At 42.2% G+C, this 260,349-nt stretch overlaps 5 protein-coding genes across 15 annotated transcripts; all 5 read right to left on the minus strand.

Annotated features, from left to right (window-relative positions):
- Positions 1–13,434: 13,434 nt before the first annotated feature.
- Positions 13,435–44,853, minus strand: ASB9 (ankyrin repeat and SOCS box containing 9). Of its 2 annotated transcripts, none has more exons than XM_068533156.1 (7): positions 44,514–44,853; positions 36,955–37,034; positions 27,199–27,306; positions 23,191–23,341; positions 21,364–21,498; positions 19,707–19,898; positions 13,435–13,650 (listed from the first exon to the last, which is right to left on the minus strand). In XM_068533156.1, the coding sequence occupies exons 1-7, from the start codon at positions 44,605–44,607 to the stop codon at positions 13,526–13,528; spliced, it is 885 nt and encodes a 294-aa protein (XP_068389257.1). In that variant the 5' UTR covers positions 44,608–44,853; the 3' UTR covers positions 13,435–13,525. The 2 variants fall into 2 exon arrangements, with proteins under 2 accessions (XP_068389257.1, XP_068389258.1); XM_068533157.1 differs by having other exon boundaries at positions 19,641–19,898.
- Positions 44,854–54,332: 9,479 nt separating this feature from the next.
- On the minus strand, positions 54,333–77,430 carry ASB11 (ankyrin repeat and SOCS box containing 11). 3 transcript variants are annotated; one of them, XM_068533465.1, is made up of 7 exons: positions 77,250–77,430; positions 68,741–68,820; positions 63,794–63,850; positions 61,170–61,320; positions 58,259–58,393; positions 56,956–57,147; positions 54,333–54,457 (listed from the first exon to the last, which is right to left on the minus strand). In XM_068533465.1, exons 1-7 carry the CDS (start codon positions 77,428–77,430, stop codon positions 54,333–54,335), a joined length of 921 nt encoding a protein of 306 aa, XP_068389566.1. The 3 variants fall into 3 exon arrangements, with proteins under 3 accessions (XP_068389566.1, XP_068389565.1, XP_068389567.1); XM_068533464.1 differs by having other exon boundaries at positions 63,794–63,901; XM_068533466.1 differs by lacking the exon at positions 77,250–77,430 and adding an exon at positions 76,155–76,272 and having other exon boundaries at positions 63,794–63,901.
- Positions 77,431–81,130: 3,700 nt separating this feature from the next.
- On the minus strand, positions 81,131–94,235 carry PIGA (phosphatidylinositol glycan anchor biosynthesis class A). 5 transcript variants are annotated; one of them, XM_068533576.1, is made up of 8 exons: positions 94,194–94,235; positions 91,459–92,238; positions 87,096–87,228; positions 86,212–86,344; positions 85,848–86,054; positions 82,740–82,988; positions 82,123–82,207; positions 81,131–82,025 (listed from the first exon to the last, which is right to left on the minus strand). In XM_068533576.1, exons 2-7 carry the CDS (start codon positions 92,174–92,176, stop codon positions 82,199–82,201), a joined length of 1,449 nt encoding a protein of 482 aa, XP_068389677.1. In that variant the 5' UTR covers positions 92,177–92,238; positions 94,194–94,235; the 3' UTR covers positions 81,131–82,025; positions 82,123–82,198. The 5 variants fall into 5 exon arrangements, with proteins under 5 accessions (XP_068389677.1, XP_068389675.1, XP_068389676.1 ...); XM_068533574.1 differs by having other exon boundaries at positions 82,123–82,210; XM_068533575.1 differs by having other exon boundaries at positions 81,131–82,029; positions 82,123–82,210.
- A 7,158-nt stretch (positions 94,236–101,393) lies between these two features.
- VEGFD (vascular endothelial growth factor D) lies at positions 101,394–136,781 on the minus strand. Its single transcript, XM_068533538.1, has 7 exons — positions 136,645–136,781; positions 117,663–117,873; positions 113,001–113,191; positions 109,696–109,844; positions 108,432–108,532; positions 102,497–102,692; positions 101,394–101,915 (listed from the first exon to the last, which is right to left on the minus strand). The coding sequence occupies exons 1-7, from the start codon at positions 136,732–136,734 to the stop codon at positions 101,789–101,791; spliced, it is 1,065 nt and encodes a 354-aa protein (XP_068389639.1). The 5' UTR covers positions 136,735–136,781; the 3' UTR covers positions 101,394–101,788.
- A 787-nt stretch (positions 136,782–137,568) lies between these two features.
- PIR (pirin) lies at positions 137,569–240,315 on the minus strand. 4 transcript variants are annotated; one of them, XM_068533136.1, is made up of 10 exons: positions 240,191–240,306; positions 238,732–238,862; positions 221,379–221,471; positions 198,744–198,827; positions 196,626–196,832; positions 170,698–170,782; positions 163,163–163,207; positions 154,713–154,795; positions 146,520–146,586; positions 137,569–137,869 (listed from the first exon to the last, which is right to left on the minus strand). In XM_068533136.1, exons 2-10 carry the CDS (start codon positions 238,825–238,827, stop codon positions 137,757–137,759), a joined length of 873 nt encoding a protein of 290 aa, XP_068389237.1. In that variant the 5' UTR covers positions 238,828–238,862; positions 240,191–240,306; the 3' UTR covers positions 137,569–137,756. The 4 variants fall into 4 exon arrangements, with proteins under 4 accessions (XP_068389237.1, XP_068389238.1, XP_068389239.1 ...); XM_068533137.1 differs by lacking the exon at positions 240,191–240,306 and adding an exon at positions 239,328–239,427; XM_068533138.1 differs by lacking the exon at positions 240,191–240,306 and adding an exon at positions 239,328–239,363 and having other exon boundaries at positions 238,732–238,835.
- Positions 240,316–260,349: the final 20,034 nt, after the last annotated feature.

Here is a 260,349-nt window from a genome sequence, read left to right on the forward strand (position 1 = left end):
TCCAAATTGTATTACAAAGAATTAATGAATTCAGAAGTGTTTGGTGATTTCACTGAGCAAATTATACGCACTTCTTTTGAATTATAGGGGAAAACTCCCTTTTTATGTTCATTTTTCTTTCAAGGAATCTGTTTTTTTAATTTTTAATTTTTCCCAGTTGTGTTGAGATAAACTGACGTGTAACACTGTATTAGTTTAAAGTGCACGACATAATGATTTGACATATGTATATATTGTGAAATGTACAGTCAAGTCTAGTTAACATACATGACCTCACATAGCTATGTGTTTTTCTTGCAATGAGAACTTTTAAGATCTGCTCTCTTAGCAACTTTCAACACTGACTGTTAGACAACACTGATTGTTAACAACAGTCACCATGCTGTACATTACATTTTTAAGCGTCAAAGTGATGAAATCCTTTCAGGAGACTGCAGTTTGCTCTGGGCTTGGTGAGTTTGCTGACATCATGTTTCTGTCTTCCATTCCTTGTCCTATTGTTTGAACTTCTAGAGGGAGAATCGAGAAGACAAAAGGTAAAATGCACAGCCCTCTAGGTTTGCTTTTGAATTGGCTGGTCCCTGGATGTTATTCATAAGTTGTTGAGGAGGGCAGTGAAGGGGGTGGGTGACATATGCTTTGCCCAGGAGTGAAATAGTCAGTACTTGGAAGAGCTGTACACAGAAGCAACATCTTTCCCCCAGTGTGCCCCACCCATACTCCAATACAAAGTTCTTTCCCCAATTCTGTACTGCCACAATGAAAAAGGGAAGTCATCAGAGGTCACGTACAATTTACCTAGAGTGGCCAAATGAATCCACGTCAAGCGAGACAGCTCATGTTTAAGCCATAACATGAGGCACAATTAAAAGTGACATCATCAAAACATCTCCCTTAACTCTCCTCTCCATCAGATATTCTTCTTCAGTAGTTGACAGGAGCCAGCCTTGTTGTGTATGGTCTAACCATTCCTCGAAGACAGTGGTGTCTCCTAAGAGCTGACTGAGCTTATTTGTTCCCAACTCTGCATTCAATGGCATTCGGTTGGTGGCCTGAAATTGGCCACAATGGGCATATTTACACCACTAAAACTGATAAACACTGGGACTTCCCTGGTGGCGCAGTGGTTAAGAATCCGCCTGCCAATGCAGGGGACACGGGTTTGAGCCCTGGTCCGGGAAGATCCCACAGGCCACGGAGCAACTAAGCCCGTGCGCCACAACTACTGAGCCCGTGAGCCACAACTACTGAAGCCCACGTGCATAGAGCCCGTGCTCCGCAACAAGAGAAGCCACCGCAATGAGAAGCCCGCGCACCGCAACGAAGAGTAGCCCCCGCTCGCCGCAACTAGAGAAAGCCCGCGTGCAGCAACGAAGACCCAACGCAGCCAAAAATAAATAAATAAATAAATAAAATTAGGGAAAAAAAATCTGATAAACACTACAAATCAGATGTTTGTATTTTTTTCATGGAGACCTGGATGTTTAACGTTTACCAGCATACCACTATCAAAACCTATTGTCCAAAACTACAATTCGAAAAGCTACATGCACCCCAATGTTCGTAGCAGCACTATTCACAATAGCCAAGACATGAAAGCAACCTAAGTGTCCATCAACAGATGAATGAATAAAGAAGATATGTCTAGGGACTTCCCTGGTGGTGCAGTGGTTAAGAATCCGCCTGCCAATGCAGGGGACACGGGTTCAATCGCTGGTCTGGGAAGATCCCACATGCTGTGGAGCAACTAAGCCCGTGCACCACACCTACTGAGCCTGCGCTCTAGAGCCCGTGAGCCACAACTACTGAAGCCCGCGCACCTAGAGCCCATGCTCCGCAACAAGAGAAGCCACTGCAATGAGAAGCCCACTCACCGTGACAAAGAGTAGACCCCGGTCGCTTCAACTAAAGAAAGCCTGCATGCAGCAACGAAGACCCAACGCAGCCAACAATTATAAATAAATAAAATAAAATAAAATACTTTTAAAAAAAGAAGATATATCTATATACCATATCTTCTCTACCATATCTACAATATTCCATTGTATATATATACAGAATGGAATACTACTCAACCGTAAAAAAAGAATGAAATAATGCCATTTGCAGCAACATGGATGGACCTACAGATTATCATACTAAGTGAAGAAAGTCAGAGAGAGAAAGACAAATACCGTATGATATCACTTATACGTGGAATCTAAAAAAATAGTACAAATGAATTTATTTACAAAAGAGAAACAGGCTCACAGACACAGAAAACAAACTAATGGTTACCAAAGGGGAAGGGCGTGGGGGAGGGATGGATTGGGAGTTCGGGGTTAGCACATGCAAACTATTATATAGAGAATGGATAAACAACAAGGTCTTACTCTATAGCACAGGGAACTATATCCAATATCCTATGATAAACCGTAATGGAAAGGAACATAAAAAAGAATGCGTATATATGTATAACTGCATCACTTTGCTGTACAGCAGAAACTAACACAACATTGTAAATCAACTCTACTTCAACCAAATACATTTTTTTAAAAAATAAGCTATTGTCATTATGTTGCCTCCACTAGGTCAGGTAAAGCGTTTGCTGAAGGGCTCCTCTAAACTGAGAGCAGCCAAATATCCAATATTGTCCTGTTAGTCCACATCAGATGAAAACAAGCTTCATAACTAATTTCTGAGTCATTCTTTTCATGACTAACCAACTTATTCAGAGAAGCTCATTATGCCACGACTCTCCACTTAAAGACAGACCTTTGCTCACTGTGACAAACCTAAGATGATGAAAGTTTACAGGAAAAGTCATTTGTTTGGATGACTTCTTCGAGCATGCTAGAGTTGGAAGTCTCACATCAATCGAAAGTTTTTCTCCCTCAATCGAAAGTTTTTCTCCCTTCTAAAGTAGCTCTCTCCACAGATGTAGAAAACAAACTTATGGTTACCAGAGGGGAGAGGGGAGGGATAAATTGGGAGATTGGGATTGACATATACACACTACTATATATAAAACAGATAACTAATAAGGACCTACTGTATAGCACAGGGAACTCTACTCAGTACTCTGTAATGACCTATATGGGAAAAGAATCTAAAAAAGAGTGGACATATGTATATGTATAACTGACTCACTTTGCTGTACACCTGAAACTAACACAATATTGTAAATCAACTACACTTCAATAAAAATTTTTCTTAAAATAAAAATAAAAAACTTAGGGAATATAAAATCCATGATGCTAAAAAATAAACAAATAAATAAAAATAAAGTAGCCGTCTCCAATCCGGACCTAGAGTGGAAATCCCATGAGACACAGAAACCCACAGCACCAGGAAACTATCTACCAGCCTCATTGAACAACCAATTTGGCATCACTACCATGGTGGGGGATGCCTAGTAGAATGGCTGCCTTCCATCCACAGTTTACTGAACTAAAGACAGAGAGCTGCTTATTCATTCATCAGAGGGAAAGGAGTCATCATTGATCAGGCGTGGAAAAGAGAGTCCGCTTAGAGCCTTGGAATCTGAGACATCAGGATTTTCACTGATCAAAAGCTTTCCACATCTCTGGGGTAGTGTTTTCGTAGTAGCTGGTACTAGTACACGTGCTTCGTTCTTCCTCTCTTCTGCTGCTAAATCCCCAAACAGCAGAACACATTTTCACTAAACCCAACTAACGTAGGAAGTGATTGGATCAGAAGAACTTATTAATAAGCCAAAGGGCACAACAGGGTCTGTTTCCATCAGTAACTGTCAGTAGCTAGGGGCTCTGGAGGAATTTTTTTTTTAACTTTTTTCCATCACTGCAGTTTGACAGGTTCAGAGCATAACTGATACAACCACATTTGAAATACATTTCTACAAACACCACGGTTAACGTCAGTTCTGCAAAATGTAGGGAGGAAAACGACCAAGGTGACGTTCTAGTTAATAAAAACCTTCCGAGGAAACCATGTGCACCTCAAATGATCACTCTTAGCTTTGTCTGCGAGTATCCCTAGGCTATCTTTGGGTAGCAAATAACCCCAGTGGCTCTTGTTATTCAAGTGTCAGTCCTTCCTAGTAAGATGAGAAAAGTGTATCTGTTACAGAAAGTGTTACCTATCGACTCGGCTTCCGTTAGGTTAGTGCTGTTTGTTGACGGTCTTCCCAAGGGTAAAGACTGATTTGCATTTGAGCTGCTCCCTCCATATTGTTTTCTCCTTATGACAAAGGGCACAAAGGACGACTGGCCTGGGGAACACATCTTAATCCTAAAAGAGACAAGACAATGGACCCCCTTATGACCAAGAATCTGGCACTCAGACTGTTTCAGTAATCATTTGGTTCTAAGGAGTAGAATCTACTCAAGCTAGTTTAAGTGAAAGGACAAAGATCTCATGGAAGAAGAAGCCGTATAGATTTCAGGTTCCAGAAAGAGAAGGAATAAAAACGATAATTTCAAGAAGCTTAACAATAGGCACACATGAATATTTACTCCAGTGCCCCACCATTTACTTGACACAGTTGACCATTCTCTGAGTCTTTGTTTTGCTTGATTCAAACTTTCCAGAGAAGGAATGTGAGTGACCCCTGGCAAACCTCAGATCGACTATTCTAGGAATGCTATGCTTGCCTGTCTCATTACACTGGGCAAAGCCATGTAGGACAGTTCCCCATTCTTAAGACTAATAGCAAGGAACAAGGTAAGCTAGAACAGGAAATTGGTTGTGGCAGCCAGATCCACTAGCATCTTTACTCAGTACCCTAACAAGACATAGGGTAGTGCTATAGCCTGCGGTTTATGTTTGAATAATTGGCAATCTGGATTTGCACCTGAAGAAATTTACCTCCGTACATTTCATACATTATAATCATGTACGCTGGCTCTGGCTTACATAGAAAAATATATCCACGCACAAAGTTAAAGTGGCCAGTCATTCTGTCATTTCAACCATCCAATGGGTTGATTTCACTGTGGAAAAAAAATATCTACTGAGTCAAAATGTTTGATCTGGTGACCGAGAACAGACCCAAACTGAAAGGAACAGAAAGATTTGACATGTGTTTGGCAAGATAAGTTACTGTGATATTAATTGTGCTTTCTTTTCACTGTGAGGTTAATATTCTCCACTGCTAATTCAAGTTCAGGGGTCAGCAAACTTTTTTCTGTGAAGGACCAGACAGTAAGTAATTTAGGCTTTGCAGGCCTTATGGTCTCTGTCACAACTACTCAACTTTGACGTAGTGCCAAAGCAGACATTGAGATTATGTAAATGAATGGGTGTCACTTGGTTCCAAGAAAACTTTATTTACAAAAACAGGAGGCAAGATGGATTGGGTCTGCTAATCTTCTTTGCCAACGTCTGTTCTAGATCATTTCTATTCCTCCTCCCTCAAACCTCTAACTCCTTTTAAAGGAATATCGCCAGAGGATACAACCCCCCACCCCTCCTTGTTACGGTCATCAACAAATGTCTGGTTTTTAGACCTAGCTCTCTGTCTCCCTCTTAATCTTTTACGCTTGTCATTGTTCTTGGCAATTTTCCCGCTCATGGAGAAGGTAATTCACCCTATGGCCTCACTTCTCTGTTCCTTGCAGCCTTCAGTTCCAATGATCTTTTCCTTAACCCACCCACTTAATGCACTCACTTTTTCATAGGTCTGTCATCTCCAATAACCAAACTACCTCCAAAATCTTGATTTCCAGCCTCTCACTAACAATCAATCCCTCTTGCTCTAGATACCAATAGCTCTTTGACTCACTGAGGTCACTGGGACTTCCAACCCACTGGCGCTACCACTTTTTTACTGTCTCCCAGCCCTGTCCTCCTATCCCTCCTTGCCCAGTTTAGACAGCAACCATACCACTGTGTGCTCCTATTTTTTTTTAACATCTTTATTGGAGTATAATTGCTTTGCAATGTTGGGTTAGTTGCTGCTGTATAACAAAGTGAATCAGCTATGTGTATACATACATCCCCATATCCCCTCCCTCTTGCGTCTCCCTCCCACCCTCCCTATCCCACCCCTCTAGGTGGTCACAAAGCACTGAGCTGATCTCCCTGTGCTATGCGGCTGCTTCCCACTAGCTATCTATTTGACATTGGGTAGTGTATATATGTCCATACCACTCTCTCACTTTGCCCCAGCTTACCCTTCCCTCCCCGTGTCCTCAAGTCCATTCTCTACGTCTGCGTCTTTATTCCTGTCCTGCCCCTAGGTTCTTCAGAACCATTTTTTTTTTTTTTAGATTCCATATATATGTGTTAGCATACGGTATTTGTTTTTCTCTTTCTGACTTACTTCACTCTGTATGACAGACTCTAGGTCCGTCCACCTCACCACAAATAACTCAATTTCATTTCTTTTTATGGCTGAGTAATATTCCATTGTGTATATGTGCCACATCTTCTTTATCCATTCATCTGTTGATGGACACTTAGGTTGCTTCCACGTCCTGGCTATTGTAAATAGAGCTGCAATGAACATTGTGTGTGTACTCCTCTTAACTCCCTTGTCCCTCTTTCCCAGCACTTCACCCATGCCAGGGCTGCACCTGAGCACTGAGTGTGGCTGGAGGAGAAACACAATCATGACGACAGATCTCAGGTGGGTACTCTGCATACCCAACTATCCTACCACGGTTCTCTGGTAGAGTTAACTTTTCCACTCTTGGAGACAATCACTTCACATCTTTTCCACCCTCTGACCTACAAAGTCGCCTTCTCCTACTCACTCTTCCTGTTTCATTGGAAAAATAGAAACTACCCGAGCCTGGACTTCCCTGGGCTCACGAACATTTATAATTCGGGACTGGAGGCTGGGGTTCCCTAAAGGCAGGCACCTTTTGTGTTAAGTGCCCACTTTCCTGGCTTGCATTTCTGAAACTCACTGAGGGGATCATGTTAAGTTTTCCCAGAGCTTGAAGGCAGAGAACACTTGGAGACCTAGGGTGGAATCTGTTAACATGGGGAGACATTAATTCCCCCAAGACTGAAAGGGGACTGTGGTTTGGGGGTGGGTGCCAGAAGCATGTGCTCATGCCCTCTTCCCACACAACAGCTTGGAGAACTGGCACAGCGTTAAGAGAGAATTGCTACAGGGTGTCTCGAGGGAGTCTGGCTCTCAGGCACCAGGGCTCCCAGCCGCCATCTGAGCATTAGGTCACGTGGTTGCCACAGAGCCTCCTGCATCCAAGAAACCACGTGGGACTGGACAACGTCATCAGTGCCCACCTCGACCTAAGACCAGGAGGCCCTCCTTGCATGTTCCGGGTACCATAAGACCCTTGAGATCTCTGCTTAACCCTTCAGTGGGGTCCGTATTATGACTGATGCTGAATTTCCAGCCAGGATGATAGTGGTTTGGAACCAATTCACTTGAGAATTAAAATAAATGGGACATTTCTTATATCCTATGGAGAAGGGTAAAACGCAGACCCACTACATTTGAGTCTGTACAATGCAACTCAGAGGAAGAAATTTCCACCTGAGGCTTTCTGAAGTGCATTCTTAAGTCAAACACACAACATGTGAATTGGACAAAAAGCAGGATGCTACCGTCCCCATTGTTTACAACGTAAATACTCAGGCATCCAGCAGGGTTATCTTCTAACAGAAGTATCTTCCAACAGAGGTATCTTCTAAGCCAACGAAGCTTAAACACTTAAAACGTCACATTAAAATTCCCACACAGGCCTGTAGAACCACCTGATTTCACTGTACTTTAAAAAAGAAAAAGCTTTTCAAAAGGGCATAGAAAGTCGAAAAAAAATCTCATATCGCCTGGAGTGAGCAAAGAGACCTTGGGTGGGGAGGAAAGTGAGTGGAAATCAATTTTACTTGCTTCGGCCTCACAATGGATTTTGTGAAGTAAAGGGTAGAAAATCAATCTTGGCAAATCAGTGAGAATTTATACACTTGAAGGAGTCCAAAGGTCTCGTAGGGTGTATTAGACAGGAGGACGTTCTCCTCCAGCACATCATGGGGGATACGGCGTGAAGGTTGGGCCCTTTTCTGTACTGAGGAGAGCGTGCCAAGAATGCCTGCCGCATTCCTCGTCAAGAGGAGTCGGTGGCGGAAGCCGAACCGGAGCGCAACTTCCCCAGCCCACACACTCTGAAGGGTGGGACCAGAGAAACACACAAGAAGGCCTGGAAGCTCCTGTTCCCGACTCACCAAAACAAGCCTCCAGGTTACGTCCAACAGAAATCCCCCTTATCCTGCCTCTGATGGTGAGTGCCTCTGGCATTTGGGGGCTGCCGGGCCATCTGATAGAAGAGACTTCCCGTGACATCCCCAAGGAATCAGACGGGAAACTAGAGTATGCAAGGTGGGCCTTGAGCAGGAGGCAGACCTGGAGGCTCCTGTCCGTCTCTGGGCTTCACGCTCCTGGGCGTGGAGGAGACATCACAGGTAAGTGCTGAAGGGAAGTCGGGAGAGGGAAGGACCAATGCCCTCTGCCTGAGGGAAGTTGGCCAGGGGCCAGGAGGTGGACCAGTAGCAAACATAGCTGCATTTTATAGGCATGTTACTTGGTTTCCCTTCTGGTTTCTATAAATGGTAGTAAAGTCTCCTGTAAAACATCTGCCTAGTTGAAACTGTCCTTCCTTGTCTTGGTCCCATTCAAGCTGCCATCACAAAAACACCATAGCCTGGGCGGCTTAAACAACAAGTATTTATTCCTCACACTTCTGGAGGCTGGGAAGTCTAAGATCAAGGCGGCAGTAGATGTGGTGTCTGGTGAGGACCAGCCTTTGGCTCTTAGATGGCCATCTTCTCACTGTGTCCTCACATGGTGGAAGAGGCAATAGAATGCTCTGGGGTCTCCATTATAAGGGCACTAATCCCATCATGAGGACCCCATCTTTATGACCTAATCACCTCCCAAAGACACCACCTCAAATACCATCACATTGGGGGTTAGGATTTCAACATATGAATTTCGGTGGGACACATTCAGTCCACAACATACCTAGATTTACAGAAGCATCGTGACAGCCAGTACAAGGGAGAGCCGCACTCCCCCACCTCACCCACAGGCAGGCAGGCCAGTGACCTTGTACTTAGTGAGCAGGCTCCAGAGGGAATGGAGGCAAGGCTGAGAAGTCCCACTTCTTGGCCCCACCTAGCCCTTCCTTCATCATTGCCAAACTTGTTGATCTAGGTTTGATGTGATTAAAGGAATTATGTGGTCCCTGACAGTCCTGTATGACCTGGGGGAAGTTACCTGACCTCTCTGTGGCTGTCTCCTTAGTTGTAAAATGTATATCACAGGATTATTATAAGTATTAAATGACTTGATGTTTGTGAAATTCTTAGAGCCATGCCTGATATAGAGTAAGCACTATATACGTTTGATTATATAACAAAAACAATCATTATCATGTTATTATATATCGGACCTCAGATAAATTGACACCACATTGATGGTTATTAGCCATTAGTAGGTACGGTAGGCAGAATTCTAAAATGGCCCCCAAGATTCTGGGTCCCTGGTGTACACACTCCTTCTGCTAGTTATTAAATTAAACGCTAATCTAGGTGCTCATTTGAAGGGATTTTGCAGGTGTAACTAAGGTTCCCAATCAGGAGATTATCCAGGTAGGCCTGACCTCATCAGGTGGGCCCTTTAGAAGCAGAGATTTCCTCCAGCTGGTCACAGCATAGGAATGCAGGGAGATGTACTACACGGCCTGGAAGAAAGCCAGAATCCATGTTGTGAACTTCCTACGGAGGGGACCACATGGCAGGGAACTGTGGGTGGTCTCTAGATACTGAGAGCGGTCCTCAGCTGACAGCCAGCAGGCGTGAAAACAGGGACCTGAGTCCCACAGGTGCAAGGTACTGAATTCTACCAACAACCAGTCATCTTGGAGGAAGACCCCTGAACCCTGGATGAGAACTGTGGCCTTAGCCAACACCTTGATTCAGCCCTGTGAGTCCCTGAGCAGAGAATGCACTCACGCCATGCCTGGACCTCTGACCTACAGAAACTGTGAGATAATAAATTCATGTTGCTTTAAGCCACTAAGTCTGTGATACTTTGTTATGCGGCAATAGAACACTAATACAGCAAGAAAAAAAAAACATGCAGAACTCGCAAATGCACAGTCAGACGATGTTGTTCAAAGCCCAGACAGCTTCCCCTCCACCCTGCCCACTACTGATAATGATTTTTCACTGACGAAGTCAGTACCAAATACTCTCAGTACGAAAAAAGCTTCCTTTGCCACGCTGGGCTTGGTCCCACGGGAAGGCATTGTTCGCCAGTATCACTGGCAGGGCAAGGCTGACCCACCTGCTTCAAGACGCAGCAAGTCTGGGGGCTCCCAGGCTGGTTCCCGTGGCTGGGGTAAGAGTTGGGTGATGTTCGATCTAAACCCGGCACAGCCTCCTGACCTTATGCCGAGACCTTTGACCTAAGGACGTGGCTCCGCCTCCACTTCCAAGGCCTTCTGGGAAACTAAGTCGGGGCTTTAGGACCCAGGAACCAGAGCTCTGGGATTTACTGAAGAAAATAGAAGGCGGGCCGTATAATGGTTAAGAGTTCTGGCTTCTGCATTAAACTCTGGCTTCACCACCTGTGACTTTTTGCAAATTCCTTTCCCCCTGTGTACCCCCATCTGTAAAATGGGGATACCAGAGTTGTGAAGGTTGGAGGGTAAGGCTTATAAAACACTGGTGCGAGGGGTCTAGCCCTTAGCACGCCCTCCAAAACACGAGCTGTTGTTTAGCTGATTTTTTTTGCTGATCAGGTCTTCTACACTAGCCCTAATGCTGGGCTTTCATCGGATTGTAAATGCCCACCCCCCCGTGCCCCAGATCAGACAGCAGAGCACATCTCGTTCCATTGTTTCTGAGCCCGAGTGACTGCTTAATGACTAACTACTCCAGCCTGGAACATGGAGTATCAAACCATGTCAATTAGCCCCAATATAAACGCAGGATAAATCAATCATCCTTCGCTGGCCTCTTCTTGCCTTCTTCTTGTACCAACTGGTCAGCGTTTCTACTGGATAAAACCAAGGGAATGTAGTAAACTTACAATATGAGACTGGGCTACAAGAAATATGTGGGAAGTTTGCACTCTTAAAACAGACAAAGTAATTAGCATTTTTAAAAGATGGTTTCACCATGCTAAAAATTTACATCCCTCATTCAAAAAGGTGGGGTTCTATTAAATGTCACCGAACCAGCTTTGATGATGGAATTTATGAGGCTGTGCCAGATCGTGATGATAAAGCATTCAAAGGTATATATCACTTATAAATATAACCACATCTAGACTCATAAAAATAGACTTCCTATTTAAATAGAATCTTCTTTCTGAGCACTGCTAAGTGAAGTAATTTGAAATTTTCCTAAGTTGCAATGAGGCAGGTGGTGGTATTTTTCCCATCTGTGCAGATGACCATCTATTACATGGATTTGCAAATTGGTTAACTGGCTGGAAGATCTGAGAAGAAAAATGCTGTTCTAGTACTTTTGTACAGTCCTGGGTTAAACTCAGAGAATTTGGCCAAGAGAAGATTAACATAAGCAACATTCTGTCCGATACATTTTCTATGAGAAACCAGGCTATTTAAAAAACAAAAAAACAAAAAACTAGTGTTTTCAAAAAGAAAACTATAGCAAAATGCCTAAGCTCCTTACTCCTTAGCAAATGATTCTCCCGACTAGAGTGTGAGATCCAGAAAGTCAGTACCTTTGCCCATCTCCTTCACTTGGCTACCCTGGTGCCTAGAATAGTGCCTGGCACTCACTAAATATGTCCTGAACAAATGAACTCATGAAATTAACTGAACTAGCAAGCGGTATGCTGTTGGTGTTCGTTTTCTGTCTAAATTCTGAGCGGTTAAAAATGTAAACATGATCAGACCAAGAAAGAAAAAAAAAAAAAAGCAGGGAGGTGATATAAATTCACATTGGAATTTCTGAGCACACTGAAAGAGAAGAAAACCCAGTGTCAATGGAATTTACCACTACAAAGTTTTCATCCCTGCATGGAAATTTCCAGAGCCTATGTTGAAAACCATCTTACAATGGGTCATTTATGAGGAGCGACTGTTTTGCTTAAATGATTGTGTGCCAGCAGCGCCATCTTCTGGGTACCTAGTTGGGCACTTTAGAACAATATTCTGGAGTCTTCTTTTTCATATAGCAAATTGAATTTAGAATCACAAAAAATTACATAGGAAATATCTTTACAGGTCATCTAGGCCATATGTCATCTTACAGGTAAGGATTTGCCTTAAGTGGGTACAATATTTTCTTACTTTCTCTTGATCCAATGGAGCCCCAAATTCATGTCTCAGAGAGAAGACAAACTACAGCCATCATTACTAAATTATATCACAGGTCTCATATAAACCAGAAACTGCAAGGCAGTTAAAATCCATTTGTCGAGCATCTGAAGAGTGCTGTCGAATAGGAATTTCTGCAACAATGGAACAACAGAACTTTCTGCGATGATCTATACGTGTCTGTGCTGTCCAATACAGAAGTCACTGGCCATGTGTGGTTATTAAACATCTGAAATGTGACTAATGACTCTGAGGAACTGGATTTTTAATTGTATCTAATTTTAATTAATTTACATTTTTTAAATAGCCACATACGGCTAGTGTAGGGTTTCTCAACCTTGGCACTATTGACGTTTTGGGCTGGATCATGCTTTGCTGTAGTGGCTGTCTTGTGCACTGTAGGATATTTAGCAACAGCCCTGGCCTCTACCCACTGGCCAGGCGTACCGTCGCCCTCAGTTGTGACCATCAAAAAAGTCTCCAGACATTGCCAAATACCCCCTAAGGGGAAAAATCACCCCTGGTTGAGAACCACTGGGCCAGTAGCTATTGCACTGAACAGCACGGTTCTAGAAGATGCCTGATACGTATAGGACATTTGGTTGAGAAAAGAACTGCCCACTGTCCTATACTAGGGCAGTGGTGGTCTTGTCATAAGAACAGGGAAGGTTAAAAAAAATACAGTCAGACGTAGTCAAAGCAATGTCTTGCTTCTTTAATCTTCCTTCCCTTGTAGCAGAGATGGAGCCAGGAGAGTGATACTGGAAACTTCTGTCTCCCTCACAAGTCCCCAGGTTAGCAACAGAAAACCTACACTCGAATCTGGCTGTCTGTCCTCACTGGGGGTAATGGGACAAATTGACTTCCCTGAGTCTCAGGGTCTCACCTGGAGAAGGGGAGAGCATAGTACCCACCTGGTGGGGTTGCTGTGAGAGCTAAATTAGGTGAAGCGTAAAGTGTTCCCAGCTCAGTGCTTGGCACGTTCAACACCATAGTTATTATCTTAGCCACCCTCTTCCAGGCGGCAGGGGGCGGAGGGGTGTGGTGGAATTTTTCATGCCCTCCAACCAATAACACAAAAGTACCCAGTATGTTCCTTTACAAATAAAAATCTCCTTGGAAAAAAAAAAACAAAAAAAACTAGCCGAACTCTAATAAACCTGACTTTATTTTAAAATCCCAGTAGCCTCAACACTCGGTAACGTTTGTCTGTTGTTTGTGATGCCATTCCCTTGACACATTTAAATGTGGAGGAGAAACCATTTCAGCTCCTCAGGGAGGTTGAGTCCGGTGATCTTATGATGCTGCTTGATCCCAAAGCACTTCCAAATTCTAAGGCGGCATAACTGCATCAAAGAAGGGGGACCTGGAGAAAGATGATAAGACAAGTCACCCATGGGTTTCACTGATCTAAGACTTTTCCCTTCCTTCGTTGAAAGCATACAAGCTATGACACTATTATAAGGCAATAATATGGTGCAGCTTAAGACCGTGTTCTGCTTTTTGCAGGAGGCATTTTTAGGCCATGTTCTCTCTTTTCTGGTATCTCACTGAAATGAGTTTGCTAGGTTTTGATTTAGAACAAAGACCTTCAAAGCTCAGTCTCACCAATGGAGGCTTATAGGAGCTAATTTTGGAATTACAAAAGTATGGAATTCCCAGCACTGACAAGAAAATCCATGTTTAATGCCTTTCTTCTCTTTACCTTTAAAAAAAATAAGGTCATATTTCTGGATGCAAATACTTTCATAAATTTAGCAGTTTTAAGATATTCAAATATAAGAAGCTATCAGTGAAGCATAAATGTTACCTGAAGTCATATTTATCTTGTTTTGTTCTTTTTTAACTTCTTTACTGGAGTTTAATTGGAGTTTACAAAGGTGTGTTAGTTTCTGCTTTATAACAAAGTGAATCAGCTATACATATACATATATCCCCATATCCCCTCCCTCTTGCGTCTCCCTCCCACCCCTCCCTAGCCCACCCTTCTAGGTGGTCACAAAGCACTGAGCTGATCTCCCTGTGCTATGCAGCTGCTTCCCACTAGCTATCGATTTTACATTTGGTAGAGTATATATGTCCATGCCACTCTCTCACTTCGTCCCAGCTTACACTTCCCCCTCCCCGTGTCCTCAAGTCCATTCTCTACATCTGCATCTTTATTCCTGTCCTGCCCCTAGGTGCTTCAGAACCATTTTTTTTTGTTTATTTAGATTCCATATATAGGTGTTAGCATACAGTATTTGTTTTTCTCTTTCTGACTCACTTCACTCCGTACAACAGACTCCAGGTGCATCCACCTCACTACAAATAACTCAATTTCGTTTCTTTTTATGGCTGAGTAATATTCCATCGTGTACATGTGCCACACCTTCTTTATCCATTCATGTGTCGATGGACACTTAGGTTGCTTCCATATCCTGGCTATTGTAAATAGAGCTGCAGTGAACATTGTGGTACATGACTCTTTTTGAATTACGGTTTTCTCAGGGTTTATGCCCAGTAGTGGGATTGCTGGGTCGTATGGTAGTTCTATTTTTAGTTTTTTAAGGAACCTCCATACTGTTCTCCATAGTGGCTGTATCAATTTACATTCCCACCAACAGTGCAAGAGGGTTCCCTTTTCTCCACACCCTCTCCAGCATTTATTGTTTGTAGATTTTTTGATGATGGCCATTCTGACCAGTGTGAGGTGATCCCTCATTGTAGTTTTGATTTGCATTTCTCTAATGATTAATGACATTGAGCATCCTTTCATGTGCTTGTTGGCAATCTGTATATCTTCTTTGGAGAAATGTCTATTTAGGTCTTCTGCCCATTTTTGGATTGGGTTGTTTGTTTTTTTGATATTGAGCTGCATGAGCTGCTTGTAAATTTTGGAGATTAATCCTTTGTCAGTTGCTTCATTTGCAAATATTTTCTCCCATTCTGAGGGCTGTCTTTTCGTCTTGTTTATGGTTTCCTTTGCTGTGCAAAAGCTTTTAAGTTTCATTTGGTCCCATTTGTTTATTTTTGTTTTTACTTCCATTTCTCTAGGAGGTGGGTCAAAAAGGACCTTGCTGTGATTTATGTCATAGAGTGTTCTGCCTATGTTTTCCTCTAAGAGTTTGATAGTGTCTGGCCTTACATTTAGGTCTTTAATCCATTTTGAGTTTATTTTTGTGTATGGTGTTAGGGAGTGTTCTAATTTCATTCTTTTACATGTAGCTGTCCAGTTTTCCCAGCACCACTTATTGAAGAGGCTGTCTTTTCTCCATGGTATATTCTTGACTCCTTTATCAAAGATAAGGTGACCATATGTGTGTGGGTTTATCTCTGGGCTTTCTATCCTGTTCCACTGATCTATATTTCTGTTTTTGTGCCAGTACCAAACTGTCTTGATTACTGTAGCTTTCTAATATAGTCTGAAGTCAGGGAGCCTGATTCCCCCAGCTCCATTTTTCATTCTCAAGATTGCTTTGGCTATTCGGGGTCTTTTGTGTTTCCATACAGATTGTGAAATTTTTTGTTCTAGTTCTGTGAAAAATGCCAGTGGTAGTTTGATAGGGATTGCACTGAATCTGTAGATTGCTTTGGGTAGTAGAGTCATTTTCACAATGTTGATTCTTCCATTCCAAGAACATGGTATATCTCTCCATCTGTTTGTATCATCTTTAATTTCTTTCATCAGTGTCTTATAGTTTTCTGCATACAGGTCTTTTCATATTTGTTTTCATATTCTGCATTCAGAGTTGTCCCAGTGCTTCAACTCACAGGTGAAAAGTGAACTAGCACAAACCTTGCATAGGGATCCAGCCAAGTGTTCACATCTTAAGACAGTGATTCTCAAGGGGGGAGGGGAGTATTTTGCTCCCTAGGGACACTTGGCAATATCTAGAGCTAATTTTGTTTGTCACAACTTGCGGGGGGGGGGGGGTGTTGCTATTACCATCTAGTGGGTGGATGACAGGGATGCTGCTAAACATCCTACAGTGCACAGGACAGGATGGCCCCCGTCTGGCCCAAAATGTAAATAGTGCTGAGCTTGAAAAACCCTGTCATAGGGTAAAAAGATGGGAAATGATTTCCCATCCCCAGCCCCTGCACTAAATTGTAATGGGAATTCCCTTTTGGTTATTAAAAACTTTTTAAAAGGCAAAGCTGTATACCTTCAAGAATCCCATAAAGCAGTAGCCCTCAAGCCTGACTGGGGAGGGAGGGGCTGCGAGGGCTTTAAACTCCACCCCAGGGATGTTGCTTCAGTTACTGTCGGGTGGGCCTGTGCATCTGGTTTTTGTAAAGGCACGTGTCCCAGGTCATTGTATTGTGTGGCCAGGGTTGAGAATGCAACCAAAAGGGTACAGTGGCCTCTAACTTTGATACCAAGCAGGAACCTGTGGGGCTCCAGGGCACGAAAGCCCTTCCGTGTCCCCCATTTCTTGGTTACAGGAAATAGGCTTCATTCAGCCTCCCTGACCTTCCCTGAGTTCCAAGAAGCAGGTTCAAACCGATGCTAATTAGGGAAGGGAGGGGATAAGGAGACAAGGGAGGAACAGTCAAGAGAAACAACAGTGCAGCCTTGGGGCAGGGTCCTGGTTCCCCTCAAGGGACACACATAACAATATCTTTGAGCTGTTTTGCAGATGCTGAAGCCCCCACCAGGTGGGAGAAGTTAACTGCATGCTGACCACAAGCACGGAGACCCCAGACCAGTTGGAACCAGAAGGTTCCAAGTTCACCACCAACCAATCAGAAGAATGTCCAAGAGCTGATCATGCTCTCCTTGAACCATTACTATAAAACTCCTCACTACCCCCTCCAGGTCGGGACACAGTTTTGAGGGCATTAGCCTGCCGTGGCCCCCTTTGCCTGGCAAAGCAATAAAGCTATTCTTTTCTACTTCACCCAAAACTCTGTCTCCGAGATTTAATTCAGTGTCAGGGTACAGAGGCCGGATTCGGCTTCAATTTCCTATAGCATCACCGCAAGCTACAGGATAAACTGGGTTGCATACTTCTCAGGTGATGGAAAACAAGAGGTAGAAACAGACATATATACAAGGAAAGAAAGAAAGGAAATATTTTCAATCAGGTCCTCAGAGCACATACAGAAGGTCCCTGTTGAAATTTAGGGCACCTTCCAGATATGTTCAATGTACTCAAGGCGTATATTAATGAAGGATTTCCCAGTGTGCTCAAAGCATTTATTAACGAGCTGCAAAAGGCATACTGTGGGGCAACTGAACTTAATCTCCTCTCACTAAGGCACTCTGAAGGAAGTTACTAATCACATGTGCTAGATACAATGTCAGGGATAAGTGCCAGTATAAAGATGAATATAACCCAGGTTGAGTTCTATTCATTTTTTTTCCTTCTGATTTTAAAAGAAATTAAAACATTTCTGCAGGCCCCTAAAAACATGGTGGACCCCACGCATTGTGCCATCTGTGCCTGCTGGAGAAATCGGCCCCGTCTATAGAGATACAATTTTTTTGAAAACAAGAAGTTGTCAAAGTGCGGGCAGAGTTGCCCAGGGGTGACCCCACTGCTTCTCATAAAGGGGTTTCTATTGGACTGTTCCTTGTGCCTCGGCTCGGGGAGCACAGGCCTTGTTTGGGGGGGCCCCAAGGCAGGCTATGGCCACAAGTACGCTGGGGCAGTGGGTGTAGCAGGAAGAAGGATTCAGGGGCCACTTTACAATTCTGCCCAGAGCCCTAATTCTCAGCATGTGGGGAGAAAATAACCAGGTCACATGACATCAGAATCCTTCTGGGACTTCCCTGGTGGCACAGTGGTTAAGAATCCATCTGCCAGTGCAGGGGATACGGGTTCGAGCCCTGGTCTGGGAAGATCCCACATGCCATGGAGTAACTAACTAAGCCCGCGCGCCACAGCTACTGAGCCTGTGCTCTAGAGCCCGCATGCCACAACTACTGAGCCCACGCACCTAGAGCCCGTGCTCCACAACAAGAGAAGCCACCACAATGAGAAGCGCGCGCACTGCAACAAAGAGTAGCCCCCGCTCGCCACAACTAGAGAAAGCCCGCGCTCAGCAATGAAGACCCAACGCAGACAAAAATAAATAAATAAAATAAAATAAAAAATAAAAAAATAAAAATAAAAAAAGAATCCTTCTGGTAGGGAAGGCTACTTCAAACTCCCACAACCCCTAAGACTCAACAAAGTCCACACTCCGGTAAAAAAAAGCAGGTCCTGAGCTGGCTGCTCTCCACCTCTAGGGACAAGTAAGAATGCAATCTGAGGGGTCTCTGCTCCCCACCCCAGCTCACCCGTGACCTCGCAGCCCAGGGAAGTGCCCCCACACCCTTGCACACTGCTCAACCCCAGTGTTTAGTGGTTTGGGTCAGGAGTGTCAGTTTTTATTTATAGAGGAGTGTGGACTCAGTGTTGATTAACTTATTATATTGGATTGGCCAAAAAGTTCATCCGGATTTTTCCATAAGATGGCACGGAAAACCCGAACGAACTTTTTGGCCAACCCAATAGTAAATGTCTTCCGATCGCTGTGCAACATGAAAGTAATACCGTGTAATACTCAATGAGTTGCATTCTTACCCCCCATCCCAGAAGCCAAATGCCCAGTAGTTCAGCCCATCTGTACTGCAGTAAGACATCCTGGGGCATTGTACAACCCCAAAGACGCTTCTGCTGCATCACTCTACAGCATGGCTTACAAATACCCTATGATATCACTTATATGTGGAATCTAAAATATGACACAAGTGAACTTATCTACGAAACAGAAACAGACTCACAGGCATAGAGAACAGCCTTGTGGTTGCCAAGGGGGGGGGGGTGGGGGAGGGATGGATTGGGAGTTTGGGGTTAGCAGATGCAAACTAGTATATATAGAATGGATAAACAAGGTCCTACTGTAGAGCGCAGGGAACTATATTCAGTATCCTGTGATAAACCATAATGGGAAAGAATATGAAAAAGAATGTATATGTATAAGTGAATCACTTTGCTGTACAGCAGAAATAAACATAACATTATAAATCAGCTATACTTCAATAAAATAAATTTTTAAAAAAATAAAGCATGTCGTACACCTGAAACTAACACAACATTGTAAATCAACTATACCCCAATAAAAATTTTTTGAAAATACAGCGTGTCTTAGGTAACTTTAACATTTTAAAACAATATCTTAATTCTTTGAAAGCTGGCCTATCCCACATATGAACATTAGATCATCCAAACAGCCTGTCTCCAACATGCCAAAGAGCAGGATGGTTATTTATTACATAACCAGTACTGTACCTCGCTGAATACTAAACTATGTCAGCTCCCCACGTTTGGTGAAGGCAGAGCACAATCTTTTTCATAAGACCCGAAGTCAGAACTCGGTAAGTACCTGCCTCCTGCTAGAGCCCACAGGAGTCTATGGATTAGGGCTTAGATTCAGGCAAAGGAGAAGCACCTTCTCTCTGCAAGAAGAGCTGGCTCAGGGGGCTCTCTGGAGGCACCAGCTCCAAGGGACGGTGGCCTTCAGCATTCCTGGCCTGGGTGTCTGCTCCAAAGTCCATGAGCAGGCAGGCCAGCTCCCCACTGGACGCCCTGGCCACTGCGTGCAGAGGGGAATCCAGCCCCCGGCCTTGGTTCACGCTCGCTCCTAAACAGTCACAAGAACAACAGAGTCAGCCAAGGAGCAGAGTGCAAGCACCCCCTTCTCAAAGCACTGCACCTCAAAATTCCCTAACAAAAGGGCATCCATAGCAGGCACAGTAGTTCTCCTGAGAAAACGGGAGGTGACTTGATTCCATTTAATCATACGGGGAAAATGCCACTTGACAATGTGACTGAATGTACCACATGAGCTCTATGACATATGAGGTTGAAAACCTCGCCTTTGAGCACTCTACACAGGTGTGATACATGCAAGAAGAATCCTGGTGGCATGAAAGCTGCACATTCATCATTAATGGAGCCCAAATATTAGCCAGTACAGGCCGGAAGTGAGGCTAGACGGTGAAATCTCATCTATGGCCATTATCCACATTTACACGCCGAGCAACTGCCGTGAGGTTTAAACCAGAGACTTGGGACCATGTGATCTGGACTGTGAAGGGCAATCAATTATGGCAGCATTGCCTAGATTGGGGTGGCCAATCCCAAGATCACAGGGAAGGTGGCAAAGCCCTCCTCTTCGGGGATAAGGTAGAATTTGAGGACCATCCCCACCCAATTCCATCCTCACACTCTCAACAAATCCCTACCCCAGTCCAGATGCTGGCTCCCACTGCGATGTGTGGGGACATATGACTTTGCCTGAGCTGCTGCCCCTCTAGTAAAATGGGAATCTAGGGCCAGTCAACAAATGTTAATTGAATTGTTCTTGTATTGGTCTTAGCTTTGTGAGGGATGCCAAACATGGCCCTTTCCTGACTAGGAGCTTAAAATCCACCTAGGGTAATAGAAGAAAGAGAGGGAGAGAAGGAGAGAGAGAACCAATCTCCTAATTCATGGTAATGGCTGCCAAGTGAGTAGAAGGCAATGAGAACCGTAAGAGCATTCAGCGGAGGGCAAGATTACTGGATTTTTAAAGAATAACCAGGACTCAGATAATTAAAGAGGTGATGAAGTGGTATCCCAAGTGTTGAAGAAGGGGCTGGATAACAGCAGGAAGGTGAAAAAGAATGATGCGACCTACGACTTTTCAAAAATATAATATTTACAATGGACTAAAAATGGGGCAAGTTCTATTTCCAAATCAAAGAGAACTGGTGAAGGCGGCCCCAGATCTGAAGATTCAGCCCTAATCCAGCAGCTGTGCAAGTTACTCAGGGCCTAATAATATCAATGGCCAGAGGGAGGGAGGAGAAACTACTAATCATTGAGGACCATCCTGGGAGATGTCATCATCATTATCATTATTATCACTAGTCTCATTACAAGTGAGAGAACTAAAGTTGAAACAGTTTAAACTAATTCCCCACAGAAACACAGTCAATATGAACTCTGATCTTGTCCGACTCCATTGCCCACGCTCTTTCCTCTGCTACGATAGAAAGAGCTTTCAAATACCTTTAATTTACTTTTCATTTACTTTCCTTGTTATCTTTTGCTTTTGGTTTTACCTGATTTCAGAAGCTTCTTGGCACAGGCCACCTGCAGGTTTTCACAAGCCAAATATAACGGTGTGCCCAGGTGGCTGATGTTACGGTCAACGTCGCCCCCATGAGCCACAAGAGACTCAATGCACTCCACGTGGCCTGCAGCCCAAAGTGGGAGAAAACAGTTACAGCACAAATTCTCGTAGCTAGGGAAACACCACCTCGCCCATTTTTTGTGTGTCTAAACTTTCCAACAACTTATCCAGCGACCAAAAGCTATTTCCTCTATTTAGAATAGGGAATGATCTTCAACACTGTCACCAGTTAATGGGTTGACTATAAGATGGCATCTGTAGCTCTGGGTGGAACTCCACTTGAGTTTACCAGCCACGGTAAGCAACGAGCAGCCTTTTTCAATTGTTGGTGGCTTTGTAATCAGCCTGATTACAGAAATCAAAGTGAGAGCTGAGGAGAGGTATGGAACAACAGGGACTAAAGGTGGACCTGGAGAAGAAAGGGCACAGAGGGGACCGTGGAACAGGGAAGGACAGTTACAACCTCACCAAGGGCAGGCCCTGGGACAAACAGGCCACGGTGGGCACAGGCGAGGCTTAGAAGAAGGTGCCAAATCCAACGTGAGTGAGGCCCAGTGTGGCCAACTGGGTTTGGTGAAAGCAGAATCACTCTTCCTTGGTCTAGGACATCATACTTGAAACATTGCTCCTTTGCATTTATCTTGTTATACCATTTTAGTTCTATGTGTCCAGTGAATATGATGAGTTAACATGTCTCCTCGTGAAGAAATGCCAGTGCTTTGGGAGATAATTATAATATGGGTGGATCCAGTCAAATGGGGCTGCTGTAAAGATGATGGGAAGCCATTTTGTGAAGCCACTGCGGAAATAGCCCTCGGGGCAAGGTACGGTCATCATGATGTTGAGGAGGAGGAGAAATATCAGGGAAAAGTAAAACTTACAATTTTAGTTCTTGTCTCAGAGTTAAGAATAGCAGGAAAACTGTGACTTTACGAAAAGAATTATCCCAGATGAATAAGTTCTGGGGATCTAATGTACAGCATGGTGACTACAGTTAATAATATATATACTGTATATACTGTACTTTACATTTGCTAAGGGAGTAGATCTTAAATGTTCTCACCACAAAAAAAGGTAACTATATGAGGCAATGGATGTGTTAATTAACTTGATTATGGTTATCCTTTCACAATGTATACGTGTATCAAGTTATCACACTGTACACCTTAAATATATACAATCTTATTTGTCAATTATACCTCAACAAAGCTGGGGATGGGGAGACTTACCCCAAACTGTATATAACATCTTATATTTCCAAAAATTGAAAGTTTGTTTCACTTAGCAAACTTAGGTGGCCCTGAGACAATATTCTTTAAGGCCTTAAAACAGAAGACTATAATTTGTTTTATAAAATAACTTGACTTTACGGGGTCATGGGTTCAACAACACATTCCACAAATTCTGATGGATAGTCTACTATATGCCAGGCCCTGTTCCGGAAACACAGCAGTAAGCAACATTCCAAATGTTCTAAAAGGGTGCTTCTCAAACTTACTGTGCATCAGAAATCACCTGGAGGGCTTGTTAAACAAAGCACAGATGGCTGGACCCCACCCCCAAAGTTACTGATTCACCGGGTCTGGAATGGGGCCCAAGAATCTGCATTTGCATGCCAGGTCAGGCTGACGCTTCTGGTCCCAGGATCCACATACTGAGAACAACTGCTCCGTATACCTCCTTTTCCCTCCTCCCTTCAACAGTAAGATGTCCCTTGAAGGAGTGGGTGGAAAACTTAAATTCTCAACAGATTTACCTCTCTTAGCAGCTTCGTGCATGGGGGACGCCAGATCACTCTCAGGGTGGGGACTAGCTCCGTGCTGCAGAAGCAAATTCACACAATCCAGGCTGCCACTGACACAAGCATTAAACAGGGGAGTATGCCAGTCTGTAGTAACACCATTCACCTAGAAAGAAAAGCTCCAGCATGAAGGCGGGCAGTGGGGTATCCTGGCTTCAGACCTAAGCTCCACCATTTTCAAGCTATTATTTCACTTGTCTGAGCCTTAAATTCCACAGTTACAAAATGGGGACAAAAAATAACAAATTCCCCAAAGTTGTTGTGAAAAACCGGATGAGGTATGGAATGTAATGCACCAAGAACGTTCCCAGACCAGGGATTGAACCTGTGCCCCCTGCAGTGGGAGTGTGCAGTCCTAACCACTGGACGGCCAGGAAATTCCCACTAATCACCTTATTTTAAACATGCCATCCTAGACCCATCCCACACCAATCCAATTTCCCCGCAGAAGTTAGAGTAACCTTTTAAAATTGTTAATGTATTATTTTTTTTTATTTAAAAATGTCACTTGCGGGACTTCCCTGGTGACACAGTGGTTGGGGGTCCACCTGCCAATGCAGGGGACACGGGTTCGAGCCCTGGTCCGGGAAGATCCCACATGCTGCGGAGCAACTAAGCCCGTGCGCCACGAATACTGAGCCTGCGCTCTAGAGCCCGCGAGCCACAATCACTGAGCCCGTGAGCCACAACTACTGAGCCCGCGTGCCACAACTACTGAAGCCCGCGTGCCTAGAGCCTGTGCTCCGCAACAAGAGAAGCCACCGCAATGAGAAGCCCGTGCACCGCAACGAAGAGTAGCCCTCGCTCGCCACAACTAGAGAAAGCCCATGCACAGCAACGAAGACCCAACACAGCCAAAAATAAATTAATAAATAAATTTAAAAACATCACTTTCATCCAAATATAGAGTGAACACAAGCCAAAGATTTTATTCAGCTCATTCATTAATGAGGGAACCAGTAAAATGGCAAGGATGGCTAAAAGGAGAATTTATATAGTCAGTCAATGCAATGCTGAAATAAATTTGCTAATAGATACAAAACTGGTTAATATCCTATAGGGCCATAAAACTATAATCGTTGGGGCTATCTTTTCTAACACTGGAAATCAGACTGAAACGTACAAGTTAACATCTAACTTCACAGTGTTTGGGCTATAATTGAATGGCAAAGAGCAAAGCCAAACGCAGATGCATTTTCCTCTATCAAGGAATTCTTTGGTGAACCGGTTAAACGATGATACTGTGAAGACAGGGACGTCATTCTCATGCCCTATTTCCCCGCAAGGCCAGGACTAGTGACGCATGAAAGATGTCCAGGGTGCAAACTTTAAGGAGACACTCGCTCCCAGGGTTACAAAAGTGCTGAACGACCCTGAGAGTGAGCAGCTCTTTAGAGTTTGCACCCTAGGCTCCTTTCTCACCTCTGCTTAGTCCTGGCCCTGTTTCCAAGTTTGGGGTAAGTTTTCTTAACCAAAATATAAACCTCATGATGCACTCATCTATGGCCCTCGGCTGCTCTCAGGACAAAGCCCATTTTCTTGGCATGGTCGGCAAGCTTGTTTGTGTTCTGACCCCTCTCACCTGCTCTACTCTGCTGCTATAAGAAATTATTTTTTTCAATTTTTTAAAAATTTATTTATTTTTCGCTGTGTTGGGTCTTCGTTGCTGCACGTGGGCTTTCTCTAGTTGCAGTGAGCGGGGGCTACTCTCCCTTGCGGTGTGCAGGTTTCTCATTACAGTGCTTCTCTTGTTGCGGAGCACGGGCTCTAGGTGCGTGGGCTCAGTAGTTGTGGCACACAGGCTCAGTAGTTGTGGCTCACAGGCTCTAGAGCGCAGGCTCAGTAGCTGTGCGCACGGGCCTAGTTGCTCCGCGGCGTGTGGGATCTTCCTGGACCGGGGCTCGAACCCGTGTCCCCTGCATTGGCAGGCGGATTCTTAACCACTGTGTCACCAGGGAAGTCTCTAAAGAATGATTTGAAGGAACGATTTGAAGTCCCCACTTTCACTTCTAGGCCTTTGCGTTTGTTGTTCCTAGTGGGTGGGAAGTCCATCATTTCCCCCAACCCACCGTTGAGCTGACTAACTCCAACAGGTCCTTTAGGTTTCAACTGTAACATCATTTCCTGTAGGAAGCATCTTTTGACTCCCTCTCTCCATCAGAAATAAATGGGTTAGGAACACTTCTATGTGTTCCCAACAATCCCCTTACTATTAATACTTATTACATTGTAGTAGTTTGCAAAATATGGCCACAGATTCTCTGCCCAGGATGCATACCACTTTGCAGAGTGGCTTAGTAACTCCTCCCATCCCAAGATGGAGACTATCGTTTCAATCCTTGAATCTGGGCTTGCCCACATGAATTGCTTTGGTCAATGGGACAGTTAACAAGTGTGATGCAAGCAGAGAGCTTGCCCTCTTTTGCTGCTCTTGGAATCCCTGCTACCATGTGAACAGGCCTGGGCTGCCTGCTAAAGGATGAGAGACCACGTAGAGGTTTTCTGTCTCCCCAGACCTCCCAGCCATCCAATCCAAGGTCATCATGAAGTAGCCTGCCCCAGCCCATCTATCAGCTAACCTCAAATGCCTCAGCAAGCCCAGCTGAGGTTAGCTGAAGCAGCCAGACCAGAAGAGCTGTCCAGACAGCACAAGGAACTGTGAGATAAATGGCTGCTGTCTTAAGTCATTAAGTCAGGGTGGTTTGTTACACAGAAGAAACTAACAGATAAAAACAGCGTATTGTAATTGCCTGCTGTGGCGGAGATACTATGCATTAAACAAACTCATTTCCTCTCTCTTGGGCGCAGAGGCATACTACACTTGCCCGCCTCCCTGGCAGTTACACGTGGCCTGCATTCTGGCCAATGGGATATGAGCAAAAGTGACATATGTCACTGCCAAGACTGGCCCTTAAGAAGCTTCCATTCACAATCCTCCATGTCTTTTCCCCTTCTAGCCACCTGGAATGGAGCACACATGGGAGCCACTTGTTGAAGACAGCGGAGCAGCAGGATGAAAGGAGCCTGCGTCCTTGAATCACCCTTGGAAAATAGCCACCCAACTGGAAACACCCACACTGGAGTCTGAGTTGAACAAGAAATAAACTTTTATTATATGAGGCTACTGAGATTTCAGGGTTTATCTTTCGAAGCAGTTAGTGTTACATGCCGCCATTTACCTGTTTATCTGGTCGTCTCCTCATTTAGTTTAGAAGTTCCTGAAAACCTTTATCTAGAGTTAGGCACATAATAAATGCTCAGTACAGACTGGTTGAGAAAAGATGAGAAACCCATACAGAATTTCCTGATCAGATTTTCCCATCACTTCTGAGCAAGAGGGTACTTAAGTTAATGGAAGATCTACTGGTCCCTACTTTCAAATTCAATGATTTCGTATCTTCCTTCTCTAGAATCTCATTATGTCATCCCGATTCCCATTCTCCAAATAATAATCACATGCCTTAGCCCTCTCAATCCTCACAATACCACAAAATACGCTACATAATTTGTTTTTGGTATTTTCCCTGTTTTTTTTTTTTTTCTCATATATAGACTCTAAGGTTACAGGCTAAGTAACTTGTCCAAGTTTCCAATGTTAGTAAATGGTAGGGATGGTCTGGGACCATTATTCAGGTCTTATGGAGCCAAATGTTATGTGTTTTCTACAATATGTCACTACCTTCCAGCCACAGGAATGAAGGCAGAAATCTAACAGCTATTTATTAATAGTGACAGTCAAAGAAAATGACATAGGCTCAGACCATGACTTTCTAGCTAAAAATGCAGTATTTCATCTACCACTAAAGTAAATAAGCTTGATGGACATAATACTTTTGGAAAAAAAAAACCTTCATATTTCAAATCAGGCTAATCAAAAACACTGGAAAGTATTCAGAAGGGATAGAAATCGTCATTTTTCAGTCATGGTGTCAAATCACATGGTGTGATTTGAGCTGCACTTACCTGAGCTCCATGTTTTAATAAAATGTTTGCGCAGGAGGGATGACCTCCGAGACAGGCTTCATGGAGCGGGGACACACGATCTGCCGTGACGAGGTTCACAAGCCACCCCTGGAGGAGGGGAAATGGGCAGAGTAAGGGATGCAAAGCAACAGTTCTGTAGGGTTGGGTTTCAGTCATGAATTCAGTACAAGACAATTCTTTTAAAAGTTAACCTGGCTCACCTATGATAAACCATAATGGAAAAGAGTATTAAAAAAAGAATGCATATATATATTAATATATATATAACTGAATCACTTTGCTGTACAGCAGAAATTAACAAACACAACATTATAAATCAATTATACATCAATTAAAAAATTTACGAAAAAAGTTAATCTGGCTCATAAAAAAGAATGAAATAATGCCATTTGCAGCAACATGGATGGACCTAGAGATTAGCATACTAAGCAAAGTAAGTCAGACAGAGAAAGAAATACCATATGATACCACTTATATATGGAATCTAAAATATGATACAAATGGACTTATCTACGAAACAGAAACAGACTCACAGACATAGAGAACAGACTTGTGGCTGCCAAGGGGGAGGGGACTGAGGAAGGGATGGATTGGGAGTTTGGGGTTAGCAGGTGCAAACTATTATACATAGGATGGATAAACAACAAGGTTCTACTGTATAGCACAGGGAACTATATTCAATATCCTGTGATAAACCATAATGGAAAAGAACATAAAAAAGAATGTATATATATGTGTAACTGAATCACTTTGCTGTATAGCAGAAATTAATACAATGCTGTAAATCAACTATACTTCAATTAAAAACTAAAATAAAAATAAAAACCCAACAACTTAAAAAAAAAAAAGTTAACCTGGCTCAAAATCTGACAGTACACCAAGGTGTTGACAATGATGTAAAAAAACAAACAAAAAAAGGAACCGTCATACTGCTGGCGGGAGTGTAATATAATACAACCACTCAGGATAACAGTTTGACAGCATCTATTAGAGTTGATGACACACATACCTAGGACCTAGCCATGTGACTCTTAGGTGTACACACTCAAGACTGACTTTCAACTTGCTCTCACTCTCTCCTGTCCTCTCACTTATTGGCTCATTGTTTTGATGAGGGCCATGACAAGGAACTTAGGGCAGTCTCCAGGCAACAGCCAGCCAGGAATTGAGGCTTTTAGTCAAAAAACCCAGAAGGAACTGAATCTTGCCAACAGCCATGTAAGAGAGTTTGGACTGGGGTCCATCCTTAGTCAAGCCTCAAGATGCCTGAAGCTCTGGTCCACACTCTTATGACTGCAGATGCATAAGAGTCCCTGACCCAGCTAAACTGTGTCTGGATTCCTGACCCATAGACACTGGGAACTAATACACATCTGTTACATTAAGCCGCTAAGTCCGGGATTTCTTATATACGTACAGGTATATATAAGAAATACGTATACGTATTTCTTATATGCGTACAGGTATATATGAGTGCACTCCAATAGCCCTGGACTAATACAGGCCAAAACATTAGGTGAACCTCCACAGAGAGAGAGGCAGAAAGTCCCGAGGCTGAGGGGCAATTACATTCTCACTCTAGTACTCTAGGGCTGAAGAAGCAAGAAAGTGTCTGAAAGGCCCTGGGATTCTTCATCCTCTGGGAAAATGTGCTCTCCAGGAGATAGATCATGAGCCCAATCCAAGCAAAACATCAAAGAGCTCCAGGAGAGGCTCCACAGACCCCCCCCCGACCTTGGAATATATTATCTATTCCTGACAGGAAGAAATCAGGTACAATAAAAGTTCTTTTCCTTAGGGCATGTCAATTAAGCGCATAGATAGTTTAATTAACATCTTGGTAATATATTATACCTTTTCTTCCCAGAATAGTTTAAATTTGCCTAAAATCATTCCAATAGATTACTTCACTCACCATCATTCCTAACATACATTCTTCTACTTCTGTGGGCACTTACGAGTCAACCCCCTAGTCATGCTGTCCTTTGGACTTTTACCCTCTGACTGGCAAGCTCATGCGTTTTGATATACACCTGGACATACACCTGAGTCTACAGGATCTCAAACCCAGAGTCTTTTTAGGTGGGTCTGCAAAGGGGTTCTGGGAGACTCAAAATCACCTGCTTAAAAATGAGAAATTCCAATATCCTTTATACTACTTTGTCATCCCTGCTCTGCTGTGCGCAGGGAGGGATAGGACTGTATCTTCCCTTCCTTCATAACCTCAAATTCCATCTGTATTCAATAAATGCTTACTGACCCTCTGACTCGAGAAGAATTTGAGTTATAGCATTTATTCCCTTCACAAGCACTGCCCATGGACTTCACAGTGTGGCATCTGCTGTTTTATTATTGTCATTATTATTTGATTAGAGGCATCCCCTCAAAGATCTGTTCTCAAATCCTTTTTTTCCCCACTCTCAATGTTCTATATTTGTCCAATCTCTTCCCCACACACTACTAGAGTACACAAGAAATTCACAGCAAAATGTTAACTGCATTTTGCTCTGTGCGACAGATCCTGAGATGAAAGAAGACTGTCCTTTAAAGGAATTCTTTACTGTGTTCTGTTAACTGCAGTCACCACTGCCATTTCTAAATCATCATTTAGGTGCTTATACATAAATACAGGTAGATGAAAATGTAAAAAAGGAATTATTCACAGTACAAAAGTGTTCACCACTCATTACATATTCACATTACAACGAAGTTCCTTTAAATTAAGTTACCCTTTGCAAACTGAGGACTGTATTTACAGGTACAAGTTTGACTTTAAATGAACTGTGGCAATTTGTTTGAATTATTGACAAGGCTGAATCATATACTATTATAAGGTAAATTTTAACCCATTACTTCAGAGAGGGTCCAGTCTACAGTGGGTTCTCAGTTAAAAAAATGAATAGCTTATCTTTAATTGTTCTATCATCAATTGTCTGTCCCCTAATCTCGGCCTATAGTCAGAAGCTCTTTCTGATGGGTCCTTGGGGTTGTACAATATCAGGGCACCCATGGGTGACACAGTGCTTAGTACCTGGCAACTTTCTGTCCCAGCCCCAAATCATATGCCTACCCAGGCTGAACCAACTGACTACAAGAAGCTGAGGCTTTATCCTTTGTCCTGCCCACAGTTATCACTTCCTTCTCTACACTCAGCAGAAAAGAAGATCATGAACACCTATCGTACTCACGTTCATCAGAACACATCACTTCCTTCCTACTTTACCAAGGAGGTCAAAGCCATTTGATGTGAGAACTTCCTACATTCCCTTTCTCCCCGCCCCTAAAATCTCTCTGCATTCCTCCAGTCTTCTTTTCTCCCATTGCTCCTTTCTTTGAGGAAGAAATATATGAGGGCTTCCCTGGTGGTGCAGTGGTTGAGAATCTGCCTGCCAATGCAGGGGACACGGGTTCGAGCCCTGGTCTGGGAAGATCCCACACGCCGCGGAGCAACTGGGCCCGTGAGCCACAACTACTGAGCCTGTGCGTCTGGAGCTTATGCTCCGCAACAAGAGAGGCCGCGATAGTGAGAGGCCCGCGCACCGCGATGAAGAGTGGCCCCCGCTTGCCACAACTAGAGAAAGCCCTCGCACAGAAACGAAGACCCAACACAGCCGTAAAAATTAATTAATTAATTAATTAATTTTTTAAAAAAAAGAAATATATGAGCGCACTCCAATAGCTCGTGACTGCACCCGGGCCCCCCCAGCTCCCGCCACGCCCGTGACATTCCTTCATCCACCTTCTCACATACGTCCCCTGCTCTCTTGAGATACACTTTCTTTTTGCTTTCGAAGTCTCCCCATCCCTCAGTCCTGACCCTCCGCCAAGCGTCCATCCATGTGCTTCTTCCCTTTGCTGCCCCCTCCTTTTTTTTTTTTTTTTTTTTTTTTTGAAAATAGTCTATCCCCATTGTCTCTACTTTTACCCCTTCTCTCATTTTCTACCAACACAATCCTGCTGACACTGCTTTTAAAGACCACCAGTGACTTCCGGAAACCAGTTTGCACTGCTCTGTCCCCCACCTCCTTCCACCTCTAAATTTGCCACATGTTCATCCTGACCTCGTGAAACCTCTCCCCTGGCTTCTAAAACAGAGTTCTACCTGGAATTATCTCCGACCTCTGACTGCCTTTTTTTCTGTCTCTTTCACTAACTCTGTCCTTTTCATCCTTACATCTCCTAATGCAGGCATTTCCTCCAGGATTTGCTCTCAAATCCTTTTCTTTTTCTCTCAATACTCTTTATATATTATATATGGCTTTCAAATTTAAATCTCGGGACTTCCCTGGTGGCACAGTGGTTACGAATCCGCCTGCCAATACAGGGGACACGGGTTTGAGTCCTGGTCTGGGAAGATCCCACATGCCACAGAGCAACTAATCCTGTGTGCCACAACTACTGAAGCCCGTGCACCTAGAGCCCACACTCTGCAACAAGAGAAGCCACCACAATGAGAAGCCCGTGCACTGCAACAAAGACCCAATGCAGCCATAAATAAATAAATAAATAAACAAATTTATTTTAAAAAATAAAAAATCTAAATCTCCATCCCCAGTACATGTTTCTAATTCCCTGCTAAGACATAACCACCCAGAGACCCAGCTCACGACATAAATTCAGCCTTTGCCAACCAAGCTCCCCTGAAAGGAGCTCCTTGTCTTACCGGACCTGATTCTCTGAATGGCACCACTATCTTCGTTTCAGACCTAGGATTGAGACCTCAGAGAGAGGATAGCAGAGTGATTCCCGAGTTCAAATGCTGGCACCATCACCTAACAAGCAGTGTGACCTTGGGCCAGCTACTTCCCGCTTGAAGCCTCAATTTCCATCTGTAAAATGGGGACAATTTCACCTACCCTACAGATTGTTATGAAGACTAAAAAACGATGTATGCAAAATGCTTAGCACTTGGTAACTTCTAGGCAGTTATTAGCTGAGATTTCTTTTTATTCTTTATTACTTAGCCTTCAATGAGCTGCCACATCCTAAAGGTCTGATGTTTCAGAATGCTCAGGATCTTTCCTAGTATCCACACCCTGATAGTGGCTTAGCTCTTTAAAGATTGCAGGGAGCAGCATAAAAAGTTTTATTCAAGAAACAGAAAAGCCAGTCCTTATCCCCTGCATGCAGTGGGACTTTACTCGGAAGGCTTATAGAGTTGTGCATTCAAATCTCCAGGGGAGCTTTAAAAAAAAAAAGGCCGGATACCCAGGCTGCATCTCAGAGCAACTGCAGAACAATCAAAGGTAGTTGACAGAGATGCAAAGGTAATTAAATAGAAAAAGGTTAGACTTTTTAGCAACGGTGCCAGAACAAAGGGACATCAATATACAACAAAAACATGAATCTTGACCAACACCTCACACCTTGTACAAAATTTAACAAAATGGATTATAGACATAAATGTAAAATGTAAAATTAGAAAACTTTTGGAAGAAAATATTTGTGACCTTGGCCATATGTGGTTTTTTTTTCTGGCCTCTCTGTTCTGTTTCATTCATCTATCTTATCTTCATTATCACCTGGTCTTGATTTTAGTAAGTTCTTATATTTTTGTCTCTTCCAGAATGACATACAAATGGCATCATATAGTATATAAAATTTGAGTCTGGCTTGCTTCACTTAGAATGAAGAATGTCTTTGAGATTCATTAAAAAAAAAAAAAAAAAAAAAGGTAGTTGAATTCAGGCATCAGCATTTTTAGGAACCCCTACCCGTTGCCAGCCCAAGGGGATCCTAATGTGCACCAAATTAAGGTCACAAGATGCCCAAAGGATGCCTTAATTGCTTCCTGCTGGCCTAACAAATTGTCATTGCTTTTTAAAAAATAAATTACTATTGAAGTGCAACAGATATAAAGAAAGGTTCATAAATCCTTAATGTAAACCTCAGTGAATTATCACAAAGAAAATCTATCTGCGTAACCATTGTACAGGTAAAGGGAGAAAGAAAAAAAAATTACCAGAAACCTATGTATGTCCTACCCAAATTACTACCCACCTCTCATCGGCAAAGCCATCCAGAATACTGACTTCTAACATCATAGAACAGTTTTCCTTGGTTTTGAACGTTATATTAATTGAACCATGAAGTATGTATTTTTGTGTTTGCTCAGCTACTTTCACTTACCTGTTTTTCAGATTCATCCATTCATCCATTTTCATTGCTGTATAGGGTTCCACTGAGTAATATACCAAAATATATGTATCCACCTTACTTTTGATGGACACTTAGGTTGTTTTCGAGGATTTTTTTTTTTTGCTGTTATGAATAAGGCTGCTATGAATATACCTGTACGTGTCTTTTGATGAACACGCGTATACATATCTGTTGCATATAAACCTAGAAATGAAACTGTGGGGTTGTAGCGTAGAGATATTTTTAGCTTTAGTAGATATTCCTTAACAATTTCCCAAAGTGGTTTATACAAATTTATACCCCCACCAGCAATGTATGAGAGCTCCAGTTGCTCCACACTCTTGCTGACACTTGGTGTTTTCTGTCTTTCCAAATTTAGTCCTTCTCATGGGAGGAACTGGTAATATAATTTCTTAATCATAATTTAAATTACTCCAGTTACTATTAGCACAGTTTGATATATTTATTGAACATCTGAATATCCCCTTTTATGAAGTGCCAGTCCAAGTCTCTTGCTGATTTTTCTGTTAGGTTGCCAATCTTTTTTGTATTGATTTTAGGCTAGGAATATGAGTTCTTTGTCAGATATATATATAGCACAAATATTTTCTCATGTGTGGCTTGACTTATTGCTTTCAAAAATACTACCTTTGATGAACAAGTCCTTAACTTTAATGAAATCCAACCTATCAGTCTTTTTGTTCCTTTCCACATACTATTTCTCTTTCATGTCAAATGCCCTTCTCTTTCTCCACTGTCAAAATGGCCTTTTTAAAAAAAATTCCTCGGCTTCCCTGGTGGCGCAGTGGTTAAGAATCTGCCTGCCATTGCAGGGGACACGGGTTCAAGCCCTGACCTGGGAAGATCCCACAGGCCGTGGAGCAACTAAGCCCGTGAGCCACAACTACTGAGCCTGCGTGCCTGGAGCCCATGCTCCGCAACAAGAGAAGCCACCGCAAGGAGAAGCCCACGCGCCTCAACGAAGAGTAGCCCCCGCTCGCCACAACTAGAGAAAGCCTGTGCACAGCAATGAAGACCCAACGCAGCTAGAAATAAATAAAATAAATACATTTATTAAAAAAAAATTCCTGAACGTACTGGTCCTACAGGAGCTTAAAAAATACCAGTGCATGAAGCCTGCCCTAGGCTAAATCAGAATATCTACAGTGAAGCCCGGGTATTGTTATTTTTTTTAAAAATCTCACATTATTTTAATGTAAAGTCACGGTAAAGAATAATTAGTTACAGTTTCAGTTTCTCCCTTCTTGGACCAAGTGAGAATTATTTTTTGCAATTTTCTTTTCTCTTTGTTATAGCCATTTGAATGTTTGGTCTTACTCCCCTTACTAAAACATGTTTGTTTAGTTTAGCAGGAGGGTTTTTCAGTATGCTTTGATTACCTGAAGCGCTATGTAGATTGTAATAAGAAAATAGATACTCCTCATTTATGAGGAGTAACTGGAGCAGGTAATCTACACAATGTCACCTTAGTTCATTCTCTCAAACTCATATAAGGTAACATAATAGATTGAATTTTTGGTCTCAATTCTTCACTCTCCTGTAGCAGTGTAATACATTCACACCCTTGCCATGACCTCATAGTTGACAAAATGTATCAATACTTCCTTGATCCTTGAATTTGGACTTGGTCATCTGACTTGCTCTGACCAATGGGGTGTTAGCAGATGTGACATAAGCAGACTGGAAGTATTCTTTCATGGTTGAGCTTGCCCTGCTATGCTTCAGCCTTTTGCCACGAGGAGAAAATTCCTCAGGTAGCTACTGGTGAAATAAGGGTGGGAGGCGTGTGCAGCAGAGCTGTAGCCAACCCACAGCTTGGAGCCAAGCTCAGTCCAGATCAGCTGATCCAAAGTCTCATTAGCAAGAAATAAATGTTAATTGTATTATGCCACTGAGTTTGGGGTGTTTTGTTACACAGCAAGATCTGACTAATACAGGTAGGTATTCGAACACTCATTTTATAAAGGCAGAAATTGAGGTTCCAAGAAAATAACTTGCTTAAATAATGCAAAAGAGCTTAGGTAAAGACATGATTCCAGCTGATATTCAGTAAACACGTAAATACTAAACATAAATGAATATCAGTCCAATTTAATAAGGCATATATAAAAGCTGCAATGATCATTTTTCACCCTATCAAAGAAAGGTAAATGTTTCATTTTATCTGAGAAGCAGCTTAACTTCATTTAGCTAGATTTACGTGTTACTATCTGTATTTCTATTTATAAGAGGCTGCTGCTACCAAAAACAGCTTAAGATAGTGGCTTAGAGTAGTCTGAAAATCGTCTTTAGAAACTGTTTTCTCATGGGAGGATTTCTTAGTCTATATAGGTCCGTGAAATTGGAATTTTTTCAAAGCACATTTCCACGAACTACCACCTGAAATTTATCATGTCTTTTGATTGTGAATTTAGACCACAAACCACAGTAGTAACAGCAGTATATAGGACTATCACAGAGAGGAAACTCAGATATTTTTAATTACAGTACGAATATTGCAGATATCTAAAATATCTCAAAATATACATTCATCCTACTTAGAAAGTATGGTAGTAATTAGAATCACCACTAAATCTTCTTATTGAATGCATTAATAAAGAAGTTCATATATTACTATGTCACACATTTGTTTATAGAGTTCCTCTATATTGTGTTTTATGCATTTAAAACATTAGTCTGAGAAGGGGTCCGTAGACTTTGCCAGACTATCAAAGGGGTCCATAAAAGGGCCAAGAGCTTCTAACCTAAAAGGTCCATATTGCCTCTTCAGAGAACAGGACACTATGAATAAAACTTTACTGGAATTTTGAATGGCGACTGAAACTGCTTTCTTAAAAGCGCCTTTGCTTAAGTTCCCAATAATTTCAAACCATCAAAACTCAAATTAATGTGTATTTGAAATGACACCCAAGGAGCAGAGAAACTGATATCAAACTGGGCAGAGCCATTTCCACTGGAGATTCAACAGAACTGAACAAGTCTTTGAAATTATATGATGTCATATTTTAAAAGACATTTTCAAGCATTTATTTTACATGAGGGGTTTTCAACCTCTTTCAGCACTACTGACGTTCAGGGCTGGATAATGTTTTAATGGGGAGAGCCGTCCTGTGCAGTGTCAGACGTTTAATAACTTCCTTGGTCTCTAGCTACTAGATGCCAATATCACCACCACCCCACCCCATCCCTACTCCTGCTCCCAGTTGTGACAAACAAAAATGTCTCCAGACATTGTCAAATGTCCCCTTTGGGGCAAAACTGCCCCAGCTGAAAACCACTGTTTTACATGATAATTTTCAAGAACATCGTCTATTGAATAAAGTGACATCAACTTGAATGCACTAATTTGCCCGCTATTCATTCAACAGATATTTAGTATAGAATCTATTCTGTGCGTAGAATTGTACCAAACTCTAGTATTATGCCAGCCTCCAGATAAAGAAGGACAGGATTCATCTCATTCTGCTAAAGAGGAAATTTATATCTTAATATCGGACTGTGATATCTTTTTCTCGATGTGGTGAGCCGTAGAATGTGCTTAATATTCATCTTTTTTTTCCCCAAAAAGTTACTTACCTGGCTGATGAGGTTCCTCAAAGCCAGCAGACGTCCATGAATGGCTGCTTCATGCACAGGGGACCAATCAGACACAGTATCTGTATGGAAAGGGCGGAGCAGGTTACATCCTGCTAATGCGCTTTAGACCCAGAGGCTCATCCCTGCCCATCAATAAGCGTCTAACCGGTCTTACTGGAGGGAGACATTGGAGTCAATCAACCAAAACTCCATCAGGACTTCAGAACTTCTCCCCTCTATAGATGTTTTTTGAACACCGTTTATTTGAAATGTCTAGCTAGCTAAAGAAATAACTACAGCCAGTGTCCAAACTGAGGACAAAGTGGTAGACTGGGATGACAGATTACTGTACTTCCATTTAGATGCTGGTTTCAAAGGTAAATGGTCCATTTAGTTAAATGAGAGCTTCGCTAATTACCAGCATTAGTGCGTTAAGCGGTGGTTGCCAGTCTAGTTTCCTGCGTGAAATACAAACTCTGGCATCTCAGCAAACAGTGCCATACACTAATAGTAGTAATCATGTCATTACATACGCCATTAGGTTTGGAATCAAATCTAAACAAAACCATATTTATGGATTACTCCTGTCCCAATAACAAGCACAAATCAGAGCTCAGTCTGACCTTGTAACAGGGACGTGATTTACCCCCAAAGGCAATGCGCCAATGTGATTAAGAGAAAGCTGTGAATTCAGACCCGCTTGACTTCTTCTGAGCTCTGGGTCCCTGGGCAGACCCCAAGCTTCAGTTTCCTTCTCTGTAAAGTCAGGACAGCAATATTCTTACCTATGGCTCAACCCCTATTAGCTACTATTATTATCCTGCCCTAACAATAACCAGAGAGTCTTGATTAGACCCCACAGTCACTGCTATTTAAAAACTAGCAAATGTATTCTCCAACCATTTGGAAAGAATACACTTTCTTAGGAAGGAAGCTTGTAAAACCCATCCCAACACGTTAAATGCTTCCCTCTCTTTGTAACTGACTGGATGCCAACTGATTGCGGTGCAGACCTGAATTTTTCTCATCTCCAGCTGCGACTGGTTTCTAGAACAAAGGCAGGAAGTCAGAACGTGAGGAGGCTGGTCTGAGCTGCAGCTCCAGCTCTGCCTGCTCAAGTAAACACACTACACACAAACGAGGCAGGATGGTCCGATACCAGTCATGCCTCGTAAACGAACTGGTATCTCCTAAAAGCCCAGAAGACCTGGAGAACCGGGGTAAGTTTCTAAAGCCTGGCCAACGCCAGCCCATCAAGGAGGAGGCTAGAACACTTTGGACTTAACACGTGTTGGCCGACGTGGGCCTGCCACCTGGAGCTATCAGTGTCCCAGAAAATCTGTCCCAGTGAGCAAATTACCATCCTTCCAGATGGATTCATGAGGCATTGAATAGAGAAGAGCAAGCTGAGTGAGCCTGCCTACATGCTGCCCGTCCAAGGCTTCCCTTCTGGGCTCACCAGCATGCTCGAGGTACCTTCAGTGAAATGGCTTTTCCTAACCTCCAAAACCTGACGCTCAATAGAAAATTAGTGTCCTCACAGTATTCTCTGAGGACCCTAGTGCTTTCAGGAAAAATACTGCTGCTTCTAGGGCTTGGAGCCTACAATCCAAACAGCAGCTATGGAAGATCGATCTCCAAATTAGAATTAAAAGGACAACTGATTCTACCCTGTTGGTGCTAAGGCACAATACCATCCACACGAAATCCTGAGTGAGAAGAGCCAAACGTTGAGAAAGGTCTTGAAAATCATGTGTGTGATGATTAAGCCATTTTTTCCTGCCAAGTGCTCAGCTGCTCAGAAATATCGCTGCCACACTCAACCTTTGTGAAAGCTACCTCAGATAATTAGAGCTGACAGCAAGGCAGGTAATTTGGGCCCTAAGTTGTAACTCTGTTTAGATTTCATAAAAGTGATGCAATTATCTTACCGAGTGTAGACCAAAATGGGCTTTGCTTTGTGTACATTCATCATGGAAACATGACTCCTTCTATTTAGAGTAAATAAAGAATTATGTACTTCTCCAAGAGAGAGAGAAAAAAAAAGACTACCTGAGGTTTTTGCACTCATGCATTAGGACATAGTATTTACAAAGCAGAGATGCTCTATGTCTTCGAGAAGCACAGGCTATTGTCCTGGGACACGTGGTGGGCGGCTACCCATCTATCTACCAGCTTTACTGATTTATCATTCACATACTACACAATTCCCTCTTTCAAGTGTACAACTCGATGGTTTTCAGTAGATTTCACAGTTGTACATCCATCATCACAATCAATTTTAGAACATTTTCATCATCCCAGAAAGAAACCCCTTGCCCATCAGCTGTCACTCCCCCCATTTCCACTTCCCCCAACCCCTGGCAACCACTGATCTACTTTCCATCTCTATGGATTTGCCTATTCTGGACTTTTCACACAAATGGAATCATACAATATGTGGTCCTTCGTGACTGGCTTCTTTCACTGAGTGTAATGTTTCAAGGTTCCTCCACATTGTAGTATGTATCAGTATTTCATTCCTTTTTATGGCCAAATATTTGTATAGATAGACCAAAAAGTTCATAGACATTTGTGGCGTTTCCACTTCTTGGCTGTTATTAATAATGCTGCTCTGATTTGCGTGTACAAATTTGAGTGGATGTATGTCTTCAGTTCTCTTGGGTAGACACCTAGGAGTGGAATTGCTGTATGACATGGTAACCCAGTGTTTAGCCTTTTGAGAAACTGCCAGACTATTTTCCAAAGCAGCTGTACCACTTTATACTCCATCAGCAGTATGAGACTTCCCTTCCTAATTTAAAGCCCTTTCAGACTAGGATTTGGTGAATATATCATAGCTTACCACTACTCCAGGCCAGAAGAAAACCTTAGGTGCTTCTAAAGCCAAAAGTCATCTCAAAAGTTATACAAAGATTTGAGCCTCAGCTGGCCTCTGAACACTTGAGTGATTATCTAAAGACTTTAAATTGTGAAAGGTTGACATTTTTCTAGCACTGAGAGCATGAACTTTATATATAGCTCATTTAGCGAACGCCATAATTTGCAACGTGGATTAATCCACACACTCTCTTTGGCTCTTGAAAACATTGACGAGATATCCAGGAGATGTTTTCTCCAGGGTTTCCAGAGCCCACATCACAAGCAGGCAGTGAGCTACAAGCTCAACACATGAGCAATTAAACCCTAAAGCAGCTTTGCCTGCCTTCCTGCTGACAACTGGAGGGCAGGAAAGGGGACCTGTTCCTGCCAGAACATGGACGCTGCTCATAGGAGGAGGCTATGGATGAAGGGAAAACTCAAGGTCACATGCCCTTCTCCACTGACCCCAATGAAGTCTTTGAAACTCAAGGGCCATTATATCTATACAACACATCATCCAAGCGCTTGGTACGTGTTAAGGATTCTTCCGCAGTACTTTTTGAACCAAGATCCATTGGTTGTACTGCCAAGAAACAGATGCCAAATGGGGGTCACGGGCAATGCCACAGATCCATTAGTGTAGCTCATGGTTAACATGGGGCAGGGGGCTCTCCTAAGGAAACGACCCCACAAGTCCTCCAGTCGGTGCCATTCAACTTACCTTTCTTTTAAACCGAGTCTCCATCAAACCCTGCAGCACATTAGGAAGGGTGCCGTTCCATTTTTACTGAAATTTCTGGAATGAGTTTTTAAATTTCCATTATTTCAGAAGAGATTTTAAACGCACTAATTGGTACATTCTGCAAAGAGCTATTCACGAAGCTCCGAGAGCCTGCAGTGGATGCTGGGAGTAGCATCAATCTATTCCTCCTAGGAAACATTCTGCAAGGTCAAGGAGGGGAGAAGAGAGGTTGGGTTGCTCTGAGAGTGTTGGAACACTTGCTTTCAGTCTTTGGGACGTGATGCGGTGGGTTCAGTGGAGATCCTCTCCAACACTGGAAAGAGGATCTGGGTACAGTGTGCACAATTATAGTGGACCTTGGTTGGATTCCAGGACAAATCAAAAAAGGAGGAAGAGAAACAGAGGCTCACGGTCGCAAACAGACAAATAGAAAGGTCCATTGAGGCAACTGTTGGGCACATTGGTCCTGTCTACTGCGATTCTTTCTCCACTTCTAAAAATCCACCCTAAGAGAATGAAATGATTTCCTTTCCATGCCTGTTCTTGCCTGTCTTCTGTTTAAATGTGAATACTCCCTACAGGGTGGGCTCAATTTGGGGAGGAAGAAAATCTCCCTACAGGTGTGAGCCTGCAGGCAAAAACCTGAAGGAGAGACACTAAAAACAAGAACGGTGATTACCTGCTCAGTGCGATTACGGGGAGATTGTGAGTTTATCCTTCAATTTATTTTCCAAAGTGTCTCTGACTAGGTGTGAATTAGTTTCCCAGGGCTGCCATAACAAAGTACCACAATCTGGGTGGCTGAAAACAGTAGAAGTTCATCGTCTCAGAGTTCTGAAGGCTAGAAGTCTGAAATGGAGGTGTCCTCGGGGCCAGGCTCTTTCCAAAGCCTCTAGGGACGAATCCTTCCTTACCTCTGCTGGTGGTGGGTGTCCATCTTTGCTGTTTCTTGGCTTATCAGATGCATCTTTCCAATCTCTGCCTCTGTCATCGCATGGCATTCTCCCTGTGTGCCTCTTCTCCTCTTCTTATAAGAACCAGTCATTGAATTAAGGGCCCCTCCTACTCCACTAGGACCTCATCTTAACTAATTACACCTGCAATGACTCTATTTCCAATCAGGTGGCATCCTGAGGTACTGGGGGTTAGGACTTCAGCCTGTCTTTTGAGTGTGTGGGGGGGGGGGGACACAATTCAATCCATAACAAGGTATTTTCAGGAAAAAAAAGACATTCTTTTCCTGCTCCTGGGGCAGAAGAGTCAAGAATTAAATCTCTATAAAGAGTCGGTTGCCATCGTCATACCCTTTCCTTCCTTCCTCCGAAGAGGGAGGCAAAGAAAAGCCTGCAAGTGCAGGTGGGAGCAGCAAAGTTCCCCAAGAGCAACCACACCTGGGCCCTGGCTTGCCCCTTGCCCTGGCCCTGTGCCAGGGGATATGCTTCACCTGAGCTGAGTTTCCTGTCAGGGCCATCCGGAAACAACACTCTGTTTCACATTCCACACTTCACCAAGGGCAAGCCTCCTGAAGCATAAACAAATGCAATCCAGCTATCAGTGAGGTTCTGCCCAAGGGGCAGGACTGACACACAGTAGGGAGAGAGAGCCTCCACTTGGGTAAGGAGGGGCAGAAAGCCTGGGAGGGCTCTATGGGGTCAGTGGCTCGGCCGGGTGGAAGGAAGGATGCAGGAGTTGCGGGTCAGATGTAGAGAAGAAGGAGTTGGGAGAGCAGTAGGGTCCTGGCACCCACCCTTGTGACTTCTGCTTCTTGGAAAACTTCTCTTCCTTTAGTCCCTGTGAAATGACAGCATCTGAGTCTCTTCCTGCTTCTCTGTCCAACTTACTGGTCCCATGTCCTCAACTGGAGGCCTGTCCCAGGGCTCCATCCTTGGCGCTCATAAATCAGCCATCAGACAATGTCTCCTTCTCCAGGATTTCAGCCCAGCCCCTCTGCAGAACAGCCTGAGGTCTGATTCCCAACCCGTATTCATTCCCCAGCCGGTGTCCCACGCCATCATGCTGGGCCCTGGGCACTTTCATGTTCAAAACCGAAGTCCTTCTCCTCCCTCCCTCACTCTGCCCCCAAGCCAGCTCCCCTTCCCAACTTCTCTCTTGTCTAGCCCTCTGATCTGACATTTGAAAACTTTGCAGCTTTGGCCACCTTCTCTCCTTTAGCCCCAATATTTAATCAGGCAACATAGCTTGATTTCTCTTTCCTCTGAAATTATCACCCATATTTTCCCTTTCTCTGTCATTTCGGAAGCTTGATCCAGATGTCGGCTTCATGCAGTGGTTCTCAAAGTGTGGTCCCCAACCGACACCATCAGCATCACCTGGGAGCTTGTTATACAGATGCCCAGGCCTCGCCCAGACCTAGCATCAGAAGGGGTGGGGCCCAGCCAGCTGCAGTTTAACAATCCATCCAGGTGATGCTGATGTAGCCGAGCTTGAGAAGCAGTGGATTAGTGCAAGACTATCTCGTAAATTCGCCACAATCCATCCTGAATGTGGCTATCAGATTAATTACTTACAGTCTTCATTACGGCCAAGTCTCCACTCCAGAACCAACAGTGGCTCCCAGCTGCCCGGCTCGTGAAGGCTAAACTCCTCCACTTATAGCTTCTGAAGCTTCATTTTCGGGTTCCATCTCTCCAAACTTGTTCTCACTAGACTGGCCAAGACACTGCACTCCAGTTGTGACTGTCCGCTGTATACTGGGTGGGCCAAAACTGTTCGTTTAGGTTTTTCCGTAAGATCGTGTGGAAAGGCCCGAGCGAACTTTTTGGCCAGCCCAATATATGCCTGGCTGCCGCCGCCCACCCAGCCAGCCCTAACCAGGGTCGGATTAGGACCTTTAGAAGCCCTAAACGGCGAAAAGCGGCTGGCGCCCCTCTCTCAGGCGGAAATAAAAATAAACAGAAAACTACTCGGCACTAAAATAATCATGGAGAAGTCAACCACATTACTGATTCTTCCCCATGTTGATTGGTTTGCTGCTTTAAAAATGTATTTATCAAATCCATTTTTTAAAGTTATATCTGGTGCCACTCTGCCTCCTGCTGCTCCAAGTTCATGCTCAGTATCTCTGATGAATCCAGGTCTGCCTCTGGAGATCCAAATCCTACTCGCTGTTGAGGGCTCTGCTCATTTTACGAGCCAAAGTGGATAAACGAAGGAATAAATGAGCAGTCTTGTCTGCTCAATGAGCCAGAGAGAAGGCATTTTGTATTTTATTTCTTCTGTCTTTTCCCCCTTCAACACCTAAACAGTAGGAGAGTAGTAAGTCCTAGCGGACTGCAGGGTCCCTGCTTTTTGTCCCTTGGACCGCCAAGCGTTACGGGCAGCCTCCCAGGGTGCTGAATATAATCATCTCTCCTCTAATGCCCAGACCCATTTCTTCAGAATCCTTTCAGTCAGCAGGTACCTGCTAAGTGCTCACAGGAAATGACAGTTGCCCGGAGGCGTGAGGCTCTATACATTAGCAAAGATACCACAGACAGGTGAGAATCATACCTGTACGACACTTCCCCAAAGTTTAAAAGGCTCCTTTTAAAGTGAATCAATCATTTATAAACCCAGCCCCACCCAAATGCCAAACACCTAAGACCTTTTAATAAATGTTTTAGCAATAAAGATGTTCCCATTTAGAAATAACTGTAATGTAAATGATACATTTGACCCACAAAGAATAATTCTTTGCAGCTGAAGTTTTTCCTGGAGAGTAAATGGTGATCATTGACTTGGTATGGTCCACAGGACCCTGCAGAAAGAGGTGTACACATTTTTGAACAACCGTGTGAAAGACAGATCCCAGCAAGCTGTGGACATCTGTCCAGTTACTGCCCCGTGGCCACATCTCAGATGGAGTCACTGAAATTGCCCCACCCTTTTCTCTCTTCTCTCCTAAGCACGTTAACCAACCTCCCCAGCAGGCTGACTCCACAGCCCCTAGACTCACCCCCCATCAATGGGTTGGAAAGGAGCCTGACGTCCGGAGAGTCTCCCAGCCTCGGGGGCTTGCTGCCGTTGCTGCCCCGTGGTTCACCATCCATGGTGCTCTCCTGGGCTGGGCAAGCTCCGCTTCAGTTGTTCAGGAAAAGTCCAAATTCCATGCTCCCCCAGCTCCTGGGAAATTCCAGGGCTGTGACTGGCTGAGCAGCACCGTCCTGGTCAGATGGCAAAGAACAGAACAGGGCAGGGTAATCTGAGTACTACCTGTGGTCAGACAGACACACGCACACACACTCTCTCTCTCCACCTAACTGGCTAGAGGCTGCCCAAAGCCCACAGCAGCCCCCCAGCCCCAGGTCTGCAAAGTTGCTGATGTCACGTCCTTTCCAAAACTGAGACCAATCAGGGAGGAAGCCTTGAGGTTCATCAGGAAGGAAACACAGTATGTAACTTTGGGAGAGCCCAGGGTTGGGGTGTGTGGGGGCGGGGAGGAAACCACTGGTCTGCTGCAACATTGTTCCCCCTGCTGGGATCCGGTTGTTGTTTGGGGGTTTCTTGTTGTTGAGACAAGCCCCAGAACCCAGGAGCTGAGAAAGCTGGTTTTGCTGCAGCCCTGCTGAACTGCTTGCACAGCAACTTACACAGCACGCCCTGGCCATCTGCACATGTGGTTTCAATTTTTCTGGGAGTTTCTTATAGGAAAAATTCTCTATATGTTACAAAAATGCACGTTTGGAAAGAACTTCTATTTTCTTCCTCTGACTGCCAGGGTTGCACTAAATGTCCTGCTCACCCTCCTCCAAAACAATTCAGGGTTGCTATCGCAAAAAAAAAAATGGATTGCTGGGCGGCAGGGAGCGCTGGAGGAGAGCTGCTGTCTTTCAATGATTAGTTATAAAAAGTTTTACTTTGTGAAGGTTCCGCCTATTTGCCTTTACAAAACATTTGGGGTTTTGTCTGTGTGTTTTCAGATAAACCCCGTTTCCCCGCACCACTTGGTGCTGGTTCAGGCTGATGGCCACCCACGCACTCCCCCCCCTCCTCCCCGCACCCAGCTCCTCTCTTCCAGGTAGAAAGGGATTTTTCTTCCCTATTCAGGAAGTCTCTGAGTTATTCTCAAGCATAGCCTGGCTATGAAATAATTACAGATTATTTTTAATGCCAAAGATACAGCCTTGGGGCTTCCCTGGTGGCGCAGTGGTTGAGAATCTGCCTGCTAATGCAGGGGACACGGGTTCGAGCCCTGGTCTGGGAAGATCCCACATGCCCCGGAGCAACTACGCCCGTGAGCCACAACTACTGAGCCTGCGCGTCTGGAGCCTGTGCTCCGCAACAAGAGAGGCCGCGACGGTGAGAGGCCCGCGCACCGCGATGAAGAGTGGCCCCCGCTCGCCGCAACTAGAGAAAGCCCTCGCACGGAAACGAAGACCCAACACAGCCAAAAATAAATAAATAAATAAATCATTCGTTTAAAAAAAAAAAAAAAGATACAGCCTTACTGTTTCGGATTTATGAAGCCTCAGTTGACCCACGTGGTAGTCACTGTTTACAGTTTGAGGAATGTCCTTCATATTTTGAAATGCATTTCCATGCACACATGTGGATACACATTTATTCCTTTACATTTTCCACATAATTGTAATTGGATTATCATATATGCTTTTTACACTTGTCTTGGAGATCTTTCCATTTCAGCAGAATAGCTCTGTCCCTTTATTTACTACTGCATAGCATTCCATAAACATTTCGTGCCAAAAGTATTTCATTATTCCCCTAATGATGGAGGCAGAATGTTACCATTTTCTTTTACTACTACAAAAATACTGCAGTCCATAGATCTCTCCATATGGCTTCGTGCACGTATTGAAACCAAGTCCCCCTAAAACTGAGTTCCTCCACCAAGTTTATGATTAACCTCTGTCCAAAATTTTATTCCCTTTCTTGTCCTGAACCTGTTCCCCTCAGACTGAGGGGTATCAAAGACAAGGGGGGATTCAAGCCATGTACAAGCCCCTGTGTCCCTGTCCTTTGAAGTAAAAGGCTTTTGCTTTAGCCTCCCAGGCCTCCCTGAGTCTCAAAAGACTGTCTCAAGAGTTAATGATTGGGAAATGTGAAGATGTAAAAACAAAGAATATTATAATGTTGGGTGGGGAAACTGGTAACGCTTTAGACTATAAACCAGCTACCCAGCAGAATCCCTGAACTCCCAGCTCCCTAAAAGATACAGCTAAAGGTCTGACACACATGCCTAAGCTGTTTTTACAGGAAGCAGACCTGCACCAGATGAAAACTGCTGACTGCAAGCATGTAGACCCTAGACTGGTCAAAACCTGAAGGTTGATGATGCTTGAAACTTCATCTTGATGCCAACCAATCCAAGAATTGTGCACGAGCTCATCAGGCAACCTGCAGCGCCCTCCCTCACACTGCCTTTAAAACCCCTCCCCTCAAGGCCATTGGAGAGTTTGGGTCATTTGAGCATGAGCTGCCCGTTCTCCTTGCTTGGTGCCCCACAATAAACGCTATACTTTCCTTCACCACAACCTGGTGTCAGTAGATTGGCTTTACTGCACAGGCGAGTGGACCCAAATTTGGCTCAGTGACAATATGCAAATATTTCTGGAGGCGAGATTCCTAAGAGTGGACATGCTGGGTCCAAGTTGTGCTCATACACGCTTGATCATTTCTATGGAACTAAAGACACACACAAGAGTGGGTACAAGTCAAACGAGAATCCCATATGAGACCCATGGATGGTCTCAATGTCGATTTCCTGGTTGTGATATTGTACTACAGTTTTTTTGTTTTTTTTGTTTTTTTAATTTATTTTTGGCTTGTTGGTTCTTCATTACTGCGTGTGGGCTTTCTCTAGTTGTGGCGAGCGGGGGCTACTCTTCGTTGCAGTGCACAGGCTTCTCATTGCAATGGCTTCTCTTGTTGTGGAGCACGGGCTCTAGGCACGCAGGCTTCAGTAGTTGTGGCTCGCAGGCTCTAGAGCGCAGGCTCAGTAGCTGTGGCGCACAGGCTTAGCTGCCCCGTGGCATGTGGGATCTTCCCGCACCAGGGCTTGAACCCATGTCCCCTGCATTGGCAGGTGGATTCTTAACCACTGTGCCACCAGGGAAGTCCTGTACTACAGTTTTGCACAAAGTTATCATTGGGGGAAACTGGGCAAAGCTATAGGAGATCTTTCTGTATTATTTCTTGCAACTGCACGTGAATCTACAATTATTAATTAATTAAGCTGTTCACTGAAAATTGAAACACTGCCAAACTGCCCTCTGGCTCTATTTGCAGAATTAACTGAGAAGGCCATAAGCATATACATTGTTCACTACTGTGTCAGGAAAGATTTGAAGAACAATGAAACTTGTATTTGGCAGAGAGTGAGAAATTTACTCCCAATGTAGACTGCTGACAAGGAGTTAAACAGAGGGGCGCAGTGGGAAAGCTAGATACCATTCCATTCTTTCTGAGAAAAATCTTCATAGTAGAGCTTCTTTATTTACTTTTCATTAAATTCCAAGGAGATAAGGTTTTTGCATATTCATATTTAACTTGATTGCCCAAAATGACAATAAAGAAGATTTCCAGGTTGTTGCCTTAGTACCTGGGAGGGAATTAATCACTATTTTATCTTCTCATTATATTTATAATGTTGATCAACACCTGTGGACATTGGAGAATGGGAACTGATTTTTTTTTAACTATTTAACAACAGTTCTAGTCAGGAATTAGAAAACCATTACAAGGGAAGTTCATGCATTTTTAAGGATCTACATGGGGATAAAGTTGAATTACATGTATATGAGCTGGGATTATAGAGAAATAGGTTGGCTTACAAAAAGCCACAAGAGCAGAACAATCTTACCAGCTTTGAGTCAGTCTCTGTGTCTGTCTGCATGTTCAGGAAACTTGGCCCAGGTTAGGTAAGAAAAAAGAATTCTGGCCTGTAGCAGCAGTAAGGCCATAATCTTCTTAATCAGGTGCAGACTTGACTTAACACTAGCCACTGCCCCACCCCTAGATGTCCATGGCTGACATCATTCACGGATTATAAGACTTTCCTCCCGAGGCCTTGTGGAGCCTTGACAGTCACCTCCAATCAGTCAAAGTTGGCCCAGGAGCTGAAACCTCTTGTCAATCCAGCTGGCAATTTTTCTAGCACAAAACCTTTAAAAACCTAAAGGTGCACATCTCCTCTGGTCATTTGGAATGATCTGCTTTTCCTGCAAAAATCCTGAGTTGTGCTCGCCTAACTGGCTCTGCACGCTGAGCTGGCTGATGTTGTGACTTTAGAAAGCTGTCACTCATTCTTACTCCATCGACCAGCGCAGTAAGATTCAAACAAGGGTGTGTTTTTAAAAAAGTCTGGCATAATGCAGTATTCTTGAGGAAACATCTGGGCAAATCGAAATTGAGAGAGAGTCTCCATAACAATAGGGCTGAACTCTTCAAAAATGCCAGTGGGGTGGGGTAAAAGACAAAAGTGGCGGAGGAGCTTTCCAGATGAAAGGAGAATGAAGACACTTGATCATTAAATGTGATGATTCTTGACTGGATCCTGATTGGGGAGGACAAGACATAAAAGACATCAAAGCCACAACCATGGAAATTTGAATACAGACGTATATCGGATACTCATAGTGCATCAATGTCAAATTTCCTGCGTGTGATCGCTGCATCACCCACAGTTATGTCGAAGAAGCTGTGTTCTTAGGAGATGCTCACTGAAGTGGTCAGTGCGGAGCCGCGCGGGAGCTTGACGCAGGGGGAGAAATGCGTGCCCCTATGTACACGTTTTGCACCCAATAGAAAAAGTTAACGCAAGCCCTACAGTCAAAAAGCTTGAGTATATATAAAGCCCACATTGCCCACTCTGCTCACAAGCCATTGTCATTCCTCATAAACCCAGCAGCCCCACGTCCCAGGACCTTGGGCTGATGGGGAAGACTGTTCTCATTGCACAATTATGCAGGGTCCTAAAACAAACCACAGACTGTCTTTATCAAAATTTTTGATATTTTGGTCATCAGGGGATTTTTTCCCTTAACATTTGTATTTTTTAATATTGCACTAAGATTTCTCTCCCAATGACTGCATTTTTCGGTGCCCCCTTAAATTTTTTGCCTCACTCGCTTCCTCCTAATCCTAGCCCTGGTGAAGAATGACGATGTCAACAGTTTACTCACAAATGATTCACTAAAAAAAATATGTGTATAGGTATTCATTATACATGGGCTTACTTATATACATATATATTATATAGGTGTGTGTACACACATGCATACATACATACGTGCATACACACACAAAGACATAAGCAAATGTGGCAAAATCCTATCAATTGACGAACTGAAGTGATGGATGTACAAATATTCATTGTATTATTCTTGCAATTTTTCTGTAAGCGGAAAGATTTTCAAGATATAACAATGGCAGGGGAAGAAATTAATAAATGAAAATAAAAACCTGATATACATTTATTTTTATATAGGTTAAACTCATGTTGAAAAATGAAGCTGCTATTGTGAGTGTGACCTGGGTCTTGTCCTGGTACTGGCTCTGCTAAAGGAAGGAGATGATGTATTTCACATGCAAATGTCCATGCAGGAGCGGCCCCTGGCAAGGATTTGTGATGGGAGGAAATGTGAGATCCTCCAGTGAGGTCCTCCAGCCCCGAGAGCGGCCCTTCCCTGACAAGGATTCATCCCTCAGGCAATGTCTCTGAAGCGTCAGCTCTCCTCTTTGTGTTAAGCGCATAAAATTGTCTCAGCAATGAGCGTTGTTACTGAAAAAAGTATTGTCTGTAAACCTCAGGTTTGTTTGACATGGCAATATTAGAAATATCAGGGAGGAGGATTACTTTGGGAGAAATGGTTCCTTAATAAAATATGAACAAAAGCTTAGAGATGTTGAATGACGTACCCAACCTTTTCAATAATTTATGGGCTTTTCAAAGAGTTGAGGTTTACATCTTCAAGTGACACAGGCAAGCTTATTTTTTTTAAATAATGGGTCAAGGCAGATGATGGATACAGTTAGATAAATGATGGATGGACAGACAGACGACAGGCAGACACATGGTATGTAGATAGATATATTAGATGTCTATATAGAGAGACAGATGGCATATGAACAGATAATATGTGGTATTTGGCTATGCAAATACTCTTCCCTTAAAATGATTCATTATATATATATATTTAAAATTATTTTATACTATTATTTTAAATAGTTTTCTTAATCAGTAAATGTCACTTCTGAACATGTAAGAAATAATTCAAACATTTTAAAAGATTTATAAAAAATGAAGTTCACACTAGTATTATTTAAAATGGCAAGAAATTAGAAATAATCTAAGTATCCAACAATATGGAAATAGCTAAGAAACATGATACAGCCATTTTAAAGGGTAGTTTCAAAGGGTTTGAAACTTAGAAAATCATTACAACATACTTTGTGGGGAAAGCAGGAATCAAAAAATACTTTTATAGCAAAAATAAACAAATGAGACCCAGTCAAACTTATAAGCTTTTGCACAGCAAAGGAAACAAAACGAAAAGACAACCTACAGGATGGGAGAAAATATTTGCAAACGATGCAACCGACAAGTGCTTAATTTCCAAAATATACAAACAGCTCATACAACTCAATAATAAAAAAACAAACAACCCAATCAAAAAATGGGCAGAAGACCTCAATAGACATTTCTCCAAAGAAGACATACAGATGGCCAATAGGCAGATGAAAAGAAGCCCAACATTGCTAATTATTAGAGAAATGCAAATCAAAACTACAATGATATATCACCTCACACTAGCCAGAAGAGCCATCACCAAAATGTCTATGAACAATAAATGCTGGAGAGGATGTGGAGAAAAGGGAACCGTCCTAACACTGTCGGTGGGAATGTAAATTGGTACAGCCACTATGGAGAACAGTATGGAGGTTCCTTAAAAAACTAAAACTAGAGTTGCCATATGATCCAGCAATCCCACTCCTGGGCATATATCTGGAGAAAACTCTAATTTAAAAAGATACATGCGGGCTTCCCTGGTGGCGCAGTGGTTGAGGGTCTGCCTGCCGATGTGGGGTTCGGGCCCTGGTCTGCGGGGGTCCCACATGCCGCGGAGCGGCTGGGCCCATGAGCCACAACTACTGAGCCTGCGCATCTGGAGCCTGTGCTCCGCGGCGAGAGAGGCCGTGGCAGTGAGAGGCACGCGCACCGCGACGAAGAGTGGCCACTGCTCGCCGCAACTAGAGAAGGCCCTCATGCAGAAACGAAGACCCAACACAGCCAAGATAAAATAAATAAATAAATAATAAAAAGTATAAAAAAAAAAAAAAAGAAAAAGATACATGCAACCCAGTGTTCACTGCAGCACTATTTACAAGAGCCAAGACATGGAAGCAACCTTAAATATCCATCGACAGATGAATGGATAAAGAAGATGTCGTACGTATATACAATGGAATACTACTCAGCCATAAAAAAAGAATGAAATAATGCCATTTGCAGCCACATGGATGGACCTAGAGGTGATCATACTAAGTGAAGAAAGACAGAGAAAGACAAATACCATATGACATCACTTGTATGTGGAATCTAAAATATGACACAAATGAACTTACGAAACAGAAAAAGACTCACAGACACAGAAAACAAACTTACGGTTACCAAAGGGGAAAGGGTGTGGGGGAGGGATAAAGTAGGAGTTTGGGATCAGCAGATACACACTACTATATATAAAATAGATAATAAACAAGGACCCACTGTGTAGCCCAGGGAACTATATTCAATATCCTGTAATAAACCATAATGGAAAAGAATATGGAAAACAATAGACATACGTATGTATCACTGGATCACTTTGCTGTACACCAGAAACAAACACAACACTGTAAATCAGTTATAGTTCAATTAAAAAAAATACTTTTGTAACAGGATTGCTATATTAAATCAGGCAAAGAAACAAACAGAAAACCATCATGATGTACTGAAAATACACTGAAAAAAGTCACTAAAACCTTAATAGTAAAAATTAAATAATAAAAGTTAGATACACACATGAATAGTTCTTTTAAAATTCTGTCACCCAGCCAGGGACCTTGCCTAATCAGCTTATCTAAAATAGTGGCTCTCACCATCACTCTTTATCCTAATCTCCTTCATTTTTCTTCTTATTTCCTGACATGATGACATGTGTATGCTTACTCCTTGTTGCCTCCACTAACACATAAGCTTTTCGAGGGCAAGGACCTTGTCTTTTTCGCAGCCTCAAACCGTGTCTGGCACATAACAGATGCTGAGTAAAAATGTGTTGAAATGAATGAACTGAGAAGTTACCCTAGAGCACTTCAAATATGATTGAAATTGTGAGAAATCACACCACTTTGGGAATAAAACATTCCACATCCTGTGAAAAAAATGAAATAATCTATATTAGTGCTCAGAACCCCCAAAAGCAAGCCATATAATCTCATATAAACTAGATGATTCATCTGAGGGTCTAATTCTAGCTTGATGGAATCTGGACTTGTTCTGCATCCATTCTGGATCCAGAAGGATCGGTTCTGGTGAGTGATTCACACACGCACACACCCCTACCAGAGTTCAGAGGTTCGTACAAACGAGTCATGAAATCCACAGTCCGACGTTTCAGAAAGTGGATGCAACAGCAGGATTCTAGACAGACTGAACATCCTAGGACATCCTGGGGCTTAACACAGACTTCAGACATTCAGCAAGATGCAGGTGGACCAAAAAATTCACTCCGGAGAACACTTTGAAGATAGAAAGCCTCCAATTCCTGCATATTCTATCACATGTATTTTAATTTATCAGTATTTTCCTTTAAAGTTTCTGCCTTTGATATTATGATTAGAAAAGAGCTTCCCTTTCATGTACATTCACGAACATTTTATTCCAGTATTTTATACCATCGTTTAGAATGTTTTAACATTTTCCAAAAACCAACATTCGTTTTCAGATGATGATGTGAAATAAGAATTTAATCTCTATCCCCCAAATAGTTAACTAATTAAGATTAACTTATGTGATATTCCAGAGTTGTGAAAATCAGAAAAGGTCCAGAACAGTATTAACAGAAATATAATGCTAGCTACATGTGTAACTTAAAATTGGATTGTAGTCACATTTAAAAAGTAAAAAGAAGTGAAATTAATTTTAATAATGAAGTGTACCTAATATAGTCAAAATATTATCGTTTCCATGTGTAATCAACATCAACCAGGACCTCAGTAAGTGCAAGTCTCAATTAACTGTGATGGTTTATAGTATTTGGCTTTTTAATATATAAAATAAAACACAAGAAAACAAAATTTCAGCAGAGATTTATTCATGGCAGGAAAGAAAGAAAGGGGGAAGAAGGGAAGAACTAAATCAGGAACCCATCTTGGAATACTTATATTCATCCTAATCTTATCCACGCAGATTTATATGTGTCTACACGCTATTCACAATGGTGATCCTTAGATAATCGAAGATCATGAATCTTGAAAAACAGCCTATTAATTTCACCCTACTTCACAATTTTTTAAAGTTTCTTAACAACAAGAGCTAAAAACAGAAAAGTTTCTCATTGCCCCTTGGTTAAAGAGAACATTAAAGTAACCAGGAGTTTTCATTCCGCACGTGTGCCAGCCCATCAGGGATGTGCGCTAACTAGCTTAGCTCATTTGAGAGTCTAGCCGTTGGGTGTTACACTAGGGAGTCTAGCTGTTGGGTGTCTACACTAGGTACTCTGGGTACAGCAGGCAACAACCTGTTTATTTCCAAGTATCTTCCCGTGGACAGTTGGGGCTACTGGTATAGGAGGAATTTTTCCAGGGGCTCCGGCAGGTACAGTTTGTGGATGGTCTGATGACAGGTGCGACCCAAGCACTTCCGGACACACAGGCGGCACAGCTGGGAAAGAGCAGGCGGGCCTGAGGGAGGAATTAAAACGCGCGGTCACAGAGGCGGTGTCAGGAGATGTGCTGGGGCCCGAGAGTCGGGCCACAGGGACCTCCTGGCTCTAGCTGCCCATGCGGCGGTGCTGGCTGGGTCCCCACTCACGCTCGGCGGGGCCCTCCATTCTCGTAAGGATCCCAGCTCAGCAGAGGATCTGGGGAAAGGCTCCAACTCACTTAGACCCCATTATACCCTGAACCTCAATCTCATGGGGTCTCATGGAGTCATCGTGCCCAACCAAGGCTTTGAGTCCCGAAGGAAAGCAAACTAACCAGTGTCCAAAATATGGTTGAATAGGCTGACTGAGCATTTGGCTGGGATCCTTGTCACACAGGGGCATTTGTAATAATGCCCCATTATTTCCTTACCTGACTGTATCAATAAAGATCGATGCAAGTAGATCTATGTGATTACTGGACTATACAAAGTTTTCCTTTTCAAGAAAATCCTATTGTCACAGCGTCTAGCACCCCGTGAGCAATGGTGACGACACAGGCAAATAAATAGCTGGATGACACTTGGATTGATATTGCCAAGGAGCATCCATGTGACAGAACGCTACCTGGAGGAGCAGACCATCGCCCTTCGTTAAAATCTTGGGAAGCAAGAATGCAAAGTTGTCTCTCCTGTCACACAACTAAAGCTCCTCAGAGTGACCTCTGACATAGCTGCTGTTCATCCTTCTAGAGCAAGCAGCTGTATTTATGAAGACAGAGACAGAGGAACTTGTTTAGAAGAAATATGAATCCTGGACCTGGAAACATCTTTGATGGAAGGAAACAGGAAATGTGACAACTGCTATAAACCATATTCTCAGCTAACAGTCGTTAAGTGTCCCATATTTCCAAACTGGGAGCTGGTAAGGAAGGTCCTAATTCTTCCAGTAGAGGTTCAAATCAAAGAACAATCATTAATGACACAGACTACTGGAAATAATCTAGACCCATCTTACTCAAAGTGTGACTGGCAGCAACAGCTTCACCTGGGAGCCTGGTGGCCGTGCAGCGTCTGGGACCCCACCCCAGAGCTCCTGAATCAGAATCTGCATTTTAAGGAGATCCCCAGGTGATTCATATACACATTGAAGCTTAAGAAGCACTGGTCTGGAGAGTATTCCTAAAACTACTGAACCAAGCATCCCACTTGGAAGGTATACAAGACATGGGGGCACTTTCACAAAATGGAACTGGTGAGTGAAATTAAACTCTTCCTCACTAGAAATTGTTTCAGAAGATTCAGGATTGGGGCATCAAAACATTAAGAGTGCACATTGGAAACTTATGGTTACGAAAGGGGAAGAAAGGGAGGGATAAATTAGGACTGTGGGGTTAACAGATACACACTACTATATATAAAACAGATAAACTACAAGGACCTACTATATAGCACAGGGACCTACACTCAATATTTTGTAATAACCTGTAAGGGAAAAGAATCTGAAAAAGAATAGATATATACACACACATAATACTTATATATACATACACACACACATATATATCTGAATCACTGTGCTGTATACCTGAAACTAACATGACATTATAAATCAAGTATACTCCAATTAAAAAAAAAAAAAAAAAAAAAAGAGTGCAAGTTGGAATCCTATTTCTTGGTTAGCATCCTAGACCTACTTTTTAGCAGCCGTGTAACCTTCTGAAAGCCCATCTCTTCATGCTCCTCTTTTCCCGCTTGCAGCTGGGATAGCACCAGTTACTATAAAGTTCTCATGGCTTTAAAGTTTTGAGAATTCAGTGAGATGAATCTATGTTTCAGACCTAGCTCAGTGTCTGACACGTGGAAAGCTGAATAATTATTATTACTTTAATAGTCTCCCGAGCATACAGACGCTCAGAATAGGCTCAGATAGTGTCCTCTTTCTGTAGGGACACAGCACGGTTCTCTTTAGAATCTGGGACATGAAGCCTTGTAGACGCCACCTTCCCTCCTCTAGCATCTAGAGATGCATTAGCCCACGTGGACACGGGCGTGGGACAATGCGGAGCGCAAACCCACCTACTCGCTGAGCTGGAGAACAGGCAAACAACTTCACCGTTTAGTCCAGTGTCTGAAAGACACACTCTGTGTCCACCGGACCATCTCTACACTCAAGTATTTTTCATTTTCCCTGAATTGCCTCCAAATATGACAAAGCAGAGTTTTGGTCTGCTCAATCACGTGCTTATGCCAGGATAGACAAGCCAGCCCAGCCCTTTCGCCAGAGTTCTCTGATTATTTTCTTGTTAATGCAAATACAAAGCAACATACCAGTGGTATGTAAATGTCCCTTTGTTATAAGTGAAGACGCCCAGCAGACAAAATCCCATCTCGGAGAGGCTAGGACTTGCCCCCTCCCACGTGCCACTCCCAATTAAAACGACGAAAAGGAAAGGGTACGAGAGTCTAGAGGGGAGACCGGCAGGAGAGAGGGCAAATGTGCCTGTGGAAGAGAAACGGACGCCCAGCCCTTCCTTACCTTCCCGGAGCAGGAGTGCCTGCTCCACGCCGCTTTTCGGAGCTGCCAGATCAAGCGCACTTTTGCCCTGAGCGTTTCTGCACTTGAGGTTAGCCCCATAGTCTATCAGCAGGTGGATGATTTCCACACTGTTCTGCTTCGCGGCGGCATGGAGGGGGCTGTCCAGCCACTGGCCGTGGTCAACATTGGCTCCTTAACAAAGCAGATGACCGCAATTCAACACCCAAGGTTAATGGAGAAACACTACGAGCCTGAAATGTGCTAGCCATCGATAAAGACATCTTAAACGCCACGACGTAGCTGACAAATCTTTGAAAATGTATGACTGAAGCTCAGACCCTCAGCAATGCCTACTGTTTCCAAATACTCTGATGAGAAAAGTACCTAATAAAGATATGTTTAGTCATTTCAAATGCTTTACTTGCCTTCCCACAGGAACTGTGTGACAGACAAAATTAAATCTTTGCAGCTCCTTTTACATAGAGTTAGTTTGTTTTTTGGCAAAGGACACAGCTAGGTTTATTTGGTATTTACATTATTCTGGGCTCGAAAAAAAAGTTTTCTGAATTCCTATAGGGAGTGGTAAATGATAGGGGATAAAAAAAGACAAAAAAAATCTTAGAGACAAAAATTCTTATTTACAGGTTCTTAATACAATCTTGACCCTTATGTCAGTGGCTGAGTTTGGGGAATCTTTAACCAAATAATAGTTTCAAGACCTTTTACTTTTCCCTGGGCTCTCAGTTTCTGTATATGCCTTTGAGAATTAAAAAACTAATTTAGCAGGGTTGATCTAAAGTACTCTATGACAGATGTCTGCTGTTTTTACTAGCCAGCATCTTCCTGGTAACCACACCTAGATTTCCCTCTGGGGAACCATCTCCCGTGATTCCCAGCTCACGTGTTTCCAGTGAAGCCCAACAACTGCAGTGTAGACTGAAACCTAGGCCTAAGCCAATCTGCGTATTGTATTCCCTTGGCCACCATGATTGGTTCAGAAATGGGCACGTGACTTAAAAGGAGCCAGTGAAATACAATTGGTTGTTTTCCCCGAGGATTTATGGGAAAGAGACTCTTGCTCTCCTCTTCAGACCACCAAGGAGAACCATACCAGGTAAATGGAGCCAATATCAAAAGAAGCAGAACTGAGAACTACAGACACTCATCTCTGAAGTTGTTTTAACCATTTAGATATCAAATGCTGTCAGAATTTTGTCCAGCCTGACAAGAACTTCGCCTCTGAAGCCATGGAAAACCAACGAGGTTAACTGGTTCTTCTCATGAAAAGACTTCTGGAAGTTACCTAATTCTAGAAGCTTCTTCACACAGTCTAGCCTCTGATAGGTGCAAGCCACATACAGGGGAGTTCCAAGGTGAGGCACTTCCTGGTCAATGTTAACGTTATTTGCCAGCAGAATCTCCATGCACTCTCTATTACCTGGTGGAACACAAGATAACCTCACTCAAGTAAGGGAAATATTAACTATTCACAGAATTATAAGACTGCTTATCTGGAATGGGCTTTAGAAACAACCTAGATTTTTTTTTCAGCAGAAAAAAATTTGGGAGGTGGGGGAAATCTTAGAAATCTCCAAAATAAAAAGATTAGAAAGAAGAGCATGCCCATGCACCGCCCCCCGCCCCACTGAAATTCTTCCCTGCAGCCTTGAGGTACCTCCAACCAAACTAAGGGTTCCAAGGAACACAGCTGAAATCACTCTCTATAATAAGTCACCGGATTACAGGCAGAGGCTACAAGACCCAGGGGGATAAATGACTCATGCTATTATTACCCTGAAAAGCCAGTGCTCAAATCCAAGGCCCAGCCCTGATCCATCCACCTCCATTACAAATCTCTCCTTCTCTTCCTCGCCCATGCGTGTAAGATTGGGTGGATGGTCACGCCATGCACCTCCTTATTTTGGTCAACTTGTAAGACTCCTGTGAGAATTAATAAAAAGCCTCAAGTATAGAATCTATTTAACTGCACTCTCAAGTTTAGTGGCCAACAAGAACTAGATAAGTAAGCATTCTCCTTGGAGAGTTCACCCAGTGAAGAGACAGACATGATTAATTTGCAGCATATGAATGATTTGTTTGGGAGCAAATGCTTCTGAGGTTTTGATGGGAGTTTTATAAAGAGTTGGTTCTTTTTTGAAGGTTTAAATGTTTCCTAAAAAAAACAAAATCTTATCATCACTGATCAGCTTAACCAACCTTTTCTTTAGAGATGACACCAAAATAAGCTTCATCTCAAGCCTGCTTGATTCATCACAAATTCTGAATTAAGCATTATTATGCATGAAAATCTACAAATAAGGCTTCCGTGAACTCCAACTATTTTACTATTGTTCACATAAGTAAATTTTATACCTCAATTATAGCATTAATCTGCCAAAGTATTGACTCAGACTGACCCCGCTTGTTCCTAGAGGTTTAAAGCTGTAAGAATCCAGAAATAATATCTAATCAGGACCTAAAACTGCCTGGTAAATTCAGTGTATCTAATAAACATTTAAAAACATAGTTCCTGTCCTTTTTTTTTTTTTTCCAGAAGAAACTGAGCCTAGCTTGAGTTAAATTTAAGTGTTCTCAGGAAGTTTTTAAAAAATGAATATATAAAAGTCAAATGATTGGCACTAATATCATAGTATCTAAAATAATGAACTTGCTATTCATCCTTCCACTCTGTGGACATTGGTCCCTCACATGTTTTTATGATACAGAAAAAAATATGTAGAGACACACGACTTCATCTGTTTATGATAAGCATGTATATACTGGAGGTATATAGATACCAAACACTCCATATATAACCATCCAAGCACTGCAGAATTACTTAATTCAAACCATTACCAACGTTCATCCATTTTTAAGTGTTTGGATGGAAATACAGATAATAGATTAATTTTTACTTCAATATTTAAAAAATTTTAAACACTTTTATACCATTTCCAAAGTAGACTATTTCCCTACAACTTAAAGGACTTACTTGAAGTTTGGGAAATAATCAGCATCAATTATTAATTAATAAATGTTTGTTAAATATGTATAGGACATCAAAACCATAGCTACATTGAGATTTGGGGGTTTGTATCATTTATAGTAATCCACTGCAAAAAAAAAAAAAAAATTACCAAGTGACATGTTTAACAACCTGGAACAAATCTTTCACTATTGCCCTTTGAAATAAAGACTTTAATTCTCATTATACCAGCGAAGATCACTGTTCTACAGTGTTCTAACTTCTCCACGGTATTTCTTTTTTTTTAATTAAAAAAAAATGTTTTTTTTTATTTTGGCCGTGCTATGCAGCTTGCAGGATCTCAGTTCCCTGACCAGGGATTGAACCTGGGCCACAGCAGTGAAAGGCCGGAATCCTAACCACCAGACCACCAGGGAACTCCCTCCACTGTATTTCTGATCTCAATATAAGAGAATAACTCCACCGCTGGGTAACACAGAAATGTTGCTCTTTGGGTGTGACCTTTGACAAATGGCGTTGGCCTTTCAATGGCTCTTCTTGTTCATGTCTAGTCTATGCATACAGTTTTAAAATTCCTTAATTTTACTCTTTTCCATCATTTCAAAAGCAACTGAGAACACAGAAATCTAGAATCCACCTCAAGGTTTCCAATGCCACGGTTTTTACAGTTGCAACTTTTTTTCAGTAACTAATGACCTTGAGAGCTATCAGCTCATCTAGAGTATATTGCTTGTTGTGGACAGTTACCTTTAAGCCTCCATTAGAGACACTATCGGTCTGGGCTTTCAGACGCTTTCAACACTTGTTTTATGGTCGTGGTTGATGTTTTATGGGCTTTGGGGCATGAAATGTTCTTTTCTAGTAAGGACAGAGACGTAAACACAGTACAGCTCGTGGAAGTTACCCCTGCACTCCTGACTCCACCAGCTGCCGCCCAAACACCAGCAAGGAGCCTCAAGCAAGGCCTGTTGGGAGACTGAGCCCAGGAAAGAGGACATCTGAGGCAGACAGCCATTCCCTGGTTCTAAGAAGAGCTGTGTCATGCCCCAGTGGTATTTCCTAAAGATTTAGGTACATTCAAGTTACTGCTGTGGGATTTCTAAGCCACACCTAGTCTACTGGTGAAGAAGATTTGGGCGATCCTTGCAAAGTAAACACTCTATGACTGATTCATGCAGATTGGAGGGAGCCCACCAATGTTCTGTGTGCGACGTGATGCCTCGTTTACCTCTCTTCACTGCCTCGTGGATGGGTGAAGCCAGGTGCACCTCGAGCTGGGCCTTGGCTCCAAACTCCAGCAGCACGTTGACGCACGCAGCGCTGCCACTGCAGCAAGCATTGAAGAGGGGCGTGGCTCCGTGAACTGTCACCCCATTGACCTAACGATGGGCAAAGAGAGAACCAGAGGGTTTGCTATTTCTTTCTCACCATCTCCAAGTGTGCATTCCTATGTATCTGCCTGGAGAAACTTCCCATGCCGGTGAATGAACGAGGGAACTCCACATCCTTACAGTATTGTGGGGTTTTTTTTAGGTACCAGTAGCCTATCAACTCTCACCTATAAATATCAATAGTAGCCAAATGGGGCCAATGGGGCAGTTTTTAAGATGTACTCAGGGGTATTCTAGAGCTTCCTAGGAGCCACCAGAACATGGTCTCTGGAACAATTAGCTTGCGTTCAAATCCCCGCTCTCTCTCCTTTATGTGCTCAGAGATCCGGTTGGGATACTAACTTTCTGTGCCTGGGTTTCCTTATCTGTAAAAATGAGGACCATAAAAGAATCGACCTCAGGAGGTTATCGGGCGGATGAGGTGAGTTACTATCTGGTAAACACCTAGAACGTTGCCTGGTGCCCAGTAAGCATTCAAGAGACATTTGCAACAATTATCTCCATGATCTCCATTTTCCATTCATACGGAGCCGACTCCCCGTCCCAATCATGAACAAACATGTCAGGAGCAAAAAGTATTGGAGAAACCATCTGGCCACAGATTTCCTTTCTGGTCTACTACCATCCGCAGAAACTGCATATGCCAAAAGGGACTCCTAAAGAGATCATGACCAGGTGAAATACACAAAGGAAACAGACATCAACATGGTGTCTCCAACCACCCTCAGTGCCTTCTAGGGATCTGAGGGGCAGGTGAGAACCAGCACAGCTGGGAGGCATCTTTGAGTATTAGCAACAGATTGAAAAGAACATCCTGGAACCAAGCCATTCTGGTGGGGAGGCTCCGGCAGGATTGAACGTAGGACAACGAAGGTTTGACGTCAAGCCATTCTCCCTCAACAACTAAGGACATACGCCTGTGATTATCAGGATGTTAAATTTTCTTGTTTCAGAAACAAGATCTTTCCCCACGATGCCAGGATGGCCCCCATTCAATTGGAAAGTTAAAGATGAGATGCTAAGATGGCAGAGATGGACAGGGACAAATACGTGTAAATTCATAAACTCTAAGGATTTCTAGGATGTTGTGATTAATTAGATGGGGAGACGGAAGAAACGGGATGATTCCAGGCTTGGGGCTGGGGAAGCCAGGAATATGTTTCACCTGGTCTCTGAGGCTGGGAATCCAAGAGAGGAGCCGCTCCCCGAGGGAAGAACATGATAAGCACAGTTTCAGATGTACTGAGTTTGAGGCACCCACGGGACTGCCAGTTTTGAGGAATTTTCTACTGATTGATCAACTTTCTCTTATTCCTTCTCTCACTCTAATTTGAATGTTAAATAGTATTATATTTAGTGACTGTTCCCTCGCAAGATTGCCAAAGACAAGGGACCACGTTGTACTCTTTGTCCCCCACAGAACCTCCCAGAGGCTCCTCTGTTTCCCACCTGTGACTCCAGTCACCTAGCTTCAAAGGAAATGGCCACCACCAAACTTTGCCCTCAAAGAAGCACTACCTAATGAAAATACGTGACCGCTATGGCATCGGGAAAATCGCTTTGCCCAAGGAAGACTTTTATATTCAGTTCTACACATAGAAACCCAACTTCCATATAAAATGCAAAGAAAAATCTTCGTCAGGCACTTAAAAACATTACAGCTCATGAAACAAAGAATACAAGGACTGAGTTCAAAAACGAAAGTAACATCAAAACAATATCTGGTGACTAAATAAAAGTCCTTGAGGTTTTCAGAAGTATTAATTTCAGAATTCTATGCTGATATCTGTACTACATACAGCAGCTCAGTCACTCCTTGAAAAGGAGAGAATTTAAAAATAAGATAAAGTTCATTGTGTAGTGTTTTTCCAATGTATTATTTATTACAAGCTCATTTAGTTTGATAATTTTGCTCAACAAAAATCGTTGTGGGTGTAGCGTGTTGAATTAAGAGTGGTTTTTGATTGCTGTTCTTTTTATTTTTTTTTCATATTTTTTTAAATTTAATTAAATTTTTTTGGCCGGTGCTGCGCAGCGTGCAGGACCTTCCCTGCCCAGGGATGGAACCCGTGCCCCCTTCAGTGGAAGCACGGAGTCCGAACCACTGGTCCACCAGGGAAGTCCCCTGTTGTTCTTTTTAAATGTGTTCTTTTAAATGTTTTAAAATAAATTTTCCAAGATCAGTTTTCAAATTACTTTAGCTCAAGCTGTTTTTTTTTCAAGTTAGTATCACAGTTCTGAACGAATTCCGTAAATTACCTTATCTGAACGTTGGCACAAGGATATAGAGGCTGAAGAGAGGGGTAACCAGCAGTATCTTCCCGACCATCCAAGAATATGGGCGCCGATGGGGCCAGGCCTGCGCACCCCACCGCGGGTAACGGTTCTGGAAGTTGATGGGTCTTTAGATGTTAGCGGTTGCACCTGGGCAGCCAGACCCGCGGGCGGGGATGGTACTCACGTGGGCGCCGTTCTCCAATAGGGCCTTAGCGCAGGCCACGTGGCCTCCCAGGCACGCCTCGTGGAGAGAAGAGACCCGGTTAATTGTTACCAGGTTCACATTGACGCCCTACGATTTGGAGAGAAGTGGATTAAAGGCTGCATCAGCAATAAGAATAAACGGCAAGGTTGTCGGACGTGTTTGTGAAGTGTTCGCGGCCTGCGGGTACCACCTAGAGACGAGTAGAGGCCATGACTAGGGGAATCCAAACATAGCTGGGAGCCTCGGATTCATTGATTCAGCAAAAGCTCGTTCAGTATCCTGGGCCAGGCGATGTGCCAGCACCTGGGGCTTCAAAGCTTATGACATGGGTCTCTCTCCTCTAAGAGTTTAGTGGGGAGACAGAAATGGTGGCGGGAAGTGGGGTGGGGTACGGTGGGGAGGAACCCAGCCAGAATACTGCCATACTGGAAGCATGTTCACATTTTAATTGGGGACATAGGGTATCCTTGAATCTGCCTTGGGGAGTAAGAGAAAACTTTGCAAATGAGGTAGTATTTAGCTACGGCTTGAAGCATAAAAAATTTCAAACTAGGAAGGCAAAAAAAAAAAAAAAAAAAAGGCATTCCCTTAAGGGGGAACAGGATATGCAAATGTGGGACGCAGAGGAGGGAACAGGATATGCAAATGTGGGACGCAGAGGAGGGAACAGATTATGCAAATGTGGGACGCAGAGGAGGGAACAGGATATGCAAATGTGGGACGCAGAGGAGGGCGAGGCAGGGCGCGTAGGTGGATAGTTGCTATATCTCTGGATCAGAAAGAGCCCACACGTGACAGAGGCGGAGGAAAAAAGGGGAAGTGGGGGGAGGGGGAAGATGAAAGGGGACGGTAAGCTAGAGCCAGATCGTGAAAGGCCTTGGTTTCCGAACGGGGGTGGAGGTGGGGTGCATGTGTTATAGGGAATGAGGCGCCTTTCAAGTCTGTTAGTCCGTAGAAGGTCTGGAGCTAACACATAAGACGTTTTCGGAAAAGCACACTGGTAGCACCATGGAGGGCTGCTCGGAGAGGTGGGGATGTGACACTGGAGAAAGGAGCGTCATGAAGACACGGCGATGAGTCAGGCACAGGCTGATATAGGTGTGAACAGCAGTGGGTATGGGGAGCGGGTGACAGAGTCCAGGGTTGGGGGTGTTAGAAGTGCATGTGGCACAGAAGGATGACGACCAGGCTCAAGAGTAGAAAGTAAAATAGTTGGTGCTCCTAGGGTTCCTGTGCCTGAGTAGCCGTAATGCTGACTGCCAGACCTCCACCGCCTGCCGAGCTCTCCGCAGGACCAGGGTCTGGAGCCGGGGGCTCCTCCTAACGCTCCTCTTCTTCCCCAGATCCGAGCGTCTCCGCCCAGTCCTACCACACTTGCCCTCCCCGTCGTGCCGTGCTGCACGTTCCTCGCCTTGGAGTCCACTTGACAGATGCCGGGCTCAGCCTAGCTGCCGGCCAAACTGCATGCCCTGACTCTACAACTTGGCCCTTACCGCTTGCCCCCATGATCACCACTTTCTATCTGTGAAAGGATTTAGGTTCTGCCAGGACCCAGCCGAGCTCTGCTTTTGATTCTCTGCCTCGTAACTGACCAGCTGAAACGCTCCAAAACCTAGTGCAAGACCCTGGACCCCAAACCCCAACCTAAGTTCCCGACCCCTCCCACCAGACCTCCATGGTGCTGGCTGCGTCCCTCCTGTGGCCAGCAGCTGGGACTGCCCACTATTGCCAGTCCCATCGGCATCTTAGGGCCTGTCTGTGCCTCCTTGGTCCTGTCCATGTTTATGTCCTGAATATGACGTCATTACTCCAGAGCCGTGCTGTATGTTTACAATTGGGTATCTAATACAAGGGGGTTTCTTTTCCTTTTCCCATATATAATTTCGTTTTAAGAAAATAAAGAAAAAATAAGAGCATTTAAAAAAATAGTCCACAAGGAATTCCCTGGCGGTCCAGTGGTTCGGACTTGGCGCTTTCACTGCCGAGGGCTCGGGGTTCAATCCCTGGTCCGGGAACTAAGATCCTGCAAGCCCCGCGGCGTGGCCAAAAAAAAAAAAAGTCCACAAGGTGGCAGCAGTGTGCTAAAAAAAAAAAAAAAACATTGATCCGATGCAAACTCTCAAGAACCCCTGGAATTGTACAAATGTAATGCTGCACAGGCCTGAAAGATCAGCTAGAGTGACTCACTGTCATTGCGGGTGAGAACATGGAGGAGCAGAGAGCTCCAATTATTAAGATTTGAGGTTCCCCTGCTGTCGGTGACAGCCAGCGTGATCGTCAGAAGCTCCCGGCCCTTGGTTTAATGTTTTGCTCACAGCACACCACACTGTCTACACGTAAAATAGACTAGAAAATAAAGTAGAATAATCCATTTTTTACCAGTGTGTAAGGGTAAAAAAGTGGGGATGTACTAAGAAAAGGCTGAAGAATTCTCCATGAAGAATGCACTTTACACGTTGAAGGACACTATAGAAGCCAACATGCTTATAAAATACAGTTAAAAATAAAGAAGTGCTAAAAGCAATGTGATATCCTGGACTGGATCCTGGAAGAGAAAAAGGACCCTAGTGGGAAGATTGGTGTCGTCTCAGTAGTCTGTAGTTTAGTTAATGGTGTTGTACCAGTGTTAATTTCTTATTTTTGACTAAAGTACCACGGTTATGTATGATATTAACACGAGGGGAAGTTGGGTGAAGGGTATGCTGGAACTCTGTGTACTGTCTTTGCAACTCTTCTTTAAAAGTATTCTAAAATTTAAAATTTAAAATACTAATAAAAGTATTGAGGTCGGGGGCCAAGAAGAAGGAGCTGAACGCAAGACTTTTCACTGTGTACCTTTTTCTGTCATTTTAATTTGGAAACTATGTGAATATGTCACATATTAAAAATAATCAAATCGAATAACAGTTTAAGTGCTTAAAGACAGAGGAGGAGGAGGTCGGAGGAGGAGGGAAATAGATGAGGGAGATTAAGAGGTACAAACTTTCGGTTGCAAAACAAATGAGTTGCGGGCATGAAATATACAGTGTGGAGAATATAGTCAATAACTATGTAATCTCTTTGGTGACAGATAGTAACTAGACCTATCATGGTGATTATTTTGAAATGTATAGAAATATCGAATCACTATGTTGTATAACAGGAACTAACATAGTGTTGTAGGTCAATTATACTTCAGAAGCAAACTCATAGAAAAAGGGATCAGATTTGTGGTTACCAGAGGTCGCGGGGGGGTGGGCAGTGGGGAGAAGGAATTGGATGGAGGGAGTCAAAAGGTACACACTTCCAGGAGACGATATTAGGGATGTAATACAGCATGATACAGCATGATAGATATAACTAACACGGCTGTATGTTATATATGAAAGTTAAGAGAGTAAATCCTGAGAGTTCTAATCACAAGGAAAAAACTTTTTTCGATTTCTTTACTGTTATATATATACAAGACAATAGATGGTCACTAAGCTTATTGTGATAATCCTCCCATGATGTAAGTAAGTCAAATCATTATGCTGTACACCTTAAACTTATACAGTGCCGTAGGCCAATTATATCTCAATAAAACTGGAAGGAAAAAAATCAAACCAAATAAAATTTTAAGTGCTTACAAATAAATAAGCAAGTGATAAAATCAAGTGCAAAGTCCATTTGATTATTACTGGCAGTACTGTTTTCCTTTTGCCTCTACTTTTCTAAGAAGTAACACAACTCATAAAGGAGAAAGAAAGAAGAGGCACACACATACACGCACACAGAGAAAAAGAGCAGTGTGTCCAGCTGTTTACATTAAAATAAGGAAGCCAGGTTTGGTGGTAGCTAGGATGTGGAAAAAAGATCTAATGACTTACCTCCTCTGTACACACGTAGACTCTAAAACAAAGTAAATGGACTGTGTACACTTTCATTCATCTCACAAATATTTACTAGGCCTCTAGTCATTATTCATGGTGCTAGGGATACAGTCATAAGTAAAAATAAATTAGCTTTAATAACTAAGACTTGAAGAAATCTTCCCAAAGGAGTAAGATTTACCCATTTGTCAACCTATTGCAATGTTTGCTTTTGAAACAGCGGATCATCAGGGTAGGCAGCCTCTAAGATGGTTCCCAGTGATCAAGATGGCTCCGGACTCCTGGTATTGGCTCACTGGTGTAATCCCCTCCCCTTGGGTATGGGCGGGATTTACTGACTCCCATCTAATTAATAGAATACGGCAGAAGCAATCAGATGTCACTTTGGAGGCAGGTTATGTACTGAGACTTCCTTCTTAGGCCCTTTCTCATGCTGTCTGTGGAGGAAGCCGGCTACCATCTTGTGACGCAGCCCTATGGAGAGGCCCAGGCATCAAGGCACTGAAAATGGCCAACAACCTCATGAGTGAGATTAGAAGCAGATCCTTCCCCCGCTCAAGCTGTAGGATGACTGCAGCCCTGGCTGATACTTTGCAGCCTGCAAGAGACTCGGAGCCAGAACCACCCAGCTAAGCTGCTCCTTGGCCTACAGAAACCATGAGAATCTAAGTGTTTGTTGTCTTCAGCCACTGTGTTTCAAGGTAATTTATTACAGAGCAATAGCTGACTTATGCAACTTCAGGGCTGCTGTTACGGAGGCACACTGGGAGAGAGCAAGGTGAGTTAGCGCAACACAGGTTTGAGGGCATCCCCCATCAGCCTCATAGGGAAACTTTTTATGAAGCAAAGGGAAACCCAGAAGGGGAAGGTTGGAATTGGGCAGAAAACCAGCCAGCTCCCCAAGGAGGGAGAGGCAGGAGGAACAAATAGTGAGTTGGGAGAGGATGCATCCACGTAGAATGGCTGTGCTGGGACCCAGATGGGGCCAGCAAGACCCCTGCGGCAGTCAAAGCTGATCAAGAACGACGCTTGATTATAGCACAAGCACCAAGGATCAAGTCTTTCGTTTACTCACCTGTGCAATCAGAGTTTTCAGGGCCAGTAGGCGTCCCTGAGCTGCCGCTTCGTGAAGTGGAGACCGATCGGCCCAGCAATCTGAAACACACATCAAGCTCAGAGTCAAGGCCAGGGGTCTTCTCCCTCCTGCTTGTTCATGTGCCCACCCACTGTGAGAGGAGGTCTGGCGGAAGGGGAGAGGAGCTGGCACCACGCCTCAGGTTCTCCGGTCAGCCACTCTCAGGGTGACCAGCCACTGAGGATACAGTCCACGGGCGTGGAGAGGGAGCACAGATCATCTCTCTGGCTTTGGGGGGCAGTTTTCATAAGGAACACATTCCGTTCAAATAAATACTGCCCAGTGATTGAATCCGATAACTCTGAATAGGCAAAATGAAGGGCAAAGCTGGTCCATGAACTTCCCCACTTTCTTCTTTCCCCTGCCTCTCCCCCTTCACCCCTACCCTAAGACATCCTATGTGCCAGGAAGGAGACCCTAAGGGGTCAGGGAAAATGGTTTTGTTCGAAATCCCCTAGATAATTCTTTGATTTTGGTAATGAAGCCGATCTGTTATCATAATGCAGAATATTGTTTTTCAGATGACATAATCCTCCAAGAGTTTTTGGTGGGCAGTTTGAACGTGTTGGCTAAGCACGGGGCCAGTCCTGCCTCAACCACTATCTCTGCCGAAATGGGCAAGTTACTAAAATCATTTGAACCTCAATTTCCTGATCTGTAAAGTGGGGGAATAGTAATCTAGTACTTAGCAGGTTCTTTGGTCTCTAAGTAGGCCAATAAAGTTTATCCATGATGTTAGGTGCTCAAGAAAAGTTATGATTAATAAGCACACATGGTAGGGTAGCGCTCTAAGGAACAGCCTTAGAACTGCCTTACAAATGTATTTTTCTTGTAATTGCTTGTCAGGAAACAAGACTAACAAGCTTAAGTGTGCATCTGAGAAGTAAGCTTCTATTAAACATGCTGAAGGGCAATGATTTGTTTTGGAAGAAAACCTACACTGGTTTGCAAAATTGGGGCATTCTTCAAATTATAACTGTGCTCTTCATACATTGACGAGCATGTCATACAGTTTGGGTTTAACACAAAAGGCCCATCTTATCACCTTTTTCTAGGTGATCTGGATGGTGCTAAGAATTCAGGCTTTCCCATACCTACGACCTTGACAAAAACAATCCCAACAAATATGGAATTACGTAAACTTGAAGTAGTGTGTCCTCAAGGAGAGACTGAAATTTTCCAATGGATGAGAACCAGGGCTCTAAACATTTCCATAAAACCTCTTCTTACATTGAAACTCAATTTTTATCTTCTCTAACCCTCTGGGTTTTGAAAAAGGAGAAAGCTAGAATGAACTCTACAGGGTTGGATTGAAATTGGAACAATTAGAGCAATTGGTATGAAAATGTGGTTTTCAATATATGTGTGTATATGGAAAGATGGTGCCTACAGAAATATCTATGGGCTGAAGGTGGGATCTGGTGACCCATCTGGTTCTCTCTCTACAGATATATCTATATATCTCTACCTATAGACAGATATATAGATATATCTAGATAGATAGAATAGCACTGTATACTGAGAAAACCTAAACCAGGGCTGCTTGGAGAAATGGCTGGTTCCAAGGCTGAAATGCCAGGAAAAATGTAAGATGGGCCGCAAACATCTTGCCAGAAAGTAAGGAAGTGCTCAATGAACGATGGGAAATGTCAAAAAGTACAGAAGCTGCCTTGAAGGGGCTTCCACTGGCCAAATATGGGACGATTTGAGCATGAAAATAAATCATGATTATACCCTAGCAAATAAAACAGGAATCTATAAGGCCTCACTGATACAAATGAGTATATAAACAGGGAGAAGAGAAAGCTCTTCCTCATAGTAGAACACCAATTTTAGACACATAGGAGAAATAATAGAATCGGCCTCAAGTTATCTCCCCACAAAATAATTACATAGTTATCAAGGGAACAGGGGTAATTGTACAGTGGAACAAAATGGTAGGCACCACCTTACCCCGGGGATCAAAATGAACCTCAGAAGCGATGGAACCAATTGGCACAGTGTGCCATCTGTTGGAACACAATGAGCCACATCACACACTACTGGAGGGAACGCAGTGAAAAGAACACAGCGTTGCTTGGAATATTCCTGCTCAAAATGCATAGCCTGAATCTAATCGTGAGGACATCTCAAACCAACTCAAACTGAGGGATGTTCTCAAAACTAATTGCCCTGTAACCAGATTGAAGGAGGCTGACGAGACACAACATCTAAAGGCAACATGCGCCCGGATTGGATCCTTTTGCTATCAAGGATGTTAACCGGACAGCTGGATAAACATGAATGGAGTCTGGGCAAAGAGAAGTGAGAATTCTTTGTAGCACTTTAGTTCCAAAATAAAAAGTGTATATCTATCTATCTATATCTACCTATATCTATCCATCTATTAATCTATCAATCAATCAATCAATCTATCTAATCACTGGTGAATTGCATACTTCTGATAGGTAGAATGCTTTTTCTAGTAAGAAAAACAGACAATTTTAACCTGAAAATATATTGCGTTTGTATGTCCACTTGTTCCTGAGTCAGTTAAAAGCTGATGAGTGGAGGATTTTTCAACCTCTTTGGACATTGATCATTTGCATAAGCTAGGAATAATGAGATAACATACGCATAGTATCCTCAGTAGTCAGCTTTGGTTTTCTTCGACTACATCTCCATCCCATTCAATATGAAGTGTGCGTCAGACGCGTCGCCCTCTCGCCTCACCAGGCTTGGAGAGGGATAACAAGCACTGAGTTTGGAAGGACGGTCTTCCCCCATGGATGGCAACTCAGCGCCCTGACCAACCGAAGAAGCAAACCCACAGCTGTGGCTTTGTTATTCTTTTGTTTTAACAATAGCCAGTCAACCGAGTCACCTGAAGGTACTCTAAGTATTTGCTTCAAACCAGGATTTAAATGGCAACTTTTGCTATTATTAACTTAGAACAGCAACATGAAATGGCTTTATTATTTCTAAAACTTGCCTCCAAGCGGGCCGCGGTGTCCCCTTTCCTGCTGGGAAGCAGGCACCTTAACCACGATTTCATCCTGTTTCTAGTAACTTTCTGTTGCCCCTCAGCCCCCTAAGACCCACGCCATCCGTACACCCGGCCTGGACAGATCTCTCAAACATCACGCTGATGAAGGCGGCCCTACACAGAAGAGGATGTGCCACATGACTCCATCTCCATAAAGCACAAAAGGGCCCGACTCACTTCGGGCGTTAGGAGTCAAAAGTACCATGAGAAGGGGCAGGGACTGACTGGAGGTGGGTGGGGTGAGGGTCATGCTGATAACGGGCAGTTTCTTGTTCTTGGGAGCTGGCACCCCATGGTGAAAACTCACCCAGCTGTCCGCTTTGGGGTTTGTGCACTTATCTGTATTTATGGCATACTTCAAGAAAGAGATTTCAAGACCACCAGTCTACTGGTCAGTCCGCTTTAAGACTGTCATCTCCGCTCCTCTGCCCACTCTCAGGGCAGGGGATGGCCCCCTCTCCGCCCGAGGAAGGGCAGCATGTTCTCACTTCCTTCTTGAGGTGCCAACAGCCCCTCTGGTGCCGTGGGGGTGGGGAGAAGCGAGAGGGATGGGGAGATGTCTCCCTAGCGGCCTGGAAGAGAAGACCAGTCCTGTGCACTCGGCCTCAACTGCATGTCTCACACCCAGTGCCTTTCCTACGCACTGGCACTTGGTCACCTCTCCTAGTGTCGCCCATCCAGGCAGCATCCTCTGATGCCCCCAACTCCCACCCCAGGCTTCCGAGGCCGAGGCAAGCGTGCAGGCCATCTTCTGATCCAGGGAGGAAGAGGGAAAGGCGGGTGGTCCTGGGCTTCTGTCTCCTCGCCACTGCTTTCCAGTTCTCTTTCTCCCTATTTGAGGAGTCAGTTTGAGAACACACCCCGTTCTGGTTTTAAGAACTACTGGTTTTTCTATCCTGCCCATCCTCCTGGTAGATTGACTTGTGGGGGGGTGCCTTCCTACATCCCCCTTATCTCTGTAAATAATATGAAATAAATCAATTGGATCGCCTTAAATGTGGAAGTCATTTCGGTTTCCCAACTGGAAACAAAGCCGCTCTCCTGGAAGTCACCTTTCCGGTCACTCTGTTTTCCAGCACTTGCTTCAAAGGACCTTGAAGGGTTTTCACACAAAACGCTTTTCCAGAAACTCTGCCACGGTGGGCTCTTCTGTTTTTCTATTCTGATTCCCAACACACAGCCTCTTGCTCTTATCATTCTTGTTTTGCAAATTGGAGCTAATTGCGAGAAATTGAGGATAAAAGTTATTTGGCGGCTAGGGAGTTTTTCCATTCCTTTCAGGAAATATGTATCTAAGATCTCCAAATAAATGAATGCTGAAGTAGCAATCAATCCTTCGCTTCTAAGGCAGTCTATTTTGAGTTATTTGGCACGCTGCCTGTGTCACAGGGCTGCAGGCACATTTTGAAGATTGTTTACTGTACAAGTATGTTTACTTGTTCCTGATGAGGTGTATGGAAAATGTTCAAGTACATTTTCATTCCCCCCTTTGACTTTTTCTCAGAATGTGATTTATATCTCTAGTTCTCAGGCTCTCTGAATAACAATTTCATGACAATGTCTAAAACCATAGATTTCAGTAACAAAATGGGTTCAGATGGAATATGGTTGTCCGAGCTCCAAGAATTCAAGATAAAAATCAATTATTATTTTCAATTTTTTTTTTTTTTGCAATTTTTACCCTTCCTAATTCCAACAAGTATTTGAGACGACTGGTTTATTTATTTTTTTTTTTTAACTGCCTGACTGGTTATTATCTCCAGCGCCCATGAAACAATCTTTATTCTCTTTATTCAAGTTCCAAAATCATATGAAGGAGTATCTTCTCCTGTAGCACTTATCAAAAAAAAATAGAAAATTCAAATTTGAACCAAAATATAGGCAAGAGCCTAACAGAATTAATGATATCTTAAGTAAAATAAAGGTAAGTGGAAAAAAAACGTATTACAAGAAATTTCCCAAGGTATCAAAAGTATTATAATACAATTGCGTTAAAACGCGTACCCTCTACAACACTCAGCTCTGGCCAGGAGATGAACTACAGTCAATGAACATCTCTTTGTAATGTGTTAGAAAGAAGCTTCCTTTGAACCCATTAGGAGCAGGAGAGCTGAGCTGAAGATGACAGGTCGGGTGGCAGAGCCCCTGCTGAGTGCCGTGTGTCCCAACTTGGGAAAGCCAGCAGGCACCTGTGATATATAACCACTCAGAGGATGGGTGGACCAAGGCTCGAGGAGACAAGCACCAACACTGAACAAGGCGAGGTGGAGGACCGGGCAGGAATGGACCAAAGGTGGGGAAAAAAACTGTTGACATGGGAAGGATAGAGAAAAGGAGTCAGGATGGTGAGTCAGGCAGAGGCGTGGCCATCAAATCAAGGTCAGTCCTTTGAATTTAGAAAAACAAGGACAACTGATTTTAGGCAAAACACTTAGAATAGAACTCATTTTTTTAAAGGGTACAATAACTCCACAATCTCTTACCTGCAATTGTAAATTTCCCCCAGTTCTGAAAACCAAGTTGGAAACAAGCTCCTTTGGCAGCAGAACATGGTCAGGACTCAGGTTTAGCAAACTATTATTTTCAATTTGTATTTTCACTTAGTGTGAATATTGATATTTTTCACTATAGAAATATCAAAACGTTTGATTATAGGAGGAAGCTCCAGGTCCTGCTGGGAGCGCCGCGTAATATACAGTATACACGCTGCGTAATCATTCTAGTATCCCCCAGACCCCTGAATCCTAAAACATGTCTGGCCCAAGGGTTGTCAATAAGAGATTATCAACCTGCATCTACACTTTATTTTTATCAAGTTTGATGACCAAGTCACTGTACTGAATATAGCTTCAGTTCTGGCCAAATTAGCAAAGGTTGAAAAATCATACCCCACGTCTCTCGGGAGACACAAGTGCCTGCAGAAATATCTATGGCCTGAAGGCGGGGGCCAGTGATGCATCTGGAGCTGTAGATATAAGAATATCAAGGGCCAATGACAATGTTTCAAACTTAAAAATAAATATATATTATTGACAAATTACACAAAGAAGCCGGAAAAAACTAAGTACAGCCAACCAAACATAGCTGAACTCAATTCTGATGAGTTACTTACAAAAGTAATAGTTTAAACCACAAAGAAAGTATCGAATGATGTACTCCAGAATATGAAAAAAAACTTTCCAAAAAATTTTACAGCCAAAAAAAAAAAAGATATTTAATGAGGGATGTGATGCTAGGTGCAGCTTCTAAAAGAAAAGTGCCAGGACCTATAACAGGCTAAACTCTGCCCTGGCTGAGTTTTTTACTACCTCCCCTTGTTTTTGACAACACTGACGATAGTTTACAGGAACAGAATATGCTATTGGACTCAAGAAAGTTCTGAGATTTTAGTAAGTCGATTAGCTGACTTACTGATTAAATGTCACATATTTTCCCAACAAACATTTGTCTGACCAACAAGCAGCAAAGGTAATTTCTGGTTTGAGTTGAACACTTAGACAAAATTTTGTTCTTGGTTTTTAAAATGTCTAGCTATAAATATATATATACATATATACATATATATATATATATATGTATATATGTATATATATATATATAGTATCTGACTGTTAACAGTGTCAAAAGAAAAAGCGCTGTTGGAATCATGTAAAAACCACTGTTTCTGGCGTATTATTGCCTACATTATTACAGAAAGCCTTATTTACCAAATCTGGATATACTCTCTATTATATATGTGTGTGGGTGTGTCAGTGGTGTGTAGACGTATACGCAGCCATCCTCACACACATACACATGTATATAGGAAGGAAATTAAACTGAGAAATTAACAGGCACTATTCACCCCACTGCTTCTTGTTAGTGATCATTGAAAAACACGTTTTTGACTTTAGAACACCATGCCATTTGCAATAGAACACCATGCCATTTGCAAATTAAATGAATATTATCCTAGGAGCTTCAACAAGATATCTGAGCTAAAAAATGAGTACGCTCTATTTATGAGAATTGTATTATGGCTCCAGGTTTTGACTCTTATAAAACTTTCTTAAGAGTACTTCGTTAAGGACCACAAGGGCAGAAATAATGCACACGAGCACCAGGAGAAAACGTTTTGAACACACTCTTGCTGATGTTGACTGTCGGACTTTACTAATTTAAGCCATGAGGATGATGTATCTATGAGAGCATCAAAACTGTGATGGAAACGTCTAGAAAGCCCCTGCCCCGATTTACAAATTAAATTAGAAAACAGCTTTTCAGATTATGCTTAACTTGAAATTAAGGTTATTTTAAGTTTTTTTTTTAAACCAAGTCAAAGCGACATACCTCCCTGAAACGTGTGACAAATATAATCCCCAAAAGAAATCTCTTTCCACACTCCGAGCCTTCTGCCACTTCCCGAAACTTCGAGATTCTTCTCATTTTCCCCTGTTAATTGAAGCATGCTGATGTTTTGTCTTTGGAGGTCTTATCTCTTCGGATAAGACTGCTGTTCCCTAGTGTCCTTAAAGTTGTCTGGTGTATTGGAATCACGTAACATAAGTCTATTTTGAAAGAGAATTCAGGGTGCAAGGTGAAATGGATACTAGATAAAGAATGAGGTAACCCTGGAACCCCTGCGAACACTAAAAATACACGGGGAAGTTCGGAACTCTGTTTATGAATAAATACTCCTCTATCCAGTGGCAGCCCCAGCAGTAACCATGATATCTGATTTATTTACTTTCGTAGCCTCTCCCTGCAATTAACGTGAATCATTTCTTGAAAGAAATGGAGACTGAATCCTACACAGCAGGAGACTTTAAAACGTTTGGACCAAAGGTTGGCATTTCATATTACAATAACCTTTGTTTGCTGTGCTTTGCATGGTGCTGGGCATAAATGGATTCAGTGAAGGGTTTTTTCCTGACAGTGACAAGTGGCTAAGCAATTCGAATTGCAAATGACAGCGCACACACACACACACACACACACACACATACACACACACACACACACACATATATAGCATATATATTGCTGCTTTAAATCAAATTTATTGGCCATTCCATTTCCTGGGGAAAACAGTTTTGTTAGAATGCACTGTTAACATTTGATTACAAATATTCAAGAAGATAATCCTATAAAGTAATTCTTTTGTTAGTAGAAATGAGTTTTCCCAAAATACTCTTAGAAAGCCACTAGTCTATTCACTTCTTAAATAATAACTGCTAATGAAACTACTAATTTGCAGAACAGAAAGCTGAAAATCCTTCACAAATTGGTGCAGTCAACACCATTTGCTACTTTAAATAATAATTTTTTAAAACTACCCACTCAAAGCCAAAGTTTAAATAAAATCTGCCTTCTAGAAATATTATTCATATGAATTATCTAGGAGGTTTCTTTTAAAGTACTGGGAACAAACTCATGTATTTTTACCTGAAATTTCACCATAGATCTCTTCTGCTATCCTAGCCGCTTCTTTTCTATTTCCTTTGACGATATAGAAATGGGTTAGGAGCGCCAAGAACACTTTAATTAAAAGCTTGAAGAAAAAAAAAGTAGCAAACATTGTAATAAAAATGTTTTTAAAGCCAAAGGAAACAGGACTGTCCTCCATTTTGGCTCACACTCTGTATAGGTTCTTGGGACTGCAAAATTTCACTGAGTTATAATCGGTATCATATGACATCTATTTTAAACCTTCTAGCTCTCTGTGCTCCTGTTACGGAGAACTGAGTCTGTAGATTCTAAGCTAGCTGTGATTTGGCGACTGCACGCACTGACATTCATGGCAATGTTAAATGAACTAAAGAAACTTCCTTCAAACCAGAAACACCCAATAGTTCTAGACCTACATTCCTCAGTGTTGTTTAACAAACAGGATTCATGTCCAAAACGTTTTTATTCCTAAATCCCAGTTTTTGCTACATTATATTGGAAGGCAGGATTGGAAAGATAGAACAAACCTTTCAGATCCCATGGGGACGAAGCAAGTTATCTGAAGCTCATGAAAAGAAGTACTAATACATTCTATGCTCTTGGTGGGAAGTACCAGCCCCTGGAACGTTTCATTTTCTCTGCATTCTGAGGTTTATGGGAGATGAAGCCCAAATCTAAAATATGACCAGTTAAGAAAGATTATTTACTCTAAGGCAGTATTTAGTAAAAGGCCCAGCTTGATTTAATTTTTTTCTTTTGGCTGCACCCCACGGCATGTGGGATCTTAGTTCTCCAACCAGGGATTGAACCCGTGCCCCCTGCAGTGAAAGTGTGGAGTCTTGACCACTGGACCGCCAGGGAAGCCCCTAAAAGGCCCAGCTTGGAGGTCTCTCCAGACTGGAAGCATTAGACCACTGGCTGTAATAGTTTCATCCATGACAAAGTCCTCCGGCAACATTCCTGGTCTTTTACTTCCCATTGTAGGTGTCAGTAAAGGTGGTGCCTCGTTCTGGAAAATGTGGGCTATAGTCGATCATGGAGGACTTGCAATGAAATGGATGAAGATGATCTAGGTTCTGGGTGAAGTACCCAAAGATTCTGTGAATCAGTACCTTCCCTCGCTGCACAATATTCTCTTGTAACCCTGATTCTTTGACATGCATCAGCTGGCCAATACCGGTAAAATTGATTTATGTGTAATTTTCCTCACCTGGGAAAAATAGATGAGGAAACTCTAGGTCTCCTGTTTCATTCTTGGCTATATTAGGTTTTCTAAATTTCTACAACCTATTGGAAAAGACAAGCCCAAATAAAATTATAGGAGACGACTAAATCAATCTTATTTAATAAATGCTTGATGCAAAACTACGGGAGTTTCTCCTAGCACTCAGGCAAAATAGAATGACTCCCTATGTAAGAACCGTCTCCCTGTACTCTGTGAAAAGGGTAAGGCATGAGAATCAGCCTTGAGTCACAATATACAACATACCCATTTCTGTGTATCACCACGCCATCACGAGCTTGTGCGGTTTCCATTCTCAAGGACATATATTAACATATAAGGTTACTTTACCAAGCTTAGATTACCTGGTAGCGTGCCAATGTATGAAAATACATCAACACAGGTATTTCAGTTCTTTTCATGTCTCTTTCTCCAGTTGTTCTGTAAGCAGGTGATCATTTACTCACGTCAGCCCAGTGGTGGATCTAGTATTACGTAACACTATTCAATCTTGTTTTCGCCCTAATTTTCATTTAAAACCTGGCTGCTCTTTTTGTTTTACGTACCAGAAAAGCTGGCCATGAGAAGCTCGACTTTTGTACTATTTCAGAGAGACCATCTTTAGCACGTTTGAGCACTACATTTGAGATGGGCGTAAAAGGCCACTGAAGTAAGGAGTTAACTCATGGTATCTTTTAAGGAGGCGAAACCATCTAGAGCTCCAGGGTTTCTCAGCCTTGGCACTACGGCATTTTGGGCCAGATAGTTCTGTGGTGTGGGGGGCGGTCCAAAAGCGTCATAGGATATTTAACAGCATCCCACTTGATGCCAGTGCCCCACCCCTATCCAGCTGGAACAAACAAATGTCTCCAGGCACTGCCAGATGTCCCCCAGGGGGCAAAATCACCACTGCCACATCCAGTTGAGAATCACTGAGCCACAACCAAATATGAAGGATAAAGGAAAATCAACTCCCCAAAGTGCTGTGAATACAAATCAAAATCTGTAGAGAACTTTAATTTTCAGAATTTCAGATTTTAAAAATCCAGCCATAGGATGATACAAGTTAACATCTACCCAGATTCTTTTGGGAATGCAGAGAAGGATAAAGAGGCCTTTAAAAATCCTTCACGAAACTAAACACAGACCTAGGATACCCTGACTGAGCCAAAAATGTTTTGGTGGAAGATAAATCAGAACATATCAACGTAGGGGACTGCTTTCCACTGCTTCCAGCAAAGTGGGTGGGAGAAGCTGGGCACTGGGCTGCACCCCTCAGGCCTGCAAGCCCTATACTTGCCCAGCCTCACGACCGAAGAGCCTAGAGTCAGCGACAGAGATATCAGTGGTTTAATAGATGGGGGATCTTACACATTTGAAGCAAGGTCCTGGAGCGACACCCCACGGCGTGCGGCAGACAGCAGCCGGCAGGATGGCGGGACATGGCAGGAGTCTTCGCTACCGAGGGAAGGGGCAGATTTACCAGTTATAGGGGAATTGACGTCAGGTGGGCTCATCAGTTACCAGGGAAACCAGCAGAGGGGCACGCCCCTCACGGCTCCTTTGATAAGTTATCAGGTGGAGATGTTCTGATCTAAAGATTAGAATAATCACTAGCTCCGGCCGGGGCAGGCATGTAGCAAGGTCAGTCATGTGAGTAGGGTGTAGGTGAAGCAGGCACTGGTCCAGCAGGGGATGTACAGAGAGCAAGAGGACAGCCATCTTGGGGGGCCTGATCATACACTGGGCTTCTGTAAGTTAAGTCAAAATTCCAATTTCTCTTAAGATGGCTTGCAAGATATAATGCATAATTATGTAGCTCACATGCACAGTACTTTACAGATGTATTTGTCTCACGCAGTGCACTGAAAAACTCTAGTGCACTGAAAAACAAGAGTTTGGATTAGGAAACAAAGGCACAGTTGAACTTGCTATTCCATGAGTAAAAGAGAGAATATTGTAGAAAGAAAAGATGACAGAGTAATTCATCAACTGAAGGATATTTCCTGTTTTTCCAAAAGACCAAGCAAAACATCAAATTGCACTGAAAAAAGAAACATGCGAGGTAGGGGCTGGGGGCAGTGTTGCTCAACTAGTAAATAATATTCTGTTCTTCAAACAAGACAAACTCAAGAAAAATGTCAAAATGTCATTTTGGTCTTTATTTTTGGACATGTAGCATGTTTCCATAAATCAGTTTTACATGTGCTACTTTTTGGAACATCAAAAGAAATACAATACATTTTTCATAAATTCCTCATCACTGCAAGTTAACTTTCAAATAAATGTAAGTAGCAGGGCAGAACAATATGTTTCCACATATTGACCAGTGCAACAATGACAGTTACAATTTAGGTATTCAGGAAGCCTGAAAATTAAGATTTACTAGAACAAGCAAATTTACTTCCATTTGCTAAAGGGAAAAAAAAAGAGGAAAATATGCAAATTACATATGTTTCATGCAAGAACTTTAAATCCTATTTCCATCTGAAATAAATGGCAATTTAATAGACAATTCTGAAAAAAAAAAAGCTAAGAAACAAAAATAACATACAAGAAAAAACAGCAGCATGCCTTTAAAAAATTGCTGAACAGAATAAATTAAACCAAATGTTACAGTTTCTTGCTTTATCATGAATATTGGCACTGTTTATTTCATATTTATATAAGTCAGTTTCTATGCATAAAAATCCCAGTAAGATTTAATGGTTTGGGTCAGTCTGTTTTTCTTTAACAAAAGAACCCCTAACTTCTAGATATTAAAAATTGCACTCTTGCATTTGTGTTTTAGTACAAAACACAAATATATTTCTTATGTATCAGTGGCAACCAATTAGTAGGCATGTTAAGATACTTTTTTAAAGGAAGTTCTATGAATGTTGTCATTAAAAAAAAAATCCTGTACAGAATCGCAATACTGCCAGCATCTAACTAGCACGCCCACAGTGCCTCATTCTTGTGACTTCACAGTCCTTAATCACAAAAACTTATTCTAAGGAGTTCAAAGAATTAATAAGACACACCATATGGATAATTGGGGGTTTAAAAACCCATGGCTATGGGCCACAACGATTTCAGTTAACAACATCCATCCACAAAGAGACTGTGTTCCTAAAATTTTCAGACTCAATTGGCTATAAACAAAACATTCTGGGGTCAAGACTTCTGCACACTGACAATACTTATCAGGCATCAGCTAGGCCACAAGTGAAGGGAAGTGACTTCTATCAAAGGGACAGGGTAGCAGCTGATTTTGAGATGGCACACCTTGTACATTGTGCTTGGAAAACAAGAAGGCATTGACAGAGGACTAAATTATGCACTGAGAGATGTGGAGGGTTTCTCTGCACTATCATCAACAGTGGTATCGGTCCCTAGTATTTAAAAAGCAAAAAGTATTTTCATACACACAAGCGAAGACGAAGGCTTGACCTAGGAGAATGCATCCAACAGGATCAAAGAAGAACTCGGAGTACGCCGGCGATTTTTTCCTGGCATTAAAAGCATGAGCATTTTCGGCATGGCGGATATCTTACCACTTCATGTCAAACCTGACTATGACGAAGTGAACCATCTGAGTGATCAACAAAGAGCGAATGCACCCCCCCCATCCCCCCCACCCCCCCCACCCCCACCCCCGGTCCTTACCGCAGGAAGCATCTAGTTCAACGTTCTATGCGTGGTAGGTGCTTAAAACATGCTGGTCGCTGACAGCCCATTTTACTCAAGAAACCTGCTGATTATATGGAACACTTACTGAGCATACCCAATAAAAGTTTAAGAACATGACTTAAGTGTCTAATAAATGTAGTATGAACACAACTTAAAATAGTTCACAGAGTTGTTGTACTTCCCTAAACAAAACTTGCAAACATCTCATGAATGTCTTATTAATGGTAGAACATTTAAAATTGGCCAAAAAATGCCCAGAAAACGTTTGGCCCTTCAGCACCCAAAGCTCCCAAAATATAACGTTAAAACATCTCTGCTAGAGGGATTTCAGTAGTCTGAAAAATTGCATACCTGAGTGGCTTCAATGTTCTCTCCTAAATTTTAAATAAGTGCAAGGAGTTTCTACACTCAGGAATTGCATAAGTGTTTATCTTTCCTCAAAATAAAACACGGAATGATATAGAGGTAGCATAACTTACTACATTAACTTTAAAAAGGAAAAAAAGCAAGGTTATTTTCAATAGTCTTAATAGAACTATTACAAGTGTTTAAAATCTCACAATCTAGGCTTTCTTCTACCTGGTTTTAGATACCTCATTGTTCTCGTCCACCTTTTTCCTGTAAGGACACTGATGAGTCCAGGCACCCTTTGGCCCTGTGGCATCTACTGCAACGTCGATGATAGAATCTGGAGTCACCCATCTCAGGAGAATGAGGAAGAGAAAGCTGAATACAGCCAACAAAGCAAAAATGCAGCCTGTCAAGGGGCCACAGTGAGAGACGAGTCTGTCCAGTCGTTTGTCCAGCGGTAACACAGCTTCTCCTGCCACTTGGTCGTACACCTGGCGGGAGAGAGCCGAGAATGAGCGCCGTGAGCCCCAATAAACAACGACCTGCACAGACCAGGAGCGCTTTAGAGATGTCAACAGAAGGCGCGTACATTTCACTGCTGTTACAGTGATGATGTGATGAATGAAACTGATTACACTACGTATTGCCATTTGAGTCAACACTTATGGAGTGCCTATTCTGGACAAAACACTGCGGTATGTATACCGTGTGATACAAAGATGAATCTACCACGGTTCCTGTCCCCTAGGGGATCCCCATCAATACTTAACCAACTACAAGAATTCCAAAGTCCTGAGATGCTGCAGCGGCTTTTCGGGCCACCTGTCGAGGCCATATTTACTTCAGCAGTGACTCCCCAAGCAGGGAAGAAGGACTGGCCCTTTAAGATTCCTTGACTCAACTACCATCAGAGAGTTACAATCTACTGTGCTTCTGGGTACAGAGAGGCTCCTCTTTCCACAGCCAAGTGACGCCGTGTTGCTGAGCACAGACGGGGAGAACATACAGAGACATTTCACGGATTCCAAGTAAAAGGAGCAGAAAGAGATGGGGGAAATTTCGGTAGATGGTATACGTCAAACAGTGGCAAACAAAATACAGTTTCTTGCTGAGCGTTGGTAGTAGGTGGCTTGCTTTTTTAAAGTATTGCGAAGCACTAAACTCTGAAATATTAAAAAAAAAAACAAAGCTCCTTGAATATACTTATTTCAAACACATAAAATGGGCCGGCATTCATGTTTTTTAACTACATTTGGGCATTACCTGTGGTCATTCTCACGTTATCAGACCTGTAAACCATCTCCTTTTGAACTCAAGAAAGTTATGACGTGCAGAGCAAGTTCTAAAGGTCAACGGCCTCTGAAAGGTACGGGTTGTTTTCATCTAGCTCCTCTACCCCGAGGACATTTGGAATACACTGTAGTCAGAATTATGTCGAGCGTTATGCTGAGACTGGCGAATTATAAATGAAAAAGTATGTTTCCAGCATGAATGCTGATTTAATTTCTTGATCAATTTTTCTAAATAGCAGTTAAACTAAGGAGTTGAAAGGGATCAAACATCCTGTATGGAACAGGTAGAATTAAAAGAGCAACTACAAACTCACCCGTGTGTCCACCTTTATTTCTAAGTCAGTTAATTTATGATCTCAAGTGACAAAATAACAATTTGCTACTACGGAGAGAGTGACAGGGAGGACAATCCATTAGGGACAAGGATTAACGTTTTTTTGGAATGTATACTATAAATCGCCAGAGTGTAAAATTGAAAACAACACAGACGTCCTACTACTACTTTAAGCCTAACTAAAAGAAAATTTGTGGTTTTTAAAAAAAACCCTAACGCGCTCCTTTAACACAAGCTGACAAATTGTCACCGTAGTTCTTTGCCCCAAACTTATTATCTACAACAGCGCAAACTTCTGAGATTTACATGACGTTGATCAAGAAGGTAAAGGCACAATTACAGAGATGTGGTCCTCAATCAGGGTGGGTTTCACCGAAAGAACCTGCCTAACCAAATATCCCTGCCCACCATTCCCATATCTCCTCTGCTCCTAAAGGGTCCAGCGGTGGGCACAGGAAGATGAACCGGACAGAGCCCGAAAAGGCTCCCAGGGCGATTCTGCCACGTGCTCCCAGCAGGTAATCAGTGCTGCGCCCCAACTTCCAAAGGAAAACAAGGAAATGTACTTACTTCATACGGGTGGCGCGACTGCAAAACTTCTAGAAAGTGGCTATCTCAGAGCTATTTCAGTCAAAACTGTTTGTTAATGCAAACTTCTCATGTTTCAATGGAAACTGTGTATGACGATTTTTAGAGATAAAAAGAGTTTTGTTGCATTTCCATTCAAACTGGGGCTCACCTCAGGTACGGGAATTTACAATTTAAACCAAGTTAAGAAAGCCTTTCTGCTTACTCGGCTCCATCTTGCTCTCTACTTTGGGCTAGAAACTGGTTGCTCCACTGAATACGATGAGACTATAAAGCACTACCTTCTCCACGCTCCCAACTGACTGTCTTTCTGGGTCACAATTTCTAAGAAGCACAGCGTTTCCATCCAGCTTGCTAGGTGATAATAAGAGGCAGGAGGTAGACGAAGTCATGAGAGGTACTTAAACAAAGGGCACAATTGAGTAGAATAAATGAAGTCCTGACCTCGAAATAAGGAAGCATTTCCCACAACTGTACTCTCCCACCTAAGGGCATTAACCTATTTCCTGCACCTGTCCTTTTACAAATTTTCTACTGCTGCTTTTTACTTGTGATCCTATTTCCAACATTTGTCACATGCTTTTTGAATTCTAACTTACTATGTTCTCCATCAGCCCAAAGATGCAAAAATCCCTCTCCTGTAGAAAAATCACAGCAGCTAGCAAAAGTGACACGGGAGTTTTAGGAAGTAGCCTGGATTAAATATTTGTAACTTATCAAGTTGCCACAATCGGCCTAAGCAAAACCATATATTTTCTAATAGACCTATATGCTTTAGAATTATAAAGAGCCTCAAGAAAATGTCTAAGAGTAGCTCTTAGTATTAGTTTTGCCTCTAATTGTTGTGACTTCTAGAAAATTTTGTAACTCCTGCATGCCCAGTTTAATGAAAGGTCTAGATGCTGCATTACTGCTATTTTCAGATGTCAAATGCAATGATTTGACTAGAAACTTAGCCTAACATATACCAGAAGTAACACAGAATTCACTTCTTTTCATTTGGAAGAGACTTCATAAACTTAAGCAATAGAGCAGAAATGGTAAACCTATATAAAAGAAGCAAGTGTGTACGTGAAACATCAAGTAAGAATTCAAGACACAATCTTCAAATACCCTTCTCTTAGCATGTGACGTACTTTTTCAGTTCTCTCCGCAACATTCCTCCAGGTGTAGAAAGTCTTTACGATGTTGTGGATATTTTCTGGAGGCGGCAATGTTCCTGACTTCAGTTGGAAAACAGCTTTTTCCAATCCCTCACACAAAGATTTTACAGAAGGCTCACATAAAATGATAAGATTTTCTGGAAGTACTTCAGGAATTCCACCAACCCTGGTACTTACAACCTTAAAAAGAAAAAAAGAACATGTGATCCACCATAATTCATCTCTCAGGAAAATAAACAATACCAATTTAAAAACATATTACAGACTGCATCTGATTATTTTTCAAAATACAAATATAGAAACCCCAACAATGTAATAAGCCCTCAAAGCTTTTTACCTGTAAACCACAACTGGCTGCTTCCACAATTGCCATGCAGAATGCTTCAGTAAGGGAAGTATTAAGAAAAATATGTCCTTGAACTAAGACATTTCTAACATCTTTGTGTTCTAAGGCTCCCAAGAGACGCACTCTGATTTTTGAAACGAGAGAAAAAAGAGGGGAGTAAAAATCATGCTACAAAAGAAATACCATTTATAAGCCAAGTGTGCTACTCATATTATACTTAGATTCTTACTGCTTCTAATGTTTTCCATGTCAAAAGATTAATATCACCCAACTCTGATCTAAAAGAAAGTCATATAAAGCTGTTTGGTTAAAGCTTGTACAGCTAACATATTTCTAACTTTTGTTACACAGATCAAATTTCATCTTCTCCAAAATCAGTCTGCATTCAATGAAAATGTTAATACACTTTGATGAGTAAATGTTAAAGTGTCGTTTCTAAACAGGAAAATGTCCCTTTTAAATTGATGCTTCACATGCACAGCTCACATGTTAACTAAGTTACCGAGGAAGAGAAATGTTCGAATCTGTACATGCAGAGCAATTTACATGATTTGGGCCGTGCTATTTAAATCACAACTCAGTATGCCTTGAGAATCCGCAAACATTTCCAATCAAATAGCTGTTTTTTTGTGCATTCTCCGGTGCCCCAACCAGTGCCCCCTAAAGTCAAATAATGTTGGGCTAACAGAAAAAAATTATGAATTCCTTAACTAGGGTTCCCCATTTTATATAATTTTTCTTAAATAGGCCTTGCATTACATTTTTACATCAAGTACATGTAGGAGAAGCAGCCCACTTAATGCAGGCATGTAGCCAAAACCAATTTTAGGTAACTGATATTTTCTCACCCAAGACAATATGGAATCCATCAATACCTGTCATGGAGCTGGTATCTTTCCCGTACTTCTTCCAAAATGACTCTCTTTGGTCCCTCTCCTCCAATTATGAAATTTAAATTGGGATATTTCTGACAGAGTTCAGGTATTATACCACTAAGCAAATCGGTCCCTGAAAACATCAAGTTGAATGTTGGAGTTATCAATAATTAACCTTAAAAAAAAATTTTATCAGAACTGAGAATCCACTTACTTCGAAAAGTAATATTAGCTATGCCTCCCTTACTTAAGTAGAGAAACAAATTCTCTTAAACCTTTCCTGGAATGGTGGAATCGTTCACAAACTGCCAGGGGTCCCCCAAGAGTTCTTGAGGATATATACACTGACACCCATGGGTACCTTACACACGCCCAGTTCGTGGACTATTCTGCTTCGTTTCAACATTGTGTTCTAGGTTATTCACCTGTGTTTACACAACACCTACTGCTAAAAAATGGCATTTGAGGTAGCTTACATTTCAGTTAAAATTTTCTGCAGAGCAGGAGAGTTGACTGGAGATCTGGGTCTTGACCCAGCCTTTTTACGAGCAAACTCTTTGATAATGGGAGTTTCCTGATAAGAGAAAATGAACAGACCGATGTACCTGAAGTCCAAGGTCTCTTTCACCTACAAAATTCTACCAGCGTTATGATTCTACTTCCTACTATAGGAAAGGGCTAAGCAGCAAAATATAACTGCTGCCTCCATTTTGTTGAGAATGCAGTTTGTACAGAGGATTTTGCAGCGAACACTAGGGTATTAGCAAAATTTATAATAGTCCATCCAAATCTGCTACAGCCCACTTCCCCCGAATGACAGTGAATGAAGGTGGCAGGACCTCCAGTGCCAGACCATTACAGTCTGTAGAACAAAAGGGTGCATCTTGGTCCTTTTCTTTTTAATGAAACTTTCTTATGATATGTAAATACAACCTTAAGTAATATAAAGCAGCAAAATAAATCATGCCCTACTAGTCTGAAAGTAGCAATCCAAAGTAACAGTAGTATTGATGTTTAAGAATTTAGCTCTTTAACAAGTACAAATCATACACATTCAAAAGTAAATGTAAAATAAGCCAGTTAAAGTTTAAGAAATGCATACACACACATACACAAGCACTGCACTTCTTCTATCAATCTTCCCAAATACAGGCACATCAATTATTAAAAAGATGGTAGGAGAAATAATATATATAGGGTCATTTTTATTAAATAATTCAAAGCAGGATTTATTAAGTAAACTCTGTTAGTATTTTCAAAATATGATTGCATTAGCAAACATAAATTCACATGTGGCTTTTCTGAATTATGAAAGCTGCTCATTAAAATCTTAGCTATCTTTGTTTCAAGTTTATTACCAAGTCCATCAACTGGACTTTTAGATAAACCAGAAGGTGTCTTAATGACTTTTAACAAGTAACCTCCTATAATTCTTTCCTTCCCCTCCCTCCTTGCCCTCTCCCTTCTAATACAAAGGTTAAGAATCCATTCTTTAAATGAAAAAAACAAAACCCCACATATAGAGCAATAATCATAATTAGTAACAATAGCTACAATTACTGAGGGCTTACTATACCAGGCGATGTGCTTTAAATGCATTGTTATTTAATTCTGACAAGTACTTTAAAAGAAATGGAACCGATTAATATTATCAATGACCTATATTATTATTCTAATAAAGGTTTTTTCTCCCCATGGTAAGAAATGTTCTGGTGCCTCTAACAAGAGTCTAACACAATGAAACATACCAAAGGACTTTCAATTGCCATATTCTCACAAAATGGAGAAGAAAAGCTCTGATCTGAAGTGCTTCTAAATAAAGCACAGTCTAACAGAATCTTCTGAATCTATACCTAGGACAATGGTGGCTGGGCTGAGGGTGGAGGGAACAGGAGACCTTAACTCGAGAAGAGCTCAACTCAGGCTTGTCATCTGTTACTTACTGTGTAACCTGGGTGAGTTACTTACCCCCTCTGAGACTCAGTTTCTTTGTCTGTTACATGCAGATAACATCTACCCTACAGTTGCTGGGAGGGTCAAGTGAGGTACTGTACCATGTACAGGCTTTATCAACTGCAGAATATAAATGTAAGTCATCATTAGCACTAGAGCAAGAAGTGGGGCATGTCTGCACATGCACGTGAGCGCTGCTAAACCCTGCCTGAGAGCAAAACAGGCTCAACGGAAGAGGGAAGAGGCCAGGGATCCTGGGTAATAGGGCTTTTGATTTATTCTCTCTCTTACTTAATACGTTCCAGTGGCCTTTGATATCTGGTCCAAATGAACACCTCCTACAGAAATTAATTTATTAATAATTAATGGACCATGAATACAACTACTCACTTCTGGGCTACAGATGTGGCCATTCCTTCTCAGAATGTTACTTTTTGCACAGTGCCTGGCATACGGAAAGGGTTTGATAAATATTTGTTAAATGACTGAATTGAGAACAGGAAAGGCTGTACCTTCACTCTTTGGTGGTTAGCTCAGCTGGGTAAAATACCATAGTTAGTGAAGTAAAGGTAACAGGTCCAGTCTTTGAACAGGGAAGTTAATTTTGCTCTGATCCTTGATCACGCATGCATCAAATGCTTTCTCAGCTAGCTATCTCACAAAGGTATATTGTTTGGTGAAAAAACAAGCTAGGCACATTTCTTAAGTTACAACAAACACATTACCAATATCCCAAGAGGGATTCAGACACAGAACGCCGCTCCATTCACATCTTCTTCAAGTAAGGAATGGAAGCACTTCATTGCCTTCACCCCCAAAATGCAGTTCAGTAGAAGTTCTCTGACCAACCTCCGCTTAGTGGATCACCGCATGGACCAAGGCTCTCCATTCCAAAGGTAAACCATCCTGACCAAGGCCCGCATCTGGATTGTAGGCCACTCCCTACTACACTGGGACACTTCTGATCCCGCCGCTGAGCTTCTCGCTTACCAAGAATCAGCTGCATTTGTCCACAAATCTGTCTGATGCCAATTTTATTATACTTGTTACAGTATTTAAATAGCACATAAACGGACAAAATGAGTTTCTGTGAAACTAAGCTGAACGCTTTGAAAAATTCAATAAAGACACAGTAAAAAAAAAAAAACCTTGTCAGATTAGGGGATATCCTGAACCACTGTATAAGATCAAAAACAAATGAAACATCCAGAAGTACATTACTTCATATGCCTTTAGGTTCTCACCACGTTTAAGAGACCCAAACTGGCAACTGTAAGTTATGCTCTTTGAAGGTGATTGTGCAAGAAAGATGATGCAGCTCAAATCAGTGGGCCAGTACTCTTAAGCCACCAGGCCTAAATCAAATTATTGGTGATTCAGTGCATGGTAATAATATTTTGAGTAAATTAAAATATTTTAAAGGGGGGGGGTTTACACATCATCTTTTTAACCATTCCCCACTCTTAGTGACAATTTTGATTGCTGGACAGGTTTTCAAACACCATCCAGAAGACCATTTATGTTTTGAATAACTGGACTGCTTCAGACTTTTAGTCAGCAAGGCTCTACAAATTCTACTGTGGCATCCATGAAGTGCTGCAGAGGCACTAGAACAATCCTCCTTGTGCACAGCAGACACATACCGAGTACAAATTGGGCTAAGTACTGTACAGGAACCATCACTGAACCTCACAAGATTACCACTGTTGCCCAAATCACACAAAAGAAAAAAATTGAGACTCAGAGATGTCAAGTAGCTTGTCTTCCATCACACAGGAGGATGGCGCCAGGATCGGACTCTGGGCTATCTGACCCCCCTTTAGCACTTGGCTGCCAATTCATTATTAATGTCTTATCTACGATTAAAGGAAATAAGCAAGCTACAAAACAGTAATGTGCAGAACAAGCACACTGACTTTGAGTGTATGCATAAAAATGACAGGAAAGCTATAAATCAAACGTTCATTAAGGTCATCCCTGAATAATACAGTTACAGCTGATTTTAGTTTCCACCCTTGTGATTTTCTTAGTTTTCAAAATATCTGCAATGAAAAGAAAGGGTTATGTGATGGTCTGGGCCCTGTACTTCCTACTGCATGTGTATGGAAATTTTTAAAAGACCTGACCTATTAAACAACATCAGGTTATTGTTTTTCCTTTTAAGTAACTATGAAAACATTAGGGGGGGTGGGGCTGGGGCTGGGAATAGCATTTACCACTGTTCCAGAAATTTCTTCTTTAAGATGTATAAAACATTATTAGACCCTTCTTTGCTATATTTAACACACAAGTTGTTATAAAACCATAAAACAAAACAAAAAGCCCAACAATCATTATAACACAAATATTCAACAGCTTTCTACAAGGAAAAAAAGGCTGTGCAGTGCATTTGTAGCTATCATTTCATTACCTTTTCTGTAAACAAGTCTGCTGACAACAACAATAGTTATTACACTATCATGCCTTCTAAATGGGTCTGGAGTGAAGTCAGTAGGATCTACAGCATTAGGAATGACGGACACTATTTCAGGATTCAGTGCTGCTCTTAGCACAGTGTTTTCCTTACTAGTGTAAGAGACACAAATTATGTGGTTTGTGTCACAAAGAGACACAGTTAGAAGCTTGTTTGTAAGCACCGAGCTGACATCAGCAAATCCAAAAAGGGAATGGTCCGTGAAGACTGTCTGGAGGCCCATTGTCTTGGCGTGGAAGAGGGCATCATGGGCCATGGCAGAAAAGGAACTATGTGAATGGATTATCGTGACTCTCTCCCGAACAAATATGTACCTGAGCAATGGCAGACTGTGAAAGAGGGTCGTGGCTGTAGATTGGTTGTACATGACTTTCAGAGGCAAGTAATAGACTTTGAGGCCATTAGTGAGGTAACGGATGCCTTTGCGACTTCCATAAGCATGGGTGACAATTATGACCTTGTGCCCTCTTTCAATCAGGCATTGAGAGAGCTGGTAAATGTGGCCTTCCACGCCTCCCATATTTGGGTAGAAAAAGTCCGACACCATGCATATATTATGGGTACAGGCTCTACACGTGGAAAGACGTCCAGGGCTGACACGGGAGAGTGAAGCTGAGGGACGCTGGCCATGCCCAGCTCCTCCTCTACAGGTCATGCTGAGATGGTTCAGGCATCAGTCCTTACAGCAACCCAGTTAAGATATGTGTCCTCTAGTACCTGAAAGAGAGAGTAAACAGGATCTAAGCTCAGGATCTAAGACAAAATACATTCCACACTCCAAATCCAGACATAAATATTCTTTTAATGTTAATCCGTTAGCTTTTCCCCTAGAAATGAAACAAAGCATATGATGAATTCATGCATTTGACAGCATTTACTTGCTTTGCACTTACTGTGTGTCGTACAACAAAACTAGACTCTGCAATGTCCTTATATCTTAATTTTGCTCTAAAAATACCGCTACACATAATCTTAAATAATGTTTGTTACACCAAAATACAGAATACTTTGCCATGTTAACAAACCAGTTCATTCAAATAAAACATACAGCTCTTGACAGAAAAGGTTTGCTAACCCCACTTTAGAGCTTAGCCATTGACTCAATGAATCTCATCAAGTTCTCTAGTATTAAGTCTGTGGTTTAAAATATACCTGGAGTTAGAACTGTCTTTTGAGAGCAGCTTTTTAAAGTGTCACCTGTAGCACATGCCACAGACCTTATTTTCTCCTTCCTTATTCAAGAATGGTGATAATCAAACCGTTCCCCTCATTTTCTTAAACTTTCAGTTATGTATATCTTCCCTCCATCAGTGTCCCTCCCTTCAGTTTGGAATCGAAAGATAAAAACTGAACTAGAGATGGGCTGGATGTGGGGCCATTTTCTACCTCTAAAGTAGGAAATGTTCAGCTCAGGGGTCCCCGAGATCATCAGCGCAAAAATCATCAACTCAATATTCAGTATGATTACAGATTCTTAGACATTTAAAGCTAAAGAGAATCTTGGAAAGTGAGTGAAAGTCCTTCTCAGCTTTACAAATGAGATTTCCATGCCTCCAGAAACTCAACTATACAATGGGAAGCCATCCTAAAGGTCTGAGTTTCTGATTTCACCGCAAACTCAGAAAATGCAAAGTAACAGCTTGTGCAAAGTCTATTCTCTCCAACAAAGTCATGTTTATTTTAAATATTGTCTCAGAAATACTCAATGAGTGTTTGTTGAGCTGCATTTGCTAATTACAATTCAATATTACCAAATCATAAGATTCTTCAAGTCTGTACTTTTAAGTGGCTTCACGAACGTTTTCTTACTGTGGTTTGTCACCTAAACCCGAATTTCCAGTTCCACTCAATTTTAAAAGATGAATGATAACGAAAACAGTGAGTAAAGCACCAAATGAAATCATTTAAAGTTCTGTCATTAACCTGCAATGTTCTGTGAGAAATGTGCCTACCACGGTATCACGCCTAACACTTTCATGGCGTAAAAGCTCAACAAAGAGCACAATCACAAAATCTTAAAATTTTAAAGTTGAAAAAAGGCTTGGAGATCTAGTGAATACCTCTCTTATTTTACAAATGAGAAGCCAGAGAAGTTGAGCGATCGGTCCAAGGTCCCCACCCAGCCACTTAAGTGGCAAGTGCGAGATGGCGTAAAGTCCACGGCCACGGTCAACGAGTTCCTAGACAGTTGTTATCAGCAGAGACTCCCGAGAAGCCTTAGGGTGACCCGGCGGGGGCTTGGGGTCAAGAGGACGGTGCTTCCACCCACCCGCCGAGCGCCGTTCCAGCTTCACTCGCTGAGGGGTCGCTGGGGAGCGCCAGAGCCAAGGAAGGGATGACCCCGCTCAGTCAGCGACCCCGGCGCAGTCAGGGGGGGGTCTCGCCAGGCCCAAAGGGAGGAAAACGGCCAAAGAGCGAGCAGGAGGTCGAGGCCGGGAGTCCCAGAGCCGTTCGCCCCGCCCGCCTTAGCCGACGCGGAACCGGCTACAGCTCGGCCGCCCCAGCGCACCCTCAGCCCCACTCGACTCCGGAGACCCTCGACCCCGACCTCCGAGCCTCAAGCCGGGTCGGCTTCGCCCCCTCCATCGTCGACCACGCTCCCCTGAGGGCAGCTCAGTCCCATCTGGAAGCAGCAGGGAGTACCGACGCGGAAAGCTCAGACACGCACTTACCAGCGAGTTCCATGGCCGCCAGTGTCCGGACCTCCCGCGGCTGCAGCCGGAGTCCCGCCCCGCTGCCCCGAAGCACCAATCAGGGGCGTCCGCGCCCGAGCGCCGCACCCCCAGAACAGCCAATCACAAAGAGGCGCTGGGGTCACGTGCAGGAGGGACGCTCAGTCCCCACCTTTCAGCGCGGGGTGTAACGTCAGCGCGCGCCTGCACAGTTGCCACTCTGTTCCGGAAGACTGGTTTTCTCTGTATTGAAAGCACTAATCCTCGGTTTAACCTTTTATATGAATTCTTAATATTGAGATTCTCTAAAAATCGGCCTTGGTCTCTTGTTACACAAGCAGCCCACCAGGACCCTTCGACGGGGTAAAACCAGTACTCCCAGCGTGCCTCGCAGCGACCCTTTGCCGCTCCTGGGAGTTGTAGTCCCGTGGTCTTCGGAGGCGAATCCGAACTCAGAAAACTCACTCCCAGGACGCACCGCATTTCTAAACGCGGGTCTTGCGGACCGTAGGGTGGGTTCGCGCCTTGGTTGTCTAGTTACAGCGTCTCTTTTCTGGAAGCTTGTCCTCTCTGGCTTCCAATTGGAGAGGCTTTTGGCTGGGAAGGCTACAGAGAGCTGGGGTCATGGTGGCGTTTTGTTTGTTATTTATTATCTGTGCCACAGCAGACCCGCCAGTTTCTTACCACTCTGGTAGGATTGCCTGATGTAGTAAAAAAAAAAAAACACAAATAAAAAGTCACATCAAAGTTTTTAGTAATTTGAATTTCAAATAAACAAATATTTTTTAATATAAATACGTCCCAAATATTGGGGTCTTTACTAAAAAATTATTCGTTGTTTATCTGAAATTCAGATTTAACTGGGCATGTTTCATTCTACCTGGCAACCCTCCACTCTGGAGGAAAAAAACCTGAGGTCTGACCTGAAATATCAACTCGCATTCATACTGGTTCAGCTGGCTATGGTGGTGCTTGGCCAAGAGGCTAATGAATCACTGGAAGTGGTCTGATGGTCATCCACCCCTCACAGTGGGTACACAGGGTTCCCCAGCCGAGCAAATGCCTTCCTGAGCACCATCACCACCATCGTTACCAGCACCCATTTTAAGCCTGTAGAAAGCCTGTTCATCCCTGAAGATTTCGGCTCCTTTCTGATGCCCTACCCAAACTTCTAGAGAGAATTAAATCCTCCCTCTTTTGTATTTTGACAGCATTTTGGCCATATGCTGGTATAGCATTTATCAGGTGATATTCAATTTGTTTGCCTGTTCCCCCTCACACCGCCCTCCACCCCTGCCTTCTTCCTCAACCTGATCCTTGGAGACTTGTGTCTTCTTGGGATCTCACATGGACTTCTTTCTGAAAATTGGCATTTGTATTTGCTTGTTAAATGTCTGCCTTCCCAGCCAGGGAGTAAGCAGAAGCAGGGTCTGTTCCTGGTACTAGACATTGAATAAGTTTTAGCTGTATTAATGAATTTCTTTATTCAATGCCTGCACAATTCCTGACACGTATACCCAATTAAATGTATTGAAAAAATTTCAAGGGGTGCGCCTTATAAAAATCACAGTGCACTGCTATAATTCAAAGAGCACTTTGGGGCTTCCTTGGTGGCGCAGTGGTTAAGAATCCGCCTGCCAATGCAGGCAACATGGGTTCGAGCCCTGGTCCGGGAAGATCCCACATGCCGCAGAGCAGCTAAGCCCATGCGCCACAACTACTGAGCCTGCACTCTAGAGCCCGCGAGCCACAACTACTGAGCCCATGTGCCACAACTACTGAAACCTGAGCGTCTAGAGCCTGTGCTCTGCAACAAGAGAAGCCACCGCAATGAGAAGCCTGCGCACCGCAACGAAGAGTAGCCCCCGCTTGCTGCAACTACAGAAAGCCAGTGTGCAGCAACGAAGACCCAATGCAGCCAAAAATAAATAAATAAATTTAAAATATATATACATATTTTTAAAAAAGAGCACTTTGGCTGTAGAATTCAAAGTGTATTAATAATGAGTTAACTTTAATGAATAAGGCTCAAGTGGGAATAGATACTCTGCCCTGTGTTAATATTGAAGCATCAGAGAATAAAAGTGATGAAGACTCAAGGATATTTATTCAAGCCTAATAATTTGCAGTTGGTTTCACAGATAACACCAACACTACCAGGTGGTGCAGCATTGCTTTGGTCTCTTCATCTTTGCAATAGGTATTAATAGGTATTATTAATAGGTATTAGTGTATTTCTACACTACTGTGTAGAAATCCTGGAAGGTATTGTATATGTGAGGGTTAAGCCTTATTTATTGAACTCCTGGCTTGCCACTGCCATAGTTCTGATCACAATACACGTTTGAAGTTCTACCATGAATCTTCTAAGATTCTGACGCCAATACTCCTTCAAAAAATGTATGAGCTATTTTCAAAAGAAAATAAATATTTTCTATCTTTATCATCAAACATTTACTGAGTGCCTAGTCTATAAAAGGCTTTGTGGGGAATACAGGGAATATTAAACATAGTGTGTTTTAAAAGCTTTTCATCTTTTCTAGCTTTTATATACCTTTTACCAATGGTAAAAAGCGATCTACTTTTCTTGAAAGGTTCTTTGTATTTTAAATACTGTAGAATAGGCTGACCTTTATAAATAGATATTAATAAAGGCACCCTGTTGCCGAGTCGCTGTGGTGGAGGGGTTGACAAACCTACAGGCTCTTCCAACAAAGTCTATGGTTCCAACAAAGTCTGAAAACATTGAACATTCATCATGTTCGTCTCTGATCTAGGCACTGAACATTAAAAGGCAAATAAATCATGATTCCATACATGGTTCACAATCTCACATGGGTATGAGACTCCATTTTTAGCCAGTTAAACCTTAAGGTCACCATTTAAGGCTATTTTCTAAACATCAAAAGAAAGTTGTAGCAGCAGGATGAAGCTATAAATCTGGGGATAATTCTAATTATAGTGTGCTGCCTAAATGTATGGCATCAGGGTACGCCTTTAGAGAATTTTCTTATAAACCACTAAAGTTAGACTAAAATACTTACACGCAGTGCCTTCTGATTGCACTTAATAGACTCTGAGGGCAATCAGTACCAGTGGTAGTATAAAATGACCTATAAATGGAGAAGGTATAAAATAAAAGTAGATATCACCTTCCCTTGAAATTCAACTCTTTGCAAATTCATAGGTAAATTAGCTCTTGGATAATTTTGGAGTGGGAAGGCAATGAATTTGTATGGAGAACCCACTATCTATATATAAGGCGCAAGGCAGGGAAAAACTGGCATGAGCTTTACCAGCAAGGAAACAAGGCAAAGTTAAGGCATATGTAAATATCTATGACAAAAGGTAGGAAGCGATAAATGCCACAAAAGAAATACAAGAAAAATACTGGGAGTTCAGAGGGAAAGAGTATTCCTGGCTGCCAGCATTTAGCTCGTGGAAGTAAAGAGTGCTCATGCAACTGCTGGGAGCAAGATTATTCCAAGGACAACGTGACCAGGGTACAGAGACAGATGCTGACTGTCCAGTGAATGCTGTTGTGCAATTTCACAGCGGGAGAGAAGGGGAAGGGTTCAGCTAGGAGAAGGGTGGTATTTCCAGGGAAGGTTGGAGTAAACTGATAGAGGATCTTACTACGGAAAATGGATTTGATGCTGAGCCAGACTTCCAGCCAAGATGACATTTTCAATTAATATTTTGAGATTCCTCTCTTCTCATTGTGCTTCAAAAAGAAAAACAAGAGACATAAATGAGAAAATTCATGTTATAGCTATGATTAAAAGAAGATGCTAAATATTTCCATGTATCAGAAACAGAACCAAAGTGCAAAATGGTGATCAGAACCAAGCCACGTAAGTCCTGTACTCTGCATGTGGAAGCAGGAAGACACTGACGAGGGTTCAGCTCTTGTGAAACAATAGAGACTAACAGGTCTCCATGTGTGGCTAGAGACAGGAACCAACCCTGTGGGAGACTGTTACATGGTGGCCTTCAATGAACCATTTTCCTATGTTCACACCCTTGTCTAATCCCTTCCCACATCAACTCTAGGCTTGGCCATGTGACTCACTTGGCCAATGGGACATCAGTAAATGAGATACAGCAGAAGCTTAATACGTGCTTATGCACTGAGGCATGTCCTGTTGGAAACTCTCCTCTTGAAAGCCAGTGGCTATGCTGTGAAGAAACTCAGGCAAGATACTGAATGATGAAAAGCCACCTGGAGAGAAGCCCTGGAGAATAAGAGTTCCTCTTGGGCATTCCAGTGGCAGATGAGTTCCCATTCACTGGTCACAGAATCAATACTTCACTATTAAGTAAATAATTATTTATTAGGCACCCACTACATGCAAGACATTGTTCCCACACTGAGGATTATGAGTAAATTAGACAAAGTCCAGCTCTTGTTGAGCAAATGACCAAATCCATTAAGCTCACAATTTTCACCCAACTCTTTCTTTCCTTAAAAGTCTTAAAATGGATTATTTGTGTCATCTCCTTTATCAAGTATCTCAGGCAGTATTTTAATCTCATCTAACTCTGACCATTATGCCATCCATTCTGTTTCCATCTCCAAAGGGTCTCCCACCACACTGCTGTAGTCACAGATTTATGATCTGTGCTGTCCTATTAATGCATTTTCTGGCCTTGTGGCTTAGATAATCAGGGACATCATGCATCGCTGGCATTTACTGTGTTTGCTTTAAGCTCTCGGGGCTTTCTCACATATTTTTATTTTGCAACACAATTTTGTGGGTTGAAAAGTTGCAGCTCACGTTCCAAAGCTATTAGTATGACAAATATTCCTGTACAATGACCAGTGAACTCTAATAAGGCAATAGGCCAGTTCCGCCACCTCCACCCTAAGGACCAGCTCCATCCCAGCCGAGACCTAGCCTCAGGGATCCAAGTGCAAGTCTCTTGGTAGTTAAGTGATGGTTGGGGAGAAAGCACGGGGACAGGTTTTGGAAGTGGAAAGCCAGATCTCACATAGTTTTGTCCAGAATTCCCTATAACATCTCCATCTAAACGGCAATTAGGAAGCCAGAGCCACTAACCAAAATGTGGTTTGAGTTGGTTTTAGGGCAGATCCAGGAATCCAGTATAAGCCAAGAATTTTGCTCACAGTCATGCTTCTCTTTTGGCGGATAATCCCTTTAATATGTAAAGTACATTGTATTTTTCAAATTGTTTTCATTTATGGAGTGAAATGAACAACTCTGAGATACAGGGAGATGAGATTATCACTCATGCATTTAGCCGGAGAGGAAGCTAAGGCACCATGAGGTGGCTTGGCCTCATAATGCAATTAAGTGGCAGAGCCTGTCCTTCAACTCAAGTCTTTTCTCCTTGTCTGGGATTCGACCTCTCTTTTTAAGCAGTCAAGATGAGCAAAGTGACTCTAATTGAGCAGTGTCCCTTGGACCGTCTGCTGCCCCAGCTCTCAAGGGAATTTAACCAAATACTATTGAGGAGGAGAGAGTGGTAGGAAGTGAATGAAGGGACAGAGCGAGAAGCTGAATGCTAATACATTTAAGAAACTAAGTTACCTGTGAGCCCTTTCAGAAGCCTGAGAATCAAACAGTACAACTAGAAGAAAGAAGGCCCATTGACAAAAGGGTCATGAAGTGAGGACAAAAGGGACAGTGACAGGGCAGGAGTGATGGGGCCAACGCCAGTAAATGACGAGGCCATGGTAATGGCTGCACTGTGGAGACTGGGCCCAGGCAAGGTCAAGGTCAGCTGTGTCCCCAGGGTAGGGGCTGAGAGCCAAGGCCAGGAAGGAAGCAGAGGGCCCAGAGCCACAGGCTCTGAGAGAACTTCAGCAAAGGAGGGGAGAACTCGGGAACTGCTTAGGAACCCTGAGAGAGGAAGGGCAGGGATTTGGGACAGGATCCAACCATTCTACCATTCGGCTCCAGGAGAAACAATACAGTGTTTTGCTATGTTTATCGTTCTTTATCTCCGTATTATTGTACTGCTCCACACGGTCTGGCCTGAGAAACTTGGGTTACACAAGTTTGATCGGGACACAGTTCCAATCGTAAAGAGGTCACAGTGTAGTGGGGAGATAACATGAATGTAACTATTTACAAAAGTGTGCAATAAATGTAATAGATTATGTGTGTATCTATCATCAATCTATCTACCTACCCACCTACCTACCTATCTATGCAAGATGCTTGGGAGAGCATCAATTTTTTTTTTTTTTAACTTTGGGTTTATTTATTTATTTATTTATTTTTGGCTGTGTTGGGTCTTCGTTTCTGTGCGAGGGCTTTCTCTAGTTGCGGCAAGTGGGGGCCACTCTTCATCGCGATGCGCGGGCCTCTCATTATCGCGGCCTCTCTTGTTGCAGAGCACAGGCTCCAGACGCGCAGGCTCAGTAATTGTGGCTCACGGGCCCAGTTGCTGCGCGGCATGTGGGGTCTTCCCAGACCAGGGCTCGAACCTGTGTCCCCTGCATCGGCAGGCAGATTCTCAACCACTGCGCCACCAGGGAAGCCCTAGAGAGCATCAATTTTTAAGTTATTTGCTAAGTAACTTAGTTCTGCTAGAGCTGCTAAATTCCCTCTGTTTTTCCAAACTTTTCAGTAAATCAACACCATCAACAAGTTATTTGTGGGAGTATTTGAGTGAAAAAGCAAAGGAAAAAGGCTTGTGCTCCCTTCCTGGGTAGCTGTGGAAAAGAGAGATGAATCATGTGGCCCTGAGAACTGAGATGTGAATGAGACTGATAGTTGAATAAGTGCAGAAACGTGGAGCTGGAGGTGGCCAGAAGAAATATACACCCGCAAAGATGTCAGGGGCACCAGTGGGCTCTCCTCCATCAAGTCAAGTTCAACTGGGGGTCAAGTCAAGGTAAACTGAATCTCAAAGGAAAGACTGATGTCCAGCTGATTTGGGGGTCACATTTATTTAACCTCGTTTAGAACCTTAAACCTTCTGAGAGCTATTCTTTCGGTTTCCCAAAAGTGGAGTCTAGTTTTATTGTGTTCATGTCTCTCCCACACCTCCCACTTCTGAATTCCTTTCTCTCTGTAAAATATTTTTTTCTTTAGCATAAAATTTAGAGCGGTAGCATATTAAATAACACACGAAGTTCTCTGGCTTGAATAATGTGTTTATTTTCTTTAAATACACTTAAATATGAAACAACAGACAGTAGTTTGGTAAACTCAAAACTACAAGCTGGACAGTAATCAGATAATCAGTGCTGATCATACAAATCAAAATCGGCATAAGAAAGAATCGGAATAATTCACAAGAGAGTTGCAATTAGCAAAGGACTCGAAGACTATGCAAACTGCCTCATCTGCTCTGAATAATTAATCACATGGTACCTGTCATTCCATGATGATCAAACCTTTTTCACTCTCCACTCCTTGGTGTGCAGAGCACCTTCAGTTAGAAGACATCTGTCAGAGAGCCAGGGAATCCTCAGCTGGTGTTTAATGGAAGGTCCATCTGGATTCACCATAGTACTATGTAAAACGGATTTTTTTTCTAACACCTGGAACAGTGACAGCAACTTGGCAAAGCAGCATGCTGTTTAAAACGACAGGGATGGGGGACTGGGGATCAAGGCTGAATCAAGGATTTTCTCGATCGTGAAGCCCATGGGAGGCCCTTTTCTCCTCTGGAAAGCGGCAATGCTTTGGACATGCTGGTTTTCCATTTGCACAGGTTCTCATGTGAAAGCGGCATCTGTCCTCACAGCTGTTACAAAAGAAAATAAACATGAGAATTCAGAATCAAGGACTAAATTCCAAGGAAAAACTCTGATCTGATTTGATCACGTTTTCAAAGTAAATTTTCCAGATACATATTTAAAATGTCAATATAAAATCCTGGATGGTTACCCCACATGGTTTCAAAATCTATTAAAGCACAACTGCTAACTTCTAAGCATTCTATTCATCAGTAAAATTCTTGGTATATAAATCCAATGACATCCCCTTCCTCAAAGAAAAAAAGCAAACATGCGTGGATATATATTGAGAGAGAGATTGAGCTAAAGAGTCAGCTGATCTGAAATAATAATTGTTGAAATTTCATCAACTTTAGTTTTTGCTTAAGATCCATAAGCCAACAATAGCAGGCAGGATTTTCTTGATTTCACAATCAATCATCACTCTATACACTTATTCCATAGTTGCCAAACCTCTGTTTTACTATCAAAAAGGGGGCTTGGCACTGAACAATAAAATTGGCTTAATAAGCAATCCCACCAAATCTAAATGGTATTTACATTAAATGTCCATGGGCCAAATTTAGGCGAAAGTGCAAAAGCCATTCACCTGCAGGTGTCTGGGTGAAATATCTTGTGCTTCTGGCAGCAGCTCTCCAGAGTTTCTCTGCACTCAATGCAACTGCAGTTTTCTGGGTGCTGGATGAGATCTCTGGGACACGGCGTTTTACAGACACACTCGCAACGATCTTCATCAAACTTCATGTGTGGACCACAGAGAGCCAGCTCCTGGAGATGAGCGTGATCTAAACGGAAAAAGTGTTGGTCAAAAAATACACCTCACACCTTCCAGGCTATGGGTAGAAACAGTGATGTATTTCCTCACCGCAGATCATAATACTAATATAAAGGATACAGCAGTGACAATGAACTTTGATTCCACAGACATCTGTTGGAAAACATGATCAGCTGAGAGAGGAGGGTCTGAGAGGTTTTTGACACACTTAGCTGACCGATATCTCTTCTAGAAAATATACAAAACAACTGGATAACTACTACTCCGTGTCCAATTCTGACCATCGAGTTGAAATTCATTGCAAAAAACAGAAGAGATAGAAACTTTGGAAGAACTTGACAATGTCATTGTAGCATTCTCGAAAGGCTTGGAGGAAAGTTAAGTGTTGAGTTTCTTCCCCAAACCTGCTTCTCTCCCAGTTTGCCTCACTTAGTGAATGGTGCCATCACTCTTGACTCACCCGCCATGTTGAATCTAATTACCATGTCCACCCAGTTCTGCCTCCCTGAATTTGTTCTTTTTCATCATCACTGCCACTGCCTCAATTCAGTCAGTACCTTGTACTTTTTGTGCAGATGACACTCACTCACTTCACCACCACAAGTTTTACCCTTTCAATCCATTCTCCACAATATCAAATGCAAATCTAATCATGTCACTCTACTGCTTTATTTTTTTTTTTTTAAATGTATTTATTTTTGGCTGCATTGGGTCTTTCGTTGCTGCGTGCGGGCTTTCTCTAGTTGCTGTGAGCGGGGGCTACTCTTCGTTGTGGTGCGTGGGCTTCTCATTGTGGTGGCTTCTCTTGTTGCGGAGCACGGGCTCTAGGCATGAGGGCTCAGTAGTTGTGGCGCACAGGTTTAGCTGCTCTGCGGCATGTGGGATCTTCCCGGACCAGGGATCAAACCCGTGTCCCCTGCATTGGCAGGCGGATTCTTAACCACTGCACCACCAGGGAAGTCCCTGCTCTACTGCTTTAATTACCTTAAAAGGTTCTCTCTTTCCCAATAAAAGTCAATTTCCCCACCAAGACATAAGAGATCCTCCATGAGCTGGACCCTATTAACCTCCCAGACTCATCTTCTGTCTCTCTCTCACGTATCCTATGCTCCTCCATACCAAATTATAGTACTTTCTGTTCTCGTGATATGTCAGGGTCTCTCAACCCCATGCTTTTCGCCTTGTCTTTTTCCCTTTGCTAGTCATCCTTTCCCCCTGATACCTTTCCCAACTTCAAATTTAGTTAAGTGCCCTTACCCTGTGCATATTTCCATTCTGTCCTTTCTGGTACTGCTTACATTTGTCTGTTTATTTCTATGTTTCCTCTGTTAATGAAAAAATCCTAAAGGTTATAGGGATCGGGTCTCATCGTTCTGGCATAAAATAGGCACTTGATAAACATTTGCTGAGTTTATTTGTTGTAATAAAAGGGTCCTGAAGCAGGCCGACATATGGAGATTCTGAAGAATCCCATCTAGCATTCCAAGACATTGGGTTAAGGCATATGGTCTTGCCAATATCTGGCCATTAATGATATATCAAAATGGCAATCTCATGTCATCCAATCTCATAGTCTTAACTGCTCTGTGATTGATGATCTTTGAGGGCTCATGTGGAATGGGTGTTGAAAGGCTAGATCTGAGGATCCTCCATTCTGAATTGTGTGAAGAGGAAAAAGGTAAGCTTTGTAAGCCATACGCAGATGCCAGATGTCACTCTGGGGCAAGATGAGACTAGATAGAAGCTCCTAAAAGATTTGCAAGGATCACTAGGTGGCAGTAGAGATTCACTTAGAACACTTCAGGCTGTCCCAACTCCATTCTTGGAGCCGTGGTTTAGGGAAACACAGTCTACCAGGTATCTGCTGAACTTCAGCAAGGTAGTTGGCAGTGGCTGACCTCAATCCTTATAGATAAGTTGAAAGTGACAGAGAATGGATGTAGGAGAGCTGAGTGAAGCGGTAACTAGCTAAGGGTGATACCCGGATGTATTGCATATCAATTTCAATCCTAGGGAAGTTGATGATGGGATACCAAGGTGTTAGGCCCTTAGCCTTGTTCCATTTATCATTTTAAATCAATAAACTGATGGAATTTTTCCAAGTAAACTCTTGAATTTGTGGGTATCTTGAGGAATTTAAAATCCAGAATCAGGACTCCCTAATTTTTTTTTTTTCTTTTTTTGGTATTGTTAGTTTTCTTGTTTGTTTGTCTGTTTGTTTTTTAAAACAGTTTAGAGCGATGGCCTGAATCTAACAAGATGAAATTAAATTGGACTTGGATTCACTAACTCACATATGCTCATCCAGGGAAGAGAAGTTATTGTAGAAAAGGCAGCTGGCTTAATAGCCACATGTGTGGGAAGAAAAAGTAATTAGTGAACAGTAAGCTCAATATATGTCATCAGTTTGATGAAGCCACTGGAGAAGTGACCATGCACTTGGCCCACATTCACTGAGTTGCAGGAGATGAAAATGAGAAGTGACCAGAAGTGATCCAGGCTACCCCATGCCTCTCACTTCCATCACTGCCACAACTTCCCAAAAGGCCCCCTTCCTCCTTGCCTGCCCCAGGCCAACCCATCCTCTTGTACACTGTCACTCGGTTGATTTTGTTAAAATTCTAACTGGTGCTGTGACTGTCCACTTAAACCAGTTGAGTGGTTTCCTTTTGCGTTTAGCATCACATCCAAGCTCTGGGACACACTTTACAAGGGTCCCCTGTGAACTGCTCCGGCTTCCTCTCTCACATCTACCCAGCCCCCTCCTGTAACGTCCCCACCATGCTGACCGTCTTCCAGCAGCCTGACGTGCTGTGGTCTTTCACTTCCAGCCCTGAGCACTCATTTTTCCCTGGCTCGGAGCACTCCTCTCTTTCTCCACCACTCTTCCCGCCCTCAACACACGTGGGCACCGGCTAAGTCCCTCCCCAGGAATTACCTGCAGCAGAAAGAAGCTGCCTCACCCAAGGTTATATCCCCTCTCTGAGGCAGCCCATATCCAGTGACAAGTCCATAGGACCCAGCCCCTTTGCCTCAATCTGAGGCATCGCCCCACGGGCTGTCCCAGTTTCAGCTCCCCACAGCCTTGGCTAACGCCTCTCAGCAACTGCAACACAGTTCAACTTCTCCCTCTGCCCAGTCCTGCCCCCGACCCTTCACCTTTGAAAGCAGTCCTGCATGTAAACCTCCAAAGTACAAATCTCTCTCCCAGGAGCTGCGTACCAGGGAAAGCTTGATTAGAACAGCCTTTAAGTTCTATGTACACAGCTTTCCACGATAACTTTCTTTTTTAAAAAATTTTTATTGGAGAATAGTTGATTTACAACGTTGTGTTAGTTTCAGGTGTACAGCAAAGTGAATCAGTTACACATATACCTGTATCTACTCTTTTTTAGATTCTTTTTCCATATAGGTCATTACAGAGTACTGAGTAGAGTTCCCTGTGCTATAGAGTAGGCCCTTATTAGTTATCTATTTTATATATAGTAGTGTGTATATGCCAATCCCAATCTCCCAATTTATCCCTCCCCCCCCTTCCCCCTTGGTAACCATAAGTTTGTTTTCTACATCTGTGACTCTATTTCTGTTCTGTAAATAAGTTCATTCGTACCATTTTTTGGATTCCACACAATAACTTTCTAACACAGTTTAAAAATGGGTCACATGGAGAAAGAATTAGATTGGTTTTACATGGTTCTATAGGGTAAAGCTGAACTAACAAGTTGAAGCTCTAGAGCTGGGCTGTCCAACATGCTGGCTACGGGCCAGAATGAGCATGAAATGGCAAGTGTGAATTGAGATGTGCTCTAAGTGCAAAATACACACTGGATTTCAAAGGCTTAGCACAAAGAACGAAGGGTATATCCTTGATAAATTTTATATTGCTTGCATGTTGAAATGAGAGTATTTTTTATATTTTAGATTAAGTAAAACATTAAAATTAATTTCATCTGTTTCTTTTAACCTTTTTAAGGTGAGTACTATAAAATGTAAGTTGCATATGTGACTCTCACTGTAATTCCATTGGACAGCACTCTTCTAGACGGAGAGAGAGACAGATTCAGGTTCAATATAGTTTATCAGCAACAAGAGTGTGCCCGGTGTAACTGGGATGTATTTTCTAGCAGAGGATGGCTGAAGACTTGGTGGGAAGGATGTACATGACATTCAAGATTGGCATGGGCATTTACAGAGTTACTGTATGACCCAGCAATCCCACTCCTGGGCATATATCCAGAAAAGACGAAAACTCTAATTTGAAAAGGTACATGCACCCCAATGTTAGCACTACTTACAATAGCCAAGACATGGAAGCAACCTAAATGTCCATCAACAGAGGAGTGGATAAAGAAGATGTGGTACATATATACAATGGAATACTATTCAGTCATAAAAGAGAATGAAAGAATGCCATTTACAGCAACATGGATAGACCCAGAGATTATCATACTCAGTGAAGTAAGTCAGAGAAAGACAAATATCATATGATATCACTTATATGTGGAATCTAAAAAAATGATACAAATGAACTTATTTACAAAACAGAAATAGACTCACAGACATAGAAAACAAACTTACGGTTACCAAAAGGAAAGGGGGGAGAGGATAAATTAGGAGTTTGGGATTAACATATACACACTACTATATATAAAATAGATAACCAACAAGGACTTACTGTATAGCACAGGGAACTATATTCAATAACTTATAATGGAAAATAATCTGAAAAGAATATATATATAAAACTGAATCACTTTGCTCTACACCTGAAACATTGTAAGTCAACTAGACTTCAATTTGAAAAAAAGATCTGCATGGGCATTTAAACTACATGAACTTTAAGACTCCCTCAAACCCTGCGTTGAGCTTTCATGAAAACACTTGGAAGCTGAGAGACAGAAGCATAGGGAATAGCTTGTTATTTACAGTTTCTAGGACAGATTCCTTAGAGCTTAATCCTTACTAATCTTGCTTGTAGATCATAGTTGGAAACAAGCAAGGTTCAAATTGCATGATTCCTTGCGATCTTTACAGTGGAATCACGTCAAGTTCTCTCAGAAGTCAACAAAAAGTGGATTCACTTTCGGCCAGATGTTCATAATCAAAAATCAGAGCATTGTGAGTTATGTGCAGTGACGAGAGCCTAGCTCAGCTGGTTCCCAACTCCCCTGAGCCCAATAGCCGTGTTTTGCTTTTACTTTGCCCTCGTTTCAGAAGAAGTCTTCTCTTATTCCCCATTTTTTTCAAATTATTGGCATGTTTTCACATGACACAGTTGAAAGAAACCAACACGTCCAAAATGACCTTACGTTCCTGTAGGACTTTTATATAAATAACTTAGTAAAATGTGGTTGACTCATGTTTCATTCTGAAGTGGCTTTCATTAAAGGTTATCATTCCCTTTCAAATTCAATGTTTTGGGATGCTCTAATCATTTGGGTCTTTAAGATGAAAAAGCAGAATGATGCATTGGTAGACTTACTGTATAATTACAGCACAGAGGTCTCTGGACTCTCACTGCTTCTATCACTCTTACCTGTGTGTCTAGAAAGTTACTAGACATTTTGGTGTGTCCATTTTGTAATTGTAAAAAAAAAAGGGATACTAATCATACATTATAGGATTATTGGGAGGATTAAATGAGTTGATACATATAAAAGGCTTACAAGATCGCTTGGTCAATAAATACTAGTTGCTATTGTTGTTATTATTATTATTACTATTATCATTTCACCACTGCTATGATTACCTTCCATTCCGGCGAGTGGATTCTCCTCCTGTAAAACACATTTACATTTGTTGCTGTCCCAGAGCATGTCAATAGGACAGAGTTTCTTGGAATGGGAACAGCTAGGAGGAGAAAACAATAAATCAGATTTTAAAGCTTTCAAGGGTAATCATACTTTTGGAACATTTTTTTTAAAATGTTGAATACATTTCCGAGTGGAGAATAGTGAAGATTTTTAAGGAGCTTAATTCATATTTATGAACAGCATGTTATTAGATAGTAATTCTGTAATTACAAATATTCTCTGTGGAAACGTTTGGAAACCAAACTGTAATTTTGGAAAGGTATAATCTTTTTAAGAGGATTGGTGTTAAAAACTATGTAAATTAGCTGTCAACAGAGCTTATTTACCCCAAGTGAATAGTGTTCTAACATCGCTCCTAAGCATTATCGTCTGTAAAACGGAGATAAGAACATTGGCCAGGACAGCAGGAAAATCTTGAGGATAAATGTTCCTTTATTATGAGCTTTCTTTTCTACTTGGCACTCACACAGTGCGTTTACTCCTTTACTTTTGCAAGATCTAAGTATCCAACTTAATTACTTTATATTTTTATTCAATAGTTGTGATTTGCCCTTTGTTTCTCTGTAGTAAATTCTTTTTCCCCAAATCAATGATTCTTACCTTTGCTTTCAGAACACCTGAGGGTGTCATAATTTGTCTCATAAAGAATCACAAAATACTCACCAGAAAATGTCTAGTCAAATTAAATTTAAGTCATTTTTCATTTAAAATAATATTTCCCATTTGGTCAACTTAAGAGGAAGGCTTAAAAAATCGCCAGAATCAGATGCACATGGTTGTGCCACTCCCCAGTGACTCCAGGAGCCTTCTTTCCCCCTCCTAACTTCGGGACTTAAATATGTAAACAGCCTGAAATGGGTTTTATCTAATGCTTGTTCTGGAACGAGGGAACAGATGCCAAATTTGAGTCTGGAGTAGAGTTTTACACCTGCATCAGACTACGCATATTAAGAACAAACGTGCCCACAGCTTGACATGCTGAGTTCATAACCACTGAACTTTCTGATCCTACTGCAATATACATGTAACACCTCATAACAAATATACTTGCCAAACAGTTATTACCCGTAGATCTGGGTTAGAACCTAAAAGACAAAGAGCTTGAAGAGAGAGCGATGACTCTGTAATTAATGAACTATTCTCCACACACAGCTTTAGCCAAGGCAAGAACAAGCATAAGGAAGTATAAGAAATGCTTACCGATCTTCTTCTGGGATCTGGATGGATCTTCTAATAATCGAGTACGGATGGCGGGGAGCTGTTGGCAAGCACTTACAACCTGTATGGTTGGCAACTTTAACAGGCACTAATTCAGGTACTGATGTCAAAGGTACTGATATCTCAAAGAGCTAGAGCAGCGAAAGAGAACGATAATACATATTTTAAAAAATAAGAATAATTTCTACAGTCTGCATTTTTGCCTTTGTCCCTTACGGTAACGACTTTAGCAAAGTCGTCCATTAAGAACAGAGCTAATATGCAAACTATTATATATAGGATGGATAAACAACAAGGTCTTACTGTATAGCACAGGAAACTATATTCAATGACCTGTAATAAACCATAATGGAAAAGAATATGAAGAAGAATATATATGTGTATAACTGAGTCACTTTGCTGTACAACCGAAATTAACACAACATTGTAAATCAGCTATACTTCAATAAAATTTAAAAAAAAAAAACAGAACTAATAAGGCTAAGGGCTGGCATGATGGAAAGAATTCTGGGCTGGGTGTCAGAAGACCAGGGCCTTAACCAACTTTATCAAGTATTTAAGTTTTGTCAAATCTCTTAAAATTTTGGTGTCCCTAGAATGCTTGTAAAATGGTGACCTTGTAAAATGGTAACCTTGTAAAATGTTCCCTGCTCCTGCTTTAAGTCTGACTGTGAATTGTAAGGATTAAATGAAATTATAGCTATGAAGTTTCCTTGCAACCATGGTGAACAGATTATTGTTCAAAACGATTTACTTATCTCTTCCCATGCCATCTCCATTGGAGGAATATAGTTTTCTGTTCCTTGACTTTGGACTTGGCCATGTGACTTGCTTTGGTTGACAGGACATTAGCAGACATGACACAAGCACAGACTTGAACTGTGCGTGCATGCATTTGCTCCAGCCATGTGAAGAGCATGATGTGGCAGGCTTGCTGGTCTAAGGGATACGAGACACAGGGACCAGACCTGGACTCAACCTGCAGCTTGCCACCAAGCCCAACTGAGCCCACTCTAAACTAAATGAATCTCAGATATATGAATGAGAAAAAGCCATCGTTGTTTGAAGCCACTAAGTTTTAGCGTGTTTATTATGCAGCATTATATAGTAATAACTGACTGATACAAGACCATCATGCCCAAACAATGATAGGTAACATGAATATTATCATTCTACGTTTCTATATGCTAGCCCCTGTTGTAAGCACTTTTATATTAATTCATTTACCCTTATAACAACATTATAGGGAGGGTTTTTTAAATTACCCCCCTCCAACTCTACAGGTGAAGAAACAGATGTACAGAGAGGTTCTATAACTTGCCTAAGGCCATATAACTATTGATTGGAAGAGTGGGGATTTGAACCCAGGCAGTCTACTCTAGAGCTAGAGGGGATACTCTTAAGAATATGCCTTATTACTTTTTGGAATGAAATTGCTGTGACCAGAAGAAGCAAGATGGGATCTCCGCAAGTAAAATTTACTTGCTGAGAATATCAGTTACTTTGTTTCTAGAGAGGCTCTCTGATGTATGGACGCGTTTCAACTTGATTTTAATGCTCTGTCCATTCAATCAGCATTCCATGTAGTCCTTACTACATAGAGTCTTCATTTATTCACTTAGTTTCTAAGATGTATTTCACTGAACAGTCCATAACTTTGGGATGAGAGGTAGTTTTTCTTTTTAAAAAAACCACTATTACAATGTTCAAATATGCATATTTGGAAAGAAAAACTGCTGTACATTTACACTTAAGCACATTCTTTAAAACGACTCATTTGTTGAGGACAGCAGTCAAAATAAAGTACTCAATTATCTATTATTAAGTGGAAGCGATCCATTAAAGTTGTGTTTAGCCTGACCTTTTCATATGTAATGGCACTTCCATGAGTCTAAGTAAGAGGGTGTTTTTAGAGTGTTTATTTTGCATGAACTCCATCTTCTTGCGAAATTTTTCAGCTATACTCTAGGGTATAACACGGTCATGAACTAAAGCCTCTTACGTTATGCAAGCTGTTTCCACTGACAGTTGATGCTTAGCCATACTTATGTCATTTTTTTCCCTGATTGTCAAACAGCAGAGGTCAGAATTTTTACAAGTTCCAAGATTCTCTAAAAGAATTTAGAAAAAGAAACTCTTCAGTTTAAGGGATATTTTAAGTAGGGGGGAAAAATTAAGGATAAGTTAACCTAGTACCAAACAAATCAGGATTCCATTCTTTCCATCCAATTAAGATAATTACCTAACATGGGTATATTCAGTGCATAGGTAATTTTATTGTGCTACCTCTTTTCACAATCATGAGGCTAGACGGTAGAGGCAAATGTGACAATTCAATGAATATACCAATATGCGTGAGGAATTTGCGACACAGAACCAAAAGGAATGTAGTTTGACTTACAGCTTTTTAATGTTTTGCTAAGTTTGTTGTTACTGCTCTACTATGCCACGTCTATTACATTTCACAACAATATGGTAGCGACAGAAACAAAAACTTATCTACTGAGCAAGGGGAATTTTATAAGATGAAGAGGGAAGAATTATTTCTTTCATGGGGACTGGAGGATTATTTTCAAAGGTCTTTTGTGCTAGATATTTTCCATTTGCGCCTCCGGAGACGCCATCCTCTTTCCTTCCTTCCCCACTGGGCTGTATCCCAGGATGCTGACCTCCATGGAATGGATCTACAGGCCCCCTTGCCCCCCACCCCCTTGCCGGGCTAAGGGTTGGCAGTGGCCGCCCCTCCTCCAGCCAGTCCTGCAGCCCGCGTCTCCATTTCCTCTCGGTTCCCATAACCGCTCCATCCTCTTGCCTCTTCAGTCTAAGGGTGGGAAAAGCTCCCCCTTTCTGCCAGCTCTGGGTACTTCACCAGCCCTTTCTCCTTCCCCCACCCTTCACTGAACTCTTCTCAGTCACGCCATGTGAACAACACGGAACCTAATGAATACACAAGTCAGTGTGTATATCTTTGTTCCTTTAAACGTCTGTTCTAGTAACTTCCATATGATTTTCTGATCCTTGACATTATAGCATCAGAGAGACAGCAACTGACAAGGGTTCAGGCTTTGGAGTCACCTGGATTTGAATCCCAGCTCTGCCATAAGCTACCTCTCTGAGCCTCCATTTCCTCATCTATAAAGGAAGATGATAAGCTACCCATTTAGCTTATCTCAGGGTTAAATGAGATGACACACGTAAAGCGTTGAGACAGCGCTTGGCAATCGGCTGAGCTGTAGCCGTCGACACTATCGGCGTCAGGGCTCCGGAGAGGGCTGATGTCCTCATACCTGTTTGGAAACGTACGAGGTGCTGCTGTTGACACACACGAGGCTCTCTTCGTTGCAGCAGCCGCCACACCGGAACACGTTCACGCAGGGGGGCTTGAAGAACGTGTCAGTGCTTCTCCCCAGCTCGCTGGCCACCTCCACGCACGTCTCTCGAGGGCTGCACTGCGTCCTTTGCCATTCCTCATCTATAACTGCGGAGAGGCAGCTCGTTGGGCCGGCAGAACAAAGGGCCCTGACATGCCCACGTGTGCCAGGGTTACACTCAACACCGTCATTCTCACACGTGCAGCGCTTGGTGATTTCACTAGATGGGTATTTGGGGTCAGTCCTTTAACCAAGGATTGCGTGCAGAAAATTTACAACCAAAATCTGCGTTCCTTCCCATTTATACGATCCCTTCGTAGGCTCTAATTCTACTTTCCGTTGGTGCTGAACACCATGTTCTGGATATAACTACATCGGGTACATCTGGAGAAGCCTGCTAATAAGGAAGTAAATGGATGCACATAAAGCAATGACATGTAAGCATTATTTATTAAGCAATTTACAGGACACAGCTGGATAGCATTGCTTCTCCTTGAAGCCAGGTGTGGGTAGGTTTTAGCACCATTAACAAATACGTTTCGGGAATTCCCTGGCGGTCCAGTGGTTAGGACTCCATGCTTTCACTGCCGAGGGTGCGGGTTCAATCCCTGGTTGGGGAACTTAAGATCCCACAAGCCAGGCAGTGCAGCCAAAAAAATAAAAAATAAAATTAAAGAAAAAAGAAGTATCTTTTTATTGGTTGCTTAACTAACTATATACGGCAAACTCATGAATGAAAAGTTAAGTGGAACTAATCTTTCCTCAAGTCAGAGTGTTCTCATTTGCAAATGCCCGATACTGATGTTTCTATCAAATGATGAAATAAGCTGGTTCATTTTTTTTTAAATAAAATTATTTATTTATTTATTTTTGGCTGCTTTGGGTCTTCATTGCTGCGCGTGGGCTTTCTCTCTCTAGTTGCGGTGAGCGGGGGCTACTCTTCGTTGCGGTGCGCGGGCCTTTCACCACGTTGGCCTCTCTTGTTGCAGAGCTCAGGCTCTAGGCGCACGGGCTTCAGTAGTTGTGGCACGCGGGCTCAGTAGTTGTGGCTCACGGGGTCTAGAGCACAGGCTCAGTAGTTGTGGCGCACAGGCTTAGCTGCTCCACGGCCCGTGGGATCCTCCCGGACCAGGGCTCGAACCCGTGTCCCCTGCATTGGCAGGCGGACTCCTAACCACTGCACCACCAGGGAAGCCCAAGCTGGTTCATTTTGATGAAAGGAGCAATATTCTGGCCTTTCTAGCTAATTTGTGGGAAACAAGAAAAAGAAACAAGCCTCGGGGAATCAAAAAAGATTACATACATTCTTGTAAAACATACTCGCCTTTCTCTCAAAGTTTATTTTTTTTAATTAGATTTTGATGCTTTGATACTTAATGTTGCATAGCCTTTCTATGGACGTTTTTGGGAAATGATTCAATTTTATGATAAAGACAATATTTAAAGACTTTCTTTTAGTTTGCCATGGAATTGTAGAGTTGATTATACACTGGGGTGCAGGGGAGTGGTGAAAACCCTTAGTGGTTGGCAGCTTCTAATCTGACCCTCCATCACGCCCACCTCCTGGTGTTCACACCCTGTGTAATCCCCTCCTCTGCGTGTGGGCTGGACCTAGTGATCCGAATGTTATGAAGAGAATACAGCAAGCGTGATGGGATGGCACTGCCACGATTAGGTTAACAAAGACTGATTTCCATCTTGCTAGCAATCACCATCTCTCGCTGGCACTCTTTTGCCTTCTCAGCTTGCAGGCTTGGATGAAGCAAGCCATCATGTTGGAAAGGCCCACATGGCAGGGGACTGAGGGTGGCCTCTACCTAACCGCCAGTGTGGAGCTGGGACCCTCAGTCCAACAGCCTGTCTGGAACTGAATCCTGCCAACAACCTCTGAGTGAACTTGGAGGCACATCCAGCCCCAACTGAACCTTGAGATGCTGCCTGTGACCCAAGTTGACACCATGACTGCAGCCTCCGGAGAGACCCTGAAGGAGAGATACCAATTGAGGCTATGTCTGCAATTCTGACCCACCGAAACTGTGCGATAAAAAAATGTTGTCTGAAGCAGCTAAGTTTTGGGGTAATGTGTTACAGTGATAGATAAACTCTTCTCCATTTTTACCCCATCTTCAAAAATTTGTAATTGGTCTCTGCCCAGATTCTGAATTCCTGTATATGTGAACATGTTTCTACCAGAAGGGATAGAGAGAACTTCTATCTGGAGGATACAGATAAAATATTATTGTTGCACATCTGACGCTAGTCTCTAAACTATTCTCTTAAAACATCTTTTCCACAGCCTTTTTCCTTTTCCGCCCATTAATCTCAGATTTCCTCATATGTTGCTTTCTTCAATCACTGAAAACACAAAATACGTTTGGCTGGCTGAAAAGCACTGCATATACTACACAATTTACCTAAACTCTGTTTTTTCATCATAAAATCTTCGAGTCCAAGAAACCGTTTAAAATGTCTGATTATGAATATTTATATACAGGGTCTGAAGGTTGTAAACATGAGAGATAAATTACCCAATTAGGTACTATTTAATTCACTATTATTAATCATAAATCCTTGAAAAAACAAGTAATCAAGTTATACAAACATTCCTTGTTTAAAATGCCATTTAAATGTTGCTTTCCATTTTCTTTTTTATAAAACTAAGTTTTCAAAGTCAGAGCATTGTGTGTAACTATGACCAATGACACTGAGCAAAGGCTTCATACCTCTACTTTCATTACTACTGCCCAGCAGGACTGCTCTTCCTCAGGGAATTACCCTGAAATCCATGAGGGAGAGTTATAACAAATTATAACAAATTATAATTGGGATACCACACCGATTTGATTATTTGCTGCTTCTAACTTACTAAGTAACTTTAGATGATCCCGCCCCTCCCATGTAACAAGAGACATTTCAGAGCTGGCAAATTCCATATTATTTATGTTTTTAAAAAATATTTTTGAAAAATTTTTATGGTTTCCTCCTTAGAAAATGTCAATTTCGACATGAATGCCTTTTTAAAATCACCTCCTCTTGGTTTTATGGTAACGCTTCTCTATCTCCATCTTCACAGAGCATCTCCAGGCTTGCCTCAGGCCTTCAAACAGGTAATCTGGTTAAGGCCCTGAATCTCCAGATGAGGTCTGATCCCTTTACTTTCATGAAGTCCTTGCTAATTCACCACACAGAAACAACTAGAGCTTCAGACCTCTGGCTAAATTGGGTTCTAGGCCATGGTTCCAACCATCTCAACTCATTTAGACACAGTCATACAGATGCGCACCAAGCGTCCTCTTCACTCCCGGGCTCTGGTGCTACTAAGGTATTGATCCCACCTATGCACAGCCTTCCCCGCAGCCAACAATATCGTCCTTTTACAAACGGAAGAAAATAAAGATAACTCTACAGAGAAAGAAAAGAATAATTTTGGCTGAGCAGTCAATTTAAATTATGTAATAGCTACAATCTGATACCAGGTAATCATATGTTAATCAAATCTAAAATGCTAAATCATCAATGCCACGGTGGTTTCTTGTGCTGTTTTGACACATCATCAAAAAAGTTAAATGCCTAATTGGAGGCCGCACAACTGTATTTGGCAAGCATGTCATTCATTATAGGACAGTACATACAGACAATAGTTTACTTATAAAGATCCTCCAAACCTTACTAGGGAAGAGTCATTCTCTTTATTTCAAATCATGTTATTTTCTAGCCCAGCGTCTGGATTCTTTTGTCTAGAGACCTTCCCCCTCAATTATTCTCCTAGTAATACCAATATGCATTATTCCAACTCAGCTTCTAAATTCTACTTTTCATTTTCACTTAAAAAAAAAAAATCACAGGGGCTTCCCTGGTGGCGCAGTGGTTGAGAATCTGCCTGCCAATGCAGGGGACACGGGTTCGAGCCCTGGTCTGGGAAGATCCCACATGCCGCGGAGCAACTAGGCCCGTGAGCCACAACTACTGAGCCTGCGCGTCTGGAGCCTGTGCTCCGCAACAAGAGAGGCCGCGACAGTGAGAGGCCCGCGCACCGCGATGAAGAGTGGCCCCCGCTCGCCGCAATTAGAGAAAGCCCTCGCACAGAAACGAAGACCCAACACAGCCAAAAATAAATAAATAAAATTAATTTTTAAAAAAATCACAGAATTTTGAAGACATGAAAAAGCTATACCTAATCTATTGGTTTTTATCCATGTATGTATGGCCGTAGAATGCTCCTTATTAATGAATACCCAGGTTGTTTTATTTTTTAAGTAAACTCAATTATTTTTTTTCTATTAAGAACAGGCTTTCTGGGTTTCTTTTGCCCTCACATCTCTGAGTTAAATATATTTCCATATTGGGAAGTGTTACTTGGTGTTGAATTTTGATCTCAAAATCATATTGGGTATATTTCTCTGTGGAGTAAACACAGGAAACCAGGACTCTCCACTAACACTGAAGCTATGAAATCAAAGACCCCCTTGTTTTTTCTCCCAGACACGTGCCCGCCCTACTCAAACTTTTCGAAGAAGTTGGCGCATTTGTTACTATCTGATAAAGAGTAAGAATTGGCCTCCGCACGCACACACCTACCTTTTAGCGTCTCAATGTCATAGAAAGTGGCCGCAAACCTGGTGGACCGATGGGATGCTGAGCGAGAGTCCGCGCCGGTGAGACTTTTGAGCTTCAGTCGGCATCTCCACAGCTTCCAGTCCTCGAAGTGGGTGATCTGCAGTAGTTCCTCCAAACCCGAAGCCGCCCTAATCTGCTGCTCAGATTGTTCTAACATTGACCGGGATGCCCGCTTAAAGCGAAACAAAACAAACAAAAAAACTGGCTTACAGGCAACTTACTCAAGTTCTAGTTTGTCTTGATAATATTCATTGCTAACACTTACAAATGTAAGTAGAGCTAAAAAGAAATTATTCAAATGGACACCAGTACCTAGGAAAAATGACATCTAGTAGTTCTGATTCACATTCTGCTCATTTATGATTGATGGAATGACTTATTCCCCCTGGGTTCTCAGAACACTTAAAGACAGTATCGTAGTGGGTTGAATGGTGGACATTTAAATGACATGTTCACGTCCTAACCCCCAGAAGCTGCAAATATGACTTTTTTTCGGAAAAGGATCTTTGTAGATGTAATGAAGTTAAGGATCCTGAGATGAGGTCATCCTGGATTATCTGGGTGGACCTTAAATACAAAGATAAGCATCCTTATAAAAGACAGACGAGGGAAGACACAGGCACAGAGGAGAAGGATTTGTGAAGCCGGAGGCAGAGACTAAAGTAACGCAGCCACAAGCCAGGGGTCGTCTGAAGCCACCAGAAGCTGGAAGACTCAAGGAACGATTCTTTCCGAGAGCCGATGGAGGGAGGATGGCCCTGCTGACACCTTGATTTTGCAACTGGATTCCAGAACTGCGAGAGAATAAATTTCTGTTGTCTTCGCCATCAAGTCTGTGGTAATTCAGTATGGCAGCCACAGGAAACTAATATAGATTTTTAAATCACACTATTTTGTGCAGGAGCCAATGACAATTGTTTTCATCTGTTATTTGAGACACTGACCCACAAAGTCTTGGGGACCCTGCCTACAGTCACACAAGAAGGAAAGATTTTAAGAACCTGATAATCTGAATTTGCTGACTTCTAACCCTCTGAACTTTTTTTTCCTTCTTAAACCTGTTTACTATTCCAAAGACATAATTATTTTCTCTGAAAAAATACACTTCTAGAGCTTATGTTGAAAATTTCCTTTCCACACAGTTGCATGAACTGTATTGACTGATACAACCCATGGATTTATGAGGGAAAAAAAGACTTGGCTGATAAAAGATTCTCAGTATGCAGTCGAATTGTTCAAAATTAGGGACTTGGTTACATAAATAATGACATATGCATACAATGAATACTATGTGATCGTCAAAACCAATGATGTAGATGTATACTGGGACAGAAGGAATTGAGTCCTCCCTGGAATGTGCTGGAGACACAATAAGGTAGTCTGTCTATGGTTAGGGACGTGGATTTTCTCCTGCTGAGCCTGTGGTTACTGAGTTTATGTTCTGCTGTGAGGTTTGCATATGCATGCTAAGGACGTGTTTTTTAGAGCTGGGGTGAGGGAGGGGAGGGAGGGAAGAAACAGTGTGGCTGCAGAATGGTGCTGAGACAGGAAGGTGGAGCGAGAGGTGAATGTCAGCTACCTGACAGGGGGAGGGGCAGTGGGGGAAAACGGAGATGAGCAAATGGCACTTCCATCTGGACACTGGGTGGTGTGATGTATATCCTCCTCCACTGCCCCTCAAAAACTTTAGTTAAAATCTGTATCATTTAGCAGTGTTTTGGGAGTGGGATTTTTTTTCTTTTTTTTAAATTTTTATTGGAGTATAGTTGCTTTACAATGTTGTGTCAGTTTCTGCTGTACAGCAAAGTGAATCAGGTATACGTATACATATATCCCCTCTTTTTTGGATTTCCTTCCTATTTAGGTCACCACAGAGCATTGAGCAGAGTTCCCTGTGCTATACAGTAGGTTCTCATGAGTCATCTATTTTATACATAGTAGTGTATGTATGTCAGTCCCAATCTCCCAATTCATCCCAACCCCCTTTCTCCCCTTGGTGTCCATACGCTTGTTCTCTACGTCTGTGTCTCTATTTCTGCTTTGCAAATAAGTTCATCTATATCATTTTTCTAGATTCCACATATATTGTTAATATACGATACTTGTTTTTCTCTTTCTGACTTACTTCACTCTGTATGACAGTCTCCAGGTCCATCCACGTCTCTGCAAATGGCACAATTTTGTTCCTTTTTATGGCTGAGTAATATTCCATTGTATACATGTACATCTTCTTTATCCATTCCTCTGTTGGGGATTTTTTTTTTTTAAGCTATGATGATGGATACCAAGAGTTGTCCAAAAGTGGGTGTTCAAAAGAGCAAGTGTGGTCCCAGTCATGTATGATACAGTTATGATATCTCTTTAAAAATTATGTGTGTGTAATGTACATTATATATACATATATATAATTAACTATGGTTAATCATATGTATCAAATTAAATATATATGTAATATCTGGAGGAATATACATGAAAATATAAACAATGGTTAATTTTCTAGATCAACGGTTGTCAAACTACAGCCCCCTGGCATAATTTAGTCTGCTGCCTGCCTGTCTTTATAAATCAAGTTTTACTGGAACACAGCCATGTCCATTTACTTACATATTGTCTACAGCTGCTTTTATTCTAGAATGGGAGAGTTGAGAAGTTGCAATAGAGACCTTCATAGCAGTTTCAATCTGAGGCCACCTGTCCTTTTTTTTAACAATTCCTTAATGTTCTCAGTTATTGTATTTTTCATTATTCCAAGTATTATATTGTCTCTATTCTCTTCTTTGAAACATTTATCAGACATGTATTGGAGCCTTTTAATGATCTTACATGTGCTTTCATATTTATTTTTTCCTCTTCATGTTTTTAATGTGACAGGTAATTTAATTGGTTCCTCTTCCCAATCACGAATTCTCCAATCGTGTGAGTCTAGAGTTTAAGTTTTTAATTTCAATTACCATATTTCTAATGTCAAATATTTCTACTTTATTCTCCTTCCCATCTGCATTTTGTTTCATTTCTGTACGGTTTTCCTAATTTGTCATTTTTGTTTCATGAATATTAGTCCTTTATCTCTTTGAGGGTTGTAAATAGACTTAAGTATTCAAATTGTTTTATATTTTAACTTCATATATATGAGTTGTATCCCGATTACTCATTTTATTGGCTGTCTTTCTCAGTAATCATTACCTCTATGTGCTTTGGAATTTTGTTTAGTAGTTTCATCTTCATTGGGAGATTCGTTCTTTCTTTCTTCATTTAAAGGTCTGTGGTTGCATCCCCTGACACTCAGGGCCCTGGGTCCAGAATCTTACTGAGTATTTATGACTCAGCGATCAGCTCAGCTCAAGCCCTGCCTTGTCCTCTGGCTCAGGTTAAGCAGTTTCATAGAAGACACAGCTCCAGGCAGCCAAGAGCAGTAACCGTTCATCTCTCATGGATCTGATGGATTGCACTCATGGAGCCCATTACCCACTGGAACTGAACTCTTGGTGGCCTTCACCTTCCAGAAGAGTCCATCAGTTCTGCAGCTTCAGCTTCATGGTTTTTTAAAAAAAATTATTTTTCTTGAGATACAATTGACAGCGTGGTATAGGTTTAAGGTATACGACATATTGATTTCTTCAGCTTCATGTTTTTGGTACCATTTCTGCAAATGTTTGCCATTTGCAGATGTTTACCATCCTGTGATCAATTTTACATTTTATCGATCATTGCTATGGACTATAAACCATCTCAAAACACGAATGTAGAAGGTCATCTTGCTTGGAAGTCCAGATGTGAATGTGAATGTGTGTGTGTACATGTGTGCATGTTTTAATAAAGGTGGGAAAATCTTGAACATGTTTATGACCTGAGGGAAAGAACCAACAGAGAGGAAGAAACGGAACATATGCATGAGAAAGCAGGGACCTAGAGGGGTTGGTGTGACATAAGTTCCAGAGATAGGTAGACAGAAGATGAATGAATGAGAGGGTCTGAAAGAGGAGGCTCATAGAGATGATGCGGGTCTGTAAGTAGCAGGACTGCTTGGGACCTATGATTTCTCACTTCTTTGAGAAGTCTGAATCAAGGCAACTTTCTGGGAGCAAGGGCTGGAGGAAGCTTGAAGAGCATATATAGGGTTTGGGGAACAGGCACTGAATTTCAGGAGCGTGCCACAGCTGCTTCATCTAAGAAATTTGGGGATGAAATTGAATAACTGCCAATCTCTCCAGCGACTCAAATTCAATGATGTGCCATCAAGGCTCGTTTTTCAATAGTTTCTCTTTTCATGATTATTCATTCCCTCTTCTAATTGGACGCTAAAACGACTTCATATTCAATCCACTCTGTGAAATAAAATTTTGTTACAACACTGCTTCCCCATCAAAATAATGAAAACAATCAAATAGCTTTTTGTATGTTTTAAAAATTGTACTCTACTGAGAGGATTTTTATTTACTGAGGCAAATCCATAAATACGGAATGATAAGGCTTCATGGCTCTTACAGGTTTCAGTTCAATCTGAGAAATATTTTTACACTATCCAACCATGAGAGCTCAGAGGGAAATAAACCTCTGGATTGAATTTAAGCCATTGAATGGCTCATACGACTTACCTCATCATAAAAAATGAAGTGTTTACTCAAGTACAAGTTATTTAAGCATACTTTAAGTCTCATAATTTAAAACCTAGTTTGAAATAACTGAGAAATTGCCAACAGTTTATTTTGCTCTTACAAGTGGAGGTATTGAAAATTTGGAATAAGCAGAAACCTGACAGCCAATTCATCGCAAGGGTGGGCGTATGTTTACAAAGGGTCAAGAATAGCTGTTTGTTTCCAAGAGGCTTTCTGCACTAGTTGATTTCTGTATAATTAACTTTACCTACTTGAGCAAGACAAACATTAAAATTAGAAAGCGTAAGTATAGGTCCCAGTACATATTTAAACCATGGATTTCAACGGTTTTAACTACCAAACGTTTGCCAAGTAAGTTGCTCCTAATTTCTTCCTATATTCTAATGGAAGTGCTAATCAAAACTAAAATAATTAGAAAGTACTCAGCAAAAGGAAGTGAGGCAGGGTTACCAGGTCTCTGCTTTTTGTTACAGCAACATCTTTTTATATGTCTGTGGAATGAATCCAAGACTGTTAGTAACTTCCCTCCTAAATAACAAATCATTCTCTGATGTCTTGGCTACCACAAGCCAGTTTCCAAATTGTGAGGTTTAAGGTCTTTGTAACAAGATTTTACCATTATTTCAATGCATACTGCTTCCTGAGGTACAGAATGAAGGGTAGCCACTTTCTCTTTAGTTAATTTCTAAGTTCACATGGCGTTCTCCCCGAGGAAGCATGAGCATCTCCATAGCTCAGGCCCAGACAGTCATCTACACCAAGCGTGACTAAGATATTTGGAAAGGTATGGTGCTGGGTTTGGAGGAGGACTTTGCAAGTATCCACGCTGTGGGGAAATCAAAGGCCTTCTGTACTCCTAATAATTTGAGCTCTCAATTTCCATGCCCTCTTCCTCCAAAAAATATCTAGTCAAGGAACACATTCAAAGAGTGAACAAAGGCATAATTTGGGGATATCAAGGAGCCTCACTGAAAAAAACAGCAGGAGGTTGACTTTGGTGGCGGCACAGAGCAGGTTTGAGAGTGGGAGGGCTGGCAAATAAGACTAGGAAGAGAGGTTGGTGCAGTGGGGTACCACTTCACATCCACTACGATGGCCACAGTCAAGAAGACAACATCAAGTGTTGATGGGACTGTGAAATGGTGCTGTCACTTTGGCAAAGAGTTCAGCAGTTCTTTAAAAAGTTAAACATAAACTCACCATACAGTCAACCAATTCCGCTCCTAAGGATTACCCAAGAGACAGAAAATCGATTATTGGCTGCCCGGGGCTGGGAGTGGGAATGAAGGTTAATTGTAAAAGGGCACAAGTGATCTTATACGGAAGATGGCTGCACCACTCAGTGGGTTTACTAAACACCATTGAATTTTACTTCCAACAGGTGAATGGGCAAATTTTACAGTATGTAACTTGTATGACAATATAGTTGTTTAAAACAAAAAAAAGAGGAAGGACTGGACGCTTAAAGGCCAGGCTACTTATTTCGGAGGCAATGGAAAATATCAGACAGTTGAACAATGGGATGTCACTGGACACCCATTTCATTGGTTTGCTCTTTTGTTCATTTCTTCTTTTTTTAAAAATTAATTAATTTATTTATTTTTGGCTGAGTTGGGGCTTCGTTGCTGCGCGCGGGCTTCCTCTAGTTGCGGCGAGCGGGGGCTACTCTTCGTTGCGGTGCCCGGGCTTCTCATTGCGGTGGCTTCTCTTGTTGAGGAGCACAGGCTCTAGGCGCGTGGGCTCAGCAGTTGTGGCTCGCGGGCTCTAGAGCACAGGCTCAATAGCTGTGGCGTGTGGGCTTAGTTGCTCCACGGCATGTGGGATCTTCCCGGACCAGGGCCCGAACCCGTGTCCCCTGCATTGGCAGGCGGATTCTTAACCACTGCACCACCAGGGAAGCCCTGTTCATTTCTTCTTGCTTTGGCCTTAGTCCATGCTGTTCCCTCTGCTGGGAATGCCCTCTACTCTGTCTAGCCAAACCTTTCTCAGCCAGGTGTTACCTGCATAGGGAAGCCTCCCCCACTACTCCCACCCTTGCCTAGGTCTGATCTGTCAGTCACATGGATTCCGAGCTCCCCATCCTTCTCCCCAGCGCTTACCACCACTGACGCTAATGAATTATTTGTGTCATTACTTACTTAATGCTTGTCTTCCCCACTGGGTCGTTCAGGACCACTGGAGTAGTAATGATATGTTTTATTCAGATAGCAATAGTAAGAGCTATAAATTAGGAGGTTGGGATTAACATATACACACTACTATATATAAAATAGATAACCAACAAGGACCTACTGTATAGCACAGGGAACTCTACTCAATATTTTGTAATAACCTATAAAGGAAAAGAATTTTAAAAAGAATATATATACATAGGGACTTCCCTGGTGGTCCAGTAGCTAAGGCTCCACGCTCCCAATGCAGGGGGCCCGGGTTTGATCCCTGGTCAGGGAAGTCGATGCCACAGGCCACAACCAAGAGTTCGTACACCACAGCTAAAAGATTCCGCACGCCGCAATGAAGATCCTGTGTGCTGCAACCAAGACCTGGTGCAGCCAAATGAATAAATAAGTAAATAAATATTTTAAAATAAGTAAAAGAAATAATATATATACACAGATATGTATATATATGTATATATATAACTGGATCACTTTGCTGTACACCTGAAACTAACACATTATAAATCAACTATACTTAAATTAAAAAAATAGTAAGAGCTAAATATTTAATATTTATTAAATGTATGAATAAATAGATTCATCAAATGCTATAGAAAATTTAACCCTGAGATTATTCACTTATTCAAACTGCATCACTTATTTTTCAAGGATCTTCCTCTGAGTATCCTCCTTCCAGGTCCAAATCAAATGCCACTTTTTCCATGAAGCTTTCTATGAAGTCCCTAACTTAGCCTATATTTTTAATGAGCACATTGCATTTCCCTTACTATACTGTGATCTCCTTGAGGGTAGATCCTCCTAGAGGGTCAGGTTCATCTTTTTATATAATAAGTACTTAATGCATATCTGAAGAAGGAATTTATGAGTAATAAATATAATACATACACGCATTTGAAAAAGAGTCATCAGGCCCAGGTTTGTGTGGTCTGTTTAATCTTTTGTATAGAGCGATGCTTCTCAAAACTTCCTGTGCATACCAATCACCTGGCAATCTTGCCAGGATGCAGATTCTGATGGAGTAGGTTTGGGGTGAGACCTAGGATGGTGCATTTTTAACAAGCGCCCAGGTGATGGTGATACTGTTGGTTGGCTGGCCACACTTTGAGAAGTAAGGGTTTGTAGCAGAGGTTCTCAACCTTGGCTTCACCTTGAACCTGCCTGGGAAGAAGCCTCACAGAAACACTGATGCTTGGATCCCATCCTCAGAGATTCTCATTTTCTGGTTCTGGGCTACAGCTTTGCCATGAGGATTTTGAAAAACTTCGTAAGTGGTTGCTAGTCTTAGGAGAAGCTGGGTGAGAGACATACAGGCTATTCTCTCCGCTAGCTTTGCAACTTCTCTGTAAATCTAAAATTATGTCAAAATAAAGTTTCTTTAAAAAATCTTTCCAAGTGATTTGAATGAGAAACACTCATCTTGGGGATGGTGCATGCTGGTTTAAGTTCAAAGGCCTGGGTGAGTGCCTGAGCCCCATACAAGCCCATTGAGTGGGGAATAAATGGTAGATGTATGCTGAGAAATAGTCTTATTCTTTAAACCCCTCTGAGTTATACCGTGGATTCAAAACACTTGGATGAGTATCTTGCTGAACTGGATTTTCTAAGCCTTTTCTTAACTCAAGTCACCGGATTGATTGTTTGTGGCCCACTTCCCAATCTGTATGACTTTTTCAAGATTGAAGACCAACAAAACTGTTTTCCAGGCTAAACAGCACGAGGAGAGCAGCTGCCTTATGTGAGACCATCCTAGATGACAGGAAAAAAATTCCCAAGGAGCCAAAACAACGCATTTCTCCCAAACAGAATTAAAAATAATAGGTACTGCTTTAACTTACTGGGATTTAATTGGGAATAGTAAATTCTAATCCTTTCACATGGCAGTCTAGAAAATATTTGAAGGCACATAGAAATTAGGACATAAACACAATGCCAAGGGGAAGGGGCGTGGCTTGGGAGTACATGGCTGAGATCCATCCTGCCTCTGAGCTGTCAGAAGTTACGAGTTGCAAAAAAGCTGTTCTTGGGTCATTCCAGTCCTTTGCCCTTAAGAATCCTCCTGTTCTAGATACAAAAAAGGAGACCAGCTTTGCAAAATTCCCCACTGGACCTCCCGAGAACTGTGGGTCGATGTTTCCAAGCCTTTCAAAACTGATGATTCTATTCTGTCAAACTGTTGGCAATGTGTCTTCAGGAAGTTTAGTGATAAGGGGGTGGGGTGAAGAGAATTTGTATATCTGGAAGATCCAGAAGCTTCAGAGTGTGCGGTGGACGGAACACATTTCACACAACGTTCCCTAGATTTGCTTAGGGATTTACAAGTGTTGCCTGGGGAACCAGTCCTTTGATTACTGGGCCCTGGAGTTCAGGAAACCACAGTCAGCAATTTGTTTCCCTTTGCAGTGGGTCTAGGGAGTGGATCATGTTGCAACACAAATAATTCCATGCTCCCTCTACTTCTTAGCAACTTCTGTTTCACTGGAAATGCATTTTGCATTTCATCTTTAGCTGGATGTTTAAGGCTGAGCCCAAACCACCAACTTTTCCCTGGTTTGGGATCCAAGTTGTACCGCCACGTTCCCACCTGTCCACAGACACCGTTCTCCCACCCGCTTCCCCTTTCTCACTCCCCCACCTGTCAAGGAACCCGTGCAGGCCATGTTAGACTTGCGAGGCCAAACTGAAGTTTTGTGCCTTTGCGTCTTGTAACTCTCAAGTGGAAATTACATCCCCCGAAAGGAAGCTTTGCCCGATACTGGAAACCACTCTGTGGTCTGGACAGATGGCTGATTGGTGCGGGAAGAGCATGGATGAGAATTGTCCAAAACTGGCTTTGAGTGGTAGAGCATTCTGGGAAATGTGTTGGCAGTTTCTTATAAAGTTCAACAGACACTCACCATATGACCCAGCAGTCCCACTCCTGAGAGTTTACCCTTGATAAGCGAGGACTTAGGTTCACTCGAAAACCTTGACGTGAATGTTTGTATCAATACTAGCTTTCTTCGTAAGAACTAAAAACCTGGAAACAACTGTCATGTCATTCAATATGTGAATGGTTGCTTAGGCAAACCGTGCCACGTCCATCCCATGGAATACAACTCAGCCGTAAAAAGGAATGAATGGCTGGTATGCCCAGCAACTTGGGTGGATCTCAAAGGCATGGGGAGTGAAAGAAGCCAATCTCAAAAGGTTACTGACTGTGTGATTCCATTAATAACATTCTCGAAAAACCAGAAAGACAGTGATGGAGAACAGAGCAGAGGTTGCCAGAGGCTGGGAGGAGGGTGTGACTATAAATGGGTAGCATAAAGGAATGTTTTTTCTGTATCCTGATTATGGTGGTGGTCACAGAAATCTGTGTTAAAATTCACAGAACTGCACATCAAATGGGAAAAATGATAATTTTACCATATAGTAACTTTAAAAAAATAAAGTAAGCTGGCTTTGAATCCAGGCACTGCTCCCTTTTAGCTATTTGACCGTGGGCCAATTATTTAATTTCCTTAAGCCATGGTTTCCTCATTTCAGAAGGCAATGCTAACAATATCTCATAGAGCTGATGTGGAGATGACCCAAGGTCATACATGGGAAAGGGTCAGATATAGGGGAGGCATTCAATAATGCTCATTTCCTTTCCTTCCTCTCTCAGGGGTGGGGCATCTGGTCCTGGGTTGGGGTTTAGAGGTGCTTTATGGCTTTGATTTCCCTTAGCAACCAGAAAGGTGAGTTTGAGAAGAGCAAGATAGAACAACTCCAAGCATGGTAAATAAAAGTTAAAAAGAGAAAACCTTTTCCAGGGTAAATCAAGGACAAACTTTCTCTTTTTCTTCTTCTTTTTTTTAAACATTTCTTGCAGGTATTTTCAGATGAAAGGCCAACTTAAAAGTGTCTACCCAAGCTTTACATTCGTCTTTATAGGTGGGTGAGGGAAAACCACCCACTTCTTCAACCTCTGTGTTTTGTCATTAGGGTCCAGCCATCCCCAGAACAGATGGTACCTAATAGTATGGGCCGTACCAACTGAGGGCAGGGAGGAGAACACACGTTTGCTGATAATGATTCACATGGAGCCAACCGAGGGCCTGGTCCTGCTGCTATGAAATCCAGAAACCTAGCCATTTGCGGGCCCTCACACTATCGGTGGCTCTTTTACTCAGGCAGTTCTATGTTTAAATGTGTATATATGAGAAACTCAGGGTGTTGAGTTAATCTTAAGACTAAGGAAAGGAATTAGAGATGCAGAGAAAGTGTGTGTGTGCGTGTGCATTTGCGCAAGTGTGTGTGCACAGCTGTCTGGGTATTTTAAGGGGATACTAGATGGCTAGGATGTCTGGGACCTCCACATGCTCCAATTTGATGAATACTGTGGGTGGGTTTCTCCCCAGCCAAATTGTCTAGCATGTGGGGAGAGGTCTATGCCTGCCTTTACATGTTTTAAATCCGTGCTCCACTCAAATGCCTCTGCTCCTGTTGGATGCATCTATGCTTAGAACATGTGGGGACAGATGAGTGAGGGATGGGCTCGAGCGGCAAAACTCTAAAAGGATGTTCTGAATAACCCCAGGAGAATATATTCCTAAGGTCTGTTAGTCTTTTTTCTTAATTTATTTATTTTTATTTTTATTTATTTTTGGCTGTGTTGGGTCTTTGTTGCTGCGTGCGGGCTTGCTCACGGGCTCAAGAGCACAGGCTCAGTAGTTGTGGCACACGGGATTAGTTGCACCGCGGCATGTGGGATCTTCCCGGACCAGGGCTCGAACCCGTGTGCCCTGCATTGGCAGGCGGACTCTCAACCACTGCGCCACCAGGGAAGTAAGCCCCTGATACAGTCTCTTTACCACTGATCTGAAAGATCAAGGGCCCAATGTCTAAGGAAACCATCCAAAGCCTTTATGGTAATTAGGTTATTGTTAAAAACAATTCCACCGCCTCCATGCCTCCACCCGTCCTCTCCCTGCCCAAGACAGGAGTGTATTTCTCAGCCCCATTGATGTTGGGCCACGTGGCCTGCTTTGATCGATGGGATGTTATGACATGATGCAAGCAGAGGACTGAAATGTATTTATGACCGCACAGCCCTCCTATGTTTCCACCATCACCGTAAGCACCTGCCCCTGCTGGCTCACTGATCCGAGGCAGATGAGAGTCATGTGGAGCAGACCCATACTCAACCTATGGCTCCAGCCTTGATCCTCTGCCTTCCAGCTGACCAACAGTAACGTCAGTGAAAATAGGTTATCGATGTTTTGAGCCACTGGAATTTGGACTGGATTGTCACACTGCATTATTGTTGTAATAGTTAACTGCTACAGCCCTATCTCAGCCTAAGTGTAACACAATCCATTGGGTGGACAGAGGATCTTTATGCCAAACCTCATCCTCTTTTTTACAAGGCAGCCCTGCCGTGCCACTGGCAGTCAGCCCAGAACGCCCGTTTTCACCTTTCGTCCTAAAGATGCAGTGGTCCCATGCCAACATCCACTGCTCTCTTCTTCCTCACCCATAACCATTGCATTGTCTAAGATGCGCAATGATCCACAGTCTTGCTGTGAGAGTATCGTTATGAACCAAGTTATGAACTGTTCTTTTCGGAGGGTCTCTTATAGAGGATGAACTCAGGGTATTCCTTCAATCAAAATCACACTCTTCCTAACTCCCTCCAAAATGGAACAGTAAGTAACAACAAAACCTTTGCCATAGCAACATTCGACACATGTCGTTTTCTTTCTCCAGAAATGATTTTAGGCAAACCTAGATTTCAGGAAAGCAATACTTGTCTCAAAGATGTGAGTGGTATAATTATTTAGATGACAATGAACGACAAAAAAGAGACTCATTAAAATTTTCATTATTACTTAAAGTTTCAGGCATTAAAATTATCCTTCTCACAGGCCAAGCTGAGCTCCTTGGCTGCTGGTTAAGATATGCAAACAACTGAGACATGTTTATTTTATAAACATGTCATTTCCACTCATGTGCCCGGCACATGGTGGACATTCCACAAATGTTCACTGAACTGAATGTACAGCTTTCCTTTTTCCCAAGAAAAAGGAGCCTCGTGAGCAGCAGAAAGAAACCCGAGGGTCTTCCTTCCATGACTCTACCCCAGTGTCCAACCACGCTCACCTCCCGTCTCAATGGTAAGTTCAGAAACATTTAGAAGTGACCAAAGTTGTGTGTACTATAGTCATTAATACTATTCACCAAAGAGTTCCAGCCTTCTACCTTCTGAGCACGTGGAAGGCTTGCACTTCCTGGCCCCTGGTGCTTGGATGGGGCAGGGGGTCAAGGGGCTGTGACCGGAAGTGATGTGTGTCACTTCCAGGCCAGAGAATTTAACTGCCAGGGTGAGGCTCTCCAGGGCTTTCCTCCCCTCTGTCATGGTGACTAATGGCATTCAAGATGGGGATGCCCAGCCAGCTTCATCCTGATGTGGAGCTCACCCTGGACAAACCAGGAGGGTCACGTGGTACAGGCAATAACTACACCTTCTGTTGTTTAGGAGCCACCAAGAGATATGGAGTGTGTTTGTTATCACAGCAGATCCTGGCCTAGCCTGACTGATTGAGCGTCTGTCCAGAGTACTCTGCCATAATTTACCACATCTTCACAAATCACGTGGTGCAGGATGAAAACACAGCACTTTTCAAGGATCTCAAAGATGAAGGAAATCATCCAGGTGTCCAAGTTTTATCCATATCTGCTGTGTGGCCAGATGCTGCTTTGCCATCTCTTTCTGTGACCACCAAGCTGGAAAAATGGGCTAAGGTGACTTCCTTCTATAACTGGCTCCTAGAAGTAAACACCTTCTAGGATAGCTTATGGCTGAAAAAATACTGCAGGATTCTTTGATACCTCCAGCCAAATCCTCTCTAATCTCCACAGGAAAATAGCACAGGGTGAATATACTGCCTGGGTATCTCAAAGCCTAGACGCCTAGCCCATCAGTCAGTAACAAATACTTTTTTTAGTATCCATTCTATTCCACCTTTGCACTAGGTGATTGGGAAGCTGAAGTAAACAAGACAACGAAAAGTCCCTGTCCTCAAAAAGCTTTCATGCTAGTGGAGGGTGACAAAGCAATAAACCTATACATACACAGGCAAATAAAAAATGTCAGGTACTGATACGTCCCATGAATAGGATAAAATAGTGTAATGATACAGATCAGGGTTGGCCAACTCTGACCTGTGGGCCAAATCCAGCCTGCGGCCTCTTTTTATATGGCCTGTGGTCTAAGAAATCCTTCCTACAATTTTAAATGGTTGCAACAAATGGAAAGAAGACTATTTCGTGATGCATGAAAATGATGCACAATTCAAATTTCAGTGTGCATGAAGTTTTCCTGGAACGCAGCCACACTCTACGTGATCTGCCCTGGCTACTTCTCCAAACTCTGGAAGTGCGGCTCTGGCCTCCGCTCTCCCTACTGCAGCCACACTGGCCCCTCCGCACGGCCACTGCAAAAAGTGGCCTCTGCCTCCCTCACTTCCTCCAGGGCTCTGCACAAAGGAAACGGAATCAGAGAAGTCTCCCCCCCACCCATCCCTCTGTGTCTCCGCCCCCTTCTTGATTCTCTTCATGGCACTTTTCACCCGCCACACGTGGAATATGAGTTCCATGAGAGTTGAAACACTGCCTTATTTCCTGCTGCATCCGACACAGTACGTACTCAATAAATAAACAAATGAATTGTCACATGTTGGGAAGTGCTAAGGAGAGGCAAGGGAGAGCCTTTAGGAACAGGACATCACAACCAGTCAAGACTTTCATGATGCAGGGGGGCCTCAGAGTGGCTTTGCTTTATAATGTCCTAGTATCTTGGTACAGACTATAAGATCTAGTGGTAAGACAGAGAGAAAAGAGGACTTCTGGACTTCCCTGGTGGCGCAGTGGTTAAGAATCCGCCTGCCAATGCAGGGGACACAGGTTCGAGCCCTGGTCCGGGAAGATCCCACATGCCGCGGAGCAACTAAGCCCACACACCACAACTACTGAGCCTGCGCTCTAGAGCCCACGAGCCACAACTACTGAAGCCTGCACGCCTAGAGCCCGCACTCCGCAACAAGAGAAGCCACTGCACCGCAATGAAAAGTAGCCCCCGCTCGCCGCAACCAGAGAAAGCCCGCGCACAGCAACGAAGACCCAATGCAGCCAAAAATAAATAAATTAAATAAATAAATTTATATAAGTTTTTAAAAAAGGGGACTTCCCACCATAAAAGCAACCTAAGAAGAAATACGGAGATTGGGATTGACATGTACATACTGCTATATTTAAAATAGATAACCAACAAGGACCTACTGTATAGCACAGTGAACTCTGTTCAATATTATGTAATGACCTAAGTGGGAAAAGAATTTGAAAAAGAATAGATATATGTATATGTATAACTGAATCACTTTGCTGTACACCTGAAACTAACACAACATTGTTAATCATCTATTCTCCAATATAAAATAAAAAGTTAAAAAAAAAAAAGAAATGTCTCATCTCACCTCACCTCAATCATTTTCCCAATTGTGGATAGTTTCCCGCCCTCTCTGTTAATCTCAAGTGGTGGGAAAGAGCTGAGCTTAGAAATGTGCTCAGAAACAATTTACTGTCACTTGTGTCCCTCTTCCTCTAGTACCTCTAGGCCACTGTGGTAATGATAAAGGTGCCTGGGAGTTCCAGATGGTCCTACGTTACATTCTACATGGAAACATCCGTGTGTCCAAATACTGCATTTTCATTCCATAAATTGTCTTTATAAGACTGTCCGAAGAGCAGTTCCTTAATGAAACTCGCTCAACATGCAGCTTTAATGTGATTTTTTTTCTAGAGCTTTTAGGGGTCTATACTAAAGGCTAATCCGCCAAGTCCAAATCAGGTGGTTGTTTTTTTTGGCCACACCACGCGGCCTGTGAGATCTTAGTTCCCTGACCAGGGAGTGAACCTGGGCCTTGGGCAGTGAGAGCGCGGAGTCCTAACCACTGGACCTCCAGGGAATTCCCCAAATCAGGGGTTGTAAATTAAAAAATAAGTCATACAAGGAAGTACTATATTCAAGCTATAAGATACAGAGGGTCCTACTGTATCCTGAATAGCAATAATAGGCTAAAGTGATATAAAAGCTTCAACCACCAGTTAAGGATAGAAAAGATCTGTGTACAGAAGCATGTAATGCAACACATTCACCTATAAGGCCATAAATGAAGAAGAAATTAATGGAAAACATTTCAAATGTATTTTGTGCCAAGGATGGTGCCTGATATGAAAGTGGGCACGAGCTCGTTGGGCCATCTGACTAGCAACGAAGTCAATGGACTTCCCTGTGCACGACCGTAGGGAGAGCAGTGGGGGCGGGTCTGCTTCCTGGAATTAAATATGGAAGGTGCATCTTAGTCCTTGTTATTCAATCCCCTTTAGAGACAATTTCAGGAGAAGGCAAGTGACACAAAGGTTATGAAGTCTCGTGAGCCATGTGGCTTCTCATGATACTTAGAGGTGTCCCACATTCCTGTGGATCTTGGATTTATTCCAGTCTCTGGCCGAGTTTGAATGACTCCACCACTCAGCAATAGTCTTCCACCAGTGAAGTTATGAAAGAGGGGGCTAAAAGGTCGTGTGGGGAAGAAGGAAACAAATTCCGTCAGAGAAGAGTGGGGCAAACCTACCAGGACCCGGAATTAATCCTTTGTCACTCTCCTGGTATGTCTACATCAGTGACTTTGAAAAGATTTATGGTGATGGCTTCCCCTAGTGACTTAAGGGGGTGCCAAGATTCCTGGTGACAAGCAATGCTTATCAAATACACCAGAAACAGTGCTGGCCAGAAGGTCAATGTGAACAACAGGACAGTGAGGTTGCAGGTATTTATTTATCAAATGCCCAGAATGTCTACACTATTGTACTCAGGGCTGTCACATACAGACGTGAGACTATGTGCATGGAGCATCCTAGAGTTGTGCAGTGCACGCTCTGTGCAACTGTATATGACTACCCCAACATATATAAAAGCTGGAGAAAACAGACACAGAAATAAATCCCATATCTAGGTGGTTAATCTGATTATACTAGTGAGCCAGAAAGAGGCACTGGGTTAATCTTATTTCTAGAAGAAAACACATTCTGCTTAGATTGAAAAACTTAGCAGCTAAACAGTATGCACAGTAGATTTGAGTTGAGATTTTCCAACTGATTTATCTCAGTTCACAAATTCCATGCACTACTGACCCCAAACAGCTGTCCTAAGTACAGCTGGCAAGACTAATGAAATCAGGATGCCTTACACTCAAATGGCATTGAGAGCAATTGTGCAGGGTATTGGTAGCCTTTTGCATGGTTACTGCAGAAAAAAAAATGTTCACAGACTCGTGTAACTGTACTAGAGGCACTGCTAGTCTAAGCTGAAAAAACAGGAGAATGTTCAAGGCTAGAAAGTGACCACTGTGGGGGAAGGGCAACCTAGCGATAGAATTGGCATCGTTGCCATCCTTTTGGGAAAAGAGGTGGTTAGAAGAGGGGAGGGTGGAGAGAAGAACACGCTCACGGACCTACCACCAAGGAGGACCCCGGACACGTCTTATAATAAATGAAACATTTTTATCTCAAAAAGCACAAAATACATTCATATCCCAGTGTCCAAACCATTACCATCTTGAATATGCTTTCACACTCAATTTTGATTTAAACAAGAAGTACATTAACATTAAGAAACACATTTCTTCTTGGATTTTTCTCTTAAGAGAAAGTCACGGGGGAAAAGAAAATGTATAATAACCAATATGATATACCTCCTTAGCCCTCACCACCCACTCGTAACTACGCCCGAATTTCTGTTTAACTGTACGCACGCCTTTCCTTCGCATCGGAAAGATTTAATTGAGCCAGGGGTTGGGTGGACTTAAAGACAGCTGAACAGCCTGAAGAGCCTTACTTACTTCAAACAAGTCTGATTTTTTTCCTCCTGTCCCCTAGGCTCAAAATGAGATTCCCTTTTACCTGCGATCTGGCACTGAGATCCCACATCCAGGCTGTTGGCAATGAAGTGGAGCTGAACGACGGTGATCTCTCGCGTGTCCGTTTGGAATTTGGAAAGTTAGAAAGGTGTCGCTTGCTGGGCAAGGTGACTCTCTACCCCTAACACAGAGTTCAACCTTCGCAGAAATACTGTGTATCTCCTTCTGTAGTGTAAGTACATCTGTGCTTTATACATAAGAGTAAGACGTTTTCACCCCCAAGGACCAATTTTCCCCTGTTGGGGGCGATATCACCCTTGTTGAAAATGCATTGCCTAACGACAGCTACAAAAACTCAAGTCCACTTTGATTGTTCACGGCCAGAAATTCCAAAATCAATAATGATTTAGCACCACTTCAGTCAAAACAATTATATCTGAATCATTTTCAAAATCAAAAGCTGAGAAAAACAGTATAGTCTATGAAATACAATAAAACTGGGCGAAATAGTGCTCAGTCAGTAACATACCAGTTAAGTTTTTTTCATTACTCTCAGTTCATTGGGCTCTATCTGATGCTTGCGCATAGAATCAAAGATTTGATTATGGTTGAGTTTTACACACGTTTCAAAAAGCAAAGGACCAAAACGACTTCAGAGAAAAGATTTTTCTAGATGGTGGCAATGGGTAATTTGGAAAACCAGATAGAAAACATCTGTAGAAAGCATGGCAGTTTTCGATTTACAGAAGAAATTAACTAACTAAACTAACTAAATAAAGGAACGTTTGCTCAAGCTCACAGATGACCTGAAAATAAACAGCCCACAAAGTTATGTGTCATAAAAACAAGTCAATGCTTCATGAGAAAATCACTGTGGTACAGCAGAAAGTAACACAACATTGTAAATCAATATGTTTCAAATAAAAAAAATCACTGTGCCATCTGCACATACAGTTGAGGGGAAACTTTCATGTCCTATTACATCTCCAAAAGCCCCCACCCCCAGCGTTTTGAAAAACTCATGGCAAGAATCTTAGTAAGCCTAAGAAACAGAATACTCATTAACAAGTACAGAATATATCCTGCCCACTACGAGGAGTGTTCTGCATTTTTATATTGTCTCAAAAATAGTGGCGGCAAAGAAAGAACATCCTCTGTATAAGCCAACTTAAAAATCTGCATCACATGAAAAATTGAGCCCACCTACCTTCACTGGTCCATGTTCATAACGGGAGCCCTGCACCAACTGCAGAGAAGACATCATGAAAATATTCACCACTGCCCACTGCCTGTACATTTTGAATATTCTAATATCCACTGATTACCAAGCAGTTGACCTCAGGCAGCTAGAGCAAACTGGTTCAAAAGGCATTCTCCAGAAGGAAAGTTCGAAACCCCAGGAGTTCACAGGGAAAAACAAATAATCAGTTGTGATCAAAATCAATTAGTCAAGGTACGTTTCTGCACAATCTTATGGGGGGGAGAGAAATGAAAAAAAGTTTAAATGTTCACATGCTCCAAAAATAATCAGGAAGTGGACATGTCTTCTACTTGAAACGAGAAAGCCTCTAAATCCATTTCATTTCCAGCAAACTAAAAAAAAAAAATCTTCCCCCACTATGCCCCAGGTTCAAGTTGTTTTAGAAGGAGGTGGTTTGGCCACCAATGTTTGCAGCTACAGAAGGCTGGGACCCAGTTGTGGATTCAAACTTTTTTCACAACCCTCATTGAAGCTTGCAGGAGCATGTGTCTTAAATCTGACACAGATTTTGGCAGAAGAAGCAGGGAAGTCTTGGCCGTAATCCTGTCGTGTCCCTACCAATAGCAGGGCAGTTTTGAAAACTGACTGAAACGCTCAGAACTGCTGTTACTTTACCCACGCAGATAACCTGTAACATGAAACCCCAGCACATAGGCATCGAAATTGCGTTGCTCAGAAAGAGACCTCAGATGCTCACGCACCTCCATCAGTGACACACAGAAAGTAATCAAACGTGCTTTAAAAAACACACAGGCACAAAGACGACAAAGTATCCACATGCCCATGAAAAGGAAAATATACACAAAATAATTTTTTTAACAGAAGTAACTTAGATTGAAATGAAGAACACTGATTTTTAAAGAAGCAACAATTAGGTTTATTTGCTTGGGCCAGGGAATATCTCACAGACATTGCTGTAGAAAACATGTCATCACTTGAGTGTGGAATTCTTTAGAGGCACTGGCGAAGTCAGCTTTGGAAATTGGATGCATTGAACGGGTGGATGCCACAAAGGGCAAAATTCTAGAAGGCAGCCAGACCTGCCCTTGTGCTTGTCACTAGTTTCCAATCTTTGATTTCCAGGTTTTGGCTCTTTCAAAGCCGTTTTTCGCATTTCTGAAATCAAGAATGGCCTGAGAAATCTCTTCATCTGTGTTCATCACAAATGGACCTAGAGCAGAAAGAAACATTCAGAAAGTTCTGGGTGACGAGAATATTTTCTTCTACCACGAAAATGGTATGTATTTCTGTAGTTCTTAATTTGAAACAAACTCAGGCATATCCGAACAGCAGGTTATTTTTGCAGCATCCAATCTCCGAGGACTGTAATACAAGTTTCTTGACTACGATTGTGTATGATTATAAAGACCAAACTTCAGATAAACAAATGCAATTATATCTCACTCATCCATTGCACGCTGTCATCAGCAATGGCAATCTCTTTATTCAAAACATTCTTAGGTTTGGTTCTATTACAACCATTTTTGTAGCTGTTAGTTCTTTTTATCTTTATTTTTTTATTGAGGTATAAATGACGTATAACATTATATTCGTTTCAGGTGAACAATATAATGATTCAATATTTGTATATATTGGGGAATGATCGTCACAATAGGTCTAGTTAACATCTGTCACTATACATAGGTACAGAAGTTTTTTTTCTCGTGATGAGAACTTTTAAGATTTACTGTAGTTGTCAGTTGCACTAGCATTGGCTGATGTCAAGAATTTAACTGATCTGATTTTTAAAATTGGCAAATCTCGTCAGTGTTGGCATCTCCACAGTATATGAGGCTGTGTCCTTGCATGAGGGGTCTAAGTCATTTTTGACCATTAGTAGCATCTCACTGACAATAAAAAGGAGATTATAAAAATTTCAAGTCAAGAAAGCATCACATTTTGGATTCTCTAGGGGTCAGTGCACTTTTCCTGTAAAGGGCCAGACAGTATATATTTTAGATTTTGTGGGTCAAACGGTGTCTGTCTCAACTACTCAACTCTTCTACTGAAGCGCAAAAGCAGCCACAGACAATATAGAAGTGACTAGGGATGGCTGTGTTCCAATAAAACTTCATTTACAAAAACATGCAGTGGACAGATTTGGCCCATGGTCACAGTCTAATTCCTAGGTCTGAACTTGGCTTTTGCTAAAAGTGTAGAAGTCCTCCCCTAATCGACCAGGAGGCAAAATGTCTGTCTCTTCCCTCTCTTCACATACTGTAGGAGCATCCACCTGTTGGATAAACGAGGCCAGCTCTTATATGGCATTGGCAGTGTCTTGAAAGCGGTTGACAGATTTGTCCATTCGGTCAGTATATTTCTTCCCCCAGTCTTCAGAGGTGCCGTCAGGAACCTTTTACGAAGTGCTTCCTCTAAGAGGCTTTCTCTGAGAGACCTGGGTTAAAATATAACTTAAAACTTGGAATAACACAGGCAAACTTCTTAACTACTGTTGGCATATCAGCACAGATTCGGCACTCACTTTAGCGCTTGAGAAGGAAGACCCAGTATCACATGCTTCGATGATGGAATTGTTTAAGGGTAACTGAGAAACAAGACACAGGAAGCTGTGGGTAGAGCAAGGAAGTCAGTCCTGGATATTCTGACATGAAGGCGCTGGAGACAATCGGATAGCTTCCTGGCAGAGGTGCTCGGTACATTGTTGGAAACAGGGGTCTGGGGCTCAAAAGAGAAATTTCACCTGGAGATGGAGATGTGGACTGTACTAGGTAGGAAAGAATGAGAGAGCCCTCATATGCAAAAAAAATAGTAAATCCAAGAGGGCATCCTGGAAAAGCCACCTTTTTAAAGGACGCAGAGAGGAAAGGGAGATGGAACAGAGAAAATGAGAGCAGGTACTGGGCCAAGGACTGACTTCCTGCACGTCATAATTTTGCTATAGATGAGACTTGCGGAGCACCCCTCCCCTCCCTCAATTACTTTTCTGTACAAACAGTACACTTCTGGGCTTCCATCTTGACACTTCTCTGGGGTATTCTGCTGTGATTCTCAAATCATAATGTGCACATAAATCACGTGGGAATCTTATTAAAATGCATATTCTGAGTCAGGAGGTCTGGAGTGGGGTCTGAAACTCTGCACTTCTAACTATCTCTCCAGTGAAGCCAATGCTGCTGGCCCATGGACCACCTTGAGAAACAAGGGGAGCGTTGGAAGTGTGAGCCCTCCAAAGCCACGGTGAGAAAGCTCATCTCCTCAAATCCTCAAGAAGAAGAAGAAAACTGAAACCAGAAAGTGTATGTTTTTGTTTTTCTTCTGTTCTTTTTTTTTGGGGGGGGGGTAATATATAACTAAATTAATTAATTTTTTTTTTGAAATTGAGGTATAACTGACATACAGCATTATATTAGTTTCCGGTGTACAACATAATGATTTTGTATTTGTATATATTGGGAAATGATCACCACAGTAAGTCTAGTTAACATCTGTCACCATACACAGTTACAGAATCTTTTTTCTTGCGATGAGGACTTTTAAGATCTATTCTCTTAGCAACTTTCAAATATGCAGTACAGTGTTATTGACTGTAGTCACCAGGCTGTACATTACTTCCCCCAGAAAGCGTGTTTCTTAATTGAACAAGAAAATTATTTGCTAGTTATCAATAATCCCACAAATCCTCTTTTAAACTACACTTTTCATCCCTTCTCTAATTAAAGCTTTAAACTCCCTCCCTCTCCTGTAATAAAAATGGTGTGAGTTGAATCTCTCATTGTGTAGAAACTTTTTATAGTGGAGAGAGCACAAGACAAGGGTTTAGGAGACTAGGGTTCAAATCCCAGCTCCACCACTAACAATTACTTCCCAGCAGAGAAGCCACAGGGTAGAGCAAGGGGCAAGCGGGCACGGTGAGAGGCGGAAGGGCAGGGTGGTCAGAAACCAGACAGCCTGAGTGTGAATCCAGCTATGTGGCCAACGAACCTCTGCACCTCCACTTGCTCATCCATAAAGTGGGGATGAGAGTACCTACCTTGTCAGGTTGTTTTTAAGCTTAAATGAATTAACATTTGGAAAGCACTCTGACCAATCCTAGTAGACAGTAAATGCTACCGAGGTATCTGTTATGTAAATAAGTGGAACATCTGGATTCCGTTTTCCTCAACAACTAGTACTGGTTCCCAAATAGTCGAGAGATGGCTGTGGTAGTCTTCAAACATGCACAGGTAAAAGAAAAACTTAAACGTCTGGGTTTGAAAGAGTTAGCAAAATAAAATAAATAAATAAAACAAACAAGCAGAATGCTTTGCCTCTCATTAGATGAGGTTTCAGGGGCCATCTCTATGTTGTCTGGTTAATCCAAATTTGTGTGTGCTGGCACACCCAGTGTCCGCAAGTTCTAAGCCTCTGGGAGAAGATTCACAGGAGATGAATGTCGCCTACTGTAGGTGGAGTCTTGGTTTTCATCACTGATGCAGAGGACATCGCTTAACTGAAAAGGTTTCCATCCCACACATCTTTTTCCCACCTAAATTCTAGCTGCTATTAATAAAGATGATGACCCTACTCAATCTGTCTGCAGGCTTCTTCCAGAAGAACGAACTATTTCAGGGCTGTTCAGCCGAAAGAAAATGAGAACTATGAACCTTTGGAGTGGAAATCAGAAGTCTGCAAAATGGAGTCAAACGCTATGGGCTAGGTGGAGTATAATTTAATGCTTTTCCCTTAAGCTACTAATAAAACAAAAAAGACTATTTTAAAAATAATCAGTGTTCTATAGACCAGATAGATCTAATTGATATTTACAGAACATTCCACCCAAAAGTGGCAGATTACACATTCTTCTCAAGTGTATATGGAACATTCTCCAGGACAGATCACACCTTGGGTCACAAATCAAGCCTCGGAAAATTTAAGAAAATTGAAATCGTATCAAGCATCTTTTCTGACCACAACACTATGAGAATGGAAATCAACTACAGGAAAAAAAACTGTAAAAAACACAAATACATGGAGGCTAAACAGTGTGCTACTAAATAACCAAGGGATCACTGAAGAAACCAAAGAAGAAATTAAAAAATACATAGAAACAAATGACAACAAAAACACGACGACCCAAAACCTATGGGACACAGCAAAAGCAGTTCTAAGAGGGAAGTTTAGAGCAATATAATCTCACCTCAAGAAACAAGAAAAATCTCAAATAAACAACCTAACCCTACACTTAAAACAACTAGAGGAAGAAGAACATATGTATATGTATAGCTGATTCACTTTGTTATAAAGCAGAAACTAACACACCACTGTAAAGCAACTATACTCCAATAAAGATGTTAAATAAATTAATTAATTAAACGGTACAACTAAAAAAAAAAAAAAGAACAAAGAAAACCCAAACGCAGTAGAAGGAAATAAATCATAAAGATCAGAGCAGAAAAAAATGAAACAGAAATGAAGAAAATAATAGCAAAGATCAATAAGACTAAAAGCTGGTTCTTTGAGAAGATAAACAAAATTGATAAACCCGTAGCCAGACTCACCAAGAAAAATAAAATTTCAATAAAATTAGAAATGAAAAAGGAGAAATCACAACTGACACTGCAGAAATACAAAGGATTATAAGAGACTACTACAAACAACTATATGCCAATAAAATGGACAACCACGAAGAAATGGACAAATTCTTGGAAAGGTACAATTTTCCAAGACTGAACCAGGAAGAATTAGAAAATATAAACAGACCTATCACAAGTAATGGAATTGAAACCGTAATTAAAAATCTTCTAACAAACAAAAGCCCAGGACCAGTTGGTTTCACAGGCAAATTCTATCAAACATTTAGAGAAGAGCTAACACCCATCCTTCTCAAACTCTTCCAAAAAATTGCAGAGGGAAGAACACTCCCAAATTCATTCTATGAAGCCACTGTCACCCTGATACCAAAACCAGAAAAAGATATCACAAAAAAAGAAAATTATAGACCAATATCACTGATGAACATAGATGCAAAAATCCTGAACAAAATACTAGCAAACAGAATCCAACAGCACATTAAAAGGATCATACACCACGATCAAGTGGGGTTTATCCCAGGGATGCAAGGATTCTTCAATATATGCAAATCAATCAATGTGATACAAAACATTAACAAATTAAGGAATAAAAACCATATGATCATCTCAATAGATGCAGAAAAAGCTCGTGACAAAATTCAACACCAATTTATGATAAAAAAAACTCTCCAGAAAATGGGCATAGAGGGAACCTACCTCAATATAATAAAGGTCATATGTGACAAACCCACAGCAAGCATCATACTCAATGGTGAAAAACTGAAAGCATCTCCACTAGGATCAGGAACAAGGCAAGGATGTCCACTCTCACCACTATTATTCAACATAGTTTTGGAAGTCCTAGCCACGGCAGTCAGAGAAGAAAAAGAAATAAAAGGAATACAAATTGGAAAAGAAGAAGTAAAACTGTCACTATTTGCCAATGACATGATATTCTACATAGAAAATCCTAAAGATGCCACCAGAAAACTACTAGAACTAATCAATGAATTTGGTAAGGTTGCAGGATACAAAATTAATGCACAGAAATCGCTGGCATTCCTATACACCAACAACGAAGAAACAGAAAGAGAAATTAAAGAAACACTCCCATTTACCACTGCAACAAAAAGAATAAAATACCTAAGAATAAACCTGCCTAAGGAGGCGAAAGACTTGTACTCAGAAAACTATAAAACACTGATGAAAGAAATCAAAGATGACATAACCAGACGGAGAAATATACCATGTTCTTGGATTGGAAGAATCAATATTGTGAAAATGACTATACTACCCAAAGCAATCTACAGATTCAATGCAATCCTTATGAAACTACCAATGGCATTCTTCACAGAATTAGAACAAAAAATCTTACAATTCGTATGGAAACACAAAAGACCCCGAATAGCCAAAGCAATCTTGAGAAAGAAAAACGGAGCTGGAGGAATCAGGCTCCCCGACTTCAAACTATACCACAAAGGTACAGTAATCAAGACAGTATGGTACTGGCACAAAAACAGAAATATAGATCAGTGGTACAGGATAGAATGCCCAGATATAAACCCATGCACATATGGTCACCTAATTTACAACAAAGGAGGCAAGAACATACAATGGAGAAAAGACAACCTCTTCAATAAGTGGTGCTGGGAAAACTGGACAGCTACATGTAAAAGAATGAAATCAGAACAGTACCTAACACCATACACAAAAAACTCCAAATGGATTAGAGACTTAAATATAAGACCAGACACTATAAAACTTTTAGAGGAAAACCTAGGAAAACCACTCTTTGACATAAACCATAGCAAGATCTTTTTTGACCCACCTCCTGGAGTAACAGAAATAAAAACAAAAATAAGCAAATGGGACTTAATTAAACTTAAAAGCTTTTGCACAGCAAAGGGAACCATAAACAAGACAAAAAGACAACCCTCAGAATGGGAGAAAATATTTGCAAATGAAACAACAGACAAAGGATTAATCTCCAAAATGTACAAACAGCTCATGGAGCTCTATATCAAAAAAACAAATAATCCAGTTAAAAAATGGGCAGAAGACCTCAATAGACATTTCACCAAGGAAGACATACAGATGGCCAAGAGGCACATGAAAAGATGCTCAACATCACTAATTATTAGAGAAATGCAAATCAAAACTACAATGAGGTATCACCTCACGCCGGTCAGAATGGCCATTATCAAAAAAGCTAGAAACAATAAATGCTGGAAAGGCTGTGGAGAAAAGGGAACACTCCTACACTGTTGGTGGGAGTGTAAATTGATACAACCACTATGGAAAACAGTATGGAGGTTCCTTAAAAAACTAAAAATAGAACTGCCATATGACCCAGCAATCCCACTACTGGGCATATACCCTGAGAAAACCATAATTCAAAAAGAGACATGCACCACAATGTTCATCGCAGCACTATTTACAATAGCCAGGACATGGAAGCAACCTAAATGTCCATCGACAGATGAATGGATAAAGAAGATGGGGCACATATATACAATGGAATATTTCTCAGCCATAAAAAGAAACGAAATTGAGTTATTTGTAGTGAGGTGGATGGACCTAGAGTCTGTCATACAGAGTGAAGTAAGTCAGAAAGAGAAAAACAAATACCATGTGGTTACACATATATATGGAATCTAAAAAAAAAAAAATGGTACTGAAGAACCTAGTTGCAAGGCAGGAATAAAGATTTAGACATAGAGAATGGACTTGAGGACACGGGTGGGAGGGGGAAGCTGGGGCGAAGTGAGAGTAGCATCGACATATATGCACGACCAAATGTAAAATGGTTGGTGGGAAGCAGCAGCATAGCACAGGGAGATCAGCTCGGTGCTTTGTGATGACCTAGAGGGGTGGGATGGGGAGGGTGGGAGGGAGACGCAAGAGGGAGAGGATATGGGGACATGTGTATGCATATGGCTGATTCGCTTTGTTGTGCAACAGAAACTAATATGATATTGTGAAGCAATTATACTCCAATAAAGTTCTATTAAAAATAATAAATAAATAAAATAAAAATAATCAGTGTTCTTGAAATTTATGATCAGCCGGGGTTTTTTTTCTGAAATCACTGTGCATACCTGTAAGCAAGGCAAGGTAGTGTAATGGGATTTTAATGCATGTTAAATTTAATAATCAGATAAGCGGACACACACTATGTTTTGTAGCATTTATCTAAGTAATAGGTTGGGTTCTAGGTGCTTTTAGATGTTCCTCATTCAATCAAACAACAGTATTTTGAGGAAGTCAAGACAAAGAATTGAAGTGACTATTATGAGTCCTTATTCCAGGATTTTCTGCCTCCAAGTACAGTTATCTCTATTGTTTTGTTTTTATTGACGTATAGTTGATTTACAATGTTGTGTTAGTTCTGCTGTACAGCAAAGTGATTCAGTTATACATATATATATACATACATACATGTATATTCTTTTCCATTATGGTCTATTATAGAATATTGAACATAGTTCGCTGTGCTATACAGTAAGACCTTGTTGTTTACCTGTTTTATATCTTTGGGTTTTTTTCTTTTATTTTTTTGGTTGTGCCATGCAGCTTCCGGGATCTTAGTTCCCCGACCAGGGATTGAACTCGGGGCCATGACAGTGAAAGCGCCGAGTCCTAACCACTGGACCACCAGGGAAGTCCCTCTATTTGTTTTTTAAAATAAACTAAGAGTGACTCAAATATTTTAGAAACTTCCAAAGAAATATTCCTAAGAGGTCCCCATTTTTCACTAAAAATACAATAGACTACAAGGACAGTATTGAAATCACTGTTATTTATGGGAATTCCCTGGCAGTCCAGTGGTTAGGACTCGGTGCTTTCACTGCCGTGGGCCTGGGTTCAATCTCTGGGAACTAAGATCCTGCAAGTAGTGCAGCGCGGCCAAAAAAAAAAAAAAAAGAAAGAAAGAAAGAAATCACTGTTATTTTTGGTAAAGATAAAAACGATATTCAAGTCCCCAGTAGACCACAAAATCTTTTTTTAAGTTGAAATTCCCTATGACACTATGTAAAAAACACTATTTTTGTTTTCCCCACAGTTCAAACCTCAATGTCCTACATGTGGTAGATACTCAAGAAATGTTTCCTTAAAAGAAAGAGAATGAATGTAGAAATGAAAACCATGTATACATTTTCCTTTCACAATGGAGAAATGAAACAAAATCCTCAACTTTGTAGATGGAGAGAGGACAAAAATCCAGCTTTCTTCCTGGTGACCCTATACATGTACACTACTTTCAAAGAAAAGGAAAACCAACCAAAGAAATCGCCATCATTTGGGGCTTACCATGTTGGACAACTGGTTCTCTTAATGGCTCTCCAGCTATCAGGACGAAGTGGCTTCTCTCAGGATCCTAAAGTCAAGAAAAAGACCATCAAACAATAATCAGCCTTATTTTTGAATGTCTGATTAGGAATGATTTGAAGTTGACATTCGGGCCAAAGGGATGATGTCCCTAATTCTAAAGATAAATTCCAGAAATATTTTCTGTGCAACGCACGATATGGAAATGCTTATTCTTTAAGATGTTTAGTAGCAATCAGAACTCAAGAATATGTCCCGAACACCAAAATAATAACCTTCTCTAATAAAGAAGGAGAATTTAAATTAAGATTTTTCTTTAACTAGAAACATCTTTATGACAAACTATGTAATTGACTTGGCCTATAATAGAGCTTATAAATTTCCTGCTAAAAATTTAATTTTTAAAAGGGAAGATTATTTATGCAAATCCAAAAGTAACATTTTATTACTTTTGACATTACTATTAATGTAAAATATGCCCCAGAAATGTTGCACTAAATGGAGCCTTGGGCTTCCCTGTTGGCGCAGTGGTTGAGTCTGCCTGCCATGCAGGGGACACGGGTTCAAGCCTTGGTCTGGGAAGATCCCACATGCTGCGGAGCAACTGGGCCCGTGAGCCACAACTACTGAGCCTGCGCATCTGGAGCCTGTGCTCCGCAACAGGAGGGGCCGCGATAGTGAGAGGCCCGTGCACCGCGATGAAGAGTGGCCCCCGCCTGCCGCAACTAGAGAAAGCCCTTGCGCAGAAACGAAGACCCAACACAGCCAAAAATAAATAAATAAATAAATAAAGTTATAAAATAAAATAAATGGAACCTTACAAAAACATCCCAGGGGGCTTCCCTGGTGGCGCAGTGGTTAAAAATCTGCCTGCCAATGCAGGGGACACGGGTTTGAGCCCTGGTCTGGGAAGATCCCACATGCCGCGGAGCAACTAAGCCCGTGTGCCACAACTACTGAGCCTGCGCTCTAGAGCCCCCGAGCCACAACTACTGAGCCCACGTGCCACAACTACTGAAGCCCGCGTGCCTAGAGCCCGTGCTCTGAGAAGCCACCGCAGTGAGAAGCCTGCGGACTGCAACGAAGAGTAGCCCTCGCTCGCCACAACTAGAGAAACACTGCGCGCAGCAATGAAGACCTCATGCAGCCAAAAATAAACAAAAAAATAAATAAATTTATTTAAAAAAGAATCCCAGAGATACCTGCTCAGGTAAATTTCTCTCCAAAAGTGTCCTATTGTGTTAAAGTCTCTAAAAGTTTTTGTTCAGAATTAAGATTAGGTTTTTTTCCCTGAAACTGAAAAAAAAAATTAATTATTAAATCCAGTGCTAGTGTGGATGCAGGGAAAGATACACTTTTCTATACATCATTTGGGAGATTTTAAGTGGGTGCTGTAATCCTTCTAGAGAGCACTTTGACAATATGACTTCAAGCCCTCCTATCGCTGATGTCCTCTGACCCAGTAATGCCACAGAAACCAGCAGAAGAACCTCCCATCACACTTGTGATAATATAAATATGTGATAATACATTATATGCTCCTACTCATACAAAGCTCTTTAATTAGAAATAATTATAATGTTACTAGTACCAGAAGATTTATCACTGAATTCAATTAACATGAAGCATATGAAGAACGAAGTTTTTAATCTTCCATGTAGTTAGAAATATTTGTATCTTACAGAACCGACATTTATTTCTCCTTCTGCCTCTAACTTTAAACAATTAAAAGGGAATTTAGGGTCGAATGGTTTCTGCAAAAGTCTTAATTTACTCCCTACAGTCCCAGGGCTGTGCATTTAGTACATCCACCCAGTGGATGCTTTAATCATTTCTTCATGTTTAAAAAACACCTGTTTAACCATTCCCAGGCCTGTATTTATTTACACATCACCTTATGTATCCATAACCCAATTTGCTGTCAAAATATGCCAATGTGAACTCAGCTGAAAATCAAAGAGTAAGCTAAAAAGGCTTCTGCTAATTCAAATTTTAAAAACAGATGTCATAAACCCCATACACTAAAGTTTAGTCTTTTAACCTTAGTACAGACCCTCACTCAATCTCCACTTATTCTCACATTATACACAACGTTAATAATTTAAGCTTTGCGGTTATCAGGTCAATGAGATTCAAAGCTAGAAGACAGGAAAGCACTACTATACAGCAATACAAGGAAATGGACAGCTTAACATCAATTATGGAAATTAAACACACACCAAAAAAACTATGAAAAACAGGCACAGAAGCTTAAAAATTAGTCTAGGACCACTTACTGTAGTAGCCAGCAGGCCCTAAAGACATCGTCACACTTTATAGCTCAGGACAGTAATTAATATACATGCTGATGACCCAGTGTTATGAATAAGTTAAATTGTGCATACTACTATGCAATAGCCCAACAGTCCCCAAGAAAGGGGAAGGTTTCTACCTAAGGGCTTTGAAGGGGTGGAATTTCAGTGCGAATCAAATGACATATTCAAGAAAAGTATCTTAGAAAAACAGTTCTGATCGCTGGTGCTACATCATTTATAATTTAATCTGAGGGAAGACATCACTAAAAAGTGTTTTGAGGTGTTTGGTTTTGGAGGGGATACACACTTGAGTTCTAGGGTCAGGAGGCAGAGGAGAAAGGGTCGGGGGTCACGAGAGAAGGGGAAAGGAAAGGCCTACCTCCTTGTGCCACGGGTGTGCGACTCCTCAGAATATAAGTTTCTTAATTCAGAAGATGCGTCTTTTGTGAGTGACAAACGTGTCCTACAGTTTACACAGTTTGGAATAATAATAGTGTTCAAAATACAAGTTTTGCTCCTTTTGATATTACTCAAATCAAATGATGACTTTCATTTATAAGTCAGACAGTAGGATAAAAGGACACTTGCATTTGGTCTGAAATGAAAAATGATTCAACTGCTGGGTACTGAGTTGTTTGGGAGTTGGGCTTTCCATTTCAGAAAGCTGAAGGTTGGAAGTAAGCCAGAAACAGAAAAACAAATATCGTATAATATTGCTTATATGTGGAATCTAGAAAAATGATAGATGAACTTATTTGCAAAGCAGAAATAGAGACACAGACGTAGAGAACAAACGTATGGATACCAAGGGGGAAAGGGGGGTGGGATGAATTGGGAGATTGGGATTGACATATATACACTACTATGTATAAAATTGATAAATAAGAACCTACTGTATAGCACAGGGAACTCTACTCAGTGCTCTGTAGTAACCTAAATGGGAAAAGAATTTAAAAAAGAGTTGGATATAACTATATGTATAACTGATTCACTTTGCTGTACACCTGAAACTAACTCCACATTGTAAAGCAACTATACTCCAATAAAAATTAAAAAAAAAAAAAAGAAAGAAAGAAAGCTGAAGGCTGGTCCTGGTCCAAGCTTCTTTGAATGATTTTTTTTACAAAATTAACCTCTGCCTGGCCCCTTCTCCTCTAACCTAAGCCAGATGTTTTGGGTCTTCTTCTTTTTTCTTAAGTGCATCCTTTTTCCTCCCTTAACTAGCCTTCTTCGGTGAAAGCTGATCATCTTTCTGGATATTCAGTAGAGTGCTTTTGTGGCTCCAAGTCCCGAATGTTGCTATCTTGAAAAGTCCTCCTCTATGGCGACCTTGGGTACAGTGTCAAATGATGAAAATCAGGCCAAAGCAAAGAGAAAGAAAGACTTGTTTAAGATCATAAGTCCCTGTGTGGATCTAAGTCAGTGCCCTGTTAGGTTCTGATGAAGAGACCCTCACACAAAGGCAACAGAAGTTCACTTACTGCTTCATGGACAGTTGCCCCAACTGAAACTCACGATCTTTTGGGGCCCAGACCATCCATGTCTTTCACTTTGGCACACATTCTCAGAGTTCCTAGTTTCGAGTCAGGCCCTTCTGGGTTTACGTAATAATTTACTTTTACAAATTGCTCTCTGTTATTCCATAAATACTGGCAAGACATGTCTTGAGTTCCACTGACACCAACAATAAATGATCGAAGTCCAGATGAAGGCGCTAGGATTTATTTAAGGTGTTGATAACTTCTACACTGTGAGTATGTACTCAGAGTTTGTTTGATTAATCAGAAATACAAAGCTTGAGATGGCAGTGGGACTCCGAGAAGGAAACCAAGGGCATGCTTTTGCATCAGGAACATTTATTATGATGAAATATTACCTGAAAACATTATCAGAAAGAAACTGAGCTTTAACAGGACTTAACTGCATGTAATTGTTCTTACTAGACTTCACTGTTTATACTTCTTAGGCCAATTGAAAGAGAAAACAGTGAACTGTCACCAGTTTTTGAAGATTAATGGTTTATTTTATTATGAATTGTTACACATCAGCAAAAAGTTGTCTCTAGCTTTAAAAGGGTGTTTTAGTTGTCTTTCGATCTTTATTTTAATGAAATATTAATCTGTATTAGTTTAATGAATTCCCCATGAATGGTGCCAGTTAAAGAGTATCCTTATTCTCAAGCATGGTTTTGATGGCAGTCAATGAGGAACTGATTGTCTAACCTTGACAAACTGCAAGTAAGTTTGCTAATCCACGAGGCTTAAGACTTTCTCAATAGGACACTAGTATAAACATGAGTTTTAAGCTGAGATCAAGTCTCCACATCAAATCCCTGTGCTCCTGATCATGGAGCCATCTTGGCAACCAGGGTACCAACTGTGGGCCAAAGCAGCACAGGGAGCTTTAACGCTTGAGACAGAGGTTGTTCCAGGGTGACCATTACAGTCCAGGCTTAAATGTCCAGAGGAGCCCAGCGTTGATCCCCATCTCTAAGAACAATGAAAAAGTTAAGGCCATTCTGAAGGCACTGCTGGGGTTTAGGCTTCCTCTAAGAAGTCAGAGAGTCTGGCTTAAAGACTCTTCAATCCAGCATAAACCAAGCCCCCTGCAGTTGCTACCCACCATGGAAGACTTCAGAATACAGTCACAAAAGACAATCCACACTCTGAGTGAAAAAGGTAGGGGTCCCTGCAGCCTAAAATGTGCTGGTCTAAGATGAGTCAAATGCTAAAATGGAGCAGGGAAACCTGGGGAGAGAAAAGATATGATCTATCGATACATCAACTCTTCCCTGCCCTCCTCGCCTGCCCTGGAGGACTGGCCATTCTAGAGGAAACTGCCCAGGCTCCTGAGCCACCAGGAAGACAGGCATGATGGTGAAGACACAGAGTAAGAAGCAGAGAAAGGGCAGGGAGAGCAGTGCCAGAGGGAAGCTGGGGACTATATATCAACTCCTCATTCCTGCCCACAACTCCATGCACATGGGAATAAGGGAGAACTGGGAAGGCACAGCTTCCTTCTTTAATCCTCAGGGTAAGTCTAGTTCCAAGTGAAGATACCCCTGGCCTGGAGTCCGAGTGAATTAGGGTCCTTTAGGACCTTTGTACAAACTCATGTAACCTAAACCTTGGGGCCTAAGGTATAAATCCTCATTAGGTAACATGTACGTGGCATGACTACCTGTCACATCAGGTGTTTAGATCAGTGACCTTTCCAGCTACCATCACTGGGCACCCACTATGTACCACACCAGGGATTAGCAAACTTGTCCTTGTAAAGAGCCAGGGAATAAAGATTTTAGGCTTTGTGGGCCATCCAGTCTCTGTTGCAACCACGTAGCTCTACACTGTGGTGTGAAAGCATCCACAGACAAACGGAAATGAATGGGTGTAGCCGGGGTTCAATAACCCTTTAGAAAAAGTTTAAATCTAGGCTGTTGGGCATAAAGTACTGACCGCCGTGCTAGATGTGGCCTAGACCGTTGACCTACGTCATCTCACACAGTCCATCTGACAGCCCCACGCAGTTAGCACCGTTATTTCAACTCTGCAGAAAAAGAAACTCTCAGAAACTCTCAGGGGGGTTCAGAACTGTGTCCAAAGTCACGTGGCTAGTGAGTGGTTCACACCGTCACGGGCTCCTCCTGTTGTATCTAAGGGGACTTTCTACTCTTCACGGAGGTACGTGATACGTGCCCATTTAAAGGTTAGTTTTTTGGAATAAATTTTTTCACAGAACTCTTTCTAACGTCTTGATGGCTCAGGCTACACTTATACACAGTCAAAATCACAGAAGGGCACACAACAGAACCATGCCCCTGGGGCCAAGGAACTGATGGTTTCAGTCAACTCTTTTCCATCCTGCTGCCTCTCTCTTTCTGGACCCCCTCACCACTTCTTGCTGGTGCTCTGCTTCAGCTTCCAAATCCTTATCACCTGCAGTGTGCCCTCTGCTATAGTATAGGAAGGACTGAGATTGTCAAGTTAAACCAGATCATGTCACAGACTAATCTGCTGTCAGTAGGGTCTGGCCTACATATGGCTTCCATGCCTCTTTCATGCACTGGGTGAAAACAGACGAAATCGCCATTTTTGTAGGTGGTCAGAAGTGGCAGTTCCATACAGTTCGACCTAATTATAGTGAGCACAGACCCTGAGATACGCATTTCCTCTGGAGCTCATGGGGTTTTGCTTCGCCTTACTTCACTGCTCCTGGAGGTGTTGCAGAGGATTAAAGCGGCAGTAGGGGAGCTGTCAGCAAAGTGGGTTAAGATATAATCATCCCTGGGCTTCCCTGGTGGCGCAGTGGTTGAGAATCTGCCTGCTAATGCAGGGAACACGGGTTCGAGCCCTGGTCTGGGAAGATCCCACATGCCGCGGAGCAACTAGACCTGTGAGCCACAACTACTGAGCCTGCGCGTCTGGAGCCTGTGCTCCGCAACAAGAGAGGCCGCGATAGTGAGAGGCCCGCGCACCGCGATGAAGAGTGGCCCCCGCTTGCCGCAACTAGAGAAAGCCCTCGCACAGAAACGAAGACCCAACACAACCACAAATAAATAAATAAAAATAAATTAAAAAAAAAACAACAACGCAGTTCAAGTACTTTCTTAAAAAAAAAAAAAAAGATATAATCATCCCTCACATCCACTGCATTCTACCACACCAGGGCCGGAGGGCTGGCAGTCAGGCAGATGGCCTCTCTGCGAGCCACCTGCATGCCAACTTAGTTTTCATCCCTACTTTTCAAAATTCATCTTTGCAGGAGCTTCTGCACAACTATCTCTTCAATTCTCCTTATGAGAATGTCACAAAGTGGCCAGATGGGTTTAATAGGCTCACAAGACGGTGAGCGAATAGTCCAAGGGAATAAAGGAAGGAACACAAGGAAGAAACCTGGCAACCTGGATTAAAAAAAGCTCCTCGGACTCCTAAAATATCAGAAACTTTACTTAAAAAGCAAGGACTCAACACAAAAGGACTACGAAATGGATCATATGTTCCTCTCAGTTCAACATGGGGCTGACTTTCAGAGGGCTCCATGGGAATATGTGTGTAGATCTATATATATACCCCTAAAGGGCTGATCCATTTTCACTTATGCTAACGATAAAATCAATCAATTGTATAAAGAAAGAAAAAGTGAGAGACAAGGAAGAGCTGCCTTCAGATTCAAATTTCTAGGGGTAAACAATACGGACTTTCAATGATTCCTAAAGATGAGGAATCAGTGTAGATAAAACCTTAAAATAAACCAGTAGAAATAACAGAAGTTAATGAAAGGGGTTGATAAACTTGTGGCATAGTTTCTTTCCCGGAGGAAGAGAAAAAATTTTCCACGTACACAGGAGATTTTGGCGTTTTCCTGGAAACTAGTAGAAAGTACAAGTTAAGAAAATTAAAGCAACCTAAGCGTCCATCAACAGATGAATGAATTAAGAAGATGCAGTACATATATACAATGGAATATTACTCAGCCATAAAGAAGAACGAAAGAAGTTTGCTATTTGCAGCAACATGGATGGACTTGGAGGGCATTATGCTAAGTGAAGTAAGTCAGAGAAAGACAAATACTGTATGATATCACTTATATGTGGAATCTGAAATATACAACAAACTGGTGACAAAAAAGAAGCAGACTCACAGATACAGAGAACAACTAGTGGTTACCAGTGCTGGGGGAGGGGCAATATAGGGGTGAGGGATCAGGAGGTACAAACCACTGGGTGTGAGGTAGGCTCAAAGGTGTATTATACAACACAGGAAATATAGCCAATATTTTGTAATAACTGTTACTGGAAAGTAACCTTTAAAAATTACATTAAAATTTTTAAATGCAAAAAAAATTTTGGAAAAAAGAGAATTAAAGATTTTTAATACTTAACCTTGTTCTCCACCTGGACACTGTCACCTTCCCCCAGCACGGCTGTGTGATGAGGTTCTATTTTTTGTTGTGTGTCATCAGGTCCTACAAAAAAGATGACCCACTTAATTTAGTCCTCATGGTAGTACATTTCTCATACAATTACAAACTTGGTTAACTGCACGGCACCATAATATGAATTTCAAGTTCAGAAACAACCAACTTAAGAATCTCCTGAAATCTCTTGTTGATGGTATTTGCAATTATTAAAGTCCGAAACTGGCTGCTTTCCAATGTAGAAAAGGACAAGGAAGTGAATCCTGTATTATGTTTCCACTTACACTTTCAATGCCATGCCTAATAGGTTAATTAATAAGCAAAGTCCTTGGCATTACATGCTAATAAGAGTGTTTCCTTGGGTCAATTATAAACCTCAAAAGATTTAAGCATGCTTAGGAAAATTAGTAAATTCCATCATTAATTCCTTTCAACAAGTATTTATTGAATACCTACAACTAACCGCCCAGCACTGTGAGAAAATGCAAAGACGTGCAAAGCCGATTCCTCACATACAAATAACTCAAAATCTCACTGAGAGAAACTAAACATACATTCATAAAACAGAGACTAGTTCAACCGGAAAATAGGTAAGTTTGGAGAGCTAGTGAACAACAGCTATGGAACTATGTACAAGGCCCTCTGCTAAATGCTGCGGGAGTGGGGAGGTTTCAGGATGGATATATTTCCATCCCTTCCATATTAAGGTTCATATTAAGGTGAAACAGAAAAAATAATACAAATGAAATTGTGTGTTAAAGGCAACAAGAAAGGAATAAACAAAGTTCAAAGAGAGAACAGGGCCTGCAGAGCTCTGCAGGATCAGATAGACCGATAAAAGGCAAAGCTAGGATGAAGGGTGCTCTAGACAAGAGGACAGACTGTGCAAAGGTGAGGGGCTGGCAATGTGCAGGGCATGCCCGGGTGAACCTTCTATCATCGCTGGAACATTCTTCTGGGAGGAATGACGGCAATGCACACTTGCTTCAGGTCAAGGGAAGACACGAAGGTCATGCTTATCCATATAAAATGGAGGACCTCTGAGGAAAGGGTGTGTGTGGGAAATGGTTAGATCTGTGTCTTGGAGAAATAACTGAAAGCAGAGCACAGAATAAACTGGAGAGGGCAAGACTGAAGTTAGGATGACCTGTTAGGAGTTTATTCTAACAGTCTCAGTGGAAATGAATTCCAGTCTGAACTGCAAGAGTGGACACAGAAAGATAGGGATGGGTTTGAGAGGTGGAGTTGAGAAAGAAAGATTGGGCAACCATGGGAGAGAGAAGAGCCGAAGAACACGATTCTCCCTAGGAGCAGCATAATGCAGCGGCCCGAACGGCCACAGGAGGTGGCAGGTGGGACGCGGCTGGGCCTTTCAGCTGACTGAAAACCAGACACGTGCACAGACAACAGAGAGAAGACTGCAGGCAGGCTGAGAAGCCCGTAACGATGTCTGCATGACATTCTGGACTATAAAAAAAAAAAGGGCGTTCACCTGACATGATACAGCTAAAGCTGAATAATCAACATGGAAGCACTTATTTAAGCGAAAACAGTAGCTTGAGGAATTACCATATAAACATAATTTGTGAATTTTGTGAATACTGACTGGAGTTCAAACAGTCATATTTTCTAGAGAAGGCCTCCCTTTCACCTCCACTTTGGAGATAACCTACATGAAGCAGCAGGGTTCATTCTGATGCTTGCAAACGTGAAACAGGATTCTAACAGAGGACTTCTTAACCTGGAGCCAATGTGTTCCCAAGGGGTCCATGGATAGAATTCAGAGCAATCATGGACTTGCAAGGGAGACAAATGACATCTTTATTTTCACGAACACCTAACTGAAATGTGGCCTTTCTTTCAGTCATGACTGCAGCCAGAAAACCACAGCAGTATTAGCTAGACCAATGATTTTGTTTCCAGTAGAAATCACGGATATTTTCATATCACATTAGCATTGTAAAGATCTCAAGATAAGTTTATCACTACTTAACAATTTAAAGTAAACCTGCTTCTGGATCATGTTATTTCAAATGTCATCAGAGAAGCACAATGGAACCGTATCACAGACTTGTTCTTTTAACCTTTTAATGACACCATTGAATTAAAAAAAAAACAACAAAAGACATTGTTCAGAGGTGGGGCCTTGGCAAATGTCATATGCCTCTGAGACAGAAGTTCCTAAACTTTTTGTGCCATGAACCCTTTTGACATTTGCCATGACCCATGTGGTCTACCCCTGACCCCTAATTTTATCATGTAGGATGTTTTATGATACAGAGACCAAAATGGTTTATAAAGCCCCTTCACTATGTTTTAATGGAGTGAGCTGGCAAGAGACAGCTCTCAAAAATAATGCTGAACTGGGATTTCTCTGCACCTCCTATCAGGGTAGCTTGCTCGACCGCCGTTCATTGGTCTATGAGAAAATCTTAATTTAGAAACAGAGTTCATGTTTCCCTAAGAGCTCTCTTTCTAATTTTATACGGAATGCAATTTCCGCTCATTCTACTTGCTGATCTAGGAGAGGAATCACAGTATTGATTCTGAAGAGGCCATTTGAAATGCTCCACCATAAGGCAAACCCTTTTTATAGACACTGGAAAGTCAGGTTTTTAAGATTAATCATTCTAAGTGTACCTTTAGCTTCTGTATTATTTTATAAAATGTTTAAAGCAGGATCACAGAAAGCAAAGATTGATTCCATCTTCATGTCATTTCTATGCTGTTTCACCCATCTGGTTATCTCCTGAACCTAAAATAAGTCTCAAAGAAAACATATTTTATTAGTTCTGACTACTTTCAATTATAAATCGAGCCAAATCAGATAATAAATAGTTTCCATTGGGAAGCTCTGCCAAGAATGTTAAATCTAATAGTGCAGTTAAAGAAAATTTAACTGAAAACAATTGAATTGCAAATATTTTTGTTTGCGTAAACAGTCATAAAAGGGCAAAATACTTTAAAACATTTTAAAGTTAGTGCTGCATCTTCAGTGTGTGGTTTATTGCTGCGAAACTTCTCCCCATACACAAGATTTCCTTTTTCTTCTTCTCTTTACAAGAACTACTGTCCCATTTACCCTCTGTTCCGTACATTCTGGTACTTCTATCACAGATTTTGATATCATCAATTTTGTATGTACGGTTGAAGCCTTCTTATCTGATGCAATCCGGATCATTAATTGAAAAAGATTAAGCTGCCTCCAACATTTTACTTTAAATTGTAAATGTGCATCCATTTGCCAATTTTTAGAAATTGGACTGAAGCACTGCCTTTCTTTATAAAGCATACCATAGTGCACCACTGAAATCCTTCTAGATCATCACAGTTTCCCCTAATCTTTTACTGTCATCTCTACCATACTAATTCGAAGAGTTTTCTTTAGCAATGTAATTCTACAAAGCATTTGACTTTGGTTGCTCTAGAAATACAAACTCTCTTTTCAAGCTTATTTCGTTAATTTAAATATTATTTAATTAAATCGCATAATTGCAATCATTGGTGCAACTGGCATAAACAGATTAGAGAACAATCACACCTGCCTTTAAGTCCACTTCAACTTGCCAGGGGGAGTAGCAGGGGGCAGGTGGACCAGGGGAGCCGATCATCCTGGGGGTTCAGGCACCTCATTCAACGTATTCCGCATGAAATGAGGCGCACTGCTTAGTCCAGTTCATTTTGGGTAAGTGGAGGTCAACTCGGAGGGCCCCTAGTGTGTTTCCCCACCTTTATTGAGATCCAGGGGCTGTGTCAGACTTTTTAATACCCCCCAGAACCAGAAGCAAAGGGCAGAGCACAAGTGAGCATGAATAATTACTTATTCAAATAAGTTTGAAACATTTTACTACCCACATAAACCAGTTAGTTGTCATCTCAATAACCACAAATATTTTTAGATTTCTAAATATAATTTCTAAGCCCCAACAGTATATTTGATACTGGTTCTTCTAGGGGACTGGCATCCAAGCTGATAAACTGTCCCAAGCTTCAGGGACACAGGATATAAACTCCGGTAACCTGTTGATCTCTGTGTGGATGTGTAATGTCATTTTCATCTCAGCTGCAGGGAAGGGGTTTAGAGCTAATATCCTTGGGATCTACTGGTTTTCTGACCATGTTGTTTTCTTTTCTTTTTTTTTTTTTTTAAATCATATACTGCACAAGATTTCAGCTGGGGGCTGGTCAAAGGACTTGTTGACTCAGTAAAAGACTGCTGTCAAAGATCTCTCTCCTGCACAATTTTTAAAGCTACTACTCAACAGTCAGAAGGCTTGAAAAAAACCACAATGTATCAAAAATTAAGAAGATCCTGGAAAACCATAAAACATCTCTAAGTACTCTTAAATAAGGAAGTACCAATTCTATTTGTCTTATTTTAGTTCTGTTAATTCCTTCTCTTCTTCAGGGTGCCCTTAGTGGGCAATTACATGACTTCACTATACTGACCATGAACTTTAAAATATCTAACTTAGACAACTAGCTAATGTCCAGCATTTTCTAACGTTCAAAACTCCACCTGTCCTTACAAAAGTAAATCTACTGATGTCCATCTTTTAAGTACTTCCTGCATCAATTAATATTTTTTTAAATTTATTATTTATTTGGCTGCACCGGTCTTAGCTGTGGCACATGGGATCTTCATTGCCGCACGCGGGATCTTCACTGTGGCACGCGGGATCTTTTTTTTTTTAGTTGTGGCATGTGGGATCTAGTTCCCTGACCAGGAATCGAACCCAGGCCCCCTGCACTGGGAGCATGGAGTCTTAACCACTGGACCACCAGGGAAGCCCCAATTAATATTTTTAACAGTCATCCTAATCTCCACTTATGGAATCTCCCCAGACTACTTTCTCAAGCCAAACTGCAGTCTCTTTATTCCAGCCCCATACATTAAGTACATACTTATAACATCTATTTCAACAGAATGGAGGTACATGACATTTAAGACAACTACTTGCTTATCAGTTCCTGCCATCTGTGGTTGCCTGCTGCCATCCTGGTTTTATAAGCAAGATAAAATTGAGGCAATAAAGTCAGAGAGCATTTTTTGGATTCTCTCTATAGATTTATAGGTCAGTACACATTCAATAGCTATTTCTGCTTTGTTGTTTCTTTTTTTCTGGTGATTTGCTCTTGCCCTTTTGTTTTTCTCATTAATATCTCTGTTAGGGGGTGAAGAGGAGGAAGGGAAGGAGATGAAATTCAAATGAGGTCACCTGGCCAGCTATTCGTTGGCTGAAGCAGATTCCCAAGAGGGCAGTTTCGCGAGCTAGATTCTCTCCATGGTCCACTTTACCCTGGACAGATGCAAGTTTGCTCCAACACTACAGACCGTGACCCCATTTCCTGCCAGATGTTTTGCACTTGTGGCTCATGGTCATGAGAGGTGACCAGGCCAGTGAATAGAGATGACTCAGGAAAATCCTGCCTCACCTCGAGAAAAACAAGTGGATGTATAAGTCATTCTTACCCCTCGAACCACTGACCTTTTCACTTGTTAAATTCTTGGCCTAAAGGTCTGTCAGGAAACAAGGCTGTAACTACTGATTCAAACAGGGTTCGAAGATTATTTGTTAATCTTTCTCCCCTTCAACCTCTACAATGCCATTTAAACTGAAGGGGTTCAGAATGAGACTCCCCAAGATGTGCCGCTTTGGCACGCAGATTGTTTTGAGCTGAAGACAGTCAAGGCCCAAAAGACTCAAGAAGAGCTTCCAATCACTCTCTTAACTGCCTTAAAGAATTTAGATAAGGGGCCTGGTTCAAAGGGAGAGCTATTACCAGAGATAACTTTCTTCTGAATGACCTACCTGGCTGGCAGGGCAAACATCAAACATCTAATTACCAAACATCTGCTCTTCTTATCATCCTGTGAATTACTCTCCTCCCCTTTGAAGCCTCAGGTTCCTATCTCATTCTTTAGCTCAGGATGGCATCTGCCCAACTTGCCCTTGGGTCTCATATTTTATGGGACCCCTGTACCTATGTAATTAAGTTTGTTTTTCTCCTGTGAATCTGTCTTATGTCAATCTAACTCATGGCCCAGCCAAAAAGAACCTAGAACAGTAGAGGAAAAAATTTTCCTTGCCTATAAAACCAAAATCAAATGTGAGCTTTTGTAGAGCCCACAAGCTAAGAAAGGTTTTTATGTTTTCAAAAGGCTAAAAAAAATCCCAAGAGTAGTAGTTCATGACACGTGAAAAATATATGAAATTCACATTTCAGTGGCCATAAATCAAGTTTTATTGGAACAACCATCCCAATTATTTATGTATCACCTGTGACTGCTTTTGTGCTACAAAGGCAGGAAGGAGTCACTGCAACGGAAACTGTATGGCCCGCAATGATGAAGGTAGTTGCTACCTGGCCCTTTACAGAAAACTTGCTGACCCTGTCCTTTCTCATCCTACACATTTCTGGTATCCTCACCACCTCAGAATCCATGTGCTTTATTACTTTCCATTTGTGCAGATTATTTATTTCTCTTGAAATCCTAAGTCAGGGGTGCTACCTCCATAAAAATGGCTTTTACTCCATTTTAGAAAGTATTATGTGATAACCAAGATTTTCAAAAGATCATAAAAACAAATGACGCTTCATCCCTTCCAGATGGTTAATATAGTTTAATGTGTGTGCCCACGGACTTGTGATACCACTACTAAATTGTTTTCACACTTTCTCAAATGCTGAAATAAATGAATTCTGCTTCTGAATCATAATTGAAATGCTAATCAATGAAAGAGGAACTAAGCCCATTTCTATGGTATAAAATCAAAATACACGAGCTTGTGGTACCACTATTTTTCAGAAGATTAATTTCAGGCAATTGAACTGCCCTTCTGGAGAATATAAAGAATGGTTTAAATGGCTTCGGGTGTAGCCTGCAAGCCCTGAGCAGACAGTATCAGTGAGCCAGCTGTCTGGGGCTGGGAGCGTGGGGCAAGGACGTAGCCGTGCTAGGGCAGCAAGCTCATTGCTGAGGAGGCTCTGCTACAGGCTGGGGTAGAGAGCTCCAACCACAGAGGGCCTCAGGAATGGGATTCTTGGCCTGCACCTGGGAGCGGCCAGATGCTCGGCTCCATCCCCCTCACCCCATCCACAGCACCATCACTGTTCAAGAGGGGCAGGGAAGGGGAGAAGCGACGCTGGTTCTCCTACTGTAGGTTTTCCCAGAAGCACTGCCTGAGGTGCATATTTGAGTCCAAGGAGTTTACCTTGGAGGCAGTCCCAGGAAACACCAGTCCAGGAATTGGGAAAGTCAGACAGGAAAGGGAAGGCAGACAATGAAGGATGTGTTACCAAGGACGCTCACATGGGTAGCTTGAACATAACGCCTCCAGGAGACTCTAGGAAAAGGCCTCACACACAGGCCTCAGCGTTATCCCACCTGAGGGGCAAGGCAGCTTCCTTAGCACTTTCATCCTGCCCTGACTGGGGCAGAGTAGCCTTCCCAGGATTCAGAGAAAGCCTCAGGCCAAGAAACACAGGTACTACTGGCAGTTGGAAGTCGGTCAGTGGGCCCTGAGGAGCTAAGGCCCAGTGGGTGTGGGGAGGGCACCAATGGCATCTGCTACAGCAGTTTTCTGACAAACCTACAGCGACCTTTCCTGGCCTCCACGCTGCTTCTAGGAGGATGGGGAGAGTGGGAGTAGATACAGGCAGGAGCCAGCCTACTCTACAAGCTCCACTCTCCCACCACTCCTGGCTCTTGTACCGCTGGGTTGGCTAAAGGGTTTAGACTGGAAAAGACAAGTTAGATGGTGTGGTTCCTGTGTTGTCATTGTACAAAGGATATGGAGTGGAATTGACAAGCCCTTGGTTCTGGTCCCAGGTCTACCAATGCATAATTCTGGCAAGTTTAATAACTTTCTCTAGCCTTTACATACCTCATCTATAAAACGAGAGTTGACTGGGTCTCAAACATCCCTTCTAGACTAGACTCAACAAGTGACACATACACAACCCCTTAGAATAAAAGAAAACCGACTTCGAGATTTCTCAGAAGCACCTGGGACTGCAAATTCACCTCCTTCCACCTCCCAGGAGATAGACTCCTGCTCCCCTTGCAGCCCATTAAAGCTCCATCCCTTTATCAGTATGGGGCTTGCCAACATCCTAGCAAGCTGTCAACCCACATAATTGCGCCTGGACCTTACATTTGCACACAGGCCACAGTAAAATGGCTGCTATCATGTCTGGTGTTCCTATTCTCCTCCCTCACTGAATATACTGGAAGCTGAGAGGTGCCCTGCCCTGGGGGTACCAGGATGTACCAGGATGTACAGGGGGCTGGTGCCGAACAGGAGGAAACATAGTATTCAATTACACGAAAGGTTTCATCTTACCTTTCCTTCCTGGCAGTGGTTTAAATGATATTGCAATTGAGCCCAAAGCGACAGACTGATCACTTACCAATATACACACTTCCAGATATGGTATAAATGAAGCTTGTCCACCCTGAAAAGGGACCAGCGACATTAAAAGGTTAGTGTCCATAATGCCAAAAGGAACAAAGAGATAACAATATCAAATATTTAATACTCTACATATGACATACAAATATATAAACTTATATAAGTTACAGATACAAAAGGTTTGAAGATGAAATCTTTTAGATATATATACATTTTAAAACTTAAGTTCTGTAAACAGTTTTAAACACAGTCCCACATGCACGCGTTCACACACAAACACACACACACACCCCAAAACCTAAACGACTTGGCCTCAAGTATTCAAGAGCCACCCAAGTAGACAGTGTGCTATTCACTGGCTATATATCTATATGCCAACAGCTGTACTAACAAACAAGCTGTTCCTTCCAGGTCGAACATCATGTTAATAACTACAACACACCAGTCTGGCTTATCTTTAGTTCCTTGGGCCTCCAAACAGTTTTTGTGTTTGTTTTTGGCTGTGTTGCGTCTTCGCTGCGGTGCGTGGGCTGCTCATTGTGGTGGCTTCTCTTGTTGCGGAGCACGGGCTCTAGGCGCGCGGGCTTCAGTAGTTGTGGCTCGCAGGCCCTAGAGCACACAGGCTTCAGTAGTTGCAGCACGTGGGCTCAGTAGTTGTGGCTCGCGGGCACCAGAGCGCAGGCTCCTTAGATGTGGCGCACGGGCTTAGCTGCTCCGCGGCATGTGGGATCTTCCCGGACCAGGGCTTGAACCTGTGTCTCCTGCATTGGCAGGCGGATTCTTAACCACTGCGCCACCAGGGAAGTCCCCTCCAAACAGTTTTAAGTGACAACCCGCTATCTGCCCTCTTGGAATGAGCACTGGATTTCCACGGATATTTATGTATTGTCCCTATGGCCCAGAGGAGATGCTGCAGTGCCACTGAGAGACATGAATGTAGGAGTAGCCAGCTCAAAACAGAATCAGAACATCACTCCGTGTGCCTTTGGGAGAAAACAAGATCTGCGAAGGGAATGCGGGGCCGAGTCCAAGGTACAAGGGCAGGACCCAGACTGGAGTCTGTGAGAGAGTCAACGTGGTGGCAGAGTAAACAAAACCACGGCAGGCATGGAAGAATCACAGAGGACAAAGTAGACTCTAGGGATGTGGCTGTGCTGGCAGGTGGGTTGAAAAGTGCAAGAGAGGCCCACGTGATAAGGCATGACTGATCAAACTTAACATAAACTGAGTCTGCTTTGGAAAGCCTGAAGGATGGCAAAACAAAGACAAGACACTCGGGTGGACGCCAGACGATATTTTTTTCATCCTCCTACTTCACACTTTTTCCTCCCCGAGATTTTACGAGAATGAGTGTAAGGGCTCTGGAATTAAGTCTATCTGCTCAGAGCACACTCGCTCTTTTGCTCCCTTACTGACCCACTGGCTCAGTCTTCTGAGCTCGGCCTCCCATCATCCAGTGACCAGCTACCACTCAGGTGTACTTGTTGTGGGTGGAGACAGAAGGACGAAGGCACAGCCAGGGGTCTTCACATTGTCCAATTTGGGGGGAGGGAGGTTCGTGCTAGATGCTGAAAACACATGCTAACTGTTCCCAGCCCATAAATATCATTAGCAATTCGGTATTTGTGTTTTCAGTTTCTTTTCTCTTTTATGTACTATATATTATTTGCTTAAAAACTAGAACTCAGTGTTCTATTTTGGATACCTTTCCAAAACACAGAGAAATAACTCATCCTTGGGAAAGACTGCAAAGCATTCCATTGCAAGGACGTGTTGTGATTGACATAATCGATCCTCTCCTCATGGTTGAAAGGTATTAAAAAATTAATGGTTTCCAAGTCTGACAGAACCTCAAAGCTCTCAATTGTTCAAGTGGGTTTTTATTTGGAATCATTTTGATTGTTCTAATCTCATTTCTCCTCCACCCCCTTCGCTTCATTCCTACTCACCCTTCAAGCAGAAAACTAGTCTACACATAATTGCCACGGTCTGTTTTCTTTCTCTTTTTATCTTTTTAAATCTTTTATCCAGAAGGACCAAACATTTGCTTAAAGGAATGGCCAACTCAATGTATTATGTGCATTCACCTATTGTTACTCCTTGCAAAAGTCTTCCATTAGGATACAGGCTCCACCTTCACCATTAATAACACAATTCATGCTACTGGCTAGAAGGCACAGAGTGTTACAGGGAATAAAATAGGAAAAGAGGGCAATTTCCTTTTTTCCTTCTTTTTATCATGTTGTCTATCTGCACTTGCTTCTATTAAACCTAGTTTAATTCCCACTAAGCATTTTTTCTTAAAGCTATAGCAAAACAAGAGCCAAATCACGTGAATGCTTACTATATGTTTATGAACTACCACATTTTTTTGGAATTTCTTCTCTGCCAAGAGCAGGATTGTATCATCAAAGAGTTCTCTTGTGAGATTTTCAGGTCCTTCTCATCTTTCTTTGTTCCCCTATCTTTCCTCCCACTTTTCTGTCCTGCACCAGGAATGGATACCATCCTGGCGTATTTATTTCTGTCTGAGGTCACAGGCCCTGCAACTGTGGTCTCCAAGCTACTGGCTCTTCACAGCTGGGAAGCTCTTTCCCCTCCCTCCCTCAGTCAATGACAACGAACAGGAGTTGGGTTGAAGGTCACATTTACCCCTGGTCCTGTAGCTTGGTTTAATCGGCAACACATTCATGTCAGCCCTCCTTCAGTCCAACAGAAGACGTGGAAAACTTTTCTTTTAAACACGTAAATCATTTTCTGTGGCATTTGCTCTCATTTCCAGGGAGGTTCCCAATTCTTGCAAACATCCCTAGTGAGAGCGTTTCTTGGCCTACATTCCTTGCCTTAACCCAGCTCATTTTCCTTCCCCCTCAGTCTTAAGTTCATTACTTCAAAGAACTTTCCAATGGCTGCTTATACATGTATGTGTAGAGAAAGTAGAAAAACATGACTTGGTGGCACGCCAAATCCATGACAAAGGTCAGCTCTGGGTTTGGAAGGGGAGAGGGGAACAGGGCTAAGGAGAGAAGAAACCTCTACCCAAACTCTGGGTCACACCAGATGCCACACCTCAAAGCAGTGCTGGTTCCTTAGAGCCTCCCCCCAGATAGCTCTGCATTCAGCTTGGGTAGGCAGCTCACTCACCACGGACCTCATGCCTGGCCTCCTGGACAGGAGGCAGACCCACCGGGTCTTCCCTTCCCCCTCCTCATTCCACCAAATTATTTGTTAATTTTTCCTTTGAAATAATTTCAGACATACAGAAAAGTTACAAAAATAGTATAATTACCGTACACCACTCACCCAGATTCTCCAAAAGCTAACCTGTTATCACATATGCTTTAACATTCTCTCTAGAAATATACATCATTCTTTTTTTTCTGAAATATTTGCGAGTAATCTTGGAGACATGATACCCCTTTACCTTGAAATAATTTCCTAAAAACAAGGATATTTTCCAACGTAACCCTAGTGCACTCATAAAAATTATGAAATTAATACAATATCAGTTAAAAAATTATGACCATTAATACAATACTATTAGCTATGTACAGATATTCAAATTGAGCTAGTTGTCTCAGTAATGCTTTTTAGGGCAAAAAGAAAAAAAACATGTCTAGGCCAGGATGGAATCCAGGTTCACATGCGGCATTTAGTTGTCATGCCTAATCTCCTTTCAGCTGAAATAGTTCCTCAGTCATTTTCTTCATTAAAAGTACAGACCCATTATTTTGTAGAATGTCCCTCAGTTTGGGTTTGTCTGATGTGTCCTCATCATTAGACCACATGGTTTGTTAATCCCTTTCCCTCTCAACTTTAGAGACTGGTTTTTGTTTATTTTCAATACTTTAGTATTTTAGTTCAGAAGAGCACAAAGGATGAAACAACGAACATAGACATTGGCATATTTATTTCATATCTTTCTTCTCTTTTACAGATAAAATCATATAGGTGAGAGAAACAGCCCCTAACTGGTTGCCTCCAATCAGTTTTCTACAGCCAGAGAATGTGACTTCGTTGCAGGAGAAGGGGGCACGAGAGAATGGTCACGCCCCAGGTCTCATCCGAGTCCCTGGGACGGGCTGCCAAGTGAGGGTCCTTGGCTTCACAAAGGAAAGAATTCAAGAGGGAGCTGAAGTAGAGTGAAAGCAGATTTATTCAGGGAGATGTGTGCTCCATAGACAGAGTGCGGTCCATCTCAGAAGGCAAGAGAGGCCTCTAGGGTATGGGGTGGTTAGATTTTATGGGCTGGGTAATATAGGCTAACGAGTGGGAGGAGTATTCCAGCTAATTTGGGGAAGGGGCGGGGATTTCCAGGAATTGGGCCACGGCCCATTTTTCTGGCCTTTTACGGTCCACCTCGGAATTGTCACGGCAACTGTGGGTGTGTCATTAACATGCTAACGTATTACAATGAGCGAATGATGAGGCTCAAGGTCTACAGGAAGTCAAACCTTCTGCCATCTTGGGCCTAGTAGATTCCAACCAGTTTTCGTTGTACATATCTGCTTCGATTGTCCCATCTCTCTCTCTCACTCTGACTCCCATCTCCCTCTTTCATTTATACAGATCCTTATGATTACATCAGCCCACTTGGATTACCCAGGCTAATCTCCCCATCTCAAGATCCTTAACTTAATCACACCTGCAGCATCCCCTGTACCACGTAAGGTAACACATTCAAAGGTTCCAGGATTAGGACGTGGGCATCTTCGTGGGGCCATTATTCTGCTTACCACAGAATAATGCGATAAGCTATATGTTCTCTAAAGAAATTTTGTTGACTGATGTACATATACTCTAAAGAAAAGTTAAAACTTGAGGGAAGCAAAATTAAGTTTTCCGATACCATAACAATCCTCCATTTTTTAACATTCCAGATCATGCTTTTAAATGCCAAGTAGCAGGGATACTGTGAAGGAAGATGGAGAAAACAAACAGAGTGCTTGTTGAGGGCCCAACTTTGATGCAGTCAGTCAGAAGACAAAGGGGACAGGAGGACCAGAAGGCACAAGTTTCTTGGCAAAGATTGATATTTTCCTAGAAATACAGATTTACTTCCTTCTCAATGAATGATAACACACAGTGTTATCTGTATATCAGTTTGCAGCAAGGGAAATCAGACTGCTTTGCAAGAGATGGTAGAAGTCACTGCAAAAAAACAAACAACAAACAACACAACTACTTATTCTTATTTTAGCCAAGAACCAACAGGAAAAATGTGAGAGGAATCTGGTACCGTCAGAGACTCAACAGATCGGATTCTTTGTAAGTGATGCACCATCTAGCTCAATTCCTGATATCAAGTGCCTTCCAAATCATCACTGCATGAAACGTCTGTTTTCTGCAAGATTAGCACAACCCTACAGAAACGTGCCTTGCCCGAAGAAAATAAAGAGGTGGTAAAAATCGATTCCAATATTATTTATGGGATGGAATTCAGATAAAACCTGTCTGGCTCATGAGAAATGTTTCCAGTCTCCCTTAACTGGATGTCCCTTGGGACATATGCTTTTTCCTGGTGTCAGAAATGGGATGGTAGCAGTGTATGCCTCTATTTCTATCCCTTTAGTTTGGTAATGATACAACAAAGTCAACATTAGTTACATTGCAAAGCTTATGCCAAAAGCCAAACATAGCCCAGACATCCACGTCAAATCCCTTTACCATGAGTAGCAAAACAATCAAAATATTATAAACAAAACATGATCAGGACCCAGCCAATGGGCTACACATTTCAAGGAATATTTGATGCAACAAAGCACTCAAATAAAATGAATTTAGACAGTCCTTGAACTTTATACGGGAATTTGACCTGGAAAGGCAGTTAAAAAAAAAAAAAAGACAAAAGGTGAGCTTGACTTGAATGGTTTGATAATAAAATTTGTACAGTATAATTTTACTAGCCAATATGCTGGGTTACAGGCAGCCAGTGCTATTGAGTCTGTAAATAATAAGTGCTTTATAATACCTGAATTAATTGTTTGTCTGGCACTGGACAGGGAAGCCTCAAACGTCAGACTTGTCACCTAACGCAATGAAGCCATGTATGACTGTATACGGGGGGTGAGGGCACGGGAGGGGGGAGAACACACGGTAACTGGAAGTGACATATTGGAAAAGAAAGGTTCTTCTGCATAACTGGGTTTATAACAGACTTGTTTAAAGTGGGTTTACAGCGACTCAGTGATATACACGCATTTCTAAGCTACTTGTTTTTGTATGCATTCCAAAACATTTTTGAAAACAAATCTCAGGTTTAAAATTCATAATGACAAAATAATCCAGAAGTACAGCTTTGTAAACTGACAGATACACATTCTCTTATGAGGCAATATATAGGGTGGCAGCGGAGTGCAGAGTCAAAATTAACATGAACCACACACGCAAGTGTTGGTGGGGTCATGGAGAAAGTGCAGACCAGTGTGCAGTAGCCAAGCGCAGGGAACAAAGGGAGCACCCGCTGACAGGGAAGAGCTAAATGCATCGTAGTCAACCCATGGCGTCGAACGTCGCCGTTCAACCAAGCCATACGAGCAGACTCGGAGGAATTTCCATGAGGTATTGTCTGGTCACAAAAGCAAGATGCAAAAAATATATTTCTGGTATGATTCCATTTTAGTAAAACAAGGACAAAATAACCCTGTATGTGTGTGTATTTACATGCACATATATGAAAGCGGAGAAGAGTAAGTGTTGAGAAAAACATTGTAAGATCTAATTCAAGGATATATCTGGCATCTACTCCAGATCTGGGATATACAGGGAGGATACTGCTATGGGTGGATGAGGGAGGGAAAGGGTTTAGAGGAAAACAAACTCGAAAGTAAAAGAAAAACCCACAGCACTAAATCTTCAAGCACACGTGCTATCACGTTTATTGTTATAAAAATTACGCATGAAGGTAGGCATATGCATTCATGTAAAAAATCTTTCTGTACTTAAAAATAGCCAGAATGAAAAAATCCAAAGAAGAAAAGAATGGGTCCGAGGTTGATGCCTAATGACCTCAGGGGTGGCCATTTTTAAAAATAAAACTGGCCTTAAACACTTGGGAGTTTTCTAACTGTTCTTTGGATTTAAACGACGACTTAAAAGTAAATCCTCCATAACAAAAGCTGTACCTCAATCAAGAATGCACTTGTTCATAACTAACACAGATTGGATTGCCCTCCAGGAACTCTGTGAGTCGAAGGTGGCCCAGAAGTCAGGAGACCTGGGTAAATGTCCTGCCGTGTCCAGCGAGTCCTCATGTGGCCTTGAGCAAGTAGCGCATCTGTTGGGTCTCAGCGTTCACAATGATAAAATGAGGGGCGGCCCCAACGGTTCAGCCCTAACATTCTATGAATTCCTCCTGAGTTTCTTAACTTGAAAAGCTCAAGCAGTATTTGCTAATTTAAACGTAATTAAACGTAAACAAGGTTCATAGAACTTTGTGTTGAGGTTCAGAAACAAGTCCATTCCAGAGAAGGCAGCCCCTTGTGGTTTTTTTTTCCCCCTGAAATGATCACTAAACTGCAGAGCCCATCATACCTTTAGGAATAGGGTGGGAATGCTTTGCTCCTTGGCCCAATTTGAAGTCCAAATATAAAGTTGGTGTGTAAGTGTAAATCTTGGACTGAAAAGAAAAAGGAAATCATCAGCATCTTTCCAAGAATAAGGTTCATCTTTACTTCAGCTGGACCCTCTGTCATGGGCCTGGAGTCTGGATCCATTAACATATACAATTCCTCCTTGGGAGATGCCGTTAAAGCGGGGAGGATGGGCTGCCAATATAGCCCCCTTCTGAGGGTCTAGTCTAAAAGTTAGCCCTCCTAGCTTGACAAGCTAATTTCCAGATGACAGCTGTCTCCCTACAGCCCTTTCTCAAATATGATCCAATGTCAATAGTTTACTGCCTAATAGCTGCTCCAACTTTCTCACTTCTACCCTTCTACTGAATATGGTAGGTTAATGCACATCAAATGCATGTTTCTTCCCCAGGTCTCAATAAAGCCATGTCTATTTTGAAATTCAAAGAGAGCAGCCTGTAAATATTTTTATTTGTTCTAACTTGGCCCTCTTGCATAAACAGGTGGTCCAACGCTGCTGGCCTGAAAAAGCCACAGCTCAAAATGTAAGAAAGACCCACTTTTGCAGGATTTTCCATTGTAAACAGTGGCTTTGATTCGATCAACAGTTAAGCAGAGTTTGTAATTCAATATAATACCATTCTGAATCATTGGCACAGACCAAAATCTGAGGGATTATCACTGTTGCCATAAACTTTATGATGTTTCATTGTTTATCACAAAGTCCCCGTGGTTCTGTTCTACTTATTTTTTGTAACTTAAAAAACACACAGAGATGAAAAAGTACATAACGCCAGATTTGGCAAGGATGTGGAGTAACTGGAACCTTCATACGCTGCTGGTGGGACTGTCACTTGAGGTAAACACTTGAGAAAACTGTTTGGCAGTACGTAGTACAGATGAATATATGCATAATCTATGACCCAGCATTCCAACTCAATAGGCGTATCCCCAACAGACATGTCCACCTAAAGACATGTACTCAAATCTTGAGAGTGACACTGTCAGCAATAGCCCCAAGCTGGAAATATTCCCAATGTCTTTAATGACAGAATGGATAAATGAACTGTAATATATACAAGGGACTACAATACAGCAAGGAGAATGAACGAACCCAGCTATATGCAACAACTCAGATGAATCTCACAAGCACAATGTTGAACAAACGAAGGCAGACACAGATTGTATAACATATGATTCCATTTCTATAAAGTTCAAAACAAGGCAAAACTAATCTATCGTATCAGAAGTCAGAAAAGTGGTTACCTTGGGAAGGTTAGTAACTGAACGGGGTTTAAAAGGGGGCTTCTGGAGCCTGGCAATGTTGTTTCTTGATTTCACGGATGAGTTCACTTGGTGAAAATCCTCTGAGCTGTACACATGATTTGTGTACTTTTCTGTGTATATGTTATATTTTAACAAAAAGCTTACACTCATTAAAAACACGCATGTGTAAATAGACCACAAAAGAAAATCCAGAGCCCAGAATTATTTACTATCCTTGATAAAGGCATCATTTTGCAGCGAATAACTATGTAAACTCCCTGAGGACATGGACATATCTGCCCTTTTCACCCGGGGCCAATGCACAGGGCTTGTCACATAGTAGGTGTTGAATAAATATTTACCGAATGATGTTTCATAATGGAAAATCTCATGTATAATAACAAATTTATTTACAGTATACATAGCATACTCATCAGTTGCTTTACCAACACGTAGCAAAATGCCTCTCTTCAGGACAAGTGATTAGGTATGGCCCAAGCGTATGTCTGTACTTTAAGTTTTAGAATAGAGAATTGTAAATAATGCTATCAGAAGATTGTTCCCTTTCCTGTAAAAGTCTCATGTATTGAAGCTTTGGTCTTTAAGTGGTCTGGTACGTGGTTTTATGTGGCTTAGGAGGACAAGCTGCATCTACACAGCTCCAAAAGCTGGAAAGGCAAATTCCCCTGCGCATACATAAATGAAAGCAGAAAGACCTGTGACACCAAGGGCAAGCTGAGGCCAAAGATTCCCAATCAATCTGAAGAGCTTGGAACACACATGAAACAAGGGCAGCACCCGCGGGATGCAGGGTCTGATCCTCTAGCATCATGAGGTGCGTAAGGCACCATCTGGAAAGGATCTGGTTTTGCCTGATGAAGACTTCTAAAATTACTTCTTAAAAGATCAAGGGGAAACTTCACTTAGTATCGGATGACTCCTCTTCCTGGGCAATATTTTGCTCTCTTCCAGAAAAAGAAGGTTCAAGCATCTTTCCCCACCTCTGCCTCCGGGGCTGCTGCAGTATCCCTGCCTACAGCGAGGACATGAATCAAAAAGAGGCTCTTGGTTTAACTTTTATTAGAATTCTCCCAGAATGTAGTCATAAAAATCATTCCAACCTGGAAACCGGAGCCTCTGATGCTGGTATTGCTTTTCCTGCTGACTAGCAAAGCCTTTATCTTCTTCGGGGCTTAGTTCACTCAATCTGAAAATCTGGTGTTGGGACTTCACTGATGCTGAAGTGTATTTCTGGTTCTGAAATCTGGAGTCAGAAAATTTTAATGTCTTCCTCCACTTTTTAATATTTTAAATTCCCTTCTGATTTCTCAGACTAGAGCTGTAGAGAAGTGAGAACGTGGCTGGGGCGAGGGAGGGCCACGAGGGCTGTGGGGAGTGAGTAGGGGGCTGCTGGCTAACCGCACTACTCTTGCCCTCAACCTCGGCCATCAGCTTTGCCCTCCTGGTGAGCTCTTCTTTTCTTCCCGCCTCTAGCTTCTCAACCTAATCCATATTGTCCCCAAAACAGTAACCTCTCTCTCTAATGCTGCGAGGACACAGCTATGTGTATGCACACAGACACAGAATTCTGTACTTACGTATTCGTTTACAAAACTGTAAACAAACCAATGAGAGACATTATAAAGTCACAAATATATCCTACTGCCTTACAGTGTGAAAAGGGCTACAGGGAAATTTGAAATTCATTTTGAAGGTGTTTTTCACAACATCTATAGCCAAAAACAGAATTCTGATTCTACTCTCCTTTTTGTACTGAAAATCAGATCATTGACGGTTTCAATATAACACGTCTTGAATAATCAACTACCCAAAACCTATATGTACATTATTCTATTTCAGTTAATCCATCCTGAGATAAAATTCAATTTGAAAGCTGTTCCCATGAGTGTGTGTATACATACATGTATGGATATATATACACACACACAGTTTTTGAGGAGCAGATAGGTATTGCTTTTTTAAATTTTGATCTTCCTTGGTACTGCTGGAATAGCAAATGTAAATTCTGTTCATTTAACTCAAAGATGATAACGCCAGTCTCAAATGCACTTTGAGCAAACCTGGACTTAATTTTTCCATCACACACACTGCTGCTTTGCAACTATAAAGAAATATCGCCATTAGGCACACTCTTTCCTGAGTTCTGTTTTGTTTCTTTTCACGTACAGTATTAAACTATTAATAGACCCTCAAAATAGAATGAAAATTTAATTAAGCAAATCATTCTTTTTTGCTCTCAATCTATCTATTTCCACAGGATTAAAATAAACTGGCCCAAGGCAACCTAGAATAAAACATTTCTCTATAAATCTGTTTCAGCATGTACCGAACTAATGCACCTGAATTCCATCAGTGAAATTACTTTCTTTTTCCTTTTTCTCCTTTTTGGTCCTGATTAATACTGCCTGCACAGGTACTAAAATCCCAAGCTATTCCTCTTTTGTCTTTCTTCTCATTTCTTAATTCTCTGTTCAAAGCATTTGGGAAACTTATCTTTAAAGGTTTTAGTCTGTATTTTAAAAGCCCAATGCCTTAAAATCTTACAGTTCAAATACCATGTAAGCAAGGCTTCTAGAAGTGAAGTAACAGAACTCTTTATGAGATGTGAAGGGTAAATTTTGGCTAACCTCTAACAACAGGGGTGCTACCAAATCCAGACAAGCCCTGTCTCTCTTTATAAATATGTCAGAATTAAACCCTAAATGAGTCTAAGACACCACTCCAATAATGACCACAAAACAAGCAAGACAAAAAAACAAGGTCTACGAAACCACTTCCTTCTGAACCTGAACTACCTTCATCTTCTATTCTTCAAAGACCTCCCGCTTCCCCTGGCTTTTGGTATGATACCCATGTTAAGCTGGTTTCCTTCCTCTGCTTTTATTCTTAAATGTGATCTTAATTAGAAGATGAAATCACTTCCACATGGAAGCTATGTGGCTTAGTACGTCTTCCCAAGAAAAAGAAGAGTGCTATGTTGCTTGCTACGTATAAGCATGGTAAAGAAAAGAAAGTATCTTTCATCTTGCCACTGCTCCTTTCAGATAACTGCCACCCATTTATCCCTGAATGCTGCAATTTTGCCACCATGCTGGCCTTCCCTAAAAGCACGGGGCAGCAATTTGCTACATGTCAGAGCTATAATAAATACTTTCACATCTTTTTGAGAACTATTTCGAAAACCCTTGATGATTCAGTGATTTACTCAGGAAACGCACTTGAATTCTCAATCTTACTAGACGTTGCTTAAGCAAATTACTCTAAGATAACAAGTGCAAATCCTCAGTATTTTATAAAAGAAAGAAACAGTGCGTATACCTATTCCTGGACTCTTACTCTCATGTTGGATCATCCCCCTAACGTTGGGCATTTCGTTTTACAGTTGTTCTTTGTTTTTTTGCATCACTGTTAACTTTTGATGAACATCTTTGCACATAAAATTTTGACCACATTTCTATTTTTTTCCTTCACAGTGAAATTGTACATCTAAAAGTCTAGACATTTTAATAGGGCTCTTGAGATATCTACAGGTTTATGGCCAAACGCAATGTGGCTAAAAGTGTGCTAGCTGGTCAACACGATGACGTGACTGAACAGCAATTTTCCTGAACAAGTCTACTGCTAGTCATTGGCTTTTCTGGTCTCCGTAATTTTGCTATACCACAGGGCCGTTTTCCAACTCATCAGGTGCTCCAAATAGTGGCTTTTTTTCATTCATCTGATCTCTTATTGTTGAAAGTTAACTCATTCCAATAAATTCCCTGTTGTTACACATTAAAATTTTTTTCCCCAATACATCCTTGTCCAAAAATAGAAGAGAGGGATTAATTGCTGGGAAAAAAAAAAGAAAAGGAAAAGAAAAAACATACCTGGAAATGCCTGAAAAAACAGACAAAAAGAAAAAAAATCAGGAAAAAACTTAACCTAAAAAAAAGTCTAAAGGCACAACCTCCACAGTACAGATACCAATATTTGAACAACCAGTGTCTAGCAGCATCTGTTTTTGAACAAAAAGATCAGTTTTACCAATTGTTACACTAACTGAAATGCTTTCATCCAAACTGTTTTTGGTCAAATCAGTTGGTAATTACCTGTAAAAAGTGCCCATCTCATCAAACGAGTGACCATCTTATCTTTTTTTAATCTTAGCTTATTTAAGAAGCAGAAATCGATATCTCGTTACTCTTTTAATTTGACTATTAGTTTGGGTGATATTATTTTAACAAGTGCTACTAAATATTATTAACATAAGAATAACAATAACTAAATATATTGAGGGCTTAGTATATACCAGGCACGATTCTTTTTTTTTTTTTTTTAATTTATTTGTTTATTTTATTTTTGGCTGGGTTGGGTCTTTGTCGCTGCGCGCAGGCTTTTCTCTAGTTGCGGCGAGCGGGGGCTCCTCTTGTGGTGCGCGGGTTTCTCATTGAGGTGGCTTCTCTTGTTGCAGAGCATGGGCTCTAGGCACGTGGGTTTCAGTAGTTGCAGCACGTGGGCTCAGTAGTTGTGGCTCGCGGCTCTAGAGCGCAGGCTCAGTAGTTGTGGCGCACGGGCTTAGTTGCTCAGCAGCGTGTGGGGTCTTCCTGGACCAGGGCTCGAACCCGTGTCCCCTGCACTGGCAGGCGGATCCTTAACCACTGCGCCACCAGGGAAGCCCCAGGCACTATTCTGTATGCTTGATGTGTATTAATTTGGCCGCTTGTATTTCCCTTTTTATAAAATATCTGCTCATTAACCTATTTATGTTTTCATTCATTACTTAGCTGCCTCATTTAAGAAATACCGACTGAGAGTCTCTAGTGTGCTAGTCATTGGATATGTATATCGGTGGATAACAGATCTGCTCAGCCTTTGTGGTTTACTTCCTAGTAAGGAAGACAGCTTAACAAATTAAATATAAAATTACACATGCCATAAATGAAATAAATAGGGCAGAGGGGAGAAAATAAAATGGGGGAGGAATGGAAGGCCTCGAATGAGAAGAGTTGGGGGTAAGAGGTTTCTGGGCAGAGAAAGGAGCACAGCATGTGCAAAGGCCTTGAGGCAGTGAAGAGCCTGGAGGATCTGGACACTGACAGGAGAGCCACGTGCAGACAGGAGGAGGAGGAGGCTGCAGAGAATGGCATGAGATGAGTTTAGAGAGTTAGAAAAGACCCAGGCAGGATTTCTTTAAAGTACAATGGGAACACATTGATCCAATTTTTATCGTAAAGAGATGTCTTGAGCTGCTACGTGGAGAGCTGGAAGGGAGTAAATAAGAGAGGGGAGACCCCTGAAGAGGCTGCTGCAGTGGGCCTGGCCAAGGCTGGGCAAGGGATGGGAGAGAAGTAGATTTCAAATATATTTCAGACTAGATGTAGGTAGGGGAGGAGATGGAATAAGGATGACCGCCATGTTTCCACTCTGAGCAGTGAGTGATGGTGCCATTCACTCATTCAGACGGAGAAGACTGGAAGGGAAACGAGTTTGTGTGTGTTTGCTGTCAAGGCAGGTGGGGGTAGGGGAACAAGACTTCAACTTTTGCCATTTTAACTTTGACGTGCCTGGGAACCATGCAAACAGAGATGGCAAGTAGGCAGCTGAATGTATGAGTCCACACAGAGCTCAGAGGTGAGGCCTGTGCTATAAATAGAAATGTGGGAGTCGTTTGAAAGTGGGAGACATTTGAAACTTACCAAGAGAATAAATCTTAAAAATCCTCATCACACACACAAAATTCTGTAATTATGTATGGTGATGGATGTTAGCTAGGCTTACTGTGTATTGTGGTGATTATTTCACAATATAGACAAATATCAAACCACTATGTTGTACACCTGAAACTAACATAATGTTACATATAAATTACAATCCGATTAAAATATAAAATAAATGTGGGAGTTGTAAGACTATACATGGTATCTAAGTCCATGGGATGGGTGAGATCATCCAGGGAGACAACATTCAATGAGAGAGAAGAGGACTCAGGACTGAGATCCAGGGAAGCTGGGTGTTTAGGGGTCTAGTAGAGGAAATGGCACCTACCTGAGAAGTGAAACTGAGAAGGAGCAAAGAGCACCCAGAGACACAAGAATGTACTATCTCAGAGGCCAAAGAAAGCAAAGACAGTGTGGAGAAGGAGGAAGCATGCAACCCATGGAAAGGAAGGAAAACAAAGACCTCTGGGTTTGGCCACATGGAGTAGTGACTCAGTGCACTGATGGGGGTGGCCGCCGGGTAGAGAGCCTCGACGAGGTGGGGAAGTGGAGAGAACACGGGCCGACAAATCTTCTGTGAAGTGTGACTCAGAGAGGGAGCAGAGAACTGCGGGGTGTGGGGTTAAGGGAGTTTGATGCTTCTCTTATCAATTTATATGAGAGGGTTTCTTAAAAATAAATTAAAGCTATTTGTCCTTAATACTATTTGTTGGAAAAATCTTGTTTTGGCCTTTCATTTCATTTATGGCATTTCTGACATGGATTAGATCTATCCAGCTTTTCCTTCCAATGCCTTTAAACTTCGAAAGTCTTTCCCAAGCAAAGATCATGTTAAATGTTTGCCTGTCTTTTTCTAGTTCAAACTTTTTAACATTTAATTCTTTGATCTACGTCAAATTTATTTTCCTATGAGGGATGGGATCATGAGCAAAACTGGTTTCTTTTTATGAATGTTTAACCAATTGTCCCAGTTGACTTATTCTTCTCTTTTCCCCAGTTGATGACCGTCTTCTGTATCGCTAAGTTCGCACCTATACTTGGGTCTATTTCGGGTAGGCTCTCTTTCTGCCAATCACAAAAAAGACGCTCAGTGGAAAAAACTTCACTGACGAGCTCAGGAGACTCAACTAAGAGAGGACGATCTACTCCATAGGAGTTCTGGGCATCACCCAGGCCATGGCCCACGGGGCTTCCCAATCTCATCTTCCTGCCACCACTTTCCTGCTCTCACAGACCCATTCTCTCCACCACTTACACCTCTGTACACACTCAAGAAACTCACTGCCAGATCCATGGTCCCAGTGTGGAGAACCATACCTTCCCCTTTCTTCGGGAGGTCTTACGATTTGAGGAAATGAAAAGTAGATTTACCACGTTACTTAAAGCCAACTTCCAACTCTTGTTGTTGACAATAGGCTGATGCTCTTCAACCAAAGGGTAAATGTCTTCTGTCTCCAATCCAAAGCACTCTGATTTCTGAATTCTTGATTATTTTAAAGAATTCTGATAAGGAGCGGGAGAGATTAGTTTCCATCCTCAGTGCCAAAGGTATTACGGGAAGGATTAAAACCCTGTAATCACATTTTGACATATACATGAAGTGCTACGCAAAGAGAAGACAAGAAACTCTTGGGCAAAATGCCAATGACTCTGTATAGGGTGAGAGCTAGAGAGGGCCAGACCACATTTTTAACTTCTGTCAGCCATAAAGGATTGCGGAAAATCTTGACCATCAAGCTGTCCAGTTGACCAGGAATTGTGGACAGAGCCAAATTATTCTACAGTCTAGTCTTGAGAGTATCCTTTTTCAAGAAGCATTTTAATCAATAGTAACACTTGAGTCCCTCTCTTCTCACCTTGTATTTGGGGGACAGGTAGTGAGGAGAGAAGAGCTAAGGGGGAAGGGAATAAAGATGCTGACAGGACTCATGGGCCTGAAATTTAATCAGAGACATGTTAACTGTGAAAGTAAGACTTTGATTTCTTCACCCTTTGAGTCAGCATCCTTGCCTGAAATTGGGTTACAGATGTTCAAATTTTTTTTTGGAAAATTAAAACCAGAGAAAGAACAAATGCCCATCCCTTATATGAATAATCCATCCATAATCCTACAAAGGCAACAGTACAATGAACTCACAAATGACCCCCAAATATGCCAACTGGGAGCCTTCTTATCGTTTATCTCCCATCCATGGGTAATGTTTTTCAAGGCTGAGTCAGTAAATCTATTAACAGATGCTAGAATATTCCTTACAGGGCTTTATAACACTTTTAATCTCTATTAGTTACACTTGGTATTTACTAAGGGGCTTTAAGAGTTCTTGTAAGAAAGTGCATCGACATGGGAGACTATTTGGCAAAGACATGATTTCACAGGGCTCTGGGGACAGACGATCGTGTAGACATGAACCTTCAATTTCACGTCTAAGGGGGAATCTATTATGGCACAAGGCTTCTCCTATGTGATTGTTTGCAGGATGTTCTGACATAGTCGAGGCATCTGAAGACAAGTGGCTGAAGGTACCCTTTTGGTGTAGAAAGAGAGGGAGGTTCATTCTGAAGCTTTCTTCCATGAAAATGAGCTAAGGCATTCCCAAACTGGAGACAAACATACTCGGCAAGTTTATGTACAAGGGCTGAATGGTGTGATAAGGCAGGGCTACTGTGCACATCAAATGGGACAAAACTCAGGAGACCTGAGTTTCGGTCTGGGTTCTTTCCACAACGAGATGTGTGACCTTTGGCCCAGCTGAGTTGCCGCGTTCTCATCTACAACGTGGCGGAGGTGGAGAGCTGCTCTCTCACGTCTACTGCTGCCTGACATTCTGATTCAAATCATGCCAGAAGAAAAAGGGAGAGTAGGTCTTGCCTGGCTGGAAGAGCATCTCATACCATCAGGAATTCCAGATTCTTGCTTCCCTAAGAACTTCACTCACATCTTAAAAGCTCATAACAGCAACGGAAGAGGTGAATGAATGGAAAGCTTCCTGTCCAGCTGTTATATAAGTGGGCCTGAGGTGGCCCCTGTGTATGAAGTAAAAATGGCACCCATCTTGTTTACTTCTTCACAGCAAGCTAGGACCTTTAGCTCAAAGCCCGCTGGAGCCCAACTCAAATTCTCTCACATCCAATCACTTTAAATATACTCCAAAGAAACACATTTTTAGCCACTTAGAGCCTACCTACTTTACATACCCTGTGGAACTGCCCCCAACATGTGCCGCAAATAAGGACGAACCCTACAGCTACAAAAGACCCCGCACTGCAGTTGCCTTTTGGAGCTCTCTGACCCAGAGAGTCTCCACCCTGTTGCTGAGTGACATCACCTAAACACGTAAGCCCCCTCTCCAATTCCTCTGACTCCCCAGGGAGCTCCCTCATCCTAGTCCCCTTCTGGGTGGTGGCCTTGCGCCACTGTCTCTGGAAGGTCTCTGACCATAATGGACTCCCTTCTCATGCCACCCCGTCCAAGCACCATCCAAACAGAGCCTGCGTGTTACTGCCTCTCAGGAACCTGTCTCTTCCTTTATCAACCCTCAGGACCCCAAACTTACTACACCAGGCCATCTGACTGAAGTATACAAATAGGCTCCAAAAGTATCAAGTATGGGCCTGCCTTCTACCCAGAAATAAGAAGAGTGTAAGTTCCCTGCTACTCAGCAACAATTCTGAGAAACTGAAGAGTTGACAAGTCTGCTGAAGGGCTGGAGACCTAGGGAAGGGTTGGTACTTATCCCCCATCCAGGGCAGGGGATTGTTCATGAATTCCTGGGCAAGGAGGAAGGGGTCAGCTCCTTAGCAAAATGACTGATGGGTCAAGAATTCCCTCTTCAACGTCCATCTCTCCTCTTAGGCCCTCTCTGTCTTTAAAGTTTCCATGGGAAAGAAACCCGCTCTCAGCAGAAAATCTCATTTCTATTGGGTTGTGCTGAACTGGTAAGGACCTGTGTAGGCTTGTGGTTAAGAGCACAGAGTCAGGGGCCAGACATCCAGTTAGAAGACCAGCTCTGTCACTCACTAGATGCATAACCCCGGGCAAGTTGCTCATCTCGCGATGCCTCAGTTCTCTCCCTCATCAGGCTGTCGTGAGAATTTGACTGGACACGTTTTATGTGCCTCCTCAGAGTCTCTCAGCTTCCCTGGCTTCTGAGGCCTCGGCCACTTACGGAGACCCCTGGGTGCCATGGCTGTTGCCGCCTCGGCCCCTCCTGGCTGACCGTCAAGTTCTGAATGGCTTCCGTCACCCCCCCAGAGTGGTGGGAGCTACAGTAGCTCCAGAGCCTGGCCTGACAGACCTCCACGCCCAGACAGGAGTGAAGATTCGAGCCGCCAGATGTGGTGTGTGGCCTCCTCAGAGGCTGCCGCAGGGGGCTGGTGACACAGCCCAGAAGGGCAGGGAATTCGCGTCCACAGGCAGACTTTCTTCCCCTTTCTTCCCTCGTTAGAAAGTCCTGAGCCACAGTTTTCTGAACAGGCCTCGTGTGCCACCAAACATCTGTCTTGCTTCCCCTCTCCCTCACTCTCACTGCCCTGGGGCGCACGTGAGACCTGCCTTAGGCTCTGTTTTCCGGAGAACCCAAGTGAAATCACGAGTAAAAGAACTGATACAGGTAAACCACTCAGAACTTCACTGTCCAATACAGTTGCCACTACCTATATGTAACTACGGAGCACAGGAAATGTGGCGAGTGTGAATTGAGATGTGCTGAGTGTAAAAAAAAAAAAAAAAAAAAAAAAAAGACACAGTGGATTTTAAAGACTTGGTACAAAAAAATATTAAAAACCTCATTATAATTTTATATTGATTATATATTGAAATGATAATATTTTGGATAATTGGCTAAAGTATATTATTAAAATTAATTTCAGCTGTTTGCTTTTACTTTTTGAGCGTGTCTACTGAAAATTTTAAATGACATACGGCTTCCATTATATTTTCTTTTTTTTTAAATTAATTAATTAATTATTATTATTTTTTTTTATGGCTGTGTTGGGTCTTCGTTTCTGCGCGAGGGCTCTCTCTAGTTGTGGCAAGTGGGGGCCACTCTTCATCGCGGTGTGCGGGCCTCTCACTGTCGCGGCCTCTCTTGTTGCGGAGCACAGGCTCCAGACGCGCAGGCTCAGTAACTGTGGCTCACGGGCCCAGCTGCTCCGCAGCATGTGGGATCCTCCCAGACCAGGGCTCGAACCCGTGTCCCCTGCATTGGCAGGCAGATTCTCAACCACTGCGCCACCAGGGAAGCCCCTCCATTATATTTTCATTGGACAGCTCTGACTTAGAATTTAGTACCTTGTAAGCCTACAAAAGATGTCAGCCATTTTCATTTCTCATCCCAAGAAATTTTAGAGATTTGCCGTCAGTAAAGTCTAATGATAAAAAGTGAATGTGGGAGCAGAAAGGGAGACAGATAAGGGAAAGGGAACAAATATTTATGAATTATACTTTGTTGCTAGGCACATTATATATCATGCACTATGCGTTATTCTCCCTATTCAGCAGATGAGGAAATAAAGGCGCAAAAATAAATTTTCCTAAGGCCACAGAGGTATTAAACAACAGAGCTGAAATGTGGACCCGGGTCTGCTGGACTCCACAGTCCATGCTCTTTTCCATCTATAGTACTGTCAAGGGATTGACTTTCTAATGGTACAGTTTAGATAATGTAACCGAAATTTTTTTGGCATGGGTGAAAAGTTAAAAGCTGCTGCTGGACACAAATCAATCAATCTCACTCTCTCTCTCTCTCTCTCTCTCTCTCTCTCACACACACACACACACACACACACACAGCCCTGCCGTGGGTACATGGGAATGAAGTGATCATACACCACGGTCTATGGCACGTGGTCACAGACACCCATGAAAGCCCCTCATTTTGTATTTTTTCTCCACCATCCTCTGCCTCAATCCCATTGCCCCATTGGCTCTCAGTCAAGCATACATAATGAACATTCTTCCAACCTACCCTCTGCATGTTTATTCAGAAAGACAGGTGGCCTTAAAAAATAAAGTGGTACTGTGTGCAAACCTGCTTTCTTGTTCTTATTTATTTCACATTATTTCCTAAGATCTAATAAAACAGCTGTAAGTAAACATAATCCATTCCTTCTAGCAGCTGTACCATATTCCATAATACGTAACCACCATATTATACTTATCTTTTCCCTAAGTGGTCGCCACCTACATCATCTCTGACTCCTTTCTACCACCCATGATGCTGGGATGACCACCATCATATGTCTACTTGGTGAAGCTTTGCTGGAGTAAATATCTATGAGTGGAACGGCTGGGGCACACCCTATGTGCAGTGCTAGCTTCACCAAGTAATGCCGGCTTGCTCTCCACAAGGAATACAGTTACGCTCACCTGCCACGCAGGAAGTTTCTATTTCCTCCTATCCTTCCCAGCACTTGATAATACCCAACTTCCCGATTTTTGTCAACTTAAAAGGTATCAAGTGGTAGTTTATTAGAATTCACGCTTCTCTGTGTATTGGTCAGAAGAATACCTCTTCATATTCTTCTTAGCCTTCAACAGTTGGGTGGAAGATATTCTAAAGACCTGGTGTCTGGAGTTGCCACCAATACAAGCAACTAAATTTCAAGAAGGCACAAATGTCTCACCTCAGAGGATGGAGGACTATGGATACATGCTTTGTTCTCCCAACTATGTTAATGTTCTGGCCTCACCACGTACATCGATTTTCTGCAGATGTAACTGCTCTAGGGCTCGGAGATTTGCTTGTACAACAAAATCTCATGGAACCAGGGCTGGTATTGCAATAAATGTGTGTCCAATTATCTTTGGGGATATTTTTTAAGTGAGACAAATGAGAACTGGGGTAGAATGAATTCCAGTTTGGCAGTCCTGATGGAGCCACATCCAGTCCAGGGGAGGCAACCCAGGATACTGCGCTTATAGAGAAAAAGAAAATCCATATTCTACCCAAGCAAAGCAGAATTTAAATTAGGTGAGGACACTTTGGAATTTTATTTAGAATAAAATTTTTAATTATAATTTCTTTTGACTTGGTTTATAAAGGCAACGAGTTTTAGATCAGAACCTTACTTTCTTCTTAGAGATCTGATGATGGAGATCATAGAGATTTGATCTGTTAGAGATCAATCTCTTAGAGATCTGAACTGTTCAAATTTGGGATATTTTAACATTTAGATATTTCTTACGCTATCACTTGGGCTTCTCACACACCTCTCAAACTGGCTGGATATATTTCTGACAGGGAAATAGGATAGGGAGTCCATGTGCAGCCTAGAATATGAATGTTCCTTAGTGTTAATTTAATGAAAATACTCTCTGTAACCATTTCAGAACTTTCTGGTTAGTCAAATTTATCCTAGAGAGCAGAAGTCAAGTTTTGGTGGGAGGAGGTCCAAGCCGATAAATTTCTCCTCTCCTTCCCTGAGGGGGGCAGTCACTGCTAAGTATCAAATCCAGTAGGTTAAAAGAATACAGTGGGAGCCTCCAGACCCCTCCCTAATGTCCCCCCAGGAGGCAGCAACGCCAGCTGCTCTTTGCCTTCCTTACTCATCCCTGGGGGTGGAGGGGAGAAGGAAGGATGGGATCCTGTTGGTGAGGGTAATTTGAGGAACTGAACATGCTCAGCTCACACCCTTCTGGGCTTTTTCCTTTTTTCTCTATCGCTTCTTCTGCCACGAGGTAATAAACCTTCCTCTGAAAAGGATGCCTACGACTGTCCAGCTCTGCCTAGACACGTTTAACGAAGCGGGGGAAGTACTAAGAAGACCCAGAGGTCTCAAGACACAAGCCATGCTCGCTTATCCAGATTTTACTGGTAATAAAGATGATATTTGGATCCCCACCTGGCCAACTTCTCTGAGTCTACCTCTCATTTCATTCTGAGCTTGGGAGGGGAAGAAGGATTATATCTTCTGGTCTTCTCCTGCACCTCAACTCCCTACACCTGACTTCTATCCAATTCTAAGTCCCCTGCTGCTTTTGTATGGCTGATGGACTCTGTCGGTTAAAACCTATGAAAACATTTAATCACAGTCACCAGGAACTCTCACTCAAAACTTCTTTTGCACTGATCAGTAACAGATGGCCTTAAATCAGTATCTGATGCTGGGAAAATCCACCAGCCAAGCCTCGGTAGTTACTCAGAGACACTCAAAGTCCCCAAGGCAGACAAAGACGTGGATGGGTACTGACTGCTGACAAGCGGAGCAGCCGCAGCCAGGCATGGAAGCTGCTAGGGATAAGAATCCGGCCAGGAGGACTCAACTGGCAGAAACTCTAACTGGTGGTGGTGATGGGGCGATGGGGTTGGGGAGGAGGGGCGGTCTACAAGAAAACACTCTGGTGGAGAACGGGTGGAAAGCAACAAAAATCAATGCTAAAGGAACCAAGATGGAGTAGAAAAGGTGTTGGGCTATTTTTCTTCTTCCTTTTCACAGCCCAGCTCTCCCTCTCTCTGGTGGATGGCTTGTTGCAATCAGAGAACAGCAGAAGGGGAAGGGGATGCCAGCATTGTTCCTAGAGCCTAGAAAGGTGAGGAAAACTGACCCAGGCAGGTGTCTGAAGGTGCTGGGAAAGAAGGGCCCTGTTCTGAGTTTCAAAATGGTTGCCTTTAAAAGGAAGCATTTAGATTTCTCCAATTGCTATTTATAGTTGGACCAGGAAAAGAAAATTTGGGGCCATCATGGTTTCCTTCCATAATGTTAAAAATGATCATCTACATGAAAGCAAAGAGAGCAAGGGGGGCTTCATGAGGGGCTTCAGGTTTCATGAAAAAGAGGCAAGTTATCATTATTTTATTCGTCAATGAACCTGGCGCTTAATCAACCCATGTTGCGTTCCAAATGGAACCACTCTAGTCTCCACATGGGTGACCCCTTCAGACAGTGACGTGAGAGCTGTACCTTTGGAATTTTGCACAGTTTTGGTTTGAGTCATGCAGAGAGGGAGAGAAAAGGCAGAGGAGGCAGAAGAGCAATGACACCAGGAGAAACATCATCAGTATAGTCATGATTTTTTTAAAGACACAAGAGAATGAAATTGACAAGTTAAAAAAAAAAAAGAGAGAGAGAGAAAATACCAAATTACCACCAAAGTTTTACATGGTAAAGATGATTAACAATTTTCATGCTTAAAACAATGGACATACGTTTTGAAGGCCTCCTAAAAGTACTGAGTTATTCCACTGGACACTCTGACACCTATGAACAGAATCGCTTTCACTCATGCTGTCTCCATCACACTGTCTAGACTCTTTCCATCCTTCTTCGCCAGGCCAGTTTGCTCCTAGATTCGGGCCTGCTTCTCCTGACGCTTCCGGACTGGGCTGAGCCTCCCATGTGTTCTGCCCTCCCCTAACCCCGCCATGTTTACTAGCCCAGTGACTCAGCAGAGTATACTCGTGTTACCAGTGCATGTGTCTGTTCCTCTGATGGTGCACTTCCAGCTCTCTGACTTTTTTCCTCTTTTTCCCTTACATCTTCACAGAGTCTTGCACATAGGTATCCCTCAGTACACATCTGCTGAGCTCAACTGAACTACAGTGGCATAAATACCTTCCTGGAAAATCCTCCCAGTTCCCCAATGGCCAGTGTGGGAGTCCTTCCAGGAATGGCTGGCTCTGACAATGCCCTCATCTCGTCTTACTAAGGGTACACTCAGCAGCCTGTGGCCGGCAATGGATGGTGAAAAGGGCTTCCTGAGGCCGGAAGGTCACAACATGCTCCCCCTTTACAGTCATCCGATCCATGACTTAGAGCCCATTAGAGTTGAAAATTTTTAATTCTTATCTCTCTTGGAGTACCTATACCTGACCACAGGAGAATTCTTAATGAAGCTTCAAGTAATCAGAATTCTACCTGACACCAAATTTACTCATCATATTTTAGTGTGAGTTTGGTCAAACTGTTCAAAAGCCACATGATCCCAAAGATTTGTGCTTCGGGCAAAATAAAGTATGGTGTTCATAGCTCTCAACAGTGTAGTTCTTTATATGCCAGTACCAGTTTTTAAAATACCAATATCCACTTCATTTATATCCACAGGAGCTCAGTTTTTAATGCAATAGGCAAGAGCCTCTGAAGCTCTCTGAAACTGTCCTGTGTTTTCTCACTGTGGTTAGAAAAAATCTGTTATGTGTTCCTGGGGAAAGACTTCTTATATCCTAAAAGGACAAGCCTTGACAGTCACAGAAGTGATTATAATGATATGTAAAGTGTCCGCTCACCTTTACTGAAGGTGATACCTTGCTTTTTATAGCTTTCATTATGCTCTTAGTCCAAATCCGCTGCTAATTTGTAACCCTGATTAGTAATGGCCAACGATGTATGAATGAGTCGGGATGTAACTTCTGGTTTAAAAGTGCACTTATCCAATCTTCATTTACTGGCAGAAGAGGGCCCGTCGACCCCACTGGAATGTTCTTCCTAGGTGATTAGGTCGGCAGGGACATCTTGAAGGAATAAGAACATCTGGCACCCTTCGTGCGCACCAAGAATGGTATTTCTGGGGTGAGCAGGCTGCCCTGGGCAAGAACAGCCTTCTGTAGAGCTGATGTGAGCAGATCCTGACCACTGTTTATTTGAACATTCCTAACTGCAAATGAAGTGCCAACTACGGCTCCCAACTCAGGACAAGGACAAGCTCTTTGGTGTCTTCCTATTTAGTGAACAAGACTAACAGACCTAACTGTGCCTGGTCTCACACTCAATCAGAACCAAGATTTGCACTTGTCTGTGCAACGGGGCTGATCATTCGCTCGGGCTACCCAGCCTGTGATGGGGCGGGTCCTATAGAATGAACTGCTTTGTGAAATTCGAGATGAGACAGGGCTGCACACAGCACCCCACCTAACCTTACCCTCAAACTATGCTACTGAAAAACCCTGGGAGAGAGAGGGATGCAGGAATTTATATACAACCAAGGTCAGCCTTAGGTAAAATCCAGGAGTAGACAAACTTGGCCTTGGGTCTCCCTCCTCCCCAGTACTCTGCATCATCTCCTTTTATGCTGTCACAGCCCCACTAGCATCTGGTTGCTTCTGCTTGCCTACGCAGCCCCCCATCATGATCCCCAAAGAACCAGTGCACCCCTACTACCCAAGCCTTTTGTATAAGCCATTACAACACATGACCCCTGTCCCCATCTCTCTTCTTTGTTTCCTTTCCTACCTCCATCCACACAAGGAAAATTACTTCTCCATCTTCCGGACCACCACGGAAGTTTTACACAACCGCTGTTTTAGCATTCTTTGTATCACATACTTCTAATGTTGGCCCGTTTCTCCCCGCCCCCGCCCGCCCCCGGCTAGACTGTGACCTTATTTGAGGACAGAGGCTGTATTTTATTCACATCGTATCTCTAGGGCTCTGCACACTGTACCCACAGCAAGTATCTAATGACTGAATGAAAAGAGCTCATAGAGAAATTGGACGCGTGAATCAAATGATAATTGTCAGTCCAAAGATCTCATGGATGGTGAAGACAGGATGGCTTTGTGGATCTAGGGCAGCTGAGAAGGCTTCACTAAAGAGAGGGGACTGGGTTGGACCTTGGTGATGACTAGCAAGGAGACGCAGATGGTGAATTCCTCGGCTCCACATTTCTACAGGACTTCGCACTTGACAATAACTTTTCCTCCAACTGCTCTGTTTCCCTCTTGCCCTGTGTCAGAGGGAGACCAGCAGGCTCTCTGCCTTGTGTGATATTTCCTTTCCTCTCTCCCCACACCCACCCATTAAAATACATTTATTTAAAATCTGAAAAGGGAAATTCAGCCTGAATTCGTTTGGGTGATTGTGAATTTCTTAGGAGGGACTTTTTTAAAGCATTCCTCATAGCATTTAATTAAACATGGACCATAAAAGAAAAATCAATGGAAATAAAACCCAGTGGAAAATGACACTGTTGTCAGAAAGAAAGATAAAATTGCATCATTAAAAATCTTGAATTCCTAAAATGATCAAATTATATTAGGTTTCCAGAAACCGCCTCTTAGAGACAATGGCCATCCATTAAAAAAATGTTTAGTATTTAATATAACATTGAATGCTACAGTATTTTTCTAAGCTCTTTTATATTTGTACCTATTTTTCTTACACTGAAAAATCTTGATTCCTAAAAATGTTAACAAACTTACTCATTTATTTTATTTCATAATATGTACAAAACTGTTTTAAAATTGTAATGCCAACATTAACAATACAAACACAAAATGAAGTTTAAAATTTTATGTTTTTGCCTTTAGAATATATCCCACTCAAACTGTACAGTCAGAGAACTATGTTTAAAAGCCCTTAAAATGAATATTTTCTCTGTGTGGTTATGTTGCTGAGATCTTTACACAGATTTTTAGGTTCTTCATTTGTTTCCGTTCGGTTTTCATTTTAAGGTTTGGGGGTTCTTTTCCTTTTCTGGTTTTAAATATGTAAACATTTACATCTTTCAAAATTAAAAATAAGAAGACATAGTGAGAGAAGTCCCAGGTCCATCCTTATCCCCCTCCATCCCGAAGGGAATGTTTTTTTAAATATCCAGGTTTTAAATCTATCACAGAGCGCTCTGATTTATAAATAAAAACAATTAACAGAGAGGCCTTTGGAAGAGAGGATTCCTTTCTGACCAGGTGCTGTTTTCCCCCTGCTTGCTCTCGGGGCCAGCTGAAGCCTGTTACCCGAGCTCCCTTTGTCAGAAACCCACGGCTCCACTCGAAACCTCTGCCACTGGGAGACTAGCCATTATTCTTTTTCGAGCTAGACTCATGAACGTGCTGGAATACTTCAAAGGAAAAACAAGTGCCTGTGCTACCTGCTTTCAAGATTTATTGTTTTTTAAATGCTACCTTGAGAAGTTGGTCTTCTGGGCTTGGGAAGGAAAGAGAGGCCTCCTGTGGGAGGGGGCCAGCTTTCCCCACATCCCCAAGTGAACAGAAGCCAGCTCAGAAAGGCCAGGGAAATGGCAGGAGGAGCGGGGGAGCTGAGAATCTGGGGCCAACTGTAAAGTCGGCAAGGTCCAGTTCACATTGCCAGATCCAATTTTAAAAAATTCAAATTGCCCCTGAAAGAGCAAAATGGGTACAATGTAAAAATGTTCTAAGTTCACTGTCCAGTGTTATTGCCAAAAACCCACTGCCATTTGGACATGCTATAAGAGCATTTCCTCGAAAGCCACATAAACTACATATTTTTTAATCAAATTAAGGTAGGGGGATACTGACAAAATTCTATATTGATGATAAAGTGTTTCAAATGACATCCTGCCCTTGGAGTTTCCCGGATGAAAACAAAAGCTGGGAAATGTGGTACAGGCAGCTGTTTCTCTAGTTCTGGTGTAGGAAAAGGCGTGTGTGGGTACCAACGGCCTGCCACAGCCTGGAGACACCCCCAGCTCTCCGAATCGGAGGTGACAATCACAGGCTTGGCTACAAATCACATGCTAGCCCACAACCAACACAGGCTGATTAGTGGGCACGTTGGGTTTTGGCTTAAGGCACACGAGGTCTCCCAATGCCTGCTGGAGCTAAATCGGGGCCAAGAAGGGGGACGGCCCACAGGGACGCACTGAAAGCCAATATGTCCGCTACTACAGATCAAGCCACGCCCTGAAACCCACAGGAAAGATGCTACCAAAGACAAGGAGACACCTGTCTGTGGACCCCCAAAGGGAACCACGAACCTCCAAACCTCTGCTCAGTGACTGGTGTCACTGCTTGAATTTAAGAAACCTGCAAGGAACAATCTGGGTCTTGCAAAACAGCTTAGTATTCATATTTAAAGAAAAAAAATCAATCTGGTTTTTATTTCCCTGCTTCCGAATCCCTTGAATAGTTTATTTCATTTGAAAATGGAAATTAGCTAATTTCATTGTTCTCTCAACTTTTTAGTTAGCTTGTATTAAGCTTATTGCAGTCATTCTTAATCCCTATATTGTCGATCTTATTACTTCACCCTACTTTCTCTTATTCCAGCATTCATTTACATTTTAACGATTTCACTTATCCACCCAGCAAATATTTACTGATTGCCTTGTATGTATCAGCCACTGTTTCAGGTGCTGGGGGCACAGTGGCAAACAAGATCTGAGCAAATTACATGAGATGCTTGGCAAACTCTTTTGGAAAGTGAATTTTTAAAATTTTGGTTATCCAATACATGAATATACAGTCTGCTCATCAGAAGGAAGCTTCTTCTTGTTATGACTGTGGGACACATGAACACTGCACAAAGCTTCTGCAAAGAAGTAAAAGTAGGGCTTCCCTGGTGGCACAGTGGTTAAGAATCCGCCTGCCAATGCAGGGGACACGGGTTCGAGCCCTGGTCTGGGAAGATCCCACATGCCGCGGAGCAGCTAAGCCCGTGCGCCACAACTACTGAGCCTGCGCTGTACAGCCCGTGTGCCACAACTACTGAGCCCGCGTGCTGCAACTACTGAGCCCACGTGCTACAACTACTGAAGCCGGTGTGCCTAGAGCCTGTGCTCCGCAACAAGAGAAGCCACCGCAATGAGAAGCCCGCGCACCGCAACGAAGAGTAGCCCCCGCTCACCAAAACTAGAGGAAGCCCGCACGCAGCAACAAAGACCCAATGCAGCCAAAAATAAAATAAATAAAATAATTTAAAAAAAAAAAGTAAAGGTAGCAACCACTTATAGAGGGCTTACTCGACGCCAGGGATTGTTCTAAGTTCTTTACCCATACTAACCAAGTTAATCCTCCCAATGACCCTCTGGGTCATTATAATTATCTCCATTTTACAGATGAGAAAACTGAGGTCCAGCAAGCTTACATGAGTTCTCTAAAGGCAGTCAGTGGTGGAGCTGGCCTTGAACTCAGCAGTCTGGCTCAAGATAGCCTTTTTCTGACCCCGGTGGGGCTGAGGCCTCCTTAAGGTTTGCTTCTGACATAATGTAATTTAAAACAGCAGGAGGCAAGAAGAGGCGTTTGTTGGGAAAAGAATCATGTTGCAGAGAGAACTGGCAATAAATATTCCTGATTGGCTGCCTGATAAGGATGGAATGGGGTTTGGAGAATTTCATACTCTCATGAAATAAACATGTGATTTTTGACCTTCCAGAAGTGACAGAAACTATTCAAAGTATCCCATTTTTATATTTTCCCCCTTTCAGCCTTCACTTTAGACTGTGCTGTCCTGGCGGAATCTTGCTCACAATTGGCTGTGGCTTCCCAAGGGCTAAAGAAATGCCCAGACACATATAACCTGGGAAACAGGGACACATCTACCTTTGGGAACATCAAAGGTCAGTCGTGCTGCTTGCAAAAGCTTATAGCGTTCTGCACAAAACCCCCCTCACTGCAGAAAGGTTGAAGATTTGCCAAAAGCCACAGAATTGGACCTTAACATCTCCTATAGGTACCTAATCAAACTGGCCCTCCTGATAAGTAAACTCCCATGTCTCGAATGCCAGGAACATCACACAGATTACAAACCGCGGTCCCCAGACCACAGCAACATCATCACCTGGGAGCCGGACAGAAATGGAGACCCTCAGGCCTCACCCAGACCTGCTGGATCAGAATCTGCATTTTAACAAGAGCCCCAAGTAATCCATGTGAATATTAAAACTGGAGAAGCGCTGGAATGGTCACTAATTCCATTTTCTAGCTATTTAAGGCGCTGGGAGGGGAGCTGTTGGTGACTATTGGTTATAAACACATCAATCTCTTGAAAGGTATATTCTCAGCCTCGCCTCGTGATTTAACTTGAAACTATCTTCCTGATGCAATACAATCTTCAGTTCGTTTTTATGGTAGACTTAGACTTTTTACAATCCAATCATTCCTGTGTGAGCAGATATTAAGGCTTCAGATGTGCAAAACTACGTTTCTTATGAGACCCAGAAAGAAATGGTCAAGAGCCCCCCGTGTGTACGATGACTCACACTGGTGTCCTTTCTTCAGAGCAGGTTAATTACCTTTCCCAGATCCCAGCAAGTCCCTTTAGCATAGACCACAAACATAAATCTCAGCCCAGCTCCTGCCCAAGTTAACACAAAGTAATCAAAATAATAATAATAACAGCTACCATTCGTGTGGTGCTTACAACACGTCTGATGCTGTTTTGACAACTTAAAGTGTAAAAAAAAAGTCACTTAATCCTCACAGCAACCGTATTTTACACATGAGGACAATGAAGCACAGAGAGGTTCAATGGTCTGCCCGAAGCCACACAGCTAGTTCACGGTGGGGATTCTAATCCAGGCCAGCTGTCTCCAGAGTCCACACTGGTAACCACAGCACCACATGGCCTCTCAGAGTCCAAATTAATGCTGCCCAGGCTTCCAAGAGTCCCTTATTCAAATGCTCTCATAATAAAGACAGATCGGGCTTCCCTGGTGGCACAGTGGTTAAGAATCCGCCTGCCAGTACAGGAGACACGGGTTCGAGCCCTGGTCCGGGAAGATCCCACATGCCACGGAGCAACTAAGCCCGCGCACCACGACTACTGAGCCTGCGCTCTAGAGCCTGTGAACCACAACTTCTGAGCCCGCATGCCACAACTACTGAAGCCTGCCCGCCTAGAGCCCGAGCTCCGCAACAAGAGAAGCCACCGCAATGAGAAGCCCGTGCACCACAACGAAGAGTAGCCCCCGCTCGCCACAACTAGAGAAAAGCCCGCGTGCAGCAGCGAAGACCCAATGCAGCCAAAAGTAAATATAATTAATTAATTAAAAAATAAAGACTGATCACTTATTTAGGAGAATGTAATTCACTTCAGAGGTTTTAGTTGACAAAAAGAGAAAGAGAGGCTGGCAGCTACTAAGACATTATTTCACTAAGTTAAAACATTATTACGTCTGGTTTCTAATTCTTAGTTGGGATTGCAAGAGCACGTGGTCTGCTGCTTGGAAGTGCTTTAAAATGTCCTTCTGCCTGTAACTGGTACCAGCTCTGACATTAAAACTGCACTGTATTTTCTATAAATGAGAAGCAGTTGTAAATGTTAAGGATTCATGATATTGCTGGCTTTGATTATGCATTAAATCAGTGGTCTAATTTCTCTTTTTAGCTGCAGATAACTCAACTCTTTTTGTAAGTGAAATCTTAAAGACAATACCAATACATGTGACTGGGTAAAGCCTTGGGCTTTGGTTGAAGTGGAGAGAAGGAAATCTCTTGACCTTTACCATCTGCCTCAGTATCCCAAGAAGGCCCGTCCCTAGAGCCCTAGAGTCCTGAAAACACAGAATGAAAAACGCCATGGGCAACACAGTGAGCCGCCTCTCCTCTGCACCAATTCAGCTCTCCTTAGACCCTCCCTGCCTGACTCTATACACAAGGTGAGGTCCTCTGCCTTATACCTGAAAGACCTCACAGGACCTGTATTCTCCCCTGTGAAGCTGAAGAGAAGGAAACTCGACGCACAGTTGAAAAGCGCACTGCCCAATGCTTGGCAAAACACGAATGGGTCACAGAAACACAATGAAGGGTGACGTTTCCAACTGCAAAGTAACATGGAGGCCTGCCAGGGCGTAGATAGCAGTCAGCTACATATGCTTATTAGGGAGTGAATTTTGATATTTTTTTCTTCCATCGTTTCTGTTTGCACTGGAAGCAAAGCAGAATAACACACACTCCTAGGCACAGTACAGGAAAAGAACTGCGGGTTACGGTGCAGGAAATACAAAAACCAGTTAAGTCCTAACCAGTAATCGTGACCAACCTCTTAACCATGAAATGCATCCCACTGCCTGGCCATCATCCCTGTGGGTGCATATAAACAAAATTTAAATTTACATAAATTAGTATTTAAAATAGTTTTAAGTGCTGTTTGCACGAAGAGAATGGCAAAATGGTTCCCAATATATTGATACCATTCAACAACAGGTAACAGACAACAGGTAGCACGTGTGGAACTGGAGGTGGGGGGGCCCTCCCAGATCCCCCCTTCCCATCCCTTTTAACCATTTCCTTGCCATCCACCCCCAACTCAATGGCCATAAGTAATGGCTTGGGGTATGGGAGTACGAAAGCCCAGCTCCCTTGCCTGGGGTGGGTCGGGACAACTCAGAGGCAGACTGATCCTCCCGAGTCCCCGTCCTCTTTTGGACTTTGCCTGAGATGACACCCTTGCTTGGCTACCTTCCCTTCCCTGTCTGGGTTCCTTTTCCTGTGCCCCTAGGGACACTTCCTTTTCCTGCGCCCCCCCGGGACACTTCCTTTAAAAGCACTCGCACAGGAGTGCCCTTCTCTGGGTCTGCCACTGGGAAACCCCGCCTAAGACACCACACTACCGAGCTCACTACCAGGAACCTGGGCTCCAGACAAGCAGTTCTGGCGTGCAGTTAACACAGTACTGGCCATACCCTTATTCCTACCAAAATCTGTTCACAAAGTTTAGCCAAAATTGATCTTATTTGATTAAAAGGTGGGACCTGGAACCGAAATATCATAAAGTCTCAGTTAAGAAGAATGTACAGGGCGTGGCGTGTATGGATTAAATACATGTTCAAGTTAATTTTTTTAAAAACCTTTCTATGATGTAGTAGTGTGCTGTCCTTACTAAGTTGAGCGTAAATAATTTAAATCAGTCTTCGGGGAGTGGAGTCAGTTTTGGTTTTTGTTTCTTAAACGAGGCACTCTAAAACTGCACTATAAACAAAAGGAAATAGGCTCAATCCGCACACATATTAAGATGAATCTTGAAAACTGCTTTTTTACCAAATTCTTTACATGAGCTTGCTTTCCTGTAATTTTCCTAACTCTAAAGGTTTGCACGTGGCAAAAAAAATTCTGGGTTCCCTTAGGTTGCATTTATTCTGACACCTTTGAAGCAAGTCCATCCCATGGGACTTGAACCGTGACAAACCCGGTGAGAGTTGTCGACCCAGAGGGGGCCAGCCTCGTGCTGCTGCATACCTCAGGTTTCACAAACACACCACAGCGCGGCTTACCTTGACTCCCAGGGCTTCTCCAGAAATGACAGCAACGGTCACGCCCTCCTTACTGGGTTTAGGGATTTCGTTGCTTTTCAGTTCCTGGTACCGAGGCTCCACCATCTTCTGTGGGCTCCTCAAATTAACCCACAGTTGTAGGCCGTGGACTGGCTCCTCTGAGCAAGGCATCTCGGCGTGCACGATGCCCCGGCCCGCGGTCATCCACTGCAAACACCAGACCGAAAAGAAGGAAGTGTGACCCGCCCTCTAATGAGTCCACAGGTGGGATGATTACCACCTGGTAATTAAGTCAGGCACCTTACAAGTGCTGCTTTCCGAGGAATAACAAAACGACAGAGACAACTGCTGGGGGCCTTTCCAGTTTTCCAAACATGTCCCATGCTTCCACGTGTGCGATCAAATCATCAGCTCTGGAATTCACACAAACGGAAGAACCCCCTCTTTGGCATCCCTGAGTCTTAGATTGTGCCCCTAGATGGGGAGTTGTGGGCAGAGAGGAAACCGAGAAGTGCTCTCGGGAGACGCATCTTAACAAGTGAAGAAAGCAGGACTGGGCAGGGGGAGAAGCCAATCACCAATGCAGTTATTATACAACGGAGGCCTTAGCCGAGCCAACAGGGAGCTCTGGAGTCGGATGAAACTTCAGAATTGTCCCAAATTGAGGCTTTCCTATCCCCACATCAGCAAACCCTTGACTGTGGGCCACCGTGCAGTAGCGAGCACAACCTTGGGAGGGGCAGTTACCGGGGCAGAGGGCAGTGCCCAGGGCGGGATGCAGCTGAGAGCCATCAACAGCCGGTATTCGCAGCAGCTGGAGGACACGAGGTGGGCCTACAGGTACCTATGGAGGCCCACGGGACCCACCACACCATAGGCGGCTGACTTCAACAGTGGGAACGGAGCCCTCACCGCTTGGAGGAAGTTACTGCCTCCGCTGTTGTGCAGAGTTTTCAAGCATTCATTTATTTCTTTACTAAGAGCACATGAGGGGCCAGCCCCAGATGCCAACCTTGGGATCTGGGGATAAAGGGATAGAACACGATAGGTAGGTTTCTTGCCCATCTCAGCTTGGGTTCTCCCACAGAAGATCCTGAGACAAGGGCTCGGGTGCAGGGAGAATATCTGGAAAGTGGTACAGAAAGCACAAGTAGGGAAGAGTAGGAAGGGTGAGCCAGGCAAGGGAGAAAGCCACAAAGGGGGGTTAACGAGCAGGTTACACCTGTGGGCACCTGGGGCTCAATCCCACTGGGAACCATGCCGAGGCACATTAGAATTGATGCATGGAGGGTGGAAGAATCCACTTCCGGGGTCACAAGCAGTCAAAGCTACACTTTACATTCTGCTCCGGGGACAGGTTACTGTTGACTTTTGGCCACGACTCTTTGCCCTTTTGCTTTTCTGCCTCTCAATCTCCTGTTCACTGAAACACCACGATTCAAATATTTGCAGATGTCATCCCCCAAAATATGTAAATGATCCCAGAAAGTACCTGTATAGAGTCCACACTTATAAAAACTGGCAAAGATGACCCAAGCACTTCCTGGGGATTTTAACTGTAACACGTCTCAGACAGGACTAGGATGGTGGCCGGGTTTGGGTCATGCTCTTTAAGTGACAACACCTACCCCTGCAAATGGACTGGAAGATAAATAGAAAATTGTCTCAAAGGCAGCGGAGAGATCTAGAAAGATGAGGACGGAAACTGGCGCAGTGAATGTGGCAGCAACTGGGACATCATGAGTGACCGTGACCTGAACAGCTTCAGGAAAGGTTTGGGGGGCAGTGCTGAGAGGCCAACCCTGATTTCAGTGAGTGGAGGATGGGACAGAAGAGAAGGAAGCCGAGACAGTGACTTGTGATTACTCTTTTCAGAAACATCAGGAAAAGCCCTACGTGGGAGCTAAAAACTGATTGTGAGGGCCCAGGGAAGCATGAGAGAGGAATACAAGGGACCCGTGCAGGTTTCCAGGCGGAGTGCAAGAAGCCATAGAAAGGGACAAGTCCAAGATGTAACAGACAGAGCAGGGGATGCGGGAAGCTACCAGAAGTGGGTGGGACGGAGCAGCCACACCCAAAGACTATGAAACCATCAGCCATTCCTCATCTGGGCCATACCAGCAGGTCTCCTGGGTTCAACTGACCAGTGTGTCCACAGAAGTCTTCATGGGCCATGCTGCCCCCTTCCAGGAGGTAAGATACCTTCGGGAAAAAAAAAAAACAACAGAAGAAAAAGTAGGTGTTGGAGGGCTGTGAAGAGTTGTTCACTTTTTCCACTGAAAATGTGCTGACCAAAGTGTCAGGAGCAACTAAGATGGCTGAGTGAGCTGAGGGGATGAACCTCAGTGACAGGGCCACGCTAGCCCGGGCAACATCTTTGAGAGAATTTCAAGTGGGAGCCCCTTCCTCTGGGCAGATGCAGCCCTGAGCAAGCAGAGCTCCCAGCTGGGTGAGAGGGGCCGCCACTCATACCCTCAGCCCGCCGGGCCGAGGCCCTGCCACGGTGGGTCCCAGAGCCCAGGGTGAGAGAGGCAGCTCCTGTTGAAACAGCAGGAGCCTTGTTACCAAGGCCACGTTCACCCAGGTGTGTGGGACGACAGATCTCAGGCCTCCACACCTTCCTCTACAGGCTGATGGGAGAAATCCAAAGGACGTGTCTTTCCAACGCCAGGCACACACACCCATGACGTGCTCAATAAATGCTGGCGAGATATGTCAAATGAATTCATAGAAATTAAAGTCAACTTTTCCAGAGGCAACTCCGTACTAAATCTAAAAGCATTGTCCGTGTTGAAATTCTGTGTTGTCCGTCACGGTAGCCACTAGCCACAAGTGGCTACGCTTAAAATAATTAAACAAAATAAAAAATTCAGCTGCACGAAATCTCTTGCATTTCTATACACTAATGACGAAAAATCTGAAAGTAAAATTAAGAAAACACTCCCGTTTACCATTGCAACAAAAAGAATAAAATATCTAGGAATAAACCTACCTAAGGAGACAAAAGACCTGTATGCAGAAAATTATAAGACACTGATGAAAGAAAGTAAAGATGATACAAATAGATGGAGAGATATACCATGTTCTTGGATTGGAAGAATCAACATTGTGAAAATGACTCTACTACCCAAAGCAATCTACAGATTCAGTGCAATCCCTATCAAACTACCACTGGCATTTTTCACAGAACTAGAACAAAAAATTTCACAATTTGTATGGAAACACAAAAGACCCCGAATAGCCAAAGCAATCTTGAGAACGAAAAATGGAGCTGGAGGAATCAGGCTCCCTGACTTCAGACTATATTACAAAGCTACAGTAATCAAGACAGTTTGGTACTGGCACAAAAACAGAAATATAGATCAATGGAACAGGATAGAAAGCCCAGAGATAAACCCACGCACATATGGTCACCTTATCTTTGATAAAGGAGGCAAGCATATACAGTGGAGAAAAGACAGCCTCTTCAATAAGTGGTGCTGGGAAAATTGGACAGGTACATGTAAAAGTATGAAATTAGAACACTCCCTGACACCATACACAAAAATAAACTCAAAATGGATTAAAGACCTAAGTGTAAGGCCGGACCCTATCAAACTCTTAGAGGAAAACATAGGCAGAGCACTCTATGACGTAAATCACAGCAAGATTCTTTTTGACCCAGCTCCTAGAGAAATGGAAATAAAAACACAAATGGACAAATGGGACCTAATGAAACTTAAAAGCTTTTGCACAGCAAAGGAAACCATAAACAAAACCAAAAGACAACCATCAGAATGGGAGAAAATATTTGCAAATGAGGCAACTGACAAGGGATTAATCTCCGGGATTTACAGGCAGCTCATGCAGCTCAATAACAAAAAAACAAACAACCCAATCCAAAAATGGGCAGAAGACCTAAATAGACATTTCTCCAAAGAAGAGATACAGATTGCCAACAAACACATGAAAGAATGCTCAACATCATTAATCATTAGAGAAAGGCAAATCAAAACTACAATGAAATATCATCTCACACAGGTCAGAATGGCCATCATCAAAAAATCTAGAAACAATAAATGCTGGAGAGGGTGTGGAGGAAAGGGAACACTCTTGCACTGTTGGTGGGAATGTAAATTGATGCAGCCACTATGGAGAACAGTATGGAGGTTCCTTAAAAAACTACAAATGGAACTACCGTACGACCCAGCGATCCCACTACTGGGCATATACCCTGAGAAAACCATAATTCAAAAAGAGTCACGTACCAAAATGTTCATTGCAGCTCTATTTGCAATAGCCGGGACATGGAAGCAACCTAAGTGTCCACCATCGGATGAATGGATAAGGAGGATGTGGCACATATATACAGTGGAATAGTACTCAGCCATAAAAAGAAATGAAATGGAGGTATTTGTAATGAGGTGGATGGAGTTGGAGTCTATCATACAGAGTGGAGTAGGTCAGAAAGAGAAAAACAAATACAGTGTGCTAGCACATATATATGGAATCTAAGGAAAAAAAAAAAAAGGCCATGAAGAACCTAGTGGCAGGACGGGAATAAAGACACAGACCTACTAGAGGGTGGACTTGGGGATATGGGGAGGGGGAGGGGTGAGATGTGACAGGGTGAGAGAGTGTCATGGACATATATACACTACCAAATGTAAAATAGATAGCTGGTGGGGGGCAGCCGCATAGCGCAGGGAGATCAACTCGGTGCTTTGTGACCACCTGGAGGGGTGGGATGGGGAGGGTGGGAGGGAGGGAGATGCAAGAGGGAAGAGATATGGGAACATATGTATATGTATAACTGATTCACTTTGCTGTAAAGCAGAAACTAACGCACCATTGTAAAGCAATTATACTTCAATAAAGATGTTTAAAAAAAAAAAAAATTCAGCTGCACTAGTCACATTTTGCAGGTTCAACAGCCCCATGTGCCTAGTGGCCACCACAGTGGACAGCGCAGATTATAACGCATTTCCATCTTTAAAGAAAGTTCTATTTGACGACACTGATCTTGGTAAATAAATCTGAGTATCGGCAGCCATCTATGGTAGGCATTCTGTGCAGGGAGCAAAACCTTCCTGGGAGCGTCTGCAATCACAGTACCTCTCGGCAGAATGAAATACCACCGATTCTAAACAGCACTAGAAAATCGAGCCCTTCTTATTTCATGATTTCACTAAACGGAAAAATCAAGCAGCTCTAAAATTCTCATTTTAAAAACGATTGTGATTATCCTAACTAACAAAAATGAAAAAGACACCCAACTACTTAGCATTTTAAACTACCCCAGGGACATGGTAACATCTGAAATGAAGATTTAACACTGAAAGCTTAAAACGCCATTTGTACATTGGTGCTGGGGTCCTCTCTGTACCACTCTATTTAGATTCGACTTTCCATTTTGCTCATTTTGTACACACTTATGAAATTCATCTGTAATGCCAACAAGAAATACCAATCAGCCACAACAGTTCTGAAAGGTGTCTGCAAAACATGTTTACTGGCAAACCACGCGTGGCTCCCCGCCTCAGGCTTACGGGTGACAACTCCGATCATTTGCATCATTGGATGAAGTTTTCATATTCTAGCTATCCAAATGCTTTCTTTAAAGCGTAATGTGTTTATCCGTTTTAACCTTGGGAACTGTACTTCAAAACTCTCTTTAACCATTATTAAACGAGCAAACCAGAAAATGCAGTCTGCAATTAAAATCCCAACGTCTCTTGTAATTATGTAAGCCAGATCTAATTTTTGCTCAAAGACTCATTCCACCAAATATAACAATTTAAGTCACTACTTAAAAAGAGTAAATAATGCTTTTTAAGCAACAAATCACAAATCTCTAAAACCACAAAAAAAGAGTAGAAATATTATATTTCAACAGGAAAGAAAAACAAAAAAAATATACCCAAGAGGTAAGAGAAGAGAAAATATCTATGAAGGTTTCAGCATATATATCAGATACTACTGTTTTACACAAATAAGATTATTTCCTCCTCCATACAAGAACGCATTATATACGTCTAGGCCAGATTGTTTTTGCAGTCTATGTTTTTGCTGTATCCTAAGGCATAAAAAGTAGATCTAACTAATCTTTTTTAATATGAAAATTCAAAAAGTTGTTTCATAACCTATAAGTGGCAATGGATTTCTGGTCATTTTCCTATACATTTGTGTATTTAGGAACTAGCCAAAAGATTATCAATTCATAGATGTAAAACTTACAACAGAATAATTTTTAAATAATAAAGATTTATGAATTCATTGAACAAATAGTCATTGAGGTCTTCCAATGGAAACGACACAGAAAATATCAATAATTGTCTTCATGAAGCTCATATTCTCATGCAGAAGAGAGTAATTGGGAATAAAATATGGAGTAAGGGTACTGCTGGGTAAGTACAGGGTCGTGTGAGGAGCACAGGAAGGGTTTAGCTCACACTCGGGTGCCAGATAAAGCTTCTCGGAGGAAGTGAGTCCTAAGGAGGGAAGGGAGTAAGCCAGACAAAAAAAGATGGCAGTGAAGGTGGGCCAGGAGTGTGTTTCAGGCACATGTGAAGACCAAGAAGTGAGAGAGATCATGACTCACCCAAAGAACACGAATGGCAAGAGATAAGAGACGAGAGAGACGAGAAGGGGCCACAAAATAAAACCAAGCATAGCACTAACACTAGATTCAGCCATGACCTCGGTCTCCTATATCAATGTGACCCCTGCTCCATCAGCAGGGCAGGACCTTCCACACAGCGTTAGGGAAAACCTCCGCTGCCCTTGGTGATATCTCCCTCCCCATGGAGGGTACTCCATTAACACTCCTCAACTCTTGCTGTATCTCACCCACCCCTCCATAGTGGGAAGGAAACAGCTTGATCTCATTGGTGGACTTGAAAGAAGCAGCTGCGCTCACATAGCTGAACCCTGTTTCTCCTCTTCCTCTTTGGGAATCAGCCTGCCACAGAAGGTCAGGGTCCTCTTCCGCTCTTTGCCTCTGTGAGAAGGGCCAGCCCCCATGGCAGTGGCCTGCAGGGCTCCAGCACAGTCAGTGAGGTCTGAATAGAGTCTGCCTCAGTTTCAGGTGCTGTATTCAGAAGCCCAGCTGCCTGCAGATATAAGCCACATTTGACAGTATCAGCTTTATTGGAAATAAAGATCTATTTTTGTCTGCTATCTTCCTCACTCTTTCATCTCAACTGGTTCGGAATTCAGGCCAGGAAAGCAGGCCATCGTTTATTCTGCCTCTTCACGTTCCCAACTCAGGGCAGTTTAAGACCTGGTACTGTCATGCTCTTGAAATCTTATACTGCAGCCTTATAAACAACCCACCTCTTCTGGAGCAAATTTTATTGAGTGCCGGATCTTGAAACCAAGTATTTGTAGAGCACTTACTACAGCGCAAATCAAGCTGGCCGACACGAGGACTCTTCGTGTGTCATCCTGCAGAACGATGTCACTGAGGTATACTGTGTACAGAATGGCCTTGGTAGCAACCTTTATCCCAGCAAGTGACAGGCAGATGGCTACAGACACTGGAGGGTCTAGATTGTGGTTAATTTCATGTGTCAACTTGGCTAGGCTAAGGCATGCCCAGATAGCTGGTAAAACATTATTTCCGGGTGTGTCTGTGACGGTGTTTCTGGATGAGATTAGCATTTGAGTCAGCAGACTGAGGAAAGAAGATCCACCATCACCAGTTGTGGGTGGGCACCATCCAATCTGTTGAGGGCTCGAATAGAACAAAAAGCTGGAGGAAGGATGGCCTGTTGCTCTCTCTTCTTCAGCTGGGACGACAATCTTCTCCTGCCCTCAGACATCAAAGCTCCTGGTTCTTAGCCTTCGGATTCTGGGCCTCGGTCTGAATTATACCGCCAGCTTTCCTGGTGCGCCAGCTGGTAGACGGTAGACTGTGACATTTCCCCACCTTCCTTCATCACACGAGCCAATTCCTATAATAAATCTCCTCTTACACAATCCCTATATATCCAATTGGTTCTGTTTCTCTGGAGAACCCTGACCAGATTTTAAGTCTAAAACCCCCTCCTGGAAACTTGCTATCGTAATGGCAACAGTACAACATTGGCACGGGAACAAAGGAGATCCATTTGTAGGGGAAATTAACATATAAAGACAGCAATTTCAAATCAGTGGGGCAAGGATGCCTTTTCCAATAAACGGTATTGGAACAAGTGACTGACCATATGAGATATGACTAAAAGATGTTCACAACCTAAAAGTTGAGAGCTATATTGTATTCGGCGGGCACACTAAGGACCTCAAGCCCGTCAAGCAGCATCTCTAGTAAACCTGAGAAACTGCTCCGAGGCGGCGAGGGGGGAGGCAGGACATATAGGAGTTTTGCAACAAAGGGCAGGTAGTCTGAACGTCGAAAGATTACTGTTAATTAAAGAAAACCAGATATCTCAAGTTAAGGAATTTAGCGCTTTTTTATGTATGGGAAGATGCAAGAGTCTGGGCTCACTGAAATCCTTCCTTTGATATGCACCTCAGCTATCTGGGGCCAGGATCCTGTGTTTTCACATCCTGAGTTTCCTCAGGGCTCACCGCGGGGAGTGGCTGCAGTCTGAAGGCTGCTAGATGGCAGGTATTCTTCCCTTCCTGAGTTCCCTCAGGGCTCACCCGCTCACCACGGCGGTGGCTGCAATCCCTGAGGATTGTGACATCCTTTGTTTACAGATATGGCAGGAAGTATTTTATTTCTCAGAGAAAAGAGAGTAAGCCCCCACTACATGCAGAAACGTGTTCCAAATGGATTGAGGATTTTAAAAATACACTTAGAAGATTTAAATCTAAGGAGACAACAAGAATCCAAAATGTCTGCACAAATCTATCTCAGCAATGTTTATTATGATGGCAAAAAGACAGGAACAATCTGGACGATGGGTTAATAGGGTACATTTAGCTAAATCATGGTACAGCCATACAAGAGGATATTATTATGCACCTGTTAAAAAGTGATACAGATCTTTACTCACTGACACAGAAAAGCAAAATATTATTTAATCAAAAAAGCAGGCTACAGAACAGCAATTGTATTTAAAGGGTCAAAGGCAATGATGCAAATAAAACTGTAGCCAGTCATGCTGTGTACCCGTGTAAGTGCCTGGATGGACACGTGTCAAAATGTGAACAAAGGTCATCTCCAAAGGGTGGAAATGCAAGTACGTTTTATTATCTGCTTTCTTTTCTGCTGGTCAACGTTTTCTGCAATGAGTAGTTTACTTTTTTACAATGGAAACTTTTTTTATTTTGGGAAAATAAAAAGATGTTGCCACTAATCAGTGAATGAAAGTAAGTGATATGCTTTATTGTGCATAGATGCCGGTGAATATTGGTTCCCTGGGTGGGTAAACTGGGGCTGGAAGGAAGGCAATAAGACATAAGGCAAAACACTAAGAATCAGAATAACTCCCTATTACCTGTGAGGACCACATAGCTGGCTCTGACTTTAATATGCTGCTAGATGGGAAAGATCTGGAATTCTTATAGAGGGCACTCATGCCAAAATAAGAATTAAGCACTTAGGACTCCATACAAAGCTTAAGAATTTCAGAGGACAAATTAAAAGCTTCCAAATTTCATACAACCAGCCAAACTACACTGAGCAGTGTCTAGAATTGCTTTCCTTTTCCTGTTATTCATGTACTTTTAATTAAAATAACTGCATAATAAAGGCAAATTTCTTTCTGTTTGGGCTGAAGCTCCCCTTTGGCTTCTCAAAGGAGTGTCTTTCAAATCATGGTCTTTCCCTCCCCCAAGATCTTTCAATTATCCAAGCCTAGGGACTTTCAAGTTGTTAATCATCTAAAAATATGTCAGGAAACTTTCAAAAGTAAATTGTCGGGAACATGAGTCATTTAAAGATGAAAATTTACATGGATATCAAAAGAGATATTTTTGTTTGTTTGGGTTTTTTTTTTTTTTTTGCAAATTTTATTTTAGGGAGCAGTTCCAACACTGTTTGTAAAAGACTGAGGAGACCATTATTGCCCCCTTTTTCCCCTACGTTTGCAGTGTGGATGTCCTCTTTTCTCTGGCAATACACAAGTAAACAGCATCTCCCCTATCCTAAATAAAATCTGAATTACAGAAGTCTGGCCAACGACGCTTTACTGAGTCCGTAATGCCTACCTTTTACTACTTAAAGCAAAAAACACGCTTTTAGCCTTTGGGGAAATAATAATCAGAAACCGAGGAAATTTTATTTACTATCTTTTATTTATTTATTTATTTTTGCTAAGTGCTGTAAATGTTACACTGAGACCTTAAGGATAAATTAACGTCTGCAGAGGATTAAAAAAAACCAAACAAACCTCAGGCAGTACTTTGAGAACTGACATGATCCAGATGATTTTTTAGGACATTACATAATCGCAAACACCTGGAGAATTGCCGTGGGTGGTTGACGGGATTGGGAGTATGTTTAAACTTGAGACTTGCATGTGTCTAATTAAGTAAGAAATCTGTAATTTGAAACAGGTGTTTTCTTAACGGACTTGACGTGCTTCCTGGTCCTGCTGCATCCTTCCTCCTCCTGGTCCTAAACTTTCCACGGGTCTTTACTAAATATTTGTGCTTCCTTGTCAGTTCTTATTTGTTTGTGTGTTTGTTTGTATTTGGAAAGAGAAAGACACAAACCCACAACAGTAATGAAAGTAAAGCATCACCTGCAATATGAAGTTTAGAGAAGGTGTACTTCAAGGAGCTATAAATGAATCCTGAAGAATTACAGCACCAAACAGAGTTTGTTGTTTCTGGTTGGTATTTAGGAAGAAGAGTGTCATGACCTCATTCCCTGTTACAGATGCAAAACGCATTCTTTAAAAGAAAAAGATTATATTATAGATTAAACTCTGTTTTCTTTTAATTTCCATTTGCTCTAAAATGGTGCCCTTTTCTCTATTGGTAGCTGAGTAGGAAAAAGAGAAAAACAAAACAAAAACACGGGTTGAGGTCACGGCTGATGAGAGAGGCCGGCAAGGAACATCTTGCGTAACCGAAGCGGCTAACTGGTCTTCAAGGACAGAAACAGCATGCTTGAATCCATACAATTCAGGACCCGACTTATTTTACAAAAATGTCTTAATTTCTTGAGCAATCACTGAGAAACCTGGAAATTCACACCCTGCCCCCAAGTTGGCTCATCCAATCACGACCCCACAAAAACACCTTCACAAGTGCCAGAAGGTGGTTTGCACAAAAGAGGAGAAGAGAAGCAACATGGTTTAGGTATTCAGCCAAGGGGCAAACCCGAACTTTTAACGCTCTGCCACAACCCCCGGAGACGCCCCCTGCTGGCGAAGCCCTGCCTCGGGAGCCACTCGGGCACTGGAGCCTGGGTGGGAACCTGGGCTTTGCCACTTATTTACCAGGTGTGAGATGTGGGGTGAAGTCCTTAACTTCTCGGAGGCTCAGTTTCTTCACTTACAACAGGGACCTAGGCAATGAACTCACCGAGCATGGTGAGGGCTAACCCAGGTGATGTGTGCAAAGCACATAACAAGTGTTCAGTAAGTTCTAGAATCAGCACACATACGTTTGCCACATTCCTCGAGCAGAGATCCTGTTCATGGGTCCTCCCTCTGGTCCTCACTGGAGCTTCCTGGAATGATTTCCCCCGATATTCTCATGGTTTGCGTCCTCACTTCGTTCAGGCCTCTGCTCAAATATCACTGCCTAGGGACTTCCCTGGCGGTCCAGCGGTTAAGACTTAGCCTTCCAATGCAGGGGGTGCGGATTCGATCCCTGGTCAGGGAGCTAAGATCCCACATGCCTCACGGCCGAAAAACCAAAACATAAAACAGAAGCAATACTGTAACAAATTCAATAAAGACTTTAAAAATGATCCACATCAAAAAAAAAAAAATGTCACTGCCTAAGAGAGGCCACCCCCAACCAGGTCATCTAATTGGTCAATCTATTCTCAATCCTCCTACTCTGTTTCTTCTTCCTAGCTTTTTCATGAAGGGCACTATATTATATAATTATTTGGTTATTCATTTATTGTCTGTCTTCCCTAAGAAAATGCAACCTCCCTGAAGGCTAGAACATATAGCTGACACTGAAGAAGGATGGATGGATGGATGGATGGATGGATGGATGGATGGATGGAAGGAAGGAAGGAAGGAAGGAAGGAAGGAAGGAAGGAAGGGCAGCATCTTGTATTTGCATAGCATTTCAGCACTTAAAAAGCATATGATCCTGGGAATATATTATCACCTACACGATACTGATGAAAACATGGTGGCTTAGTGTGATTAAGTTTACACCATTAATAGTAGCAGAGAAAGTACTTAACATTTTCTGTCTCTGAGAATAAAACTATTTTCACTCTCGCACAGTGTCCCACAAATGCTGGCGCCATCTTGGCAGTAACACAGGTGCTGTGAGCACCGCGCCTGCCTTGGAGGAGACAGCTGATGGGAGCTGCAAGAGGAGCCAGGGCTGCCAACTGCGAGGGCTTTAGGCAACCTGGCACCTCTGGCAAAGAAAGGGTCCTTGCTATTGTACACAAAGCTGAAAACAGGCCTTGGGATTCCCAGGTGAAGTGGAGAAGAGGCTGATGGACAGGCAGCCCCATGATCCCGCGATGAGGGGATCATGGGATCCTTCTCTGGTGTGGACGTTGACAAGTTCTACCCAACAACATCTAACTACAGAGCAATGAACAAGTGACTTGAAAGCAATCTTCCTTTTCTATTTTTCTGTTGCTCCCCTCACAAAAGTCTCCCAAATTTACTAATTTTCCTTTCATCCTGAATAAAATTTCAGACATGCACATCGAGGTTCTATGATGATCACATTCCCAAATCTACTCAGGCTGAACTGCAAACTTCCTGAGAATCTTCCAGCTGCTTCTAGAACCCCCGATTCAGACATGCCCTTCCTCTTCAAACTCCACTCAGGATTCAACCCTTTGGGGGAATCTCTTCAGACAAACTACCCCTGGCTCCCCATGTCGTCAGGCCAGCCTCTTAACTGATACCACTTACATCTTGTAAAACTGTGGTCAAAGCGTTCACGTCCATTGTTTCATTTCCCATGTTATACTGAAGGGGCTTCTAGGGAATGGTGTGCCAGCTTCTAGAATTACCCCAATTTCCCACATACAAAAGCACTATGTCTGTACCCAGCGGGAAAGTGGGTAGTTCGAAGCACTGTTGCTTAAGAGTGCCCTCTGCTGATCCTTATGATGCGTGCTCACTGTTTTTCTAAAATCAGTTCTCGCCAAACCAGGGAGCTGTCTGGCTAAAAGATCCACCGATGACTAAGTATGTCTTCCAGCCCGAGCGCGTTGTCTCTGCTCAAAGACCACGTGTCCATGGGGCAGGTTGCCCTCTATTCATCAAGGGAGGGGCTGTGTTGTGGTGTAGAAGTGAGTTTTCCTCTAGTTAAAAGCTGTCAAGGCTGACACCCAAGAAAGAAGGGCCTGAAACGCTCCTCCGCATACATGGTCCTAGGCAGGCTTGGGGCTCACAGGGCTCTTACAGAGACAGAGTTAAGGGAATCATGTCGATTTCCCTCTTGTTTTAATATTTTGTTCAAATTTCATTATAATAATATTTAACTTAATTAAGCAGCTGACACCTTTTGGTGGGTGATTTCTTATTATTCCTGATTCAATTCATTGTAAGGATCTAATTTCTGAATGTTTCAGTGAATGTGTTCATTGCACTTGATGTTATTGGGCCACAGTTCTCGGGATTTTGGACTTCAAGAAGCAATAAAACATTTTATAATAAGGGGGTGTGATATAGGGATGCCAATTTTTGTCTTTCTTTTGTCTTTTTAAATAATCCTTTAATTTTTGAATATTTTTTAATCTCTTTTTCTTTTTATTTCATTTCAGCCTGCACAAGAGAAAATGTCATCACAAACTCATAAACGGGAAGTTAGAAAGCACCCAAGGGGAACACAATGATTATCCCTTCCCCACCTTCAGGGAGCTACTGGTAACTCCAGCAGGGAGGACACTACTAAAACATGTAGCTAAGAGAAGCGAATGTTGCAGAGAAGTACAATTAGTCCCACTGGACACAGAAGAAAGATTAATCCTGATGAGGATGAATCTAGAGGAATGGGGGAGTAACTCATGGAGAAGGCAGCCCCCCAGCTGGTCCGTAAAGGACTGAAATATTGGGGAAAAGCTGGGGTGGGTGGGGCAAAACGGTATAGAGAAGAAGGAAAAGAATCTTTAGGTTGTAATAAAAGGTCATAAGCAACTAAAGCACCATTTTGTTAATTATCATGTTATTCCTAATCATGAATGGTCTCCTTGTGGCTACAAGAAGTTAAATGATTGGTCCTTAAATATCCCGGCAGTCAACCAACCCAATCCATTTCCTCATTATACCGGAAGTTCTGAGGAGAAGTGAGAGCATTACTTTGCACTTATGGGCAGGAAAATCCAGGTCCCTGAACCATGAGAGCAGTGGGTCCCACACTAAGTAACAGAAGGAGTATGAGGTGTTCACAGTTTGAGGATCTGTGCCACCTGTGCAACCTCACTTCAAATGCTATGAACGTGTCTATGTATTGAAACACTATCAGATGTACAGAATGGGAACTTTGTTCCAGGAGTGGGAGCATGGAAGAGTGGACCGGTGTGGGCCTGGGATCAGAGGGGCCCACCTGCCTTGTACGGGCCGTTGAGCTTGACAAGTCACCACTTCTCTGGCCTTTGTTTCCTCATCTGTAAAATGGGGGGTGGGCATGTGTGCTAACAATTCCTGCTTTTCAGGGTTGCTGTGAGGTTTAGAGCTAAAGTAGACAAAGCATGTGAAGCTTCTCATAAAACATTAGGTATTTTAGGTATTTTACCTAAACATATTAGGTAGCTAATATGTTAATATTAGGTAGCTAATATTACCGTGTGGCAAATTTCCTTTGCATTTACTCCTGTATGTTCAGGCATTTCATTTGAAAAAGAGTGTATTGACGGGTAACTCTGAAGAAGCTTTGCTAATAGTGCTGAACATTTGGAAGAAGCTTTTTGTCATGTAATGATCTATGTTAATTTATTTTAGACTTATTTTTAGTCTCACTTAGGAAGCATTACTTTATATTTGGTAACATTAAAGAATGTTTAATGACTAGTATATAGTCTTTATTACATCCCCCTCCAATTTGTCTACTTAAGAACTCTGGGAATGTAGTCTCTCAGACACGAATGGTTTCTGTTTGTGATTGGAATCGGGTGGGCGAGTGGGGCAGAGGGAGAAATTGGTTGGGAATATATTTCGACTACTTTCAAAGGATATTTCCATTGAACTGCTTCTTTCCCTCAAATGACCTATGCTGGGAGCTGTCCTGGGCACTGCAGGGTATTCAGCGGCATTCCTAGCCTCTACCCACTAGATGGCAGTAGCACCCTCCAGTTGGTATAATCAGCATGGTCTCCGGACATTGCCACAAGACCCCGTGCAGACAAAATCACCCCCAGTTGAGAACCACTGACACAGTCTAAAAGCCAGACTTTTAGACTAAAGATGGTTCTAATTTCAAAAAGACTGCATTAACTTGGGAGTTTTAGGATATAAATATTGGTCATTCATTCATAACTAGAGATAGAGCTTGGCTTTGAAGGCCTTCCCCAATGATGGCCCAACCTACAGCTTTAGATCCCACCCCACCCTACACATCCAGTTTTTATGTCCAACTAAACTACTCCCCGTTTCTAGTTTATCCCCGTACTATGTCCTCTACTTTTTCCTCTGCTGTTCAGTCAGTCATATCTAACTTACTCCTTAAGGTTTTACTAAATGGCCAACTCTTCCCTGAAACCCTCCCAGACTTGTTAGAAGTGCTAGCTTCTCCCTCAGAATGCGAAACTTCACCAGCTGGACCTCTCTTGTTCCTCCTTAATCATTTTCTAACTTTCTTACAAACTGGAAGTCCTCTGCCCCCACCTGTAAACTCATGCACACGCATCCGCATGCGCACACACACACAATTTAAATTTCCTTTCGGACAGGGAACACGTTGAGGAGGAGAAAGTTATGTTTTTTAATTTGAAGCACTTTTAAATTTCGTTGGCACCCTTAATGGTGCACAAATGTTTCCTAGAGGAAGCTGCCCCTAGATCATACCCCACCCCCCTTCCACTCTGGCATATGTTATTAACTTGTCTGGTTGACTGGAACAGAACACAAACGAGGTCGATTTTATGTGGAGAAGGCAGACCCAAGATGAAGGCCTCAGCAAGAGTTCCTGGAGAAAAAGTGAGTGCCAGGACCTTCCTCGACCGTGAGAGCGCTGTTTATCTTCAAATATGGCGTGTGAAGAGGGAATTTTGAAAATATATTTTAAATAACCAATACACGTGGTCCAAATTCTAATGGTACAAAGAGAAAAAGAGGGTTAGAGTGAAAATTAACTCTTTCCCACTCTCCCTCATCACCCAGTAACCTTCCCTGGAAGGTACATTATCAGCTTCTTGGGTGTCCTTTGAGAGAGAATCTAGGCATTCCCAAGAATCAAAGTATGAGTGGAAACAACCCGAACGTCCATCAAGAGGTGACTGGATAAACAAAATGTGACACAGCCATACAATGGCTATTAGCCATAAAAGGGAATAAGGTTCTGACACATGCTACAACATGGATGAAGCTTGAAAACATTATGCTAAGTGAAAGAAGCCAGTCACAAAAGACCACATACTGTATGATTCCTTTTATATGAAGTGTCCGGAATAGGCAAATCCATAGAAACACAAAGTTTCAGAGGTTGTCAGCGGTTGGGGGACGTGGTAATGCGGATTAACTGCTAATGGGTGATGGCTTTCTTTTGGGGGGTGATGAAAATGTCTGGACTCAGTGGTGATACTTGCACAATCTTATGAATATACTAAAAACCACTAAATTTTCAAAAAAGCTTTGTGAATATATATTTTTATCTGTTGTTATATGTTTTCTCTCTAAGCACCATCTTCTTTCGGTATTGTTACATGAATTCTGTAATTTTGTTTTCTTTGCATCAATGTAATCTGTGGAAGTCATCATTCATTCAGATAGTCCACCTTCCCCACAATAAATAATAAACCATTTTTGGGAAGGAACAAAGGTACAGTCTTTGCTCTTTATACAAATCCCACATTATGCCATAACAATTTTGTACCTTGCCTCTGTCACTTTCCAACTATCATGGAGATTATTCTTTATCAGGACCTATGAAGCTGTGACATTCTTCTACCAGCTGGGTAGTATGTCATTATATGCACACATGTATGTGAACCATAGTTCTCAACTGGGGGCAATGTGGTGGCCTCCCTGCCCAAAGCGGACAACTGGCAATAATACCTGGAGACACTTTTTCTTGTCGCCACTGGAGGTAACGGGGTGCTATCGGCAGCCGGTGAGGAGGGGACGGGATGCAGCTGAACATCCTACAATGCACAGACCCCTGCAGCAAAGAATGATCCACCCAAAATGTCAATAGCGCCACGGGTGAGAAACCTCGATTTAAACAGACCATGATTCATGAAAATTTAAGTTATTTATAATATCTGCTTTTATAAATAATGTTGCATAATATTCCACCTTCCAGACATACAAAAATTTCCTTACATACAATCTCCACATATATAATCATTTCCTTTTTATTTTGGATACTTACTCTGTTACTTTTTTTCTTTTTTTGACTTTTTAATATTGCACTGGAAGAAACATTTGTATAACAAGCCTCTGTTCTTATGTTGTTTTTGTTTTTTTCAGGAAATTATTAGATTCCTAGAAGTAGGATAATTGGATTAAAGGAGAAAAACTTTTTGCCCTGGAATTATAAGGGGTCTTATTGCTATTATGAATGGGACTGCCCCCCCCCCTTTATATCTGGCTATTGCCTTTGGGCAGGAAAGTGGGTGATTTTTGCATAGTTATTTTCTATCCAGCCATTTAGTAAGAGGTTTTGGTTGATGTTCTTAGCATGGTGGTGCCGAGGGGTGTCCTGGGGGTGAGGGTGGCTTTAGCTTCCTTCCTATAATCTGTTAGTGTCACCCCCAATCCACGCCAAATAAATGTATACGCTAAAATCCACATGCTGCAGTGTAACCGTAACTTTAGAACAAGTCCTGTGCCCTCCATCGTCCTCCAATCACATCACCACCCAAAGCTGGACGCAGCCACGGTGGGGTTTCCTTTTATTAGCATATTACCTACAAATAAATAATTTGTCCTCCTCCTTTCCAATAGCTCTCTTATTAATAGCGTCAAAGCTTCCAGAACCATATTCAATCGTGATGGTGCAGGTAGACATTCTCATCTTTTTCTCACAGTGACAGGAACATGTCAATACCTCCATGTCAGAGATGAGAGAGGATGTTCCGTGAACAATAGTCTTTCTGATGTTCAGAAAATATCCTTCTTTCCTAGTTTTCCTAGAGTCTTTTTTTTTTTCTTTCCAGAATAGATCTTTTTAAACGTTATGTTTTTACAATTAAATTTATTTACTTATTCATTTTTGGCTGTGTTGGGTCTTCTTTGCTTTGCACAGGCTTTCTCTAGTTGTGGCGAGCGGGGGCTACTCTTCATTGCGGTGCATGGGCTTCTCATTGCGGTGGCTTCTCTTGTTGTGGAGCACGGGCTCTAAGCGCGCAGGCTTCAGTAGTTGTGGCACGTGGGTTCAGTAGTTGTGGCGCACAGGCTCTAGCGCGCAGGCTCAGTAGTTGTGGCGCACAGGCTTAGTTGCTCCACGGCCTGTGGGATCTTCCCGGACCAGGGCTCAAACCCGTGTCCCCTGCATTGGCAGGCGGATTCTTAACCACTGCGCCACCAGGGAAGTCCCTCCAGAATGGATTTTGAATTCAATCAAGCTTTTTTTTTCCCCAGCTTTGATTCAACGATGGTATAGTTTGGGTTTGAAAGTGCAATGCAAATTAGAAAAAACAGGCCGCGTGGGAGACGGGAGGTTTGGGTCCAGTTGTAAGTTTTAGGTGTGAATCAACAGAACCCTACCCTTCCTCTAGAGGTATTGTTCAGAGGTTGCATGCAAACGCTGCTGGCTGCCAACCAGTAAACATTAGTCTGGCTTTTCTGATGGGCACACCCTTGGAAACAGAGCGGGTTTGTTCTCCTGAACAAAATCAAAGAACCTGCTGACGCTTGTGGTGAAAAACTTGATAAAACATTTCTAAGCCCAACTAAGGACAGAATGGACCAGACCATCCTAAAACATTCCTGAGAAGCAGGCAGGACGGTTACTCCTAACCATTCTTCAATTGAAGCAGGAATGATCAACCAGGTTGGTTTCCCCAGGACAGAGGGGTTCCTAGGAACACGGGCCTTTCAGTGCTAAAACCTGGAAAGTCCTGAGGCTATAATTTAAAGGATGATTTTGAAAGGTACAAAATGGTAGGTGAAGGGTTCATCAACAGTGTGTGAAATTGAAGCACTTCTCTTTCAGGCAAAACTAAATTGGGGCAGGGTGTGGATTAAAAAGGAAGAGTGTTGCGCATTTTTTCACATGGTTCTTTGTTCTGAGCATATAGAGTTGCCCTAAACAAATCAAGATATCAGGCCTGACCAGAAATAGGTAACTGCAAAATCATTCCACCCTTTACCACTTGGCCTTTCAAAACAATGCTTCCCGGAGTCCAAACTACAGGCAGGAAATTCTGCGTGCATTTTCCCCTTTGTCTTGGGACCACCAGCTGTGCCTCCTCCAGGGCCTTCCTTCTTCCTCAACTTTTATGCAAGTTTTTAACAGAATGTATTTCGCTATCTAAACCGAAGAGTTAAGTTTTAGAAAATGATTAGCCATTAACTCAGTAAAATCAGGTTCTTGTTCTTAGCTCATAGAGTTATAATATTTCTTGGATAAAGAAGATGTGGTACATATATACAACGGAATACTACTCAGCCATAAAAAAGAATGAAATAATGCCATTTGCAGTAACATGGATGGACCTAGAGATTATCATACTAAGTGAAGTAAGTCAGGAAGGGAAAGATGAATACCATATGATCTCACTTATATGTGGAATCTAAAATATGACACAAATGAACTTATCTATGAAACAGAAACAGACTCAGAGACATAGAGAACAGACTTGTGGCTGCCAAGAGGGAGGGGAGGTGGGAGAGGGATGGATTGGGAGTTTGGGGTTAGCAGATGCAAACTAGTATATATAGGATGGATAAACAACAAGGTCCTATTGTATAGCACAGGGACTATATTCCATATCCTGTGATAAACCATAATGGAAGAGAATATGAAAAAGTATATATATATAAAACTGAATCACTTTGCTGTACAGCAGAAATTAACACAACATTGTAAATCAACTATACTTCAATTAAAAAAATAATAATATTTCTGGTTTGGAGGGTCATCTAGATAAGTGATTCCTAGGTTGAGTTGGCTGGCACCTGAGATTCCAGGTGATACCACTGCTGGTTCACGGATCACACCTGAGGTAATAATAATTTTGCAGGAAAATATTCTCCACATTTCTTTGATCATGTATCAGTATTAGTTTAAAAAAATGTGAGCAGGGACTAAACAACATATATTTAGTTCTATTTTATATTCATGTGTTAGTCCAGCATAATTTCAGTTTTCTTTAAAAATATAAACATGAGCTCTAATATTTTATTTCAGCACAGCACTGACTCATCTCGCACAAAACCTATTTTGAGGACCATTGATCTTGATAACATACCCATTATGTTAACATGCAGTGCATGCTTGTATTTCTCCAGGCATAAGAAAACCACTGATCCAGGGGACCTATTCCATCTTTGCATAAGGAATTGTTAAAAAGGTCTTCCTTCTATCGGGTTGTACCTATGCTTTGTATCTAAAGGTCTACCTTTGGGGGCGTGCAAAACAAGGCAAATCCTTGTTAACACTATTTCAACTCCTATCACTGAAAAGGGCCTGATTTCCTTAATATGCAAAGAGCATTTATAAAGCAATAAGAATAATACCACCAACCCAACAGAACAAAATAGGCCAAGAATATAAACATGTATGGTAAAAAGATGTTTAAAAATGAAAAGAAGGGCTTCCCTGGTGGCACAGTTGTTAAGAATCCGCCTGCCAATGCAGGGAACACGGGTTCAAGCCCTGGTCCGGGAAGATCCCACAGGCCATGGAGCAACTAAGCCCGTGCGCCACAACTACTGAGCCTGCGCTCTAGAGCCCGTGAGCCACAACTACTGAGCCCACAGGCCACAACTACAGAAGCTCGCATGCCTAGAGCCTGTGCTCCACAACAAGAGAAGCCACTGCAATGAGAAGCCCATGCACCGCAATGAAGAGTAGCCCCCGCTCACCACAACTAGAGAAAGCCCACGCGCAGCAACGAAGACCCAATGCAGCCAAAAATGAATGAAAAGATAACCAACCTTGCTCAGATAAGAAAAATTCAAATTAAAACTGATGAAGCATTATTTTTCACTTGTCAAAATGGCAAAGATAGGGCTTCACTGGTGGCGCAGTGGTTGAGAATCCGCCTGCCAATGCAGGGGACACGAGTTCGAGCCCTGGTCTGGGAAGATCCCACGTGCCGCGGAGCAACTGGGCCCGTGAGCCACAATTACTGAGCCTGCACGTCTGGAGCCTGTGCTCCGCAACCAGAGAGGCTGCGATAGTGAGAGGCCCGCGCACCGCGATGAAGAGTGGCCCCCGCTTGCCGCAACTGGGAAAGCCCTCGCACAGAAATGAAGACCCAACACAGCCATAAATAAATAAAATTTAAAAAAATTTTTAAAAAAATGGCAAAGGTAAAGAAAAGTTGGGTAAATATATTGTGTTGGTGATGCTGTAGGAAAACAAGTACCCTCATACATTGCTCTGGTAATGTCAACTGGTACAATTTCATGGCAGATGCTTAATGAAGCCATCAAAGATTAGTCTTTTTTTAAATATTGGGAAAATGTTAACAGTGCAATGTTAGGGGAAAAAAAAAGACACAAAACATATACAGCATACCAGAAAAAAAAGCACTGGAAGAAAATACGCCAAAACAATAGCAATGCCTATTTCTGGATGGTAAGATAACAGGTGATTCTAACTCTGTTCTTTATACTAATTAGCATTTTCAAAATTTACAACAAGCCTGTAGAGAATGCTCCAGGGAGGAGGTGAGGAGAGCCTAGAAGTGGACCTGGTTTTGAACTGCAGACTATTAAAGTTCGCAGTAAGAGACAGCTGAGTCCTTACCTTACCTACACTCCTGGGGGAAACTGGTACAGTCGATTCTAGTTATTTACAGTAGTGATGTTCTATAAAGTTGCCATGATCACTGAATGAGCCAACACTGAACCTCTGCTCCTGAGGAAATACAGGGTTACGTTCCTGCGAGCCTCAAGTCACAACCAAGAATCAATACGTAACCTCCTGTTATGTGTGCTTCTGTTTAAAGACACCTTACTGACTATATATCGCTGATTCATTAACACTGAACTCACGGCCAGCAGCAGTGTAACTCAGGCCTGAAGGAAGCGTCTCTAACACACGTATTTTCTCCATAAGGCCCCTCACAGCCTTCTTGCCCTTAGGAACACTGGACAGCACTTCAGCACTATGCCTGGGGTGGGGGAGGCATTTAAAACAGCGAGATCACCAACAAAAAGCACAAAAATGTGGCACTAAATAGACCTCAAGAAGGACACTTGTTTGCAGTATGAGAGCTGAAACAAGAAGGCAGAGCATCGTCTTGATCACCCTCAGCTGAGAGCATGTGCACATTGGGCTGCTCTGCGCACGCCCGCCAATGACGGCGCAAGCACCACAGTTACAAATACATTTAGTGAGGAGGTGAATTCACGAATATAGAATCTACAGATGATGAGGATTGGCTATAGTTACAATTACACTTTTCAGGAAAATGCTTACTCAAAAGTAAAGAGCCAAAAATCGATATTCTACAGCTGGACCCCTTCCCAGAGTAGTTTAACATTGAGCACTGTACAATTTATAAATTGTAACTTAGAAAGGAAATTAGGGACTTCCCTGGAGCGGGTTTGATCCCTGGTCAGGGAACTAAGATCCCGCATGCAGCGTGGTGTGGCAAAAAAAAAAAAAAAGAAAGGAAATTAAATTTTCTTTCAATAATGGAAAGGAAAGCAATGTGTTTCATCATTCATTTTATTTAATATATTTGTCATCTTCAGCAGAAGCCATCTCTTTTTATTATTCAATTAAATTCAGCCAGGAGTGACTGAGAATCTCCACCAGGAGAACATGGAGACAGGCGGGATGATCTGAGCTGAAGAAACTTACAGTCCTCTTGGGTGTGGGAGGGGGAGGTTGAGGCAATTCCTCATTTTAATACAAAACAGAATATGATCAAGGCCACCATAAAGATCTAACATGTATGAGTGGAAAAATCTAATGCTACGGGGGCCAAATGAAGGAGAAAGGGTATCCTCTCGGGACTGTCTGGAAAACATGATGGAGACAGTAATATCTGAAAAGATCTTGAAGGATTAGTAAAATGGTAGCTGGAGCTGTGGGATGGAGTGGTGAGAATGTCCTGATAACAGAAGCAGAAGAGCATAGTAGGGAGACCTGTTCCAGAAGCCGAGTCAGAACTCAGCATGAGTGTAGGCGAGGTGAAAGGCATGCCTTCCATTACTGCTGTAAAGCAAGGCACAGTGGCCCCGAAGTGGTCACAGAGAAGAGAACCGGAAGGCAAATGGCTAAGTGACAAATGGAAACCGGTCCAACGACCTTAATCCTTCAAACTGCTTCCAGAAGCTTCTAGGCTTATTCTATTTTCACACTGCAGAGGTTAACTCTTTACTTGTCCACATCTTTTACATCCTTAACTAAACCCCATACTGGAGGCAAGCAGGGGTCATGCCTCATTCTTCATTAGCCTCCCTTCCTCTGCCTCTGCCCAGTTTCCCCAACACACAAACACACACATCCCAACATACAGAAGATCACCTGACACCATGCTTCATGTCGCCAGACATCAATAAATATTTACTCATTCAGTAATGGACTTGACAAACACACTAAGCCCTAGTCTGTTCCCTTAGAATACAGGTTTTCCTCAGGGAGCAGGTGACTGAACTTTGTTGGGAACTGTCCCTGCATCTTCCCCACAGTATCTGTGTGTGTGGAGAATGGGAATCTTTGAAAGGGCCCCAATATTATATTACACATTCTTATTTTCTCATTGAACTAAAACTGAAAATAAGTGTTTAGCAGAATCTGTATAAACTTTACAGTTAAATTTGTAAATGTATATATCTGGCCTTAAAATTCTAATTTTTAGGCCACATTCTGTTTCGGCCCCTTGATTCTATAATTCCTTAGAACTGAGTTAAATACTAATAGTGTTCTTGGATTGTATCTTGGGGTTTAAAATATTATACTACATGAGACTAAACATTTCTGAAAATTCTTGAAGAGAAGCAGGTTTTTATATAAAAGTATTTTAATCACATCTTAAATTGTTTCTCCTACCTCCAATAAATTATTTTAATTATATAAATATTTTAAGAAGCCAATTCTTGCCTTTTTTAACTGCTCAGACAGGAATATATCCAGTGGCACAAATTCAAATGAATTCAAAGAAGATTAAAAACAGTAAATATTTAAATTTGAATATATTTCATGTAAAATAGATATTACAATTCTGTTAACAACCAGTCTATAGCCAGGAACTTATAAATTAATTTTTGCCTATTATTCATTGCTCTTAAATTTGAATTTTCCATTAGAAGTGATTACTAATTTTAAGAACAGAGGTAAATTTTAAAATACACAATTTTGCGGTCAAATTCTTTTACTTACTGTTTCAAAACCTCGGTGCGGGTGATCAGGAAATCCACCTGGTCTACCGCCTTTAAATTCATCAAACAATAAAAACGGATCCAGATGTTTTAACTGAAAAAAAAAAAAATCCAGCAGATTAGATGTGCCTTTTAAGCCACGCTACTCGGGGCTACATTCAAGAAGAGATCTAGCAAACCTAATTAAAAATGATTTGGCTAATGAGCAACTTTTTGCAATGCTAGTTGCTTTCAGGAAAGAACTCCTCACACACACACACACACACACAAACACACACACACACACGGATTCACTAAGTTAAACAGCTGACATTTTATGAGAAGTGGACAAACAATTCATGATTGTCTAAGATCTAAATAGTCAAGCACAATTAAAATACAGTCTATATATAAACAGATTCATCACAGGGGAACAGACTAGAACATCAGTTACTGTGCTGTGATGATAAATGCTCTGGAGAAAGACAACACATAGGAGCGTAGGGTGGGATCAGGGAAGGTTCTACCAGGGAGGTGTCACTTGAGCTGGGTCTTGAAGTACATGTAGAAGTTAATCAAGAAGTGGGAGAAGGAAGAATATTCTAAATGAAAGAGCAGAGAAGCAGCTTGGCAAACTTGAAAAACTGCGAGGAAACTACTCTACTGAAGCAAAAGATGCACATGGAATTATGATGAGAGATGGGCTGAGGATACAGGCCAAATCTTAGAGGAGTTTGGGTTTTATCCTGAAGGTGATGGGTTTTCATCAGGTTGACACGATCAAATCTAGAAAGACCACCCTAGCATACATGTGGAAGATGGTCTGGAAAAGGATGAGACGTGAGGCAAAGAATATTCAGAAGGTGATTTCAACAGTCCAGGCAAGGACAAAGGCCAGGACTAAGGCAATGGCAGTAGTGATGGAGAATGGGAAAAAGGAAGAGCATTAGATCCCTCCCAAATTTCTAGCTATGGGGCCTGGGAGGACGGTTGGGCCATCCAGAAGCACAAGAAACATAACAGAAGAAGCAGCCTTGAAGTAGCCATGGTGACTTCATTCTAGGTCATGTTGAGTTTGAGATATGTATATAAATATTTATATAAATAGAACTATGAATATTCAGTGTCCAGTACATTGTGCAAAAGCTAAATGGCAACTGAAGATAAATCTTGAGCCCAAATTAGACGTAGAAACAGATCTGGCTGTCATCAGCATATCTTTATGTTCATCTTGGTTATTCTTGGCCATCTGTTAGTCTACACAAATTTTAGAAAACTTAAAAACATGTACAAACAAAAATGTTGGACTTTTGATTGGACTTGCCTTGAATCTATGGATCAATTTGGGAAGAAATGACATTTATATAATATTGAGTTTTCCTACTCATAAACATGGTTATCTCCATTTATTCAGGTCTTTGAAAATGTCTTTCAATAGGATTTATAACTTTCTCCATACAGATTTTGCATATATTAAACATTTTTTTCTAACTAACATACTTCTATAGCATTGTAAATAGTATTTTCATTGAGATATAATTGACATATAATATTAGTTTCAGATGTAGAAGGTAATGATCTGATATTTGTAAATACTGCAAAATGATCACCACACTAAGTCTAACTACCATCTGTCACTATAAAAAGGTACCCTCTTGGCAACTTTCAAATATGCACTACCATAATCTGTTGAGTTTCTATGTACTAACAACAAACTATTAGAAAGAGAAATTAAAAAAACAATCCCATTTACAATTGCATCAAAAAGAATAAAATTCCTAGGAATAAATTATCCAAGGAGGTGAAAGACCTGTACACTAAAAACTATAAGACATTGATGAAAGAAAGTGCAGATGACACAAATAAAAGGAAATACATTCTGTGCTCATTCTGTGCTTCTTCCTGGAAGAATTAACATTGTTAAAATGCTCATATTACCCAAAGCATTCAACACAATCCCTATTAAAATAACCAATAACATTCTTCATAGAAATAGAACAAACAATCCTAAAGTGTGTACAGAACCACACAAGACCCTGAATAGAACCAAGCTGGAGGCGTCACGCTCCCTGACTTCAAACTATATTACAAAGCTACAGGAATGTAAATAGCATTTTTAACTAATGTTTTTGAACAGTTTGCTGCTGGGGATTAAAAATGTGAATAGAAGGACTTCCCTGGCGGTCAGTCGTTAAGACTCCGTGCTTTCACTGCAGGGGGCACGGGTTCAATCCCTGGTCGGGGAACTAAGACCCTGCAAGCCACGCCGGTGCAGCCAAAAAATGTTAAAAAAAAAAAGAAACGTGAATAGAAAGGCGATTTTGAACACTGCTAAGCTCTTCTTAATTTTAATAATTCATCTGTAGCTTCTTTTGGGTTTTCTTTGCAGACATTCATATCACCAATATATTTATCAATAAGCTTTTGGCCAATAGTTCACAAAGTATTTTTTGCTTGCATTAGATTAAAGCTGAGGCAGGCTGCCGTTTCTCTGGGTTTTGCTGGGCCAGGCTGGCCTCTACATGTCTTCTCATTCTGGGTCCCAAGATGAAACAGTGGCCACTCTCTAGGACGTGCTGTTCTCATAGCCAAGGGCAGGAGCCAATGGTGCACAATCCCAGTTACATGTCCCATTGGTCAAAGCACGTGACGTGGTCAAGCCCAAAGGCAGACAGGAGGGCACTTAAACCCGCCCTGTGGGACTCATGGGTAACGCACCCAAAAGTGGGTGGGAGTGTATAATCTATTACAGGGAGGGAGTGAATATTTGGGAGTAATATTCCAACCAACAGCCATCGGCAAATAACTGTTTTCCCCCCTTCATTTTCAACCCTTATACTTTCTATTTCTTTTTCTGTCTTCTTGCAAGCTGGCCCCTCTACAAGGATGCTGAGTAGAATAGATGGTAATAGGCAACCTTGCCTAGTCCCTAATGTTACACAGATTGCTTTTTAAAGTTTCACTGGTAAGCAGGTTGTTTAATGTGGGTTTTCTGTAGATTCCTGTCATAAGGTTAAGGAATTTCCCTTTTATTTCGAGTTTACTGATCTTTTCTTTAGCATAAATGGATGCTGAATTCCAGTGAATGCGCTTTCTGCCCTGATTGAGACATTATATATTTTTTCTCCTTTAATCTCTTAGTGTTGGTAAGTTATATAAATAGATTTTCTAACATTAAACCAAACTTGCTTTCTTCAGACAATCCAAACTTGGTCATGACATAATACCTTTTTATACATTGCTGTATTTGGTTGGTTAATATTTTGCTTATGAGTCCTGCAAAAGTTTCTAAATGAGATGTAATTACCCCTTCATTTGCTGTCCTTGCCTGGTCTTGATAGCAAGGTAACGTGACTTCATAACGTGATTTGAGGACTCCCTGGAGCTTCGTCTCTTGGAGAGTTTGTGTATTAGTGGAATTATCTGTACCTTAAACATTTGGTAAAATTTGTCTGTAAAATCTGGACCTGTTGCTTTGTAATAAACTTTCAAAATACTGATTCAATTACCCTACTGACTATGAAACTATTCAGATTTCCTATTTTTTCTTTCGTTCTCATTGTTTTTAGACTCTAAGAATTGCTCTAACTTCCTGTCAGCTCAGCTAATTAATTTTTAGGTTATTTATTTGTTTGTTTGCTTCTTTGTTTCAGGGTATCTACTCTGTCCTATTGCTAGAAATGAAGGTACCAGACCCTCTCTGTCTCTTGTCTCGACTCTCTTATTTTCACTTTCTGTGGAAAAAATATGCATACACACTTGCACACACATTATGTATATACATACATATAACGCATATAGCACATACACACACACGCACACAAATTCAACAAGTTACTACAAGTTTTTTAGCCTAATCAAGCCTCAATTTCTTCACTTTAAAGTATGGGCTGTAAGCCATATAAAGCTGGGCCACTTTGTAACCCATCTTAGCCCAGTGTTCCATCCAGTCCAATATTTAAAAGTAACTGGAAAACAATTCAAATATCTATTGAATTCTCTCAAAAATGCCAAAAGGGGCTTCGACTTAAAGATTTGTTTCACATCAGCCCTCCTCCTCTCCAATAAATGTCTGCAATATTTCCATCATCTCTCACTCTAACCCTTCAGATCTCCTCCAACCATCTGGAGACAGCTCTTCCCTTTTCTCCTTCTCCCCCTCATCTTCTGAATTTACTCTTCTCTCTCCCACCAGTAATTCTCTGCCCTTCCCAGTGAAAATCAGATCTCAGATCCTCTCGGTCTCATCCTGTCTCTCATAATTCCATTTCAGCTCAGTGAAAGCCCAGGAATGGAACTGGGGTTGGGAGGAGGAGAGGCTGAGAATTCTCATACCTTATTATACACTGCTTCTTCTCACAGGATCATACACAGCATGAAGGCCTGGAAACAATGAATGGAGGACACCTGGTCCAGTGCCTGAAGCAGGGCAGGTTCTACATAGATGGGTGGTACCTGTCACATTGTACCAGTTCCATAAATCTCTGAGACACAACTACTTGCCAAACAAAGGGTCTCGAGCCTCAAGATGGCTTTTTACTTCTACATTATTGTGGTTCTATGGTATTAAAATGTGGGTGAAGATGAGATCAAGAGATGTGTATTGCTTCTTGGGATCAGTTTCCTATGAGCAAATATGTCCTGCTGTTAACTAAATCATGAAAAGAAGAGGTTCCCCCTTTCCAGTACTACCCTCATCACCATCTGCCACTTAGAGACCAGTAGGTATTCATCGTTTGGCAAGTCCCATTTGTGATATCTGGGTCGCATATCCAATCTTTCTGTCACCAGTCCTTGACTTATGGACACACACAAAAAGAAAGGCAGCACAAGAAGCCTGCAGAAGCCAGGGGGCTGGATGCGGTGAAAGTCAGAGGAATGAACTGTTTATCCGGCTAAAGGATGGGGCACGTGTGTAAGAGACACTCTTCCTCCGATAAGCAAGAGTATCTGCATCAGACTATTGTCCTAAAGTGTTATCTGCAGGCTAGGTATTAGCCCTCATCAAAGTTCCTCACATTCTCTAAACATTCAGCATGTATCCAAGAACATCTTACAGAGACACCTCTTATCTGCAAGACAAGCTCTGAGATATATAAGAACTCTGATTTTTTTAAATGTCTTGACTTGGGCCCCAACTCATTAAACTGATGATCTTTCAAAGTTTTTGAACGATATGAGAATTTCCTTTCCCTCAAACAGTTCCAAATCCTTTAGCTGCCACTTTCAGTTGGCAGCTTCCAAGCTATTTCTTTTGATCTCTTGAGAAGGCCAGTTGAAACCTGTGGCCACCACCCCTCCGGCCTGTGGCGTTCCTTTAACAAAGCTCCAGCAGCCTGGCATTTTATTGACATCAGAAAGCACTGGAAGTAACTGCCAGGAATATCAGTTCCTCGTGGACAGGGCCAACGTTATGCTTTTCTGTGATGCTCCACTGAATCTAGAATAATTCTGTGCACACAGAAGGTACTCCACCAACATCCCAAGCGGTACTTGTGCTAGGTCCCTAGCTTCCCTTGTAGGTAGGTGTGGTCATATGACCGAATCTGGCTAATGCGAGGAACGTAGAAGTTGCTGGGTGGGACTTTTAGGGAAATCTCTTATAAAAGGAGACAGACGGCTGGCGTATATCGTTTTGCCTTTCCCCTCTTCCTCCTTTCTGCACCCAAGGGCAAATGGTTGCTATTGCTCCGACAGCGTCTTGGACCATAACGTGATACAGTAGGAATGCAGTAAGAAGGATGAACTAAGATAGAATGAGCATGGGTCTCTGCTAAGTGTGGAGCTTCCAGGCCCACCCTGGACCACCTACTTTTGGATTTTCAAAAGAGAAACACAAATCCTTACATACATAAACCACTGGTTTGGAAGGATGCTTTCTGTTATACACAACTGAGCCTAATCTAACTGATATAAGGGCAATAATGCCTGTTTTTTAAATTATTTTTTCTTCTTTTAAATGATTGTCTCAGGAGAGGACCCCCCCCCGACCCTCCCAACACCTGACAAAAGGCCAGGCTACGTCAAGATAATATGGCAGCAGAAAAAGGCAGGGGCCCCTCAAAGGTAGACTCCAACACCTCAGACTACCCCCTGGGCCTAACTCAGCCTCTAGACTGGAGCCTGAGGGTAACGATGAGAAGGTAGAAGGAAACTGCCAACACGTAGTCCAGACTGAGGTCTAAATATGGCCTTGAGTGGACCTGACCTGTGACTCTATGCTCCTCTACCTTGACTCAAGGCCTAGAGACACTGCTAATGGAGAGCGCCATCTACAGGTCCTGCATCAACTAGGACCAAGGTGGTTTGATATTAAGAAACTCTTATAATTTTAACTGTGATAATGGGATTATAGTTATATTTTTAAAGTAAAAACTGACATATTTCTGAATGAAATGAAATGATTCACTTCAAAGTACTTCGATGGAAGAAATGGATGGGGACCAAGATTGGAAACAAGATTGCCCATGAGTTGATCACTGTGGATGCTGGGTACCTGGAGAGTCATTATACTATTTTCTACTTTTCTACGTTAGAAATTCTTCCTAATAAAAAACATATACAGGCATACCTTGTTTTATTGCACTTAGAGGTATTGCGCTTTGCAGGTATTGTGTTGTTTACAAATTGAAGGTTTGTGGCAGCCCTGCGTCAAGTGTCTATCGGTGCCATTTTTCCAACAGCGTTTGCTCACTTTGTGTCTCTGTGTCACATTTTGGTAATTCTCACAATATTTCACACTTTTCCACTGTTATTCTATTCGTTATGGTGATCTGTGATCAGTGATTTTTGACGTTACCACTACAACTCGCTGAAGGCTCAGATAACAGTTCGCATTTTTTAGCAATAAAGTATTTTTTTAATTAAGGTGTGTACGTTGTTTTTTTGGACACAATGCTATTGCACACTTAGTAGACTATACTGTAGTTTAAACATAAGTAATTTCTATATGCACTGAGAAACCAAGATAATCATGTGACCTGCTTTACTGCAATATTCGCTTTATTGCAGTGGCCTGGAACTGAACCCACAACATCTCTGAGGTGTCACTGCATGACAGTGGGCCAAGGAAAATCGCATCAGCAAGGACTGTCTGGTGGAAGGGGAAGTGGGGCATAGAGGCAAATGCAGGTGACCGGTGGGTTTCCCTCCTGCTGGAAGCACAGAGGAACCACCCACCAACATCATGCTATGCAATCATTTCAATTCCAGCTTGGCTGTCCCGGCCCATACACAATTTTAATGGAAGGTGCCAGCCAGCCCAACTCCATCTCGTTTACCATTCATCACCGAAAGAGCACTGTGAATTCCTCCACCTCCACATTTACAGTCACAGGGAACGTTGTCACCTAGGGCCACTAACATCAAACACTGTTGTAAATTCTACACTAAAATAGCTCTGGGCTCCAGGTTTTTTATGAGATTTTATTTTCTACTGATAGAGCCTTGGTGCAAAAAGTTTGAAAAGTAACCACCTTGAAGTGAGAGTGATGTTTTCCTTCTCTGCTGATGGGAGGGTTGGGGTCCATCTTTCTGGCAAGCTGGCAGTGTGTGGAGTGCTAACAAATAGGGTAACAATCTAAATGGTCAAATGCAGGGCCAGCATCATCAAAAAGTCTACAAATAATAAATGCTGGAGAGGGTGTGAAGAAAAGGGAACCCTCCTACACTGTTGCTAGGAATGTAAGTTGGTGCAGCCACTGTGGAAAACAGTATGGAGGTTCCTCAAAAAACTAAAAACAGAGTTGCCATATGATCCTGCAATCCCACTCCTGGGCATATACCCGGACAAAATTATAATTCGAAAAGATACATGCACCCGTGTTCATAGCAGCACTATTCCCAATAGCCAGGACATGGAAACAGCCTAAATGTCCCTCAACAGATGAATGGATAAAGATGTGGTACATACATACAATGGAATATTACTCAGCCATTAAAAAGAATGAAATAATGCCATTTGCAGCAACATGGATGGACCTAGAGATGATCATACTAAGTGAAGTAAATCAGACAGAGAAAGACAAATATCATATGATACCACTTACACGTGGAATCTAAAATATGACACAAATGAACCTGTCTATGAAATAGAAACAGAATCACAGACATATTTAACAGACTGGTGGTTGCCAAGGGGGAGGAGGTCGGGGTTAGCAGATGTAAGCTTTTATATATACGGAATGGATAAACAACAAGGTCCTACAACATAGCACAGGGAACTATATTCAATATCCTATGATAAACCATAATGGAAAAGAATATAAAAAAAGAATATATATATATATATGTATGTATAACTGAATCACTTTGCTGTACAGCAGTAATTAACACACTGTAAATCAACTATACTTCAATAAAAATTTTTTTAAAAATTAAAAAATAAAAAATGTAGGGCCAGGAGTAAGAGAATAATGATATGCTCATACACTGGAGTATGTCATAACTATTTAAATGGTGTTTATGAAGAATTTATAATAACATGGGAAGTGCTTTTGCTACCCTCTTAAATGAAAAACTAAGAACACAAAATTGTTTATTGTGTACAACTAAAATATTTAACTATACACAGACAAAATGAAACACCCTTTGTCTTAACAGTGATTAAACCAGAGTGATAGCATTAGGAATGATTCCTATCCATTTATTTTTCTTTAGGGTAGAGGCACACCTGGGGCATGGTAGATCCTTTGCATTAGTAAAATGCAGAGGTCTTTAAAGCATAGGTTTTCAGCCAGGGACTCTTAACTGGGAACCATGGATAGAATTCGGGTAAACTTGGCTGGGGAAAAAAAACAAACACACACACACACACATTTTTATTTTCACTAACCTCTAACTGGAAATTTTTTTCTTCTGAATTTTTTTTGTAGTAAAACAAACATAACGTGAAATTTACCATCTTAACCATTTGTAAGTATACAGTTTAGTGGCATTAAGTACATTCACACTGGTGCCCAACAAGTCACCACTACCCAGCTCCAAACTAAAATGTAACACTGCCTTTAATTACGGATGCAGTCAAAGAACCGCAGTAATTTACCAGGATCTGTGACTTTGCCACCAATAGAAATCAAAGCTCTTTTCATATCACGTCACAGCTGTCGCAGGTATACCGAACTATTGTTCATGCCCCTCACAGCTTTGAAATTAGGTAGTTATGAGAACTGCCACCAGATCTCCTTATCAAATGTCACTAGAGTTGTTATTTAGGTTACTAGATTACAAATTTGTTTTGTAATATTCTGCTAACCATATTTCAATACAAAGGTTTTCCGTTGTATATAATCCCATAGCTAAGCCCCACCCCACACAGCCCCCAGGGCCTTTTCCAGCCCTGTGAGTCCTGGGCATTGGCCCCGCCCACCACCCAAACCTCACCCTTGCTTAGGCTCCACTCTCCACAGCTAAGGCCTTCCTCCCACCCTGCCTTTTTTTTTTTTTCTTTTCCCTCCTCCTCTTTTTTACTATTGTGGTACTGACGTACCTTCCGGTTGCTGATTCATCTATATTTTTATTTTTACATTCTTTCTAACATATCTGTTAGCTTCCTAGTCTAATTTTATTTTTTAATTTGTCATTGTTCTTTTTTTGCTGCCCCACGCAGCTTGTGGGATCTTGATTCGCAAGCCCGGGGTCGGGCAGAAGCTCCTGCAGTGGGAGCTCCGAGTCCGAACCACTGGACTAACAGAGAACCTCAGACCCCAGGGAATATTCATCGGAGTGAGGCCTCACAGAGTTCCTCATCTCAGCACCAGACCCAGCTCTACCTAATAGCCTACAAACTCCAGTGTGGAAAGCATCAGGCCAAACAACTAGTAAAACAGGAACACAATGCCACTCATAAAAAAAAAAAAAAAAATGAGATAGCAAAAAAATATGTCACAGATGAAGGAGCAAGGTAAAAACCTGCAAGACCAAATAAATGAAGAAGAAATAGGCAATCTACCTGAAAAAGAATTCACAGTAATGATAGTAAAGATGATCCAGAATCTCGGAAACAGAATGGAGGCACGGACTGAGAAAATACAAGAAATGTTTAACAAAGGTCTAGAAGAATTAAAGAACAAACAAACAGAGATGAACAACACAATAACCGAAATGAAAAACACACTAGAAGGAATCAATAACAGAATAACAGAGGCAGAAGAACGAATAAGTGAGCTGGAAGACAAAATGGTGGAAATAACTGCTGAGGAGCAGAATAAAGAAAAAAGAATGAAAAGAATTGAAGACAATCTCAGAGACCTCTGGGACAACATTAAACGCACCAACATTCGAATTATAGGGGTCCCAGAAGAAGAAGAGAAACAGAAAGGGACTGAGAAAATATTTGAAGAGATTATAGTTGAAAACTTCCCTAACATGGGGGAGGAAATAGTCAATCAAGTCCAGGAAGTGCAGAGAATCCCATACAGAATAAATTCAAGGAGAAACACGCCAAGACACATATTAATCAAACTATCAAAAATTAAATACAAAGAAAAAATATTAAAAGCAGCAAGGGAAGAGCAACAAATAACATACAAGGGAATCCCCATAAGGTTAACAGCTAATCTTTCAGCAGAAACTCTGCAAGCCAGAAGAGAGCGGCAAGACATATTTAAAGTGATGAAAAACCTACAACCAAGAATACTCCACCCAGCAAGGATCTTTCAGAGTCGATGGAGAAGTCCAAAGCTTTTCAGACAAACAAAAGCTAAGAGAATTCAGCACCACCAAACCAGCTTTACAACAAATGCTAAAGAAACTTCTCTAAGCTGGAAACACAAGAGAAGAAAAAAGACCCACAAAAACAAACCAAAAGCAATTAAGAAAATGGTAACATGAACATACATATCGATAATAACCTTGAATGTAAATGGTTTAAATGCCCCAACCAAAAGACACAGACTAGCTGAATGGATACAAAAACAAGACCCATATATACGCTGTCTACAAGAGACCCACTTCAGACCTAGGGACACATACAGACTGAAAGTGAAGGGATGGAAAAAGATATTCCACGCAAATGGAAATCAAAAGAAAGCTGGGGTAGCAATACTCATATCAGATAAAATAGACTTTAAAATAAAGACTGTTACAAGAGACAAAGAAGGACACTACATAATGATCAAGGGATCGATCCAAGAAGAAGATATAACAATTATAAATGTTTATGCACCCAACATAGGAGCACCTCAATACATAAGGCAAATGCTAACAACCATGAAAGGAGAAATTGACAGTAACAAAATAATAGTAGGGGACTTTAACACCCCACTTACGCCAATGGACAGATCATCCAAACAGAAAATAAATAAGGAAACACAAGCTTTAAATGACACAAAAGACCAGACAGATCTAATTGAAAATTATACAACATTCCACCAAAAGTGGCAGAATACACTTTATTCTCAAGTGCACATGGAACATTCTCCAGGAGAGATCACATCTTGGGTCACAAAGCAAGCCTCGGAAAATTTAAGAAAATTGAAATCGTATCAAGCATCTTTTCTGACCACAACGCTATGAGATTGGAAATCAATTACAGGAAAAAAACTGTAAAAAACACAAATACAAGGAGGCTAAACAATACGTTACTAAATAACCAAGAGATCACTGAAGAAATCAAAGGGGAAATCAAAAAATACCTAGAGACAAATGACAATGAAAACACGACAATCCAAAACCTATGGGATGCAGCAAAAGCAGTTCTAAGAAGGAAGTTTATAGCAATACAAGCCTACCTCAAGAAACAAGAAAAATCTTAAATAAACAATCTAACGTTACACCTAAAGGAACTAGAGAAGAAGAATAAACAAAACCCAAAGTTAGTACAAGGAAAGAAATCATAAACATCAGAGCAGAAATAAATAAAATGGAAACAAAGAAAACAATAGCAAAGATCAATAAACCTAAAAGTTGGTTCTTTGAGAAGATACACAAAATTGATAAACCATTAGCCAGACTCATCATGAAGAGGGAGAGGACTCAAATGAATAAAATTAGAAATTAAAAAGGAGAAGTTACAACAGACATGGCAGAAATACAGAGCATCCTAAGAGACTACTACAAGCAACTCTATGCCAATAAAATGGACAACCTGGAAGAAATGGACAAATTCGTAGAAAGCTATAACCTTCCAAGACTGAACCAGGAAGAAATAGAAAATATGAACAGACCAATCACAAGAAAGAAATCGAAACTGTGATTAAAAATCTTCCAACAAACAAAAGTCCAGGACCAGATGGCTTCACAGGTAAATTCTCTCAAACATTTAGAGAAAAGCTAACACCCATCCTTCTCAAACTCTTCCAAAAAATTGCAGAGGAAGGAACACTCCCAAACTCATTCTATGAGGCCACCATCACCCTGATACCAACCAGACAAAGATACCACAAAAAAAGAAAACTACAGGCCAATATCACCGATGAACATAGATGCAAAAATCCTCAACAAAATACTAGCAAACAGAATCCAACAACACATTAAAAGGATCATACACCATGATTAAGTGGGATTTATCCCATGGATGCAAGGATTCTTCAATATACGCAAATCAATCAATGTGACACACCATTTTAACAAATTGAAAGAGTAAAACCATATGATCATCTCAATAGATGCAGAAAAAGCTTTTGACAAAATTCAACACCCATTTATGATAAAAGCTCTCCAGAAAGTGGGCACAGAGGGAACCTACCTCAACATAATAAAGGCCATATGTGACAAACCCACAGCAAACATCATTCTCAATGGTGAAAAACTGAAAGCATTTCCTCTAAGATCAGGAACGAGACAAGGATGTCCACTCTCACCACTATTATTCAACATAGTTCTGGAAGTCCTAGCCACAGCAATCAGAGAAGAAAAAGAAATAAAAGGAATACAAATTGGAAAAGAAGAAGTAAAACTGTCACTGTGCAGATGATATACTATACATAGAGAATCCTAAAGATGCCACCAGAAAACTACTAGAGCTAATCAATGTATTTGGTAAAGTTGCAGGATACAAAATTAAAGCACAGAAACCTCTTGCATTCCTATACACTAGTGATGAAAAACCTGAAAGAGAAATTAAGGAAACACTCCCATTTACCACTGCAACAAAAAGAATAAAATACCTAGGAATAAACCTCCCTAGGGAGACAAAAGACCTGTATTCAGAAAACTATAAGACACTGATGAACGAAATTAAAGATGATATAAACAGATGGAGAGATAGACCATGTTCCTGGACTGGAAGAATCAATATTGTATGTTGACTATAATAAAATGACTACACTACCCAAAGCAATCTACAGATTCAATGCAATCCCTATCAAATTACCAATGGCATTTTTTAGAGAACTAGAACAAAAAATCTTAAAATTTGTATGGAGACACAAAAGACCCCGAATAGCCAAAGCAGTCTTGAGGGGAAAAAACAGAGCTGGAGGAATCAGACTCCCTGACTTCAGTCTATACTACAAAGCTACAGTAATCAAGACAATATGGTACTGGCACAACAACAGAAATATAGATCAATGGAAAAGGATAGAAAGCCCAGAGATAAACCCACGCACCTATGGTCAACTAATCTATGACGAAGGAGGCAAGGATACACAATGGAGAAAAGACAGTCTCTTCAATAAGTGGTGCTGGGAAAACTGGACAGCTACATGTAAAAGAATGAAATTAGAACACTCCCTAACACCATACACAAAAATAAACTCAAAATGGATTAAAGACCTAAATTTAAGACTGGACACTATAAAACTCTTAGAGGAAAACATAGGAAGAACACTCTTTCACATAAATCACAGCAAGATCCTTTTTGATCCACCTCCTAGAGTAACAGAAATAAAAACAAACAAATGGGACGTAATTAAACTTAAAAGCTTTTGCACAGCAAAGGAAAACATAAGACAAAAAGACAACCCTCAGAGTGGGAGAGAATATTTGCAAATGAAACAACAAAGGATTAATCTCCAAAATATACAAACAGCTCATGGAGCTAGCTCAGTATCCAAAAAACAAACAATCCAGTTAAAAAATGGGTGTAAGACCTAAATAGACATTTCACCAAGGAAGACTTAGAGATGGCCAAGAGGCACATGAAAAGATGCTTGCTCATCATCACTAATTTTTAGAGAAATGCAAATCAAAACTACAATGAGGTATCACCTCATGCAGGTCAGAATGGCCATTATCAAAAAAGCTAGAAACAATAAATGCTGGAAAGGGTGTGGAGAAAAGGGAACCCTCCTACACTGTTGGTGGGAATGTAAATTGATACAACCACTATGGAAAACAGTATGGAGGTTCCTTAGAAAACTAAAAATAGAACTACCATACGACCCAGCAATCCCACTACTGGGCATATACCCTGAGAAAACCATAATTCAAAAAGAGTCATGTACCACACTGTTCATTGCAGCTCCATTTACAATAGCCAGGACATGGAACCAACCTAAATGTCCATCGACAGATGAATGGATAAAGAAGATGTGGCACATATATACAGTGGAATATTACTCAACCATTAAAAGAAATGAAACTGAGTTATTTGTAGTGAGGTGGATGGACCTAGAGTCTGTCATACAGAGTGAAGTAAATCAGCAAAACAAATACCGTATGCTAACACATATATATGGAATCTAAAAAATGAAAAAAATGGTACTGATGAACCTAGTTGCAGGGCAGGAATAAAGAGGTAGACATAGAGAATGGACTTGAGGACACGGGGTGGGAAGGCGAAGCTGGGGTGAAGTGAGAGTAGCATCGACGTATATACACTACCGAATATAAAATAGTTGGCTGGTGGGAAGCAGCAGCATAGCACAGGGAGATCGGCTCGGTGCTTTGCGATGACCTAGAGGGGTGGGATAGGGAGGATGGGAGGGAGGCTCAAGAGGGAGGGGATATGTGTATGCATATGGCTGATTCGCTTTGTTGTGCAACAGAAACTAACACAGTGTTGTGAAGCAATTATACTCCAATAAAGATGTATTTTAAAATAAATAAATAAAAGTAAAAAACATTTTTCTGAGAAGGAATGGATAAAACATTATTCTGAGAATGAACTGATGGTTTTCAGCAGACCTCCAAAGGGGTTCACAAGACCAGAAAAATTGAGAACTCCTCAACAGATGTGTTTCTGACAGATGGAGTAATTAAAGTATTAGCTACCCTCAACATACAATAATGGGTTTACTGACGGGTATTCCAATTCCCCTGTTGGCGATGTGGCCTAGTATAAAATGACACCACGCCCATCTGCATCTTCCCAACATCCACTGTGCATTTAGCCCTTAGAATAATCCTGTTTGCGTGTGTCCCTTCGAAAAACAATGTTTGACAGACCTCAAGAAACGTTCTCAGATGAATAGGAACTTAATGGTGGGAAGAGTATGAGAATATCAGAGCAGAATTTAAGAAGAGGAACAGGGCTTCCCTGGTGGCGCAGTGGTTGAGAATCTGCCTGCCAATGCAGGGGACACGGGTTCGAGCCCTGGTCTGGGAAGATCCCACATGCCGCGGAGCAACCAAGCCCGTGAGCCACAACTACTGAGCCTGCGGATCTGGAGCCTGTGCTCCGCAACAAGAGAGGCCGCGATAGTGAGAGGCCCGCGCACCACGATGAAGAGTGGCCCCCGCTCGCCACAACTAGAGAAAGCCCTCGCACAGAAACGAAGACCCAACACAGCCATAAATAAATAAATAAATAAATTAAAAAAAAAAAAAAAAAGAGGAACAAACCAGCCTCACTTTTCAAAAAGAACCCATTTCCCTAATATACTTCTTCCTTTATTCAAAAATATTTTTTGGAAGATGAGTTCAGCATCACTAATTAGGGAAATGCAAATCAAAACCACACTGAGATATCACCTCACATGTATTAGGAAGGCTATTATCAAAAAGACAAGAAATGACAGTGTTGGTGAGTGTGTGGAGAAAAGGGAACCCTCGTGCACTGTTGGTGGGAATGTAAACTGGTGCAGCCACTATAGAAAACAGTATGGAAGTTCCTCAAAATATTAAAAGTATAACTACCATACGATCCAGCAATTCCACTTCTGGGTATTTATCCAAAGAAAACGAAAACACTAACTTGACAAGCTGTATGCACCCCCTTGTTCACTGCAGCATCATTTACAATAATCAAGACATAGAAACAACCTAGGTGTCCACCGACAGATGAATGGATAAAGAAAACGTGGTGTAAATATACAACGGAATATTATTCAACTACAAAAAAGAATGAAATCTTGCTGTTTGCAACAACATGGATGGACCTTGAGGGCATTCTGCTGAATGAAATAAGTCAGAGAGGGAAACACAAATACTGTATGATCTCACTTATATGTGGAAACTAAAAACAAACAAGCTCACAGATACAGAGAACAGATTGGTGGTTGCCAGACGTGGGGGTGGGGTGAGCAAAGTGGATGAAGGGGGTCAAAAGGTACAAACTTTAACTTACAAAATAAATGAGTCATGAGGATGGAATGTACAGCATGGTGACTATAGTTAACACTGTACTGCATATTTGAAAGTTGCTAAGAGAGTAGATCTTAAAGGTTCTCATCACAAGAAAAATAATTATGTATGATGACAGAAGTTAACTAGACTTGTGATCACTTTGCAATATATACAAATACTGAATCATTGTGTTGTACACCTGAAACTAATGTCGATTATACCTCAATAGAAAGAAATCTGTTTTTGGAATCTGGTGCTGGGCTCTGTATTCCTCGGACTATAACCGCCATTTGATGACCTTTCTACGCGTATAAGATTTTCTTTTCCGCCAAGTCCCATGTCTCCCATAATTTTCAAATAAAACTGCTCTGTAATGTGGAAAGATGTCTGCCTCACCTACAATCACCTTCTCTGAGGGAAGCCCCCACTTACCTCCCACCAAGAGGTCCATAAAGTTGGGTCTCAGGGGTCTAAGAATTCAGATCCCTGGCAATGGCTGACTGGTCCAGGGTAGAGACCTGACCCAAGCCGAGCCAGTCGGATTCTCTCTCCTGGGAATTTGGGATGGGGTCCCAGTGTCTCTCCTTGGTGCTTTGACCTGTGGGCATGTAAACCCGGGGGTATCAGGTGGGTGTGTCTGGTGATGTGCACACAGAGGCTGACAGATAAACCCAGGATGGGACGTGGGTCTGCAGAGAGGGGCACAGATGTTTCAGCTCAGGACCACTGGATCTATATTACAGAAACCCCCTTGAGACTGGGGCTGCTCTGGGGAGGACCCCAACTGCTAAGTTTAGAGTTGGTTCCTAAGGCACCCCACAGGGCAGCTCGCGATTGTCTCACGCCCTCTCTTCCCAAGTGTATCCTCAGGGTCCCACCAGTCCTTTCTGCAAAAAAGCAGGAAACAGCCACCCAACCAGCCAGCGTACCTCAGGTCTGCCGATGCTTCTGCGGACCCGCGCTCCAACCCCTTCCGACTGCTCCCGGCTGAGTAGTGAGAGGGTAACCTTTTTGGACCACGCCATGTCCAAGGCTAAAAAGAGAGTGTTCTGAGGCTGAGCTGTAGAGGACGGAGGGCAAGAGGAGGAACAACAAAACACAGAAATCATCAAGGAGGGACCACTGAAGGACTATAAAATATAGGATAGGAAATTCACACCTGCCCCAAGTATTAACAGCTACAATTTTTAAATTGCTTACTCTGCACAAGACCTGGGCTAGGTGCTTTAAATCAACCATAACGATGGTGAACGCGTGGGAGTACTAACTAGGTTCCCAGCACCCTACTAATGATTTACAATGTTTATCGGGTGTAGTCCTACGACCACCTTTGACAAGGGTTAGTAATAACAGCTCCGTTGGGCATTCACTAAGGACCTGTAATGCGCACTTTATCTGCTTTACATGATTGAAATCCCTCGACCTCCCCCCTACCCCGCGCTGCCCCATGACGGAGGTGCTACCATGAGCTGAGAGAGATCTGTGTGGCGACACGGAGAAAAACCAAGAGGTCTGGGACTCTCACCTGAACATGCCGAAGACCTTGACACTGAAAGGGATCCTTGAGGGTCATCAAATTCAAAGACCCATCTATCCCTGAAGCTCAGGGTCAACTTAAGTAGCAAGAAATCTTGGAGCTTTCACGTGAAGTAGAGCACAGGAAACTCATGGAGGAGGTGCCCTTGACAGTGCTTTCCGTATTTCGGCACCCAACCACAGCCCCAATCCAAAAGTGTTTCCTCTTTGTGGGTCGAAAGCCTACTCAACGGTATATCACGAAACAAGTATAATCAATCCCCTTTCCACTTCAAATGCTTGCATACAATACCCGCAACTCCTAACGCTCTTCTTCAAACGTATAATCCTTTCCTTCAAAGATTCCCACTCAAACCAAGAGAGATGCTGCAGCGAGAAGCATACTCTGGAGCCACACAGCCTGGGTCTGCATCCCAAGTTCACCAACGTACCAGCTGTGTGACCTGAGGCCAACTGCTAAACCTCTCTGTTCCTCAGTTCGTCCACCTGCGAAATAGGAGTAATAAGACTGCCTACCGCAAAGGAGTGTAGTCAGCGCCCTAAGAACGTGAGCTGCCGCTACTCTGAGCGCTGTGCGCGGCAAAGCCCTCCAGGAAGTCAAGCAAGGCTCACTCTAAATGTGCCCTCCCCGAGGCAGGCAATCAATAAATATTTATTGGGTGCTGGGCCGTGGGGTACCTGAAATGAGCTCAATCCTCCACGCTGTACAGAACTGTCATCACCTACCTACAAGCATCTTGAAAGTATTGATATTTTACGCCCCGCCCCCCCCCCCAATTTGGACTATTTCTGGGTCTTTCCAGACTCCTACAATTAAATTCTATGCACGTGAACCACTGATGAGGTACTTACCAGATCGCAGTGGTCTGCAGAAAGAAAAGTTGTCTGCCACTTGCACCCCACTGCAGAGGACTATTTAAGCATCTCTGGCCATCTGCCTAGGAGATTCCCCTGGGAGTCTGAGGCGGGCCAGAGAGGGCGGGGTCCTGCTAACTGATCGCCGGCACCCGCCCGGCCCTGCGGGCGCCCTGTAGTCCCGCCCGGTGAGGGCGGCTGCTGCAGCCCGTGCTGCGGGGGAGGCGTGGGGAAGGTGGGCTCGAAGGGCGCCGCGCAGCTGCCTCACCGTGACTCAGCACTTCGCTGCCGGCGGCCGCAGGGAGGCGGGAGGCGGGAGTGTGTGGGTCTCTGGGGCCCTGGGCAGGGGCGATACTCCTTGATTGACAGTCCGCCGCCGCGCGGATCCTCTCGCTCCGCCCCCCGCCGCTCCCCCGCCCCCGCCTGCCCTCGATGCCCGCCCCCCCCCCCCCCCCCCCGCCCCCTAGAGCTGCGCGCTGGGCCCTGGGAGCGGGAGTTGGACCTGGCAGGTGTTCTGTTCAGGGCGAAGGTCCCAACTGGACCTTCTAGGACACCTGTCTCTACCTGGAGTCCGCTGATCACGCAATCCGAGGAGCTCGGCGGCATGGGTTTGAATCCTGCCTCCACCACTTCTAGCTGTGTGACCTTGGGCAGGTGGCTCAGCCTCTCTGTGCCTCCGGTTCCTCCATTGTAAAATGGGCATGGTGATAATACAATACAACCTGATGGGGCTGTGATGAGAATGAAATGAGCTGGGCAGGTGCTAAGCATTACACAACCGTTGGCTACATAAATAAGTTGCTTGCTGCTCTCTCCTTGCAAAGGGGTGAGGGAATTGGAGAGTGTTCCCAGGGGAGTGCGGAGTTGCAGAAGCCTCCGCGGGTTTCTGTTCTGTAAATACCAGAAAGCTCACTGCCTGGTTTTGAAGAAGGAAAGAAAGTGCTGAATAGTAAATGTTTTCGATTTTGCACGTGTTCTCTGTGGCTACCAAGCCAGTTGGCCTTTGTAGCAACAGAACAGCCAGAGACAACAGGTAAATAAATGGGTGTGGCTGTGTTTCAATAAAACTTTAATTATGGCTACTGACATTTGAATTTCATGTAATTTTCACTTGTCATGAAGTGTTATTCTCCTTTTGGTTTTTTAGTTCAAGTACTTACAAGTGTAAAAACCACTGTTAGCTCGCAGGCTCTAAAAAAAACGAGGTAGTGGGCCAGACTTGGCTGCAGGCCTAGTTTGCAGACCCCTGCTTTAAGACAACAGTCCGTAGAGGAAGAAGGACTTTCCCCCTGATGCCTTATATGTCAGTGGGGCTCAAGTCCCCCCTTCCCACTTTACTTCGATGAGTCAAAGCTAAATGAGAGGGCCCCCCTGGTGGCGCAGTGGTTAAGAATCCGCCCGCCAATGCAGGGGACACGGGTTCGAGCCCTGGTCCAGGAAAATCCCACATGCCGCGGAGCAACTAAGTCCGTGCGCCACAACTGCTGAGCCTGCGCTCTAGAGCCGGCGAGCCACAACTACTGGCCCATGCACCTAGAGCCTGAGCTCCACAACAAGAGAAGCCACCGCAGTGAGAAGCCTGCGCACCGCAACGAAGAGTAGCCCCCGCTTGCCGCAAATAGAGAAAGCCCGCGTGCAGCAACGAAGACCCAATGCGGCCAAAAATAAATTAATTAATTAAATAAATTGTTTTTAAAAAGCTAATGAGATAATACACGTGAACATTAAAAGTGCCATGAAATAATATTGTTGCTCATCATCATTCTACTTACGACTGCAGCTGTCTCCAAAGAAAATAGAAGCGTGGGCTCTCTGTCTGGCACTTGGCAGAACCTGGTAAATACTTCTGCCTTCCCTACCAAAAAGTTCAATGTTTAGCCAATTGCCTGAGACTGAAACTCAAGCTATCACTATTCCACCTTGAAATCTTGTGGATTCTGCTCCTATTATCTCTTAAGTAGCAATATATCCAGTGCTTCCCATTTTGACTGCCACCATCCATCTTCTCTGATAGCCAAGCCATTCTCCACGTCACAGGGAAATGGAATAACCGCCTAAAACCTTCATTGCCCTCAAGAGAAAGAGCTGTGATGTCTTTAACCCAGCCTCACCCTCAGCATGCTGACACTTGCTCGAGGATGGACACACACACACAGCAGCCCCTCTTTCCATTATGCTCAACTTTTTTAGGCTCTCGAATGTGCATTCACTCTCTTGTCAGCTTGCTGTGCCTCTGCCTGGAACTTTCTTTCTCCTTGATCTGGCCTATTGCCATTCATCTTTCAGCTCTCAGTTTCCACATCACTCCCTCTAGGAAGCGTTGCCTGTCTGTTCCCTCAAGTCTGGGTGAGAAGTTTGACTTGGCAGTCATCACGACTACACACTGTTGACCAGAGTCATCGTTTCTCTTCCTTTGGAAGATTCTATTTTCCTAAGATGGCGCCAACAGTATCTCCCATATACACTTGTCTTCTTCTTCAATGTGACCTTGACACTCCCCCCATCACAAGTGGAGTTTACTTCTCTTCCTCTTAAGTCTAGGCAGGGCCTTTGGCTGCTCTGACCGATGGAATACGGTGGAAGGGGCAGTGTGCCACTTCTGGGCGTGGCTCTGAAATGGCCTGCCAGCTTCTGCTTCCTGCCTTTGGGAAGCCAGCTGCCAGGTAGGAAGAGTGAGGACTCTGAGACCAGCTTTCTGGGAGAAGCCCACGCCATGTGGAGGAGAGGTCCTGCAGGAAGAAACGCCATGTGAGGAAGGAGACAGAGGCCAAGGACACTGTGGCACCAGACATACAGACAAACAAGCCACCTGGGAAGTGGCTCCTCCAGGCCCAGCTGCCCCAGCTGACACCACGTGGCTAAGACATGAACACCCAACTGTGTGCTTCCCAACTTCCAGACCCACATACTTGTGAGCAGATAAACATGGTTATTTCAAGCCACTCAGTTTCCAGGTCATTTGTTTCATAATAATAGATAACTGGAAAATATGCTTTTATGCACGAAAACAGATGAGATGGATTTTCAAAGCTCTTTGGCCTAAAAAAAAAAAACTCTTACAAATATTTACTCTTTTACTTTGAGAACATAAACAAAATTGATAAACCATTAGCCAGACTCATCAAGAAAAAAAGGGAGAAGACTCAGATCAATAGAATTAGAAATGAAAAAGGAGAAGTAACAACTGACACTGCAGAAATACAAAGGATCATGAGCGATTACCACAAGCAACTATATGACAATAAAATGGACAACTTGGAAGAAATGGACAAATTCTTAGAAAACCACAACCTTCCGAGACTGAACCAGGAAGAAATAGAAAATATAAACAGACCAATCACAAGCACTGAAATTGAAACTGTGATTAAAAATCTTCCAACAAACAAAAGCCCAGGACCAGATGGCTTCACAGGCGAATTCTATCAAACATTTAGAGAAGAGCTAACACCTATCCTTCTCAAACTCTTCCAAATATAGCAGAGGGAGGAACACTCCCAAACTCATTCTAGGAGGCCACCATCACCCTGATACCAATACCAGACAAAGATGTCACAAAGAAAGAAAACTACAGGCCAATATCACTGATGAACATAGATGACAAAATCCTCAACAAAATACTAGCAAACAGAATCCAACAGCACATTAAAAGGATCATACACCATGATCAAGTGGGGTTTATCCCAGGAAGGCAAGGATTCTTCAATATATGCAAATCAATCAATGTGATAAACCATATTAACAAATTGAAGGAGAAAAACCATATGATCATCTCAATAGATGCAGAAAAGGCTTTCAACAAAATTCAACACCTATTTATGATAAAAAAAAACCCTGCAGAAAGTAGGCATAGAGGGAACTTATCTCAACATAATAAAGGCCTATATGACAAACCCACAGCCAGCATCGCTCTTAATGGTGAAAAACTGAAACCATTTCCTCTAAGATCAGGAAGAAGACAAGGTGGTCCACTCTGACCACTATTATTCAACATAGTTTTGGAAGTTTTAGCCACAGCAATCAGAGAAGAAAAAGAAATAAAAGGAATCTAAATCGGAAAACAAGAAGTAAAGCTGTCACTGTTTGCAGATGACATGATACTATACATAGAGAATCCTAAAGATGCTACCAGAAAAGTACTAGAGCTAATCAATGAATTTGGTAAAGTAGCAGGATACAAAATTAATGCACAGAAATCTCTTGCATTCCTATATACTAATGATGAAAAATCTGAAAGAGAAATTAAGGAAACACTCCCATTTACCACTGCAACAAAAAGAATAAAATACCTAGGAATAAACCTACCTAAGGAGACAAAACACCTGTGTGCAGAAAACTATAAGACACTGATGAAAGAAATTAAAGATGATACAAGCAGAGAGATATACCATGTTCTTGGATTGGAAGAATCAACATTGTGAAAATGACTATACTACCCAAAGCAATCTACAGATTCAGTGCAATCCCTATCAAACTACCAAAGGCATTTTTCACAGAACTAGAACAAAAAATTTCACAATTTGTATGGAAACACAGAAGACCCTGAATAGCCAAAGCAATCTTGAGAAAGAAAAACGTAGCTGGAGGAGTCAGGTTCCTTGACTTCAGACTATACTACAAAGCTACAGTAATCAAGACAGTATGGTACTGGCACAAAAACAGAAATATAGATCAATGGTACAGGATAGAAAGCCCAGAGATAAACCCATGCACATATGGGCACCTAATTTATGACAAAGGAGGCAAGAACATACAATGGAGAAAAGACAGCCTCTTCAATAAGTGGTGCTGGGAAAACTGGACAGCTACATGTAAAAGAATTAAATTAGAACACTACCTAACACCATACACAAAAATAAACTCAAAATGGATTAAAGACCTAAATGTAAGGCCAGACACTATCAAACTCTTAGAGGAAAACATAGGCAGAACACTCTATGACATACATCACAGCAAGATCCTTTTTGACCCACCTCCTAGAGAAATGGAAATAAAAATAAACAAATGGGACCTAATGAAACTTAAAAGCTTTTGCACAGCAAAGGAAACCATAAACAAGACGAAAAGACAACCCTCAGAATGGGAGAAAATATTTGCAAATGAAGCAACTGACAAAGGATTAACCTCCAAAATTTACGAGCAGCTCATGCAGCGCAATTTCAAAAAAACAAACAACCCAATCCAAAAATGGGCAGAAGACCTAAATAGACATTTCTCCAAAGAAGATATACAGATTGCCAACAAACACATGAAAGGATGCTCAACATCACTAATCATTAGAGAAATGCAAATCAAAACTACAATGAGCTATCATCTCACACCAGTCAGAATGGCCATCATCAGAAAATCTACAAACAATAAATGCTGGAGAGGGTGTGGAGAAAAGGGAACCCTCTTGCACTGTTGGTGGGAATGTAAATTGATACAGCCACTATGGAGAACAGTATGGAGGCTCCTTAAAACACTACAAATAGAACTACCATACGACCCAGCAATCCCACTACGGGGCATATACCCTGAGAAAACCATAATTCAAAAAGGGTCATGCACCACAGTGTTCACTGCAGCACTATTTACAATAGCCAGGATATGGAAGCAACCTAAGTGTCCATCGACAGATGAATGGATAAAGAAGATGTGGCACATATATACAATGGAATATTACTCAGCCATAAAAAGAAACGAAATTGAGTTATTTGTAGTGAGGTGCATGGACCTAGAGTCTGTCATACAGAGTGAAGTAAGTCAGAAAGAGAAAAACAAATATCTTATGCTAACACAAATATTTGGAATCTAAAGAAAAAAAAAGTTTGAAGAACCTAGGGGCAGGACAGGAATAAAGACTCAGACGTAGAGAATGGGCTTGAGGACACGGGGAGGGGGAAGGGTAAGCTGGGACGAAGTGAGAGAGTGGCATGGACATATACACACTACCAAATGTAAAATAGCTGGCTAGTGGGAAGCAGCCACATAGCACAGGGAGATCAGCTCGGTGCTTTGTGACCACCTAGAGGGGTGGGATAGGGAGGGTGGGAGGGAGGGAGACACAAGAGGGAAGAGATATGTGGATATATGTATATGTAGAGCTGATCCGCTCTGTTATAAAGCAGAGACTAACACAACATTGTAAAGCAATTATACTCCAATAAAGATGTTAAAAAAAATTTTACCCCTTCAGAAAGCGGATCTGTTCATTTAAATGTTAGTACCAAGGCAAGCAGCCATCCAGTAAGATAAAAATTTATTAAACTAGACTTGAGAGATGAAATGTTGCGTCCCACTGGCCAGAGCAGTAACCTCTGAAGCACAGGTGTCCTGGAAGTTTCCTCTGTTACATGTAGCATTTAGAAGGACAGCTTCCTAATACAAGAAAACAGGAGAGAATGGCATCGCTGTGCATTTTTACCCACTTCTATATTGGACTTGCCATACTCTTGAGGATGCTTTCAGTTTATCACCTTTTCAGAACCTTCCCTGGGACTCAGAATCCCCTCCACCTCTGAAACTGAAACAGGCAGAAGAGCTTCCCTTCCTTCTTGACTTTGGGAAGCCAGTCATGGGGAGAAGCTAAGTCCAAGGGCGTGCATTGTCAGGGTAAGGCAGGGAAGTCTGTTTGCGGGCTGCTGCAGAAAAAAAGGGAAAAAAAGAGCAGACCTGAAAAGCTAGAAGACTTAAAATGAGGAAAAACAAAGGTGGGGGGCAAATTTTTACAAAGGGAATATGCAGCATGTAATGTTTCACTGTAACAAGGCTGGCTTTTGAGATGAGAAATGTGACTTCACACATGGAGCTTTGAGCGCTTTTCACACTGTCATTTGCCATCCAGTTGGAGATGCTAAATAGGCAGCTGGATATATGAGCGTGTAGATACGCCATCAATCGCTCAGTGATTCCCAGTAACACCGTTATCCTTGAAGACACTCATGTTATCAACATATTTTATGTGACCGGTTTTCCTTTCTCATTCCAAAATTTTATTTTCTTCTCCTGGATGACTGACTGACTTTCTTCTCAAAAATATACTTTATAGAAATATATGGACATCTTATACATTTCATCATTTGCAATTTTTTTTCTCCTTCAAGCAGTCAACTCAAAAAATCTTTCTTAAAAAAAAATCTTTCTTGCAGATTGATCAGGTTTCGGTAATTTGCCTCCCAGGGCATGGTAACTGCTGTTCATTAAATGACAAATATCTTTAGAATATTCCATATTAGGGATTCAGACTCTCTGGACCCAGGAAATGTCCCCAAGTAAGGGACTGATTATTTTGTAAACATTCATTTATGAAGGGCATTAATGTGCTTGTGGTCGAGGACATCCAAAAATATCCAGAAAAGATGTGTATACGTGACTCCTGTTTCCACCCTCGTGAGAGCAATCTGCATGGATGTGGTCTGGTCCATCGGCCAGGGTTCTGACCCAGAGGCTACATGTGATCAACCAGTGCATGAAACACGTAATTGTCTTTCCCATGGGTTTTTGGCAGCGTGCCAGAAAAGAATAGCTTATGACCCTCTCTTTTGAGCCACAGAACTTTCCTAGAATTCATCACATGCAAAACATTCTCAGCCCTGAAAGGCCGATTCATCTCTGAACCAGGGAAATGGAGAAATGTAGGTGAATGATACTTACCTCAGTTATCCTGATAACCTTTCTCAGTTTTCAGCTTGTGTAAGACTGTGTCTTCTGGCCAAATGAAGGCTGCTTTCAAGATCACAGGGTTGGAGTTAAATTAAAAGGCTAAAAAACAAATATCGTATATTAACGCATATATGTGGAATCTAGAAAAATGTCACAGATGAACCTATTTGCAGGGTAGGAATAGAAAGGCAGACGTAGAGAACAGACGTATGGACACAGGGTGGGAAGGGGAGGGTGGGATGAATTGGGAGATTAGGTTTGACATAAATACATTACCATGTGTAAAATAGCTAGCTAGTGGGAACCTGCTGTATAGCACAGGGAGCTCAGCTCGGTGCTCTGTGATGACCTAGATGGGTGGGATGGGGTGTGGGGTGGGAGGGAGGTCCAAGAGGGAGGGGACGTGTGTATGCGTATGGCTGATTCACTTCGCTGTGTGGCAGAAACTAACAAAACATTGTAAAGCAATTATACTCCAATAAAAAGAAAATAACTAAAAATAAATAAAATAAAAGGCTAATTTGAATTATCCTCCAGTTGATGTCATGTACTCTGAGGTGTTCACGTATGAAGTCCACTGATGTCTGTGACTTACTTTGAATGCAGCAAATAATAACAGTAATAGTAGTAATACCAATAAGGGGGACTGATGGATGGATAGAGGGTGGATAAACAGATAGATGACAAAGCAGATATAATAAAATGTAATTGTAGAATCTAGTGCTGTTTGGGTGTTCACCATACTTCTTTAAAACTTTTCTGTATTTTGAAATTATTCATAATAAAGTTTTGGGAAAAAATAATTTGAATCGAAGTGGGAATCGTAGCTGGAAGGGCTCCATAAAGATCTCCCCTTTGCCTACTTCCTTTGCTTCCAACTGGCACCTTGTACACAATACAGTTCAGTGAAGATCTATTGAATTGAGTTGTTGAGCTAAATTCCAAGCTACTAGGTCACTTCCACAGCTGGCAGGATTCTTCTAGAGCATGAGTTGGCAAATTTTTTCTATGTAGGCCGGACAGTAAATATTTGAGACTTTGTGGGCATATGGCCTCTGTCGCAACGACTCAACTCTGCCGCTGGAGAAGGAGGGCAGCCTCACCCAATACGTGAACGGATGACCGTGGCTGCACTCCAATAAGTCTTATTTCCCAAAACAGGTGGTGGAAGTAGTTTGCCAACCCCATCTAGACCTCAAATCCTTACCTTCCACTAGAAAACAGGAGTGAAATTGATAAAGTGCCAACAGTCTGTGTAAAGACTTCATGGATGTCGGGAAAGGGCACAACAAAACCACACAACAGGGAATTCCCTGGCGGTCCCTCACGGCCAAGGGCCAAGGTCTGATCCCTGGTCAGGGAACTAAGATCCCATAAGCCGTGCAGCATGGCCAAAAAAAAAAAGAAAAAAGAAAAACAAACAAACAAACAAAAAACAAAGCTTTCTGTGTCCACCCTCACCCTCCACTCACAATCTCCTTTCATGAAGAAAAACCTCAGGTTCCACCATTGAACCTGAGGTTTAATATGCAAGCATCCTTAGGAGAGATGACACATTCATCTTTGATTCCAGTAAGTGTAAACTATTCACATCAGATCCCAACCTCCAAGTAGATTATTTCAGCACCAGGAGACATGAGAGCAGGAGGTGACGGAGTGACGCCCCCAGTGAAGAGATCCCCATGCAAAAAGCTCAGGCTGCAGAGAGAAGCTATCAGAGCCCTTGTGGGCTTACCCCTCAGGGAGGAGAGACAGATATTAAAGGTAATAAATAACTAAATTATGTAGTCAGTTTTAAGGTGTTAGGTGCTATGAAAAAAAGAAAAAGTAGAGCAGAGTAAGGGAGATTGGGAGTGCTGGGTGGAGCGAGGTGTGGTAGTAACAAGATGGTCTAGGTAGGGCTCATTAGGAAGATGCCATTTGAAGCAGAGCCTGGAGATGAGGAAACGAACCAGTCAGATGTCTGTGATGGTTTGCCAAGTAAAGGAAACAGCCTGGACAAAGGCCCTGGGGCAGGTGGTGCTCAGAATATTGTAGGAGTGGCAATGTGAGGTAGAAGAATCATAAGATGATGTTAGAGACAGTACTAGGGGACCAGAAGAGGGGGAACCATTGGAGAGTTCAGACGGGAGGAGTGGCCAGCTTTGACTTACACGTGAAAGCATCATTCTGGCTAGTCAGTGGAGAACAGACAGCAGGCGGCAAGTGTGGAAGCAGGAAGAGCAGGCAGGAGGCGAGCACAATATTCCAGATGACGGATGGTGGCAACTTAGACCAGTAGGTAGCAGTAGAGGTGGTGAAAAGTGGCCAAATTTGGGATATATTTTGACAACATGGCTAACCATATTTCGTGATGGATCAGATGCTGGGTGTGAAAGAAGGGTAAAAGTCAAGGGTGATTCCACATTCTTTGGCCTGAGCAACTGGAAGGCTACATTTGCTCTTCGCTGAGAAGGAAAGCCTGTAGGAGGAGCTGGTTTGTGGGGTTAGTCGGGAGGTCACCTTTGGACATGTTACGTTTGGCATGGTTATTAGATATTCCAAGTATAGATGGACAAACTGACAGTCGAATACAAGTCTGGAATTCAGGGGAGAGGACCTGGCTGAAATTTGGAACCATAAGTATATAGATGGTGTTTAAAGCCATGAGTCAAATGAATATTTTAAAGTAAGAGAAAAATAGACGTCACTCGAAGCCAGAAGAAACACAGACAGACACATTCTCTCTCCCTCCCTCTCCCTCTCCCTTTCTCTCTCTCTCTCACACACACACACACACACACACACACACACACACACACACACACAAATGGATCCTATCAGGTTCTTTCTTGTTCTAAAAATGTAAGCACTACTGCTCCCAACTGAACAAGCTTGTTTACATCGTGAAGCCAAATCACCCCATGCTGCAGCCCTGCACAAACTTGTTGCGTGCTAAAAGCTCACGCAGAGAAGCTCAGAGAAAATTCCAATGGGTCTCCCTGGGTAGAGGTGACAACGCAGACCATAATTCAAGCAAATTAAATCACATAATGGAAATAGCAGGTTGCCACAACAAGCTAGAATTGGACTGAAGACATGGAAAATACAGAGCCCAAGAAAAGTTCCGGAGAAGTCGCAGAGGAAGTGAATGAATACAATAAATACATAAATCTGGGACATTTTGACTCAGAGGAAACCACTCCTCCCAGCTGCCCTTGAGTGTTTCAAGCCCCAAGAAGGAATGAGAATCCCAAGAGATCGTGCCTAGGTGTTTTCAGCGTTCTGCCACGTCCTCCTCGCCTCCCCTAAACTGACTTTTTATTCTAGAATTGATCTTCAGCCATGCTACCATGTTTAAACAGCAGAGTAAATACAAATCCCCATGTGGGAAAGGTAGTGAATTAGCAGAGTGTAGAATTAATTTATTTGGCCAAGTTGCTTTGCCACTGTCACTCTGCTTCACCATCAATTTCTCGAATGACTGCCTACTTGATTCCTAGAGGATGGAGACCTATGTGGAATCCACCAGTGATTTATTTGCTATCAGGGTGTACCTTCTCTTTTGAATTGTTCTGAAGGAGTCTGTCGTTCCCCAAATTCCAGTTTCAAATAGAAATATTTATTTTTCAGACACTCTACTGTAATTAAATCTTTACTTGTAGTCCTTCACTCCACTGGACATAAGCCTCCTGAAGATGTGGGCTGCCGCCGTTCTGTTTACTGCTGTGTCCCTAGACCTCCTAACAGAATGCTTGGTAGATGGTAGGTTCTCAGTAAGACTGAATGAATGAATAGAAATGATGCTCAGCAAGAGGGAGGGGATATGGGAACATATGTATATGTATAACTGATTCACTTTGTTATAAAGCAGAAACTAACACACCGTTGTAAAGCAATTATACTCCAATAAAGATGTTAAAAAAAAAAAAAAGAAATGATGCTCATCCTGTGTCCACTCAAAAGAATACCTCTGTGAAAGTCAGTGGCTTCACCATCCTCTGCCCACCCAAGATTTCATCACAACACAGACGTTTACAAATAAGTTAAAGTAGCCAACAATTTATAAGCTAATATAGTGTGTCAATGCATGCCAAAAGGATGATTAATTTTCTCAGCCATCCATAGCTGAGCCTAAAATAAGTCATTAGACTTATTACAGATTGCATACAGTCAGTGTGCACTGGAGAAGACGGTAGAATGAATAAAGCCATGATATTGTGACTCACAGACATAGAAAACAAACTTATGGTTACCCTAGGGGAAAGGGGGGGAGGGATAAATTAGGAGTTTGGGATGAACAGATACACACTACTGTATATAAGACAGATAAACAACAAGGACCTACTGTATAGCACAGGGAACTATATTCAATATCCTGTAATAAACCATAATGGAAAAGAACTGGAAAAAGAATATATATATATGTATGTATAACTGAATCACTTTGTTGTACACCTGAAACTAACACAACACTGTAAATCAAGTATACTTCAATAAAAAACTTTTTCAATAAAAAATAAAATTTAAAAGTTGTGATGTCATAAATCATTAGAGTGATCATCATAAATCAGTCAAGTGATAATCACATTCTTTCACTGCACTCTTGGTGCATGGTACGTGAGCCAAACCCATCTCTCTTCCATTTCTGGATTTCTTAATTTAAGCTGTGGAAATGTGCTCCTTTTCCATCATTTGATCGTCCTTCTCTCTCATATCCTCTCTGACCTCCCTCGGTCCAGTGTTGAGTTGAAGTTTTCATTGCTTATTCTCTGCACACTTTGGCGTTACCTCATGGTTTCCTGACTCGTGTGAGAGAAGTCAGCGTCACAAGCGGGCTTTTGCCGAGATGTTTTCTCGTCCTTTCCAGTGCAGAACTCTCCAAACAAAGACAGGTTATCACATGTACCCGAGAGCTGCCTGGGAAAAGCAGGAGCTGTAGTTATCAAAGTTGGAACCTTTATGAAATATGCTTTTGTCTCCGTTTTTGTTGCGCTCAATCAGGTCAACAAGTATTGGCTAAGCGTTGAGCGCGGTTTCCTGTGGGATTGTGTAAGACCTTGCAGGACAATAAACGTTTGGGGGGCACTGAGTAATGTAGCCATTTCTGACCCAGCAGCCGGGAAAATGTGAGGCAATTTGCGGCTGCTGGAAGGAGGACAGCTGCGGCTGTGTCCCTACAAGAGCAGAGCGACCTCACCGCCGTGGACCCGGGCAGCAGAGCCAGGCAAAATGGTGCGTGGAAGGGCAGGTGGCTCTACAGTGTCATGTCCTACAGGAAAATAGGTTCGGATCTGGGTGTTGTAGAGCCTGAAGTTCACAAACTTGGGGGGAGGGGGGTGCTTTAAGAAAAATAGTGCAAAATTATGAAGGTGAAATTGCTGGGGCTCCTCTGGGGGCTTTGGACGGGACCATGTCATTCGGGGGCCTGCTATAGAAGAGTCACTGGAAATTCCCTCCTAGCTCAAGATCTCGTTCAGGGAACCTGTCGGGTTGTGTGTACATCACCATCAGCTTGATCTAGCTTTGTGTCTACTCCTCTGCTGATTTTCTCCATACTATTCTTAAGCCATTGCCCTTCGAGGACTTTTCTTTTTTTCCCCTTTATTAACTTTTTTAACTGAAGTGTAGTCTATTTAGAGTGTTGTGTTAGTTTCAGGTGTACAGTAAAGTGATTCAGTCATACGTATATATATACACATATATATAAAAATCTATCCTTTTTCAGATTATTTTCCATTATAGGTCCTTCTGTGACTTTTCATATTGGCTTCGTAACTGCCCCCAAAAAGACAAAGAAATGTTAGTCATGCCTTCTTTTATTTATCTGTGCTTTATGAGGGTTTTTTTTTTTTTGCTACGAATATTTATTCTTAGCTTCCTGAAGTCCCCCTAAGTCAGGGGCCTGCGGGTGTTCTAGATGGAGGTAGAAAGATGGGAGGGAGGTGAACGCACAGTTGCAGCCACATACATAGAATTTTGAAAGTTCTCGCAGACCATGATGGTTTCATTGGATTTAAAAAGCAGTACAACTATAATGTGGTCTAGGTCATTGCTTTTCAAACTCTCGTGTGCACATAAGTCACCTGGGTATCTCACTAAAATGCAGATTCTGATGCACTAGGGCTGGGGTGGGATCTGAGAGTACGAACTTCAAACGAGCTCCCAGGGTAGGCTGCTACTGCCTGTCCGTGGGCCACACTTGGAGTAACATCCACGTACTGATTCGTAGAAATCGGTGGCACAGATACACAGTCAAACTGATTTTAAGGTAACCAGTCCCAGGATTGAAAGGTTGTAACAGCCACGGAGCAGGGGCTTGTTGACTAGAGAAGGCGTGCGGAGTCTTCCCCTCCCAGTATCTCCTATCCCCAGGGGGCTGGGAGAAGGAGGGTGAAGACTAAAAGTTTATGTTGAGGTCATCTCGTTGTCTCCAGCTTTTAAACTTTGCTATGGTCTTTTTAAAAACTTTGCCTACAGAGTGATGAGGGGAAGGGGTACAGGTTTCTGGAACATCTACTAGGGTGCTAGGCATTGTACCGCCATTTTCTCTTGACTCCTCATAACCCTTTCAGGTGGCTGTTGTTTTACTCCCTTTACAGATGGGGAAGCTGAGGTTTAGCAGGGTGAAGTAACATGCCGCGTTGCATAGAGACAGGGCAGGGATTTGAACCCACCAAAGCTTGGTGCTTTTGTCCACACCAACCTGTATCCTTAGCAGTGTTACGTGTTAAACTAATTCAGCATGAGGTATTAGGACGTGAATTCATCACTTTTTGCTTTTCTTCTAAGGAAGGTGCCCAGAGGGGTGCGCTGGGCAGAGGGGAGGGAGCGGAAGGAAAGAGGCTAGTGAAAAGAAGGAAAGGGCTTAGCAAAGCTCTATGAGGCACTGAAGATGAATTTCACACCAAAAGCAAATTTTAGCTCTAACAGGAAAGGCATTGGCATTCTCTGTGCAAAAACGGCTTCCTAAAGTGTATGCTTTCCATAAATTCATTTTGGAGCAACCAAGGTATGGTGTTTCAAAATGCTGGATTCAAGTGTCAATGTTAAAGGATTTCTGTCCGTATCATGCCGAGATCAACTGCAACTTTCTCTCGCCTGCAAAATGTCCTATGAAACGGGGATTTGTCAGGTTCTGTGGAGCTGGTATTTGTCTTTGGCCAGCATCTTAAGAGTTATATTTTTGAACCACTTGACCTGATTCTGAGTTAAGCTTTCTGTTCCTGTTTAACTTACCATCATATTTTGTTCAGTTATTTAGCAGGAAGGTAAGCAGGCCTGGCCTTGGGCAAATATCTGAAGGTCAAGTTTGCCACAGGTCCACCATTTTGGCTCTCGGAGCCCCCGTACCAGTCCGCACTTGGAGCGTCTTCCCTTTCCGTCCCGCCCTCCCCGCTCCACTGCCCTCCCACCACGTGTATTATTTTAATATCTTGACACCTATCAAAATCTTAGGCAAATGATATGTAAAGTAAGGGAGGATAACCGAATCAAAGAAAGGGGTAAGGAATTACTACCCGCATCTCTCAATTCTAAAAAATAAAGCTTTAAAGGCACCATCCTGAGCCAGTCAGGGAACATACATTTTAATTGAGGGAACTATCCAATGGCCCCAATTAACTATACATACCTTTCTCCCTTCCTTTCTTGACTCCTGCTCCCCTTCTGCACCACTTAGAATTTATTCCAACTTCTGAGGTTGTATGTTCTTACCTATTTTCAAAACGTGGGCTAGAGTTTTGCCATTTAACACTGCTTTAGAGGTTCCTGCTGAAAGATTTATAGGTCATGTCTTTCTGATATTTCCAATAAAAGCTCCCTTGCGTGTATCTGGTAAGGCTCAAATTTATGCCTAGTTCTACCAGACCACAGGCTTTAGCAAGGCTATCATACATTTAGCTGAACACATAGATCTCTTTTAGTGTATTTATTGCCGTGATGGTGTGGGCAACTGTCCCAGGCAGGACACCAGTAATCTGGCTCCCTGGGCTGTGTCTCTCTAGTCACAGTGTCGCGATTCTGGCTAAGTCACCTAGGCTGCCAGGGCTCAGTGCTGCATCTCTAAAATGACTTCTAGGGTTCCTACCACCTTTGATACCCTGTGGCTGCCTTCCTACATTTAGGTTAGAGCCTTCTCTGATTAGGAGCGTTACACAGCTGGCATATCCTTCTCTAACATCTGCATTGTGGTCAAGAATATGGGCTGGGCACAGACATAGAAAACAAACTTATGGTTACCAAAGGGGAAGGGGCAGGGAGGGATACACTAGGAGTTTGGGATTAACATATACACACTACTATATATAAAATAGATAAACAACAAGGACCTACTGTATAGCACAGGGAACTCTACTCAATATTCTGTAATAACCTATATGGGAAAAGAATCTGAAAAAGAATATATATATACGAATCACTGTGCTCTACACCCGAAACTAACACAATATTGTAAATCAACTATACTTCAATAAAAAAGAATGGATAAGCAACAAGGATATATTGTACAGCACAGGGAAATAGAGCCATTGTTTTGTAATAACTTTAAAAGGAATATAATCTAAAAAAATATTGAATCAGTATGCTGTACACCTGAAACTAATATAATATTGTAAATCAACTATACTTCAATTAAAAATTTTTTTAAATTTCTCCAACATAAAATAAAATGAATATGGGCTATGGAGTTAGACTGCCTGGATTCAGACCCCAGCTCCTGCGCACTTGCAGTGCGGCCTGGGCGGTTTACTTATCTGTGACAGCGTCATCAGCTGTAAGCAGGGAATGATGTTGCAACCTACCCAGTAGGGGGGCTTTGTTACAACTTACCCCACAGGATGGGGCTGTTTATGGCCTACCCCATAGGGCGGTTGTGACCAGTAAACAAATGCATCTTTTTAAGGTTCTTTAAAGAGCACCTGGCACTTGGTGAGCCCTCCTTAAATGTTAGCCAGGATTATCATCACCGCGATCACTTACATCCTTCAAGGTCCAATTTGAATGCCCTCCCTTCCATAGTATCTTTCTCAATTATCTTAAGAAAAATAATAACTTTTCCTTCCTCGGGCCTTTTGTAGCAAAGAGTAAGGACTCCTCTCTAACTTGAGTTGTTTCCACCTTTTTCTCTTTTAATCATAAATAAATTATGGGTACCCATAGCGTGCGCAGTATTTTCACATAAAGTTTCTCATTTAAGTCACATAAAGTGAAAGAGCTGTTACCCGTTTCATTTTACAGGTGAGAAAACTAACATTTACAGCACGGAAGGGGCTTGGTCAGGGTGACACAGTCCACGAGTGGCAGTCCTATCACCTCTTCGAAGGCTTCTGAGGCTACCAGAAGTCAGCAAGGTTGCATATCCCTGAGCTACTGAAACCATCTCTCAAACCCGTTCATTGTCACTCAAGCACACTGTAGGCCCAACATCAAGTGTGCTGAATAGATGTGCAGGCTTCAACTCCTTACTCTCATGATATCGTTTCCTTATAAATGCTAAGTAACCATAGTGATTCCAAGTCTGGTTAATTTAGCATGCACCTTTTATGTTTAAAAGTTACACAGTGGTTGCTGACTTCCTTATAGAAAATACTGTACTGATTTCTGACAGGTTTTTTTTTTTTTTTGGCCTCCCCTGCACTTTAATCTTTCTAGTCTCATGTGTTTATGGAAATAGGCAGCCTGAGCTATTTGGTAAGCAAATTGATGCATCTATTCTATGTAGGTAGTGATATATTAGTGTCCAGCCAAATCGCACCAGCTTCTCTATGGAAATAGATTTCTGGTTTCTAGCTTTAGGATCGAATTTTATTTTGTTTAGTTTTAAAAAAAAAAACAAAAAACCTTCCCAACTGAATTTCCCCTAAATGTGGGTAGGCAGAGCCGAGTTTGCTAGTCGCTGGACAGGCGGTTGAGTGAACAGTGGCCCTGGAGCCCTGTTGACTTATTGTCCTAATACAAGGCGAGAGACGTTCCGTTTCTAAAAATTAGTCCTCACCATAGACATGCCTTCAGTTTAGAATCTAGGCTACTCTAGGAGAAGAGGGAAGTACAAGGAAGGGACAGAAGCAGATAGAAGGAGAAAGGCAGGTCCAAACTTGATCAGGAACCAAGTACTGTTGCAGAAGAAACTGATCGGGAGATGACAAAAGTGTGAGTCATCAAAACAGGGTTCTTTAACTTTGTTAGGATGCGCTGGAGTCCAGCTTAGGGAGCGGAACTTTGAAGGACCTCAGAGGCAGGTGGCTCCAGGTGTTTGTGACATGAGAACCATAGATTACAGACACGTATGCACAGCATGTGAACTCATTTTTGTGAAAATAAACACCTGCATGTGTAATTTGAAAAAAATCTAAAGGTATGTTCACCAAAATGTTAACAGTTTTCTTTTGCTTGTCTGTAGTTCTTGCTTTTGTCGAATAAACATATATCACATATGATTTTAAAAATGAAAGCCAAAAAATTCACAAAGGGCAGGATTTGGAATAAACATTTTTGTTAAAATTTGACAAATTATATTTCATTAGATGCAACGATGTGTATAAACTCTTGGAGATTTATTAGAAAATGTTCTTGAGGACTCGGTACCTTCCTTTCTACTCAATGTCCTTCTTCCCTTCAATATACAGAAGCGACTTTGTGAATTTCATTTGTCGGTGGTTTCTGTGGCTCATCATATTAATTTTTTAGATAAAATTCCCCAAGAAACCATTCTTCATGTGATGAATGTGCAAGTTCTATAAACAGAGAAGCATGTGTATCATCATGTAGTACGAGAAGGGCTGTGCTCTACCTTGGACATTGGGATCTGCATTTTTAAAACAGTGCTCTTAATGTTACAAATTGATTCAGCCTCTGAAAAAAACTGTTGAAAAGTTAACTTTGTATTCAACTAACCAGATCTATTTAACTACCACTCTGCTTTGAGGAGGAATGTTTTAGCTGTGGATGTAAAAGACATTTGACAAGAGTTTTCACAGTGTTCTCTTTCTGCTTTGTTAGTTAATTTTTTTCATGGAGAAATTTAAAAGGCAAAAAGTTCCCTACACCTCTGCCCAGTGTGATATGGCTCCTCCAAAGGGGACTTTAACTCACAAAAAGTAGACCTTCCAGAGTTTCAATAAGTGTTCAAGCAAATTCTCTTCCGGCCATAGACTATGGGTGTAGAAAATAATCTTATCTGAACAGGCGTGTGCGTAGAGGTTACCACGGAGGCAAAGGTGAAGGGAGGAGTGCTCCCTGCCTTCCCAGGGCCGGCTGGGTTGACTGTGCCCTGATCTCTGCCTCATCTTTGAGTCCAGGACAAAGAAACCAGTGGCCATGGAGAATAGCACTCATTGGGCTCAAAAAGAAACCCATTCTACTTTCACAAAAGAATTATACTTTTTTTCCAGATAAAACAATATTCAAAGCAAAAAGTGGCCAAGACTTTATTATATTTAATGGCTAAGATTTCTACTACTTCTGCCTAGGAGACGAACAATGCCCTTGGAGAACATTTGAGGTTTTAATAAATAATTGCCTGATCTATGTAGATAAATAATAAAAGCTGATTTGCTTGATTCCCATTTTTACAGTGGTGTGGCCTATGTCACGAGGGAAACTGGCTGGGCCTGACCATGGTTTATTCAATGCCAAGCAGAGTTTCTTAGTCTCCCTTTCTCCCACTCCTACCATAGTGGGCCCATCATACTCTGGGGCCATGCCCATTAGTGACTGTGTGGCTGCTTCCTGATCAAGTGATAAATAGGATGCAAATATCTTCTTTTTAATGCATGACCCTGGCATAGCCAGAGGGAAAATGAGTGGGGTGTCTCAGAGCAGTGACTTTTTGCCTAGAGCTTGAGAGTTAAAGACCTACAAGCACACTTCTTCAGCTCTATCGAAATTAAGGTGAGTAAAGTTAATTACCTACAGATTATCAATAAACAAAGAAAGATAGTAATGATTGGGCATCTGACTGCTAATAACCATGTGATTTCACAAAGCAAAGAAGAACATAAGGAAGTTGGTCTCTTGTGGCCGACTGCTTAGCATTCCTTTTCATTACCAGACCTGATATCAGACAGAGGGTTGAAGCAACAGTCTTAGTAGAACCAGAAAATGAATGCATTTATTTTCCAGAAATATCTTAACTTTTAATGTTTAATGCAGTTTTGGAAGAAAAAGCAAGAGTGTTTTTAGTTTATGAAGCACCAATTCTTTCAGTTCTTTTAAATCTCTTTTGATAGCTTTTGAAAATGTTTTATGCTCAGAAATAGTGAAAATTATACCCAAGTCCTTTATGCTAAAGATCTGATCATGTTCAGGGGCTGTGGTGTCATTTACAACAATATCAGAGTCTCACAGTGGTTTGGATAATTTGGTCCAACAATTGGCCACATTAGTGGAGAGAAGTTTCAGTTGATCAGTTGCTTCAGACATGGTGAACTGTCTGGAGTTCAGATTGTTTAAAGCTGGATGATATTCGATTCAATTCAACAAACGTCCATAGAATGTTTAAGGAAAGAGGAGAATTTTGACATGGTGGTCTGGAAGGT

The sequence above is a fragment of the Eschrichtius robustus genome, chromosome X, assembly GCF_028021215.1.
Source record: "Eschrichtius robustus isolate mEscRob2 chromosome X, mEscRob2.pri, whole genome shotgun sequence".
NCBI lineage: Eukaryota > Metazoa > Chordata > Mammalia > Artiodactyla > Eschrichtiidae > Eschrichtius > Eschrichtius robustus.

Bases quoted from the DNA above. Each gene is read 5' to 3' on its own strand.
- ASB9 (XM_068533156.1), bottom strand. From the start codon at position 44,607: ATGGATGGTGAACCACGGGGCAGCAACGGCAGCAAGCCCCCGAGGCTG. The intron at 23,342-27,198 runs GTAAGTGCAGCT...TTTTCTTTCTAG, and splicing joins TATTAAAACATGGAGCTCAG to GTGAATGGTGTTACTACAGA. The intron at 19,899-21,363 runs GTAAAACCAAAA...GTGACTGTTTAG, and splicing joins CAAGAAGCTTCTGAAATCAG to GAGCGAGCGTGAACCAAGGC.
- ASB11 (XM_068533464.1), bottom strand. From the start codon at position 77,430: ATGGAGGACAGTCCTGTTTCCTTTGGCTTTAAAAACATTTTTATTACA. The intron at 63,902-68,740 runs GTGAGTAAACGA...TCCAAATCGTAG, and splicing joins TGAAAACTCTGATTGCACAG to GGCGTCAATGTGAACCTGGT. The intron at 58,394-61,169 runs GTAAACGAGGCA...GTGTTCCACCAG, and splicing joins CCACGAGGCAGTGAAGAGAG to GTAATAGAGAGTGCATGGAG.
- PIGA (XM_068533572.1), bottom strand. From the start codon at position 92,176: ATGACCTGTAGAGGAGGAGCTGGGCATGGCCAGCGTCCCTCAGCTTCA. The intron at 86,345-87,095 runs GTATTGATGGAT...TTCAAAAATCAG, and splicing joins AGATACCAGCTCCATGACAG to AGTGCGTCTCTTGGGAGCCT. The intron at 82,989-85,847 runs GTACGTCACATG...CTCTCCCGCCAG, and splicing joins TTGCGGAGAGAACTGAAAAA to GTGTACGACCAAGTGGCAGG.
- VEGFD (XM_068533538.1), bottom strand. From the start codon at position 136,734: ATGTACAGGCAGTGGGCAGTGGTGAATATTTTCATGATGTCTTCTCTG. The intron at 113,192-117,662 runs GTAGGTGTGTGC...GCCTCTCCGCAG, and splicing joins TGACATTGAGACGCTAAAAG to TTATAGATGAGGAATGGCAA. The intron at 101,916-102,496 runs GTGAATGGCTTT...CTTTTGTAACAG, and splicing joins TTTCACCCAGACACCTGCAG to CTGTGAGGACAGATGCCGCT.
- PIR (XM_068533136.1), bottom strand. From the start codon at position 238,827: ATGGCGTGGTCCAAAAAGGTTACCCTCTCACTACTCAGCCGGGAGCAG. The intron at 196,833-198,743 runs GTATGGCCCAGA...TGGTGTTTGCAG, and splicing joins TGAACCCAGGAGACCTGCTG to TGGATGACCGCGGGCCGGGG. The intron at 154,796-163,162 runs GTAAGTGATCAG...TCTTTTTTGTAG, and splicing joins ATCTGGAAGTGTGTATATTG to GACCTGATGACACACAACAA.